At 41.3% G+C, this 239,614-nt stretch overlaps 18 protein-coding genes and 3 non-coding genes across 39 annotated transcripts; 8 read left to right on the top strand and 13 right to left on the bottom strand.

The window, feature by feature from the left end:
• The first annotated feature begins 3,041 nt into the window (after positions 1–3,041).
• On the top strand, positions 3,042–6,621 carry mylpfa (myosin light chain, phosphorylatable, fast skeletal muscle a). Its single transcript, XM_040120988.1, has 7 exons — positions 3,042–3,108; positions 3,910–4,005; positions 5,346–5,421; positions 5,516–5,620; positions 5,834–5,912; positions 6,012–6,060; positions 6,520–6,621. The coding sequence occupies exons 1-7, from the start codon at positions 3,106–3,108 to the stop codon at positions 6,619–6,621; spliced, it is 510 nt and encodes a 169-aa protein (XP_039976922.1). The 5' UTR covers positions 3,042–3,105.
• Positions 6,622–9,192: 2,571 nt separating this feature from the next.
• LOC120788284 (TBC1 domain family member 10B-like) lies at positions 9,193–20,526 on the bottom strand. Of its 2 annotated transcripts, XM_040123937.1 has the most exons (11): positions 20,314–20,526; positions 20,003–20,129; positions 17,889–18,892; positions 16,946–17,045; positions 16,662–16,769; positions 15,484–15,590; positions 14,736–14,850; positions 12,550–12,615; positions 12,271–12,460; positions 11,912–12,066; positions 10,826–11,755 (listed from the first exon to the last, which is right to left on the bottom strand). In XM_040123937.1, the coding sequence occupies exons 3-11, from the start codon at positions 18,872–18,874 to the stop codon at positions 10,826–10,828; spliced, it is 2,757 nt and encodes a 918-aa protein (XP_039979871.1). In that variant the 5' UTR covers positions 18,875–18,892; positions 20,003–20,129; positions 20,314–20,526. The 2 variants fall into 2 exon arrangements, with proteins under 2 accessions (XP_039979870.1, XP_039979871.1); XM_040123936.1 differs by having other exon boundaries at positions 9,193–11,755; positions 20,003–20,526.
• A 2,524-nt stretch (positions 20,527–23,050) lies between these two features.
• On the bottom strand, positions 23,051–34,574 carry hsd3b7 (hydroxy-delta-5-steroid dehydrogenase, 3 beta- and steroid delta-isomerase). 3 transcript variants are annotated; one of them, XM_040122213.1, is made up of 6 exons: positions 34,364–34,574; positions 32,004–32,159; positions 28,624–28,732; positions 26,295–26,394; positions 25,721–25,775; positions 23,052–24,595 (listed from the first exon to the last, which is right to left on the bottom strand). In XM_040122213.1, the coding sequence occupies exons 1-6, from the start codon at positions 34,521–34,523 to the stop codon at positions 24,186–24,188; spliced, it is 990 nt and encodes a 329-aa protein (XP_039978147.1). In that variant the 5' UTR covers positions 34,524–34,574; the 3' UTR covers positions 23,052–24,185. The 3 variants fall into 3 exon arrangements, with proteins under 3 accessions (XP_039978148.1, XP_039978147.1, XP_039978142.1); XM_040122208.1 differs by having other exon boundaries at positions 23,053–24,595; positions 25,613–25,775; XM_040122214.1 differs by lacking the exon at positions 32,004–32,159 and having other exon boundaries at positions 23,051–24,595; positions 25,613–25,775.
• Positions 34,575–37,090: 2,516 nt separating this feature from the next.
• setd1a (SET domain containing 1A, histone lysine methyltransferase) lies at positions 37,091–58,578 on the bottom strand. Of its 2 annotated transcripts, none has more exons than XM_040159294.1 (21): positions 58,531–58,578; positions 57,312–57,456; positions 57,114–57,212; positions 56,745–57,015; positions 55,923–56,053; positions 55,503–55,759; positions 53,080–54,808; positions 51,582–52,574; positions 50,953–51,120; positions 49,663–49,747; positions 49,429–49,571; positions 49,031–49,070; positions 48,728–48,920; positions 48,533–48,576; positions 46,996–48,296; positions 45,450–45,798; positions 45,059–45,240; positions 41,954–42,064; positions 39,863–39,982; positions 39,484–39,621; positions 37,091–39,332 (listed from the first exon to the last, which is right to left on the bottom strand). In XM_040159294.1, exons 2-21 carry the CDS (start codon positions 57,447–57,449, stop codon positions 39,159–39,161), a joined length of 6,666 nt encoding a protein of 2,221 aa, XP_040015228.1. In that variant the 5' UTR covers positions 57,450–57,456; positions 58,531–58,578; the 3' UTR covers positions 37,091–39,158. The 2 variants fall into 2 exon arrangements, with proteins under 2 accessions (XP_040015228.1, XP_040015237.1); XM_040159303.1 differs by lacking the exon at positions 58,531–58,578 and adding an exon at positions 58,251–58,508.
• A 2,763-nt stretch (positions 58,579–61,341) lies between these two features.
• ccdc47 (coiled-coil domain containing 47) lies at positions 61,342–69,237 on the bottom strand. 3 transcript variants are annotated; one of them, XM_040120193.1, is made up of 13 exons: positions 69,121–69,237; positions 65,242–65,541; positions 65,004–65,105; positions 64,388–64,562; positions 64,162–64,283; positions 64,006–64,071; positions 63,775–63,876; positions 63,438–63,548; positions 63,164–63,249; positions 62,988–63,046; positions 62,753–62,862; positions 62,462–62,629; positions 61,342–61,999 (listed from the first exon to the last, which is right to left on the bottom strand). In XM_040120193.1, exons 2-13 carry the CDS (start codon positions 65,530–65,532, stop codon positions 61,919–61,921), a joined length of 1,473 nt encoding a protein of 490 aa, XP_039976127.1. In that variant the 5' UTR covers positions 65,533–65,541; positions 69,121–69,237; the 3' UTR covers positions 61,342–61,918. The 3 variants fall into 3 exon arrangements, with proteins under 3 accessions (XP_039976127.1, XP_039976118.1, XP_039976136.1); XM_040120184.1 differs by lacking the exon at positions 69,121–69,237 and adding an exon at positions 66,721–66,855; XM_040120202.1 differs by lacking the exon at positions 69,121–69,237 and adding an exon at positions 66,289–66,528.
• Positions 68,131–72,426, top strand: dcaf7 (ddb1 and cul4 associated factor 7). Its single transcript, XM_040120214.1, has 7 exons — positions 68,131–68,924; positions 69,222–69,380; positions 69,796–69,907; positions 70,013–70,131; positions 70,229–70,438; positions 71,202–71,319; positions 71,704–72,426. Exons 1-7 carry the CDS (start codon positions 68,787–68,789, stop codon positions 71,874–71,876), a joined length of 1,029 nt encoding a protein of 342 aa, XP_039976148.1. The 5' UTR covers positions 68,131–68,786; the 3' UTR covers positions 71,877–72,426.
• Positions 72,427–73,519: 1,093 nt separating this feature from the next.
• Positions 73,520–102,202, bottom strand: kcnh6a (potassium voltage-gated channel, subfamily H (eag-related), member 6a). Of its 4 annotated transcripts, none has more exons than XM_040120155.1 (16): positions 101,554–102,202; positions 98,543–98,773; positions 96,400–96,549; positions 95,945–96,048; positions 94,735–95,044; positions 93,442–93,644; positions 84,024–84,449; positions 82,705–83,122; positions 81,858–82,057; positions 80,115–80,367; positions 79,167–79,360; positions 78,246–78,345; positions 77,847–78,134; positions 76,658–76,841; positions 75,844–76,051; positions 73,520–75,621 (listed from the first exon to the last, which is right to left on the bottom strand). In XM_040120155.1, the coding sequence occupies exons 1-16, from the start codon at positions 101,627–101,629 to the stop codon at positions 75,340–75,342; spliced, it is 3,627 nt and encodes a 1,208-aa protein (XP_039976089.1). In that variant the 5' UTR covers positions 101,630–102,202; the 3' UTR covers positions 73,520–75,339. The 4 variants fall into 4 exon arrangements, 2 of the variants coding, with proteins under 2 accessions (XP_039976089.1, XP_039976097.1); XM_040120163.1 differs by having other exon boundaries at positions 76,658–76,838; XR_005706601.1 differs by lacking the exon at positions 73,520–75,621 and having other exon boundaries at positions 75,940–76,051; positions 77,792–78,134.
• trnac-gca lies at positions 76,542–76,613 on the top strand. The gene has a single exon. It is a non-coding gene; the product is annotated as a tRNA-Cys (tRNA).
• On the bottom strand, positions 81,583–81,654 carry trnac-gca. The gene has a single exon. It is a non-coding gene; the product is annotated as a tRNA-Cys (tRNA).
• On the bottom strand, positions 96,592–96,663 carry trnac-gca. Its single transcript has one exon. It is a non-coding gene; the product is annotated as a tRNA-Cys (tRNA).
• Positions 102,203–109,594: 7,392 nt separating the features above from the next.
• Positions 109,595–115,510, bottom strand: LOC120785324 (glial fibrillary acidic protein). The gene is made up of 9 exons (XM_040119960.1): positions 114,993–115,510; positions 112,902–112,962; positions 112,706–112,801; positions 112,389–112,550; positions 112,090–112,215; positions 110,781–111,001; positions 110,643–110,686; positions 109,912–109,994; positions 109,595–109,686 (listed from the first exon to the last, which is right to left on the bottom strand). The coding sequence occupies exons 1-9, from the start codon at positions 115,508–115,510 to the stop codon at positions 109,645–109,647; spliced, it is 1,353 nt and encodes a 450-aa protein (XP_039975894.1). The 3' UTR covers positions 109,595–109,644.
• A 7,238-nt stretch (positions 115,511–122,748) lies between these two features.
• map3k3 (mitogen-activated protein kinase kinase kinase 3) lies at positions 122,749–142,862 on the bottom strand. 3 transcript variants are annotated; one of them, XM_040119305.1, is made up of 17 exons: positions 141,493–142,862; positions 137,094–137,164; positions 136,429–136,550; positions 135,050–135,090; positions 134,499–134,598; positions 133,772–133,885; positions 133,428–133,548; positions 132,354–132,487; positions 131,815–131,888; positions 131,536–131,603; positions 130,905–131,000; positions 130,596–130,757; positions 129,846–129,994; positions 128,508–128,639; positions 127,259–127,388; positions 126,920–127,097; positions 122,749–125,739 (listed from the first exon to the last, which is right to left on the bottom strand). In XM_040119305.1, exons 2-17 carry the CDS (start codon positions 137,095–137,097, stop codon positions 125,511–125,513), a joined length of 1,854 nt encoding a protein of 617 aa, XP_039975239.1. In that variant the 5' UTR covers positions 137,098–137,164; positions 141,493–142,862; the 3' UTR covers positions 122,749–125,510. The 3 variants fall into 3 exon arrangements, with proteins under 3 accessions (XP_039975239.1, XP_039975257.1, XP_039975248.1); XM_040119323.1 differs by having other exon boundaries at positions 122,749–123,965; XM_040119314.1 differs by having other exon boundaries at positions 141,537–142,862.
• Positions 142,863–145,930: 3,068 nt separating this feature from the next.
• limd2 (LIM domain containing 2) lies at positions 145,931–156,614 on the bottom strand. Its single transcript, XM_040123991.1, has 4 exons — positions 156,437–156,614; positions 147,600–147,644; positions 147,211–147,347; positions 145,931–147,105 (listed from the first exon to the last, which is right to left on the bottom strand). Exons 1-4 carry the CDS (start codon positions 156,437–156,439, stop codon positions 146,946–146,948), a joined length of 345 nt encoding a protein of 114 aa, XP_039979925.1. The 5' UTR covers positions 156,440–156,614; the 3' UTR covers positions 145,931–146,945.
• A 1,815-nt stretch (positions 156,615–158,429) lies between these two features.
• Positions 158,430–166,535, bottom strand: ddx42 (DEAD (Asp-Glu-Ala-Asp) box helicase 42). Of its 3 annotated transcripts, none has more exons than XM_040155119.1 (18): positions 166,404–166,535; positions 165,209–165,427; positions 164,932–165,082; positions 164,767–164,828; positions 164,287–164,323; positions 163,733–163,885; positions 163,488–163,592; positions 163,147–163,266; positions 162,863–163,039; positions 162,599–162,727; positions 162,387–162,486; positions 162,255–162,302; positions 162,057–162,154; positions 161,439–161,715; positions 160,968–161,194; positions 160,750–160,860; positions 160,399–160,515; positions 158,430–159,768 (listed from the first exon to the last, which is right to left on the bottom strand). In XM_040155119.1, the coding sequence occupies exons 1-18, from the start codon at positions 166,466–166,468 to the stop codon at positions 159,172–159,174; spliced, it is 2,793 nt and encodes a 930-aa protein (XP_040011053.1). In that variant the 5' UTR covers positions 166,469–166,535; the 3' UTR covers positions 158,430–159,171. The 3 variants fall into 3 exon arrangements, with proteins under 3 accessions (XP_040011053.1, XP_040011063.1, XP_040011073.1); XM_040155129.1 differs by lacking the exon at positions 166,404–166,535 and adding an exon at positions 166,313–166,379; XM_040155139.1 differs by lacking the exons at positions 164,287–164,323; positions 165,209–165,427; positions 166,404–166,535 and having other exon boundaries at positions 164,932–164,947.
• strada (STE20 related adaptor alpha) lies at positions 166,470–177,433 on the top strand. 4 transcript variants are annotated; one of them, XM_040155202.1, is made up of 13 exons: positions 166,470–166,656; positions 167,880–167,943; positions 168,530–168,587; positions 171,227–171,255; positions 172,846–172,948; positions 173,350–173,471; positions 173,753–173,861; positions 173,995–174,118; positions 174,761–174,932; positions 175,065–175,169; positions 175,398–175,645; positions 175,743–175,785; positions 176,300–177,433. In XM_040155202.1, exons 2-13 carry the CDS (start codon positions 167,932–167,934, stop codon positions 176,453–176,455), a joined length of 1,281 nt encoding a protein of 426 aa, XP_040011136.1. In that variant the 5' UTR covers positions 166,470–166,656; positions 167,880–167,931; the 3' UTR covers positions 176,456–177,433. The 4 variants fall into 4 exon arrangements, with proteins under 4 accessions (XP_040011136.1, XP_040011117.1, XP_040011107.1 ...); XM_040155183.1 differs by lacking the exon at positions 171,227–171,255; XM_040155173.1 differs by lacking the exons at positions 168,530–168,587; positions 171,227–171,255.
• rnf113a (ring finger protein 113A) lies at positions 177,425–182,181 on the bottom strand. The gene is made up of 11 exons (XM_040155213.1): positions 182,070–182,181; positions 180,720–180,903; positions 179,415–179,494; positions 179,224–179,322; positions 178,942–179,049; positions 178,516–178,625; positions 178,300–178,406; positions 178,084–178,173; positions 177,904–177,997; positions 177,696–177,802; positions 177,425–177,569 (listed from the first exon to the last, which is right to left on the bottom strand). Exons 2-11 carry the CDS (start codon positions 180,823–180,825, stop codon positions 177,502–177,504), a joined length of 969 nt encoding a protein of 322 aa, XP_040011147.1. The 5' UTR covers positions 180,826–180,903; positions 182,070–182,181; the 3' UTR covers positions 177,425–177,501.
• A 36-nt stretch (positions 182,182–182,217) lies between these two features.
• Positions 182,218–196,157, top strand: rundc3aa (RUN domain containing 3Aa). 2 transcript variants are annotated; one of them, XM_040155160.1, is made up of 11 exons: positions 182,218–182,349; positions 191,161–191,276; positions 191,560–191,693; positions 191,845–191,930; positions 192,141–192,230; positions 192,985–193,065; positions 193,161–193,326; positions 193,418–193,575; positions 194,129–194,242; positions 194,441–194,547; positions 195,145–196,157. In XM_040155160.1, exons 1-11 carry the CDS (start codon positions 182,243–182,245, stop codon positions 195,285–195,287), a joined length of 1,302 nt encoding a protein of 433 aa, XP_040011094.1. In that variant the 5' UTR covers positions 182,218–182,242; the 3' UTR covers positions 195,288–196,157. The 2 variants fall into 2 exon arrangements, with proteins under 2 accessions (XP_040011094.1, XP_040011085.1); XM_040155151.1 differs by having other exon boundaries at positions 191,161–191,288.
• Positions 188,336–188,584, bottom strand: zwi (zwilling). Its single transcript, XM_040155226.1, has one exon. The coding sequence runs from the start codon at positions 188,582–188,584 to the stop codon at positions 188,336–188,338; it is 249 nt and encodes an 82-aa protein (XP_040011160.1).
• Positions 196,158–198,232: 2,075 nt separating the features above from the next.
• fam117aa (family with sequence similarity 117 member Aa) lies at positions 198,233–207,935 on the top strand. 2 transcript variants are annotated; one of them, XM_040155902.1, is made up of 8 exons: positions 198,233–198,795; positions 200,367–200,512; positions 203,209–203,304; positions 203,505–203,618; positions 203,964–204,080; positions 204,319–204,544; positions 204,648–204,822; positions 206,403–207,935. In XM_040155902.1, exons 1-8 carry the CDS (start codon positions 198,552–198,554, stop codon positions 206,614–206,616), a joined length of 1,332 nt encoding a protein of 443 aa, XP_040011836.1. In that variant the 5' UTR covers positions 198,233–198,551; the 3' UTR covers positions 206,617–207,935. The 2 variants fall into 2 exon arrangements, with proteins under 2 accessions (XP_040011836.1, XP_040011845.1); XM_040155911.1 differs by lacking the exon at positions 203,505–203,618.
• A 443-nt stretch (positions 207,936–208,378) lies between these two features.
• On the top strand, positions 208,379–215,040 carry slc35b1 (solute carrier family 35 member B1). The gene is made up of 9 exons (XM_040124352.1): positions 208,379–208,973; positions 210,005–210,108; positions 210,266–210,396; positions 210,522–210,552; positions 211,220–211,380; positions 211,540–211,666; positions 213,301–213,407; positions 213,640–213,793; positions 214,332–215,040. Exons 1-9 carry the CDS (start codon positions 208,849–208,851, stop codon positions 214,382–214,384), a joined length of 993 nt encoding a protein of 330 aa, XP_039980286.1. The 5' UTR covers positions 208,379–208,848; the 3' UTR covers positions 214,385–215,040.
• A 1,584-nt stretch (positions 215,041–216,624) lies between these two features.
• Positions 216,625–218,678, top strand: ndufa4a (NDUFA4 mitochondrial complex associated a). Its single transcript, XM_040124372.1, has 4 exons — positions 216,625–216,769; positions 217,542–217,630; positions 217,838–217,898; positions 218,380–218,678. The coding sequence occupies exons 1-4, from the start codon at positions 216,728–216,730 to the stop codon at positions 218,434–218,436; spliced, it is 249 nt and encodes an 82-aa protein (XP_039980306.1). The 5' UTR covers positions 216,625–216,727; the 3' UTR covers positions 218,437–218,678.
• The last annotated feature ends 20,936 nt before the right edge of the window (positions 218,679–239,614 follow it).

The following is a 239,614-nucleotide window of genomic DNA, read 5'->3' as shown; positions in this document are numbered from 1 at the left end:
AGAAAACACACTATATCCAAGTTAAAAAAAAATTAAATGCAAAAAAAATGAAACTGGGCATAAGGTTAAAAAAAAAAATTCATAGAGCAAATTGGTTTAACATTTAGCATACAACATACAAGGAAAATTAAAAATATAAAAATATGTTTGAAAAACGGGAGAAAGAACAGAATGAATAATGGCTTCTGACGTCCAAAGGAATAGGACAAACCAGAAAAACTGCTGAATTTGTGGTGAAAAAAAGTTATTGCCCCGAGGTTAGACAAAGCATGAAGTCAAACCTGGCAGACAAACATTCCTTAAAATGCTTTAAAATATCCAAATCAAATGCATTCATGCCTTAAAACAAACACAGGGTCTCTTTAATTTAATTTAATTTAATTTGCAGGATTAGGGGACTGTCTGTTTAAATAAGCCTCAATATGATCTGTTAGGGGCCCATTAAAAGGCCTCCACACACATTCCACCTTAATTTTACTGTAGTGTGAAAAGTTTGAAAGTCTAAAATGAAGGCCTTTTGTTTCATAATCAATCTAAAGCCAAAGTGCAAAATTACATTGTGGAGTTAACATCCAGTTTATCTATCAGTCTAAACCAACACCACCTCCTCCTTGAAAGTAAAAATGAGAGTCAAAACATGTGGTGGGACATATTTCATTCCTACAACAAGGTGGTGATAACCAAGAGAACCAGAGGTCAAATGTCAACAGGAACACAAGGGCAGGACTGACAGCTAGCGTCGGGCTCTGGATGTCCTGAGCACCCAAGATAAACAAATTTCTCTCTGATCCAAATTACCGCAGGGGTGGAAACTAGTGGAGAGCAGAGAGGTGACTCACCACTGACCGTCAGATTGTCAGGGAGGGGAGACCAGTGGAAACACAAACAGTCACGACCAGAGAGCAAAAATAAATTCATCCAATACATGAGATTAGCAAAGTTGTTACTGAAATGAAAACAGATTATCTCTGAGGTAAATTTGGATATAAAACCTGACAAAATAAATGAAGGAAAACATTTTGCTCTCAGGGCCTGGCGTGTTGGCTGACTCTCAAGTTTATTTAGCTATTTTGGTCGCCCTCAGCTGTCCCTTTTATGTTCTCCTGGGAACGTCTGCTGCCATCACCGTGCCAAGTAATCCCCTTATATTTAAAAGGGTGGTGAGGGGGGTAGGGTGTGTATGTCTGTGGGGGGGGGCAGCGCAAGAGGGGGACCCAGGCAAACAGGTGGGGAAAGCGTTCATGACTGAGTCCCGTCACCAGACACACACCTTTGTAGTGATGATAAAGCAGGGCTGAAGCCAGAGGTTAACGGTGCCTTCACTTGCCGGGCGTGTTGTCAGTCATTTAGAGCTGACAACACGGCTCATCCTGGACGAACACACACAAGAAGTCCACATTTCTGTGAACCACTACCGTTACCGTACAGTCACTTACTTGTCAGCTGCCTGAGGAAAAAACATCGCTCTGATTCCCTCTGGTACTATAGTTAGGTACAGTTTTCATCTACATCATATCCGAGGCCCGGTGAGGTAAAACTATGCAACAATTAACAAAAAAACAACAACAGTTAGAGAAAAGTCTTGTGTCACGGGACTTTGCTTTTTCACCTTTCCAACCCCATCGATCATCTCAGGACCCCTCACGTTTATTTTGTGACCCCTTTACAGGGGGCCTGACCCCTTGGCTCGGAACCACTGGACTGGACTACTTAACTGTGCCGCTGAAACTACTTCCACCTTGACCAGCAACAACAGTAAAATGCTGCTCACACATTGATGCATAATAACAATCAAATAACGATATATATTGGTCATACAGGCCATTTTACTGCAGGACAATTACTTCTTTCTTTTAACACTTTAAGTACATTTTGCAGACAATGCATTTGTACTTTTACTTAAGTAGGAATTTGAATGCAGGACTGTTTCATGTAATGAGGTGTTTAGGCATTAGTGTATTTGTACTTTTACTTAAGTAAAGATCTGAGGTTTTTTTTATTCTAGTTGGTGTAGCTTCTTAATGAGCTCTTCTATATTTTTATTTCATATTTATATGATTTTATATTTCGCTTTTATTGCTTTTTCCCACTGGGTTTACTCATAATTTCCTTTACTTATTTTTAGTCAAAAAATAATGACTATAATAGCAACAATGCCATAGACGATAACCTTGAATATGGCAAAAAAAAACAATCATAATGATGATGATGGTAAAGATGTGTAGTAGTACTATTTCAAGCAGTCACAACTAAAATTACATTTTTTTTTACGCTTCATTGCAATTAATTAAATTCATGAATTATGTCCATAAACTCTGATTAGTTTGTAGCCTCTAATTCACCATGAGAGAAAAGTACACGAAAACTTTTCTTCATCCATATTGTCTGTTGTGTGAAGAGATATTTTAATTAATTTGAGGAATGAGCCAGACACTTTCATGCAATACTACATATCCAGTCGTCCTATGGAGCCCCTGTCGTTACAACTTCCCTGGGAAAATCCCTGATTTGAAATCAGCATCTTTACTTTATCACAACTTAAAATAAGAAAGCCGAGCTGTGCACATACAGGGTAAAAGCTGCATCGGTTGCTGAGGGTATAGAACGCTTGTGTCTCAGTCTGTAATATCGCAATGGACATCACAAACCAAAAATAAAGTCAGCGAGTGGCCACTGCGCCTCTCTGCAGGCAGATGGAGGTGGACAGAAGGAGGGTGGAGAGACAGTGTCCAGCGGTCCAACAAGCATCTATGTCCTGAATGTCCTTATTAGTCCACGTGGGACTGTAAACCTGCAGGAAGGTCCCTCAGCTATCAGGTTTACTTAATTCCAAGACTCCTGGGTCTATTTCTGATCTCCTGTAAGGTGATATGCTTTCCAGTCATTCTGTCTCCTTCACTTTTGCCATCAGTTCATCCTTGACCATCCTCTCTCGCCCTCTCTCTCTCTCTCTCTCTTTTTTATACCCATCCAAACTTGAGTCTGTGGCTAAAGTTAGACTGGCCTGCGGAGGGGTATATAAGCCCCCAGGGATATACGTATAACGCGGCTTCACACTGTCTTCTCTTTCTTGATCATCCAAACCTCCGCTCATACCGTCTCAAGATGGTGAGTACCAGGGTTTCCACATCTCTGCACGCTGCCGTTGGAAATATCTGCAGGGGAATCAAACCAACCTTATGGATTAAATCTGCTTTTTGATGCAATTTTTTTTGGTCTAAGCTTGAAATAATCGTAGCAAAAAGATGTGAGCATTTGCCATCACTTTAGCAGATCAAGTGTTTTTTGTGGATTGTCTTTGATTACTTGCAGTTCTTGGTGACGCAGCTGTAAGGATGCTTGGGCACTAACGTGTTGTTAAATTCTAGGTTTACATAATGCACCTCAAACTGCATGCCAAACTCACACACCTGCGTTGCCAAATTAAGGGAAAGGATACAAAAAAGCTCATATTAAAAAAAACGCATGTCGTATTGGTAGTCTGATCGTAAACATGTGGATTGCACCTGAACTTGTGAGATCTCTTAGAGTAGTCGTTCTCAACCTGGGGGTCAGGACCTTTACAAGGGGTCACAAGATAAATCTGAAAGGTCGTCAGATGATTGATGGGACGGGAAATAAGAAAAACATGTTGCACAAAATTTATGCTAATTTCTATTCCAAACTTTCCTCAAATCTTTATTTTTAATTTTAACCTTTCAAGCTTCTAACAATTATTTCAATGAAACAATGACAATAAAAGAAATTTTTTAGGGGGGAATTACTCTTTTTGGTGGATGTGCAAGTAGACACTGCTTAATTTTAAGGGGTCAAAAGGTAAAAAGGTTGGTTACAGCACTCACAAGCATCATGGAGGTTTTTTTTTTTTTTTACCGAAGCCGAGATTTAACCCCTGTGTTTGTCCTCCAGGCACCAAAGAAGGCCAAGAGGAGGCAGGCAGCAGACGGTGGCTCCTCCAACGTGTTCTCCATGTTTGAGCAGAGCCAGATTCAGGAGTACAAGGAGGTGAGGTTTGACACTCCATCCCTAAAGGAAGCTCTTTTTTCTACTGTGTGAGCATCATTCATGGCAGCTTCAGGCTGGATCGGACATCTGTGTTCCTCTGCTTAGCTGATGAAGATTCTTACTTTCTTTCAGATTAATTTCTCAGGGACTGTGACCAGAATTAGAGTTTGGATAAGCAGCTCCCAGATCCCTTTTCGCAGCAGTTGCTATTTTGCATGCCCCCCTCATCTCCCCTGACAATTTAATAAGCAAAGAATGTCATTAGGAGGAGCTCTGAAATTTCTGACACCATCTGAAGCTCTCCACATTTTGTTTACCCCCCCCTCCAGCTGTCACTCAGACATCTCCTTATTCTCTTGCTGAAGGCTTGGAGGCCAGGTGGATCAACTGACATATTAGGATGCAGCAGAGAGAGAGCAAAGGGTCATCATGCTTTTTGCACATTTGATGTTTTTAAAGATTTGCCCTTTTCAGACACCACTAAGTGTTCACCATTTCAAAAATTAGTGTTAAGCGCAGAAACTAAGAGCAAAAAGCAAAAGGACAGCGTGAGGTGTAAAGGGTGTGTGTTGGAGTTCAAGGAGGTCAGGAAGATGGGATTTTATAAGGACGTGCTGTCAAGAGATTGAATAAAGACGGTGTCTGTGTTTACAGTTCGTTGTCAAGGTATGTGTGCTCCGAATAGAGGAAACATTCCTCCTGTGATAAGTGATACAGGCTTCTTGAGTGCCACTTTGGGAATGTACGACATGATGATTAGGATCATCTCAGCGAGTTGCACTGAAGGAAAAATAGCAGCCAAGGGGGGGGGGGGGGTTGTGTGTTTGTATCTGTCAAAGCAAAGGAAGTGTGTGAGCGAGTGGGTGAGGGACAGAGAGAGAATTAAGGCAGAGAGAGAGAGAGGGTGATGAGAGAGGTCGGGGACTGAGTTCAAGTTCAAGTCCAAGAGGTTTATCTTAAGTTTCGTAGACGAAGGTTGTAGAGGGTGAGCAGATCAGGCAGCTGTTCCCTACTGATACTTTCCCAAATTAACATGTAAAAAAAAGACCGGGGGCCACCTTAAGCACCCCCAAAAGCCCCTCCTCCCCCCTCAAGGCCACTTCAATCAGGTCTGACTTTTTGGGCGCAGCCTTTTTCTTACTGAATATCCTCTAACAACATTTGTACAGCACTGTGTCGAAGACACTCGCCAGCTGTCACTTTAGTGGACGAAGTGTTGATGGAAGAGGCCCTAAAAGTGTGAAGAGGTCCCACCCTGTCGGATGCCCTCTCCCCGTCTATCTCAAGTGCTTCCTTCAAGTAGTAAACCCAGTCGGTTTCTCCCTCCCTTTTTATTTTAGGCTTTCACAATCATTGACCAGAACAGAGATGGTATCATCAGCAAAGATGACCTGAGGGACGTGCTGGCCTCACTGGGTGAGTCCCGGTGGAACAGCTCTACACCGTAAGAGCGCGCATGACTAAGTGTTTCATGGTCTCCCCCCTTAACCCGAACCTCTGTGCTGTTCAGGCCAGCTGAATGTGAAGAGTGAGGAGCTGGAGGCCATGATCAAGGAGGCCAGCGGCCCCATCAACTTCACCGTCTTCCTCACCATGTTTGGAGAGAAGCTGAAGGGTGGGCATTGCATTTTTTTTTTTTACCAACACTCACTCCTGAATTGGTACATTTACTAAAACACCGTACTTAGGTGTTTGAGCACAAGTTCCCGCTACATGTCTGAGGGAAGAACTGTACTTTTTAATACACTGCATTTATTTATATTCATTTATAATATACACTGTCAGTTAGTTCAACGGCTAACTCACCTCTTCCTCCTGTCCTCGTCAGGTGCTGACCCCGAGGACGTTATTCTTAGCTCCTTCAAGGTCCTGGACCCCGAGGGTACTGGAACCATCAAGAAGGAATTGTGAGCACTTTTAAATCCTTTTGCCATTCACTACATTACATGTCCATATAGGATGAATTGGATTTTGATGCCTAAAATCTGCCCGTGTGCCTATTCCAGCCTCGAGGAGCTCCTGACCACCCAGTGCGACAGGTTCTCCAAGGATGAGGTAAACCACCGAGCCGCCCGTGTTACAGGAATAATTTATGGTTTTGGCAAAGTGGCCCATTAGTCTTGTTGTCACCCACTACTCCTCAACATGTACTACTATAAAGGGCTTTTATTAGTTTATTTAACAATCTTAGAAATATTAACTTCTGCCCTTGTTCTTTCACATGCACTGTACCTCCCCAACTATGTCCATCCATTGTCCAGGGTATAACAAAAGATTATTAGTTGTCAAAAACTGTCTAAATTTCAAATTGTAAAGTGGGTTTAAAATTATGAATTTTGTTAAGTTTACATAAAGGTATGAACTTTATTAACTTTCTTTTTCAGTGAGGGTATAACTTGTCCATTGGAACAGTCTCTCAAAAACATGATGTATTCTTTTAAAGAATATCAGCAAGATTGTGTACCATTTTACCCCTTGCCATGCTGGATTCCCAACCCTCATTTTCTCCCTCAGATTAAGAACATGTGGGCCGCCTTCCCCCCAGATGTTGCCGGCAACGTAGACTACAAGAACATCTGCTACGTCATCACACACGGAGAGGAGAAGGAGGAGTAAAGAGAGAGCTAGAAGACAAGAAAGACAGCAATCCCTCTGCTATTCTGCCTTCCCTGCCCTTTTCTTTCCTCCTCTTCCTCCCAGCTCACCCTCAGTGTTAACCCACGTGCTCAGCCCCTCACATTCAAACCAAAGACTTGTCACAATGACACGAGTCGGCTGATGCCCATGGGATGTCTATGTTTGCTTATGGGGAATAGGGATGATTTTCAATAAAATTATCCTGTTACATTGTTTCCATCCACAAGCTTTTCTCAAGCACCTTCTCTCTCCTTGCAAGCACCTTCTGTCTTCTCACCTCTACATCTCCGTCCGCCCTGTCACTTCAGCCTCTGAGGTGTTTGTGTGAATGAAATGTCTCCCTCTGCTTCCCTCGGTATCTGAGAGGAAGACAGGTTTACTATTGGGTACTATCGTAAACAAAATGCAAGGACTTCATTCCCAATTTTGAAGATGTCCTCTTATGTAGATCAGGTGAGAGGGTGGGGAGCGCTGGCAGTTTAGAGAAGAAAAAGTTGCCTCCTTAAAGTGACGACAACTTTTTTCCTTGAAAAGTTTGTAAAAATGACTGAAGGAGAAGAGAGAAAGGGCCGAAAGAAAACATTCAAGTCTTCGAATTCTTTCTCTCCGCTCCTTCCTGCAACCATTAAATCACCTTTTTGCCATAAGCTGCCTCGACTTCAGTGACTGGACTCTTCCTCACCTTTCCTCTGTAACGAATAAAAGGGACAAACTGTGAATAAAATCTCTTTCCTTTTGTACAATAGTGTCTCTGTTCAGTGGCTCTGTGGCTCTGTGGGACAGGGTTTGAGAGAGCAAACAAGTCAAAAGCACAGCAAAATCCCTCATGAACACACATCTAGTGACATCTAGTGGAGCTGGTACGGATAGGAGTCTGAAAGGTAAATCTACCCCCCTACAGATCAGCACTCGTATGTATCGCTGCATTAATAGTAATTAAATGACAAAACCACCTCGATTACAGCAGTGGCAGCTGACTTCCCTTGGTTAAAAATAAATGCTGGCTATTTAAACCTGGCCCAAAATCCATAACGTGTCCAAGAATATAATCAGCAGTCTTGTGATCAACCATCTCATAAATAGACACACATGATATCAAGGCTGAAATTCCTCATCACTACCGTTATTAATTCATCAGGATAGTCATTAGCAAACAGAACATCCTCCACATGAAGAAAGACAAAAACAGCATGATGATTTAATATATTATAGTTTATTACTCATCACAAATGTCATTATCATCATCAATTAAATACATCAGTTGTAGATCTGAAGGAATGAATTCAATTAGCTATGATTTTATTTCACTTTCGCCAGAGAGAGTGACATGTAAACTTAAAAACACAACATAACTGCATGGGGGGAAAACAGCTGAAAAGCTTCTTTCAATATTTGCATCAGTAGGGTCATTCCCAATCAAATGTAATCAAGGATGATGATTTCAGGATCAATGCAGAAATGCACAAAGGACCTGACAGAAACGGATTTCTTGATTCATTTTCAATATTGCAGAGCTAAGTGCTGATTCCACAGCAGGAAATCACAAGCGAGCAAGAGATTATAATTTGAGCCACATGACATCTCAAGTCGTCTGAACAAAGAGAAATGTTATCATCAAGACAAGAGCTGCGAGGACATATTGCTCATTAAATATTGGAGTCCACGGGCCTGAAAGTGTGCTCAGAAGAAAACACCTGCTGAGGCACAGAATTCATTTTTCCATGGCACCCATCTGATCATCACAATCAGAGGTGAAATCAGTGCTGCTATCACCACACACTATCAACAGTCATGATGGAGGAAGGTTTGCATAGATGTGTTCAGGTTACCCTCACTAACACTACACTAATCTGTGCCTATAAATGCACTGGCGTCAAAATCGAGAAGGGAGTAAGTGTGTGTGATGTTTATATATATTGAAATGACAGCCGTGTAAAAACCTGAAAGAAGTGAAAAACAGTGAATATGGAGGACGTGTTGGCTACAATTACACAAAAGTCCCTCTAATCCTTCAACTACAAAAACAGCACAGTTAAAGAGCATCAATGTTTTTTGCCATCAAATGGTTTTACACTAACTACCTGGCACTATTCGTCATATACTGATGGGGTTCAGTGTCGTTTAATGTATGCATAAATGTTACAGTACAGGACACTGTGTGTGAATAGGTTAGGGAGTTAGTCCATAAGTCATTATGAATGTTATAACAAACCTTGGTGAGACAAACATACTTAAGATCTCGAATTAAAGAACTATTCAAAGCTCAAAAATCACCTCTTAGTATATTATACAGTACGATTAAGACCTTCAACTCCCAAATGTTCTGTCTGTATCACTAGTTTCACTGTTTGTTCTGTCGGAGGCCCATTTTTCCACTCAAGTCTGTTTAATACTGCACTTCAGTAAACCGGAGACCTGTGAACCTCAGTTGACCAAACCAACAATGACAGTAAACTTAAACAATCGCAAAGACATGCATCGAGTTTGTTTTGTAGACGCAGACAACTAAATGTGCAAAAAAAAAAAAAAAAAAAAGGGCTTAAAATGATCCCCCTGCAACTACACTGTGTAGTCAGCCATCGTTCCAGTCAGCCAGGTGTCTCTTACTCACATAGAAAAATATCCTAAATAATAATAATAATAATAATAACAATAATTCATAATATACTATATTTGATTAAATTAACCACTTTATACATAAATACATCAGAGCCCGAAGGTCAAATATCAGAGGTTAATGCTACATTGGCACACCTGGCACCTCCAGTCAAGTGGCTTCCTATAGGTCCTCCAGGCACAGATTTCAAACTGTGAAACCGGCCTGTTGAGACTCTCATGTTCCACATCACTGCGCTAATGGAGTGGGCGACCTCAGTGGTGCTTTGTGACAAAATCACAAGTGCAAAAATCATCCTTCATTCTCTTAGGATACTTAAAATCACATTCTAATGGGTTAATGAACTTAAGTTCTTACCCATACTGAAATTTGGCTGAATAAATGCATATGTTTTGTTGTTGATAGCAGAATAATACAAATTTTAGAGATCGACATTTTGGTCTGCAGGACTTGTTGATGGTCACTGCTGCGCATTGCATGTTTTTAGACTACCAGTTTATTGATAATGTTGCACCTGCTTTTTGCAAAAATCAACCTCGGACACAAGAAATTGAAACTGGGGCCTGAAATAAAAACAATAAAATCTCCCCGTGTATTTTGTCAGAGACAAAAAACACACATAAATGAAATGTTAAAAATAGCTACGACTACACGGTGTCTGGGTTTTCATGTTCTCCCTCTTTTCATGTGTGTCACCAGTCAGATTTATTCCAGTGACATGAGAAAGTAAAGGTTTGGGAAGAACCACAGAAAGAATTCAATGATGGTTTGACTTGAGAGAAAAAAAAAGAAAAAAAAAACGGCAGAGGGAGACTGAAAACAGGGAGGCCACACATAGAACATTAACACAATTGACTATACTACTAAGGCACACACTCACTCACAACATTTAACATGACAATAAATACATCCTCAACAACGTTACTAGCATATCTGTCTTCAGTGCCTGCATTTGAAGCGACTTCCAAGGGTTTTCTTTTTTTTTTCCCAGTCAACCAGATCCATCCACAGATGTCTGTCCACAGTGGAGAACTGATGGGTGTGTGGAGTGCTAACAACATCCAAAGTACTGTAGGTAGACTTTTTTATTTACATACTCTATGGCACCATTACTATTTCTGCCAACGCTCGGTTCAAAAATCCCTTGAGTCGATGTTTATCTAACCACTGCCATCAATCTGATTAAAATAATAAAAATGAGAAAAAAAAAAAAAAGAATTAAAAAAAAAACTAAAAGAGATAATGACTGTGATCTTTTGAAATATTATTCAGATTCACAGGCCATGCTCCAGTTGAAAAAGGAAATTTGTCCTATCTTAATAAAACTCAGTCAAAAAGAAAGCATCGAACGAGGGGCAAAGAGCTCCCCGAGGTGCTATTAAAACTATGATCCAGTTTTCTCCACCATAGTCCTGGGACTACATTAAGTCTTCGAAATGATGCATCATACAGGAAGCCATCCCATTTTTTTTATATTAATCACTCTTTCTGGGTGTCTTTTGTTCCCCTGACCTCTTTTTTTCTTCAGCATCCCTTTTCATTATCCTGGAATGATGGGGTGGAAAACTAGGCCGAATCTCTCGCTGCTGCAGCTCCATTTTTGTCTTCAGCCTCTCCTCCCCCTTTGTCCTTTTTCTTCCCCCCTTTCTTCTTCTCTTTTTCTAGCCTCTCTTTCTCCCTCTTGAGCCTCTCTTTTTCAGCCTTTTCCTTTTCCTTCTTTTCCTTCAATTTTTTCTTCTCATCTTCCTTTTCCTTCTTTTTGTCTTCTTTGCTTTTCTTCTTCTTCTTTCCTTCTTCCGATTCAGTTGTGGCATCAGTCGCTGGCACCGCTTCTTTATTTGAATCTGGACATGGGGGCAGAGTGGCATTGTTTGCAGTAGGAGAAGGGATAGTAGGAGTAATTTGCTCAGATACGATCTTAGGCGAGGGGGATAGAGTGGTGGGTGGCGATGGCGTGCTTTTTTCTAGGGCGGAAGCTGCAGGTGGGCCCTGTGCGGAGTTGCCTTCTGAGGGCTGAGCAGGCCCACGTGATGAGCCAGCTGCACTCCCGAGTAAGGGGCTCTGAACTTGAGGTGCTGGTCCCCTCTGACCTGCCCCTGGGGGAATGGGGGGTTTATGGCTGGGGCCTCGGCTCGGGCTTGATGTTAATGCAGGTGGCGAATGAGGCGGCAGGCCCTCTATTCCTGATGGCCCTGAGAAGGAGCCCTTCTTGGTTTGGGAGTGGAAAGGAACTTTAGACTTGCGGAAGCCAGGGAGCGAGAGGAGGCTCGAAGAGGCCCTGAGAGGTCCTGGTGGAGGGACTGGGCTTCCCAGGAAAGAGAAGCTGCCACCGGAGCTGATGGAGGCAGCGCGTCGTTTGTACTCATAGATGGCTCTGGTACCATGGAGCCGGCGTCCCGGCTGGTGTGTAAGCTCCCCTCTGGACTCCCTCCACTTCCTCACCTGGATGCTGCACTCCCTCTCAATGAGCGCCTCTGTCACTGGGAGCGTAATAATCTGGAAAAACAACACATGAAACAAGGATGAGACAGAAAGAGGAAGTAGAGATTACTAGACCGTGCACTACGGGACAAAGTGACTCATAACTCGTGTCTCTGAGTAAAAACAGAAGCAGATTTTACTTGTATACAGGTCTGAGAAAGAAAGACCCACCTCCTGTACCATTATGTCCTCTCTGATAGACTCGGGTGGAATGTTTCTCAGGCGCTCCATGGTTTCATACATGCCCTGTAGTTCTCGAAGTTTATCCACAGAACCAAGCATTTGTTTCAGTAGTACCAGGCCCACACGAAACACTATTTTCACTCCTACAACCAGACTTAAGTTAGATTTCAGTCAAACTACAACAGAGCAAAAACAAATACTCAATATTTTATACACAACAATTCTCAATTTTACACACTTAAAACTGCCAAAAATGTATATACTCAAGCATTTATAATGTTTTGAGATAGAAAAAATTTACAAAAGAGAGACTGAGAGATGGCTATGTGTGTGGATGTGAAGGATACCTTCACAGAAGAACATATCCCATACACGCAGTACACAGGACCATGGTAAGGTGCGTGAGAAGATACACATGAACCATTCAGTCATGTAGAGAATTGGGTCAATCTTGAACTTCTTAAGATGACGGTATGCCATTGGACATGTGCGCCGTAACAGGGAGAAGAAGATCTCGCCATCCAGCTGGATCGCTTCCTAAAAGAAAGGAATAAGAAGTCAATAAAGCTGAGAAAACTGACATGAGGTTCTGACAAAGACACACAGGAGTCTGTTCATTCGCTCACCAGTCCAGCACTGTAGTAGCCAGGAAGGTACTTCTCGCATATCTGGACGAGGCACCAAAAAGCTTGCTGTGAAACAGAAGCAGAAGCAAACAGTTTGTAAAAGTTACCAGAAAGTAGTGGGTTGAATCACAACTCCATTATCAATTTCTGCTTTTATTTCCTCATTCTTTTTGAGGCTCTTTTCGATGCCTAAAACTGGTACAGAATCCAGCACCCAGACTCCTATACAAACGTAGAAAAACTCAACATAACACGCGTGTATTGGCATCTTCGCACTGGCTCCCAGTTGGGTGCAGAATTCCTTGCAAAAATCTCCTGTTCGTGTTTAGAGCCATGTATGGCCTCGCCCCGACCTGTATTATGGAATTTCTATCCCTATACAGTACAGTTAGGCCCCTCAGAACCACAGATCAAGGACTGTTAACCATCCTACGATCTTGTCACAAACTCTATGGCGACGGAGCCTTTCTCAGTAGCTGCTCCAAGACTCTGGGATAATCTCCCTGTAAAAATAAGAACAGCAGAATCTGGGGACTCTTTTAAAAGTTATCATAACACCTACTTTTACTCCCTTGCCTACCCCAGCAATGATCCTCGACATGAGTTGCATTCTGTATGTAATATTGTATGTAAGTATAAATGTGCATATGTGCGCGTATGTGTGTTGTGCGTATATGTGTGTAGGTAGGCACTATGTATTTTTTTTATGTATTTAAGTACTCTGCCTCGTAAAAATCTTTTGTACAATCATGCTTCCTGAAAAGCATTTTGGCACAAACCTGGTTTGTTTTTTATAGCGCTCTATAAATAAATATGACCTTGACCTTTTAAAAAAAAAGAACAATATTCACATTATTCATTAACTAAATCTTCTCATTCTTCCTTCTTCCTGTGTTTGTTGTGAGCAACTGATGGCAAGGATGTGTTTTGATGTAGTCATCGTTCTACTTAGCATGCAGTCTATTGGGAGCCGAAGCACCGAACATTAAGATGAACAATGTCGTGTATGAAACACCAATAGATGTGGCCCCCAAATAATTTCATGATCTTGATTTAAAAAAAAAAGAAGAAGCTGATTGTCTTCAAACTACAGAAAACAGTTTGACAAGCTATGTTCCTGTGATCATAAAATTGATATTTTGTGAAAATAAAAAGAGACTTCTCGAGCTCAAGACATAGCCACTTCATGACCACAATTAACTCATATGAAAAATAATTCAATACACAGCTTCCCTGTCCTTCTGTTACACAGAAAACTGATTCAAGTGAAACTTTCACAAAGCTTTCAGTAGATAAAAAAAAGGCTTAGTTTGCTGCTACCAGACATAAACTACAGCAAACTGTCTTAGTGTCATTAAAAATAACATACTACTACTTGAGTATCACTATATCACAAAAACACGCACATTGACACCTAATGGCATACACCCATTCATATGTGGGACTGAATGAACTTTAAAACTGTAAAAATACAGATAAGGCAGGTCTGTGCGTTCAACCTTGGCCCCCCACTGTTATCAAGCAATGCGACTTTAACAATCTGGTCAAGGAAGTGTCAGCGGTGTCACCGGGCTGCTGTCTTCTATCTGCAACTATTTTTAATTTAGTAAGTAACCTAAATTGAAATAAGAACCGAATAAAGTTAAGTTTCAGTTTTGTTTCGCTTTCTCACACGCACCCACTCTCTTTTTCATGTACACTCTGCCTGGATGAATGTGTCGGCTGGGGGGGGGGTAAACATAAAACATACACGATTGCGTATAAACATAAACAATCATGTGTAAGCATAAACAAACTGCAGCTTGTACTGTGCAACTCAGAGATGTTAACTCATCATCCTGTGTACCAACTGGTCTGGTATCAATTTGGAAATTCTTTTGTCTCATATTAAATCATACATGAGTGTTTGACCTATTTTACAGTCTTGTGTGGTGTTTGCTCGGGTCTAGGTCTTTTTGGGTCAAGTAAAAAGTAAACTGTAAAATATTTAATATTTTTTCTCTTTATTCTAGAGCCCATTGGTTGTAATAGAATTTCAACAAAACTCAATATTGGGCCAAGTATTTATGAAGCTTTGTAAGGTAATCAGTCTGTTCAGCAATCACAACATTAGTGATAGTGATAAAACCCTTTTCATTTCCCATAGAACTAGTGTGAATCTGTCCCCCATCGGCTCAGCCACTCACCTCAGCAGGCATATGCATGAGCAGCACTGCAGCCACTGGAGCCTGGGCCTGGCAGTATCCCTCATCAGGCCGGTAGACGGTGTATGCCTTCAGGATCCGGTACAGATCCTGTTGTCTGCAGGAGCAAAAACCAAAATTATCCAGTGGCCAAATCTACTAAAATACTTAAACAGTTCATGCCCCTCTCTCTGACTCATGAAGGGAACGATGGAAATCAAACTACCAGGAATCTGAGTGAAAAAAAAGAGGAAAAGTCCATGGTCTACTGCAACCAAATGCCACCAAAAATACTTAAAAATGAAAAAATGTTGACACTCAATCACTCAGTTTCTTAAAAGAAAATATATGATCATATTTCTGTATGTATTGTGATTTCATATTTTTCATTAATTTCCTCATTTTCAATATCCTCTACTGGTATCATTTTGTGTCTGATATTGTTGGTTTCTGAATTATACTGGTTGTGTTATTCTTACTCTATTCAAATTTACACCATGGTTGTAACCTTTAATCTGTCACTCCAACTACCCAATTTCCCTATGGGAATCATGTATACTTACCGCCAGATATAGTCATATTGGTACAGTTGCCAAGCTATTACTAATCAGCTTACGACATTGACATGATAAAGATCATGTTCATGATCAATATATTGACTTTTAATCAGTGTGCAGGTTTTACTTTTGTGAATCATGGGTATTTAATCTTATGTAAAATAGGGTGTTTTTTGTTGTTGTTTTTTTTTTACCCATGGCCACCACGAGCCGCAAACATTTCATGGAAGGGGAACTGTCTGTGGAGATCCTTCTCAATAATGTCCAGCCATTTTGCCTCTCCCTGCTCTCTCTCCAGTTCCTGCAGTGAAAAAATGAGATACAGGTTTTAGATAAATTCTCAGTACCTCATGGAATCAGTTTCTAAATTAGCCATTAAAGTGGATAAGATTGCAAACTTCTTTATGAAACCACATTTGAGAGACTATACAAGTAATTAAAAATAAAAACGTAGAACAAAAATTCTTCTTCAGGCAACATAAACAATACTAAGCTGACTGCTTGGACCCAGACCCAGCTAAGGCCAGACCCGCCTCCAGTGTGGACATGGGGGCAGACCTCTGACAGGCAGGATTACAGGTCCAAATAAGAGGCTTACAGCTCATTATGTCTGCGCCTGCGCCCCTTTAGCACCCCTGGAGCTGAAATTGCCCTACTCAGCCACAACTTCCCTTTACAATGGTCCACATTTTGAGCCAGTTCAAAATCAAAATACTGTAACTTCTTCACAGTCCTTAAATGTTCTAAAACCAGCTAGTACAGATTTTATATGGAGAGACAAAACTTCAAGAATTAAGAGAGCAGGTTTGAAGAATAAAAGATCAAACTAGATTAGTACGAGAACCTAAAAAGAAAAGATATCTCTGCTTTTCATTGTTTAGGTGACATTAGTTTTGTTACAATGTGGTAATAGTTGTAGATGTGGCTAAAGTTTTGTGTAAAATGATATCTTCCCCCTGAAGATCTTCGTGGCTGCAAGTAAGAAGAATGTTACCAAATACTGGCTTCTGAGAGACCCTCCTACTATGGCCCTTCTCATTCCTATTTATGCTCCATATAAAGGTGACATACTCCCACTGTCTACAGAAAGACATGGATGAAAGATATTGGGTGAAATGGGATTATTAAGGAAACAGGCAGTTATTAGGCTCTTTTTGTTTTGAACATTCTTCCGTGTTTCTCGTACTAGGGTGCAACTGTGCCTGAATCCACGTGTCATGAGCTCTACCTGCTTAATTCTCTGTTTGAATTGATGACCGCAACCTCTACCTTTTATCTTTCCTTATACACTTCAGCCTCTCCGTTTAATTTAAAAATGTTGTTAAAAAAATTTAAAGTAAAAAAAGAACAGACAATGTGTACACAGTGATACCTCAAATTTCCCTCTGTTGGCTTCAAGGAGCTCTTGGCTATTGGACAGCAGCTGCCAGGCTTTGGCTCTGAGAGAAGATGGAATGCCCTTCCTGCAGCGCAACTTCACCTATAACGCACAAACAGATACATAGTGTATTAGCTACAGCATAATGTCAAGTATAAAAGTAAATAAGTACAATCCAAGTACATCTAAGACACATTGAAACACTGCAATTCACTTGCAGTTCTACTTTTTAATATTAAATCCTACAGCACAAACATCTGGAAGGCTGCCATGCATACCTTCTGGAAGCGATGTTTGATCCACTTATCCCAGTTGTTGAACATATCAATCCATTTAATCTCCCTCTGTCTGGCAACTTCAACTCGAACTTCCTTATCACTGTAATGGTGAGTAATATAAAATGACACAATCATTGACAGAAATGGGAGGTAGTCTTTTTCTTTTCATATTCCTAAATATTGCACTCTGATGTGTTTATAAAATCTAATGACACATATGGATTACTGCACTCTCTCTCTTACATTCATTTGCACAACATAACGCTGAATTGCTCAGATATAGAACATCCTTAACATTGACCAGAATGCGCTGCCACTACTGATGAATAATTAAAATTTTATTGATTAACCAGCAGTGGAAGAGCAATGAGCTTGTTGGAAAAGTAGAAGCAACTCTGACAAAAAAAGAGAGGTAGGGAGTAAATGGGTGTGAGGGGTGATACCACAGAGACAGACAGTCAGTACATATTGAGTCACAAAAACGCTCTCAGCATTATCTGAGTCAGACCAAGGGGAGATAAAGGACACACAGATATGTTTAGAGCAGCAGAGGAGGAGAGGAAGACAGGAAACACATGGTGAGACCAAAAAGAGATGAAGATATCTTTGGGGCAGATGGATGACAGAGTGAATAAGATGTTTGGGCAAGGCAAAGTGGCCGATTAAAAGGAAGATAGTCAGACAGCATTTACATTCATTTGTGTAAACCAATTCTTTGGCCATAATATAATGTTGTGTTATACTGTAAATGGTGAATTGTCTTCATAGAACCATAGGGATGCCTTTTTTTCCCTCCTTCATACAACCATATTGGAAATGCATCTCTAATTTCAGAATATCTCAGACCTACCTGTTAAACATAATGAAATTAAACCGCAGACACGATAAATATTCTACACATTGGAAAGCGGGGTGAGTTATTAGTTAATGTCCTAGTACTTACCTGCCTTCACTGTACTGACTCCCACCTAGGAAGCCATATTTATCAGTGCGTCTGACAGTCATGCCATTGATCTCTGAGTCTGAGCCCACAGAGCTCCCATCCTCCCCCAGCCCAGACAGAGACTCCAGCGTCCCAGACATAAGGCTGGCTGACTCCAGGTAACTGAGGGTATCAGGGGCCGGACGGGGGTTGGGGTTGTGCAGCGGGAGGGCACAGGATGGTTCGTGGATCAGTGGGACAGTAGGGCTGGGGTGTTCGACTCTGGTCGGGGTACTGGGCAGTTCTGCTTTCCCTGCTTCGTTTGGAGCATCACGCTTTGGGGACAGAGGAGGCGGCTGACTTTGAGGACTTTGTGCCTGTTGAAGTGGCTGAGGTTTCTCCTCTTCAGCTGTTGCCAATGCTGCTGCATCAACGGATGCTGGAGGAGCAGGTGTGGGATTGGAACCCACAGTGGTTTGTAGTTGGCCTGGAGTAAATTGGCCACCATCCATGATAGGATTTGGATTGTGGGTGACATGCACATTAGGATAAAGATTAGGACCAGGACTGAGATCAGGGGAGGGGGATGCCTTTTGCACATCACTCTGAGCTGATGGCTCAGTTGACAGTGCTGGAATAATTGTTTTAGAATTCAGGAACTCGGGAGCAACTGGGTCAATGGACATTGTCTCCTGCTTAATGACATCTTTCCCTGTCGATTCCTCTCTCTGTGGAGCAGCCTCATGTAATAATGATGGGAGGGGGGTCTCAGCAGTGAGCTTGGGAGGACTCAAGGATGGGTCGGGAGTCAAGGGTGAACCCCCTGACTGTCCTGCAGGAGTGTGTCCAGTCAAAGGTTTGTTATTGTAGAGGGCAGACTTGGGTAAAGACTGTGGAGGAGGGCTGTTGGGAGCAGGGAGTACTGATGAGGACGGAGGGATGGAGGGAGCTGAATGCGGATCACCCAGTGCAGGTGGTGATGTGGATAAGGTGGAGAGTTCGGCCATGGTTCCACTCTGATCTCTCTACAAATAGAGTGAAAAAAGGTGGAGGTGAGTTTTCTTTGGCCAAAGGGCAGCTATCCATTCAGTCTTAACTGTAGTAATAAATGAAACCTGCAGCTCTCTTCAACATATTTAAAGTGGATAGAAGAACAAATAATCCCAACAACAAGTCATGACCCTGGAAATTTTGAAGGTCAGCACTTGACACATAAGCTTATTGACGTGTCTATGAAAAACAGAATTCTAGCCATTTTCTATGCAGCATAAGCATAGAGTTCCTCTTCTTCAAATTGAATCAGAGAATTGGATTGGAGAAGCAGCTAAAGGAGTGACCTGTATTTTTTTTCTCCTGGAAATTTTGGGATACAGTGTGCAGACACACACAGTCCCAAATTCAGTTTTTATAATCTCCAAACCCTTGTAGACTTTTTTTTATTTGTAAAGTCAAATGTGGCACTTTGATATCTTGATTCAGCAAATAACAATAAAACTAGTGAAAACAATAAATTTGTCAAGCCATATTTTCTCTTTTGCTACACACAGAAGCCTATATCACACAATAAAATGTCTTTACGGTGGTAAAAATGGAATTGAGCAACTTTACTTTAGAAAAGCACGCGAAAGCACAACTAATCTCAGCAAACATCACGCTAAAAAAAACAAAACGCTTACAACACCAACTATAATGTTCCTCTTAACCAAAATGATTCTTTCAAGTTGGTCTTGCCAGGGTGACAGAAAAACTGTTGACAGAGCTGCATTACCAGTTTCTTCTACATATTCGCCAGTGCACTGGCATTTACCGTCATCAACAAAGCGCCCCGGAAAACCATGGTGATCCAGGATTTTTGCTGATGTAGCAGGTTAACGTCTGTAGTGGTGCTTTCGGACAGTTATCGGTTACATGCTAGCGCTAATAACAACGGCCAGTTTGTTGTCACAGCCTCTCTAGAGGCCTCACTCGAGACGACTCGACTTCCCTATTCAGCAAACAGGAGAAATGGTTTACTAATAGCTAATAGTCAACACCCTCCCTGCCTGCTCGTCAGGCCCCGGCCGAGCAGAGTCCACGGCCTTGTCCACTCTTCTGCCCCGGTCAACTACAACTTCGACTCCGCTTTCTCAACTCACCCACGACCGGCGTGTCACAGTGATCCGTCCGCCTGGATAGCCAGGGGGTTCCTCTCCGCACGTCCCCCCGCCACAGCTCCGGTTCCACAACCTCCTCCGTGAAATGAAAACACGAAGGGAGCGAGACCTGGGAAGGAACCGCTAAACGGGGTGAGGACCTGGAAGAGCAAAATTCGTACAATCGGCAAGCTAGCTAGCTAAGTTACCAGCTAGCTAAATTAGCTTATTTTAGCCTAATGTAACTATTAGCATTAGCGCTGATAGTGGGCTGTTTATGGTAGCCTTGCCAGCTAGCCGAATGTCTCCTTTACCTCGGTTAGACATGCAGACTGGCTGCAACCACCAAATTCAAGTAATCTCCTAAGTAACCGTTTTCATTCTGTAACAAAAAGGACTCCTTTTGTTTAATTTATCCCAGCACAGCGGTAGAGCTACATCCAACACCAACCGCCTGCATTTCCTACTGACAGCTACGTGCGTGTTCTCGTCGATGTCGTCGGGCACACGCACGCATCCGCACAGGAGCCTCCCTTCCACGGCAGGAAAGTGTGGTGCTGTACTCTCAGCTAAATAGATGCCGCTTCTCGACATTAAATCATCCCTTAAATTCCGATTTAATTTGGCCACAGTCACACACATTCATTACTGTGCCTCTAGTCGTTGAAATATTAAGATGTAAAGCAACCTTGACGTACTTTTTTTTTTTTTTTTTTTTTTTTTACTGAGAAGTTACAAAGAAGTTACTTCAAAACAAGAGCTTTCCCCAGTTAAAACAATGACTGGGTGTAGAATCATCACAATTCGTGATAAAAACGCTTATGAGTTATAAAGTTTTTATTTCACTTTAATGGTGTGTTTTTGATGCACCAACAGTAGATGGCGCAATTCCCTTTAATTACAAGCGTTTTATATACCTTTCTGATCGAAGGACGTGGTGATCCACCAAAACACATGATAAACAAACACACTGGGAAGAAGAAGTATGTGAACCGCATGGAATTACCTCTTTTTCTGTCTAAATGTTCATGGAATGTGATCTGATCTAAATCTAAGTCACAAGCATTGACAAATCAATGTGCTTCAGCTAATAAAACAAACAATTATAATCTTTAGTGTCTTTACTGAACACACCCATTAAACGTTCCGAGTGCTGGTGGAAAAAGTAAGTGAACCCTTGAATTTAAAAGCTGGTCGAACCTCCTTTGGCAGCAATAACCTCAAAGGAGCGCTTCCGGTAGTTGTGGATCAGACCTGCACAATGTTCAGGAGGAATTTTGGAGCATTCTTCCTCACAGAACTGCTTCAGATCAGCCATATTCTCAGGCTGTCTGGTGTGAACGCCTCTCTGAGCTCATTCCACAGCATCTCTACTGGTTTAAGGTCTGGGCTCTGTCTGGGCCACTCCAAAAGGTGGATTTTATTTTAAGCATGAAGTCATTAGGTAGTAGATGTACTTCCATGTTTAGGGTCATTGTTCTGCTGCATCACCCAACTTCGACTGAGCTTCAGGTGGCGGACAGCCCCCCCTGACATTCTCCTGTAAGACACCGTGATAAACCTGGGAATTCATTTTCCCCTCGATGATAATGAGCTGTCCAGCGTGTTCTTCCCAAACAATTCAACCTTCACTTCATCAGTCCACAAACCATTTTCCCAGTAGTGTCGTGCAGTGTCAAGGTGCTCTTTGGCAAACTTCAGGCACACTGTGATGTTTTGTTTTGTTTTGTTTTTTTCTGGACAGCAGCGGAGTCTAATAAACAGAGATGTTAACTAACTCCAGTGATTCCTTTAAGCCTTTAGCTGGTTCTCTGGGCTAATTTTTTTTTTTTTTTTAAATCTCAAGGAGCAGTCTGTGTTGTGCCTGTGGAGTTACCTTAACTGGGCACCCACTTCTTTGGAGAGTAGTCAAAGAACTAAATCATCTCCATTAATAGACAGTTTGTCTGACTGAGGACTGATGAATATCTAAACTATTTGAAATTAGTTTGTTGTGCTCTCCAGCTTGATGCAAATCAACAATTCTTGATTGTAAGTCTTCTGTACCCTCTTTTGTAAGGCGTGGTTCACATCACTAGATGCTGCCTATGAACAGCAAACTCAAAATGTTTGAGCGCTTGCTATGAGTCAAAGTAGCTCTAAACCACACCTATAATGTGATTTCATTGACTGGAGTCCAGTTTTACTAACTCCTGACTCCATTGATGTTATCAGCTGAGGAGTTCATAGTTTCTCCAACCTACACACACTGTGAATGTTTGAATGAATTCAGTATGGATAAGAACTATACAATGATTTGTGTGTTATTCGTTAGAATAGATTGTGTTTGTTCACAATTGTAACTTGGATGAAGATCTGACCATATTTTAAGACAACTTAATACTATACATAAATGCTGGTAATTCCAAAGGGTTCCCTTCACAAGGTTTCCCTTCTTGTTGCCACCGTGCACCCACACAAAAAATACACACACACACACACACAGCCAGTTTCAGATCATTTTGTTTTGTTTGGGGAGGTTGAGGGGTTTGGTTTGTAGAGGGTGTGTCATTTCTCTGCTTTCCTTTTCATACTTGCAGGCATGTAAATGTTATGAGGATTGCCATGGTAAACCACAGAAAGGGGGGGGACACCCTGCCATGTTGGAAAAAACGTTAAATTATTCTTCAAGGGAATCCCCATATACTCATGTAAATGCTATCCAATTGGTTCTGGTGTCTAATGACAAGTTTCCACAAGAGTACAGAGAGGGACGCAACCCTTTTTTGCACTTTGGGTAAACAAAGCTCATCGTCTCCATGGAAATCCAATCCAATCCAGTCACCATGTGGAAACAGTGAGGATACATGCACATCATCCAAAATGTGATTTAAGATCATGAGTCATGTCTCTAGGCTATACAGACTTTCATTATGGCATACACTGCACATTAGTAAATGAAATCACTTATGGAAAGAAAAACAGGAACAGCATCTCCCCCTAATGTGAATGAAAAGAAAAATCACAACAAATGAAGCCATGCAGAATATGATAAATAATCTTTATTAAAAATTACACAAAAAATTAACATATTAAACAGGATAAAATTCTGGCGATGTAATTTTAAACATTTAATATTCTTTAAATTATGCAGCATTTAAACATTGATCCACCCATTCGCTATACCGCGTATCCTTTGAAGGACGAGTGAGAGGCGGGGTACACCCTGAAATGTCATCGGGCTATCAGCATAAAACACTGATATCAATAATATGCATTACTAAAATACAGTTCTAAAGTTGATATACATGTAGTAAATTCCTTGTAAATTGTGTTTACATTGGTCATAATTTAAATAGCTACAAATGCGGATGTTAGACAATCTCTAATGGAGAAATATATAATACGTAAGCATAGTCTTAACAAAAGGCACAATCCCTTTGTTGTTTTTTTTGGTACAACCACCAAGTACTGAATGCAATGAAATAGAATAATAAATCATATCTTCTTTAACAAGGCTGTTAATAAAATTATTTGTTCAGATAAAGCACATACATTAAGTTTTCTGTATAGACTGTGCTAGACTAGCGTATCTGCATCAATCTCTGACTTTTGCAGACAGTACCCAGCCTACACAGACAAAAATCAGTGTTATATTAAAAAAAAAAAAAAAAAGGGACTTCTTAAAACCCATTTTTTTAAAGAGTCACCTTTTCATAGCTTCAATTCCATGTTAGGTATTGCTTTTCCCCCTTACTACAGCCTTTAGTATTCTTTTTACAGACCATTTCATGGTTGTCTTTGGAAATTCTGTTTTGAAAAATTCTTTTAAATAACATTTGTAAGTAGAGGCTGAATTTATGACTAATCCTAAATACTGTATGTGTCTGAGACAAATGAAATACAACTAAATTTCAGTAAGATTGTAAGAAGAGTACTGCATTTTTGTTAAGAATATTCTTCAGTTAGTAGTACAACACACCCTTTTTGGGAGTTTGCAGACAAAAATTACTGCAAAAACACTCACTAAAATATAGCATAAAAGCACTCAGCAAAGTTCTGAGGTCTTTATTTTTAATATGCAGTTGAATAATGAATTTTTTATTCGATCTTTAATATTGTCACCCAATAGCAGGGGACTTCTTTTTTCATACGTGTCGATAGTCCCGCGTGTCTACATAGCAGCTCTTGAGTAGCTGAGGTCACATTATGAGTCTTTGAGATCTAGAGGGAATGTGTCAACCCATTTCTGTGTGCGGGCTCGACACTGATCCCAGTCAAACAGGGGGCGGTACTGGAAGTAACGTAGAGCTTTGTCTGTGCCCACTGTGAAGGAGGTACTGGCCACGGCCAAGGTGTAACGGTTCAGCAACGGTGTGTAGTTATACACGGGGCTCAGTATCCAGCGGAGCAGGTCATTAACCATGGCCAGGAACCAGAGCACCAGTGCGGGCATGCGGACCCTTCGGAAGTTAAATGTGGAGAGGAACATCATGTTGAAATCCTCGTAGCTCTTGTACGGTGAGTCATCGTAGCAGAAGAAAGCCTCACCTCCGACCGTCTGTGGGCACTCTCTCAGGGCTCGGGCAGCAAGTATATGCATCCATGCCACGTTGCCTAGCAACACAAACAAGGAAATATCAGATTGAATGATGGAGGAAATGAACGTCTACTTTAATAGAAATACTGAACAAAATGGAGTAAAATGTCCTTGAGTGCTAAAAAGAAAAATAATCAGTCTGAAGAATGATTCATCATTCTGGAGTTACTAAGATAAGCACCAGTACTTCAGAATTGTTTGAGTAAATGTGCTTTGTTGCTCACATCTCTGACCACATTACACCGATATCATCGTTAACGTCAGCTGAGCGCATGCTACAGCTATCTACAAAGATCTACAGTGTGTAATGTAATAATAGTGGACTTGCATCCTCAATATTTATTGACTGTAGAGCATTTTTACATTAAGTCCAGTAGACAACCTGTAGAATTTTAATGCATACTGTAATTCCAATAATCTATTGAGTCTGCCTCAAACAACCACCAATGCATGTAGGCTGTAGGCTCTTCAAGGTCAAATGTAAAAAGGGCGTTTACCAATTTGGTCATAAGCAACACTGAGACTCATCAGCACTGAAACCAGGATGCTGAAACTGATTAAAAATGTCATTATCTCATTGGGCAGGACAGTATTCAGTGTGTTTATTGTGGTGCATAGATAGATGCTGTCTGATACTGTTCACTGTTATCACAACCAAGAAATCTGGATCTGACTACCCCTATTGTGCAACATTTTGTACCATCTGTCCATCTTTGATGTGTTAGTATCTGTGCTTTTAACTCATTAGTAGTTATTGAAGAGTCAGCTTGAGAAATCATCAAAAAGGTTTTTTTATTATGGCCTGAACTGGAAGTACTGTAAAAGACATTCAGACTTCCTGTGAATTGCAGACGAAGTGGCTGCATGACGGTGTTATTTCTGCTTCCAGTCCTGGTCTATACATATGTCATCATGCTAGGCTTTCATCAGGTTCTACCTCGCAGTCTGGTTGTCTCGCTTTCAGAGTTAAAAAAACTGAACAAGAGTTGTTTTGGAAGAATTCCCTGAGGTCTAAAATTTTGGTGATGACTCACCTGCATACACCCGCCCATGTTCGGTGCTAGCTGGGACACCTCCAATAATTAACCCTCCCCTTTCGACACCCAGTTTGTAGAAGTCCTTTATTAGCTCATGCCCCTCACCGTAGATCCCTGTCGGCCTCAGAGAGCATGTGTATAAACACTTTCCACCTTTTAACTGCAAAGGAGACAAAAAACCAGAATCCAGTGTAAGGAATCAGACGGGGGGGGGCAACAGAACTTAAAAACATGTAGTCAGTGGGGATAAAAGGTTAAATTTTGTGAATTTGAACTGTCAACAGCAAAAGTGATTACATAGCAAAGTCATATGAGGATGATCTGGTATTTTGCGGCATAGTTGCACAAGAAATTCCTCAGTGTTTTTTCCAGGCTGGAGTCCAACCAGGCATATGAGTAACAAAACCAAGGTCCTTAGTGAATGTGTTAACCACTCTAAAAGGTTAAGATAATCTTAAGAATTTTTAGTTGTGTCATTGTGTCTGTAAATTGTAGTCAACACCTACAATGTGCTTTTAATAAATCTGCAACACTGTGATTTGGTTGGAAAAATGTTACCACTCTAAAGAATGTAAATGTAAACGGATAAAACTGTGAGCTTATAGATTTGCTTAACAATGAACGCAGCAGACTTCATAACCATTTATCTGTGAAGTGAATATTGTAAAACATAAATTACCTTTGTGCCATTAGCTTCAAGCACAATTTTCTCTGCCTTTGCCTTGCTCTTCGGATAGGCCATAGTGTGTCTCACATGGTAAGGTGTGTCTTCATTGCCTCTGTAGAAAGAGAAAAACAAACAAAACAGTCAGGAAGTATTCAGGATGGGGCACAAAGTTGGTGTTTTCTTGACCTTATTCAAACGTATGAGAGGAATGTTCTCTAAAAAAGGCCAAACGGACGACGAGAGAGAAAAAGTGTTGGAAGGAAAAAGATAAAAAGAACACACTTGTTTGAAGTGCCTGGGAGCAGAGCCAGTTTTTCCAGCAAGAGAATACAAAAGGTTCCTTCTTATATTGTGACATAATCGTCAGATTTGAACAGAGAGAGATTGGCAAATATTGATCTGAGGTACAGGTATAAACACACACAAGGTTTGCACAGTTATCCTTATTAGGACATTGCATTGTAAGCCACTCATTTTGGTCAGCTTAACTCTAACTTCAGTCATTAACCAGGAGCTCAGAAATGACATTTTGGCTCATTAGGACTAGACTTTGGTCATCATGAGGAGTACTGGTCCCAAGGCGGATGGTGAATATACCGCAAAAGGTCCCAAAGAAGTACCAAGTTCCAAACACACGCACGGATTTTTTTATCTCCTACTTTTGGCATTCATAAACCACATCGCCTCCTCCTTCATAAGGATATGACTGGTTTTGCTGAAGGGAAGTAGGAAAACCCTTTAACTAGAAAGCACTCAGAGTACATACCTCTACTAATGACAACCAAGGGCCTAAAAGAATTATTTTATTATCTGCATCTGGATTTAGATCTGCTAGTAATTGTATTGTAAGACAATTATGTGATAACTGTGCTAGACAATTATGAAGGAATAGTGAAAAATCCTTTTTTGCTACATTAAGATTTACTTTGTAAGATTACTAGATCTACACCTAAAACTAAACAATTGTTCCTTGGCAATAGCTCATTTCCAACAAATACAATTGTAATCTGTTAGAGTTTTAGAGATATACTGCTATTTAGCAAACAGACGAACCCTAAGCTAGACAAATAGGAGCAAAAACACTATCTTTGATGTGAACATCTAAAATATTATTTAAAATTTTAGAACTTTAGACTTTATTTTGATTGCGTGTTGTTTTAGTTTGATTTCCCATTGGTGTTGTAGTGTGTCCCTCTTAATTGCCCAGGTGAAACCCCCTCACTGAAAGCCAGATTTCATCCGTCAATCAGCGTTCCCCACTCGAAAGAGCGGGACGAGGATTAAAGAGATTAGATGAGAGCTAGCAACCAAAAGGAGGCCCACATACAGCTGGAGGGTTGACAACATGGACGCTGTGGAAAAGCTAACAGACAGCGTGTACCGGGACAACGAGACTATGAGAAAGGCGTCAATCCTTTGGGCAAAAAGGCAAGTGTAGCTTTCACGTCACATGCCTTATGGGTGTGCCACACTTGGGTCTTCTCTCGTTGCAGCTGCAATGACGAAATCTTCTCACCCCCCCAGTGCCTCTCTTTTAGCTTTGAACATTTTTGAGTTTTTCCACTGCTTCGGAAAATGACAAACTGAATCTTTAAACTCTTCAGTGCTTCTGTCTGTGTTCCAATAAGCAAGAGCAGCAAAAACAACCTGGTGGTGTAAGTTAAAAAGATTTGACATTAAAATAAATGTAAAGTATTTGTAGTAAATTGACTAAAACAAGCAAAAACAGTGGTAGACAATGGTTATATATTATCAGTTCTGATTCTGTTTGTCATTTAATTTTATCTTTGCACAATTATCATTATCTGCTTAATAACTGACACTTAGCATCAGGACCGTTTTTACATAATATCATGAGACCTGGCAAAAGCGTGTTTGGAGTTAAAGCTGCAGACACGGCACTATCTGTGGCTGTACCACCATTACATAGCATGTTTGAAATACCAGACATTCTCATGCATCACATTATAGAGGGAAAACATCAGGTCAAAGTCACATGACGGATAAAAAGTGACCCTGAATGTGGACAATGGCTCCTGTTCAGTGTCTCTCTCATTGCAGATTATACCATAAGAAGTTTAAAACCCGCCTTTGTCTCCACCCAGTCATATTGTTTCTGTGCGGGCCTCATGTTTTCCATGATGGTGCACTCAAGGGCAGAAACTTTATTCAAGGTAGTGACCAAAGAAACATAACAGAAAGAGCCAAAGCATTTCTCAAAATGGGAGTGTAAATAACAAACCCGTTGGCTCGGTGAGGAAAACACTCGCTCACTTGGTTAGCAAAATAAAACTGAACAGATCTCAGAAACAAAACAGAATAATATCTTATTTCACTCCACCTGATAAAGGGGTCTCCGTCGACGTTGGGACCAATCACTTCCATGCTGCTGGTGTAGACCAGGCACTGGATACCAATCTCCACACAGGCATTGATCACATTCTCCGTTCCTGAGGAGAAGAGAGAAGACATTGTCATTTAAGAGATGGAGGCTGCTTAGTTTAGCAGACTTAATTTTATTGGGTAACATATTTTTCCTCAATCTGCCAAAGCCACATGACTGGCTTTAATACAGCTGCATTTCTTCAGAATCCGGTATGTACTCAGACAGCTGAATTTACAACTGAATTTAAGATAAATTTAAGAGTCAAAATGAAAGCTGTAACATGATGTAGAGGACGGAAAACTATATAATGAACAGTAAGAGATGATCAACAGGATATTAGTTTAAAAGAGGCCACGTGTTATCTTGAAAACATGTTTTTCTTTGCTCCACTAAAACCTGGTCTTTATTAGTGGACATTCAGTATAAAGAATGCTCACTGCAAGGTGAGGAAGTAAGACCTCTGAATGTTACATTTAAAACGTTTGAAGGTCTCTGCAGCTTTCCATATTTAGACTTTTTAGACTCATAAATCCTATGCTGACCATGGATGTCATTTTTTCATTTTTCAAGGCAATCCATCTAATAGCTGTTGAACTATTTCAGTGTGGAAAAAATTGGTGGGTCAACTGACCGACATTGCCATCCCTAGAGCCATGAACCAAGGAATGAATGAATCAACATGACTGAATTGCAGCTACAAAAAGCCCTCATTAAAGTGCTCATTAACGCTGACTTCTGGTTTGAAAAAGAAAAGTGCTCTTGCAGGTGCACTTCAGTGACTGGGGGCTCTGATGGTTACTCAGACACCTTCTGTCTTCAGGAGTGTCGTGACTGTAGATCTGAGGCAGCACACGGGCTCACGGGGAGTTTAAATATCCAGTACGTACTCTAGCTAAAGGCCAGAAAACACAGATTCGTGTATGTCATCAGTAAAGTATATTCTAACTGGTATCTAGGTACAGTATAATGTTTTCAACTCTTATACTGAGTTAAGTGTGTCGCAACTGCAATTTGTACCAATTCTGGGAAGAGGTGTGAGTTTTGTCCCTGCAGTTGAAGAGGAGGGAATTAGCAGTGCAAACATGCAGTTATCAAGGTATGCAACTCCTTTGAGAGTAACACAGGGGGGAAAAAAGTGTTGAATTCTTGTAATGCTTACCAGCTGGTGAAATCTAGCCTGATCCACCCGATTCCCTTGCGTGAAACAGGTCAGTTATGTGTTAATTATGTATCATTTACATATTATGTTTTCCTCTCACAGCTCATGGCCAGACAGAAAAGAAATTTCAGGAATTCAAACAAATAAGCCACACAATTTCCTGAACACAGAAAGGATACGGCTGGAAGTATTTTCTGTTTTTCCTCATACAAGTCCGATCAAATAACCAAATCCAACCATGAACTGATTGACTAATAAGCATTGTTTGCGTATCCAAAGCCTGATATATATATCTTATCCTTTTGTACCCAAGATCTCCATTGTTGTACAAAAAACAAATCAATGAGTCACATCATTGTACTGGATGACATGTTTCTTTATTGCCATGAAAGCAACCACAGTAGTATATTTTGAGTCAATCCCACATGCACACCGTCCTGCTTCTCAAAATACTCCCTCGAGAACCAAAAATAGTCCCCAACAAATGGCAATTTCTTCCTCTTTGAGTCATGCTTGCTAAAAACTACAGTGACCAGCTGTTTAAGGAAAATACTTAGCCTTTTTATAAAATGAAACTATATATTGGTGATCAGTTTTGCGTCTTCGGTAGGAACAAAACTGTAAACTAAACAATCTAAACGTCGTGGTGCAAAAAGAACAAAACAAAAAAAACAAAAAAACATCAACAACTTAACCAACATAATCCCTTTTGGCCCTTTTGGTTATCAGCAATGAGGTGTTTGCTGTGGTCAGGTGCCCCTCATAAGGACAGATTTCCTAATGTCTGAAGCCAAAGTAGTACAGACCTTTCCTTGTGATAAACCGCAGAAAGAATGGGGGTTATTTATTGTAGTCAGGCTTGTATCCGATGTTTAGATGTATTGGCTAAAAATAGTCATTTACAGGATGCCTATGTGCGTCACTTCTCTTTCAGCATTTGAATGCCAAATAACCTTGGCATCTTGGGCAGCATGTAAAATTTGACTTAATCAGGTAGTTCAAGTGTCTTCTACCAATTGTCACAATCCAGTATGTTTGACAACACAAGAAGGCAGCAACAATAACAAGAACACAATAACAAGAACACCTAGATAATATCATTTAGTCAAGTACAACAGCCCTGCACAAATACTTCCTTTATAAACCTTATAATATTCATTTTTTCAGTGTTTGATACAACTCATTGGTCATTTTAGGCTGTTTGAATTTTTGTTAATGTTATATGTGACTGCATTATACCTGGCAATGATACTGTTTAAGCAGCTGATTTGCTACTTTATTAAAATCAGATTTTAACAGCCAGTTTTTATTTGTGTGACACCCAGGCACAACTCGGGCAAAACACCCGCCAGCAAACACAAACTCTGTTCATGACACATACAAAAAAACAAATGCACCCTATGTCTCTCTGACTTAGCCACCAACACAAAAATCTCTACAATTCAACACAAGCGATACACCATATCACAAGCTCCAACAAGATATAACCTACAAGTCTTCCGTTGACCATATTTAGTTATAGTTACTGGTGTAGAGTAAATGGCAAAACAACTACTGTTTTGCCAGGTTCACAAAGGGAAGATAATTTTGGGGCGTCGTTCGGAAGCTCCTTGCTCAATCCATGATGAGGCTAGTACTGATATGTTGTCTTAATGCCGCCTATAACTCAAGTCAACTTCTTTGCATTGGACCATTTTAATGTCAAAATAAATTTCCCTTACAGCCAAATTCTTGTCAAGGTGAGAAAAAAAAAAAAAGAAAGAAAGAAAGAAAAAAAAAGCCTCTCAGACAGCATTGATACAACTGTGTGAAACTTGATCTCACCACTGAAACCTTCCCTAATAAGGTTCAAGAGTTTGAAGTGGGATGAGTAAACACTTTTTCAATGAAAGGCAAAGTGATGAATCAGAACTTTAAGTTAACTCACCAACCCTTACCCAGGTTTAAGTATCATGATCAAACCAGAAACGGGCCATCTCAGTTTTCAATAAAAAAAAAGAAAAAGATATGAACGTGGCAGTCTAATTTCTTCGAAATCCTGGGCAGGATAGGACGTGGATTTCCTCTGTATTAGTGATTTCCCACAATAAATCATTCATAAACTCAACCCAAGGATGCTTCCTCCCCCTCCCATTTCCCTGTTATCATTTTGATCATCACTCGCTCTAGGTCTAACCTGTGACGTTGACCGAGTAGATGACAGCTTCTGGGACTCTGTGCCAAACGTCCACCAAGCTGGCTGTGTGGATGACGACGTCAGCCCCACGAGAGGCCTCTAACACACTGCTGTAGTCTGTGATATCCCCCTGAATGACCACCACCTTTGTCCGCTCTGAGGGAAGAACAGGAAGACACAAAGTCAAAATATGGCGCTGTATGTGTATGTATAACTGTTTTCCTAAGAGCCCTACCAAGGATTCAAATTCATTTGGCGGAACACTGCCTTGCTCCAACAACTATGCTGTTTGAAGAAATGATTTGTGTGATTTGTTTCATATTTTCAAATAATCAGGATCATCTTTCTACAATTCTTCTTTGGTGATGATAGGTGTAACTGTGTATACTGAAAACAAAACCTACAGCTCAATTTTTTACATTGTGATACCGTACATTTTCTGGATATTTTACTGAGAAACCATTAGATTTAAAAAAAAAAAAAACAGGCAAGAAAATGTATTTTTTAGCTAAAACCAGTGAAATAAAAATCTGACACATTAAGGTATTTCTTCTTACTGATGCAAAAAGCCAACAAGTCTTAGTGATATGCGACTGAGTTGTTGTTTTAGGCTCACAACTGCCTAAAGCAACAAGAGAGATTGCTTCCTTGGTAGACAATAATGCAAAAACTTTTCATAGTATACTTTATTATCATGCCCAGCTGTCCCCCACACTAGACAAAGTTTTTGGGGGAATTCATGATGTCTAGTTATCATATAAGGTAATGTACCAGTGGTTTATCTTAGCTCTCATGCACTGTCCTTTTAAAGCTGATAGCTGATGAAAGAAGTCTTGCAGTTGACATTTTAAAAGGGACTGGACTTTTCTAATCAGAAGGGAGATGTTTTAACTCTTTGTCAAATTCAAATTAGTGGAAAGATGTAACAACCACACAGTCACACATCTCATTTTCTTCTGGCTGTGAGGCCTTTAATGGGTGTTACCTTACGGAGACTGAACCCTCTTTATTAGCTGATCTCTCAGGGACCCAGAATGCACCGCAACAACAGCTTTTCTAAGGTGTGTCTTACAATAAATAATGGAGGCCGAACAAAGCGTTTCCCCGCAGTGGGATAAGGGCATCATTTGTGGTTGGGTGCATTCCTCACAAAGGCCTACTGTTAGGCTAAATGTTAAATGTATTTTACTGCATCTATATAACTTACTACATGCCTTCTCACCACGGAAAATCATTGCTTAGCTTTTGGCTCATTTAATTTGTGCGTTTTTTTGTCAGAATTAAAGAATAAACGACAGAATCAGATATGAACCTCTGATCACACCTCCAAGGAAACACACACACACACACACACACACACACACACACACACACACACACACACACACACACACCCCTTTGTTCTGTTTCCATATAACCTACGTGACATGAAAGCATTTGCAAAGTGCATAATGACAAGTTACATCTGCATCCTCTCACAGGAACAGTATGGGAGGAGGTTTTCCTGGATTCACAGTGCAGTTGTCATCACCGCAGGCTAAACCTGTGACCACACAGCATTTGATGGAAATGAATGTCGGGCTACGCTGTTATTTTTTCCAAGCAGATTTCACCTGTACTTAAACGCCCTGACACTGTCTCTCACAAAAAAACAAAAAAAAAACAACTAATAAAAAATTCTATTATTCTAGTTACACATACTATTTACACCCCTGGTGTTTCATTTAGATCGTGAACAAGTGCTTCTTACATACTGACTAAAAGCAAATGAACTTACCTTCAGCAGTGTATACCATTTTCACTGAAGAGATGGGAATAGTAAACTCGATAAAACTCAATAGAACCATACTGCAACTCTGTAGTATACAGTTATATATTGCACAGGAGGTCTATGTATTAATAATAATCAGTAACACAAAGTAATATAGGGCTATAAAAGGAAAACTTCAAGTAGAGAGAAATGCAAGGACAGCTTTGAATTTACATCACAAAACATGCACCGAGTCATGTTTCATCCCTGCTCCTTAGATCATCAGGAATCAGTCACGTTTTTAAAAAGTTGACATTACAGTCCCCTTCAACCAGCTGCTGGATGTTCTGAAAGAACCGTAGGGGCTGAGATAAAATTCAAGCAAGAGCTCTACAGAAGAGCACGTACTAGGAAGACAGAGAAAGGCTCGCCTGAAAGGAGATAGTGCTTGGGTCATATCTATAAAAAGTGTGTGACCGTGCCGACACGGAATGACACGTTAAAATAAGCTGATTCCAAATATTTTTTTTTTTTTTTTTTTTTTTTTTAAAACACACGCTCAAGGCACCGATGACTGTCACGAACAAACGCCCCCCCGGCTCGGTCTTACCTGTGCTCAGTCCATTTAAACTGGGGTCTGTGTGTTTGTCGAACACCCGGACCTCCTCCAGTCTGTCCTCCTTCTCCAGCAGGACCCTCAGCAGGTGCCTGCCGAGGAAACCGCAACCTCCGGTGATCAAATACACCACACCCCGCCGGCTTTCAGACATAATGCGAGGCTGCGAGGCTGCGGTGCTGCGAGACTTCAACCGCCACTTCACTCCCTGAGCACTGAGTACGTCATCACCCCGCCACGCTATTTAAGGAGAGAACCACGCCCCCCCCCCTTTGTTTTTGGTTTGTTTCTTTCGTTAACAACTTTATTGATAGCCCATAGTCAGAACAGGGGTTACCAGAAAGTGCCTGGAAAGCAAATTCACTCCATCGCTGCACCTACCGTTAAACTCAGCTTGGAAGTATTTGTACTCGTCTAATACCTTATTTTGATCCCACTGCACTATTTCATAGGAAAATATTTCACTACATTAACTTGAAGGTTATAGTTACTGGTTATAAGGCTCTAAAAGCTTTATGATTTGATCAGCCTATAATCTAGGATGCGTCAGATTCAACTTTTACTCATTTAAACTTTGTGGTCAACACTAAGACTGCAAATAAACACTATGTCTGTGCGGGCGCCTCCCCCACTTGCGGGTAACGCTGTGCAATACAGCCCGTGGTTCACGGCGTGACTCGGGTACTAACACGAAAGTCAGGCCACTGGTTCCTACTGGCACTTAAAAAGTAACTATAGTGGAAGATGTAAACGGGCTGTAATGTAATGTGTCGCTGTTATCCCATTTTACTCTTTAACAGTGGTGGAATGTAACCAAGTACATTTACTCAAGTACTGTACTTAAGTACAAATTTGAGGTACTTGTACTTTATTTGAGTATTTCCATTGTACACAACTTTATACTTCTACTCCGCTACATCTCAGAGGCAAAGATTGTACTTTTTACTACACTACATCTGTCTCACAGTTTTAAGTACAAGTTACTTTCAAATTATAATTTGTCATACCCCTCCTGTCTAGTGAAATCCATGTATCTCCAAATTTGGTGATTTTAAGTGTTTGTGTTAAACTGATGGATAAAGTGGTCCTATGTGAGTTAAGAAAATTCTCCTACTTCTTAAGAAAAACTAAGATAAACTCTAAATAAACTACTGAAAAACCCTCTTGGATTAGCTGGAAAGTGTATTGTCACAAAGCTGAAAACAAGGCTGTTTTTTGGAGATCATGAAAAGATGACTTTTGATGACCATGATGATCATTGACATATGATGATCTTATAGAATATGATGCGTTGCTGTTGATGAAGCTACCCGACAGTAAATAGTAGTTAAAGTAGTTCAAATGAACAGCGGAAAACTGGTCAAAGTTCAGTCCTTGTCTTTGTTGTGTCAGGAAAACAAGAAGTAGGTCAACATTATGAAGAAAGAAATAGTGATGACAGTCAGCTCAAAAACCTTGGGGACTGTCATGCATTCAGATGACTTGAAGGAGTTTGTGCTCATGCGCAGGTTTAAACAAGGTTAACCATCTACAGCCACGCTAGAGGCTCTGCGAGGCTGCGAACATGCTCACAATGATAATGCTAGAATTGCCGGAAAGCTTAGAATTTATCTTCTGGGGACCGTGAATGTCTGTACAAAATTTCATGGTGCGTGGTGCCTACATTGCCTGCAATGCAACTCAACCACAGACAGTTGAGTCAGAGACTTGGATGTGTTATGCCACCGGTGGCCAATGTCGCCTCAGGCCACTAGTCTCAAGCAGAAGTAAGTAGGGGGCTACAGGGGTCTGGTAAACTCACTTCGCTGTAACTCCACGCCTCCATACTTTTTTGTTCATTTTCAAAATTGTGGTCGTCAGCCCCAATTAACATAGACTTGGATGGGTAAAATTGGTGGAGTTCTGCTTTAATTGATCAGACATTTTGCTCTACTATATAACTTTAAAATGCTACCTTCCCATTGCTGTAATTCATTCTGCATTAAATGAAAAAAACTACTGTCAGGGGTTTTCATGGAACAATATTGTACCATATTAGGTCAGTAAGATTGAGGGTTCTTCATCAATTTGTGAACAATTGCTGTCACCCCTCTTACAGTAAGACACTACCTTGTTGAATTGTGGTGTTCGTGCACAATGGTTTGCAACGTCACCACACGTTAGCACACTATATCCTGCCATTACCAGTTTCAGCCAGCCTTGTCGGAACTCAGAGGAAATTCGGAAATAGCATTTCATTTAGCTGCCAAGTTTGGTGAAAATTTGAGGTCATGAGCTTAGTTCAATTCTGGTAAGGAAGTGGATTTTAACAAAATCATGACTTACACGGAGCAAAGGCCCGACAAATGTTTTTCATTTCAGGTCACCATCTGCCCTGAGCTTTACCTGCTCTCCCTTTCCTTTGTCGCCATCAGGTGACTTGTGAAAACTAATCTTCTTAGGTCAGCTTTCAAATGCTTCCTCTCGCACGTCTGCACAGGAAATGTCAAAGTTGCAGGTGCACTGATTTCCTCCACACAACTTCTGGTCGACTCTACTCAAATAGTTATAGATTTGTACCTTCTATCTAGCAAGTAAAAGCCTTCAATCGACAGTCAAGATCCTTCAGACACAAACTAATTATCTACATAATCCTAAACCTCTATTTCTAACAGTAGGACACTGATAGTTATTTAAGAAAAACAAGGTTTTCATTTATTTAAAAAATATTTTAATGCACCATTAATAAAGGGTCCAACGCATTAATACAAGAGAAATATTGCAAATAATATTAAAATAATCATCAAATTAAAAGGAAAAACAATAAAAAATAAATGAATGGAAGGTATGTACATGTTTCCTCCTCATGGAGAGAGGAAAAGGAACAACATATTTACAGCTTGGAATCAGCGTGTTTCTACGAGAAACAAACACCTCTACAATATTTACATGTACTTCTTTGATTTTTTTTCCTTTCATCTTTTTATCCTGTAGTAAATTGGGTTGGTTTGTACTGAAAGGCTTTTATTACAACAAGAAATATCTTACACGTTTTCCTGTTTGTGAGGGAACAAAAGAGTATTCTGCTAGTTAAAAGTTCAAAATTAAAGTTAACTTTGGACGGCCATAGCCATATGAAAAACAGAGACAACACAACGGCCGTAGACATCCGTCTGTCTGCAGCGTATCACAAACCTGCTGAGGCTCATTTATCGAACAGGCACACACAGTTTATACCTTCCACCCATATACACTGCAAACAGTTTGTAAGCAGGACATTTGTTTGCCTTAAGCTGATATATTTTTCAGGGAGAGATGTTTTGTATGGGCTGAACTATTCCACACTCTTGTGTAAAAGACATACTGATCAGAGACCAAAAAAAACGGGGAAAAAAAAAAAAACTTTACTAAATATTTAAAGAAACGTGACCTAATGAAATAAATGTGCCTTTTAAAAACATTTGTAGCACAAGGGACTAAGTTAAACAGTAACCAGACATTTATACTGGGACCTGCAGGAGTTTGGTGGTAATCATTGCTTAAACTGCTTGTAGAACAAACAACTTGCAGAAAATGTTTTCACCCCCTTTAAAACAGAAATCTGGCATCAGCTAGTTAAAACAAAAAATAAAGGATACCATGGAGGAAACAAATAAACACGGATAAACAGACAGAGAGAGATCCTACCAAACAAACAGTCAACGAGTCTTCCGCACAAGACCTTTTGCTGAAATAGCTTAAACTCAGGGAACAGCCCAAAAAAGAAAAACCACAGGCCAATTTTTATTGTGCTGATCCTGCAGACAAAGTTCAGCAGCCATGTAAAAATAACCATTTTTTAGTTAGAACTTAACTGACATATTTTCACGTTGGGTTAAAAACAGTAGTTCAAAAGGACCTTACTCTCATCCAGACAGAAGGTTGTGGCAAATTAGGAGAGTAATGCACAGTGAAAATGGGAATCAGTTTTATAGGGCTGGTGAATTACAAGCCACTGAAGACAGTGGGTGGGTACACTGAAGCTCATTTCACTGTAAGATACTTACAGCTAATGCAACTAAATAACAATACCATTAATAACAGCAATAGTAATATTATTATAATACTATGAAATGAAATAAAAAAAGCTCCAAAACAATCTTCACACTTGGAAATCTTGCATAACTGAAGACCAAATTGATTGAAGTTTGTCATCTGAAAAGTGCGCCCTTAACATGCGCTTTTAAAAACCCTGAATTTGTCTGATATTCCTGTGCGTCTGTGTGCGGATCTGTGGAGTGGGTGGGTGGGTACAGGTTGGGATTTGACACTGGAAGAATGATCCCAGGCTGTAGACTAGATTATGTGAGCTGATGTAGACAGAAATGTGCTGATGTGTTTTTGTCCCCCCTCCCCCCCAGTTTTCATTGTTTTCCTTCAAACAGAAATTGTCATGGAAATATAAAGACCTTTCATGTCTGGCTGCATGGAAGAACTTGGCTGGAACATATTACCCAATCAAGTCCAACAATACTGCCACAGAAGAGCTATTGCTAAAGCAAAGGCCCCCTCATAGCATTCAAATGTCAGGTTACACAAACCCCCACACACTGGCTTGTGATACTGTCAAGTGAACGTGTGCATGAAAAGTGCAAGTGTGTGCGTCTCTTTTTCCTGGGTATTGTGATGACAGCTGCATGGCCATCCAGAGGAGCAGCTAGGGGTTGTCAGAGGGTGGCTTTGTTTTGATGTACACTCTGAGGAGGGCAAACTAGGGAGTGCCGTCTGTGCCTGTGTGGCCATCGGCAAGTGAGGGAGAGAAGTGCGTCCACTAGTTCAGTGTCCCACGGCAGTTCTCTGTTCCACACAGGCACGGGATCTTGTTCTCCTCCAGGGGGAATTTATAGTCGTAGGTGATTTCTTCGTTGACGGCGATGGCCTGCTTTGAGTAGATCACAATCTTTTTCTGGGACTCTATGGTGATAACCTTGGCGTAGCAGTTGGGCTAGAAGAACAAGGGAATGCGAAACTAATAAGCAACGGCTCTAGAAATACATTACAATAAAACTAGTCATGTTTCATAACCTGTTAGCTGTGACCCATATCTAAAACATATCAAATATGTACAAGTGTTGACTGAGGAGGTTCAGACTCACAGTGCAGCAGTGGTTGATGAAACGTGCCAGGTTGCCACACTTGGTGGCATCTATAATTGTGTCGTGGTCCACTCTGAACAAGTAGCTGCTCCCGATGCCCTGCTGTGCGTACCGCTTCTCACGATTGTCAGCCACCATCTGGACGTACAACACACAGATTTGCTCACTGATCCTATCTAAACACTATACCGACCACTACATTCAAGTATCTGAAAAGGTGCATGAGTAACATTGCATTTACTGTCATATTTACAGCGCTTTATATTATCATGCACCAATAATAATCCCTCTTAATGGAATAATTACAGCTGTATTATGCATATTTTTTATGCACATTTTGTAGCTAGAAATGGAATGAAACACTTTTTCGAAATAATACCTGTCTGATGTTTTGACCCACATACTCGATGACCATCTCATCAGCAGCAATGGGCTCCATGGCAAACAGGCCCCACTCGTGGATCCTGCTGCGTCCAAAACGAAGCTTCTTCTTTCGGAACTGCGTGAGGATGAAAAAGATCCACTGTAACAATGGTCTTGGTAGGTTTATAAAATTCATAAAGCAAGAGCCCTCGGATAATTTTTGGGTTTAAGTGTTTCTAAAGCTGCAGGCATGTACAAGGCGCTTCACTGAAGTTATATCAGTTTATCAGGATAAACAAGTGTAAAAGTATCAGTAAGTGTATAGAAAACGAGGCAATTTTAATGGTAAAGAGCAAAAAGGCAGAACATTTGGTGCTTAAACATTTGATCATCTTTTAATTAGAAAAAAAAAGTCCACCTAAATAATAGAATTGGCTTTACACGTACATTTTACAGTACGTGTATGCAGAAAATGCTGAGTATACACATTTTTAGTTATCAACACAGTTTGCAAGTAGATTCTGACTCAGTAACTGTAACAGCTCCAGTGCAAAACAGCCACCACCCACAGACCTGAGCACCACCCTACAATCTGACCATCACCCTCATGAGGGTGTTGCTGGTGAGGAGGGACATCAAGATTGACTTGCCATTAAGACAGCTTTAAAGTTGTTGAAATGAACAGTTGACAAAGCTAGTAGTTTACACTTGCTCCTAGTGCTTTCTCTGTATTTTGCACACAGTGCCATACTGCTAAGCAATATGCTTTTACTAGGATGTAAATGGAAAAGGCCCCCTAAAAACATTAAAATATAAAAATATCATAAAGGTAGTTGATTGATTGAATAACTGTTAGTGACACTCATGTGGCTTGCTTTGCTGTGGATACACCCAATTTTATCGTGGCAGCTAGTGCAGAGAGTAATGTATCATAGGTAAAGTCTCTTAGTTAAATCTTTTAAGAACAAAGTACTGAGAGAAATGAAAATGGCAGCCAAAGGCAGCAACATAATAAACGTAAATTCTCTAAGGCACCGGTCCCCAACCCCCGGGCGGCGGACCGGTACCGGTCCGTGGGTCGTTTGGTACCGGGCTGCACAGAAAGAATAAATAACTTACATTATTTCCGTTTTATTTATTATCCGAGTCTGAACAATCTTTTATTTTGAAAAATGACAATCTAAATGATAATTGAAAATTCTCTCCGTTACATCCGTCTGTTCTTCACTCACTCTTGACGCATGCCAAGATGCTTGTCTCGGTCACGTGACGGAACGCTAATATTAAACCCACAAGCTAGCAAAATGAGTGAAAAACAGACGTTGTTGGAAAGTTTCTTTACAAAGGGGAAAAGGCCCAGTAAGGAGACAGAAGAAGAGCCTATGACCACTAAGAAGAAGAAAGCTGCATTTAACAGACAATACCAGGAGACGTACTTAAAATATGGATTTATCGCGAAAGGAGATTCCCGCGCACCAAGCCCGCTCCGCATTATATGCGGCGACGAGTTTGTTGAGATATATTTTTCATGTACTTTATATTTGTTTTGTGGCGTATCTTATTTTGAAGGCATGTTCAAGTGTTACCATAGCGACCAGAGAGGATGTTACTCTTGTTATGTTGTTGGCGCATGTCAGGAGGACGCTGCTAATAAAGTTACATACAAGTACACAGTGGATTCACGTTTATTATTATATTTACAAAATACCACATGTTTTGTGTTGGTCGTATCATTTTATTTTGTTGTATTTATCCGCCACACCTTGAAGGCCGGTCCGTGAAAACAATGCTTACATTAAACCGGTCTGTGGTGCAAAAAAGGTTTGGGACCCCTGCTCTAAGGTACTGTACCTTAACGTTTGATAGTGATTACAATAAGTTTAAATACTTTGTAAAGATTTCCTCTTTTTTAAAGACATTATTGTGAAAATATTGTATACCAACAGAATTGTAGTATGAAATTGATATTGGCAAATGCTGATGTCCACTTTAAAAACTCTGGAAGAACTGTATGTAAAGAATAATGACAGATTACAATGTTCAATAATGTGTAAAACGGTACAGTGTGTATGTAACTGATTGAGTACATGAGGTAACATGGCTGTACCTTAAGCTGGTTGAGTTTAAGCAGGTCAGAGTCCATGACAGCCGTGGTGCCGATAACGGTGAGGAGTCGACGCTGCTCCGAGCGTCTCTCTGATAGCACCCGGTTAGCTCCCTGTCAGGAATCAGACAGCAAAAGGTTTTACAAAGGGGCCAATGACACAACATCATGTTATCATATGGCCTTGAAAAGCACTTTGACCGTAATGTGCAACAGCAAGATAGTGTAGGTGAGGTTCATGTTGAAACCAATGACTGACAATGCAGATAAGAGTAAGAGGAAGGACAGAGCTGAATTCTAAAGACTATGATGTGTGTTTCTTTGTTACATGACATCAACAATTATTACAAGTTGTCTTTAATTGAATACATTTTTTTTCCCTTAAAGTCTACAAAGCACTAAAAACTCTCACACACATTATTTAAAATAGAAGAGCACTGTCCTTAGTCCTGACCCCAAGATAATATTTTATAGATACATAAAAAAAATTTATGCTACTAACAAGTATTACCTGTGCAGTAAATGGCAGCTCCTGACCCTAATAATTGTTATGAACCTTGTTGCAGCTTTATCAGTGTTTTGTTTTTTTTTTAATAAAAAAAATATATTGATTAAATTACACATTAACAGTCTGTGTCTGTTTGCATTTTGCGTGTACGTAGGCACAGTCGAGACAGCTTTATATACGCCTAGGGCTGGGACAATAACTGCCTCGACTGACTGAAAGGAAAGAGGGTGGCATTCAAAGAATGTTATTGTCAACCTGAACAGCTGTATAAATAAAAAAAGAATTAGGTCTTATCAGCAACGTATTACATAAACCCTTTAAGAACACCACCAATTTATGCTTTGAAAACATTTCTACTGGTTACTCCTCCACAGTCAGACCACCAGGCAGACCAAACAACATAAATCAGATATAGACTGTACTCAGAACAGTGCTGATACTTCAAAGCTGCTGGGCTGCTTTGATTTTACCCAATGTCTGGTGTTTGAGGACAACAAAGCCTAATGTAGTGTCTAGATAGATCTCATTTTTGGCCAAATCATTAACACTTTACCCCTAAAAACATTGATGTTACATCAAGACATTGAGGGATGGATAATGGGTAATGTAAAATCTCAAGTGTATGTGCGCAAAATATAAAGGAACGAGCTTTTCTCCATGGTGACAGTGAGACACAGTGCAAAGCCAGAATGGAAACACAATACTAGCAATATGTAGTACATAGCAACAAAACAAAAATATGGTGATTTCCCCTTCAAAAACCACCGCAACACCAAATATCAGTAACTGTCAGTAACACTGTAGTGTTACTACTTTTCCTAACAACACATCAGGCAGTGGGAGAGTAATAAAAGACTCTACATGGAGACCATCAATGGTGAATAATCATCAAAAATCATAAAATATTGTGTGTGTGTGTCATATGCAGGCTGTAACTCCTGATGCGACCAAATGAACCTCAATTCCCCAGTTAATACAAGATGCTTTCTGTGAGAAACAAAGAACAAATAAATGCTGAAAAAAACCAGAATGATGAAACTGACAGCTGAAAACCATTAAATTTGGAAGGTTGAAAGAGTAGTTGTGTTTGTGTATGTGAATGTGTGAAAGAAGTAATATATACATTATATATTTACAATGGCTTACAATCAAAAGGAGTTTAAAAAGATATTTTGCTTAATTAGACAAGTCACTGAAGCTGTTCATACACTAAATTATGCTAGAACATGATATGCATTGCATATGGAGCAATGGGTTTGGTATTAAAAAATACTTGATATTATCAGGAACAATAAGCTTTTTGAATCGGCTGGATTTTGTGGGCAGAGACATAAAAGTTCTCCCACCAAGAAGCTTTCCAGGATGTGTGGGGTCAGCATTATTTTGTTTGCTGGTTTTAAAGTGTGCTGTTTGTAAATTAAAATCAGTGTCAGGGAACAGTGTCAAGGCTTGGAAGCACTGACCTTGTCCTTGGCACAGACCAGTACCATAAAATGATAGCAAAGGTCAAAAGTACAGGTTTGGACTTACCAGTAATGGGGACATTTATTAAAAAAAAAAAACCTGTTTGTGTGCACTAGTCCAACAGCTATTAAAATCAGCAGGATTTTTTTTAAAACAGTTTCTAGAGAACTAATCATCTGCCAGCCAACAGTCTCATAGAACGGTTACCCTCCTTTATTGGTTCAGGCTAGTTCCAACACAAAAGTGTCATACTTCAATTTATTTCATATTTGCTTGTAAAATTGAGGCAAACAGGGTTTTATCCTTTGATTTCCAATGACATGTTGCATTTTATTTTACAATAATAAGAACTTTATTTGTATAGCACCTTTCTTGCTGAGATGGAGCCCTTTTTCACAAAAACAGGATTTAATCTGAGGCTACAGTTAAAATTTAAAATGATTGTAAGATAGCACATAAACCTTTCTAAATACTTTGAATTAAAAAAAAACCCTAGATTGTGTACTACTGTTTTAACTAACAGATGAAAATGTGAATCCATCTATAATTTGCTGTACCTTTAAACCATCTCAAAAACCTCCTTTATGGGTGGGAACAGGTTCTGATCTAAGGCTCCATTTCAGAAAATGAGGTTCAACCATTATTTACTGTATACTCTAATTATTGTGCAAAAACCTCCGGACTTGACAAGACCATTGGCAAAGTTATGAAGCTTTGTGCTGATCAGCTATTTGGATAAGCTACAACATTGCTCCACACATCCAACAGCTTCCATTTGTACCATTTCAAAATCCTCACTCCCAAATCGCAACTCCCAAAATTACCAGTTCATCTGAGCCAAATGACTGTGGACCAACTGTTGCATTTTCCTGCCAATTAAATTCCTAAGGGGTACAATCAAGTGTCATATTAACCATCTGTAGAGGACAACCACTGGATCCCCTGAAGTCTGTTTACAGAGCCAGCTTGGGGCTGACGATATAATTCTTTCCACGACATGGTCATCTGCAACCACGTTTTGGATTTTTTAGGAACTTATCCTCAACTTTCCACAAAAGGAAAATCATTTTATAACTAATATGAATCATTTTAATATTGCATAGATAGTCAGAGAATGAAACTGAGAGTATGCCTACCGAGCTGTCGACATTCTCCACTTCCCGTATGACCTGCTCGGGCAGGTCCAGGTCCAGATAGACGTCCTTCTCCTTGCGGCTGATGGCGTAGTAGCCCTCACTCCTGGCACAACCAGTCACATGCTCACGGAGCTGCCCATCTGCATTCTTCTTCTTACGTCGAGGGTTCGGCAAATTGGTTAGTGCAGGTCAAAGGTCAAGGGCGATAAAAGGATACCCACATGACATGAAGACATAACAAACTTAACTGTTTAAAAAAAAAAAAACATATTACGTAGGCTACTTATTGATTGAAAACAGCCATAGATTTTTTGTACATTGATAATGGGTTAATTTCCATAGCATTCACGCAGGCGTTTTTAATGCAGAAGGTGGTCATAGATAAGGATATTAGTGTGGTTGACCCAGTGAGTATCATTGAGCCAGTCAGAGCTGTGGTCGTCCTGTAGCAGCTTCTCATAAGTCTTCTTCAGCAGCATCAAGTCTTCGCCATCCAGACCAGAGTTCCAGATGTCATACAGGATGGTCATCTGCTCAAACTCACTACGGTTGTCAAACTTCATGACTGGAGGCGCGGGTGCTGGAACAGGTTTCGGCCAACGTTGGGACGATGTTATCCCTGCCTCCTGCAGAAAGAGGCGCTCACTCTTCCTCACCTCTTCAACCACCTCGTCGTCTGTGTCTGAACTGGACAGCTCCCCAGACTCAAGCTCCTCCACATCCACATCCTCCTCAGAGTCCTGCAGAGGGGAAGAGAAATATTACTGCCAATGAAATGTGAATAAACACAACTACTGTCCAGCACAAAGGCTGTTTTTACATATTTTTCCTTTTCCTTGGACCAGACTAAAGCAAAAAAATAAATAAATAAATAAAAAATAAAAAAATCAATTGTTGCCTTTTAGTTCCTGGTCTGTTTAAAGTGTGCACTGATATCTTGTATACATTTAATCACATGGACATGGTCATATGACAGGTAAGACATTTACCAGTCACCTGGTCCATAAAGCTATTAGCGCCAGTGGCTAATTCTTGTTAAGTTAGTTAATTCCATTTTGACAGATTTACCTAAATACATGTACATATGCAGGATAATCAGATTTTTATGAATTAATACATTAAGTTTCATGAGAAACAATCACAGGTGCTTTTCTATATATCAAAGACCAAACATTTAGTGGGGCAGGCTACTGTTTGGACCATTAACTGTAAACTAAACTGATTCCTCAGGATCAGTCTGAGCTCAGCAGATGACAGTGACCGTGCTCGATCACATAAATATTTTGCATTAATTAACTGAAAAAGCGTGCCGCAAAATAGAGGAGTTTCAAAAAGAGAAAATAGCTCAGTCACAATCAGCCTTTCCTGTGAGAACAAACTCACTACAAAAACATAGGACCGTGGTTTACAATGGTTGCAGAGAATCTGGCAGACAGCTTCAAGTTTTTTAAAGACTAACTGAATATATGTCTATATCAGTGACTTTAATGAGTGTTAGAGAGTTGCCAAGGGCAACATTTCCTCTGTCTGCTCCTCCAAAGATACTAAAAGAATCCAGTATGTATTCCACAGACCGTCATGGGTTTTCTTTTTGTTTTGTTTTTTAAACTTTTTTAAAATGTATATCTTAATATATTACAGTTCTATAGCAAGTTTGTATTTCCAATGATTAAGCACAATAATATATTTTAATGTAATTGGAACGTTTGTGCATGAGCAAGACACAGGTAGAGAATAAAGCCCTTCATTTCCTTACCTAGGGATAAACCGGTTAAGACATTATGAAAGAATGGAATACTAAAATTTTAATCCACAGATGAGTCATATTTCTGTTGTGTCATACACCATTGTAACACATTGTTAAGTTCGACATGCTGATTATGATTAAGACATCCATAAAAAATTTACAGGAACAAATCAGAGAAACTCCAACACACCTCTAGTTTCCGCTTCTTCTGTTTCTTGCCTGGCAGCTCCTGTTTTTTTGTGTGATGAACCTCAAGGTTTTCTTTGTCTTTTCTTCTCCTCTTTTTGCTTTCATCCTTTTCAAGTTCGAAACCCTTGCCAATCATGCTCTTCTTCTTTGATGATGGAGGTACAGCTGCAGCTTGGCCCACATCATCAGACTCACAAGGCACTCCCACTGCAGACAAATACTCTCCCGTATCTCCCCTGGGTGGTAGTGCCTCTCCAATGACCTCCTCTGGTGCTTCAAGCACCCCAGAAATAGTGTTGAGGTCTGCTGGGAGCAAGACCGAAGAGTCTTGCCTGGAGGAAGTCCTTTTGGTACTGGGTGGTGTTGCGAGAACGGGTGGTTTGCAGTAGTTGTGCTCCATAAGGACAATTACACCCTCTGGGTTCATAACCAGGGCCAGTGACTCTGAGGAGAAGAGATCCTCTTCCATCTTCTGCTCCTCTGCCTCATCAGATGTCTCTGTCTCCTCTGAGTCTCCAGCATCAGGGTCCATTTTCAAGGCTACGTCAGCCAACACAGACAGGTCAGTGGTTGAAGCTGAGGCCAGCTGCAGGAGACTGGATGCCCCTAGCTGCTCTTTGAGTCTTAACCTCTGCTCACTTTCCTCCTCATCCTCATCTTCCTCTCTGAGGGAGTGACAGGACGATGCAGACAAGCTGGTCGTCCGAGGTCTGCCTCTGGACCGTTTATTTACAGGAGGTGGCGGAGGGGCCTCCTCGAAGGCTACCCTGCACATGGAAGCATGATCCAATGGCAGGTTCTGCACAGTGCGGCACACCATGACAGGTGGGGCGGGAGATTTGGGGGAGTCTTTGCCTGCACCCCGTTTGCCAGGAGATTTGACAGGGGTGGTCTGGGGAGAAACAGGGAGTCCCTTTTTGGAGTCATCAGAATCTTGAGTTCGTCCAGATGGGGGCACAATGAGGGCATTGCCTTCGCCTGGTTTTGAGGCAAAGGGGAGCAGCTGGATGCCCTGAGTGGGACGAGTTGAGGGGCTTGGGGCAAGAGTGAAGGGGAAGTCTGGGGACCTGCCAGGAGAGAGGAGGGGAGATTCACCCATCACCTGTGAGGGAGATGGAGATAGTGGTGCAGTCGGCAGCTGTGTTTTGCTGTCATTCTCATCTGTGGAGAATGAGACCGTTTTCCTGCGTTTCTTGAGAGGTGGCACAAGAACAATAGGGGATGAAGGACGCGGGTATGGTGGCGATGGAGGCCGCTTGGTAGGTATAGTCATTATATCTGTCCTGCCGTCCTTGGCTTCACCTGAGAGAAATAAGAAAGTTTAGAAAGACTGATCCAAACTTAACAAATTGCACTATGCAAAGATTTTCAAATGATTGTGCTATTTGCTGCTGCTGAAAAGTAGCAGGTTTCATCAGCTGTAGCAACAGTCCAAAGAGTGTAGGTAGACCCCCTTGGTAAACTCAAAAATGATGATGATCTCTTTTCTTTTTGCAACTGTTTCATTTGGATCTGTTGATGGAGGAATTTGGACTAACCTGTTTTGAGCTCTGCCTTTGGAACTGCAGCTGTGTTATTTTCCCTGAGAAAAATAAAATAAATTGGAGCCAGCAATAATAACATGTTGAAAAGTACAACATTTAATTATGTAGTACTGACAAAATATATATCTGAAGTTAGTTCTCCTTCAGTACTGCTTAAAAATAACATAGACTTAACACAGAACTTTATACCTGTCATCTTCTTTCTCTGTTGTGCTGTCCATGGTTGACTCATCCATGGTGTCTGGTCCTTCGCTTTCAATCCTCTCTCCTTCTTCTTCATCCTCATCCTCAGAGGAGGATGAAGATGAGGATGCTGAAGAAGAAGAGCCCTCAGAGGATGAGGAGAGGCTCTCATCATCACTATCAGCACTAAGGGCATCATCTAAAGAAAGAAAAAAAAAAAAAAAAAAAAGATATTTAGTGTAAAAACTGCCTTAACTGAACGTAAACATAAAAATAAAAACAGTAATGAGATTACTAGTTGCGATTTACCGTCAGACTCCTTTTCACTTTCCTCTTCTTCCTCATCCTCCTACACGTAAAAGAAGGGTGGTAGTTACAACACTAAAAGATCACAGTGAAATGCTGCCATCTAGCTAACAGTGGGAGCGAGAAGAACATGATTGCCATCAAACATCTTAATATCAAAATGTTAACACAAAGCAAATAAAAAAATCTAACTACTTGCATGCAATTTGGACCAAAACACTGATATCAATTCATATAATGTCTATTCTGCCATCTGATAAATTGGAAAAAAAAAAAAAGCACACAGAAATCTTCAAATTTTACACTGATGTCTGGGAACCAAAACCAAAATTTGAGTGAGTTTGTTTATTTTTTGTTGCTGTCGGCTTTAAACCCCCCCCCCAAATAAAAAATCCCCACACCTTTTCGGTCGAGGAGCCATCTGATGTTTCTTCTCCCTCACTGTCAAGCTCCCAGGGTTTACGGTTTCTTGGCTTCTTTTTTCTCCTCTTGTTGTCCCTTTCAGCTCCATGCCTGTTTGCCTCTGGCATTCTCCCATCAGCAGCTGGAAACAAGACAACAGTTTCAGAGTTATATGCAGCAAGCCTATTAGTCCAACCACTCTTTTAAAAACTTTCAACATCTGCTCAGCAAACCTTCGTCATCCTCATCAGGTGGGGTTGAGGGTCGTGGCCTTTTCATGTCTCCCTCTTCAAGCTCCTGAGGTTCTTTCCTCTTCACCTGCACAAGTGGACACAAACAATTTTTTTTTTTAAATAAAAAAATCGATGAAGAAGAATTGAATTGACAACTACCATAAGCTGATACCACAAAATCTAACAATACCAAATAAAACTGCATTTTTGTCATATTTTTGTAATTTACTTAAATTGACATAAACTATCTTAAAGTGGAAATTTTAAAGATTTCAGTTCTGGTTGATTTGGTGACACCTGTAGTTACTGGTGGTAACAGCAAATGCAGCTTAATACTACAGGTCACAGATTTCTAGGGCAGCAAAACAAACTATTGTCATTTTAATAAAGAACTCAGGCAATAATTGGCCTTTTTCCATCATTCTGTCAAAAACCGTGATCTGATTTGATGCTGCACAGAATGAGTCTGCGAACAGCGGGGGCACAGTGAAAGGAGTTGGTTACCTCAATGAGAGGTTGGAGGTGTTCAGCCTGTCGCCTGCAGCTCCTCACCTAACAGCTCACTGTGGCTGCTCCTTCTTGTTCTATTTACTCCATGTAATATTTCAAACTGATCCACTGTCCAAAAATGCCAAAAATGACCAGTCTTGTTTTGTGGACACATTTTTATAGCGGTAAGTGCTAAGCTTACTGAATGCTAAACTTACATTTCCTGCGACTACTTCATAATATAAGTAATCTTGCGTTTAACCAGTTAAATGCTTTTAATTTGAATCTGCAGCAGTAGGAAATGTTCGATTTGCATTAGCATCAACTTAATACAGCACTTTTTCCGGAATGTCGCCACAGACACCCAGTTCATATTACTGCAAATATAGAAATATTGCAGTACTTTCATCAGTGGGCCTTAAGCTCAATCACCATTGTCTTACCTCATTCGGCAAGAGATAGGGACTTAACAGACATTTATTTAAATGTAAATCTTCAAGATTGACACATTAACATAAGATTAATTATACTGGAGTCCTGGCAGTATTGTTAGATCTAAAAATACATCCAAGACCAGTAAACCTGGGCATGGCTTCTTTTAAAATGCAAAATAAAGAACAATGGTTTAACTAAGGGCATGCAATGATGGTGATAGATTTCTCAAATGGTAAAATTGACACCTGACAGTGCGTGTATGGAATCAGTGGTGTAGATGCCGTGCATTAATTTTTATCAAATCACAGTGTGGGCTACTAAACATGGAGATACAGCCCAAGGTTCGTCGCAGTGTTGTGCTTTTACCTTGAAGGAAGGCAGTCGTAGTGCTCCTCGGAGAGAAAAGCCCTCCATGCCACCACTCTTTGCCCAGTCAACAAGAGACATGAGAGGCTCCCGTGGACGGTTGACCTTTTCCTCTTTTTTCTCATCATCCCGTAAGGCAGACACCCCCCTAACCATTGTCTGGAAAGGCTGGAAAAGGAAAATAATTACACATCAGACCTCTGATCTTCATATTTCACCTTTCCATTTAAAAGTATTAACAATGGTCACTCATTAGACTAGTTGGCGGGGCCATGACTGCTTACTACAGAAAAGGAGGATGGCAACTTTACACTGCCATCTTCGAAAAAACGAAACGTTCCTTTGCTAGTAATAGGAAGGCGAGATGCAGTAACATATTTTTTTGGACTGAAAATTTAGAAAGCAAAATTTGCAGCAACAAAGTGAATGAGGACTAATAAAAGGGTTGATGGTCATTTTTATTTCTATCATAGAATCAGCTTGAAGTAAAGCCAGAGTTTATTAAAACAAACCCTGTTTTAACATAAAATATACAGAAAGTGGATAAAGCAGTATTTCTTACTTTCACACAAAACCCCAAACAGCGTGCTTAAAAAGACAAAGCCATAGTTGTGATTGCTCTTCCTTACCTTGGCCTTGGTCTCTTTCCTCTCCCACCACTCATCAAAGGTGGCAAAGGCAACATTTTCAACCATTTTGCGGTTCAGGTCCCTCTGCATGATGTTTTTCATTTCCTGGATCAGAGTGGCCAAGACCATTTGCACTGTGGCCTCGTGTGGATTCTCAGCCAGCATGGGCATCTCCTCACCTGGAGCCCTGTACTCGTCTCCATCCCCAGGCAACATGGTGCCATAGCCAGGAGGGGGCATGTAAGAGGGGTAGTGTGGTGGTAAAACATGTGGCGGCCAGCCCGTATGGGGAGGTGGGATGCCATGGTGTGGAGGGGGTGGTATCTGAGTGCTGTGGGGGTCGGGGTAGGGGTAGGGCATGTGAGGGGGCATGTAGCGATGGTCTTGGTCGTAATGAGCGCCCGCCCCGCTCCCCTCTTGGTCCATGTAGGGATGATGTGTGTGGGGTGGCGGCAGATTGTGGAGATGGTAGGAGGTGTAGTCAGCAGTGGCTGCCTCACCAGGGCCTGGGGAGCCGTTGGATGATGACAAGCGCAGCTGGTGTAGGCGACTTAGCATGTGGGTCTGCATTTGGAAGGACATAGGAGCTCCACCACTATACTGGTTCATCAGCTCCATGGAGGTGGCATAGTCATACATGTGGTGGGGCATGGGAGGAGGATACTCAGGGTGCAGCTCCATATGGGGAAGGGGAGGGATGCCTGGGGGAGGCGGGGGCTGGAGGGAATAACCAGGGGGAGGAGGAGGAGGCAAATGAGGAGGGTAGGAGGGCAAGGGAGGGTGCATGGAGGTGCCAAAGTGCTGTGCAGAGTCAGAGATGGGTGGGGGTGAAGAAGAGGGGTCAGCTGATTGTGATGGCATGGCAGCCTGGGATGAAGAGGGTGAGGAACCTGAGGTGACTGAGGGCTGGTGGGTGGTCACCGTTGTTATGGTAGCCTCCTCTTCTTCCTCATCTGATATCTCCATGTCTTCCCCTGAGGAATGAGGGGAGGACTGAAAGAACAGAGAGTTTACTGTTTTAAGTTTGAAAATCACCCGTGTTTAAGCATCACAATGATAACCACACTTCAAAGGTGGGGCTGCCACAAAAATAGGAAGTGTACTGTGGGAAAACAGCACATACATGCACATACACACACACACAAACACACAGTAGAAGGCAGAGTATGAAACGTCAATGTGTGTCTTGGAATGTTTCAATCATTTATTGAAAATAAAAATGTAAGATGATGATTTATGAGTGCTTGATATGTGAATTGTGAACTTTTGCCCCTGGCTGGTAGCACCCTCAAGAATTCCGAGAGATTAAAGATAAAAGCAATGAGTAGAGGCTTTTCTTCCCTGTGCTTTATATAAGCTGCCTATATGCCTACATACAACATCAGCACTGCTTGGCGCCACATATTAAAACCAAATATTTTATTTGTCAGCACAGAAAATAAAAGCTGAGACCCAAGAGTTCAAATCCTGAAGTTTCATTATGTGCTACCGATCTTACCTGACTCTGCCCATTATAAGGTGGTGTGTGTGCTCCTGTCCTGCTCCGTGTATCAGCAGATCCAGCCTGTGAAGATTCCTCCTGCAAAGCTCCAGGCCCAGCAAGGCCAACCTGTGGCTGGGGTTCCTCTGTTGGTGGGATGTGCGGAGAATAGGTGGAAGAGGATGGTGTGGTTGCATTAAGTACAGTGGGACTTTTTCTACCCTCTCCACCCTTTCCCCGTTTCCTTCCTCTGTGGCCATCTATGTCTCTTTCCCCTTTCCTCCTGTGGTCCTTGTCCCCATTGTCTCCCACCTGAGTACCACCTGTATGCTCCCCTGTTGCATCCCCTGACCCACCTATTCGTTCTCCTCGGTCCCCACGTGTGGCCCTCTGCTTCTCCTCTTTCCTATCTTCCTCATCTTCCTCATCAGAGGCAAGGAAAGAAAATTTAGCCTTCTGTTCCTTTAGAAGCATCTCAATACGAGAGTCAAGGCTGCTGCTGTGGTAAACGAAGGGTAAACTCTCATTGGTGGAATCTGGCTCTGGTGAAGAGGAGTCACGTTGGGGAGGTGGTGGGGAGCTGGAGGAAGAGGGGAGGTGATGGGGGAGTGAAGTGGAGGAAGGGGAGGTAGAGGAGGAAGTGATGGAGGGATGGGGTGGGGAGGAAGGCGGGGGCGTCTTCGGCGGTGCAGGTGGGGTGCTGGGACGGCGTTTGGGCTTTGTCCACTGCTCTTCGCGGGCCGGACTATCCTGGCTGAAGTCCATTGTTCCAAGTGTCTCAGCTACAGCCGCTGCAATAACAGAGGCTGGCGGGAGGGGTGGTGGCGGTGGTGGAGGTGGAGGCAGAGCACTGTGGTGACCAGCATGATAGTCTTTGTCAGCACCTACCGAGGGCAGAGAGCCCCTCTCTGCAAGGCTTGTGCCCCCTTGACGAGTGGAAGTGTCCAATCCCTGAGGAGGGGCTGGGGCAGACTCTTTGGAGGAGGAGTATGCAGAGTAAGATGAGGGTGGGGGAGACAAGCTGTTAGAGGAAGAGCGGTAAGAGTTGGAATTGTATCTGGGGTCAGAGCTGTTGGAGTAGTCACTGTCCCTGTCCCTGTCTCTGTCTCTATCTCGGTCTCTATCTCGATCTCTGTCTCTGTCCCTGTCTCGGTCGTGGCTGCTCCTTCTGCGGCTGCTGCTGCCATGGTGGTTGTGAGAATGGTGGTGGTTGCGGTGTCTCTGGTGGCTATGGTCACCTGACCGGGAGCCCAGGCTGTCTCGCCGGTACCCCCTGTCATCCCTGCGATCTGTGTGGTGATGAGAGTGATGGGAATGGTACTTTGAGGAAGAGTTTGTGTCCTGCTGGTGGTGGTATGATGACCTTCTGGAGCCAATCCCCCCTGTCCCGTAGCGCCCCCCTGAGTCTCTGTCACGGTCCCGTTCCCTGTCTGACATCGGGGGCTGCTCATATTGGGTGGCAAGGGGTGGTGGAGGCATTGAGGAGTGGTGTGCCATGTGTGGCCCAGGCCCTCCAACATTTGGATATGGGGGATAGCACGGGGGCTCATTGGGACGGTATGATGTGGTTGGGGGGTACATAGGGCGACCTCGATGATACACTGAAGGTTCCTGTACATCCTCAGAGTAGCGAGACACTTTGTATCCTCCGACAGTAGATGAGACTGCAGAGGACGAAGAGGAGGAAGGTAACATGTCCTGGGGAGGGTAGCCACTGCCCAAAGTGCCGGTGTTGTAGCCACTATGCCTGCAAGAGACAAGTGAGGAAGCATTTAAATGTATTTGTGGACCTCAGCATGATTAACATTCACAAACATGCTACTACAGAATCTGAGTCCTACTCTTCCACCAAGTACCTATGCCAACACTGCGAGTTGAGCCGAATGATCAAAAGCACAAATCCCAAAATTTACTTTTCATGTTATCTAACAATTTATGTTCATCCAACAGAGATACTCTTAAGTTTTACCAACAGAACATTCTATGCAGGACATGATAATGAACAAATACTTGTATTGTAATGTAATGGTGGCAAACATTGGTGCACTATGCAAACATACAGTCCATGCAACATAACAGCTGCACAGAACCCAGGAACAATTCCTCTCACTGTGTGAGCTGAGATGTATTTTATCTGAATACAACAAAAAGATTCTGAGAGTCGTGTGTAAATTAGAAGATAAGGTATGAAAAGTTGTATCTACATTTTCAGCAGTATGATTTTCATTGGCAGTTATTAATACAAATTTGATAAATGAATAACGTGCATGATTTGCGAAAGCATGTTGAAATCTCATAAACTGTGATTTGATAATGTACAGATGATGTTGAGTCTCTCAGCTTTGACTGAGGGACCTGAATTGGCCTCATGATATCTACACCACTGAGGCAATGGTAAGATTTTGACATGTAACTCTATATGCTTAATATCAACAACTAACCTGCCGCCGGTGTAGCCCGAGTCTTGTGAGAAAGGAGTCCCAGATCTGGAGCTGTAAGGTGTTCCTCCACCACCCTGAGACGAAGCAGAGGAGCCTGGGGTGTAGGGGCCTGCCATGGAGGAGGGGGGCGTGTCCAGACGCTGATCACTGAAGCCAGTGTCCACAGAGCAAGGGGTAATGTTTCCTGACGTGAGGGCCTGGACCCCTGCTGCCAAAACTGCAAGCTCACTAGAGAGCCTCCGCCTGATTTCTGATGACTGTGCAGAAAGAGGCAAAATATATCAGAATTTAGTAAATTAGGCAATTGTCTTCTAGAACTACACTTAAATCGGACCCACAGAGTGTGCAACTAATAATAGTGTTGATAAAACACTTAAATGCATCTTAATATCCATTAGTACTATAATACACATGAAATACCGTGTCAGGCTGTGGCTGTGCCGGGGCTTGAGGCTGGAGCCTGTCTGTCAAAGCCTTGCCTCCAAGGGGCACTGTCTGAGGAGTGTAGGACCCATTTACTATCAGGTCATAATACTTCTGCCTCTGCTGGCCTTGATAAGAAACAAAAGTCACAGAAAGATAAATACAGGCTGTGAAATGAGGTCAACGCAGATATAAACTGCATTTATTTATAAAGAGGTTTTCAAGACAAACTCCATTAGGCTTTATTACCATCAAGAGACTGGTCATATATGTTTTTTTTTTTCTTATTTGCTTGTCAGTCTGTTTATTAGTTAGCAAGACATCTCACAAACTTGTTATCAGATTTCAATTAAAGTTTATGGGGAGTTCTGGTACAAATTTGGGTAAAAGGTGCAGATAGAGGAATTGCAAGGTAGAAGATTTTCTGTACTCTCCCACAAACCTCAGCTCTTTCTTTAATTAAATAAAAAACTGGCACATATATCCCCTTATAAGGTATTTCACTTTGTGTATTTTGTGCGGATACAGATCCAGGTGCAGAGTAAAAATCTAATAAATTATGGGGTTGTACTGCCTTCGGGAGGTATACATTCCCTGGGTGCTTTGTAGTTCAACATACACTTCACAAATTGTTTTTTTAAAACTGGCTTATGTTATATTTCTAATTGTGTGAACAGGTCAGAATGTTTCAATTCTTTTGATTGACAAAGTTTTTAACCAAAAGCTCAATCAAAGATTCAAATATTATCACTGTAAAAACTTTTAAGTCACAACATGCTCGCACCTTATAAATGTCTCAAATGAGATGTATCAGCTTACCCTTTATATCCAGTTGAGCATGAATGATGTTACCCATGACAGAGGTGTTGTGCAGATGCTTGACTGTGTCCTTGGCTCCTCTGGTGCTAGTAAACAACACCCTGGCCAGGCCCAAGTGCTTCCTGGTCTTGGGGTGAAACAGGATCTCCATCTCTTCCACTTCACCAAACTTGGCACACATTTCTGCCAAGAAGGGCTCCTTGATGTTGTCATTTAGTCTAGCAAAGGTCACCTCTTTGAGGGGTATGGGACCCACATAGAACTCATCAAGCTGCAACGAAAAATGACAAGATCAGGGGTAAGATCTAGTCATTCTAAGAAATTAAGCAACTGGGATGTGGGATATGAATGTCGACTAGCTATTCTCACCTTAAACTTCGGCACTGGCAGGGACAATTCTGTATACCTGGACCACAGCCTCCGGGGTCTAGGGTCTCGCAGCTCACCCGCGGGAGGAAATCCAGAATCCTGTGAAAATTTTACAGGTTGTAGTTCAAAGATACAGTTTTAGGCACACTCACACACATTATAAAGAAAAAAACAAAAAAACCCTGGACATTAACTCACTGGCACACTGAAATGCACTCCGTCATATCTGTAGATTTTCTGTGCGACCCGCCTAATAGCAGGGTCCTGGACGAGTTTATAGCTCTTCCACTGCAAACTGACAGCTTTTTGTGTGTCTGCCCCACTGTCTGGATCCATCCTACAACTGAGTGTCAAAGAAAAACCAGGATTTTAGACAGGGCAGCAGCTACTGTTTTGGGGGGGGGAAAAAACAAAAAACACACACACACACACAGACATCAGAATCGTAACCACGGGGAGCAAAGCTTTAACAAATCAGATGCGTAATGAAGCTACATTGATCAGAAATGCTGCAGTAATTACAGATAAAGTATGTTTGGCCGCTAGCAGGAGATACTTTGGTAACGTAACAGAACGATGAGCTGCGTCACATCAGTTAGGCACACAAACATTAACTTCTATGACTAGTATCTGGCTATATTGATTTTCGTGGGAGAGAAAAAAATTAATCAAACAGGATAATAATCCTCGGCTAGGATGCTACGTGCTGTCAAAACAATGAGCAGCGTTACGTCACTGACCAGTTAGTTCAGCTAGCAACCTGCTGTTAGCAAGTGCTAACGTGCACCAACAAGATGCAAAGATACCGCTTACGAGCGACAACACATATTTCACGTTAAACGCGCGTTATTTCGGGTTCCGGATTATTCCGTAAAAGCAGCATTATCGATAGCTCTTGCGTTAGATTACGTTAATTGATGTTTAATGACTTATGCCATTTCGCTTTAGCCAGAGCAAGTTAACGCCACCGTTGGCTAATGCTAACTAGCAAGAACATCAAGCTGGAAGTCAAAACTCTGATCTTGTTGCCCCTTCGTCTGTATAGATAATATTTACGAGTGGCATTCGTGTTATGCATCTCCCCTGACGGATCTACTGACTTGTTTTACCCCATGTTCGCTTAAACTCAGACCCCACCTCTTCGAGAGCTACTGCCCGCTCATCCGAAAGTCGCAACCCGCTGCTACGGTGTAGGCAGCTGCGGCCAGGCCCGGGAGGCGAACAAGAAAAACACTGAGTCCCTAAAAGAAACGGTACATCTTCTACCTTGCGTTAAAACAAAACCGACCAGCTAAAACAATTCCGCTATCATTCCGGTAGTTAGTAAAGACAACAACACGCCTCTCTGAGCGACGAAGCCATTGTTTTCGCGAAAAAACCCAAATATTGCCGAGAGAGCGGCCATCGCGTAACCAACCTGAAAGCCTCGCCTGTTCTCCATCAGTGTGCGTGAATGCAGCCTAAGATTTCTGAGCGGCACTTTCTTAAACACGGGCTACTAAAAAAAAAAAAAAAAAAGTACCCCTACATCTACGTAAAACACGGAAAGCATAATAAAAATGTTAAAAATATTTTTGATTGAACAAATTACTAACTTTTACCTATGGTTTAATTTCTATAGGTGACAAAATATGTTTGAATCTGCTCATTCAAGCCAAGTCAAGGAAAGTGATCAAAGCGCCCCCTAAAGGCTGGTCTGTGACAACTCAACTAATTGAAAATAATGATAAGTTTATATTCATTAAGTTCATATTTATTAACCAAATAGGAGACCGTTTTAATACTCAATATGCATCACATATAACACTTAATTGAGTCCTTTATTTAGATATTAATAATAATTGTAATTATCTATAATATATGTGGATATTATAACAGACCAGACACGATTATTGCAATAGTGGAAGAAGTATTCAGATTCTATAGGTAAAAGTAGCATTACCACAGCGTAAAAATACTCCATTACATGAGCTGCATTCAACATTTTATCTAATAAAAATACGTATGTATTACCAACAAAATGCACTTAATGTATCAAAAGTAAAAGTGGTCATTAAACAGAAAAATGACCATTGTCAGTATTGTATTATTACATATTTTATTATTGTATCAATATTACTGATGCATAAACGTTTAAACAGTATTTTAATGTTGTACCTGGCTGAGATGGAGCTTATTTTAACTACTGTATATGCTTTTGGGCAGTTTAATCTTAACAATTAATCCTATTTTATAAACTTATACGTTTTGTATTTAAAGTCTCCTAAGCATCACATAATTATAGATACCAAATAAATGCAGGGGAGCACAATATTTTCCTCTTAAATATAGTGGAGTAAAAGTAAAAAGTAGCAAAAAAATAGAAATACTTGAGTGAAGTACAACTACTTAAAAATTTTACTAAAATACAGTAATCGAGTGCCACCGCTGCATTACTACATACACCCCTCCATTGACCTGCAGTAGACTTTTGTGTTTGGGTACTGTCTATTGGATTCGGAAAGTGGACCAAAATGACCATAGGTGGCACATCTTGACAGAGTTTTTCAAAGTGTATCATCAGTAAAGTTACCTGTAGAGTGCACCAAGAAATAATCTACAACATAGATAAATTTCTGGAGATGAATCATGCAATTGTTTGGCTGAGTTTGGCATTTTGAGTGGTACAGAATAGAGGCAAATTCAGAAAATGCGTCAATATGAAGCAAACATCTAAAATGTCAGAATTTTAACACCTAATGTGGAACAACTGGGTTCCACAAGAGCGCACCATTAAATTGTCTCCTTGGTCAAAGACTTTCAGTATTTTTATCTCAACGTGTGGCAATCTTTTACCCTTGTTATATTATTTAGTAAAATGATAAACAGATAGGCCAGAACAAAAGGTGAGATAAAACCTGAGTGAAACCCATGAGAAGACTGACTCAACAGTATTGAAGGGTAGACAGAAATGAAGTAGTGTATAAACTAAATATGAATAATTAGGTTAATGCAGTGTGCAGTAATTCGGTATGTTCAATTTAATGCATTAAGATAATGCAATAAATTGAACACCCTGAACGAAAGCAGTTCTTGATTTGTCATCCATTGACATAAGGATCAAATTACCCTTAGTTTTCAGTTTATTAGGTACACCTGTTGACTCAACTGTGCAATCATTTTGAAGGATGCAGTTTGTGCTGCTGTTGAACTGTACTATGTTACACCCGGAAGTGTTTGTCATTTTGTCCATCCCATTTATATTAGTGGGGTTAGGCTAAACAGAAACACCTGCCCTCTTTCCTGCTGTGTTCACTCAACGTCCTCATGGGGGTTTATTTGGGTTTCATCTCACTTGTTACTCTGGCTTCCCTGTTTATGACGGTAGTAATGTAACATAAGTAGAGAGAAACCAAGTTCTCCAAAATTACCATGCAGCTGAACCAACACCTCTCTAAAACAGTTTCAACAAAAACTGAACATCATAACCTTCGTGGAGGGAGGATTTATTGCAGGACTGTTGTATAGGACTGTATTAATTTTAGATGGGTGTATCTAAAGAACTGGCAACTGAGCGTATGTCTGCGATATTCAGATTTATGAACGTACATCATACTGTGTCATCTGTACCATTAGAGCTCCAGATTACAAACAGGTAGACACTATCATGCCGTGTAGTTTAAATAAAATCCACTCCAGTACACTTGCCCTAAATACTGCTGATAACATGTACGTTCAGTTTTTGTTGAGGGTTCATTAAATTGCTTGGTAACTTCTGAGACTGTATTGTGTGTGTGTGTGTGTGTTTTTTTGTCTAAGGACTTATGTACGATATGATTGCATGCTATTGCAAGACACTGCGGACAAAATAACACAAATAAGTCTTATTTTTACATATTTTCCATGGAGATCCAAATATAAAAAGCCACTGACTAGACACGGTTATCATTATCTATTTCAGCTTGTTAAGAGACGACCACACTGATGTAACCAAATCTAGTTCGGAGAGTGCTGACACAATCTATAAGTTAAATTTAGCATTAAGCCGCAGCCATTCTGGTGCCCGTTATAGACCCTCACTCTTTCAACTCCTGATACAAAGAGGTCAGTGTATCAGTTTCTACATTGTACACTACTATTTTATGACCCACAGGCCACATGTTTTTCCACCCATTCAGTAATCACCAACTGCTTTATAAATTAAAGCAATTAGTTGAAATTTACCATTGGAAACAAATAATGGACATAGTTTTCCAACAGACTCCAGTGCATTTTATTATGTTTGCTCAGATATGCATTATAAACAGCCTGCAAGGAACCAAACTCATCGCAGATATAAAATAAAATTTCCCCGATAGTATCATTTAAGATTATATTAATGTTAATACATTTCCAATGAAACAGCAATGCTTTCATTTCTTTTAAAATGTGGCTTGATACCACCAAATAGTGTGTTCCTTCCCAGCAAATTAAGTTTAAAAAGTTCACCGAGCTACACAGCTTTCAAACAGAGCTTTGATTGATTTTGAGAAGACAGTTTTAGAGAAAAAAGAAAAAAAAAAAATCCTAGTGTGAATTGTGGCGACAGATTTGATGGTGAAAATGTCCCTCTCATTTGACACACACACTTCCACTCACAGTCATTAAGGTTTAGCCACACCAAATGGAGCAGGTGGTGAAACAAACAGCTAAGCGTGACACACCCAGAGGCACAGGATGTCTGTCTGGAGCTGGAGTGACTGTGAGCCAGAGCTGTGGTGGGAGAAGCTGGAGAAAACTGATCTGAGCACTGCTTTCATGTGTGCCTGTATCCCTATGGTAGTGTTTCACATGGCTTTCACTTTGATCTGCTTCATCTTCATCTGCTTCTTCTCAATCTTCTTCTGCTCACGTCGCTGAGCTGCTTCCTGAAAGAGAAAATTCCATATTTGAGACATAAAACTTAATAGTGAGAACAAGAGCGCTGTGTTTAATGGTGTGGTTTTCTTTAAAAGGAATAGTTTGACTGTTTTGGAAACGCGTATGCCCTTATTTGATAAGGGTTAGATGAGACAATTAACACCGTGCTCCTGTTTTTGATACTTTCACACTTTGGGAGACTTTATAAGTCTCAAACCCTCTAAATATAACATAGTAATTTAGATTTGTAGGTGCTGGTAGGTGGATTGTTACCTTTGGACAGAGCAATACTAGCTAATAACTGGCTGCTGCCTCCAGCTACATATTTACTATAACAGGCGTGACAGTGCTATCAATCTTCCCATCTAACTCTCAGCAGGGAAAGTGAATAAGCATCATTCCCACGATGTTGAACTATTCCTTTAAATGTCTTCATGTAGGGTTTGCGTATGAAATCTCTTATTTCAGACCTCAAGACGACGTTGTCTCTCTGGGTCCTCCTCATTCATGATCCTCTCCTTCTCGGCTCTCTTCTTCTCCTCCCGGCGAGTCTGCGCTGCCTCCTGTCGCTGAGCGTGAGTCTGCTTCAGGAAGTTCTCCTCCACCCTGGCCCGGTTTCTGTCAGCTTTCTGTTTGCCCTAAATATACACGGAGTTATGAAATGACTCATAGCTTCACTTCAAACTTCAGTCTAAAACTTCCAAATACAGCAAATAAGTGAGTGACCATTTGAGCCACTGGAGCATTTGAATCCTGCTCACCTCTCTGTTGAGACGGAGTTTCTTGACTTTATCAATGCTGTAGATCACCATGTTCATGAGAGGAAGCAGACTGTCCATGTCTTTGGGAGAGGTGTTGCCCATTCCAGGCACTACACACACACACACACACACACACACACACACACAAATTTAGTATACATAAAACACACCAGTTAACTCAAATTATGGGGTATAGTCAAGATTTTTAGGATAGTAGGAGATACAAAATGCTCACCATTAAATGTAAACAGCAGTGTCTTCTTGGTGTCAGGCAGCTTTAAGGGCTGACCCTCCCTGAAAGACAACAAAGGAACTATTAGTACCACATAGAAAATAAGAAAATGCCTGCATATGAAAGATTAAAAAGACAAAAAAGGGAAAAGATATATAAAAATATCAATAAATACTTACTCTTGCATAACTTTTGGACCAGAAAATTGGTCCGAGAAATGGATGGACTCAATCTTGTCGGCGTGGTTGGTGATATAATGTACCATCTAAAAAAGACACAAAAAAAAAAAAACAGTTCCAAAAGCAAAGATGTAATGAGGGAGATGTATTTAAAAAGAGGAAGTTGTTTTTGTCCAAAACCAAGAGACCCTACTCAGTATTCAGAGACTTTGCAGTTACTTTTTAATAATAATAATACCGTATGTAAAAGAAGAGTAAAAAAGCCAGACTTCACCTTGTTGTCCATCACCCCATCTGTGACCTCGCCCATCTCACTAAGAATAGCCAGGGAGTCTGGGAGCCCATACTTGGCCCCGGACTTAGGCTTGTCACCGCAGAACTCACTCTGTGGAAGAAGAACAAAAATCATGGCCCCTGTTTAAGCATTAAGCTCTACCAGGCAAAAGAATGAGACACGTCAAAATTCAAAATTATGTGTGGGTAATACTGTAACAGTTGTAACAGAAATAAATAAATACATAAATAAATCCGTTTGTGTGGTAACAATTATACATCACATGTAGCTTTAAGTTGCATCAATTTGATATACAAAAGTTGTAGAGGATATTTACCAAGTCCTGCATCTCCTTCTGAAGTCTGGCCATGGCCTTCTTGGTGCCCACAGCAAACACAAAAGTGTCCATGTCCTCGTCATTAAGAGTCACTTTGATTTGCTACACATCAACAGACAGATGCTGTGGGTTACAAAAACACTGTAACTGCAATACTACTTATATAGTTCAGTAAATCCCTACTTTTCCCCACTTCAAAGACTGAAACAAACTGATTTGACGACTACATACCACTTGGTCACAGGCAGGCCTCATCATCCTGGCCAGAACGTTAAGCAGGTCCTGCCTCTTAAGAAACTGGAGTGGAGCACAAAATATATTACGTTAATCTATATTTAACACAACACACTGACAACAACGCACCGACGTAAAACAACTTGCCGATACCTTGAGTTGGATCAGCATGCCTTCACAGCACACACGCCCAGAGCACCACAGGTTGTAGATGTGTTCATTTTCCTGATTCAGCTTCCCGGTGCTCACTGCTTCTTTACTGGTGCCATCGTCGCCTTGACACACAAATGATGACCAGGGACAAAAGCACAAACACATGAGTTGTATTTCATACACAGCTGATATACACAACAGACAACACAGAGGTGGAAGAACTCACCCACTAGTGCAAAGTTGCTCTCCAGAAGTTCTCTGTGTGAGTTGAACCAGGCCTGCGCGAGGCGGCTGTTCTTGTTCTTGCCAATGATATAGTTCATGATGTAGGCCAACAGGCCAGTCACCATCAGGATCTCCATGTAGTAACTCTCCCAGCTGTTCTGCAGATGTGGAGGAACCTGCAGAAAAAAAGGCAGGCGGTCATCAGTATCAGTGGGACTAAAGTGATTGCGACTTAGGCTTAAAAGCAGTCAGTTTCCAAAGGCTACAGTTTCAGTGTTTCCATTGATGAGTTTCCATGGCAACAGTTAATGTAAATTGCGTGAATCCTATTTGCCCAACAAAATTCATCAGCAGCTACAAATAGTGGAGTAATCTGCATTTTGTCTGCTTTAATTTTGTTTATAAGAGCCTCTGGCAGCTGCGTAGTTGCATTTTCATTAAAACACATCCATACCATTGATTAAGCCTTATAGTGCAGCATGCCCTAAACGTGCCCTGAAATGATTTGCGGGTAGGAGAAACACTGTACACATTCAGAGCCTAAGCAAGTCACAATCAGCAGAAGACAGAATGTGAGACTCACTTCTGCAGAGATTTTAGCACTAAACCCGGCTTACCGTGTGGATTATGAGGGGGTCCTTCATTGAGTGGCTTGTCTTTTCCATGTCTCCAATTCCCTCAAACTCCTCCTGGTCATATCTGCTGTATATGTCTTGATCCTGTGGAAACATGAAACTGAATTAGCTTTGCTACAGATTCGATATAAATGAATACCATACCGTAAATAATGAAAGTGATTTATTACGGAATCTCTGCTCAAACTTAAGCTGTAAACAGTGATACAAGGCAATGGACCTGTGTCTCGGAGTCCTCAAAGCCATCCTGACCATCCTCGAGCTCCACAGTGGCTTCATCTTCATCTTCATCCTCTTCAGGCTGCGACGACAGCGAGACACGATGTGGAAGGGCAGTTTCTGCCTCACCTGCTGGATCATCATTCACGTCTTCAAACTCAGCAAAGTCATTGTCATCGAAGTCTGCTAGGTCCTCACCATCATCAAAGTCATCGTTGTAACGCCCCCTGGAGACAGGAAAGGCCAGGAAGAGCAGCAGTGCGGGTATCAGGAGGAGATGCACACTGCGCATGGTTCGGACCTGCACAAATGTGGAGAAGCAGAGCAAAAAAGAGTTGATGCAGAAGGCTGGAAAACACGAAAATAAGGTTGGTTTAAGAGGTGACAGGGAAGATCAAATACATAAGTTTAACATGCATAATACAAATACTAAACGATAGGAAGGAAAAAAAATCTTACACACGCTTTCAAAATCAGGGAGTCAATGATGAAGAAATCAATTCAGAAATTTCTCAAGAAGTATATTTTGCAACCTACAAACGATTGCTGTAACATTATATTCATATTAGGTTACTTGGTTACTTAGGTTTACATGGTATAAAACTACTCAGTGTGTTGATAGTTTCAACCTGCTAGAATTTAAAACTTCAAGGCACCTTATAAAATATTTAACATGTTAGTCCAAAATGTGCCTCTGGCAGTCACAATTAAACTGTGACAGAGTCCAGGGTAAACTGGTCCATAAGACAGTAACCAACCAGTCCCGGCTCACACAGCGGGTGTTCACGTGATAAACCCCAAAGAGAGGAAGATCTCTACGGACCGAGGCTAAGCAGAAAACAATGACTAAGGAATAAAAAGGAGCTCTAGTGTTCCGGTGCCTCGAAACTTCTTAACGTTGTTTAAATGAGAAATAATTTCCAGCGCTGTCACTTTGTCACTGGGAATAAAAAAGCTACAATAAATCAAAAATAATTAAAATATTGATGACATAGTTTGGCACTGCTGGGGCAAGGCACGGGCTAAGATCAGATTTAAGTAGCCTTACCGTATGTGGCTGAATCCGGTAAATACTCCACCAGATACCCGCCGCTAACACAACTAACTTTAGCCAACGCGACAACCTTTGCGACACGCTTGCTAACAGGATAAAATAACGGAGTGTTTGGCTTTCTGCGTTTCTGTGATGGCACTGAGTCAAAACTAACACCGTGCTTACCTAATGAAAATAAGTACGATTAAAACACAAGCCGTAATAATTTCACACTGCCCGACCCATCCCCCAGCACTCACTCACTTTATTATTAGCTGTTAGCAAATCTGGCATTAGCATGCTAAAGGTGGCTAACTAGCACGGCACCTTGTTGCTAACGACCAACCTACCGACCGGAAGGCAGCCTCTTTTCTCTTTAACACAATCTCGGAATGTGAGGACACATTACAAACCAGACCAATGAAGAAAACGAATATGCCAACTTACTTTGAAAGCCACTGACAATAAACGTAGCGCTGGTTGAGCCAAATTGACCCGCACTGTCCTTGTGGTGATGTCAAGCACAAGACTACTCGAGACGGGCTCGACCTTTCAAAGTAAAAGTATCGCGGCAGGAGGTAATCGTCGCTTCCGCCTTTCGAAGTAAAAGTATCGCAGCAGGAGGTATCGATGCCTCCCTTTAACACGTCTGGGATCTCGTGACCTCGCCTGTGTTCACTTCTGTTTAATTTTTAAAGTTATATTTTGAATGTTTTCACCAGAAGTGTGTATATATTGTTAATTTTGTTAGATTTAATGGCTGTCGTGAGTATGCGATTAATAGTCTTTGGTTCACAGTGCGTAACTACAACTAATTATCGTAATTAGTTGTGATTACGACTATTATCATCCACTAAAATGTTAGAACAGCGTTGTAGACATTATTGTAATTATTGTTATAAATGTTGGGTAGAAATTTGCAAAACGTTTCTCGTCCTAATTCCTTCGTGTGTTATTATGTTTTTAAACATGTTTAATGAACTTAATGTATACTAATCTATACTAAACTTCAAACAGACATCTTAACATATATATGTACATGTACGTGTGTGTGTGTGTGATAAACATTTAATGTTTCAGGATTTACAAGGTTAAATAAAGCATTGATTTCTATACCTCATTATCTTATATTGATTATTACATTATAATCGTAGAAATAAGGTTATGCTTTGTTAAAACTAAACAGAGGTAAAATAGTACAGAAAAAGTTCTGCAGAAAGTTTCCAACTCTGGGTCGAAATGTGAACTCATTGTATAATCGTGAGGATTCCTGGCCTCTAGTGGCCACCGTGAGTAACTACACCCATTCGTCAAGTTAGAGGTAACGGTACACGCCACACTTCCGGTTCAAGTATTCAAAATAAAACTCGAACTTCGCGAAAGTCGTAGTAGCGCACCGTGACCACTAGGGGGCAAAAAAAAAAACTATTGCCAACAAGTTTGTGTGTCGCCCTGGTTGGCAACAGTGCACTTGTTTTAAAAGGGCACTGAACAAACGTGTAATCTTTGAGTAATGAGTTTCCTTTTTAGTCCTGTTGTTAGACCCGTTAACCATCACTTACACATCGGGCCCACCTGGAAAAGTAATTTTTTTTGTTGCTTCATGCAGTCCAAACAGAATAAAACTGAATAACTGCCCAGTGGCCTAAGCATATTACAAATTTCAGTCGGTATTTTCAAAACAAAACAAAAACAATTCTGTGGTGTGTAATTTGGTGCCCCAAACCCGTATAAACAATACTTGCTGTATTTATTATTATTATTATTATTATTATTATTATTTTTTGCATTCAAAGAAACGTTTACTTGAGTGACATCTCTCAATTTGCGGCAGAGCATTGTGAGGAACGACAAAATCACAAGACAAAAACAAAACAACCGTCGTGCGAGAAGTACCGGAGAGATCAGAAAAAGAACAGCAGAAAACGCCAGAAATGTTCCGAGTACATACAGACACGGCGACACGGACGTGAAGTAAAAACCAACGCGTACCTTTGGAACTGAGTTACTGAACTATAAGTAGCCCACAGACCTGCAGACGTGTAAAACAGAAACGCAAACCGTCGGACTTTATCCAACAGCGTGTCTTGAAAAGAACCGATGCGTTCATAGCTCCGCTGCTTTCGGAGGTTTACAGACAGAATTGGTATTTAAGTCTGAACTTCAACACAAACACGGTGACGTCGGGTAGAAACCGGGGTAATCTGTCTTAAAATAAGACCGTATTTTTAGGGAAATGTCCTTTTATTTAAAAAAAAAATAAATAACCGGAAGTCTATGGTGCTCTGTTTAACTTGACAGTTCTTTAGATCGTAACGAAGCAATGCCACTCTTTGTTAAGTAAAGTGGTGAGAAATCTTGCTCTAAAACGGGATTTGCTCAATTAAATGGTCTTCATCACCACGCCCGCTGTTATTAGTTGTTGTAAGTTAAAGTAACTGGCAATAGTTTGGCTGTAAGGCTACTTATCTCCTCGTTAGCTAACGCTAGCGTGTTAGCTGCAGCTCGGGAGGATGTCGCTCCACGGCAAAAGAAAAGAAATCTACAAATACGAGGCGCCATGGACGGTGTATGCGATGAACTGGAGCGTCCGCCCGGACAAACGCTTTCGGCTGGCGCTTGGGAGCTTCGTGGAGGAATACAACAACAAGGTGCGTGGCGTGCGGACGCGGCCGTTTATTAGCCCGGGCTAAAGACGGTAACGTTAGCGGGCTAATATGCTAGTCGTCCTGCGCAGCGTCAAAGCATAAAATCGCGGTTTGTTTTCACTCCCCTCTAACAAGAAAAGTGCCAAGTGTTCGTGTGGAAACCCCAAGTAGGCGCGATTTGTGTCAAGTAGTGCTGTACCTTAGTAACACCATATATAGCTAATGCTATTTCCAGTCCTCGTTGCCCTGTAAACAGTCATTTGGGTGGAAATAACAGGTAACGTGTGGGCTCCTGCACAGGTTCAGCTGGTGGGTCTGGAGGAGGAGAGCTCGGAGTTCGTCTGCAGGAACACATTTGACCACCCTTACCCCACCACCAAGATCATGTGGATCCCCGACACCAAGGGGGTTTACCCGGACCTGCTGGCCACCAGTGGAGACTACCTGCGGATTTGGAGGGTAGGCTATCTGGTGATATCGTGCATTTTCGCTCATGTTCATCAAGTCAAACGGAAAGACAAACATCTACACTGATTGACCCTGCTAACAAGTATTGCCTGTGTGGCAAAAGCACGGTAAAACTACTGGAGAAACTCACCGGATCAATACACGCTGCTAAAAATAGTCCCCAACAAATGCCTTGTGTAAGACTGTTGAGTAAAATGTGTGCCCAGCTGTTTTAGGAAATTACTGAGCCTTTAAAAAAAAACAAAAAAAACAACAACATATGTTTGTGACCCATTTTTTATAGATAGATGTCTTCAGTTTGCACACACAGGGTAGGAAAGTCAGAAAGTACTGAAAGACTGACCGGTTTCACCAGACACGAAAATCTGAGCAGACATCTGTATACTCCTTTGCATTCGTCTTGCAGGTCAGCGACACAGAAACACGTCTTGAATGTTTGCTGAATAACAACAAGAACTCAGACTTCTGTGCGCCGCTCACCTCCTTTGACTGGAACGAAGTCGATCCCAATCTGCTGGGTAGGAAATCCACTATATGATGCGTATTAAGAAAGCTATAAATTTGACGTGATTGTTCCCTCACGTGTGAAGTTTGCGTTTCTAAGGTGTTTGTTCTTCCTGCAGGGACCTCCAGCATTGACACCACCTGCACTATCTGGGGGCTGGAGACCGGTCAGGTGTTAGGACGGGTTAACCTGGTCTCTGGACATGTCAAGACCCAGCTGATCGCTCACGACAAAGAGGTCTGTCTGTGTCCGCACTGCACAATGAAGCCCTGCCTGTGGTTGTGCACACGGCCTGAGAAGATATTCAATTCAATGTATTTATGTGTCTCTACAGGTGTATGACATTGCATTCAGCCGTGCAGGAGGTGGTAGAGATATGTTTGCCTCTGTGGGAGCTGATGGGTCCGTCCGCATGTTTGACCTCCGACACTTGGAACACAGCACCATCATCTATGAAGACCCTCAGCACCACCCGCTGCTCCGCCTCTGCTGGAACAAGCAGGACCCCAACTACCTGGCCACAATGGCCATGGATGGCATGGAGGTCAGTTTGCTGTGGTTTATTTCAGCCTAACAGTAGCTAAGTCTCTCTGCAGCTTTTTGTGTTAAGACTGAAACACTGGAAAACCGATGGAAGCTTGAAACTTTATTTATCCATGAAATATTTTGAGTCGACATTTATTGCCGAAAAACCCATTACAGTACCGGTAGGTATGAAAACCATGAATTTTTATGGACGCTTAATCACAGTTTGACATCACTATTTCTCACATCAGTATTATAATTCCTAGAAAATAATATTGACTTGAATGTTTCTTTCTGTTTTTGTCAGTTTCCATCATTAACTGACAAGACAATCTCATCACAAGTAGCTGTTCTGGAGCTTTATATCAGATCACACATTCTTGCTCAGCCAATTCAGTTTTGCAATTGTAAAGGAATTGTAGAAGTTCAAATTTCAATTTTTCTGAGCACTTCAAGGACTTCTTGTTGATGTTGTTTTAGAATTTGGGATTGAAAGTTCATTCTTCGCCTTGGAAACAAGAGTTGATAAAATAATCTCGGTGGCATTAATCTCAATGCCACCGAGATTATGATGCGCGCATACATTGTGCTGAGTGCTCAGAAAAAATCCATGAGGGCTGGGCAAGAAGGCTGTTAGAGGAAGATCATGCAGTACAATCACAAGCTCCAAGCCCCAGCTGCTAAATGGACCCTCTAGTGAAATTCCTTTTTGTCAACATCTGATTCCAATGTCAAGAATGACTTTCCATTTCAATCTATCATTGATATTTCTGTTCAAATAGGTGGTCATCCTGGATGTGCGTGTGCCTTGCACACCAGTAGCTCGGCTGAACAACCATCGCGCCTGCGTTAACGGTATCGCCTGGGCCCCCCACTCCTCATGTCACATCTGCACTGCAGGTAAGCAGACGTTCAGACCGAAAGCAAGGGGCTGCGTTGGTGGGGGGTGTACTTACTTTAGGCACTGGATCGGTGGGACATAAAATACAATCCAGGAAGTCCAACGTATCAGATTAATGAGTTTGAAGGCTTACAAGATAAACAGAAATGCAGGGCTCATGTTGCAAAATACCTGGAATGTGGATTTGTACGTAACGGCACGATTACGTACCCGATGATAAATTGACAGTGTGTTTTATTGCGGCAAAGGTTGAGTGAGACTTAAGTATTTTGCCAGACAAGTCTGCGTTTTTTTGCCGCAGCCCTCTGAACTTCCGACATTCCCTGCTCCTCCAGTCTCAGATATTTCTCTCAATGGTCACACTGCATGTCTTCCTCCCTCAGCCGACGACCACCAGGCCCTGATCTGGGACATCCAGCAGATGCCCCGGGCCATTGAGGATCCCATCCTGGCTTACACTGCTGAAGGGGAGATTAACAACGTGCAGTGGGCCTCAACGCAGCCGGACTGGATCGCCATCTGCTACAACAACTGCCTGGAGATCCTGCGTGTCTAGAGCTACGGACACTCGGATGAAGAGGAGGAAGAGCGTTGTTTCAGATTTGGACTTAATTTTTTTCTCGTCCCAGTGCTTTCAAGATGAGGATGAGGTCACAAGTGAACTGTCTGAACGTGTTTGGAGTATCAGATACCTACTCCACAATAACCTGGTTTACATTTTCTTCCATGTCCTTACTCCATTCTTCTTCTATTAAACGTGTTTAAGCTCTTATTTATTTTGCTCACAAGGTAGTGTTCAGCATCTGCACTGCGGCTGTAAGAAGCTTTGAACTCTGAGCTGTTGTCTTTGAAAATCCGATTTTTATACCTCTTGGTGTGCTTTCAGCCAGATGTGAGATTATCATGAAGGGTTTAGATGTTGTGTGTTTCATCTGTTTGATTTGTTAAGGTTGATACAAACTACCGTGGGTGGCAGAAGATTACCTCTCTAATACGTAGGGATTTGTTGTAGCCTTCTCTTGGACTCATGCCATATTATTGCTGATTCAAAGATTAGTATATTATAGTCTTGTTTACCCCTGTGGCAATTAAAATTTTTAAATGGGTGTGTGTCCAGTATCCTCTCTCCCAATATTTGTATTCGGGCTCAAACTTGTGACCTGTGCAACTTTTGAAAATTGTAAGATAACCTGAGAGGGCTTCATATTGTCACTGCAGCGGTGTCCGTCATCATACGGTGTGTTTAAGTTCGGTCGTTCATGCTGTGAAGCAACCATGTACAGCAACGCTGAGAACCTACCAGAGCAATGTTTTTTCAGGCTTTTAGCTCCCTAATTATTCTCTTCTTCTTTTTATTCGTAGAAGATTGTGCTAGGAAAGCTGCATTTCCTTTGTGTTAGAGTGAGTTGTGAAACGAGAGGAGAGTGAAACAACTTTCTGACTGCGTCTGTGTCTGCCTCTCTTTTTGTTCTTTTCAATAATTAAAGGGTCATGTCCTTGTAGCATGCCATTACAAGGTAAAATGTACATACATATGAATTTATCAACTTAAGATGTTGGTAAGCCAAGTGTTCATGTTGTAGCTTTTTTCATAAAGTTTATTATTGAATTTGCTCTAATAAATTGTATTCCTCCATGTCTTAGGAACAAACTAGTCATTGTATTGCTTTGTTTTGTGAAAAATGCAAGCGGTTTAAAGGTCACGTCTGTCCTCCTCTAATGTTGGGAGTTAACAGAATTGTCACAATTACATGGCCTAAAGGTGAACATAAGGAGAACACAGGGGACTCTTGCTGCTGGATCTCCTTCCTCTCCAACTGTGTTTGCGTGTCAGTTCCCAGCGGTTGCTTGCACAGCGTGACATATTGTGTCCCGTGTAGACAAAATGGGCACATTAAATTCTTATTTCTCATTTCCCTGAACCAAAGTTTGAACAAAAGTCAAGACGAATGTTGATCTTCGATGTCCCAGGTTCAGCAGGTTGTGCGTGTGTCCTTACAATGTCATCCTGAGGCGGCTGCTATGATACGAGGGTGTTCTTGGTCAACCGGACTCATCGCTATTAAGTGGCAGTGGCTTCCAGTGGTGGAGGAAGTACTCAGTTCCTCTACTGTAATAAAAGCACCCATACAATAATGCAAAAATACTCCACTACAAGTCCGGCATTCAAAGTCCTACTAAAGTAAAAGTACAGACGAATTATCAGCAAAATGAATTCACTTTTATTGGTGGAGCTAGTTTTACCATACAGTTAGGTAGTTTAGTCCAGTGGTTCCCAACCTACATACTCAAGTGTCGTACTTCAAATTTGTACTTGAGAACAGTAATTGTGTAAATGTACTTTGTTGCTTTGCATCAGTGTGTACAAGTCAGTCCTCCCCTCAACCGTCTTGACAGCGTTATCCAAGGTTGTTGGCTCACCAGCCTTGGCACTCCAGTGGGGCAACTTCAGTAAATAATGCACCGTGTGACGAATGCTAATCTGTCTACCTGCATTAAAAGCAGCCGCATAACACATCACAGCCAATCCCGGTCTAACTCTGCATATCTGTCCCTGAATGCATCCTCGGTCATCCATCAAAGTCCTTCAGTGTCTCCGTTAAGTCCAGCTCCAACTGAATTAGGTTTCTTCTGCACTATATGATTTTACATTTGTTGGCGCAGCTAGCATATCATCGTTACGTTGAGTAAGTACCTCAAACCAGGTCAACATTTGGTCAAATAAACCCAATTTGGAGTCCTAATGTAAGTCTGCAGTGTCTTTAATCTAAAAAAGATAAATAACAGGAATTTGTGCTTCAAGATACATTATATAGAATTCTAACTACTCAAAAAGACATTACATTCACCTCATCTTTGGAACTGTGAAATCGTCTTAACCAAAGGATGCCTTGAGATGACGTCTCTGCATCTGTGTGTGACTGACAGTTACCGTCCGCTACTTTGACCCGCTTTAAGTACCACGGTCTGTCCCATGTGAATCAAGATGACCAGGAGAACAACCACTATAATGTTGGCACTTTCAGAAAAAACCGTGTGACCATGCCACAAAAATAGCTGTCACATTTGAGTTGAGCAGCGCAGATATACAGAAAAAGAAAAAGAGACGGGGGACACCAGGCGTGGCAGTCATGATCAACACAAAACTCTAAGAGCTACATGTAAATGTACATAGAAACTTTGAAGTCTTTCTGCTCTGCGTGACCGTGTACGTTGTAATACCTTCTCATGATCAAATGTCACACATAACAAGCACTTCTGATTCGTGTCAAAATGTCAGAACGTGAAATACGAGATGAAAAATTACGCTTCACTTGCCATCTTGTTCCCAACACTACCTTGAACCTTGACCCACCATCCTTCACAGTGTGCCAGACAGTTATGGTATGCCTTTTGATATTTTTTTCAACATACAGCAAAACAACAGGGAATCTATAACTTTTTACACTCCTAGTTATGACATTTACTTGATGTATGGCTCTTAATGTAGCCGATACATCTCTAATGTTATGAAAATAATTTCAGTCCCAAATAAATGATTAAAGTTTTTCTATACTCTAAATGTGCAATTCTTTTTCGAAGTGAATGCAGATAATTCTTCACACGTGAAACATATTAGTAGTCCTTGACATTTTTTACCTCTCTTCAAGTAAACCTCAGTCAAGGATGCAGTCGACTGCTTGACGCGTGTATATGTTTGTGTGCTTGCTCTCAACTCATGTTTCACAATTTCCCCCCCCAACTGGGCAGGAATGATCTCTTCATTGCACAGGAGCTCGGTAGTGAAGGGCTGCTGGAGCGCGAAACCACAGCAGCCTGTGAGGGCACCGTTGAGTCTGTAAGAAACAGTAGGCACTCTGAGCCCTCAGTGACGTGGAAGGTAACACTTCCCACGCTCTTCAGCAGCATCTGAACAGGACAGAGGAGATTTTAAGGGAGGGAGAAGGAAGTAACAATTTGGGAAACATATGGCCGTCCCGTCCAAAGGACCAGGCTTTTGGGTGGTGGCGAGTGGTATTCTAGCTGCCTGGCAGGACAGGGTCGGAGACGTGCCTCTGGATCTCCTGTATCTCTGTGGAGGTCTCCAGGTGCTCAGGGAGGGAGGGGAAGCGCTGGCTGCCACATGACGGTCCAGGAGGCTCTTGGACCCCTGGCAATTGCGGAGGGGTGAGGTTCACAGAGGGCAGCTGTGGTGGTTCCGCCTCCGGCGACATTGACAGGGTGTCATCTGAGGCCACAGTGAGATGGATCCCGCTGGACAGGGAGTCCTTGGATTTGTGCTTGAAGCCAGAGTCTGGACTCTGGAAAGACACAGAAGGATTAATTCATACAGGACTAGATATATGACACATCATCCCGGCAGCTTTTGTGTTTCCTGAAACAAATTTGTATGACACAATTCAATTGAGGCAAGTCCTGCCATGTTTACACAAAAGTTGGAGGTTCCACGAAGACCCAAAAGGCGATGACTGCAGAGCAGCAAACTTCTGGTAACTATATGCGTGTAAACTCAAACACAACACCTGTAGCAGTGAGGCAGTGCTGTCGATCTGTACTGGCTGGACTGAGGGGACAGTGTGAATCGTGGGTGCCCCTGTGCTGTACAAGGTGGTGGGGTGAGGAGGATGAGGGCTGGGGGACACAGCGCTGTAGGCCGGAGGCACGGGGGCCATCTGCCTCTGGAGGAGCTGCAGGATCACGTTGATATCCGCTGTCATACGGGTCTCCAGCCTGGCAAGGACGAAGGGAGACATCAGCAAATGTGGCCTCAGGAATTTATCTTTATGAGGAGAAAACACTTTAATGCTGGATGGAGCGCTTCATAGTCTTTTTATAGCACGTCATCTGCTCTTTCAAAAATGTCCACTAGGCTTCTCTCTTGCTCTCTTTATAGTATCTCTCTCTCATATACATATAAGCAGACAGGCAGTTGAAAGGAAATACATATGACCAACTGTGCAGATGATTTTTTCTACATTTTTTCAGTCTCACCTATGACCCTTTCTTATCTTTATTTGTCTTTCCCTCGTCCTCTTTCTCCTCCCTATCTCTCATACACATGCAGGTCATGCAATTCACACCACGTAAGCACCCAGCTGGGAGTCGATATACAAATACTGCAGGGCCGGGAGGGAGGAACTCTTATAAGGACACACATGACTTGGAGGTAAACACTATCCATCTAACAATAATAATGAAAGTTTGAGTGTGCACTTGTATCGGGGGTATAGCTCAGTGGTAGAGCATTTGACTGCAGATCAAGAGGTCCCCGGTTCAAATCCGGGTGCCCCCTATTTTATTTTCACTCTCAAATTATCAAACATAAAACCAACTCACCGGTTTAACTGGGATTGCAACAGCTCCAGTCTGGACTCTAGCTCGCTCGGCCGGTCCTCAGCGCATGGCGGTGGGTGGAAACTGGCCCTGACCGATGACGGCCGCCTCTGGCCCTCTGAGAACTGGCTGGCTCTGCGGCCTGGCCAGTAGCCATACAGGCCTGACATGCTGATAGGTGCTGCTGCTGTGCAGAAGGACGACAATCCTCATTTAATTCCTTAAACACTTATTTTCAGTAGTTCAGGAAAATCATGTAATATACTGAACAAGACCACTAAACAGAGTTTTTTCTAGTTTGGGATTTTCTTTTACTAGTTATATTTATACAGTTTTCCATTTTTACTCCAATTTTGCTTTCACTTTTGCAGATGTTACTTTCACTTTTGTTTCTTGGTTCCAGCTCGAGTTCTGCTAGTACTGGTAGGAGTGGGGTTTTACAGGTATAATGACAGAGCAGATATTTTTATCTGTGTAACAGGTATCTTGAAATACAAACTGTAAATCTAAATCCTAGTTACATGTCATAATTTTTAGTACGTTTATCTTAAACTTGCAGCCATTTCAAAACTAACGTGTAAAAATGCACAAATGTACTACCCTTTGCAAAACAATAATAAGTTCTCTTTCCTTTCAGATGAATTTTCAGTGTGGTTTTATTTGAATTAAAGTTTATAACATTGATTTAAACTGAGAGTCTGGACTTGAATTTAAATCCTGTGGCCTTGTCTTCGCACCGAGGTTTGGTGACTCAACTAAAACCCCACCCATCACAAATCAGACTCTACACTTCACAATGATTCAAAGAGGTTAAGGAAAGAGATTCAACTCATGAGAATCTAGATGTTATCACTGCATTAAAAAAGAGGAACCCAGATTTTCAATAAAAATTTTGGAGTAAGTTAAGTTTTCTCTTGTTTCACAAGAGTCCTTCACACATCTGGAAAAAGACGGTGGCATCTCATGTTGCTGTTAGAGTGGAGAAAGCAAAAATGTGTTGGAAAAACTAAGGCCTAGTAAACCTTATTTGGCAAGGAAAGAATCTTAAGTGCACACTCTGTTGGGCAGAGATGGACTTATGATCTGAAGAGTAAGTTGGTGCAAATCTAAAATGATTTAAAGCTCGATTGAGCTTACTGGAGACTGTCCAGACATGACTGATGAAGGGATTGTATGTAGGTTGCCTCTTTACTCGAAAATGGTTGTCCTCCGAGGTCTACGGGCGCTCCCATTCCAGCTGAGGGTCCACTGTGAGGCAGGATGTTGGCTACCGCTGGGGGGTAGTCTCTGGTGTCACCTCCGGGGGGATATAGCTCCCCTTTGCTGAGTCCCATGGGCTTCATCTCCTCATCACTAGACTGTGAACAGATACTGGCGCTGCTGCAGAGGTCTTCCCAGTGGGATCCTGCCGTTGTGCCCCGGTGGTGGTTTGCCATTGGACAGGACTGATCAGGGTAAGAGTCCTCACGGTCCATCCCATCTGTACAGACAGAGTCACAGGACAGCCATAAAAAGGAAAATATAGAGAAAAGGCATCCAACAGAAACATATGGAAATGTGTTAACCTACTTAAGCCCTGCCCCTCACTCACCTGGCCGGTTTCGACGCCGCAGGGAGCTTCTCCGATGCGTTGTCCGGCGATAGCCGCATTCAGAGTCCCTGCTCGGGGTTGGCTGGTTTATTCTATCTACCTGATACATATCAGCTTCAGTAATTCAAAAATACACGCCAGATCTCATGCTTAAAGTAAATATCCATTCTTGAACAGATGTGCGCAATTATGTATCATAAATTTATAACGTTTTCTTTGATGCCACGGCTTTTTTCTAGAATTTCTACAAATGTCACTCAAACAGGACGGAATACTGTATTTCGCTGAAATGATTTCACTGGTGGATTAATCCACATTTGCCCTAGTATTTAGGGCATGAATACAGAATATTACTAAACTTATACTTTAAAGTTGGTATAATGGTGAGATTTAGCGTAGGAAAACAGATGAAATAGCCTAAGGAGTATGTTTAGGTTGTAATATTTTGGATTTCATCCCTTGAAAGTGCCCTGTAGAGTTTGTGAGTTTTGGTGTGTGCATCAGTGCCTAGCGACAGTTTATAGGTAGCTATGTACTAGTATAGGAGCAGAGGAAAAAGAGTGTTAGTTGATCTGAAAAATACAGCTTTCAAAACAATTTAAAACAGGCCTTACAAATGACTTATGAGTCAGGAAATACAATGACATGAATTCGGTGTGTTTTAAGGCCTAAGGGACACACACAGTAGGTTTTAGTGAGAAGTTTTGAATGTATAGAAAAAATATACAGAATGTACCTATTTAAATTGTCTTCATTCATAACTTCGTAAAGAATTTTCCATTCATACATTTTGTGAGATAACTGGTTAAAGCAGTTTTTCTTAGGCCTTAAGACAAACTAACACAGATTATGAAAAATGGAATAACCATTACGATGATGTTACAAATATAGTGTGTAAAACCGCCCTCTGGTAGCACTTACATCTCTCAGGTTGAAAGTGATCTCCAAGTTGCCCCAGAACATGTCAGAAAAGTCGGGATACATGTCCAACACTTCCAGAAGGTCGTCTCTCAGGATCTTGTGAAGGTCGCAGTAGGTCAAGGCCCTGACGTCAGAGCTGGACTTCCCCGGTCTTCCATACAGACTGATGGGTTCGCCAAAGATGTCATTCTTTCCTAAAAAATACGCAGGAAAAAAGAGAGAGAATAATGAGAAAAGTTAATCGATAGATTTTAGACAAGGTGAGTAAGCCGCTGCAAGTAATAGTTTACCAACAGCCCTTTGATGGATGAATATCCTCCAAAACAAATTAAAAACAAAGCACCACAGCGACACTGATCCTCAACAGCACTGCAACTCATTGCACATTAATGGTTCCCTCAAACACAGCTGAAAAAAAAAGAAAAAGAAATGACCTATGCAGGCTGGATCTGAGTGCGGGTTCTATTGATGATCAATGCCACTGTGGAATGGAAGTGGAGCTGTGCCCAAACACCTCTGGCAACACGACACACAGAGAACTGGTGTGTATGTGTGTTGTGCGATGTAAAGGGCCGTGTGAGTTGTGGCTGTGGGCTTGTGGGGAAGAGGCGAGAGGATGGCAGAAAAACCAGTCAGAAAAATGTACAAAAGAAAAGTCACAAAATGTCAGTCAAACGTTGCAATTTTAGTTGTAGCCATTTAGCAAAAGCACAGAAACTTTTAGTGGTGTCAGATTCACAAATGGAAAAATTGACCTCCTTTTCTGTATTTTTAAGTTTTTCATGGTTATTTCCAATGGGTGTTAGTCATTATTACTGAATTTTTTCTATAAACTATATGTTGATTGATCAAATAACTGTAATTGATAATAAATATAAACACTGATCTGTATCCACAGTGGAACAGAAGGCAAAGTAAACATGGCCTCCACCGTGGCTTGTAGCTCACCCAGTATGGCCACCACCACGTCGTCCCTGAGGATCTCTATAGAGCCTCTGGAAATGAAGTAGAGGGCGGTGAGAATGTCCCCACTGTGGACCAAAGTGTCGCCCGGCGGAGCATGGGTGGTCCTGAATCGTATGGCCAAAGCCCGTAGGCAGCCTTTGTTGGCACCTCGAAAGGCTTTGCAGTTATGCAGCAAGCTGCGGTTCAAATGGAGGCAGATGTCAGCCTGCAGACACTCGGGGAAACCCTTTAGGACCTGCAAGGCAACAGAGGGTCGAAATCAAACACATAATAGATTTTCAAAGGATAAAATCAATGGATTTTACTGGAATTATTTCCATAATGTCAGTTTAAATAATTCTCCATTTTATTTTTCCTTCATTGTGCACCTATTTGTTCCATAGCTTCAAAACCAGGTGATCTAAAGACGGAAAATGCAAAATAAAACTGAAAGGTCCATAAAAAAGGAGCTAAGGGGTGAGAGAAGGAGAGCTATTTGTCAGACTGATTCAGGTGGGGCACAAAGGACTGTCGCTCCAAGTGATTATCTATTCTCACATTGAATTGGCAGGCGCTAATGCTGCTCTATGGCTACGTCATGCTCCAGAGCTGTTAGGAGCCCAAGCCCAAGCAGTGATGTGACGCACATCATCACTAAAAAGTGGGTCTCCTAATGTAGCAACCTCAGTGGAAACACTTTGTATGTTTAAATAAAAGGAGGGCACTCAGGCTCGAACTGGGGGACCTGCAGTCAAACGCTCTGCCACTCTACTGAACATAAGGCCGTTGATGTTTTATTCAGTCTTCAGAATAGTGTGTATGAATCCAAAAAAATCAGTTTCACGGTGGAAAAGAAAGCTGAATGTTATAGAGGTTTTGCTGAGAGGAAAAGATTTAAAAAAATATTTCTTGTTATTAAATCATATTCTTTTTCTACTGGCACTCAGAAAACCTGGATTTATTTTCATTTGAGTAGATACGGTCACATGAAATTTCACTGAGGGGAAACTGGGTCATTGCGGCAGCAGAACAAGGCAAACAACCCGTGTAGGTCAAACACAAAGAAACTAACACAAACTATCAAAGATAAGGCTTAAAATGATAACAACAATGGGAAACATAAACCAAATGAGAGCAAACATTGTATTACATGCTGGAATACGACTCAGTATAATTTATTTTTTCCACATTAATTCAATGAGATCTTTTTCGGATAGCACAACAAATGCACATATAATCAAGCAGCACTTACGTTGATCATGAATGAACAAATCCGTAGATGTTTGCACGTTATAAGTGCGCAGTGCCAATAGAGACAGGTTGTTTGGAAATGTGCATTGCATAAAAAAACGAGAATTTTTCGCAGAAATCAAATGTGCATTGTCAGCTCTTCTCAACATTTGTTCTAGCTGAGTGGCTGGTATAGCAGTTGTGGTTTAGGATTATGTTGACAAAAGTTATCGGTCAGGATAGGGGGCACCCAGATTTGAACTAGGGACCTCTTGATCTGCAGTCAAATGCTCTACCACTGAGCTATACCCCCTCAGGAACTGCCTACTTGAGAACCAAAAGAGTCCTTTGCAATTGAAAGTTTTTGTGTTAAAGAATACAGCAAAAACTAAATCTTTCCAAACTGTCTATACATCTGTTTTCCAACCAAACAAAGTCTTTCTAGCCATTAGCCACAGCCCAAACACAGAGATCTTGCCTCCTGTGAACTAGTGTGCAAATTTCCTCATGACTCACAGCGTTCATGTCGATGCCGTTGGTGTAGGACCAGGCATGTTGGAAGTACTCCTCCAGCCTCTGTCTCAGGCCTCCTGGGATCTGGTGGAAACGTATGAATTCTTTGACCCGCAGCATCTGGGTGTGGTAGCGGGCCGTGCCCGAGTACAGTCTCTGAATAATGGCTGACACGTTACCGAAGATGCTGGCATACATCAGAGCTGCACGGGACACAGGACAAAAATCCGCACGTTAAGGCTGTTAAAAATTGTAGGATGAGTTCAGACCATGTCACACTTCTTTAGACTGATAAGTCAATTGGGCGATGTGTGAGAGCAGTATAACCGATACTGGATGGTTATGTTATCATTATCATCGTCACTGAACAAAGCTGCATGAAAGTCTCGGAGACCTGCCATATTTTTTGAATGTTTTTTAAATTAATCTTAAACTGTCTAATAATGTTTTCACACATGAATTCCTCATTTTATGATAACGCCTATAATCAAATTGAATATGATCATAAACATACGAGAAATTCATTTGTTTTAGCGTCCCATGCTTTTCAACCATAGCAAAATATAAGTCCAGGGGAAACACAGAATGTTTGTATTTTTTAGCATGAAAACATCAGAAATGTTATAAATATCTGAATATTGCCATGAAATATCGGTCATAAGCTGTTCCATCACAATCAGGATTCAAAAATTTAGTGACCAAGGTTTTCACACTCTGATTTTGTCTCCCTTTTACAGGCAAACATTTACATTAAACTATACCCGCTTTAAAACTGAAGGTATTTTATTTGTTCTGGAGAGTGCTCACCCTAAAAGGATTCAGATTTCAGACTCACTCCCACTCTACTCACAGCCAATGAGCATGACGCAGATGGAGAAGATCTTCTCTGGGTTGGTGTTGGGTGAGACGTTCCCAAAGCCCACACTGGTCAGGCTGCTGAAGGTGAAGTACAGAGCTGTAACATACTTGTCCTTGATGGACGGGCCGGAGGTTGCGTCACTGTCATTGTAGTGTTTACCAATCTGGTCGGCCAGGTTGTCCAGCCAGCCAATCTTCATGCCTCCGATGTGTGCAGAGCCGGTGCGCTCCACATTGCCGATGGCGTACCAGATGCAGGCCAGCCAATGAGCGATCAGGGCAAAGGTGCACATGAGAAGGAAGAGGACGGCAGCTCCGTATTCTGAATAACGGTCCAACTTCCTGGCCACTCGCACCAACCGCAGCAGTCTGGCTGTCTTCAGTAATCCAATCAGAGTAGTTGTCTGAGGCTGGTGGAGAGAGAGCAGACTTCATATTAGTGGCAGCCAGTATTAGTAAGCTTTCATTCCACTGTAAAAAATGTTCAAACCAGTGACATAGTCCCTTAATCATAGTCCTGGACTAATATTTTGCTTCGACATATATAGGTATATTAATACTTAAATACAAGGTCCTAGGATGCAGGATATTAATAATCAAAATACAAGAGGACCCATCAAATTATTGGTCAATAAAGCAAATATGTTAAAAAAAAGAAAAAAAAAAGTCATGTTAGGTAGCGAGAGATGACAGGCTAAGAGAGACGTGTAGCGAAAAGTTTTGAAAATGCAGGGACAAGTGCTGCATTCAAATTTACCTTTAAACTTTATTATACTGGTTTCCAGCAAGTTGCCTCATTTCGTAACACTGAAAATGCCCATTAAGCTATAATAACATTGCGGCAATGTTTATTTCCACACGCCTGATGTGCACAACCTGCGCTGTTTGCAAACGGGAAATCTGTCTATCTAGCATGCATCTTAAACACTTCACCCACAAGATGCAGTTGCCTTGTTATTTCAAGATAAAACCATGATGGGTTTATGATTCAACAACTTCATACCCCATCAGTCTAAGACTTTAGGAGTTGAGGTGGGACCTCTTCTTAGTCTATGCTCTGTAGTGATGCCCATTTGGACATGTTGTAGCAGGAAAAACACAGGTGTAACTAATAACATGAAAAATGGCTGTATTCCATTTATCTGGCTCACTGGCATGATCTACAGGGATACTTAAATGGAGCTGAACTTAACTTTGTTCTCCGACCTTTTGTCTGCCTTGAAAAAAGCGAAACAAACACTGGGTGAAGCAGAATTAATGTATCAGTACTGTGAGGCTGCTGACCATCCGCCGTCTCCCCTTCTTTCTCACCTCCTCTGACCCAGAGCGGAATATGAGCAGATCGAAGGGGATGGCAGCCACGATGTCGATGAGGAACCAGCCCTTGAAGTAGTGCTGCGCAATGCGCCCCGGGTGGCTGACCACCTCGTCGTTCTCGTTGACGTAAGTGGTCCTGAAGTTGATGAGGATGTCCACGATGAACATGACGTCCACCACCAGGTCCACCACGTTGAGCGGGTTGCAGGTGTAGCCGCACGTTCTCCTCCGCTGTTCCTCCATCTCGTTGAGAAGGAAGGCGGCCGAGTATGGCGTGAAGATGGCGGTGTAGATGACCAGCAGCAGGATGACCCAATCCCATACTGCTTTGAAGGGGCTGTAGTGAAGGATGGTCCATTTGTGAATGCGTGGGGCCTGGAGCTTGTACTCTGGCAGCACGTCAGCGCCAAGGGACAACACCTGAGGCCATAGGGAAGGGATGGAGAAGATGTTATCAATAATGAGGGGAGGGCAGTGGGAACCATAACTATAGAGTGTGCTGTATGGGGCCAGAGCTGACCAGTTACTTTATGAAGCCTATACTTCAAACAGGGGTTTGAGGGGGGGGGCCCGTCCATTCATTGATTTATCTGTTAAGAGATGAGCACAAGGAAAATGCACAGTGCTTACACTTTAGCAAACACTGTAATGTGGGAGAGCAGGTTACTAACATTATCCGAAAGAATAAGAAAGTTATGAGAGTTTAAGTAATTGGCCTGTAGACCAATAACTTTTAATTATCATTATCATTTAAATATCACTAACTAAATATAGCTTTAAATGGTCGGGTTTATTTTTTAGGAGTTTAAACTTTTCAGCAGGTTTACTTTTTCAGATGAGGTTTAGTATCCAGGACCTGCACCATAATTCACCCTCCTCTTTCACTTTGTGAGTAAACAGCACACACTATTTAGACTGTAAATATTGTTTTGAATAAAGTCACAGGTAAACAGAGTTGTTGCTATTTTGTGTTTAATAAATCTCCTACACCAAACAACAGCCAAACCTCATTAGAGCAGCTCTAGTTCTATTTCTTATTTCTTCATTTCTGAAATAATGGCAGTGGCTTAGTACAACTTCATATCCACAGAACTGTATATCAAAGCAGACTGCCTTAGTGTTTTTGTTGACCAACTCTGCTGACGTTTGGGGGGAAAAGGACGGTGTTACAGGGACATTTGTCATGTTGATATGTTGTTAATGCAAACTCAACACTTGTTGCAGCTGCTTCATAACAAAAGCCTTCCAGCAAAGACGTTTTGAGCTGCAGAAAGCAGGAAATGTAGAGTTACTGTCACCAGCAGTAGCTTGCGTTGGGTTAGTTCGGAGGCCGGCCCTGATCGGTGGATGAGTAAAGCTTCACATGTGAATATTTCCCTTTTCATGCAAAGCTAAAAAAGTGAAAACACCCAGGCTAAACCAAACCAGGCACTAAAATCGAAAATGTCGTTCTCAAAAAAAACACGTCTATCAGTTAACTTGAAGTGAGGAAACCAAAATATCTTGATTAAATCCAGAATATTCACAGATTAAAAGAGCAATTAATTTGAGCAGGGTAAATGTGTATGCATAAATCAGTGGCTGCTACACACACTATATATTACTGCTTGCGCCTTCACACTGTGCCCCATATGTCACAGCCAATCAGACCTCAATATATAACATTCTGCGCCTAAGGGAACATATCAACCTCCTCAAAAAGAGTCTCACCAAGTTTGGCAGGAGAAAATGTCACAGCCCTTTAACGACAACATGTCCACACACTGCAAAATTTTAAGTGTAGCAAAAAGAACAGAAACAGCTCTGGCCTTTAGTGAAGCAAAAAGCAGGCAGTGTAACTGCCACCACTAATTTCATTAACAGGCAGGCCAACACATGACAATAAGATATCAGTGACTTTGTCAGAAAAGGGATGAGTATTAAAATCCCACTGACCGGTAAGATAAATACAGCCTCCATGTCCAGCTTCTCATCCGGGTGTCGACCGCAGCAGCAGAGGAGGAGGAGGCTCCTCCAAACCCTCTGCAGCCCTACCTGCCTGCTGTGCAGCGGCCATCTCCTCTCCTGCATCACTTTCTTGCAGAAAAACCATACTTATATGGAAAACTTCAAACCCAGCTCTAAAAGAGTCCCTGCGTATATGTGTCCTCTCTCCACAGGCACTTCACTAAGTGAAAGCCCTAACTGTTCTTTTTAAAAGAGTCCACTGCAGCCTCACCTGCCTGTGCCTCACCATGTGATCCCTATTTAATCGAGACCATGTGACCCCCTCCTGCCGTTGTTCTGGTCAATTGTGGACCAGAATAAGTGCTGTCATTGATTGCAAGCCATGCAGAGGAATGATTTTAGTTCATTCTTGTCAACTGCAAGGTGTGGTTGTTACAACAGTCATTTCTAGTGTGAAAATGCTCCCCTCTGACAGATTGTATGTTTCTGATGCCCCATTGCTGACATCCATATCTACACTAACTAACCAGCCCATGTGCGTCGTTGTCCTTCCATCTTCTCAAAAACACTCCAGTGGTCAGTCCCTCATTTGCATTTTGCATAATCATGGTCATAGTCACCATGATAAAAGAAGCCGGACTTGTATGAGTGGCTGCAGTGGCTTTACAGCCAAACACTCTGATAAACTCACACAGGAACCACAAGTTAAGCTTTTTCTTTCCACTTTCCCAGCTAAGATGAAAACAGTTGCCAGAAATAGTCAAAGTTGCTTCTTATGGACAATGTGCTTCATTAAGAATGCTAAACGTGTACTTGGCCATATTTGGGAAAAACAAAAACAAAACAAAAAAAAAGAAAGAAAGAAAGAGAAAAAAACCGGAGGAAACAAAGTTAGAGCTTTTCCATTATGGCATGCAATGTCCTTTAATGACAGAGGGATGTTGGCCTCTGCTCTTGCTGTAAAACTCTGTTTTCATGAAAAATAGACAGTGTACAGTGTTTGGAAATGGGGTCAAGGTGGAAAACCATGCAGGATTTATTGAATTCTTCTACCACAACAATCCATAGCTCTCTTTTTTTTGTATCAGCAACTGTCCATAGCAGCTGAACAGATGCAAAAGTCAACACACTAATGAGAATGTAAACAGATGAGCAAAGGTTCACTCATCCAAGAAATGTTAAGGTATTGATGTTGTCCACAGCTCTGTTTCATAATGACGACCAGAGAACAACTGCCACCACTAATTTGCACGCAACAGCTCTCTTTCGCTACTCTGACTTTATAATTATGGAAGGAAGACTTCACTCTTAATACATTTTCGTATTTATTAGATTCAAATGAGTGGAGATGTGAAGTACAAGGGAAGCTTAGAGACTGAAACCCAAATAAGTCATGAAAGCCAGTGTGAAATACATAAAATTGCTGTGGTGAACTACCTCCGGGACATTAGAAGCAGATAGTACCGCTTGAATAATAAATATTCACAGTCATAAAAACACAGACATGATTATGGATATTAGTTTACCTGCTATGAAAATAAATAAATCCTACTTTTACCCTCACTTATAAAAATAGTCACATTGCAAAGTGCAAAGCCTTTCCCATGTAACTAGTTTCTGTAAGTTGTCTTTGTTTTTCCCTGTATATTCGATCTACAGAGGATTAGTGAACACAAAATCAAACTTTCAGCCAGTGCATCCTTATCCTGTCTCATTCTCCTCTACACATAAACACAACCTCTATTTCTGTAACAGCATCAGCAAAGCTAGAACAGGAGCAGCTCAAATGCAAAATGCTAGGAGAGCAAAATCAGCTGAAGCTGCTGTACACAAAGTTTGGGACGAGTTTCCATAAACATGACCTTGTAAGGTGACATGGCATCAGCTTTACCTGGATATAGCTAATGTTGCTCACCTGTGGAGCTACAGCAAGCAAGCAGGAAGGGTTAGGTGGAGGATGGAGACAGAAACGGTGAAGAAAAACAGGAAAGGGGACAACAGTGGCACACAAACAGGGAAGTGGGGCTGAAAAATTTGAGTTTGAAGAGAGTTTGAAGCGGACACAAGGGAACGTGAGAGACCCAGTAAGGCTGAAACACTCACAGGCTGAAGTTTCTGCTTGAAGCTCATGCTGAAGCGCACCACAGGGTAAACAACAGGAGAAGACCAAGACTACGAGAGAGAGAGAGAGGGGGAGAAGGCAACCTCTGTCCATCCGTCTGTATCTCCCTCCCTCCTGCTCCCTCACTCATCCTCCCTGCCTGTAGCCCAGCCCTCTGTGGGATCCTCTTTCAAACACAATGATGATCCAGTGGCTGTATGAATGACAGCATCCCACACCTCCACTGGTACTCCACAAGCAATTACCCTACAACCAGGTCTATCTATTTTGTGTTAACTACCTTCTCTGAGTCCATAAATTAGTGTCTAAATGCTGACTTAGACAGATGTATTTAAATTCATATGATGTTGTTTCCTAAATCACGTGATGTTGTGAGGGATACTCAAAGTCATTGTGGATCGTCTCAAAGAGAGACAGATGAAATATATATTATACTTTTTTGTCAAACTTTTTTTTTTTTAAACTATGGATGTAATATTTTAGCACTATCATGCATGTTTTGGATTTTTTTTAAAAGTCACATGACAAATTGTTTCTCAGTTTATTTTGATGGACTTCTACTGTCTCGAACAAACCCGTTGTTGTTTGTCACAATTAAACATTTTTTAGAGGGACAGAAGCTCTAGAATAAAGACTTTCAGCAAATCTCTAATGAGTATGTTATAGTTTTTTAATATGAACCTGCTTAACTCATACACTTCAAATGTGCACACATAGTGTAAGTGGAGACAAATACTGAATATCAACTTGTAAAAGCAAAATCCCAGTCAATTCAAACTACATCCAGATTTCTCTGTGTTCTCCTGTTGTAAGCTCATTCAAAGCCAGGGGGCACCACATAAACACACTTCTGCTTTCATTAAACACGACACATTACTAGTTACTGGTCAATCACACTGTGTGCTTCATGTTATGCAGACAAATCAATACGAACCAAGATCAATGACAACCCTCATTTCCCTTTTTGTAAGGTGCCAATCGAAATCCAATTAAAAACAGCAGGATAACAAAAATTTATATTGTATAATGGAACACAACCTAAAGATAAGGCAACATATGTTCAAAGATTTAGCTACAAGTCAACGGCATGATAATTCTTTAGATAAAAATGCACTCGGTATGGTAATTGATCACCTGCTCCCACATGGCAGCAGCAACGATTAATGTGACCTAAAACCTGACCTGTCGGGCCTGACATTCATCTAGGACCCCACGACTATGATACCACTGCGAGTCGATTCAAGCTGCTTCAACAGGGCAAAAACTAAGACTGGCACCAGTACCAAGACGGCTGGGAGGGACTGTGATTTAGAGGGCAGTTGGAGGGTTGACAGATGCAAAGAGAGCATGCCTACTGCCCTCCACTTCCATTAGCCCCAGAGGCCAAGGTCACAGGCAGCGTCAAGCCAACGAGCGCCGCTCAATAGCCACACGGCTGCTGGCCTTTTTACTTGCTTTCATAACTACATCTCATTAGACCACCTCTCCAATCCCACAGTTAGCTTCACAGACAGTCCGTGATCCCCACACACAACAACGCAGTCTCCATATGCATCCTCACACACTCAACTGAGTCCTTCTCTGTCCTGCCTAGCTACCATCTATACTAACATTACATACAGCAGACACAACACTACTTCAGCCTATAAATAAAACACCCTCATAACTGACACACAGAAATATCAATGGCATTTCTGTTTTGGTACCTCCCTACTAAATAACAATATGGATTTAAACTCTTGTCAGCTAAAATTAAAGTTTAAAATTTTAGCATGTGTTTCTGAGGAAAAGTAAATCTGTGCACATGGACGAGCAGATACAACCACCACAACAAAAACTTAAAGACCCCCTCCACTCAAAAATGTGTTGTGCGTACTGTTACTTAACTTGGATGTCTGAGCTTCACTGGGCAGAATGATTTATTTGCAGAGTATGAAACTAAAAGGCTTAAATCTGAGTTTTAGACGTGTACGAGCAGGATTTCATGGGATCACAACTGGTTTGGAGCTAGTCGTGGTCCGACATGTAACTTACACATGTGTGATGTGGAATCTTGAATCCTCCAGTACACAGACACTGAGCACTGACTTTACAGTGAAGTAGGAGATATCTTGAGTCCAGTCGGTGAAGTTTCGAAATGAACAATATTTTGGTTATTCATAGATTCTGGATTTTTCAATGAGGAAGAAGGAGTAGTTAGCTTTTTTCTGTAGAAAAACCATATCAGACACAGATTGTTATTCAGAACAGAGTATTTTATATGTCCTAACACTTGTCTGGAGGGGATGTTTATAACTTCCTATAACTCGATTTACATAACACACCACACTAAATTAAAAAAGAATCCTCTGTCTAGTATTGTGCTTTCCATCAAACTAGATAAAATATCTGCAAAAGTAGTCAGATGAACCCACTTGTTTTTCACCTATTTGAATCAAGAAACATATCATGAAATGAGGGAGATTCATGAGTTGCCAATACTTAGTTCATTTGTACGACATACAACAGCTATTGAAACAAGTGGATTGGCGCTGGAAACAAGTAAAAATATCTCAGCCCTTTGTGTTTACTAAAAACATGATTTAAAGACTCAAAGTTCTTTTTAAGTTGACCTGAGAAAGACTGTGTATGTCTGTCAACAGGGGACATGCTGTACCAGAGACAGATGGCTGCACTAGCCCCACTCTACCTTCCAACAGAAACATAACAAAAAGTTAGACAAACCCTACTACGCAGCAGAAAAACACTCTAACACAGAGGAACGCTCACTTTTGATACAAATTTGTACATGATGTCAGCAGAGTCAGGATAACAAGTTAAATGTTCTGCCAGACCTTTCAGGAGGCCTTCTGTTCGTCCAGCCAGTTTCAGTTTTTTTCAGGGCCACGGAAGCCCCGCTGCTTCCACATTGTACACTGAGTCACAGCCGACTGCCTCTACCATTCTCCCTCCTGGTGTGAAGAAGCGGGATCTCACCACCACCACCAAGGCAACAACATTCAGTCACACAGCAGTCACATAAGGTAATGGTATTGTTCTAATAGCATGAAAATACAGACACCATTAGTAATAAACAGCTGCGTTAAACTATACAAGACTAGGACTAAAATCCGAAACTAGATAGCACTCAGGGAACTCATATCTACAACAAATGTGTCTAAATTCGTGATTTAAATAAGAGAAAATGTTTTTAAAAGTTTTTTTCTGCGTTCAAATATGCATTGTGATAGACAATTGTGCTGACTACCTGATAGAAGCTATGATTTTTGTAGGATACCAATATCCTGTCTAGACGTTTTAGGGATTTGCATAATGATGAATTGTGCTAAATTTGTGTTCTGTCCATTTAAATGCCTGCAGGCAGACCTAATGGGGTTGAAGTGCTATCACGTTTTGCAGGATCCCTTGGAGTTAATGTGTAGCTAAATTTGGTTGTATTTGCACAGTGTGTCCAAAAGTTGTTGCAGTTTATGTCATGTAGGTCACACCGCAATCAATCAATCAATGGAAAAATTGTATTAAATACAAAAAAACATACAAAAACAATTTGGGGGACGATGCAAATATATTATATGCAAAGTTGGGAAAATGTGATGGCCTATACTTATAGATCTTTTTTGAACCAAGTAATATAAAGAAATATAGATTTGCTTCTACACCACAGCGTTCAAGAACTTGTTCAAAGGATCTGGTTTACTGGGTTATCTGGATTACTTTGCTGAGTAAAACCTGGATCAAGTCTCCTTTAATTCATTCCATGTTTTTAATTTAAAGTTTCTGAGATATCCAGCGAAATAACAAATCAACAGCCAAACAAACAGATAGAACGGGCCAAAAACACAACCTCTTTGGCTCAGGTTGGTTGGAAAGAGTCCACCAGCCTCTGTGGAAGCCCCACAGATAAACTGGGTTAATGTGATGCACTGTGGGAGCCCCACAGTGATTGACTGCCACCACTATCCTGGACCAAACAGGCCGTTCCATGACATTTTGGTTGTGAGTGTTTGTGTGTGGGTTTGATTAGATGTGTAATTTAAATAAATGTATTCAGTCAAGTAATATGCCATTACTATATTATAGAATATTCCCTATTTCTATGACTTTCTACTTTTTCTCCACAAAATTTCAGAGGTAATTAACGTGGTTAGTACTCAAAGGCATTTATTGAACAGCTTCAGTTAAGAGTTATTTTGAAAATTAAGATTTAATATTCCACCTAAGATAAGCTCATAAAATATGTAAAATCTTGAAAAAGAGACTCTCCAAGATGCCACCTTTTTAGGGACTCGGGAAAACCACTGACATCAGACAGTAACAAAAGGGTTTTTAGAGAATTTCCTCATAATGCAGAGGATTGAGCAGTGAGCAATATTTCAACTGCTCTGAAAGAAGGAAAAATCTCAAAACTAATCGTTATTATTTCGTTTTCTCCGATTTTCAGGATCTAAGTCTGGACCGGGGACCATTCTTCACAGTACTTTTACTTTTAATATGTATACTTACTTAATTTTACTCAAGTCAAATTTTAAAAGCAGAAACTTCACTTGTACTGCAGAATTTTGCCACTGTGGTTCTTCTTCCACCACTGTGTGTGAGAAAACGGTGTGCCAAAATGTGCAGAGAGACACCATGGTGTGATGACAGGTGGCTAATGAGCTTGTTCTGTTGCTGGTGCCATAGATGTCACACCTCAGGTGTGGCTATTCTTCCATACTTTCACCCTGTGACTGCAGAAGTCTTTCAGCATTTTCAGTGAACCAGGAGCAAATGCCATTAATAGACATCTTTGTCTGAGCTATCTGTGTGCACAGACAATGTTTGGATGTGACAGTGACAACTGCAATAATGGCCAACAGCATGAACGCATCAAACAGGATGACAGAGATTGGAACATGATATGATTGATGCCGTTTTCCCAATCAGCAGTATGACAAAGCGACCAAAAACAGCCAGCAGGCAAAGCTATTGTGTATCTTTGATACAGTACCATAGCCTCTAAATAGGAAGTTATGCAAAAACATTAAGCCCACAAAATTCCATCTGTCCATTACAAAATCCTTAAACTGCATTATCTTGAAAGAAGCAAAATATAAGTACAAATCTGGCTGAGCCAATTTTGCCAAAATTTTCCAAGAAAAATCAAAATTGATACCAGATGATCTCTTGAATGACATCTTAAATTTTTAAATCGAAAAAAGTTTTAAGTAATCAACACTAAGGAATACCAAAGTTAGGACCTGTTTAGCTGCAATCACAGAATGACTGACCAGACGCAAAGAAAGAAAGAAAAAAGGGATTCATTATCTCTCTTTTTTTACTGAGAGGATAAAGGACTTGTCTTACCTGTGTGACCTGAGTGACCTTCTCGGTGACGTTCTGGGTGCGGTCTTTTATCTTGCTGGGTGCGATGATTTCAATCTCTGTGGGCGAAGGAGGTCTCATCCGATCTGAGCCGAAAGTGAGGGTAACCTGAGGGATGCGGCCGATGGTCCTATGTCTCATCAAATCCGAGTCCGATGTGGAGTTCAGAGCGCTGGGCTTCAAATCTGCAGCAGAGGGAAGCAATCAAAAGTGGAGAGATCAATAAAAGTTCTGAACGGTAGTGTGATGTGAAGAAAGAAACAAGAACGGAATAAATATTACTACCTCAAAATTAATCTGAATGATAATGTGATTTTTTTTTTAAAAACTCCCGATCAGTGTGTCCAGGCTGGAAGGTCAAATCATGACGATATTTTAAAACAAATATGAACTACAGTAAATTCTTTGTTTTTTTTTTGTGTATTTTTGTTTTATTTCTTGCCCTCAAAGACACAGATGGACATACAAATATGGTGAAAATTAAAGAAAATGTGAAAGACAGGGTGAGTCTAGAGTACGATTAGAACCTGTATCCTGTATAAAAATTGTAGTTTCCTCACAAAATATTTCCCCTGAGAGAAGAGTTCAATGACGAGCAAGTTCAACACAAATGGACTACAAACCCTAACACACAGGCCTAAACAAGCGCACACATGCACTGACAGAGGGATTGATAAATTGGTCTCGGGTGGAACAACCATCAGGCGGCTGCACGTGCTCAGAGTGATGCTCTGCCTGTTATTAGTGTCAGATAAAAGATCCGAGAGCTATGACCTGTAGCTTTCTGCCCTTTCGTGTCTGGCAGAACAGTTAATATTCTTTGAGTGAATCGTGGTGAGAATTCTGTTATTAGCTGCTTGTAGTTTTTATTGCTTTTAGATCATTTACTCCACATCTGATTTTTCAATAGTACATCCTCGTCATGGGAAACACTTGTTTTGACTGGCTAGCTGGTGTCGGTTAGGCTCATATGAAAGGACAACAAACAACATACAGCAAATGACAATTTCAATAAACCCTATTTCTTCCCCTTGGTAAGTAGCCATGGTATTATTATAATGATAATGTTCGCTGCGGTGTCCTACTATAGAAAAATAATGGACTCAGTGTACAATATTTTATTAATATGATGAAAATTTGCATTGTGAATATATTTTGGGTTCTTGTAGAGACAATACAATCAATCAATCAGTGATAACCTAATATACTAGTAATTCTACATTTTAACCACAAATTCCCTCTGAGATGATGGCAGTGTCCCACTCAGATACTCACTGCTGTTATTTCGGGGGTCTCCAGCTCGACTGCTCCATTCTGCCCTCATGCCATCAATATCGTCCAGTGATGAGGCACGTCGAAGGCTGTGGACGCTGTCCCGCGAACAGCTCCGCGGTAAAGTAGCCCGGGGAACGGCGATACCGGGTTCCAGCCGGTCTGTCAGTAGGGAGCGCCGCTTGATGGACGACTGGGCTGCAGGAGAGGGAGGATCCAGGTCCTGTTCTATCAGAGCCTCTGTCTCAGACTGCATGCAGCTCTCCTTGGACGGGATTCGAAACTCTTTAAGCGGGACCTCCTCGCTGTTCGGCTGTCGAGGAGAGACAGCCAAAAAAATAAAATGAAATATCATTTTTTTTTTGTAAAAATGTGTCAGCTACATTTTATTCAAAATAGATATTTATGGTTGCCTTGAGATGCAAAACAAAACATTTCAGAAAAAATATACACGAAACAGAATACTTAACATACACAGCATGCAAAGCGGCATTTCAAAAAACAGGACATTTTGTTCTGAAAGGTCATCGTGTTCCTGTTTTATTAATTTAGTTTCTGAAATGGGCCATACTTATCTACATAAAACAGAAAGGAATGTCTTATCCCTGCCAAAGAATTTCAACACGTAAATTGGACAGGCTTGGCCCAATACAGTTCCGGTGTCAGGTATGGATACTTTTAGGACATTGTTCCCCTCAAGCTGCAATTCATCAAAACACAAGAGAAGTCGAAACAGAAGTGAAGGAAGATTCTGAGACCAGAAAGATGAAATTCAGTTCAATTCTCACTACAATTTCAGGCAGCCAACATGGGAAACTGTACAGTACATATTTAACAGTCGGAATTTCAGAAAAGCCTACTCAAATTATTTAGCCGTCACTAGATTATTTGAGTGCAGAATGTTTTTTCGTTTTGTGCTCTTCACGCATGTGTGAAGAACAGTTAAATGTCAGCGTAGAGGCAGTTCATGCATAATCTTATGTCCTTGAGTTCAAAACTTCCGTCAATGCAAAGTCCATGTGTAGTAGATATGTAGTGTTATTTTTATGTGCAGATGTCAGGAGCCATTGTCACATGTCAGTGTGCACCGCAGCAAAGTGTAAGGCTGGCGTACATGCAAGAATACTGCAACACGTGATCATCGTGTTTTTGTATATACGCATGTGTGTGTATGTGTATGTGAGAGTTCGTTTGTGTGTGTACACCTCCTCACCTGCAGGTAGTCCACTACAACCCCTTCAAACTGCTCTTTGGAAACTGAAGGCTGTCGCATGGACCGCAGCACTGGCAGCCTCATCTTCAGCCTGCGATTCTGACCTGAGGGGGAAACTCTGTGTTCAGTGCATCTGTTTTCAAAACTCCAACTCAATCTACAACAAATTACATTCATTTGTAATTATTTTGTGTTACCAAAAACATGTGTTGGGAAGCATTTTTGCCCAGATATTTTTTTACTGCATGAGACGGTGTGTTATTTTTATGCATATATCTGTAAAATGCTAACTGAAAACATCTGTCAGTTAAATTCTATCATGCCAATGACTTGAAACTAAACCACTGGTTGAGTTAATAATTAAAATGTCCGCGCTGAACACTATGATGACATGTGACACAAATCGATTATTGTAATTCACTGAAGCAACATAAAGGAAATATTAAAGGCTTTACAGTAAATCCATCCTTGGGTTACTCTCTGCTTGAGGCCGGATTTTTTTAGCGAAGGGTCAATTAACTCCTGGAAGTCGAGGATGAACATGATGACTTGACCTTCCTCGTTTTTTACAGGGACAATGTCCACCAGGCAGGGTCTGCAGGTCCCTTTAGAGAAAGAAAGAAAGAGGGAGACCTTAATACGTAAGAAGGGGGCACCCGGATTTGAACCGGGGACCTCTTGATCTGCAGTCAAATGCTCTACCACTGAGCTATACCCCCTTGTCAACTTCTGACAGGTGACTGTGAGTAATGTAACCACAGGAGAGTGGGAAAGCGAGACGGAGAGAATTGGAGGGTAAGAAGAGGGACACTGAAAGCTAAAAAAGGCTAAATGAGCAACACTTCCGTCAGGTCTAACTTCGCACTGCAATCAGTGCGGTCTAAAAATAGAAATGGGGGATAGGGTAGATCAGACAAAAACACACACACACACACACACACACACACACACACACACACACACACACACACACACACACACACACACACACACACACACACACACACACACAGAAGAACATACATCTCCACACACTAAGTGCATGCATTCAGTCCTGTTCAGACATCCACTTTAAGGAAAACTGTGAAAGGAATTTAGTCTGGAGGTAAAGAAAAAAATAGCCTGTGAGAGAATTGTTCTGAATCATTGTATCCACTCGTTCACAATTTTTTCTGCCTGTTCAGATTGGGAGCAGAGTTGGAAGCAGGAGACAAAACAAATAGATGCTTAGTGGATTTGAGCTGGCATGCTGATTGCATTTCCATGACAACAGCTCTCCAGACTGCACTCCTCATGCCCAAATGGCCAAAGTGCCAAAAGACACGTGTATATGTGTATGTCTGTATACAATATGTATGTAGACGGTAAATGTGTTTGGGTTTGTGGTGGGTGACTGTGATCATCCTGAGACTGGTGTGTTTGCTTGCCACCTTAACAGGTGAAAGGGATCAATGAGGCGAAACGCGGTCCTGCACACAGGTCAGTCTGCAACTCGTGGCAGGATTAAGATTTAGGCAGATAGTCAAAGGAAATGAAGCTTTGAGGGGAGAGAACGTTTGGTTAAATGCTACCATATGAATTGCGGATCAACAGTTTAAATGTCCCTCTTGCTGTGTAATTTTTTTTACAGTTTTTTTTACAATTTTAAATCCCCCATCTCTCTGTCTACCATAATACCACCGAGTCTCTACACTTTTCATTCCCTCTTGGTTTTCCATCTGCGATAATTATACTTTTGTTTGCACATAACTTTTCAAAATCAAAGTTGTGCACTAAAGAGAAATATAGACTGAGGGTATGAAAGAAAGCATGGGAGAGACTGATGGGGAGGGAGGGGAGAAGGGATTAGGGTTATACCATTAAACCAATATGGCAGAAGAGGAGCCACAAAGCAATTGTGCATCAATAGGAACAGGTGTTCAGAACAGATTAAGAATATGATGCTGTGTCTGCCTGCCTGGTCTTGGTGGGGAGAAGCACACTACGTGATTTAAAGCCTGATTACACGACCCTGATTTGACCACGATGACTGATTTTCAAGCTCATGGAGGGACCGTAGTGCTTTTGCAAAAAAACATGACAGGTCACTATGAGTGGTTGCTATGACCATGAATTGCGAATTGTTATTAGAATCTGGGAAAATCTGTGTGTGATTCTGCAGTTTGAACTGATTATCAACAGAAATGTGAAGGAAGTCTTTGCAGAGCCAGTTAAGATCATCCATGGTCTAGTAAAGAACATGAGTATTGTTTATCATATAATGGTCTTTTGTAGACAGTGGAAACATCATTAACTTGGTTTAGTTTAACTATTTTAGACGTGTAACTTCATATTCATCAACTGTACCTACATCTACTTAGATTTAAAACCAGGAAAACTAGCTAGGTAGGTAACTAAAAACAGAATTTTTCAACTTGAAGTTTACGTGGAATCCTAAAAAAATGTCAGGCTTAGATCAATTAAGATAAATTAACTTCACAGGCAGTGCCTGGTAACATATTTTTAATTGGTCAAAATAGCAGCAAATGACTGACTGATGGTTGGGGTAAATCTGGATTAGGATTTGTACAACCAGGTTTCTTCTCCTCATGTTCCTACCTTCCTTAGCGTAGTACAGAATCTCCACCTTCCGCTCCTCAGAGCCAAGCAGGGCCTGTGCCAGCTGGGTAAGGGCGCTGTTCATAGTGCCGGGCCCCACCAAGAACTGGCAAGTACAGGGCTGCTGCATGATCTCCGCCCTGGTGAAACCAAACATCTGGCAGAAGCCTTCGTTGCAGTAGATGATGCCACAGTTCTTCATCTGGGCGTTGGCGATCAAAAACTTGCGATCTGAAGAGTGATAGAAGCTTAGTGTCATATCGTAGTTTAAAAAGGCAAAAAAACAAAGTGGAAATATGTACAGTGACTGTGGGTTTAAGTTATAAAGTCACATCAAAAACTAATTTGTTAAAACTTGTTAGTTTGTACAACTTAAAAAAATTTTTTATTCAAAATGGCCCAAATTGTGATCACTCTCAACTGAGGCAGAAAACATTTTGTATGATAATGATAAAGACTGCGAGGAATGAAAGACTTATCTTACAGGAAACCTACCAAAATGCGGAGCAGTTTACCAAAAGGCATTTACCACAGATGTTAAGACATTTCATTGCAGGACAGTAGGATAAGCATGAACTTGAGAAAAAGGGGTTTACAGTTTTGAGGCTGGTTAGAAAAACCATGTAACAGATGCCAGGATATGTGCTTAATGCTTTTGGGCTTTGTTGGGCAATGCAGGTGCCTAAATGACAGGATCACATTAGATCCAGCTACTGACACAAAAAGTAACAAAACACTTCTCAGTTCATGTTTATCTGTTCCTTACTTGTATTTTTCTAATTTTAGGGTCTTTACAATACAACGACACTTACACTGTTTAAGATGTAATAAAACACAATAAAGTACAGCGTGTTCAAAATGTTCTGTATGGCTTTGCATCTGATGAGGTCAGCCATCATAACGAACGACTCACCTCCTCCACCGCACCCGACAATCAGCTTAAGTGGAGCGCATGAAGCCCACCCTTTCATGATCCTAATGCTATTAGCGTCACACTTTCTCCCAAGGGACTGAGGAAGCGCAGGTGGGCACTTCAAGAGCCTCTTTGGCGTCACACCTGCGCTCACGTACCTTGTGGGAATTTACAGGTGGTTGACGTCTGTCAGGATTAGCTGGCAGATTAGCTGATATTTGTTTAATTAAACTGTAATTATCCACGTGTTTGAGAAAGGCTTTAATTATTTGCCCACACTTCTATGGAAACTGTATAAACTGGGTATTATGAATTGGGTTGGGATCCTAGCTCATGAATGCGGTGCTGTTTAGCGGCGGACTCCGATGTGTCCTCCCGCCAGCGGATGACCCTCCCTAGGTGGTCATCCACCACCAATAACTTCTCATCCTGTGGGAAACTGTGGCAGAACAGTGTCCGGTACAACACCTGGCCCGCTGAACCTTTGATGTTCGGCATCTCAGCATTACTTTGCCCTCACAAAATTCCTTCATAGTAATTCCAAGCACGTAAACCGTCTAGTTCCTGTTATTGATGATTGTAATGTACGTGGCACCCGCAGCAGGCACGATGCTAAAAACACTGTCCACCATGAAAGTGAATTAGGACAGTTTTGTTCGAAGGCTGCTAATGGAGGAGTTCAATGAGCTAAATAAAAAGTACATACATAACCTCTACAGCCTGTGAGTGGCCCTTTTATTATCCTGTGGTGGAACTGGGTTAAACAGCTGTCCCTGTTTGCTGCCCACACAGACAACAGGAGGGGACTCTTCTCTCAGTTCCTCTCTTTAAAATAAATGGTTGAGCTCCACTGAAAAGCACATCCTGGCCAAAGTCATTATCTGGGGCTCACAGCGGAAACACTGATCGTCACACCGTTGCTAAGCAGCACCACTGTGGCACGTGCACTCACCTGTTCGTGCACGTGGCTGCGCGTGCACACACAAACACACACACACACACACGCATTTATAGACATACAGTAGAGGGGTTACGTAACAGATCTTTCTCAAAAGGAGCTTCGCAGATTCAAGCATTGGCCCCAGATCTAATCAGACTAAAACAGATTGAGAGTTGTCAGCAATCAACTATTTCTCCATGTTTGGTCAATATCTGTTCAGGACAGCAGGGTCGTTTTCTGTCTTACAAATCCGGTCTACACTGTGAATGGACCACATTGAGAGAAAGTGTGCTTTAAGGGGGGAAATGCGCTTGAAAGATAGACTGAAGAGCAGACTATGTATTGATTATACTCCGGTAGATATATAGGGTATGTTGTGTAGCATCTTTGTTCTACAAAGGATATTAACAGAGACGTAACTGACTGATGTGGGATGAACGAAATCTAAGCTGGGCCTTAGACGTTGCAGGGGAATGGACTTTTTTTTTTTTTCCTCCTAAATTTCAGTGGCGGTCCCCTTTTTTCGCAGCCAGTGGAACAAGTGAGCTAATGGAACATAATGTAAGGCATCAGGTGAGCACTCACAAACACACATGCAGGTGCAATAACCCTCAGACATAAAAGGACCAGGTCTTGTCAACATCACTGATACAAATTAGATAAGATATTTCAATGCAATATAAAAAGTACATCCAACCCTGTACCATATAAGCCACACTGCTCTATTTTAACAATCATAAGAAATGTTTTTATCTGCCAGGGGCCCATTATTCGTCCCGATGACACCCATAAGCTCTCAGAAACCCCTTTTTCAGGGAGTGAAAACATTACTACTCCCCTTTTAACACGGGAGGTACTAAAACTAAACCTGAGTCCTCTTTTACACGCTGTCTTTGCACACCTGTTTGAGGCCAACGCATTTACCAGATGAATTTAAAGCATTTAACGTGCGTCATATCATATTCGACATTATCACACGGATCTAACGTGGTCTACGTAGGATATTTCCAAAGTGAAAGTATGCATTTCGTGAGCGGACAGACATTTTTTTGGTGCCATCGGTGGACGTTAATCGAATCTGGAGGTCAGCTGTGTGTGTGTGTGTGTGTCATGACGGCCTCACATGGCCACAACTTAATTCGTTTCATGTGCACTTACTTTGCTCGTCGAATTTCCTGATGATAGTGTCCAGGTAGGTGTTCTGGAGCGCAACATGACCGCGTCTCACAGGCATTTTGGGGCTGACAGAAAAGACTTCCCCGACACATGAACCTTACTATTTTTTTTTTTAATAAAAATAAATAAAAATAGAAAAAAGAGATTTCAAGGGTTAAGAAAAAAAAAATCTTCCTCCTCGTGAAGGACGGGCGTTAAAATCGAGTTTTTTGCTGAGGCTGACGGTGAGGGGTGAAGCGCTGGAGAATGATGGAGAGGAGGTCTGGTTGCCAGGGCGATAGCAGATGCAGGATGTTGCAGGCTGATAATGTGAAGAAAAGTATACTAGGATACCGCAAAAGCCACGTGCAACACCATTTAACCGTTAAAAAGAAAAACAGACAGTGCATAGTGCATAGGTCCCACGATTTGAGGTCCTCTATTCAGTGAGGGGAACCTGCTTTGGGGGAAAGAAGTTGCGAACAAAAGCGCAGGATCTCTAGGTTGTTTCTATAATCGCAGCGTGCTCCCGCAAGTTTGGACGATGCGAGACGCGACAAGGACGGCGGAGAAGGAGCTGATGTGAGTCAGATTCCCTGGAACCACTTCCCTCCCGACGCCCCCCGGCTCGACAAGAGCCGCCGTCGGCAGCGGCAAGTCAGCCCCAGTGAGCAAGGCCAGAAGTGGAAGTGAGGTTTAATTAGAGTTTCAAAATAAAGCTTTGCCCTGTGGAATCACGCTGGAGATAAAGAAGTTTGTTTCTGGATCTCTCCACGGCGGCTGGTAGAAGCCTTGTTAGTGAATAGTTGTCCATGTAGCCACGGTAGCCCTCCCCAAATTTGGCATTGTAGGCCCAGATTATTCATTTGATATAACCTCAATATTCTTGTTACAGCGCAGCCAAATCCCATTATCGGAAACTCTGTAAAGCAAACCCATCTTTTAAAAAAAGGAATATTATTATACATCATATCTGCAACTGCCAATTACTGATTATATTTTCAGTCAATCCGTTAATCCTTTAATCTATTAAACGTCAAAAAATTTTGAAAAACAAATTTATCAAAAATTTCCAGAGCTCAAGCTGATACCTTCATATGTTCTGTTTCAGATGTTTAGTTTAATACCCCAAGATATTCAATTTACATTGCAGAGAGACACAGCAAATGCTCATATTTGCAAAGCATGAACCAGATGACAATCGGCTTATTTTCACTGTTATTTATTTATTTTCTTTGTCTATCGACTGATCCTATAATTGACTAATCATTTCAGCTTTGTTATACATCCAAATTCTTGACCCAGGAATGTTTTTTCATAGTCCTTAAATTTGCAATAGCTACAAGCCCATATTTAAAAAAAAAAAAAAAAAAAAAAAAAGAGAGACAGATTTAAAAACCACCGTTTTATTATAGTTAAGAAGTGAGTATTGTTATATTTTCCTGAAATGTCACAAATACCCAAAAATTTCAATTGTCCTTCCAGCTCAACACATTTTAAGATCGTCTAGGGTGGTAGGTTATTTAAAAAAAAAAAAAAGGCATTTAAGGATTAAAAAAAACAATTCAACAAATTTCAGGGCGCAATGATTTTGGGGCACCATAATATAGGATTTGAGGACTTTGCATGACTTAAAAATACTTAAAAAGAAAGTGTTTCTTAACAACAGGACGTTTTATTTTGAAATCCATCTCCTGACGTTGTGTTTATTGCATTGCGGGTGACCTGACGGTTGTCTGACACTGACAGAGTGCAGACCCTCATCAGTCGACTCTGCTTACTCGACATCACAAGTCTCTGTGCTCAAAATAGCAGCATCCTCTTTCTCTGTGGCTGCCATCACACTTCTGGAGGATTATATTACTCTATTGGCACGATAAGCTTTGAAATGCCACTCCTGTGTTGTTTGTTTGGGCTTGTGTTTGGTGTCCCCATTGAATCCATCAGAAAATAAACATTTTTTGGTTTGCATGTCAAGGGAGCTTCTCTGTCCATGTGTTTTTTTGTTTTTTTTGTTTTTTACATTTACTTTGAGTCGGACAAAAGGATACAATGGGACATTCCTTTTTTTTTTCATAACGTTGGTCCCGCCCCTACATTATGAATCACATCACACTGAGGAGCTGGATAAGTGCCACTGGAGCAGAAACAGAGCTGTCAAAACAAAAAGAGGCTCAAAAATGGAAAAGGAAAACAAAACACGGTTGTAAAGTCTGGTGAGGACATGAGGTGCTTTGGCTTTTACAGGCGTGAGACTGTACGACTGGAAATTTCCAGTCTAGAGTTTATGGTACCACAGGCAGACATGCAAACTGGAGTGGACCTGAGCACCCACGCTCGATTTGAGTTGCATAGTGACAAATTCAGACTTGATTCAGTTAAAACAAAACAAAAAACAAACAAACATGTGATACGACTTTGATAAATTGTGTTTTGACCTGGATTCCAAGCTAATAACTTAAAGGAATCAATCTTCTACCTGAGCCCAAAGCAGTACCAGCGGTGCATTCAGAGACAGAGCAGACATTCAGACCAGTTTAATTTGTGTACCTACTTAAAGGTCAACTGAAGAGGCTCCAAGTGGCTTCGTGACACACACTGCACATTGTTGGGAATAGCTGCCATATGATGTTTACCGTTGAGTTGTATTTACAGGTCAGTCTCTTGGCGGATCCTACCATACTGTACTTCCTTTTTCTCCCGATGTCTCCAAACACCGACAGCAACGCTGACACGACACCTGCACTTATTTTCTTTGTCTTAATCTAAACTAGTTTATAGATATTTATTCCGCAGGATATCTGAGCTTTACGGAATCTAGATTCGAACTGTTGTTATTGTAAATCATTCAAATAGAGACCTTTAGGGACCAGTAGAGACCTGAGCTGGTAGGTTGGTGACCTACGCATCTAAGAAGTCATCGCCCCACTTTGTCCGAAGAAAAGAAGTTGGTATGAGCACGTGTTCACTGATACACCGATTCAGTCACCAAAGGGTGTTTGGAGATCGGAGGGAACATGGCTTCACGGTCCGGCAGGACAGGCTGAGGTGGTTGCTCTCTGTTTTGTCTCAATAGCCTCGATGAAATGAGGGCTAAAATTAACCTAGGAGCACACATGCCTTCCCGTGACCCCTTGGTGTGAGAGCCAAGTAAGACAGGAATGTGCATGAAAGAGGGCAGAGTACACATGTGAGTGTGTAGGACCTGCTGCAGCATCCTACTGCTTCTTTCCACGTATGAGAACTTTTATTACCTTGTCTGTTTGTTGTGTGACTATTAGTCAGTGGGATGTCTCAAAAACGTAAAGAATATACTTACTGCACAAATCCCAGTGGATGATAGGTTTTTGGTGTGGATCTGCATCTAGCGCCACGAATATTGAAAAATACTTGTAAGACGGGGCGTAACTCCTTCCCCTTCCCCTGAACTACTTCACTTACTTGACTGATAACAAATTCAGGACATTTGGAAAATCCCTAAATTATCTTTCACACTATGTATTATGGGCATTACTCGTATCATCGGTGTGTCCCCTTTTATTACTCAATAAATCAATTCATCCTAAACCCCAATTTGATGTCTTCAAGTTGCTGGTTTTGTCTGCAAAACAGCATAAAACCCAAATACAATCAGTTTTTACTGTCACGTGTAAAAACAAAAGCAGCATCTAACGCAACCTAGAAGCTTGATTTTTGACATTTTTGCATGAAAATGACATATAATTGATGATAAATTGTCAGAAGCGTTGCAGATTGTTTTACTGTCATGTGATTAATCAGTTTATCGACTAAACAACTCCTCACTCAAGCTTTAGCATATTTTGATGCAGGTTCAGCTCACTCCAGATTTAAAAGTGTATATACAAATATTTTTCCGCTATCAGAATAACAAATTATGCAGCCTTGGCGTTGGTATGCGCTTTCTATTATGTTGAAATTATATGTTGCACCCATGAGAAGCAACACCAACATTCACTGGGGAAGTAAAGAATGTCTTGGAGGAAGCAAAGTTGTATTGGAATCATAATTATCACAATGAAAGATTTTTATTTCAGCTTTTGTATTTCAGCAAAAAGGCTTCCGTTTTTCTAGAGCTTACATGACAGCTGTTGTCACCTCCAACCGACTGTGGAAAGATAATCAACTTAAAAATGCCCATCTATGTCACCTTTCGCCCCTTTCTGGCCCATGTGGAACAGTATTGGACGGGACAGGGTTTCAGAGCCAGACGTCAGGGCCCGCACTCCCGACTGCCTGAGAGTTTTATCTGCCTGGAATTCCTTCAGCTCAGGGTCACCTTCAGTGCAGACCTGAGACCCTCCATTCCTCTGATAAGAGCTGGGTAAAAGAGATACATACTGTACTTCACACACACTGAGAAGAGAACACTGGGGAGAACATGTTTATCTACAGAGGCAGTGATGTTTGCAAAGTTTTCATGATGTTCTTCACAAGTAAACTAAATCCTAGGAGAAAAATAATGTTCCTCATGACAATTTGAGTGTAAATCAAGTTTAGTTCAAACATTTAGCAAATAATGCCACATTGATGTGCTGCGGGAAAGCTCCTGGACTTCTTGCTTTTCTTCTCTTGAACAGCATTTATTCACTAATATTTATTTTGGCAAACTACAATCATGCTTTGATGCATTAGTGTGAGCAGTTTTTTGACCATACTGAGAAGGTTTCTGATGTCCTCATGCTTTCATTGCTGTCTTATTTAATACAATTCCAACTATCAGATAAAAAGCAGAAGACAAACAAAAGAGAGGACATGATCTAACATGTTGATTTCTTTATGCTGCCCGAGGAAGAGCTTTTTGATCAAAACATGCTCTAGGTCTGATTGTTAGATTAAAGCTGCTCTTACATTTGTCTTAATGCGTCTATTTAACCCATAATAAAAATGGTCACTCTTTGCAATGAATCTTGTTAATTTAGATGATATTCTGCGCCACACCACTGTCGCCCTACTGGACTCTGACTGCAGCATAGCCCAGAGTCAGTTTGTTCAAGTTTTCCTAATTGGGAGAAATTTCTCTAACTGTTATGATGCAGTGAAGGGAGCCAAGTTGACCCACGATATGGCGATTTGGAGACTGAAACAGCTCTCAAAATAGATTTGATAGGGATTATGGAATGGAGTAACACAAAACATAGGAAGGGTTTGCATTATTTCAACTTGGTCTAAAAAACAGTACTCCCATACCCACATGTCAACCGAAACAGTCTTTGCTTGCTGTAATCATTCCCCCTGTGCTTGCCCTTCTTAACATGCTTCCAATGGAAGTGATGGGGGACCAGATCCACAGTCCTTATTCCATGCAAAAAAAAAAAAATTCCAGGGTTTATTTGCAGTTTTAGTGTTTTCTTGCTGACCAGCAGCGGGGACAATGATTGTTGTCCCCATCACTTACTGTTAGGAAGTGATCTCTTAATGGACAGTATGAACAAGAGGAATGATTTCAGCAAGCAAAAACTGTTTCACTTTACATATGGGCACCGGAAAATTGTTTTAAGACAGTCTTGAAAAACTGTGAACTCATCCTTTCGACCAAACAAGCCACACTTAACTCCAAAGTATGTAAAGGTCAGGTGTCTGACAATGAAGGTGTTGATTTGCAACCAGGCGACACTATTTTTTAGCAACAATTATCTTTCTGCCTGAATATACAGTAACACTCAAAATGAGCCGTGACATTACAGGAAGTGAACCCATCTGCTCAGCAGTGCAGCCTGCCTGATGGGCAGAAACCATCAGCTATGATGAACGGTGTCTGTCTGCTGTTGTCAGCCCTCTAATACCCTAAAGTCAACTATCAGCATATATAACGCTCATTTCAGTGAGAAGACAGCTGATATACTGAATCAGAGCCGAGGAACACGACCATGAACATTTTGAAATGTGTTGGACAAAACAAGAGGCATCAATTCTAACAAACAAAATGTTTTATTGTTGTTAAGTTAACATGATGTCGTAGCTTGTAGCATTGGTCAAAACTAATGTTATATTCACATCTGCAGAGGTTTCTTCCAAAAAAAAAAAAAAAAAGCACGACTCAGCTGCATCTTCAGTACAAGACTCAGGAGACAGAATTTCTATTCAGGATAGACATTCAAAAAAACAAAACAAAGTGAATACAAAAGAGGGCTGCGTGTTATTGGGAGAAACAGGAGAAGGGGGTTGTGTGATGGCGGGTGGAAGTTGTGGAGGGGAGAAGGTGGGAGGCACATGGGAACAGGAATCACAGCGTGTCCTTGGCGAGGATCACAGAGACAGCCAGCTTCAGCATAGCACCATTCTCATTAGAGGCAGGGCCTGTCAGCAAAATTACAGTCAGCAGGGCCTCCAAAAAGTCACAAGGCTTGGATTACAGCTGTGATGATCATCCATCCATCCTTACATGCAGCCTCATTTCCTTTTTACACAAACATTCTCCTCTTCAAAATACAAAGCAAGGGATCTCGGTGCACTGCTGGGTTCTGGGATTTGTTGAAGGTTATCTCCACAGCACTCTCCTCCGTCTCTCTGTATCTCTCTGATACTATTAAATCAGTACAGAAATTGGCTGGTGAGTTTGGAGGAGAGGGGTTGGTGGATTAAGTTTAAGAAGGAGGGCAAATTTCGAGTCAGCTTCCGAACATCCCCTCTACACCTCCAACCTGGCTCTGTCCGTATCATCTCTGCTAGATGAATGGGCATGCCCTGACACGATCTGGTGTCAGAAAATGATCATGTCTTATCAGGTTGCGTTCAAGAGACAGACGACGCCACCAGCTGAGTGTGTGGTGAATAAAGGGTGCAGAGGAGCAGCGGTAGCTTCATGTAGGAAACATTTTAAAGGCCCTAAACACTCAATTGTTTTCACTTATTTGTGCTGACTAGAAGTCTCCTCAGGACTGTGTAGGCTTGTACAGACCCTATTTTGTTGCACCTGTTACAGACGTATGGTCACCACAGTCCCAAAAACACGTGCATTCAGCAGCTGTCATTGGTGCAGTCACATTGAAAAAAAATCAGAACTAAAATGGTAAAAACTTTGATCAACTGAATAGAAATTGATTGCTCAAAAAGATTCAGAGAGAACTCAGGCAAAGGTTTTTTACAGACGACTGCCTAAGGCTAAATAGAAAAATGGATCACTGCAATTTTGTGAGGCAATTGTAATTGTGATGCTGAAACATGAATTAGTGGGTGCATCACTGTGTTAAAATCATACTTTAATTTCAGTTTTGACACTGCAGTGACTTGATTGCCTTGTACCGTCTCTCTATGCCTGATTTTGCTAATAAATTCTGCTCTGCTCTTGCGTGCTTCCAGGCTCAGCATAGCGTACTTCCTCTGTGTCACAGTACAAACACATACAGTATACTGTATGTGTATACTGTATGTGTTATTACATGAAGCGACACACAGGCAGAGGTACCTGCTGCATCGAGGGAAGGAAATGTAAAATAGCACCAGTCAAGGGTTAAAAATCAGACCACATTCACCTGTCATTCTGCCAAAAGCTACTCTAACATACACAAATCTCTCATTCCCCGCCTAAATCCAATTCTGACATCTGCAAACCCCAACTCTGTCTTGTACTTCCCTTGCCAAATTTCACATGCACAACATCCACATGTCAACCGCCACCATGCTATTAGCTGAACACAACGGCTACATTTCAAGGCCTCTTCTATGGCAGCTAATTTGAAACAATGCTAAAAAATCAGGTCTGTCAGTCCAAGTTAAAACTAAACAGATTACCAGTAATTTCCAGTGGTTTTTACTGGAACAAGCTACAGACCACTGAAGATGAATGGCCTAGATCCAACTCATGCTAATAGTCGAGCTTTACAAAAAACTAATCGTGGATGTTTTTGTCAGAAATTCTAGCGATGAAGTCTCGGAGTATTTGATCGTTATTATATGGTTGTAGGGCAGCAAGCAGATTAGTCTAAGGATGATGATGGAGGGAGAGAAATACGAAATGATGTGATGACTCTGATAGGGCAGCTTTGCGGTTTGGAAACAGAAAAATGTAATAACATGGATTCAAAATCCTCATATTGTGACTGAGGATGAGATGAGAGAGCTCGCTGTAAAACTTTAAGGAAGATCTTTGTGTTCAGTGGTTGATTCCTTAATGATCTGTAAAGAAAAAGGAAATCAGAGTTAAAAATAGAAAAAAAACAACAAATCTCTGGTGAATTTTTGCATTAGTTGCACAAGGTATCAGGTGTGGCGAGCCACAGTGAATGATTGTGAAAACCTGCAGAAGGGTTCAACATTGCCCTCCAGAGGGATTGGGTAAAAGGTGCAATGTGCAGATTGGCCTGCTTCACTGTGAGAGTGTTGTTCTGTAAACACACATACCTCCCCGTCTCTGGTCTCCACAGTTCGTACCAGGATGCTCCTCTTCACATGGGCCTCTGGGGTTTTGGTGTCCAGATTAGTTTCTAAAACATGAACAGAGGGGACAAAGAGGGAACATTCAGTGCAGTACAATAAATGCTAGGTTGTTATCTTCTGCTCAAAGGCCTTTTACTGTGCCTTCAAGTACTATTACATACAATAAATGCAATATGTTTAAAGGATGAGCGCGTAAGAGCGACCCCCTACAATAGTAGATCCAACAAGCGGAGCTAGAATATCCAGTTTTCCAAAATATACAATTCAGGGGGCATCTCGACAATCACCACAGCCAGACAGCAATGACAATTCTTATGGTTATTGATGGTGCCCAGAGGAGAGGTTACACTATTGGCCTACCATTCCAGTTCACTGAGACTTATATCTATCACAATATATCAGGAAGACTAATAACAGAATTTCCTTAAAAGTTAAAGGTTATAAATTTTTAAAAAAGTTATAAATTCATAGTCCTCAGAAGATGATTCCTACTGTTTTTGGCAACCCCCCAAACTTTTTTTTGGAGTCCCACCATCACACCAGAATTTCTATTTTTCTACTGAGAGGCATTATCCAGATAAACTGACTGTACCATGAAAATCTTCATCACCTTCCACATTTCATGTGTCCAAAAAACAAAGGCAGCTAGATCAATAAAAGGTGAAATATATCTGCGGGTCGCCTTTGATACTGACCTCTAAACTGCAGGTTGGAAAAGCTCTGAACTGGAATAGTGATCCTGGAGTAACAGATAAGAAACAACAATATCATATATACTTGTTTATATTAGTTGGTTGTGTCATATCCAACCAGTCAACCAAGTTCTGGCTCACCTGCTCTCCTCTCCCTCCAGCAGCTTCCTGTAGGTGGCAATCTCAATATCCAGGGCTAGCTTGACATTGAGGAGGTCCTGGTACTCCTGCAGGTGCCGCGCCATCTCCTCCTTCAGCGCCTGGATCTCCTCCTCCAGACGGATCCCTGTATCGTGGTAGCTGGCGGTCTCCATGGCGAAGCGGTCCTCCATCTCCCGGAGCTGGCGTTCCAGAGACTCGTTCTGAAGAAGGAGAGACAATACTGAGTGATAAACTATGCAGCTAAAAACCCAGTAATGAAGACCAGCAACCAGCATTTGATGTACTTAACTGAGGTCTCATTTAATGTTCTACTCAGATTGATTTTAAAGGCAAGTTCTGCTGCCAACACTAACAGTATTAGTTTTACTACTTTCATTAGTGCTTCCTCTTCTTTTACCACTACTGTTACTACTGCATCTGCTACTGCAAATCTACCACTAACTACCACTCTACCACTGTTGTTGCAACTACTACTTCTACCAATACTTTTCTAGTTACTTCTTCTGCTACTGCTACTTTTATTTCTGTTCAATACCAGTACTATAACTGCTACAACCAGAGCTACTGCTTTTTACCACTACTATTAGTACTGTTGCTTCTACTATTTGTGACTCTCCAGCACAGTGGAATGAAACAGTGGTTTGCGATGACAAGGTTAAATTCAGCTTTAAGGGGGTTTGAAGGTGTTCACATCCACATTGGCTAAACAGTGTACGACTTGCAAACCTCTTATAAATAGTCTCCCAATGTTTCAACGTTGCAACTGGACAATGATCCTAAAATGTCCGCTAGCCTCAGGCTAATATTACTCATATATCGGCATGTCTGATGTTAAAATAGAGCCCAATTATCCCTCTCATTTGGCCAGCAAATAACAGGCTGAGCATGTTTTTGTGTGTATTTTCAACTTCCATTTACTCTAGGGCCCTAAATTGAGAGACTGTATAAAAATGGCAATATTTTTGATACTGATCGCCCGATGTGGATGTAAACAACCTCAAATTGAAGCTGAGTCGGCGCATTGTCCTCGTTGTTTCATTTCAAATCCAATGTGCTAGAATACAAGGCCAGCATGGCAAGAATTGTGTCATTGTTTTACTGCCCTCTGACTGCACTGTAATGTTATGGGGTCTCATCGTCTCATTGGAATCACAAAATGTAACTGAATATATAATCTGAAGAAGCTGAATCATGTCCCTCTCATCACAAGTGATGGCAGACACTGACTAGAAAACAGAAGAAGGTAATGGAAGGTAATAGAGTCTTTTCTGTGGTTTAGTGGACTTACTGTCCCACGGAGAGCCTCCAGGTCACAGGTCACCACTTGGATCTGGCGGCGATATTCATTGGCCTCCTGCTTGGCTTGGCGCAAGGCTTCTGCGTTTCGATTGGCTGCATCTGTCAGGTCAGCAAACTACGTACAGAGACAAACAGTTCATCGGCCTCTGAGTCTGTGTGATGTCTTTTGCTGAATATACCAGTCTCCTCAAAGGAACTCTTACTGTTGCATCTAACGTTATTTGATGTTGTATCACTCTACTTCTCAGTGCTATATGCTTCATAAAAGGCATTTCCGAGTTTTCTGACCTTGGATCGGTACCACTCCTCCGTCTCCTGCATGTTTGAAGTGGCCATGGATTCATACTGGACCCTGATGTCTCTCAGAGCAGCGGTCAGGTCTGGTTTGGACACATCTAAGTCAACATGCACCTGTTGGGCCATGATCTGCTCCTGTAGCTCACGCAGCTCCTGAGGAGGGGCAGGTTTATTGGAAAAAAGTTAAGAGTAAACATTTAAATGAGCTACACAGATGTGGTTAAAATTATGTTCCTTAGTAATAATTATAGTTGAAGTTGACTCACTATTTTTCTTCTTTCACCTTGTTTTTTGAGTTTCATTCTTACCTCCTCGTGAATCTTCTTCAGGAAGTTTATCTCATCCTGCAGGGCATCGATTTTCCTCTCTAACTGGACACGATTTAGAGATGCCTCATCCACATCCTATATGCAAAGAATGAGGCGCGCAGAGGAATGAGCGCGGACAGTCAGACACACTGAATATTTAAATTGTTTCGATCATGATTCCAGGAGACAGAATTACCTGTCTGAAGGCATTCAAATCTTTCTCTGCATCCTGTCGGAGGCCAATCTCATCTTGCAACCTGAGTAAATCACAAAAAGCAGCAAAAGCTTGGAATGAAAGTTCTTCCTTGGTGATCAGGAGCACTGCTGAATCAAAAACTACACACACACACACACACACACACACACACACACACACACACACACACACACACACACACACACACACAAACAAGAACAACTTGTTTCTCTCATTCACACCATTCATGAAAAATCCTGTGAACAATATTTCAGTTTTTAGTAATGTATTTAACATATACAGTAATTAGCATTAGTTAGTAAATGACTACAACATCCAAGTAAGAGTCTTTTTTAAATTTTAAATTTTAATAAGATGCATTCTTTGGAACATTTTTAAATAACATAATGAAAACCCTAAAACAATCCCAACAGTTTCCAGCTCTCATGCTTAATAGTTAATGACTCAACCTCACTAAGACAGAAAGAAGCATAAAGTAAAATTCAAACTAGATGTTTCTGTGTAGTAAAGAGTCAAACTGTGAGGACTGAAAACGTAACTCAAGCATTTTGATGAGATTTTACTGTGAGCTTCAGCGCTGCTCCCCGTGCTGCCGGGGATGACGGGGGCTCAGCTGAAAGGGCAGTTTACGCATCATTACACATTCACTCCAATCTAACAGCCAGAGGCCTTTCCCACGGGATGGAGTTCACACTCACACACACGATCCATATACGGACAGCCTCGCGCACAGACACACACCACCCTGCAATCTATCTGCCATGCACACAGAGACACTGAAACATAAATGCTCAGACTCGGGGTAACATCTGTACAGCTTCACTCAGAGTTTGCTGAATGGAGTGGTTCGAGGAGAGAAGCAGGAATCACAAAAGTGGTGGCCTTTGACCCTCGCAGCCATGACCGTCACTATTCACTCTGCGTTCTTTGAGGGGACCAGCAGCTGCTTGGTAGAGAGGAGTCTGAAAAAACTTTTCTACCCTCAGGGCCATTCAATCACTCATTCTCCTGACCAAATTCAATTATAGATTCATCCCACGTGTGGAACCTAAGTGAAAAAAGCTGGATATGTGACTGCAGGGAATCAGTGCTTCGGAGTAACAGGGGACAAGAGAACATCTGCCTGGCAGTCTGCTCCCTTTGTGAAGGGCTACCATTGTGTTTGGCTCATTCCTCCACACTCTCTCAATGGCTACGAGGGGTTCAGTCAGGATCAAGTTTGTAAAGAGGGATCCAGGAGTAAAGCTAGGGCAGAGCACAGTGGTCTGCATTCCAACAAATCAGAGACAAACCAAATCTGCATTTAAATGCATTTTTAATTAAAAAAACAAACAAAAACAAGAAAAACTCTCAACTATGTAACAAACCTGTCTTATTTTATGCTGAGAAACCTCAAGTCTAACGAAAATTATTTTTTCTTCCTTTGGTATTTAACCAAATCCCAAAACAACCAATGCATCGTACCAACACTGAGTCTAAGCTAAGTGGACCAAAGGCTGTTGTCTACGTATCTGTGAACGACCATTGATGGTACAAATGCATTTGCATTTTAAGGGATGTCTTCCTGTTGCTACTTTGCTTTGAACCAGCGAGATGCAAAACAGTAATAAAACGAAAGCCCAAAAATTCTTGCACTCTAGAGTGAAAGATAAAACAGAAATTCACTGTATAAAACCCATGTATACAGAGGCTCTTTGGTCATGGTTAATTGTGAGATTGAAGGGTTGCATTAAATTTCTATTTTTAACATATACAAATTTGTGCAAGAATCCTTCTACATGTTTATTTGAGCTCAGATTATATTATTTTTCTAGGGAAACTTATAATAATTTTGATCAATGTCAACTGTAACATAAATTTCACTTATTTCATCATCAAAAAGTACAAGTAAGCAAAATAAGGATTGCCAAGATCAGGGCACTATCATTTCTTACAATATTCCTGTGACCACAGGACAATTTTGTAAAACACTAACAGCAAAGAGGAGACACAAAGGGTTGATTTTACTACTGTTTGCATCACTTCAACATGATCCCCCACCCACAAGAGTCCCACCCTGTTTCCTCCTACCTCTGCTTGAGCGTTCCAACATCTGCAGCCAGATTGTCCCTCTCTATCTCCAGCCGAGCTCTGCCAGCAGTGAGACCATCCACCTGCCGTCGCAGCTCTCTCAGCTCCTCCTGGTAGATGTCTCCCAGGTGGCTGGGCTCCTTTCCCTTAATCTGGTTGAGCTCTGTCACCAAAACCTTATTCTGCTGCTCCAACAGGCGCACCTTCTCTATGTAGCTGGCAAATCGGTCATTCAGGCCCATCATCTCCATTTTCTCATTGGTGCGAGTCTCCTTGTACTGGGCCTTCATCAGGGAGTCGGCTGAGAAGTCCAGCCGGTCCCCAGGGCTCCCCAGGAGAAGGGGCGCGTTGGTTGAGCCCAGGGAGATCCTGGATACGGGGCTGACGTGGGTGAGGTTACGAGGGGTGCCATGCCAGGAGAAGCGGGGGGAAAGGCTCCCAATCCTGACTCCTGTGGTGCCTGAGCCCTGAGGCCCGAAACGCTTCCTGTATGAAGACTGGACTCTCTGACTCTCCATGATGGGGAATGAAAACCACTTGGGCGCATACAGGGCTTTTATAGATGCAAGCAAACCCCCCAAGTCCAAAGCGGAGAGGCCACGGGGTGGGGCAGAGAGAAGGGAGGGTGGCAGGCATTGAACGGGACAAAAAGGGGGAGAGCGAAGGGGTGGTTTACATGACACTCAAAAAGCTGTGGGCCAGGGATTGTCTGTGCTCGTCCACTCAACTACAAATGTCTCTTGGCTTTCTCCCTCTCTCCCCTCTTCTCCCTTCTCCCCAGCCTCTGGCTCACTCCCTCTCTCACTCTTATTTTCACCCCTTTTTGTCTTGCTCTCTTTCTTTCTGTTCCAACTGAATGAAAAGGAATTTGTGTGACAGGGTCTGGCCACCAATTCAACCTGACCACACATGCGCTCTCACAAAAACAGAAGCCGAGTTTGAGTGAACAAAGAGATGGAGTTGTTGGGAAGAGACCTTCACTCTCTAATCAGAGAAAGTATAAGCAGATGAATGGATAAGCAGATAAATTATACTCAGATAAAGAGTAAAATATTAAATTTATTTTCTATGTGGAACATGTAGACTACAGCGTCCAATACATGAAGCTGGAGGATTCAACAAAATCCCACTTTGGATCCCACTGTGTGAGGAAACAAACAGCATGTAGGACAAAACCTCACAGCTGTTGTCTCTCCTCTTTGAATCACAATTTATTGCAGAGTTACATAAGGACATAAAAGCTTATAATCATTAAATAAATACCTGCCTACTCTGATAGGAATCATTTATCATAAAATTAGGTTAATCTTTGCTTAAAATCCCAATTTTCAGTATTATTCTGTATGTCATGTTAGATTTTTTTCCTATTTAATGACCATTCTCCTTATAATTTTTTAAGTATTATGGGGGCCTTTAATAGAGACAGTAGCACAATGACAGGAAATGAGGGAGAGCAAGAGATGCAAAAATGGTACCCAGATAAATTCTGACCCTGATTGTTGTGGTTCATGGTTCCCAATCCATCCTGGTCCTTGCTCACTTGAAATAGATTCGTACAACGGGCTACACTGATTTAAACAATTCAGTTAAGAATCTGAACGCTATACAAGGCCCTGCCACCAAAAAGTCAGCTGTATTTTGTGGACATGACACTTTATGTGCTTTGAGAATTAAAGAATTATTTGCACAAAATGCACTTTGGGGCAGCCAGTGTGCATTTGCAATAATTTTGTGCCACAAAATAAGTTAGACAGAAACAGTATTAGTATAGTTATTAGTATACAGTATATAATTACAATAACATTACCAATACTTGTCACACATGACAAGTAATGGTAATGAACGGGGCTGATGAAAATATCTGGGGATAATGAATCGGGTAAGGAAATTTATTTTAATAATTAGTTTCTGTTTTCTCAATTTCATGACTTTAAATACAGTGTGCGTCATAAAAAGGAATACTTGATTAACCAAAGTGTATTTTGTGCTGCAAACTTCCATGGCCCAAATTTAATTTTGTGCAAACAATTAAGCATAACCCCGCCACCCGTTGTCTTGGCAACGTGGCAAAATATCATTACACACCACTGTACATCTACGTCTACATTTGTTTGACCGTTATGCTGCAGGAGCACATTTCTACTATAGCAGGGGTAGAAAGTAGCCAAAGCACCAGCAAGACCGTAAGACTCTGGGGGGTGGGGTGTTCACTCTGTGCGGCTTATTAGACATCTTGTTGGCTGCAAAGAGAGACGGATGGTAGAGAGGAGGAGGAGTGGGTTGTGGGGCGCTCAGACCTAATCTGAACTCCAGCAGGACTAACAGGGGCTGCATTACAAAACCATTTTCATCCATTTCCTTGACAACCACAGGGCCAGCCACATCCAAGTGCTTCAGCTGATCTTCCTCTGAATTCTTTTTGAAAAGGAGGTTATTTGTGGGGATGAGACTTTGACATGGTGTCTGCTCTCCTTTCTGCAAGTGTACATCCCTGAAGACAAAAGGAATTAAGGCAATAAAGCCCTTTGGCACAACCACTGTCACAACAATTATGTTCTTAAAAACAATGTTTTATCTCATTTCCGAAACATTTCACAGTTTATTTACTGCAAATATTGTATACCTTTAAATAAGCCTTTTTTTAAAAAAAAAAAACTTAAAGGATAAAAAATTAATTAATAGTGATGATTAAATAGTGACAGGTTATCAGACAAGTGAAAAATATGGCTAAAAACATAAATAAATATTGTATGTTAAATAATAAAAATGGGTGTAAAAAGAAATTATACCCATTTATACTTTTCCTTTAACTTCCAATCAATTCCAAAGAAAAAGCAAAAAACCTTTTTTTTCCCTTTACCATCAGTCGGTTGTTAAAATAATTATTTCACTCGTCTATTTATCTTTCACTTGCACATTTTTTTTTCAGCTCAGTTTTCCTATTTATTTGTCTGGCTCCATATACTTTACATCACATTTAATGATTTTATAAACGATGCTTTTGTGTTTCAGGATCTTTCTTTTTTTTTTAATTTATCTAACTAGCAACAATAAATGTAACTTTAAAAAGTAAAGCAGATGTAATAGTCACTGTGATGTATTGCATAACTCAAGCAGGTTGTCAGGAATGAATGGAAACCAATGGCTGCCTTGTAGTTAAAAGCAAGAAAAATACATCAAAAATCCACAACTGTACAACCTGCATTCGAAAAGTTCCTTGCAAAAATTTAGTTTAAAATTTAATTTGAATTTCTACATTATTTGGAATTAACAAGATAAAACTTTAGGAAACACTGGCACGTACATTTAACTGCTGTGTTTCTACAGGTAGTAAAACCACAACAGCAGTGGGATATAAAGGTCCTCTCTGTTACTGGGTCATCAAATCACAAGGAGCAGTAACCAGTGGTACTAGGAGACAGTGAATAAAGCTCTGTCTGACTCTACTATCTGGCTTCTGGGCGTTATTACTTTTAAAGGAGAAAAACAACACAGTGTCTTGAATTCCAATTGGTCTCTGTTAATAGAGGTTAAATGAGATGGCACACTGTAAGTCTGGCAGGGATTTGTTGATTTTAAAGTCTCCATCTCTAAGGATGAATGTCACGGTTGCATCATTAAAGTGACACCAATTGTTTTCGGCTCTCTGGATTTTTTACACAATCACGGCCGTTGCCTCAGATCTGGTCACTGAGGTAATATGTCCCGAAGATTAAACATCCACAGAGAGAGAGAAGAAAAGGGGAGTGCAGACCTCTCCCTCTCCTCGTCTCCCTGCTGCTGGAGTCAGAGAAGGGCCAAGTCAAACAGCTGATTCATGTCTCTAACATGAGGAGACCATCTCATTTGCAGGACTTACGAGGAAAAGAGGTGCGGGGGAAGAATCTTAATGCTGCCGGACCCAGCCTGATCTAAGGCCGAGGCAACATGGCTTCCAGCTAAGTTTGCCTGAGTAATACTCAGCGCTCACTTTGTGCTCTGGCATTTTACACCCAGAATCCCCGGTGTGAACCTCTCAGCCACCATCCCTCAGCCCTACTGATGGCTGAATGTACATGGCCACGTACCAAATTGAATCCTGACCAACGAGCTGGAAACACTTTCTCAGCCTCACCTTCGTCACTACATCAAAGACGTGTTTACTGGACAGGGTGTAAATTAAAAGAGGAGTAGGCCTTAATCTAGAATAGTAACTCTTGGTTTTAACATTGGCTTACTGAAACACATCCCAAACCTTTGTTAGTTACTTCTAAGGCCTGTGCTAAATTAAACGATTCATTTCAACCACCTGTGTTAGTTTTCATTAGTGAGAGTATCTACACATTGCACTGTTGGAGGAGTAAAAACAGACAAAACAATGGAAGCAGAAAAAAAGAACACCTTCACAAAAATGTGATGCCAAACACCTTTAAGGGATCAACATTTGGAGATGAATTGTGAAAATGGTTTTGGAAACTGCACGGTTGCATGAGAAAACACCATTTTGGAAATTATTATTTGTTTGGCTGGTGGCGCTCTTATTCATCACCAAAATAATCCCAATGATCTATGTGACTCCATTAAAAACAACATTAATATTAAATTAAACCTTCTTCCTCAGAGGTTTAATTTAAATGCCCTACACACTCTTGATCCACCCAGACTTATTATGCCTGTGTAGATGTCTTCTCAGGAAATCTTCCTTTTTTTTCTTGTTGATTTATTTGCATCTCTAAGGGCTGGACAAGTAACCCCTTAACAAGTTTTATTGATATATAAATTTTGGTGACCTCGTGATTCCCAGCACAGCTCAGCCAACGTTGAACCTGAGCAGAGGTCTAATCACCCAGGATAACTGAAAACACTTGTGTGGGCACGCAGGGCTTTTAATACCTGTTGAGTTGGGACTGGACAATAATAGGACTGCTCCAAATTTTACCAGAGAGAGCAATTTTGAGTTAGTCTGGTTTCACTTAAGTCTAAAACTAGGTGTATTCCCTGGCTGGGAAACGGACTTTGAGTGTGTGTAGTGCTCAGATCTATGACTAGTCTGTCTTGACAGTTTTCCTTTTATTCCTCGTGACAAAGGAAAGCACGAGTCAACTTTACGAATCTGCCGCAACTTATTTTAGCCGGTCTGCAGCGCCTGTGGCTGTATCGATGATAATGCTCATTTGGAGCTCATTTATGCTAGCCAGTGGTGGAATGTGACTAAGGTACATCTACTCAAATATTGTACCTAAGTACTAATTGGAGGTACTTGTGCCCATACTGTATTTTAATTTCATGCCACTCTTGACGTTAATGGTCCACTCACACAGGTGTTTTCAGTTATTTGCCAAATTAGACCTTGTGTAAGGACTGGATGTGTACAGACTGTTATGACCCCCCGATTAGTATTTTTGCACCTGTTAAGGTGATAGAAGTTACACCATACTGGTTCGTGAAGTTTGGTGACCTCACGTAATTCCTGCATAATCCCCACTCAACTTCAAATTGAGCACAAAAGAATTAAAAGAATGGAAAAGAATTGGGTGTCGGTGTGCATGGCCTTCTAAAAGATCTGAATGCTCCCTGTATCACAGGTGCCGACTTTCTGGACCTCTCAGGTGAGAGATATCACAGGTACAAACAACACATCATGCTTGGGTGGCAGTAAAGCAGCAAGGCCTCATGGGAATTGGCTGTGATGAAAATCAGGGGGGCTTAACTGGGACAGACAGCCCGGCTATATGACTCAGCACCACTAGGTCCAAACAGAGTGCAGCCACAAAGAGGGCCAGCGGAGAGCAAGTTCAGGCCCGAAGCTCCAGTCTGCCTGTCAGCAGGAATACCGGGGGCTCAAATATACCACACAGACAGATCTGCATACCACAAAAACACATCCCATAATAAGCGCGGAACTCGGATACAAAACCAGGCTGTAAACCGTTCAAACCATACGGATGTTTGAATGTTGATACTCTCACTAATGGCCATCGAGTCTTTAAATATGAGTGGTGATATGCAAGGAGGAGTCAACAGTCATTTTAGCAGCTCTGTGAGGCTGTACTTGGGCACAGCAGTGCTAACATCAGCATGCTAACATGCCCACAGTGATAATGTCATCATGCTGTTATTATGTTTACTATGTTAGTTTAGCGTGTTAGCATGCAAACATTTGTTAATCGGCACTAAACACAAAGTGCACCTGAGGCCATGTCATTAGTTTTGCTGATATTTGATTTTAATCCAAAGGACCGGACAAATTCAAATTTTTACCAAATGATGGCGGAACATTACCAAAGTTCCAAGATTTCAGTTCATCCTACGGGGGACATGAATGTGTGTACCAAGCGTCATGGCAATCAACCCAAAAGTAGCCGAGACATTTTACACTGAACCACACATGTTAGCCTGCTGGTGGTGCTTGAGGAAATGTCAGAGGGTCCCCAAAGTCATACAGATTCATCTTCTGGGGACCATAAATACACGTACCAAATTCCATTACAATCCATTTAATAGTTGTTGAGACATTTCATTCCTTGCTAAAGTGGTGGCCCGAACAACTTTGCCATCCCAAGAGCCACATCGCTAATATGGGTAAAAAAACACATGGCATTCCACACTCTGGCTCCTGACACATTATGTTTGACAGAAACCCAATATCTCACATTCAGGATAAAATATTAAAGCAGCGATGGTTTGAGAGATAAGAAAGAATCCTGCACTTCTCGGACACAAACATTTAAAGGTTAAAGAGCAAGAAAGAAGCAGAGGAAAACGAGGATAACTGCAAGACTACAGAGCTACCAGCTTCCTCTGCTCCCGTTCAATATAACAAAGACATTATAAAACTAGCGCAATAAAATCATTCTCCTCCTCGATGTTGAACAGATTTTCTTTGGAAAACCTAAATCTGTCATTTGGTTACATTTTCCAGAGAAAAATCTTTCCATCAGTATATAAGAAAACAAAAAGGTACATGTACAGCACAGTTAAGATACATTTTAACAGCAAAATACAACAAAAGAGATTCTTGTTTTTTTCTATATTCTAAATTCTTATTATCCACTGTAATCATGTTATTAGTCTTTAACTTTTCCTTGTTTGTATTGAAAAAAGAGGACATACTAGAGTGAATCAATTCATTGAGGCAATAAAAAACAAACTTGTCAAAACAATGCACCTCTATGTCACACCATTTCAAGAAAAATAGCCTTTGGAACAAATGTTTTCCCATCTCACAGCCAGACACAGTTGCATAAAAACCTCTCCTTCCTGTGTCTGCCTCCTGTTTTTCTTCATGAGAAGAGCGAAAGAGCAAAAAGAGAGGAAGAAACAAATGGAGAGAAAGAGAAAGGGGAAAAACGAGTGCATCAATCAAGTAGCTTCCAACTGCCAACCATGAGCTCAGTCTCCTGTGTCTTTCATTTACTGGTCTCGCTGAATCTGGACTAGCCACGCATGTAAACAAACAAAGAACAATTTGACATGATTTTTAAAAACAATTTATTTGTTTGGGAGAGAGGCACACACACACACACACACACACACATAAACATACACATATATACATATACACACATACGCATATACACACGCATATATACACATATACGCATGCATATGTACATACACATACATACATTATATATATATATATATATATATATATATATATATATATATATATATGTGTATATATATATATATATATATATATATATATATATACACACACACACACACACACACACACACACACACACACACACACACACACACACACACACACACACAAGCACACACACACACACACACACATATATATATATATAAAAACACTCATTAAACATACTATTCTTTTCTTGCTGTAAAATAAATTTGATACATTAGACTTTGCACTGCAAGTCCTGTCATGATACATAATCATACATTTACATATATAATTTCTAACAACTAGTTTGTATTCATTTGCTTATCCCAGGGCCTTTTTCTTAGAACCACATCTTTTTCAACACTGAACTTGTTTTAGCTGCCTTTAGCAAGTTGCAGCCCCACAGAAATATCAACGTATTAGCGTCAAGGCAGCAGCAAGCCCTTTGCCCTGAAGGCATTTAATACTGGACTCGTTGTCTGAACCCTGGGATAAACAAAGTCGTCATCTGGGTTGAACAGCGAACTCTGACATCCAGCGCTGGCTTTAGTCCTGTTTGTCTTTGGCTCACAAACACCGCTTAATTATGTTTTAATAACACTGAGAAAACACAAGAAATATTCCCAGCCTTTTCTTTTGTAAATTTAGCCTTTAAAGGTTTCATTCATGAGACCTCATTGATGTTGCAAAGTATTGTGGCCAAATGATGCAAAGTTTCCATAAGCTGTCAGTTAATACTGTCATCTAAATGTATAGCTATGGATGCCTGGAAATTTTTAGGAGCTGGACAAGAACCAGGCCGCCAGAGTTCGTTTTCCATCCATTTTTCATTTATAAACCCCAATTCTGTAATGTCTGCAAAACCAGCTGCTTTCAACGATTTACTTTTAACGACACTATGTCCTGAAAGTATCATTAGATTTGACACAGTCTAAATATAAAAAATATATTTATACATATATATTTGCTTATAAAATCTAATTGGAATGGACATGGGGGTATAAATAAAAAGTGAAACAATTTTCACATTTGAAGTTAAAAAACAAAATCAAATTTGGTAAAGAGAACAAAACCCCCCACAACATTCATTTTACATAAAAGTGCATCTGATTTAAAATTGATCCTTAAGCAAAGGCTTCTCAGTCAGGGACGTTTAGGCCAGAAACACGTGGACAGTATGATCTTAAAATAAGGCAATGGGAGTGACAAATTCAGGCCTTTAGGTTGTATTCTTTTCTGGCCATAAACAGCACTGTCTGCTTCACTCTCACAAATAACTGATAGTCCATACCATGATTCTTTATCTGTCCCATTTTGGCACTTTGTAGGCTGAGAACAACTGTAATACTGAAGAGCTGAAAGAGAAAGATGGCAGGTCGAAAAGGATAAGTCCCACTGAGGCAACAGGTAGAACAAGAGTGAGCAGAGTCACTTTAAGAGGTTGCGACTGTTTCCTGATCCAAAGAAAGAGGATAGCTAGAAATGACATACGTCTTCGCCTAATTTATACAATCTGAAACTCATTTTTACATTTTTGTTATCAGTCATATAATTGCCTATATATTGATGTTACTTTATATCATTGTATATTCTCACAGAAAAATAATGTTGATATTTTTCTTGCGTTGTACAAAAAGAGCAAGGACATAAAGTAGGCACTTTCTGACAACCTAGAAAAGAAATACGGTCGCAACTGGACAAACATGTTAAAAATCTTTTTATCATCCACCAGACAGAACTTTTTTTTTTTTTTTTAAATCTTTGAGTATTCCTGAAATACCGTCAGAGCAGTGCAGGTGTCGTTAAACGGTTTTTCAATGATCAGCGCATAATTGTTTTTCAGAGAAACATGCATAGATGTATAGGTCTGTGACTTGAATGGTAACACTGTACATGAGAGCCACAGACTGGAGCTATTAGCTGTGGTGCACCATAGTCTATCGAGGATACTGACAGTGGAGAAATTTGTGTATTTGGCTCTTATCGTGAATTTCTGAATGGTAAGCCATGCTAAACCATGATCTCTTTCTTCTGAGGGGATGAAACCAAAACATGCCTTAGCTTATTTACTATTGATGTTTTCAATAGCTAAACATTACTTTGCTATTAAACTCCAGTGTAGCTACTCTACACATAACTCCATGTGATATCACTTCATCTTTGTTTTACTGAAAGTCTACACAAATATGTAGCCAGAAATGGTTACATATTTGTGTAGACTTTTTTTTTGGACTTTTCTTTGTTCCAAACCAGGAACAGAAACAGGACGTAGTTACAAGTTGCAAATGTTGCCAAAGTTGGAAAAAAAAAAAAAGAGGACAGTCCGTCCAAACACTGTAGTGCACCAGCGGCGTTCATCACCCACCGGGCAAACTTGAGCTTTAGGCCTGCTGTAGCTTTAAAATGGTGTGCTCAGGTAAATATTTAAAAGTCAAACACTTCCTGGCATTTCTCGTAACTGCCCAACAAGTTTATGTAAACAGAGGAGCGGATACTTTATGAAGACACAACTGGTGCATGAGCTATGACTCTATGATTCTGCTTTTGGAGTGTTTGCATCTGTGTGTTTGTATGTGACAAAGATCAACACCCCACCAGATACTTCATCTGTGTTTTGTTTCCCCCTGGTGGTGACTTTTGTCCGAGCATGTACTTGCATTGGTTTTCAAGGCATTGCGTTGACTGCAGCTGTCAAACTGTCGCTTCTTTGGATTTGTTTGAGTGGACACTGACTCTTCTTGGAAGCATCTGCATGGCAGCAGAGGCCCGGTGGGTTTAACACTCACATCCAGGCCTGTTCCACATCTGGTCCTCCGTCATGGATAGGTTTCAAGGAAGCTACAGCTATTGCTGAGGCTACTGTGCTACTCTGTGGTTAAAGTTCAGAAACCAGGCAGGCTTCAGCACAGAACCTGGGAGAAGGGATGACGGAGCAGTTCCTCAGCACTCGGCCTGTGTTTGGCCTCCACAAAGATGCAGCGGATAAAGTCCCGGGCCTGGTCAGAGGTGTGCGAGGGTAGAAGTGGGTTGGTGGGCTGGGTGGCTATCTTGAATATGGCTGCCATGGCCTCATATTCAGCCCATGGAGGCTTTTCTGTCAGCATCTCCACCACTGTACAACCAAGGCTCCTGTACAAGACATGCATGGTTAGTTTTGCTTCAGATTAATGTGCAGTTGAGTCACATAACAAGCTGAAACAAATACCACATATTATGTCTCAGCTTCTCAAAACTAAAGCTTTGAAGGAATGTTTTGAGTGGAAACTTTCATTTGCTGTCTGCAGAGGGCCGCCTCCACCTGTTTGGGAGGTACAAGCCGTCCTGGGAGCATTACTCCCCCTCCAGCCTGGGCTGAGAACCTGGAACATACCAACCTCTGTTATGACCTGTCTGACTGGCCTTCAGCCAATCACATCACTCGCCTGGTGGGTCACCACCCAATGAGATTGCATAAGGGAATATTGTCTCCTCTCTGTGTGGGAGAGTAGTAGGAACTGGAATACATAGAGCAGGCTCCACACTTTATTAAAAAGTTTTTTCCTTTTAAGTGCACTGTGCTTCTGTCACTTCAACAGTAATAACGTGGTATTTTCCCTCCTTACACATTCACATGTCTCGTCCCGTCAGCCCCTGGTGACTTGGGATCCTTTTCCCAATGATCATGTTGAATGAAGGTATGTCTACTCAGTCCGTACATGTCCGCACTTCAAACGGAACTATTTTAACTGAGAGATGTAAAGCATTCGGTAAAAACACACTCGTGTGCAGGTGTTTATTGCTCCCATCAAACTGTTGCTCCTACTTAAAGTGTAAAAAGCCAATATGTCTGTGTTTGTGCGTGTGCATGTTTGTCAGTCACACAGGTGTGAGTTTCACTCCAGCACAATCAGCAGGTATTATATTCCCTTGAAGGAACACACGTGCCATTGTTTGTGACACTATCAGAGTAGCTACAGTAGTTCACTTCTAAATCCCATTAGGATTCAGTATTTATAAGTCTAAAGGAATCCATTTATATATATATTTTTTGTATATATGTCCAACTTGTAATATTTATTTAGCTTAAAGTCTGTAGTAGCTTAAAATCTGCTCCACCTACCTCCTACTAGGCAATTAAGGCATGTATCCTTCCAGTCAGTCAAACTATGTGTCAGTATATATTCGCTTCTTATTATCAAAAATCATGGCAACAATTTCAATTTAGAAACCTTCCAAACCAATACTAATAAAGGTCAGGAAGGACCTCTATCCGGCTGTATGATGAACTGGGATCAAACTTATTAAACTGCCGTTTACTTCCTCTCCTTACCAGACATCGGCCTTCCTGCCGTAGCCTTCTCCACTGATCACCTCCGGGCTCATCCAGTAGGGGGTGCCGGTCACTGAGCGGATGCCGGTGCCAGACATGCAGATGGTCTGAAGTCTCTTGCTGGCACCAAAATCTCCAAGCTTCACGTTGCCCGCGGAATCCCGTAGGATGTTAGCACCTGAGAGGCGGAGTTGACATCGAACACGTAAATATTTGATCTCACCTGTCATCTTCCACACATGGAAAGACCTAAACGTCTATATATTCAAACACTGTCTAAACATTTACCTAGTGTTTAAACAGTATAATACTCAGGCCTCTGTAGTTAAACAGAACTACCTTTGATGTCCCTGTGTACGATCATGTTGCTGTGCAGATAGGACATGCCCTCCAGGATCTGTCTTGTGTACTTCCGGGTCACATTTTCTGTCAGGGCCCCATAGGCCTTCAGCTGGTCTTTGACTGAACCCTGATACAAGGAAAGCACATGCATTACATTCTCCTGCTTTACGACACCAGTAACGACTAACAGACCGCGAACACACGCAGGTGTAAAGACCATCAACCTACTCTATCATCAATGTTTTGAGCCAAGGATGCAGGGAGTAAAGGAGCTGTCCTAAAACCTGGCCCCATGAAAGATGTCTGTGATGCGTTAAAAAACCCGGGCAACGTAACCGGCCTTTCTGACCAAATATAAATAATCCCAGAAACTAAGGAGTCCTGGGAACTAAACTCAAAAACTAAATCAGGGAGTAAAATTTCTCATAACAAGTTTGTGTTTGAGTTTCCACCACATCTGAAGAGCTGCAGTGATTAGCCAAAATTAAACAGATCAAAGTTTAAAAACCAGTGTGTTTGCTTGAAAACAGTTTAGCAAATTTGTATCATACCTAAACTGATATTTGAAAGAAGATAAAAATGCCAGAAAAGCAGAGACGAAGTAGCAATGATCTGCTCTATGATTATTTATTCATGGACCCCAGGAAAACTAGCTGACTACTGGCTGACTGCACAACAAATGGCTGAGTCTCTTTTTAGGTTCTTTTTCTGATTTAGTGCATAACTCCCATGGTCTCTTTATGATGCTAGTTTTTAGACAAGTACGGAAGCTGGCTACACACTATAACTATGGCCCAGGAACCCAACTGAAACAAGATTCCCTTTGAAATTCCTCAGTACCTAAAATCGTTCCAGGAAAAGTTCCTGTTGTTGAAAAGAGCCGTAAGTATTTCTCTCTTTTTTTTTTTTTTTATTTCTCAGACTTAGGAATAATTTCCGGGAGAACACAGGGAAAATGCCCCAACCACTTTTCTGAATGCCAAAACGTCTTTATATCATCAAATTAATATCGATTCAATACGTTAAGTCCTGGGAACTGATGTCTGTCCCTTTTTTTCCCCCTCATGTCTTTACCTCACGCTTTTTGTGTTATTGGTTGAGTTACCCTTGAGTTACCTGAGTATAAATTATAATTGTCTTGCATCATAACATTGGATGCAATGTGATGGAACACATAGGGAACTGATTTCCAGTTTTCGACCCGAGACCTGGTTGAACCGGTGACATGAAAGCGGCTGGGACTTACCCCCGGCATGTACTCCATGAAAATAGTGAGGGTCTTGTCATTGTGATCTCTCAGACAGCCATAGTACTGAACGATGCGCTCGTGATGCAGATTTTTCAGCAACTGGATTTCACACTCCAAAGCACTGACCTCCTGAACAGAAATATTGAGATTAAGGGAAATTATACACAGAAGATCCAAACAACAGCTCAGAGATTAAACATAAACGCTGTCATGTCTGAACAGTGCGTCTTTGTTAATTTACTGTTTTCATTTGCAAGTCAAATGCATTTTTAGGATATGGCTAATCCCTGCAGGCTCTCTCATATCTGTTACCACTGATGACAAACAGTAACCTATGACTGCATGTGGAGTGTGCCAAAGGTGAAACCTAAAACAGAGAGTAAATGAAAGCCAACAGTTCAGTTCCCCAAAAGAAGTTCCTGTGTTTACTTCAGAGGCCAATACAGAGAGAGGCAGAGAGAGAGCGAGAGAGACAGAGAAGGAAGTCAGAGAGACACAAAGTAATCCCCGAGTCCCAAAACAGAAGCTGGTTTAATAGAAACAACAACTGATTAACATCTGCTACGAGCTGGGGGTGGGAGAGAGGTTGTGTGAAAAGGGTGATGGAAGGCCAAGGCAAAGCTGACCTGTCACCTCACAACACTCGGCTCCCCTCAGATACAGGAAGTGACAGTGCATGTTTTCTCTGTCGCAGACAGGAAAAGACATTCAAATGGGGAAGAGGGGGGGTGGAGGGACGAAAGATAACCTCTTCGATACATTCCACTTCTCGAGTTAATGAATTTTTTTCCTGCACATTGATTACTTTGTTTTGTGTCAAGGGAAAAAATTTACTTGGTGGCTTAACTCCTGACCTAAAAGGGGAAGAAAATATGTTTTTAATATGGTTAATTTATTAATCCCATTCTCAGTCAGTTATGCTAACTACCTGCATTCTAGCCTAATGGCCTCAACAGATTAACGTGCCCAAGATATGAAGGATTTCTTGGTGGTGCAGACTTGTTATTTGTTATTAATCAACAAACTAAGGTTTAATATTTTACTGTAAAGGTTTCGAGACGTGAGTTATACTTTCAAAGAAGTGAGGGAATGATGGAATGCCCTTCCCTGACAATAAGAAATGAACTTTTTTGGAAGTGGTGGTGGCAACAATGTCTACATGGAGTGTCAGCAAAGCAACAAATGTTTTTAGACAAATGAAGCAGTAACAAGAGGCAGCATCTAAAAGCAACAGTGGAAATATTCTAAACAGTAACAGGAAGAGAAACGAGGGAATCACAAAGAGAAACTGCACATGCTGTCTATCCATGTAATGGAAACTAGCCATCATTTCACCTTGCTGGTCTCAGGACTTTCAGGATCAAACTGGACTTGCTTGGCAGCCAGCTCTCTCCCAGTATCAACATCGTAACACAGGTAAACCCGTCCATACGCTCCCTGGCCCAGAAGCTTCCCACGGCGCCACGTCACTGGAGCGCTGGGTGCTGGGGGGGAAAAAAAAAAAAAAAAACCCCAAACACCCACACACACACACACACACACACACACACACACACACACACACACACACACACACACCCCTGTTCATATATGTTTTACATAAAATATACAACATGCATTACATATCACAGAAAAGAGATGTTACATGAAAAAGTCAAATATCTTTACAGAATTACAAAAGCCTTATTTTCACCTTTACCCTTCAACAAACGTTCCTCAAAAGCTAACAGTTTCTCCCAGCTTCCAGGCTTTGTGCTAAGCTAGTCTAAACATGTTCCAGACCTTTCTCTGTATTAGATTCAATAAGTTGAAATGGATATCTATCCTTTTATCGGAATCTGTGTAAGAAAGCAAATAACTGTATTTTCCAAAATGTCAAAGTGTTCCTTTAGCCTGAATTAACGTTCATTTTTAACGAGGCACAGAAACTAATATGGTAGTTTACAGGAATTAATTTTTACTTTTATTATTTTACCGCCCTGGGTTTCAGCAGCAAATTGTACAGATCCATCATTTAAATACTTTCTTTTACCTGCTTAAAGTAAAATCTGGTGGTTGCTGATTAACAGCTGGATCAACACTCACACTTATGGGCAACAGAGCGCTCCTGGGGACGGAGCCTGCCCTGGGCATCGGGTAGCTGCCAGCTGCCCAGACTCTCTTCGCTGCCGTTGAGTGACCGGCGTGAAGGCACAAGAGTGAACAGGTTCCCCTGGGGGCGACGAATCCGTGGAAATGTTCGACGACCTGAAGGGGGATCAAGAAAGAGGCTGGCTTAAGGTTCATATCACATGATGAACAGGAGAGACTTAGGGAGGAAATACCAGAGAGAGAGAGAGAGAGAGAGAGAGCACAAGTGACCAGGTACATCGCGGACAAATGGCGATATCTTACCTTCACTGTGGTCCTTATGATGCAGGGAGACATGATACCTACGAGGATAGGTCCCTCCCTTTCCCGCTACCCTGTCATACACATGATTCTCCCTGTCTGAAAGCAAACATCCAAAAGCAGAAGGTCAACAGGATTACTCTGTAATTCTACCACAGTTTAGCTCAGTTGCACACTGAGTCATTCTGCATTCATGTGAGCTACTTTATTACGCTGCCCTACAGCTTACACTTATACTTAATTTGAGAAAACGGTTCACATAGTGTTAAGCAGCTGAAAGCCTATTTGTATAAATTCTGAGTTAGAGTAGATTCCTTTATCAAATCAGTTATGTTGTATCCTCAGCTTTTTAAAAGGCATATGCCCAACTTTTGTTCATGCTTATGGTTGCTTGCATTACGGTGCTTGGTTTGCTGTAAACATGAACTTTAATTCATCTCTCTCAACTTGCAGCCGAAGTACAAATCTTCCACCGTGGCATCCTGGAGATTCTAAAGAAATTTGAGAGGAGCTATCACAATGCTTTATCCCATAAGATGTGAATGTGCTGCATTAACAGAAAACTACTGTATCATTCCCGGGAAAGTTAAAGCATGGTGCTGTTGGAAGGATCTTTTCTTGTAACTGCTCTTACCTGAGCACTCCTGACGATTATCGGGATAACTTTTTGCTCTGTGCATGCGAGACTTCCTAAATGAGGGGCTGTGAGAAAAGAAAGCGAAGAAAGAATTGAGAGATGTGGAGAGGTCTTCCAAAGTACAACTGCCATTTCCTCAGACTGTTTCAAAAATAAACAGAAACTCCCTGATTATATATGATTATAAGATGGATTGGAAAAATAAGAAATGATGTAGTGAGTTTCTTTTCACAGGTACTTTTAATTATTAATGTTAGCAGGCATGTTGTTCCTCACCTGTCTGAGTTGCTGTCCAGAGACTGACAGCTTCCAGAGACAGAATTCTCTGCACTGCTCCAGGGATCCAGCACCTACACAGCACACAATTGAAAATGAAGGGTGTGTTTGCACAAGTGCTTTGTGTACACACGTTTCAGAAAGAAGAATCCATCCTAAAATGTATATATGCACCCAATATTTATTTTATTCCAAAACAGCTTTGCTGACATTGTATGTATAGATGAATAATTTTGGAGACTCAATTAACGCTTTGTTTTACCTTTTACTCACAAATTTATTCAGCTTCTTCATAACCCTTATCATTCTACATAAAAATGTATCCAAAATCCCAGAAAATCAGCCAAGATACTTTCTGTGCCAATAAAACTTTTAATGAGCAAAACAACTTCAGAAATCAGAAAGGGTCTTGATTCAAGCTGTTGAAAATGAGTTTTTTATGTGAACAAATCTTAAATCTTAGTCTGAGATTGTAAACCCACCACATGAATTCTTTTTCAAGGTGGGTTTTCCCCATTAATGGTGAAGTTATGACTCACACACTGATCGCTGGTCTCAGGGATGAACTCCCCCTCACTGTTTATGCTGGTGTATGAACCTTGGCGGGCGATCCTCTGCTGGCGCTCAGGCACATAGCCAGGAGGAGGTGAGCTACGCCCCGTGTTCTGAGAACCTGGGATTAGACAGCAGTTATGAGCATAAAGGAAAAGATTAGATATATGAAAAATAAGAATTTAAAACAATATTTGGACTTTACAGGCCCGAGCACTGAAAATTGTATGAAAATGTCAGCAACAATGTGCTTTGAGTACATCCGTTGATTACATGATACTGCGGCAAAAACTGCTTTGCATAATTTTTGAAAGTAATGAGCCCTGTTCCTCTATGTTGAGATCTATTTTCTAAATTCCAGGGAGAAAAGGCAGCACAAAAACAACCCTGCAGCACCTTGAGAGGACACTCACAAATCAAACACACATCCATGCAATAACTTTTGTGATACGGTTGTCTTGAATGTCAAAAAAATAAAAATTTGCAGTAAGGCGCTCTCTCCCTCCTGTGGCACAAAGATTAAGCAAGCAACACATTTAAGTGATGTTTGCTGCCATTCTGACAATAAATGTGAAAGGAGTAACTGCTGAGAACTGGCTTCAGTATTTATGGCCGGCTGCTGTCTCAAAGACCAGATCTCAAGCACTGCAGCCTGTTCAAACCCCCTGCTCAAGGGAAAAAAAGAAAAAAAAAGATCCTAAACCAGGCCACTGGTCCACCACACTAATAGAATTCCATAATCTGATTGGCTGCTATCCAGCAGGCATCGTCTAGTGATGGTGAACAGGAAAAGGAAGAGGACCCATTGCTAGAAGGGGAAGCCAAAGAAAGAACAGCCAGCAACAGAGAGAGCGAAAGCGACAGAGAGGGAAACCGAGCTAGTAAAAAAGAAGCAGCAAAGGGACGATGACACGACAGCTACCCATAGATGAATATTTACAAAATGCTGAGGCTTCGGAGAGAACCAACATGTCTACTTTTCCTCCTTTGAATCAGTGTGTGAGCCATGTTATTGCAGATAAGATTAGAGACCACTTTGAAAAGTAGTTGAAGATATGTACCGGTTGATAGGTGGCGCCCTCTTGGCTCGACGGATTGGTACACCGTGCTAACGTCTCCAGTGGACTGGGAGGACTTGATCCTCACCTGTTTACACGGCACATGGTGGGAGGGGGAGGAGGCCTACAGTTGGAGACAGGAAGAGAGGACAAGAGGCTTAAACACGACGACAACACGTGACGAAACCTCGGCTTCATGTCAGCGAGCCAGCTGGTGTAATGAAAATGAATGAGGAACCTTGATTTTTCACAACATGGCTCTGTGATGAAGAAATGGCAGTGTTGCAATGGTACGCTGTTAATGCGCGCCCAGTTTGTGGGTGTGTGTGGATGTGTGTGTGTCTCACGTTGCTTTGCTCCTGAGTGAGCAGCAGGATCCTGATGCTCTTCATGTTGGAGCTTCGGTCCAGCAGGTCAATTGCCTTGTCCAGGTCATCCTGATCCTGCAGAGGGATGGACAACTGCCAGGATACAAGACAAACACACTTAACACTCACACAAAATCAACAATACATGTGAACAAACACATACTAAGATCCACAAGCATACAAAGGCTGCACAAATGTTTAATCAATAAATTAACTACAGAAACATACATACAGTATATATGAAGATATGTATAACAATAAAGACTAGAATGGACACATACAGACGAAGACACACATTCACGACGCACACACAGACATTTTCAGACATGTCTGGGGAACTGAGAAAATTATTTTTCATTTCAGTTATTTCATAATTGATTACTCAAGCAAAAATACCAAACAATCCCTGATTCCAGCTGCCTTATGTGATACTAAACATCTTAGGATTTTAGACCGTAACCTTTGGTTTGAGGAAATTGTAACAATAAACTGGTTACAGTTTTACAATGGAAAACCTATTTTATCACTATATTTTATTAGACGTCTCATAGGATAACTAATTATTTGAGAAAATAGTAATAAAAATAATCAATATTGAAATGTTTGCACAGATACACAATAACCAATCAGTGTCTAAGACAGAGTTTGACAGACAAAGAGCTGAATCAGTGGGGAGAGACGGGTGGCAAGAGAGTCTCCACTTCACCTCATTGTTCATATAATGCAGGTCTAACTGCTGCCCAAAGACAGTCTTCACTTTCTGCTGGATTTCCTCAAACTGCACAGGCCGTCCAAACACCAGGATCCTACACGTAAAAAAATTTTAAATTAAAAAAATAAGACAGACGGACTATGAGAGATTTGCACTGGCTGCTAAGGAAACTGCTTTTGAGCTACATGCACATGCGCAAGCAAAATACACACAAGCTGCTGTTTTTAGTGAGTGCAGATTCCTCTAAGTACACCTTGCATATTTGTGGTTTGTACTGGCAGCCACAGGCTAACCACAGTCCTTTCCTCTATATTCTCCAGCTCACATACCAGTCTGAATTAAGTGCTAGAGTGAGTGGCTCTGAGATGTGCTCTTTCTCATGAACTGGAACATGTGACAAGAAAAGCATGTGAGTCAGTGTGTTTACGTCTGTGTGCGGGAGTGTTTATGCTCCCTGTCACTTGCACATGGATAGGCACATGTATGTATGTAGAATACCTACACACACACAACATACATGTAAATAAAGCCTTAAACAAACTCACCGTCTCTCTCCGGAGAACTCAAACTTTATCCTGACATCATCCTGGCGGAAAAAAGAAACAGGAAGGTCAAGGAGTGGACAAAGGAGGTCATCAGAGGTCATTAAATAAGACTGCTGATATTTTAATCGTGGTACTTATTGTGCCACAATGCCAATGTGCCACTTTTGGGAGCTGCAGTACTTTAAGACCGAATTGCACATGTGATATCTTCCTGTAGGTCTTACACAAACATTCTTTGCTGGGAAGACATGTCACTTTGTACTTCTTTCATTGCTTCATCATTTATGAAAACCTACTTCCACTTGTAACAAGCGCAGACTAAGTTATTGAGCAAGGAAAATGTTGGAGACTGTTTTCCCAGGGGGACAGTCTCTGGTTTTAAGCAAATACCACCCTGCAAATGAGTTGTCTGCATTGTTTATTCTCTGCAGCAGCAGCTCAATGATACCGGGAAAATGTGAGGGTCGGTGGGCTCCTGGACACTTTTCCACACAAGCACAATATATTTTTTAGAGAAATAGTTGAAAATAACTGGATTTAATCAATTACAAATGAACGAGTACCGTAGTAAGTGGCTACTTCTGAAATTCATCTGTCATAATGCTAAATTAACTAAGTGTGGAAATACTGTAAGCAACAGAATATATGTGAATAGGTGATACCCAGTTACATGGTATTTTATTATAACAGTTGTCTAAAATAAAAATGTACCCACCCTTAGGCATGAGGATAAAACCTTGTTAGCATTAAGACTGTCCAGACTTGTAAATTCAGTGTAATTCATATTGGCCACAGCTTAAAGGCTGTCAGAGCTCAGCGCAAATTTCACCCTGTGTGTTTAGTTTTCCCCACACAGTGATGCAACTGTGTGCCAATGGACAGTTGCAGCTTCACGCTGTGGACTTTCCACTGCCCACTAGATTTATCACACTTCACCTTCCGCTTCACTATTTAGGCCTTACGGCTATTTTCGTTTAGACTGCATAGCGGACACACTTCACCAAAGCACATGGCTGTTTATGGAGAGACATCTGTGGGGTTGAGCCTGAGAGATTTGGATTTCAGGGTCTCACTGGGCCTGGCTACTTTACCTCTTCAGAACTGCACTGCTGAAACCACTTCAGTTGCATTTAACTTTAAGAAAACTTTCATACAACTGTATTTACGTGTAGGACCAAGATGTTTGAGGTAGACCCTTGTTTGTAACTGAGTTTTCTGACTTATGTGAAACCAGGGCAATCAATTAGCACCATCTCATTATTCCTGAGTTCAAATCCTGCTTTATGAAGCCAATTTTACATTAATGTTATCTTGAATGATGAAAATTTGAATGATCCATTCTTACGTTGGAGCTAAATTGTGATGCACTGATGCTCTACCTGTCTGTTGGTCTGAGCTGGTATCTTGGGCTTGCTGTTGTCATATGACAACACAGGCTGGCGCCGCGTCATCTGGAGGGCAACCAGGTCCTTCATGATAGAGTGGAGAGCCTGCCTCTCATCTGGAGAGGATAACGGGTTGGGAGAAATACACAATTAGAGTGCAGATTGGAAAAACGATTGGTCCGAGTGTGTACGAATGACAGAAAGATAGAGAGAGAGAGAGATGAGCCCTTAGCACTTGTCTCTGCACTAAAAGGTGTGTGGAGACAATTAGTTAGTCATCTTAACTACAGCCATATTGAGACTATCCTATGACATGGTATTAGAGCCAGGGAAGGACTGCGGTGTTGTGATATGCCTGTTCCCATGTTTGATTTCAGGGAAAGCTCTGCCTTGGCTGGACTAACTCACGAAGAGAAAATATTCTCCTTGTGTAGCTTGGACAGACATCATACAGCCCCGGGGCAGTGGAGGGAACCAGACCCCCATCTCCACAACACTGAAAACCGATCCTTCACCCGACGGTGTCTGGAGCTGCAGCTCGCATAGGCTTTTGCCTCAGGGATGGTGTTTGGTGTGAGTCTGTGTGTCTGTTTTTATCCCGTGCTGTGAGGAAACAGTGCACTGAAAGTCTGCCTAACATCAGAATTCAGAAGACTTACTCATTGTGGTGATGTTTGCGTATGTGGTCTACAAGCCGGTCTTCTGAATCTTGTCTCTGCTGTGCCACAGCCTGTAGTGATACAAACAGAAATCAATTAGTAACAAGCTCATAATAACCGAGTTTGGCATTGTTGTTGTCAACACTTTGGTGCTTAGAGACAGAGCGTAAGAATGTGACTTTCTAAGTCAGACAGGAGATGACATATGACCAAGATTATCAGTAGCTCAGCCCATAAAACCTCACCTTAGTCATAAACATTACTAAAATGAGAAGGTCATCAGAAAAAGGGAATCATAGTATGAAACCTGAAGGCTGGCATTTCAAACTGGCTCTCCTGTACCCTTTTTATATGGTATCGTTGTAGTTATCTTGGACTGTTTTTAATGGGACACTACGGAGAACCTAATTTTCATTTACAGCACAAGCCTTTTTTCCATGTTTGATTCTTTGCAGGCATGTAAAAAATGTACCCAAAGCTTGCAGAACACAGACGTAAAGAAATTTCCTGAGTGAACGGGAAAGTGTTCGGTGCATGTGAGAGTGTGAGTTTTGTGTTTTGCCCATTTGAAAGAATGACAATTGGAAACGGCTGAAACTCAAGCTATACTGGCAGACATCGCTCTGGCACACTTCATATGGGAAGAATGTTTTTGACGGGGAGTTTTCTGCCATTTTAAATATCTACCAGCTTTAAACTTCTCTGATTGCACGAACTGCAGAAACCTAACTCAACTCTGCTGTAACTCCATTGTTGATGTTAACAGGCCAATACAGTATTATCTGCCCCGTTCAAGGCGTCAACAGCATTATAAACTGAGGCATTTCCTTCAATGGAGAGGGTTTCCCCCAAATTTGTACCAATAAAACAAGGAATTTAAACTAATTCAACAAAGATGAAGAAAAGAGGACTTGTATTCTTGCGACTTTGAGGTCCTTAAACACGAACTTAGCTTTCACAAATACAGTAGACGATGGATGAATATTGCTTGGTAAAGCAGATATGACTGACTCTTCTTTTAACAAGAACGTAAAACAGGTAACAAAATCGAAAGACAATCATTTAATCATCCAATCAGATACTTGTTTAAAATAAACTGTCTCTACCAGGGATGCACTGATCTGACTTTATCTTCCCTATTCCGGTATCTCAACTCTGGTATCTGCTGATTTTTTTGAGCCCATACCAGCTCTCTTTTCAAACATTAAAAATCTGCATACATCACTGCTCAAGACTCCTTGGAAAACCGGCCCTATTCTTCATCCTCTCCATGAGATCCTCATTCGGCACAGATATTGTTCAGGTGAATCGGACTGGTTGATCCTCTACCATAACTATCATTGTTAGGGAACAGCACATGTTTTAATCATGTCAGGACGATAACTACATGTTTAGTTTGACCTAGTTCTCGCAGATGGTGAATAATTTCCCACGATTGGTCCAAAATGTCACGGAAAAGAGAGAGATGTTAACACAGCAAGTGCTTCACCTTGACCTCTCCTTTACCTTGCTCAGAAAAGTCAGTCCATCTAAAGTAGCCCTGTGGTTAGGAACTTGGTAAGTCTAGTGAACCAGTGCCTGTTTTAGTTCACAATATGACTATGACAGAGAAAACAGGACAGTGAAATACCAGACACTGGTATGAAAAGTGTCTGAGGATGGAGCCTGCAGAAGAGGCTGCAGTTGTTGGAGGTCCGAGGGTTGATTTGCACAGTGAGAAGATCCCAGAGGGGAGCGGGAAAGCGGGAAACTACTTCTGTGCATGAAATGGACAGCATCAACACCTGAGGCAACTCACTGACTCTGTGGATTTCTGGGTAATAATCACCCACAGGAATGCCGGGCACGTCCGTCTGTGTTCAGCAGAGCGTTGCCACGTTGCGTTCAAGCTTCCGCCACTCTCATGTTCCCCCGCCAAGCGAGTAGGTGCCAAAGACTTTTGTCCTTCAACCCTGCGAACTTCATACGCATGGCATTTTATCCCCTACTACATAGCACGGAGTTTATGAGGAGTGCAATTCCCCCACCAGTTGTCGGTACATCAATGTACAGTCACTTCTGTCAACACACTACCATTATCTCCCCTCTACAAAATGTTCTCCAGTACCCTTACTGGGTGCTGGATCTTCTGGGAAAAAGCTCAAATTGTGCACCTGAAGGGGTCCTTGTCGTCAACAAGTAACCTCTATGTCCAAACCCCGAGCTACCCTCTTCTTTCTCCTGCTTCTCCTGATTTTAATTACCTCCCAAGCGGAATGTGGGGAATTCATTGGAGAAGGAGGCTGCACTCTACTAGTCCAGTCAGCTGTGCCCACTTTATTTTCCTTGTATCACATTTCCAGGACTAGCAGGATTTACATGGATTTTCCTCCCCCCTCTCTTCTCTGTCTGCTTTGAGAGGTGTTTAGTCTGAGGCTGTTTTTCCCAGCCACAGTCCTTACTCTGTCTCTGGCCAGTGATGCATCTGGACTCAGGGCTTCACATCAAAATCCCCTGCCCTGATGTCTCTCCTGTTTCAGGTACACATGTGCTTTGGATTCAGGGTAACACACCACATTTAAATATTATTTCAATCTCAACAGGTTGCTAGTACTTGCCTTGGCTAAAGTTTCAAATGTGCTTTGTAGTGTTTAAACCCGTTCAGATACATTCAAATATAAATTTCAAAAGATAAGCTTATGTGCAATCTCAACACACATCCACAGTGTGATTTTTGGAAATGTTGCTTATTCTCAATGTTCAGATAACAATATGTAAAGGTCAAAGAAAAGTTAATAAAGATAAAAGAGAATGAGGACCTTCTGTGGCCCATTGCTCAATCTATTGTATTCAAATCTGATCGCTTTGAGGCCAACAAAAAATAAATAGAGGATCCAGTATTTTCCATCTTAATTATACACCCAGTTGGTAGTTTATCAGATACACCGAGTGTTTTAGAGAGGTGTTGGTTCAACTTGATGGTTATTTTGGAGGCTGCAGTTTGTGTTGCTGTTGAACTGTACTGCGTTTTTTTTTGCAGTACAGTTCAACAGCATCACAAACAACATCATAAAATTTATCATACTGTTGAATCAACATCTCTCCACAACGATTTCAGTAAAAGCTGAACACTATAAACTTCATTTAGTTAGGATTTATTGCAGGAATAGGCTTGTTTTGCTTAATACACTGCCAACTGAATGATGACATTTATGGTGGGAAATGAATTTTTTAACTACGTAAAAGCATTTTGCAAACTCTGTTTTGTGTACATGGGTTGAACGCCATTCTTCCAAAATACATTTCCTCATTTGGTGTTTTGATGGTGGTGGTGGAGAGCTGTGTCTAACATACTGGTCCAAAATCTCCCCTGGGTGTTTAACTGGGTTGAGATCTGGTGACAGCGAAGGCCACAGCAAACGATTCACATCGTTTTTCACACTCATCGAACCACTCAGTGACCCCCTTCGTGCCATACGGATGGGGGCATCGTCATCCTGGAAGAGACCACTTCCATCAGGACAGATGTGTTTCATCATAGAACAAAAGGTGATCACTCAGAACATCTTTGTACTGATTTGCGGTGACCCTTCCCCTCTAAGGGGACAAGTGGACCCAAACCATGCCAGCAAAATGCCCCCACACCACATAACAGAGCCAGCGGATCCCCTCGCTGCAGGGCTCAAGCAGTCAGGCCCGTACCGTTCTCTTGGTGTACGCCACACCATCTTCTCGCCCACTCGTCGAGAAGATGGTGAAGGACGACTCATCTGACCGTATCACTTTTTCCCCACATCTCTTTAGACCAGTGCCTGTGGTTTTTGCACCACTGAACTCCCAAGTGTGCATTCACCTTTGTAATGAGGGGTTTGTGCCCTGCAACCCTACCGTGATACCCCTCTCTACGTAACGGCCGACCGACTGTTGTTGCTGACACGGTCTGATCAACCCCAGCATTCCCAGTCACCTGAGGAACGAGCTGCTATTCTCGTTCTTCCCTTTTACATGTCGCACCAATGCGCCAGCATCACGCTCATCAAATGTGCGCTCTCGACCACAATGCCCCGAGCCTGTTGACTGATGTCTTTCCCGTAGATCTACGTGCAGATGTCACTTCAGTCACAGATCCTACTGAAACACCAGCCAGTTGAGCAGCCTCTGCGACTGGAGCTCCTGCCCTCGGTGCCCCAACAATGAACCCTCTTTCAAAGCCACTTAGATATTCTCCTCTTGCCGTCTTGATACCAAATCAGAATCATCTGGGCCTGCCCAGCCATTTCATTCACGCCACAGAGCACGACTGGATGTTAACTGCTTAATTGTGCCATGCAGTGCACCTGTGCGGAAGCTTCTGCATTCGTTCTGTTTCTCCACTCATGTATTCAGGTTTTTTTTTTCCTCCTTTAAATTTGCCACCCACCTGTACCTGTGGTCCCTGTCACGTGCACAGCTCACGACCCTCACCTGTCGCCTAGACGACCTCGGTCAGCGCGAGACCGGTCACCCGTGTCTCGCGGCAGAGGTGACGCAGTAGGTCCACGCGTTGTTCACGTCCATCGGTGTCCTCAGTCAGACCGACGCGCCGCCCAGAGTGCGTGTGCGCGTGCGTGAGGGCGCCATGGCCGGGCCGACCCCCCTCCCCCCGCTCCACAGGTAACGGGGGCTTGTCTTCTTCAACGGAAAGTTGGGAGCAACAACACAAGCAGATACTTTCCAGGTTGTAAAAAACAAACACGGTCACATCAGACGGCTGTGTGTTTTACACAGAAAATGTTCCGATGGAAAAGCCCACATCAGACCGTTCCAGCTGTGGCACAAAGACAAACCTCTGGTCCGCTGCAGCCTCGGATCTTTGGGGGAAACTCGAGTTTCCAAAACATTTTCAGAAGTCCCAGCCAGCGCTCTCGGGCTTGCGGGACACAGAGCTGTATCCCCACGGCCGCGTTTGGTTCAAACAGAAAACTACCAAACGAGGTGTAACAGTAACCGTGTGGCCCGTATGAAATCCATTTGCGAGGAACGGGTCGCCGGAGGAAAAGATCGTACGATTTCCGTGATTTTTTTTTTTTTTTTTTTTTGATGGCCTCTCTTCCTGCTAAGTTTGCAGATTTTCCTTCCCCGTGTTGCCAAGTTTGAGTCCAAGATATTCTAGGCTGGAAAGACCTTTGCGCTCGTGACAGTACTGGATATAACTGCCTCGCATGGCAACCCGAGCTCGGATCCAAACGCAATCATATGGGAATAAATAAAAGGCCTATCGCTGAGCTATAACAAAAGTACAGGGACACTCGATTCAGGCAGCGACATAATGGAGTTCAGACCTGTAGCAAAAACCCGACCGAAAATAACTACAACCTATATGTGCTTATTATACAAGTAGACTCGATTTTGTTGTGTGAGGCGAAGTCAAGTTGGATGAACTCCATCGAGGTTCAGACTTCGCAGCGCTTCGGACTCTCGAATTACGGCTCCTGGAGCATTCGCACAAGAAACCGAACTGACTCCCAAGTGTGAGCGGAGAGGGGTGAGGGGTGGGGAGGGGGAGACGCGGTCTTTCTCGACGACACGGTCGCAAAGTTGTCGCACGGTGTCCGCGGCCGACGACGGTCCCGCCGCTCTCACCAACCAAAACAAAGCAAGAGATGAGCCTCAGCCGCATACGTCAAACTTCCTGACAGAAAAACATCGGAACCGGAACCCGCTTTCATGCCTCCAGCAAGTCATGAAAAAGTGTTCTCCAGGCTTGTATCCATGTTTTCCAAATGCTTGACTATCCGTCGTCCCTACGTATGGAAGAACATGGATTTATTCCCGGGAGGGGAGGGGAGGGGAGGGGTGGGTGGTTGGTTTGGGGGGGGGGGGGGGATTTCTGATCACCGCTGAACTATCTAAATTAGCGCCGCGCAGCCGCGGGGACGCGCTGTTACTCGGTCGAGGTCTTTCTACGTGAGCGCGCCCGATATGAACAGAGGGGCGGACCGGCCGTGACGTAGGTCAGACTCGTGCTGCCTTCACGAATGTCGGAAAATCGAGAGGTCAGTTCTTCACGCTAAACGCTGCCTTTTGGCAGTTAGACGTAAAGACACGCTGCCTTTTAAGTCCCACTAATAACCCGTGGTGGCAAGTGTATAAGTACATTTACTCACTAGATTTAAACGCAGTTGTTGATTATTGTATGTTATTTTGGTTTTGTTTTTTTTTTCCATTTTTCTACTTCAACTTCACTACATGTCGGCAGTGGTGGACCAAGTATTCAGATCGTTCACACAAGAAAAAGTGGCAATTCTAATATAAAATAATATAAATACTCCGTTAGAAGTCCTGCATTGAAAACGTCGCTTTAATAAAAGTCCTCACATATTGTTAGAACAGTCTCATTAAAATATTTAAGGAAAATAAGAAAAAGGGAAAATACTCATAATTTAGAAAATTCCTGTAAATGTTATACTATTTTTTCATTATTACTACTCACGCATTAATGTGAATGTAGCATTTAGCATTTCGAGTTGGAGCAGTTAATTATTTTATGTAATGTTGGGTAGTTGAATCTGAAACCGTTCATCGTACTTCACAAGATCTTCATGCACAATGTTTTGTATGAAAAATCTTAATCTGCAAAGTCACTAGTAGCTAAAGCTGTCAAATGTAGTGTTTAAAATATGAGGTAGCATAAAAATACAATAATTCCCTGCAAATTATACCTCAAATCTATACTTAGATACAGTGCTTAAATAAATGAACATTGTGGTATTCCTACTTTGACTTAAAGAATCTGAATGCTTCTTCCACCACTTGCCGCACTGAACATACTCGGATTATTTGGAGGTCAGGGGCTTGTAACATAAAAACCTGATACTGTATAGTCAAGACACCAACATGAAGGCTCATGTTTTTTGCAGAACGTTACCACTTCATAAATTGATCGTAATTTAACAATCAAAGAATTGAAAATTTTGGTATCCTTGAGTGAAGGCAGTCAGTCATTAACCCCCAGGGAATTTAAGGATTTAGCCATCTTTACATAAACAAATACACTAAAGACAGTGCATAAATCAAACACCAGCATTTTATTTTTTCTCCAAAAGCATGTAAAAAACAAAAAGAAATAAAATGCACAAAATGATTGTGTATATTGGCGCAGAAAGGGGGCGCTTACACTTTAAAATGTTCTATACCACAACTAAGCAATAGAGAGAGAAGGGAGAATAGAGGAGAAAGACTGCAAACACAGTCCAAGCGTCCTTTAGCTGTAAGGCCACCTCAATCCACAGGTCAAGTCTGTAATACAAATTACATTTTCAAAGATGCATACATTTAAAATGTCTCAGTGACAACAGCACTGAAAAGTAAGTCCACGTCAAGTTTAGCACAAAAATGAAATGACTCACAGATTTAACATTTAAACGTTACATTGCAATCATTCACCTGAGCCTCTTGGCACCAGTGTAAAGTGTACCTTGTCTGCTCTGTTAGAATTAAAAGTTGCAATTCACAGATTTTGCAGCTGTACCTTGGCAAACTGCTAACGGAGAAAGACAGACAGCATTTCTAGATACAATACTCTTGATTTTAAAGCATTCTCAGGGATCAAGAGGACCGATTTAAAATGAGAGAAATGAAAATATAAAATAGACATTGTCACACACACACACAGTAGAATTTGAATTATTTTCCATTACATGTGGATAAAAAGTGGTTAGATAGGAAAATGGCTGCTGGTTGAGTGAAGTAATTCAATGTTAAAGAGCAGAACTCAAGAGTAAGCAGGTCTGTTTTTGAAAAGGCATGGTAAGGAGATTTCTTTGTAAAGATCTGTGCACTCAAAAGGTCTGGTTTGAAAAAGCAGTAAGATCAGCTATTTATTTCTAAGGCTTCTCTTTTAAAAAAGTAGCAAATATCCATCTGTTAAGTTTAGCTTTCTATTCTGCACAGCACGCTTAAATTCACAGTAAACCTTCAGTCAGAAAAAGTACTTTGTGTCATTCAAGTGTCAGTCAAGTCTCAGTGGTTTTCAGACATTTTCTAAGATTAGATATTTGAATGGCTTTAGACTCATTCTTTATATAGAATGAAACAGTTGTGGAAATCTTGTCTAACTGGATTAATTTCTCTTAGGTGTTGCAGTTAAATAAGATCAAAAGTGGCTGGAGTGCAGCAGCTGCACTGCAGACTGAGGCAAAATATTCAAAAACTTCAGATAAAGGCTATGTTGAGAAGTTATTTTTCTTCCTCTCACGCTAGACACTACTGTCACACTTTCCCCAGCAGGGGGTGCTCTGCACTTGGTTTCGCATGCAGCATGCAGGGGCATATCAGGGGACCAATACTGTGACAAACCCTCCATCAGCCACCTACTGTAAATTCAATATTAGGAAATAGGTCCAGGTGCTAAGATGTATTTAGCTAATAAGAAATAAGATGAGAACTGAAGGGCATTTAATTAAAAAGGAAACCTGCCCACAATTACTAAATAGGACTGGGGGGGGGGGGGGGGGGGCAAATAATGATGGATGTTCACGACACTATGATTGGATCTGTCTATGTTCTCATTAAAACTAGTAAGTTGTAAGAACACACTCAAATACAGCAGGGGGAAAATCATCACAAGACGTCAAGAACTGACAAGTGTGAAGTGATGAAGGAACAAAATTGTGTGGTTTCCTGCAAGGCGTCAGCTCTGTCCATCAACATCGTCACTCGTGACTCAAAACTGTAATTGAGGTAATAAATTTCACCACGTTTACAGTTGCTCTTAAAATGTTTCACACAACGGAGTTACGGATGCTTACGGACGAGGCCTCACTTTCCCTGTGATTATCAACATCTTGTCTGGTGATCATGTGTGGTCGTATGAGAGTACAGTATGATGGGGAATGTTCACTAATCACAAACTACAGCTCTATGTACAGGTAGTATACAAAACACAAGTTGAGAATTCCATTAAAATTTCAACCATAAAAGCTCAGAGAGGATCAACTTATGCCATGACATCAATCAAATCCAAACTCAAGTGCTTCTAAAACCTTTAAAAAGTGATTTGCTATGCATCAATGAGACAAAAATCATTCACAACACAAAAGATCGATACAGTCATAAGATAAGGCTATTAAGACCCAGTCATACCACCATGCAACGATAAGACTCAAACCGGTCATTAAAATATGAACAAACCATGGGATGATGCGAAAAATAATAAAACTAAAATTAAAAAGACGAGAGGTGAGCTGTTGCTGATGTGCGCGGTTATTTTACAGTACTCTGTACCCTGTTTGTTCCTCAAATATATGAAACCTGACAAACTTGTCTCTGACAGCAAAGTCACAATACTGAGGACTATTAGTTTGATTTGTGTTTTGATAAAATGAGGAAATATGTAATATTTGTAAGAATCATTGGGTGTAAATTGACCTGAGTGTATGCTCTACTGCAAAACATGGATGCGCTGTAACCTCTCAGATATGTTTGCCTGAGCATACAGTTTACATATTCCCAAAAAAAAAAAGGTGCAAATTATTAGAAAGAATAAAAAATGAAAAAAAAAATTATTATTATTATTATACTCCCATACCAGAGAAGGTTTTTGGTCACAATCAAGTACCAATTCCAAACAGGAAATTGGAAAATAAATTTAGGAAAATACAGATCAATAAAATCAAACCCAAAACATATCCCTAAAATTAATTTTTAAGTGGCCAGTCATTTCCTAGCTGTTTGTGCATGTGTTGGATCTGATGGCATTTAAAAAGCGTGTGAGCGCATGGGTGATTTAACAGAACCCCAGCATATGAGGCATGTGTTCATTGTGATGTATTGGAGGTGTTAGGAGGAGGCAAAGAAAGAGGCAGGGCTGGGATGGGACACAGGGAGACATGATTATGCCGTCTTTGTTATATTGTCTGTCTCCTTTGAGGCCCAGAGCTCTTTGTGCTGTTTGCGTCCGAAGCCCTCGTCGTAGTTGCCTTTGCTTTTGAACAGCTGTTGGAAGTGGGGTTTGCAGTAAAATTCCCCTTGAAGAGCTGCAAAGGTGCCAAGGCTGTCGGGAAGGGAGGAATTAAACAGTTAAATAAGAACCAAAGGAAACAGGAGAAGAAGAAAGTCGAGTAAACACCCAGGGAAACAGTGAAGTATATACAGTCACCTGAGTTTGGCATTGCAGTGCTTGCAGCAGAAGCATGCTGAATGGAAGACAAGGTTGTTGGCAACCAATCTTTCCATTGGGTAGACCGTCTTCTCACAGGATGAACAGACTTCCTTTTGAGTCTTAAAGCTGAAGGACTGAGCACATAAATATACACATTTACTACAGGACACACACACACACACACAGGAAGTGATCTAGGCCTTGATTTTTCGCAAGATGAAAGCTAGTCTTTGCAAAAGACATAAAATGCACAACAGACTTCCTCTACTCTCCTCTGATGGCTGATGAAAGTGAAGTGGGGCAAGAGCAATGGACACAGATGAAGAGAGGGCAGTGATGACGTGTATTTATGATTTGATGACTTATATTTGTATATGTATATTCACCTTTGATCGCTGGACAGGTTTCTCTTCACTGGGGCTTCTGGTGTCCTGGGAAAGCAATGAAAAACATATTTAACATAAACAAATGTAATTAAATGTGATGCACTGATGCCTTTATGTTCTAAAGTGGAACAACGGATTGACAAGACATCTGACTATATCTAGATATCTGACCTATCAGATTAAAAGCAACAGAAGAACTTCACAAGGACGGCTATTTTGTACTGTCCTCTTATTACCTTTACCAGAGTGTTAGTCTTGTCAATCTGATCTCTCTCTCCCCCTCTTTCTATTTGCTCCATCTGTCTCTTCGCACCCCTGGGAGGGGATCAGGTGCCTTCTGTCTGGTCATGTGAGCCGAGCTGTGGGACACTCTGCGAGGGCCTGCCTTCAACATAGCAGAACAGCTCAGAACTAGCCTTCCAGTTAAGAAACTTCACAAGGCAATATCACATGAAATCTCTTACAAAATGGTAGGAGATTTGTAATTACCTGACTGACGCCTATTCTGCAAGTCTTTACCTTTGAAATTACTTCATGTTTTCGCAGCTTTGTGACCCATGCATGTAATGAAGCATTTCTTTCACTCATCCCTACAATCATGCACAATTCTAGGTTTACCTTTTAATTTTCTGCCTGCCATTTAACGCAGGTCACCGCATTTCTCTGCACACCGTAGGTGTCGATGTTTTTGTCATGTAATTGCAGTTTGGTTAGCAACAGCAGCAGGAATTGAAAGACTTCCCCAAGGCAAGAGAAAAGCTTTCATGATCTCAGGCTGGAGGATGTTACACAGTAGTAATGACTATCTGCCCTTTCTCTGGAGTATTGCAGCCAGTCCCCAGCAGCAACAAGCATGGCCTCATCTTTAAGCAGGACTAACAGGTAGTTCAAGCGGATAATAAACAGACAGAGACATTCAGACGCATACACAGTAACTGCCATGGAAAATCCAGTGAGCAGGGAAGAAGGGCAGCCTCTGTTTAGGTGGGGGAAAAGTCCACTGCAGACTCTGCTAAAACCCTGTTATGTAAGGCAGTTTGGCTGGAACTGGAAGAAGGGGCGGATGAATGGGGATTGTGGGGCTGATACCAGACCAAAGAGAGGGAGAGCTTTGGCATCAGATATAACGTCTGCTTACTCTTTGACTTTCAAAATTTCTTGCTTTGAAGGTAATATATCAAAACAAAATAAACAACCCCCCCCCAACAATAATCAAGTGGCTGCTACAGCGATGAAAATTACAGCATGAAGTGTGTCCATCCATCTCCCTCATAAAAATGTTGACCTGCTGATGTGAGTTGAGATCAAAAGCTGTTTAACTGATCAATGACAAGTTTGTCACACTTCCAAATCTGCTGATGTGCATGAAGAAAAGTGGGAAAAATGCTCAAAAGGGTCAGACAATCGGTGTAAAATCTTCTATCACGGTTCATGTAATCTTTTATCATCATATCTATACGAGATACAAAAATCAAACAGAAAAAAAAATCTTATAAAAATTGAACATTGACAAGTCCTTATAACTTGCTGAAAATATCACAGATTGTAAATTGTATTCAAGGCTGTATCAGATAAACTTCTCATGAAAATACCACTCATGGCCAAAATGTGGGTAATAAAAGCTAAGTATGTGGCCAATTTGTCTTCGAAAGATGCCACTGCCATGACCTGCAAAAATAATTTTAAACTGCATTAACCACAGTCCTGCTCACTGATGTGCGACATTGCTCTCCACCTAATACAACCAGAGATATTAAAGTCATTGCTACCACAGTACACACACTATGGCAATATCTCTAATGGATCATAAATTCATAGTGTCATGGTGTATATATTGTCATTTCATCCTTCCTTATCTGTACATCACTTGTGAATTCATCTGGAACGACCAGAGTGGCCCTCTTCGATAAGCATCTAAAAACAGCATGAATTTTGCCTCCATGTTGTAAATTGCATTCTATTTTGACATTGTTGAGTGGTGCATTTAGGCAACAACAGAGTAGGATGAACGGCACGGGTGTTGTCTGCACTTATGAGAACCGGATGACATGCTTCAGAAATAATTGTCTCACTAACAGTGAGGCCATACAGCTTCCTGTAGATGCAATCGTATCTTTCTCCTCTTTATCCCTGGATCCTCTTGTGTTCACTTAATGTTACTGCTAGCAGGTCACAGTTAGCTGGTTATCTAGCAGGCTGCATGCTAGACCACTTCCTGTTGGTGCATTACAAATGCTGAGCGAACATGACTTTGATCTTCACAAAATTATTTAACATAATTGAAAACTCAAGTTTGAATGTGAAAAGTTCTCACAGTAAATTTGTGGAGAAGGTTTACGAACTGGGAGGCTTTAAGAGCATGAAGCTGAGATCAATAAGGGCTTCATTTGTACAGTACATATGGAATGAAATGAATGCGGCCAAAAAAGGAAAACTGATCTGAGTGAAAACATAGATGTTTCAATTTTTTTTGTTTTTGGGAACAACAACGCAGCAAGGCTAGTTACCATGTTAGGGGATAGGCATGCATTCCAATCATACAAACCCACACATACAAAGACATCCTGGAAAGACTTCAGATTAGCCTGTGCCATCTTGTCTTCCTTTGCCTTATATGTACATGAGTCTCAATTGCCAGCAAACAGCACAAATGTGGCAGGAAGTTGTTATGACACATCTGCCTTCCTCTGTCTTGCAGAGACCCAACAGGGACAAAAGCAGCTAAACTCCTAACTGACTTTCATCCCAATAGCATCACTGCTAACGACCACTTGTTCTGTCTGACTCCTTTAGGTTGGAGAGTGAATAAACTAAAAGAGAATCATGATCTCTGTTCAGAAACATACAACTCACAAATTACCACAAGAAGTCCTCCTGACTAATAAAGGAGATGAGAAACTGCATGGAGTGGTGGGAAATGAAAGGCCTTCATGAGCACAGAACAAGGTGTTCAATGTAAGCATAAATAAAGAAGGTCTGTTGTGTAAGTAATTAGCTCTGCTCTGCCCAACACTGTTTAACTGAAGCAATTTGACATACCAGTAAGTGAGAAGCTAGAGCCAGCTGGAGACTTGTATCTAACCAAACAAAGACCACTTTCACAGGACCGGTGAAATCTTCTTGCAACAGAGCTACAAGTCTTACCTCACTGCATCAATCCCTCACACTGAGTCCTTGCCTCAGTTTTAAAAATCACACCTGCACATGTCTGCCTGTGTGTGTTTCTGTATTGCAATCACCCAGGAGACTTCTGTCTGACGGAGCCAAGTTCCCCTTTTCTCTTTGTATTTGTTTAAAAGGAATAGTTTGGGGAAATACATTCATTTGCTCTCTTGCCCAGAGTTAGATGAGAAAACCAATACCATTTTCATGTCTGTATGGTAAGCATGAAGCTACAGCCAGCAGCCAGTTAGCTTAGCTTAGCATGGAACCAGGGAAAAACAGAAATTTCTTGATGAGAAATCTGGCACATAAACACCCTGTGAAACCATAGCTTGACATTTTTACACTTTGGTTTTTATATAGATTAAACAAACAAGACATAAATAGTTAGTAAGTGAGCTTTAAATGTGTTGGTAGGTGAAAAATGTTACCCTTTGACCCTCTGAGCCACGTTAGCCGTTTCCTCTGTTCCTGTTTTTATGTTAAAATAAGCTAACTGGCTGCTGCTGGTAGTTACATATTTACCAGACAGACCTAAGAGTGTTATCATTTTTTCTCATTTAATTGTAAAAACAAATAAGAACATTGTGACAATGCCAAACCTTCAATCAGTAAAAGGCTACTGTGCAGCTTCAACTGCACACTGAAGAACGTGAGGATTCTCTTGAAACAAAAAAAAACAACAAACAAACATTCAAACCATCACTTTCACGAATCCCACTACTTTAGCTACCCTTCTTCTTCTAACAAATATCAGGAAAGGATGTAATAGGAACCGAATATGTGGACGTACTTTAGAAAACATCAAAATAATATGTTTAAGTCATTCATTGTTATGGAAGGCACCAAAACTACAAACTAGCCCCCTTCTGTCTAAATTACAGTGTTGACAAGAGCCAATTAGAACAGCTACAACTCCTCTAAAGAATGTTGCGAGGTTGAAACTGGTCAAATGGGAAGAAGTATCTCTTCTTTGTCTTGTATTATCTTGTTCTATTCTGCCCATTAGCACTACAAAGAGACCCCCCCCCCAACTGAACACACACTGTGGTGCACGATTCACTGTCACAGGCCCCTAGAAGGGAAGGCAGGCGCCATGTTAAAAAAAAAAGTCTTCTGTCGTTAGTCCAAAAAGGCTCCCACTCTCTCTCATTCCCTATATTTAGAAACATGATCATTGTTTAATCGTTTGGGACGGGGACGGGGGGGGCAAAAATGTTTTGCACCTCGTCCTTTAAACACATCCAAACAGTGTTATTAAGCCCATTATCGGTTGTCAAGCAGTCTGAGGTTAAACGAATCAAAACAAACAACATTTTTCAGTCCATTACTAGCAACATAAACTATGAGTCTTTGGATTTTTTTATGCAGATAACATCTTACTCTGTATTGCATTTTCTGCACCTGCAAGCCATGGCACTGATCCAACAACTAAAACTACTGCTACAGGGAAGATATATAGCCTCCTCCTGACAGCAATCTTCCATCGGTAACTCTGAACATGAAGAGACCAAGCAAGCTATGAGGACAAAATGACTGGGAAAAAACAAACACAAAAACAGTAAAGTCTTGCTTGGGGTTAAAGAAAGAAAGAAAAAAAAAAAAAAAAAAAAAGACTTCCCTTTGATGGAAAAATTTGTATTAGCAGAACATGAGGTTTTGAAACTTGAATGGCTGGGGAATTACTAAAAGCAGGATGAAACAGTCTGATCCTTAGAGTGCAGATGGAAGTTCATGACACCAGTCTGCAGAGTAATCACATCTGGGAGCGTGTTGGGGCACTTGGTCACCCACTACTTCTCTTCCTATTTTGAACTTCCTGTAGGCAACAAGAAAATGACGGGGCCTTTTCGCTGTGTTTGAAGGCAAAGGGTAGTGAATGTCTCTGTGTCTTTTTAGTGAATTGACAGACACTTGTTTTTTCACTTCCTGTCTGTGGAGGCAGACTTATCCAAATGTGCAGCTATATTAATGTAGGATAAGCACTTAAAAACAGACTGTCTTGAAAAATGTGGATATATATTCGGGCTGCAACTACTGATTATTTCCATTGTCGTTGAATCTACCAATTATTTTTTCTTAACTGACAAATCGTTTTGTGAAAACTAGTGATAATTTCCCAGAGCATAAGATGACGTCTTCAAATGTCTTGTTTTGTCTGACCAACAGTCCAAAACCAAAAGTTATTCAGTTAAAACTGATATAGAAAGCAACTGTGAAAAGCAACAAATCCTCACATTGGAAAACAGCAGCCAGAGAATAATCTGCAGATTTTATTTAAAAAAAAAAAACAATTTAAAAAAAGATAAAATTGCTTTGATTAATTTTCTGGCAATCAACTAATCAATTAATTACCTTATTGTTTCAGCTCTTGAAATACTATTTCAGAAGTCTTTCTTATTCTTTGTGGTTCTGTTGATTCAAATACCACCACCAAATGGTGTGATGTTCATGAAAACTAGTGGCTGGTGCTGCTATGCTGCAGCAGCTGGTCTGTTTATGTGTTCTTCTTAAAACTGCAAAAGAACAAAACCAGTGACGGCCTATGAAAGAATGTGTGGAGGACCTGGAGCCTGTGTTGACTTGACATAGTGAGAGGCCACTTGCTGCCTTCTACAACCTCTCTGAAGGTTGTGAAGAAACAGCCTCAGGTGCTACAACTGATGAGACATTATCATGGGCTGGACAAGAAGGAACACCTTACAGCCAAATTCTCCTTCAGAACTGGAATTCAAGATAGCATGCCCCATCCTGTCTTGGAGAAAAAAAAAAAAAAAAAAAAAAAAATACAACTCTCATGCAAATATCTGCTCTGCTATCACAGCAAATTTCCATCACAGACTTAAGGCTCCTTAACTGTGGATTGAGACATTGTCACCTGGAACAATGATAGCCAAAGGACAGGGGAATTAATGTTTAAACCCCCCCCCCCCCATATAAGGCTTCTGAAGTAGTCATCTTCAAAAATTAAATATGGATCATTTAAGTTACACTGCACAGATTTCCCACAGAGCTCAACAGACTACAAAATGAGACTTGTTAGATGTCTGCTGCTGACTGATGACACTGTGGGAAACACTACATTTAAACTATTTCTAAACATTCTGCCCTATGGTATTTCAAAACCAGATAACCTACATTAAGTCATGGCTGAGAGCCACAGAGACACAAAAGAATGTGTATGAACGGTGGTTGTTTTAGATCAAAAACACATTTACTACTGAAAAGAGTTACACAGAGCTTTGATCGCAGTTAACAATGTTAGGAGAGTGAAATAAATGAAACAAATCAAGGTGAAAGGAATGTGTTAAGTCTTTCCCTGCAATGTCTGAGACTTAATACTTCAATACAGGTTTACAGAGTCTAAAGTGAGAGCTGTATTCCCTAGAGGAAAAGAAAAAGGAGGTAAAATATAAAATCATACCTTTTTTTTTTTTTTTTAAATCCACAGTTGAACAGTTCATGGGGTGCATGCATATACTGTATGTGCCAAATTGGCAACTGTCTGAAAAATACTGACCTCTTCTTCACACAACTGATTTGGCTTGCAAAAATGTGACGTCCATGTGCAGCACACATCATAAAATATTAAGACAAAACAAGCAATCTGCAAACACATAAATCACTTTTCCTTATAACCCCAATGACCCTTAAATAATTAAAACACACTGTGAAACAACACCTACACCTTTTCTAGGCCTGAAAATGGCTCTATGTTCCTCCCTTCACACAACCACTGTGACTATATTTCTCTTTTTCAAAGCCAACTATTACTGTAAGACAATATATGACTGGAATGGGAAAGAAATAGGTATGGTGATAGTTAGAACCATTTCTCTTACAACCTTTGCCTGCAGCTCTATGGCCTGGGACCTGCTGGCGACCCAATTAATATTGTTCTGCACATCTGACAGCAGGCAAACACCCCCCCCATCCCAACATATGGCACTTCTGACATGCCCAACAAATCAGGTTTTTGTGCTCTTAATGGTAACTGTTTGACCAATTAGCACATGGTCAAACAAAATCAATGTTATTAGTCCTCACTGTGCAGCTTTGTCAAAATCCCCATTTTTTATTTATTTTTTTGGACAAACAAGCCAGTCAAATTTCAACAACAACTTCTCAAATCCACCAGAATAATGACATAAATCACCCAACAGTGCAGGGTGTCAATCTTTGCCATCATGTCGGACTGAAATTACAGTCAAGCGCTCCACTGACAGTGGCAGGAAATACTTACTTAAGCCATGTCGCCATATGCCAGGGTTATAATAACAGACTGCTGTAGATGTGGTGTCCTGGATAGATAAAAAGTGGTTTTACCAGACCACAGAGCAGCTTTTAAACTACTCGACAAAACAACCACAGACAAGCAATTTGTATAAAGATTTAAATGCATGTTTTCTTCCACCTAGTGTATAGTTTAAATCTAATACTGATAATCTAGTCACTCAACTTTTCAGGAATCACTCATCTGACAATCGCAGCAGCTGTAGGTGAGCTAATAAGGTGCAGTGGATATTTAGTGGACCATTTAGTTTCAAGTTTAAATGAGTGCGGTTGCATGCACATAGTATTCTGGTTTAGAGACATCCATATATCTTGGAAAGAAACCTGCATACTGTGGCCTTTAAACACTTTATCCAGGCTTCTGATAACTCTCCAATGGTACAAAAATGACTGCGTGGCTGAGATACTGAGGAATCATGACACACTTGCAGAAAAATGATCAAAAAACTGGATTGTTACGATCATGTATACAAGGACATGAATAACCAGGGTTTTCATGCTCCCTGTAGATATGAAATCCCTAATTACACCAACACTAGGGTAAGACTCAAAACTAGGATTCTGAGTTGCATGTAAACATACTCAATGAGATAAATATGGGAATCCCTTTTGACCAGAGGGTGCTGTAAACGTCCCACTTCCATTGTAATAATGACACTGTTGACCGAACTACATTCAGCAGGCTTAAAATGGATCTTCTGCTTTCATCTATATGCTTGTTTGTTTAATTTTGCTTGTTTAGGGGTTTCCACGGTTAAATCATCTGCAAAAACCCTTTAACGGACTATTTGACTCTGGGGACTTCATTTACTACACGCACCACTCAGCAGGCCAGCTATAACCCTGATCTGCAAATACACATTTATCTGCTATGTATTGGTACCCGCAGCTCAAACAAAACAAAAACGCCACTTAAAATTAAACCACAAATCAATGTACAAATCGGCTAATATGGTGGAATAATTAAATGAATGATCAGTTAGAGAGAGAGGTCCTCAAACAAACAGGAAAATGTGAGTTAAATGTATTATTCGATAGGTTTAAATCGCATTGTTTAGTTAATATTAATTAGCCATTAAGCTAGCAAACTAATAGACGTTAAAACAAGCAGCACGCTGCTAGCATTTTGAGAAAAACGATGGTAGGTGTTTAAATATAAAACAAATAAACAAAATGATGCCTCTGATGCCTAAATACTGAATTTAGACCGTAGATTAATACCGTGGCTTACACAACCAAACCGGCTCGTCGTTAGCTAAACCTAGGCGAGCGTATGGACATCATCACCTCACCTCATCTCACAAAAAAAAAGGGGAGCCGAGGGGAGTGCAGCGGAGGGAGGGGAGGCTGCAGACACACAACAGCCGAGCAAAAGCACTCACCATCTGCGCTTCTCGTCTGCGACACACTGGATGGAAAACGCAGAGTCTGTTCACTCAGTTGCTGGATGTGGATGCCGGCTCTCTCATTCACTCTTCTGGGAGGCTTTGTAGTGGACGCTGGCCCCGAATGCCGGTCGGTTTCTAGCCTCCGCTTCGCTCTTCGTCTCGGTTTTCTATAGAACGGTTTTTTTTTTTTTTTTTTTTCCATCGGCAGGATGTCGCAGACTATTGGTTCGCATCTGCTCCCGATGCGTTCAATGGTTGTCGGACAACTACGTCTGGCACAAGGATGTCACTTTCAAGCTCTTACGTAAATATCACCCTTCTCCACTTACCTTTGTCTAAACAGCCTTAAAGGATATGTTCAACATGTGCTGTGTTTGGTTTCCATGTCTTTACATGTCTATACCATAAATAAGTCTAAACACTACTATATTATTAACTTATATAGTATTTGTCTACAAATAATACATACAAAAAAAGCATTTTATTATGTATTAATTTAATATTTTGCCATAGCATCTTCACTTCATGTACTTTTTTTTTTTTTTTTTTTTATTAACTAAATATAGTTTTAAACAATTGTTTTTTGAAGTGACAAGAAGTAAATACACACCCCTGCATAAAACAGATATTAAAAATTAACCTTTCATGCAATGTTAATGCACTGTTACTTTTATTTAATCAACTTAAAAATCGAAAAAAAATTAAATGGTAATTGTGTCATGTGCAAAAGTTTGGGCGTTCTACACCCTACTTAGTAACCCCCCCCCCCCCGGCCTTTGGCAGATATTACAGCTTGCAAATGCTTTTTGCAGCCAGCTAAGAGTCTTTCTGTTCTTGATTTAGCAAATCACTTGAAGCTCTGAAAGATTTTTCGGCTGTCTTGCACGTACAGCATGTTTAAGAATTGCCCACAGATTTTCAGTCAGGTTCAGGTCAGGGGGCTGTGAGGTAGGTTTCAAAAGCTTCAGCTTGCGTTTCTTGAAATAGTTAATGGTGGATTTTGATGTCTCCTTTCGATCATTGCCCTGTTGTAGATGCCAGCCTCTTGTCAGTTTCACTTTCTTGACTGACTTCAGGACATTTGCATCCAGTTTTTGATGATATTTAGTGGAATCAATTTTTCCACTTTCACATTTCTTGTGTAACTTGCTGCCACACAGCCATCAAGCAGAATATTTCCAACCCCATGCTTGACAGTGTGCAGACAAAATGCATATCTCTTGTGTGCATGTTGTCATGTGGTTCACATTTCAGAGCAATCTGGTTTATTTGGTCATGAAAAAAGGGAGGGAAATGCAGCTTAGATGAAAATGAATGTGCTTCTGCCAAATTTGTATCAAAATCAGTCACTGTAATAAGATAAAACAGTCCTGCAATAAATACTCCATTTACATATTTGTATTTTGACATTTTTACAGGAAATGAAAATATGTTGTCTGTCGTGACACTAGGGTTCACTGCCCTCCATTGGTCACAGTGAGAAACTATAACATTGCGTTTCATTTGTGGTTTCATAGCTTATCATCTGTGTATTTATTACAGATAACAACAGGTACACCGATTGGTAAAAATTGTAAGAGTTATTTCAATAATAGTTCTGGCATTATTTTTTTTTTTTGTAAATGTATTTTGCACTGAATGCTAAATGCATAGTATTTTATGATAATTAAATAATTGTTTATTATCCAAATGTAAATAAGGAAAGGCTATTTGGACAAAAATAGTCACAGTGTCTTTTTAAAGCAGTCAGCATGTCTATTCCTCTGCCTTATGAATTTCACGTAATAGGTTGAAAAAAATAGTATCATCTGTGTAATTCCATAAAGTAGCCCGGTAAGAAAAAATATTACAGATGTATTTAGTGATCAGACAAAAACATTACTTTGGATTTAAAGGCTGAAGTGAGCGCAACACCTGTACATTTGTTTTCAGTGGTAAAACAGAATGGGTGACATAGATTGATTGTCATAGAAAACACATACAAAAATAGATGCCAAAGGAGTCTTTTTAATCAAAACTTCACATTTTCCATTTGTGAATGAACACTTGAAATCCTTCTGATACAAACAAAAGCATCTTCCTGAATAACATTTCTAAAGCATAGACAGACTAAATGCCAGGGGAAGGCACTTCACTAAAACTTGAATACAAGACACAGAAAGAGCTATACATAGTTTTTGAAATGTGCTTGTGTGTCTGAATCATCACAGCAACTTCAAAAATCAAACAGTTGAAAGAGTTAGCTTTGTAGATTAACAAAATGCAAACACACAAACACGCTACGCAAATATCCATTAGGAAAAGATAATGCGTCAGGTTTGCAATCACAAAAGCATATTAGAAGCTCAGTGAGTAGAAACACGACAACAACCAACACATCCTAACTTTGAATTGTTTACTGACAGCAGGATTCATTAGAGCTCTATTGCTTGATCTTATTGACTTACAATAACAACAGTCTTGATGGTGTATGTACAGTGGCTGTCTCTGAGCTGCTTGTGTTGATCTGTCTGAAACACTGTGTTGAGCTCTGACCAAATCACGAGGTCCTAGCCAAGCTGACAGTAGCGTCGGTACACTTCCCATTTATTAGAGAGTCCACAGAATAACCCCTACAACCCTGTGCTTGTGTCAGCTTCTGATATGCTCTGCTATCTGCCTACACAGATAAGCTTGTCATGGAGCAGTTGGTTGCACATTTTATTCTATTGATGTGTTTATTTTTCATTTTAGTTGTCCCACCTGCTCTTTCTACGTTTTGGTGGTTCAGGGACAGCAAAGCTATCATCTCCTCTGTCCCTCCCCTCACCACTCCCCCTGTCTCCCCCATCTCTGTCACTCCTCCGATCATCTCTGTCCCTCCTGCTTCCATCTCCGTTACGACTGTCACTGTGGCGGCTGCTGCTGTAGCGGTCCCGATCTCCGTGGCGGTCGCGATCTCTGTCTCCATGCCGATCACGGTCACTGTAGCGGTCCTCACTGCTGTGCCGGTCACTCCTGTCACTGTGGCGGTGGTAACTGTCCCCATGGCGCCCCCGCTCCTCGCCATGTCTGTCCCGTGAGCCGTCTCTCTGTGAGGGAGGTGCAGGTGGAGGGTAGCTGTGCTGCAAACTGGTTTGAATGGTGGGCACTGAGCTCAGGGAGCCGGCGCTGGTGAAGCCGGACATTGACAAGGTGGCACAGTGGGACCTCTCTGAGCCATTGGCAGCTTCTGTCGGCACAGAGCTCAGACTGCCAGCACTGGTCCAGCCTGATGAGCTGTTAGACTTGGTGCTGAGTTTAGGGGGGCCACTGGAGGCAGCAACAAAGTGGCTCTTATACTGGGCCTAGAAGAAAAGGAAACATTGAGAAGAAGAGATTAGCTTCCTGGAGGCGAAACACGGTGCGATGAAACGTCAAAGTAAGGATTTTACTGCCTTGTTACATAAAATTACCAAAACATATCTGCAGGGTGCTGATGGGATTGTTAATTTTCTCGGTCAGGTATTAAAATTTTTGCCCTTGAAAAGTCACTTCACTGCCAGTGCTGTTTGGAAACTTCAAGACCTTGTGTTGTGAGTGAGTGAGTGATTGAGTGAGTGGCAAAACGTGTCATTTGTAAAAAATTCATTTTGGATTTGGTTCTTTTTGTAAAATAATCTGCTAAAATTTCAGTATTTGCAACTGGCTAAAAGAAATCGGAATGCAGCAAACAGTAGGCTGTGTATGACGACACACATGACAAAAGGTAATTCAAATATTAAGTTAATGTATAAATTACATTTTTTTTTTTTAGAATTACAGCACATATGAAAATTCTTACAAAGTAACAGCAGTAGACCATAACAGAGCAAAACCAAAATTAAAATTAAAAAATATTTATGGAAACTTAAAAAATCTGAACCAGCCACTATGAAAGAGAAATAAAATTGCATCAAAACTGCATAATAAACTTAGTGGCAAAATCAGAATTCTACCTGGAAGGCTTGTTTCATTGCAGACATTCGGTCTCCCATCGCCCCAGTAGTTGGTTTGCTGTAGCCCTCATAGCTACTAGTGGAAGACAACAAGCTGCTGCTGCTGCTGCTGCGTTCCTGTAAACACAACAGAGCGTTACTCATATCTCTCTGAATTTTCTACAAGTACCAACATCAGTCGCCTCAATCTAGAAGAAATATCTTAGCCATCATAGAGTTTTTAATGCTGTCAAAGGGTCAGACTTCAGAAGTGTAGTCGGAATATTTGTTAATGTGAGTGTTAGTTCATTATTTTACATAGTAATTGTAATCATGAAAAGCAGATTTAAAGTCTACTAATCAGTAACTCACAGAACTTTCAGCTCCCAGGCCTGGTCTCTCTCTGTAACCAAGACCACCTCCACCAATATTCAGCTTCTTTCCTTTACCCCCCTTGAATCTGGATTTCCTGAACCATGGGTTCTGAGAAAAAAATGTAAAGAGAACAAGGTTAAACTCCACTCCAAAAAGCCAAATGTTTAGGCTAGTTACTATAAAACGTTTCTTATACTTTCACTTATTTATCTTACCTGCATGGCTAAATCCATCAGTTCTTTAGAAACGGCTTGATTAGCTCCCTCCAGATTTCTCACAAGGTCTCCAGCAAATGTGGTGTCTTTGTTGGTGAGGAGAGTGTAAGCTACGCCCTTCTCTCCAGCACGACCAGTTCGACCGATCCTGTGTGTGTGTGTGTCAATGTCTCGTGCCACATCGTAGTTCACCACTGTGCGAATGGATGGGATGTCCAGACCACGAGCTGGGGTGGAATAAAAACAGTAAGTCGGAAATGTTCATTTGTGTTAAATTTGTAAGCTGACACTATAGCTTTGTTTCGCAACTCTTGTAATACAGTTGACTTAACTAGTCCCTCATAACGAAAATGCTTGAAATGGGACACGAATAGGTTCACGTGGACGTTCAAACATAAACGCACAAAGAAGGAAGGAAATGGGACATAGAAAACGTCTCCTATCTCCATCACTGCCTTGTTTTGTACTCACCAGCTACATCAGTAGCCACCAGAATGGGCAAATTCTTCTTCTTGAAGTCACTGATGACCTTGTTCCTCTCACTTTGGTCCATATCTCCATGCAGGAGGCCAAGGCTGTACCCCTCCTGTGTCAGGTTAGTGGCCAGTTCTTCACAGTTTGCCTTCTTGGTGACAAAGATGAGGACGGAGCCGGAGGAGGTGAACTCGACCAACCGCCGAGTCAGCCAGCTCCATTTATCCGTCCCGCTGTGCAGTAGCTCCACTACCTGGGTCACATCCTCATTGGCCTGGTCAGAGAAGAACCATAGCATTTTTTTACATTTTGATGATAACCTAAATACATATTTAAAAAAAATAAGCTTTTGCTAGGACAGAATAATCTGTGCTTCCCAAATGCTGACCTTCAAGTATAAAATTACTTTAAAATACATCTTTTTGTATTGTATTGCAATGAACATTATAGGGGCAATTTAGTTTGTTTGAAAATGTTGTGTTCTTGAATTCATAATTGTACATATTTTGGAACTTTGAAAAAATACAAACACTCTGAAAAGGAATAAATAGGAAAATTTGTCTCTCTGTTTAGCTACAGCTCTAAATATAACTGTTGATGTGTGATGGCGCGTACCTCTCCAATGTCTCCCTGCACCACACGGACAGGATCTATCAAGATGTCTCTGGCCAGCCTCTCTATCTTCTTTCGAAAAGTAGCACTGAACAGAAGAGCTGCGAGGGAAATCATGTTAAGATTTATTAAAAAATGCTCTGAAGCCTTTCTACTTATGACAATGAAACATTGTCTTAATACTTAAAAAAACCCACTTACTCTGTCTGTCTGGGCGGACATGGCTAGCAATAGATCTAACCTGATATTCTGAAAAGATAAAAGAGAAATAAGCTTCAGTATATAAAACGGGGTGACATCATCTTTGTTAGAGAACTGATAGTTCCAACTCACCAAAGCCCATATCAAACATGCGATCTGCCTCGTCAAACACCAGGTATGACACTCTCTGCAGGGACGTCGCCTTCTTTTTAACATGGTCAATCAGACGACCCTGTGCAAACACACATTAGCCGGTAAACCTCCTGTTTGTTGCAGCAGTGGCCTGTAAATTTTCCTTCATAGGAACAAGGTTAAAGACAAAAGTCTTTAGTCTCTTCTTTTACCGGAGTGCACACCACGATCTCGGCCCCCTCCTGCAGAGCCTTGGCCTGCTCCCACATGCTGCCTCCTCCATACACAGCCACAGAACGCAATGAGTAGGCTTTCCCAAAGCGCTTACATTCTGCATGGATCTGGCAAACATTTAAAGTGACACGCATTAGTACACCGACTGTCTTAACAAAGTTTTTTTTGTTAATACTGCAGCAAAAATACACTCTATAGATTAACCTCTCAAAAAATGACTCAAATCTTTTCCCACTTCTTACCTGCTGACAAAGCTCTCTGGTGGGACACACGATAACTGCGATGGGCCCCTCTCCTGCTTCCAACTCTTTTTGGTCCATGATATGAACCAGCATTGGCCAAATAAAAGCTGCAGTCTTGCCACTGCCAGTCTTTGCAATACCAATCATGTCACGTCCGGACAGAGCTATGGGCACACCCTAGAAACCACATTCAGAACAAAAACAACAAAGGGGCTTCTTCGTCATTAAAAAAAAAACATCAATATTCAATCATGTTGTAACCTTAACATTAACTTGCGCTATACCTGGCACTGAATCGGTGTGGGCTGAGTGTACTCAGACTTGCGGATTTGGTGCATTAGCTGCTCATCAAAGCCAAAGTGGGCAAAGCTGGTACAAGGTTTTGGCGGGGCAGCACCAGATACCTGAGAAAGGGAGGGGAAACAACAACATTAAGAACATTTAGACACGATGAAGGCTCGTTGTTTAAAAGGTCTTTATTTCATAGCTAATGCTCCTAGAAATAAAATGTGTTTATACTCAAAACAAAAAATAACCAAATTAAGAGTAATAACTGTCACATGTATATGACTTCATCTATATAACATTTCTATATTAACGTGCATGAAGTGAATTGTGGACTTACCCGCAAGTTCAGTTTCTGCCTTAACTCCAACACTTGAGTTCCGGTCAGGTTGCTGAGCTCTTCGTGCTCATTGTAGAAGTTTTTTTCAAAGTGTGGGTAATCGATCTATGGAACAGGACAAAACAGGCTCTAAAAATCACGACCAAAGTAGTTCATTTAACACATGATAAATACATAAAATGCTGATCCATAGTTGAGACAACACTCTTAAACTGTCCGTGTTTAATCAGTGTTGTCAACTGTACCTCAGAGTGGTCAATAGGCGGAAGCGGCATGATGATTTTCTTGGTGGCAGAGGCGATTGGGTTCCCGTCACTGTCATAGTCTATGCTCTCGTCCTCTTCCTCCTGGGTCAGCCCGGCAGTGGGATTCTCTGCCATGTAGCGGAAGTAGGCTTCCTGCAGAGAGCATAGCACTTCATGTGAAAACTGAGCCAGATTGCTTTTTAACACAGCATTCAGGCACCAAAAACAAAGACACTCATAATAGACCTGAGGAGACATTCAGTTTTGTAACAAAAGGACAAATTACTGTTCATAATCTGGTATCAACTACTCTCTCACTTGCTATCATAAATCAATAATTAAACATGCTTTTTTCACACTTCCTAAAACGACAAGAATAATCTATGCAAGAAAAAAATCTCCATTGTAATTATCCTAAATATGCAACCTGTATGGTCAGGTAGAAGGGAAGGCAGGGGCCTTTATAAGAATAGAGACGGGACAGAGGTTGTTTGGGCTGGAGGCCTCTCTGATCAGCGATGTAGAGGAATAAAAACTTTGCAGGGCACACTCACTTGTTCATCTTCTTCTTCAATGTCATCACGAATACCCCTGAAATGACAAGCGGAGAAAAAAAAACTTCCCTGCGGCTCGTTCATACACCCAAGACAGCCCACATCCCATTATGACTAAGGTCACTTTGCTTACCTGATGATCTCTATTATGCCAGCAAAAACACTGATGTATGTGCCATTCTTTGTGCCAGTAATTGGAGAAACTTACTATAAAATTTTTGCATGAAGTTAAATTGATATTGGTAATTTATGACCTTTGTGAAAGCAGTGGATAGTTTAGGAGTTAAATAAAAAATTTACAGCATGAGTATCCCCGATTAGTGGGCTTATAGTTTCACTGACAAAATTTTGTTTCAGTTGTGGGCAATCCTTGTTTTTCATTGTGGTCAAATTTCAATTTAAGAAACTACATAAGGACCTTAGAAACGACTAAAAAACAAATCAAACAAATGAAAAAATGTGAGCAAAAATAAGTCTTACTTGGCTGACTTTTTCTCCTTTTCCTTTTCCTCTAGTTTCCTCATGTCTTTAGCTGCTTGGTTCTGAAGGAGAAATTTTTTTTTTTTTTTTTTAAAGAAAACAGCAACTTAAGCATTTGGAAAGATATTGTTGTTTGTTTCGTCCTAACTGCAGCTCTCTTCTCACCTCAACCTCTGCCATGAATGCATCGAGTGGGTCATCATCACTGTCTGAGCCGCCACCAGACTGCATCTGCTGCCGTGTGGGCGAGTTCTCAGCGGGGATGTACGGCAGATCCACATTGCTGCTTGATTCCTCTTCATCATCTTCAAAATACCTTGTTGAAAAAGACAAGGGCGCATTCAGTACCACAAATCACATTCCACACACATAGTTTTCTTTGGGATTTAACTGAACATATGTATAAATACATCAATGTGTATCAAAGAGATTTAATACTCACGCATTTTCCTCATCAAAATTAGCTCTTTTTGTCCCTATTTTGTAGAATGATGGGAGCTGCTGGCCCTTCCCATATCCCCCACCTGATCCTGGGGGTCCAAATGATGTGTGAGATTTTTGAGAGAGGTGAGGTTCCTCTTTTTTCCCTGCAAGAGAGAATCCTCCAAACCCAAACCCTCGCTTCACACCCGGACCACCTTTGCTCCAGTTCATGGTTGTGCTGTGAAAACAAGAGAAGAAACAAGCATTTTTAAAGTCTTAAAATCCCTCTGTTATTATCCCGAATCTCATTTAAAAATGCGGCACTTGTCTGTCTGCCTTAATTGTTTATTTAAGATACTCCCAAAAAAATGTAACTCAGAACTTTTATGAATCACGGAAATCACACTTCAGCTTGCCATTCAGTCAACAAGGACAACTTAAAGCGGGTGTATTTCGGTGGACGATCACGGTCTCACTTGGAAGAAGACCGACTGTTAGTCAGAAGGTCAAGTAGTAAATGAGTAGCCCTGATAGCCAGTTACTTTGGTAGTGAAATCGTTTTTTGACTAGTTGCTTTTTAAATCAACAGAGTAACATTTTAGATACTTTTGCTTTTATTGACGAGGACTTCCTCCAGCGAAGTAACGTTATCTAGACCAGCATTACCTACAAAACCTAAAATATAGCAAGGCATCTACGTAGCTGAGCGGGTTTAACATCAGACGGAAGTTGAGATAAATGCTCGCAATTCATAAGACATTTTCATTCATGTCTATTGAGGCACGGATGTCTGCCAAAAAGCAACAGCACAATTATCAGGCATATTTTAAATGGGGTCCGTGGGGGAGGATGTCCTCAAGCTTGCGGAACAGACGTAACCTCGTTAACATTAAGGTAGTTAGCCACTGATAAGTACGACGGTACAGAGCATTACAGCATTAGGATTGAGCTGCCGGCTCAGGGCAGCTACTTTATCGTACAGCAATTTCACAAGAACTTAACAGTGGCCGCGATTTTTGTATACATAATGCTAGCGTTAGCTCGAGGCCGCAAAATAAGGCCGGGGTAGGGGTGAGCGAGCCTAAGACGCCACTTGACCGTGAATGTGGCTTAGTTAGGGTACCTTTCATTACTCCGCGGAGTATACAGCAACATTTTTCGTTGACTGATTGTATCGACAAATTTTTTAACAGCGGCTAACGGGGAATATTTACCTGTTTCTGGCGCCAGTAAAAGCTCCCGTCTGTGTTGTCATAAGAGGAAGCGGCGCGTACGTCATCAGCGCGCGCAAAGTTTCTCTGTGGGCGTGTCGTCGTTCGTGCGCGACACGGCGGTCAGCCAAGAAAGCGTAGTGGAGAGGTGGAGAGCTGTCAAAAACATCCTGCAGGAGAGGATGGGCAGCTAAATAAGTTGTCCTAAAATAGAATATCACCGCAACCAGGCATTGCTGTTCTAAACATCATATTGGTAAGTTATTAAGACATTTAAAAAAAAAAGAAGTTTCTTGTTAAAATGGTAGCTGCTTTAGCTAACGGTAATTTACTAGTAGGAGCCTCTTCCTCCATCATGGCAACATTAGCGAGCCATTAGCAGGGACCGAGCTCTGCTTGAGACGAATTTGCTTCTAGTTAGTGAATTATTTTTCTTGGACCGTTCAAACCGCTTCGTTTTCGATCGCTGCAAGTCAGCATATGTGTTTGCATAATAACCACCAATATTCAAGCGTGAACGTTGATGGGTTTCAATCTCAAAAACAGTATGAATGAAAATATCATCATTCAAGTCAGCACTAACAACTGAGAGATCGTCGGGCTGGTAGACTTTACTCTGCTGTTCAAGGTTTAATAATCACGTTAACAATTATATGCAGAGCATGCCTGAGGCAAGAAAGGTTAAGATGCTTGGTTATGTGCCAAAACATTTCTTTTCGCATAATATCACATAAACTTGGAAATATTATTAATGTTCTACAGATGTGTGCTATTTTTCAGGATATTGTAAGTATTCTGTGATAGAATTCTTAAGTGTAGGATTGATAATAAGCATTGTAGACCAAGTACAAGTGATTTTTGTTTATTTATTTTGTATTTATTGGTTTAATTAACAGGGATAGTGCACTTCAATATATATCTAACTATAAATGGCGGAATCTCTGTCTGTCTGTCTACCTCTCTGTATTTCGGTTTTCTGGACAACTGCTGATGACATCATTGAGGGTCATGTTCCAGTTTGACGGGCACCGCACTTATTTTTAATCTGTAGTCTCTGGACAGATGTTACAAAGTCACCCTAAAAACAGAATATTAAGTTAAAATTAGAAAATTATGGACATAATTTATAAGCATGCAGAGCAATAATAAAGAAAGAGAACATTAATGTTAGTAAAAAACATCAGTCAGGACGCTATTATATTACATTTTCGGGTACTATTTAAGACATTCAATACAGAAGTACATAAAAGAAGAGATGCAAAGCAATGAAATGGGGAATATTAGTGTTAACAGAAATATGGGCTAAATAAGACGACATTGTGCTTCATTATTAGACACTAATTGACACACGCAAAGCAGAAACACAGACATAAGAAGCACATACAGTACACAAAATACATAAATCACTCTGGCCCAATAGCAGGAGGAGATCAAACAGAGACATCTTCTCCTTCACAGTTTTTTCACTTTTCTTCACAGATATTCCCAGGGCGTGTTTTCAGCATCATAGGTAACACACTCAAGAGGATCCATGTCTTTTCTTGTAAGTGTTTGCCAAGTACAGTATACTCTATTTTAGACATAGGTTTAAAGTTTCCCAGACAAGGATTAGATCGAATCCTAGACCTGGGATTATATCTACAGAACTCATACGTTTTTGATTAATTAGATTTAGATATTTAGATATATTCTTTAGATTTACATTTTAGATATTTCCATTGAAGTTTGTGTTTAGTCCAGGAGAAGGCCTAGCCCCTGTAAGGGAAATCGGTCTATAATCACTTCTATGATAGCTTTCATTGCAAGCAGCCACACACTGTTGTTATTATGATAAGACGATAATGGACAGTTAGATTTATAAAGTTCTTACAGAGACCAGTTTGTCTATGAGCAAGCACTGCTTACAAACAAGAGAGGCTGCATGATATTGCAAGACTTTTTTTGGAATTGTGCTTTCTCTTCCTCATAACAGACACAAATCTTTTATAGCTGTAAATTAGGCCATCAGCACAAACCATCTTTATTCAACAGCTTTGAATATGTTTATGTTTCTGTGGAACCCTTCCTTATTCTTGCTTGCATTTTCTCTCTTTTCTCCATGTCTGTTATTAACCCTCTGTATCTGTCAGCGTTGGGTATCTGAGAAATTGAGTGTGGAGTCCCTGCGGGATTTGGAGTTATTTGGAGGTGAGGTTCGAGGCAAACCGACTTACGACAAAAGGGTTCAACATTCCCAAACCACTGCTTACATACTAGACCCTTCATCAGCACAAACAAAAAAACAGCATTCAGTTCTAGATGAAGCTTTGCTCTGCTTCCCTGACGTCATCTTGAATTACAATTATGAACGTTTGCCAAGCAGTTGGTCAGTCCTCTGTTACCTGTCTTGAGCTCTATTGCCTCATTGTTTCTGTTTGCTACAATAATTTATCAGAGGGGGAACAAGCAAAGTACATTTTTAATTAACTTCTCATGTGGGCTTGTCACATACAAAAAGTCTGTGCCATTTAATTTAATGCTTCCTATGATTTGTGTTAGTCTGATGTGTTTATCTTGTGTAGTTTAAAAAAAAAAAAAAGTGCACTTGTTTTTGGCTGTCAAATGTTTTTATCTGCCGTTATACCTAAATTTGACTTTTCCCTCTTTTGGAGACTGTTTTTGTGTTTAAACACATTTGCTTTATTGGGCAGGACTTTTGCCACGTCAGATATAGATACAACAAAGCTGTTGTATCAAATTTTGAAATAGCGGTTAGGTTTTAGCCAGCATTTGTTAATTTTAAGGCTTTACTGTTGCACTCATGTTATAATGAAATGACTATAAATATGAGGTGATAACAGTAAAAACCTTTCACATCAGTGGTAATTACAAATAGTAAATGCCAGGGGCTTACTTGTGATTTTTTATGAAGGTTTTCCTGGTTTTGCAGGGTTCACAGCTTTTAAATTCCTGACAAGTGCTACAGCGTCTTTTAAAGTTCACATAAGTAATTAGATTAATGTAATCGGTGATACAAGAAACATCCATAGTGTTATCAAGTGGCTACACGAGCCACAGCTTCAGTTAATCAGACCCCAGAGGTTTGACACACTGAACTCTGTACTGCAGCAGCAGGACGTCCTTGTTTTAAGCAGGATATCAGACTTGCCCAATCACTACTAGTTTATCACACTTCTGCCCATCTGACATGTTTACATACAGTTACATCAGTTACATTATTATGCGCTGAAATAGTGCAAAGCGAGTATATTATAAGCATTAATGACTTCAACTCATTTGAAGCAAGAAAAAAACATAGCTAAGACTGGGAGCCTGTCACTTTTCCTACGGTATGTAAGTAATATTATTTTGCCGCAATAGAAAAGATGGGTGAATAAATGTTTACGGTAGTGTAAGGATGTCTTCAGGCTTTGTTCTGCCATATGATGTTTAGTTAATCTACACTCTTGACATAATGAAGGTCAGAATGGGAATAATTTAAATGTTCATCCTAGGAAAGTTGGTGAAACTGGAATTCTTTTTTTTCATCCTAGTGCTGTATCCACTGATACAGCATAGAGCCACTTCTGGCGACAGGAGGTTAATAGTCTTGTTCCAGGGCATGCTGATAGATTTTGAATGAGATGAGAGAGGTTCTTATTCACTTTTTCCTGCTTAGCTTATCCCAGTAGTCTGTGATTTGAGCTACCCATCTTCAAGTCATTAATCTCTCAAGTCCCGTGGGGCTGATTTGATGGGTTGTATTTTTAGAACCGTGAACATGAATAATCACGTTGGTCCTGAGAAAATACATTTTCCTGAAATCATACTCATTTAAAAAAAGACCTCCAAGGCCTGAAAGTTTCAGTGCTTTTACTATCCATGTTATTTTTAGAAATGGAATAGAACATTTTAACTTCTGTTTGTAGATTTCTTGCCAAAATTGCTCATTAGTCAGAAGCTATATATATCAAACCCTGGCTGGTGGTAATTCCCCACTATGACTCATGGCATTGGTTTTATTCTTTCTGTGATATTTCCAGGAGTCATTTTAAGACCAGAGAGAGCATAAGGGTTTGATAACAAACACAGAAGAACTACACCATACGTTATAGTAGAGTGAAAGGGTGATTTTTTCAAGACCGTAGTTCGTGAGTTGCAAATGCCGCCTCCCCAGGTGTTCTGAAGCTGAAACACGGTATTTTTATCGCTGTGTATCAGTGGTTTGTTTATCTTTTTAAATGCCATATTTCTCCACATTAATAATAATAATATTTTTTGGCACATTTTTTGAAGTTTTTGTGTATTATGGAAACTTTCTTTGCAAGCTTTGCCTCATTTTCATTTTCTTGCTTGCCAATCATTGCTCAATGTTGCATGTTTGCTCAAAGGAATCATTTCTGCTGTTCTGTGTTCCCATTGCCTTACGTAATATTTGGAAATAAACCGCAGGGTATAGCTAGATTATTTCACATGTTTTATTTTGCTTTGGTAGGGAAATATTTAAGTCTCTTGTGCAGAAATAAGCACTTTCCTAGGGTGAGAACTTATTTTTGCTGTTGTAGTGCAGTTTCAGTTTAATCATGTTCCCACAAGTTATCATGAAAACTATCTGTGTCAATAATGGTATTTCATTTTGTTGCCTGAAAGGCAAAGCTGCTGTTTCAGACAAATCCTGTTAGTGATAGGGAAACCAGCAAGGGTCATCAATGGAATTCTGCAGCATGCAGCAAACTCCTCCTACCAGAGGCTGATTCCGGGTTCAATAGCTGCTCTAAACACAAATCCTTCTCTTGTTTTGTGTGTATACATGTCTTTATGTCATTGATGTGGTTTTTCTACCCCAGAGCAAGCTCAGGGACTCTCTCACAGGAAAGTAAGTGTGGTACTCCTGTCACTGCATCATCATCCCCCATTTGCCTTTTGTGTATATGCGTGAGTGCATGTGTGTCGGCATACAGATTTAGATGTGGAGCAATCCACAATCCCCCTCAGGCTTGGCACATTTCTGTATGCATGGGTGTTCAGTCCATGACACGCTGTACATGCTCGTAGCTCAGAGGGCCATTTCACCCCACTCACCGGGGCTTCTGCTGGAGAGGACAGGGAAACGGTAGACTGTATAGCGAAGCTTTTTTCCTTACAGAGGTCAAATAATCCTCTCATGCAGCCAATCTAAATGGTCCTGTCTGAGTCTTTTGTTTGCTGTTTTGTTATGCTGTGCTCCAGGTAACTGCTCTGTTTGGATTTTGGTGTCTTTTAGTTACCTCACAAAGTCTCATTTTTTTAACAATATTTTGTGTTGTGAGTACTCAGTGTTTGCCCTTTGACACTGCCTGTCTGTGTCGACGGCTTGTTGATTTGTTGGTGAACTGATGAAGTGTCACACTTTGATACCAGCTCATGTGGGTCCCTGCAGGCCGTAGATAGATAGAGCTCCATGCGTTCAGCTTTAGCAATGCATGGCAACCCCTTCCGAATCCAATCACATTGGCAGTCTCGAGCGTACCCCATGTGATTAGATCAACATTTAGAGATGTTCCCTTAGCTGATGGCTGACGACATGCCGGTTTGAATTAAAAGTGTGTAAAGTTTACGTACGGCAGAAGGAACTATTTGGAAACTGTCCACACATGGAACAACCCCTGGTTTTATCTGGGAGGAGCTGTGTGTGTCTCTGGTCTTGATCTCAAAGTCATCTCTGGCGCGTGGGACACAATTATGCTCACGGAAGTGCACTATTCTAATTTTGAATGTGCATCTGCGTTCTGGTCACCATGGAAACAATCGAAACTATTCATACAGCTTGCCTTCATTTGCCTCAACAGCTTGCCACTGCGAACTGTCCATTTCCATCACTTGAATGTCAATAAATTGATGGAATTCAGGAGTCCTCACTGCCAAGAATAATATCTTTTTCTTCTATGTGTTTGTGATGCACAACTCTAAAAGAATTTTTAACTAATGGCATGTGCAATGTGTAGACCACACTTTGTGATTCTGTATTTATGCAATATTCTATCACTACACAATATTATAAAAACTGTACTTCCTCAAGGAGAAGACACATATTATTGTTTCACAATTACTGAGATAATGTAACTGTCTTAGGCCATAAAAACAACCCACATTATATTTTAGTCATACTATTGTATTGGGATATATTTTAATTACTAGATCTATAGTAGATACATGTGTATTTTTAAAATGTTTTGCTGGTAATGGTTTCAGTGCCAGTACGTGGCACTAACGTCTTCCTATTTATGTCTTATTCTTTGGCTACTGCCATGAGTCATGCTAACATACCTTGATAAAACTCAACGCTGATCTTTTAACGATATCACACATATGACCAAGCCTCTGGTAGTCACTTACAAGCCCTTTGGCACAATCCTACACTCTTAACGAGTGCAGTAAGTGTGCCATCCCATCTAGATTTGCTCTGTTTCTCCTCCTCTACCTTCAGGCCCATGAGGACAGTCAGGAGAGTCTGACCTCCCTCCCCCGTCGGGACACCATGGGAAGCTTCCTCCCTGACAGCAGCTCATATGAGCTCCTCACTGTTATAGGTATGTAAAGGCAAAGAAACGCCTGGACTCGGCTGCCTATATTGATTTCAAGATACAAAAGTTTCACTGATTTTTATTAACAGTCAACTATTACAAGCTGTATTGGCTAAAGTACAGCCTCTTGTGACATATTGTTTTTTAGAAAACTAATTCACTGCATAAGTATATTAAAAAATGAAGAAAGCAAAGTGTTCAATACATCTTTGATTTTAAGTGAATGGTGTCCAAATGGTAAAAATGTTATTAGTTAGTTTTCTGTAGCTAAACAGTACTAATGCTAAGATAAGCATTTGTTTGATATTTTACAACATCCTTGCAGCATAAATACTCAAAAACCAAGGTCTAGAGGATACAGGGACATAAATATTTTTAAAATTAATTTTTTGTTGTCTGTGTCTTAGGCCGGGGCTTGGATGACTTGATGACTGTGAACCTTGCTCGATACAGACCCACAGGAGAACACGTAGCTATCAGACGGATTGACTTGGAGTCGTGCACCAATGACATGGTTACCCACCTGCAGGTCTGCATCTCTCTGCCATCTTCCTTCCATCCCATCATTTTGCATGATTCAGCTCCCCTGTAGATTTGCATTTCTGCTGTAAGTGATTTAAAAAAAAAAAACTCCCCTTTCTTTCATCTCACTGCTTCATTTGGAATACTTATGTAACCCTTGTGTGTGTGTTCTAATTAACGTCTCTCTCTTTATTGCTCAGCCCTCCGTACCAAATTAGATTCAGAATCACCTTCTCTGCCTGTCATCTTGACATAATAAGATGTAACTTCCTTTCCTCTGCCTCCCAGGGTGAACTTCATGTGTCGAAGTTGTTTCACCACCCCAGTATTCTACCTTACAAGAGTGTCTTTATAGCTGAAAACGAACTCTGGGTCATCACCCCCTTCATGGCTTATGGTAAGACATACTCTTGAACTGTCACTGTATCTTATTATGCACAATGCAAGTATGTTAACAATATTTTGAAGCAGGGTGTAAAATTAGAGGACAGCCCTCTCATCATGATTATCTGTGTTTGATCATTTTTCAGGGTCAGCCAGAGATCTGATCTGCACACATTTTACTGATGGTATGAGTGAGCTGAGCATCTCATACATTTTACTGGGCATGCTAAAAGCTCTTGAATACATCCACCACATGGGATATGTGCACCGGTAAGTAACACAGTATAAGACTTCACAAGGTTTTTTTTTTTTTTTTTTTTTTTGAGAGAGAGATTTTGAGTTTTTCAAGGCAGACATGTCTTTTTGTATCACATATAGCTGTCATGCCAGATCAAAAAACAAAACAACAATTTGGTAACTCTTCGAGAAATATTAAGTGTTTCTCCTAGAATTGGCTAATACCCAGGAAATACTATGGAAACACTGTATATTTACTGTATATATATATATATATATATATATATATATATATATATATATATATATATATATATATATATATATATATATATATATATATATATATATATATATACACACACACACACACACACACACACACACACACACACACACACACACACACACACACACACACACACACACACACACACACACACACACACACACACACAGTATGTATATGTGTCATAGTTGGAGAAAGTGGACACACCAATATCTGTGTCTTGCACAATGTGCTCCTCATTATTTCTTCTTTTGTGTTGGTTTCTGGGCCCATACATTAGATTTAAGAAATAGACAATATTGATAAACCGAATGCCAGTCTAAGCTTACTTGTAAATACAGGTCAGTGGGATATTCATTGTCTTGACTGTGTCTGGTTATTTGTAGGAGTGTGAAGGCAAGCCACGTGTTGATCTCAGCAGACGGACAGGTTTGCATGTCCGGTCTGCGGAGTATTTTCAGTTTGATCCGTCATGGTCAGAGGGCAAAAGTTGTTCATGACTTTCCTCAGTACAGCATCAAGGTGCTGCCCTGGCTCAGTCCCGAAGTGCTGCAACAGGTACTGCATTTCTCCACACTGTAACATTGTATGATATTGAGATAATACTGAAGTCATGAAGTCAGAAATCAGAAGTAAGGTATGATGAAATGGACAGTAATGGATAATTTCATATGTGAATGTTTTTCTCAGAACCTGCAGGGCTACGACTCAAGGTCAGACATCTACAGCCTCGGCATCACAGCCTGCGAACTGGCAAATGGACATGTCCCCTTCAAAGACATGCCGGCTACACAGGTGACTGATTGTAAAAGGAATACTTTATCAGTCAATTTCAGAGTTATTTATATTTTTATTTGCTCCTACACTAAAGAGCACAGGAGTAAAATTCAATTGGATTCACTGTACATTGATAAAGGGCCCTACTTTTTTCGTAAACTCAACAGTACAAGTCAGTAAACTGTCTTCCTAAATCAAAAAAGAAGGTAATCTAACACTTCCTACCTCCTCTCTTCACTTCTACAGATGCTGTTGGAGAAGCTAAATGGGACCGTGCCATGTTTGCTGGACACCACCACTATTCCACCAGAGGAGCTGTCCATGAAACCATCCCGCTCTGGGGCTGACTCTGGGATCTGCGAGGGTCCGGGGCCCGGAGGGGTCAGACACTCCAACGGAGAGCCTTCCTCAACAGGACACCCATACAACCGAACCTTCTCCCCACACTTCCACGCCTTTGTTGAACTGTGTCTACAGCGAGACCCAGAAAAGAGGTTGGCGTTTTTCTTCCTGCATTCTTACTGTATACTGTATAGGACATGTTGTAACATTTTTCAATACACTAATTTTTTTCCCGTTGTCTTCCATCAGACCGTCTGCCTCCACTCTCATAGGCCATCCCTTCTTCAAACAGGTGTGTAAAATTTCAGAGTAGCCCAGATATTATCACTTATTAAAACAATTATAATTTTTAAAATTTGTTATTTGTTGCCCCAGTCATTTTTGACCTCTGGGACAACAAACTATCTTCCTGGTTTAGTAGCTTAAACAAAAGCCCACTGTGTTAAATCCATATGACATTTCCTTGTGATGTCTGTTTTTACACACACACACACACACACACACACACACACACACACACACACACACACACACACACACACACACACACACACACACACACACACAATCTAAATTCCAGTCTCTGCGGTACAACCAGAATGTCTTTGCAAAAAGAAAACTGGGTTTTCTCAGGGGACCATCTCAGAATCCTTCACCATGCCATCCATGTTGCCGCTCATTTCATTTTGAATATAGAAATGTGGGTAAATAAAAAGATATGATTATGAAATGATGATTTGGAAAATAAATTAAAAAATGAAGTTAAATTCTGTCCTTCAACTGTTCTTCTTTTCTCTCTCTCTCAGATCAAACGCCGGCCCTCGGAGGCGCTGCCTGAGCTGCTACGGCCTGTGTCGCCCATCACCAGCTTCGAGAGCTCCCAGCGACAGGACTCTCCCTCTGGACTGGCCAGTCTGGAGTCGGGTCTCAGCCACCTGGAGGTGGACGACTGGGACTTCTGACAGTGGAGGACTAAGTGGGGAGACACTTGTAGGAATCTGATGGGAAACCCTCTGAGAAGACAGGACGAGATCTATTTTTCTAATGGTCCCCTTGTAAATAATACAAATTTCAAACTAAAACGAGTTGCTGTTCTCAGAGACAAAGGTTAAAAGCCAGCAGCCATCTTGCCTCTTTTTGATGTCTTGCACGCTTTTGTTCTCTAGATATGCACAGACTCTTGCAAAGCACTGATGGCCTCTCTCTCTCTCTCTCTCTCTCTCTCACACACACACACACACACACACACACACACACACACCCACCCACACACACACACACACACCTGTTTACAGATTGTAAGCCCCCTGGAGCCAAAACACCACAGGACTCCTCTATTCCTCATGCTGTTGCTGAGGTGTCAGAGGAGGGTTTATGGATGTAGATGTAGCCTAAACCTAAAGATTCTCATGAAACAGATCAGTGAGAACCTGCTACTAAATCTTCAGAGGGGACTCTCTACCTCTTGTTGGAACGTGGCTGCTGTATGTGGCCCATCTGCTCAGTGAGACCACTATAAGGGTGCACACAAGCCCTCACAGCTGACTCATTTAGCCCTCTACACCAGATGGAAGGTTTCGATTTTGCCTCGAGGATCAGCTAAATGAACAACTTGTATATGCATTTCTTTGCTCTCTGTCTGTGTTACAGTGTAAACTACATCTCATGCTTTACACATCACTTCTGCTGCACAGAGGTTAAGTATAACACCTGTTTAGTTTAACCTTCAGAGCACAGATGTATTTCCTTGAACTTACTGAGCGTGATGTTACTTATGTCAAAAGTGAATGTTACATTGGTGCTTGTTTTGTCTGCATGTATTTGAAAGTGAGGACAAAGCAAAGTGTTGCAAATGTCAAACTTGACCTTTAACAATAAACATAGTTCACTTAAATGTTTTAACTTAATGATACCACACAAATCATCCAGTAAACCTTATAAAAGTTATTTTATTCCAAATTTACATGGACAAACACATAAGGGGAGGGTTGAAACGATTCAAATGTTGCTAATCTTCCTCATCTGATGGTGGTTGGTCTGTTGCGGCATGGTGTTTCTCCATCTTGGCCATCAACTCTAGAATAAAGGGAAAATAATAGAAAGCATGACTGAAGGGAATCATTAACATGAACTCAGCACATGAATTCTTTATATGCAGTTTATTAGCCCCTTCTCAAAGGTCTTCGGGCAGACCGTGCTTACCTTTAGCGGGGTTGAAGACACCATTGGTTTGGGTGTTGCATACATAGCAGCGCTTGGACTTGCGGTAATGCTGAAGAGCGCAGGTCTCACAAAAATAGTGCCTGCACCTGGGAGACATTTGACTGGTTAACACACTGCGACTGGTAATAAACAAGGCCATGCATGATGAAGAAGCAGAGAAAGACATACAGAGGAGGAGGAGACTTACTTTGTGACAATGGGATTCTTAAAGGATTCCCTGCAGATGAAGCACTTAAATGGCAAATCCTCATCGTCACTGCTCACCTCATAGTTCTCATCGTCTAGATGAAAGCGCAGTAATGTTCAGGAAATGCTGATGCAGGAACACAAAAAAAAACCAAACATGAAATCCCCCTACTGAACTCACCATTGGCTCCATATCTGCCCTCTTCCAGCTCCCTCTCGATCTGCCAGCCATGTTTGTAGTCTGATCTGTCGTGAAGGAACTTACAGCTGTCTAAAAGCAGAGAAGAACATGAATAACACTAATGTGAACGGTCAAGATGGAAAAAAAAGTTCTCACTTCAAATGAGTTGTTCCACAGATGGCTTTGATATTTTAATGGTACAAATCTAGTATCTACCTCCAAAACCACAGAAACCAGTCTCCTTATAGTCTTTGCAGATATCCGGCTGGTAGTCCCACCTGACTGTGGCTCTCAGGTGTTCAGGGGCTCGGATTGGTCCTTTTCTGTAAAAAGGTTGAGGAAACTTATATGAAACAACAACGACTGATATTAGCATTCATCGGTCATGTCTTATGAAAGTATTTGATGAATATGTTTCACCTTACTGCTCACCTGACCATGCCAGAGGAGGCATTGCCCATGGTTGTATCTTTGGGTTTGATGAATTTCTGGTAATTGTTGATGCCGCGGTAGATTTTATCATCCTCTTTACCTGACAGCTCCTGTTGAAGGAGAAAAAAGGGTTCATCTAGTCAGTAGGAAACTTCAAAACTTTTACCTTTGTGCAAAGGTTGGTGAGAAAAATCAAAACAAGTTGATATTTCAGGTATGACTTGATGCAGTTATACAACATTTAGAATTTAGTTTAGAATATTTTTGATAATAGTAATAAATTGAAAGGAACACTGAACCACTAGAATGCCAATAATGTGTATTTATCTAAAAAAGAAACACTTCAAACGTCTATATTGAATGGTAGCTTTCTGCAAAAAATGTCAGTTGTGTAACATTTAAGAATGACATAATCTGATCTCATACCTCTTGGATTTTCTGACTCCTCTCAAAAATGGCCTGAGCATCCTTGTCCCTCTCTGTGTCCAGCTGATAGGTAGCAGTTGCACCCATGTCCTCGGGTCCCTCTGGTTTCTTTTTTGGACAAGATTGGCAGAATAGTGGAGGGTGAGAAAGAGTTCTACAGTACTTCAACAAGGTACAACAAGGTGACACGTGTTTCTCATTCATTTTTCCAGACCAGCATGTTTAAGCAACGCTTCCTGGAACCCCAACAAAATGTGATATTAAAGAAAAGTGTCAACTCACTGCTGATCGTGTGGACTTGTAGGCAACAGTGATCTTCTTGTCTCCTTTGTCATCTTCACTTTCACTGGAAGATACAGCATCTCTTTCCACTTTTTTTGTCTTGACGGGGACGAGAGAAGAGTAACGCTTATCTTACTATTATGCTCAAAAAGTATTATTATCATTATTATTATTATTAAAAATATTTGTACCCTTTGAATCATGGGGTTGACTCGAGTGTCTTTCTTTTCTCTTCTGACCACAGAGCTCTGGTCCTCGTCACTATTGCCATCTGAAGAGACAAGTTTAACTTATTTTTTTGCATCTCGTCTTGAACTCAGAATTATGTGCTCCAACATGGTCAATCTGCTAACTATCTGACAATTTCTTTATTATTTATAGTATACACACTCAGCAAGCACTGTATTAGGAACACCTGTGTACCTGCTTATTCATGTAATTGTCTAATCAGCCAATCATGTGGCAGAAGAGCAATGCATAAAATAATGCAGCTACAGGTCAGAAGCTTTAGTTAATGTTCACATCAAACATCAGAACGGGGGAAGAATATGATCTCAGTGACTTTGATTGTAGCATGGATGTTGGTGCCAGACGGGCTGGTTTGAGCATTTCTGAAACTGCTGATCTCCTGGGATTTTCACACAGGACTCCAGAATTTACTCAGAGCAAAAAACAGAAAACATCCAATGAGGATGGGCTACGACAACAGAAGATCACGTCAGGTTCCACTCCTGTCAGCAGAACACAGAAAATCTCAGGCTGCAGTGGGCACGGGCTCAGAAAAACTGTACAGTTGAAGACTGGAAAACACGTAGCCTGGTCTGATGAATCTGGATTTCTGCTGAGGCAGCAGATGCTAGGGTCAGAATGTGGTGTCAACAGCATGAATCCATGGACCCAACCTGCCTTGTGTCAACAGTCCATGCTGGTGGTGGTGTAATGGAGCTGGACATGTTTCCTTGGCAGATTCTGGGCCCCTTAATACCGATCAATCGTGGTTTGAATGCAACAGCCTGTCTGACCATAATCTACCCATCTTCTAATGGCTACTTCCAGCATGGTGACGCATCATGTCACAAAACCAAAAGTCACCTCAAACACCAAATTCTGGGTGAGTTTATATTATTGGGTTGTTGAAAAACCATCTGAATAAACTGTAAGAAGAGAAAATGCAGGCTGCCCAATCCGGTCACGTCTCTCCAAATTCCGAGGGAGCAGAAACGCGACATGAGTGAGGGACCTGGTTTTAACAAATATGACCAAGCCCGCCTACAGTTTAAACTTGCTCTACTTTCTCTGTCGTCGTAACGCGCTTGGCTCTTAATCAGGTAACTATTATTGTCATCGTTTAAAACATGGAATGAATACAAGAATACATTCAAACCCCAGCTAGTTAGTTTGACATTTCAGGGCTGTTGACAAAGCTACGGCGTTAACAGCACGAGGCTTAACGCCCTTAAAACATTAGAACCGTTAGCTAAGCGAGTAGTTATTACCTTTATCGCTGTCGCTCGCTTTTCGCTTTCGTCCGGAGAATTTTTTAGTAGATTTTTTGAACAGAAAAGTGCAAGAACCCGCTTTGGGCTCCTCCGACTCCGCCATATTGCCACCAGTGTATAAATAGCCGCCGTCGCCACAGCGCCCTCTGGCGTCTTGGAGTCAACCGTGGTTAGTTGCCTTCTGTGGATCAAAAGAAGAATCATTACTGTCAATAATTCATTTATTCTAAAGCCAAAACCTAATTCACATAAAATTCATAAAAAATATTCTCATTGGTACGTGAAGTTGATTTTGTACGTTTTAATGTGGTGTTCTGTGATATGACAACATATATCCTCTAATTGCTACTGAGTGTCCACCATGTGTGGACTATGTCTTTCATTGTTTCTGCTGTGTCGGCTATATTTTTATTGTGTATTTTCAATTTTGCGCCCACGTTGCAGTCCAATTTCCTTTTTTAGGATAGTAAATCAATCAGTAAATTAGTCAATTTGGCCTACCTTAGGCTATCCTTTTGGAGAAATAGAAAAAGAGGGTGTATAAACCATGTAATTGTACTGTATTTTATTTGTGTTCCAATAAATCATTAACAGGCTATTTCTAAATGTTTTAATTTTCACTCTGGTTAGTTTGTAGTTGTCACACATAGGAAACAAATTTAGCTGCCATTTATGCTTTTTTTTTTTTTTCTCTTTCTTTTTTTCCCCTAACCAGCTTTATTGAACTGTACAGAACAGGTCAGAAAATGACAGACAATATTCTGCGTATACTTGTCATCTCTAGAATTTACAACTGCAACATGAAACAGTTTAAACAATAATAAACAACGAAGTATAATAAAAAAAAAATAACATTTGACAAAACCATCAAATGTGTTTCAGAGTGTCTTCCAGGTGAGTGGCATTGGATATCTTCTGTGTTTTTCTGTTGCAGATTAAGGGATCAATTAAAAACAACAACAACAAAATAATTAATTGGAAAAACTTGGGAATACTGCTCGTGGTTGATTCTTTAAAATATGATAGTTCCCTAACAGACCAAACATATTATAGATTCGTCCACAGTTCTGTTGTGAGTATAAGCAGATAAAAGCAAAACCATGTATTCAAAAGAACAGTAGTTTGGTGAAGCAACGGAAAACTGACAAAGATGTGTTTGATGGCGGTTTGAAGTTGTATTTTATCTTGAAAGCTATTTACTCGATTATGCCTAATGCATGACGTACGTAGAATAAAACCGGAAATAGAGATGAAAATAAAAATATCATTATTCGACGCTCAGTGAAATCAAACGCAAATAGGTGAAGGCGATTTTTATTTTGAAAGCTCCGACCGGAAATCCTTTACCTTTAATCGTGTGTCACTCGCAGCTTGTCGTTTCTGTCCTGTCCTCCTCCAGCTGCAGCAACGTCCGTGGCTCTCCTGCAGAGGACAGCGGGTGTTTGTAGGACACAGGGCCCGCGGAGGGAGTTGTCCTGGCCCTGGCACGGATCCCGAAGAGGCCCCGGGCCCGCGGCTGGATGGAGTCGGGCTGCATTCAGACAGCGATGGCTATGGGTCTGACATCGAAAAAGGCGTCTGTTCGGAGCGTCGGCGTGGAGCGAAAAAACCTCATCACGGTCTGCAGGTACACATCACGACACCGTCGACACGCCGTATTTATCTCCAGATGCCAGCCCGCTGCACGCGGCTCACTTCTCGAATCTAATAATACGACCAGAATGGAAGATGTCTGTCACTCCTGCGCTGGTTGCTGAGGTGGAGCAGGAGAGAGAATATGTCGAAAATAATGCAGAATAGTGGACACATTTCTAGACAGGCTAAGGATGAGGAGGACGCAGGTGCGTTCACATACCCCTGCCGGATCACACCCGCTGGTGTAGATGAGGGAAAAAAAAAATCGCCAATTACATTGCTTTAATTTAGTGTCGTACATCAACATTTGCATTTTCTGGACGTACATTCCTCAAAAGGTCATACATCTGCTGTGACATTTAATATCCCCCTGAAATCTCTCTATAGGAAAGTCTCTTTTATTTTTTTTAACAGGCTGAGACACCTGCTTGATTCCTGTCTGTACTGGTAAATGCAGCCTCAAAGGATGAAACATGAGATTAGTGGGATAATATCGTCAACCCCTAGAATGGAGTTGGAGAGAAAACGCAACAGCCGACAGCAGGTTTCCCTCTCCATCACAGTCAGGTTGAGTGCCTGTATGGGGCAAGGGCACTGGGAGCAGTGCAAGGACCCCCCCCCGCCATTCAGTGGTCCTCAGCTTTCAGAGTACACCGAGTACTGAGGAACTGTGATGTGCAGTCTTTTTATTTGGCTCCCATAAATCACTCTCCTGTACATTGTACAGAGAGTTTGGGCCTGAGAGTCCTGTTAACTGCCAGACCTTAGAGGATCCTTAACTCACCTGACGAGAGGTGTTCAGCTCCACAACATGTCCAGTTTTATGTAAAACATCCATACGGTTCAGATGTCGACCCCTCCTGGGTCCTGGATTTTCAAATGTTACGGTGCTCCTAAGTGCTCCTACAGTGAAAGTGGTTGTGAACTCGGATCACAGGTGAAAACCTTATTGTGAACATGATCTGTGAGTGGTTCAACCACAGATTGTTTTTTTTTTTTCTTCATTTTAATGATTTTCTGGGGCCCCGAATATGCGAAAGTATCCAGTATTTCACCAGAAAAGCAAAATTATAAGAGGGATTTAAAAAAAAAAAAAAAAAATCGACCTAATTTTGTGTGAGATAATTACATGTTTTTTTTTCCTTATTCCTTGAATCATCTTTTGAACCCTCAGATTTATTTTGAGACAGTTAAATAAGCTAAGAATCTTTATATATTATTTTTATAATATTTCATTATGAATTCAAAATCAGTATATCTTACAGTACCCTTAATAAACTTTTTCTTTTTCAAATTTCCTAAGGCTATCAACGTAGTATTACTGTAAGTATTCTTTTTGGGACTAAACTGCCTCTGAGGCACTCAATAACATAGTATTTGTGATGACATTTTCCTATTTTGTAGTGTTTCAGAAAATACTGAAAAATATCCCAGTTCAAAGAGCTTGAGATGACACCTTCAGATTGCTTGTTTTGTCCAACCAACAGTACAGTAACAATAGATACTTTGAATTACTACCATAAAAGACAAATATTCATATGTGTGAAGCTGGAATAAGAGGATTTTTGGCATTTTTGCTTAAAAAATGACTTAAAAGTTGATTTCATTTATCAAAATAGTTTATGATTATTTTTTTGTCAATCGAATAATCATTTCACTCTATATGATACAGCAAATTTATCCTGCTTTACAGTATTTTTATATTCAGTGACCACCAGAGACTTGTAGGAAAATTGCAGCTTTACTTTGAGAGTTTTGATAGGTTTGAGGTCTTCTTGGCTCTTTTCTGTCCTACTTTCATGGAATTCACACTCTTTGTCTTTGGCGTTACTCACAATGAATGTTATATGGTGTTTAAAACTGAATAACCCCCCCCTAAATAAAAAAAAAAAAAATAAAAAAAGACAATGCAATTGACTCTGAAACTGACACACAATCAAGCGTTTTTATTCCAGTACCTTTCTGTCCAAGGTTCTTTCTGCATTTTAGTGACACGTTCCAGTGAAGCAAAACACACATCACACAGAGCATACCTGCAAAGAAAGAAAAGTTCCCACAATGGACGTACAACGCCGAGAGAGATTAGTGAAGGCACAACAACACTTTTGTTTTCAGTTTGGCCTGACCGTGCTAAGACCAATTTAATCATTTAAGAATTATAATGACGAACACACCGGACAAGACAGAAATAAATCTCAAACAGCTTTCCATCAGTAATGCTTACTACACAGTTTCTTTCCACTTTATAATGAACAACACGACATTGATTAGGTTCACTTCGAGGGCAATTTCTTCCAGGCAGGTCTGTGTCGCTGCCAGGCCTGCTTCTCCTCATTCATGATGTTTCTGACCTTTTTTATGTTGTTGTCCTTGATGTCGTTCTGGTCAGAGTTGATTCAAGTAGTCAGAGGTTGTTGTGATCATACAGTCTGATCGGAGGGAGAGTCTGAATCAGCGGTGACCCTCTGGCTGTGCATTAAAGCAGGCAGGGCATCATGCTGTTGCGGGATACAGGATCCGGGTGCTGTCGTGCTGACTGAGACACAGCTACTTGCACAGCTAGAACTGCTGCCTGGCTACAGTGGCTAAGCTGACGTTAGTGCTCGATTAGTGTGCCAAGCTTTTTAGTATGCCTAATACATGTGTGACCATATATAATCTGACCTCTGACCTTTTTCCCTCATACATGTTTAACATACAATCAGCACACACAGAGATTAACATTTTCAATTCCCAACAGTCCATTTGATGAAGTTATGTCATTTTGTGGGACTTCAGAAAAGGGGCTGTTTCCGTTCCTTGTCAGGGGCCAAGAAATTCACATCTTGTTGTCTTAACGTTCCTCAACGCTGTCTGTCACTTGTGATCATAACAGACAGACAAACTGTCATCACAGTCCTTTTTTTAAAAGTGTATTTTACTTGATCTGGCATAATGTTTGTCACCAGTACCAGGCACAGAAACTTGCCTAATGTCTACTCAGGGATTCGGTGCCTTGTTTACACTGTCACACTTAACAGAATGAACCCATTTTAATTAGAGACGCATGTACAGCGACAGACAAGTGTGTATTATAAAGGAACACCTGATCACACATTTGCATCACCACAGGGAACAGCTTCTGCATGAGGCCTGTGTCAGGGACTCAGAGGCGTTACAATACGGTCATTTGTAAATCAACTGAATCAAAGACTCATCATTAAAAAAAATAATGGCAGAAAAAATAATAATATAAAACTGATTGTTGCTGTTAGGTAAAAACCTTGCAACTTCAGAATATTCTTGGTTTTTATATTTGTGATAGGACATGTTTGAGTTTATCTATTCATGGCCCAAAACTTGTAAAATTTTACAAATGTTACGTCCTGCAGGAGCCTGTGTCAGCCTTCAGAATGAAGGTAACACATTTTCCAGTTTTTTACCGACAACATCATAAAATCCAAAAGGAATTTAATGTTAATGGCTATTAAGAGACTTGATGATATTTATTACGTTCACAGAGACAGCAGTGCCATTGTGATCGACTATCTCTGTACTGTTGCCACTAGCAACAGGTTTTATCTTAACATGGCAGGGCTGAGCCTTCCTGCAGTCAGTGGGAATTTGCACGCAACTAAAGGTTAACTTTGTTTTATCCGAGCTGAATTTGACAAAATGGTGGAGATCAGCAGTCACAAGACAGGCCTCATGCTGCACTCTGTTGTGTAAAATGTACTGTTTTGTTGCTTTAGTCTGGCTAAGAGCTGTCATGCTGTCATCCGTGACTGGGGGAACATGTTGATGTGGACACGGTGAACCTAAGAAAACATAGATGAGATGAGTGAGGCTTGACAGGTCTGATGTAAGGTGTTAGCTCTTGAGCTGCTTCCAGTAAACAAAAGGAACGGGGAGGGAAAGGAGGGAGGATGATGTGCTGCGTCTTGGCTGAGGTTTGAGCTCTTCCGGGGCGTGGCTCGAGAGAAGAGAATCAAATGTTCTGTACTCTAGTAAACACAAATACATATTCACATCATTTGGACATGCCTTTGCAAGTGGGCAGCACTTTGTTTTTTATTCTGAGAAATAGTAAAGGGCGACAGTTGCATCTCTCTGTGCCATTTTTCACTTATTTTCAGTTCCATTTTTAAGAAATAACAGAAAATGTCAACAAATCTTTGAATATGCATGTCTGGAATAACACTGATTTCTAGTTCAGTAACTATGCAACCGCCTTTTGCATTTCACCTGATTTCTGAAGCTACTTTTGTTTTTACTAACATCGTCAAGTATGTGAAATTACAGCAGATGTTTCTATAGGTTTGACTAAACATTTGGGCATCTCTTATCAGCAGATCAGCCTACTCTCTCACCACCAATTTTACTGTGACAACCTGTTATTCCTCATTTTACCCCTCTGTCATGCTCACACATCTGATTTACACTCTCTGTGCTCCTCAGCCCAACACCCTTACTGTCCATCTTGCACCCTGATCCTTCTACACCTCCTCTAACCATGAAACACTTTGCCTGGACGCTTGTTCACAGAGGGTATGGGTGAGAGAGAGAGACACACCCTGCAGTAGTTGAATTTTACATCTTTTAGTCTATTTGGATTTGGCCCAAATTATGATTATTATCTTAATATTCGTCAGAGCACAAGGCATTGTTTCTCTTGGCCGTATGTGCCGATCCAGGTAAGGACAGGACTTCTCCCCCAACAGTCTTGGACGATAAACACTGTACTGGCTGGTGTAACACAATGCTGCGCCCAGTGAGGAGTCCGCCTGTGTCATCTGATCCTGCTGGCTATGTCAAGACTAAAGAGAGACAGAAATAAGAAGAGAGAGAAGGAGAAAGGAGTCACGGAAATGTTTGAGGGAGCGAGGAAAAAATGAAAGTTGAGAGAGTTAATGTGAAGCTTTGTGTGTTTAGGTTTTGGCTGACGAATGCAGTTTTGGTTATCTTAGGTGGTGCTGCAGATCAAACACTTGTGTAAGTACAGTAGAGGGGTGAGAAAGGAGAACAAGGGGGCATGTCAAGAGAGCTGAGAGTGGGCTTGGCGGAGATCCAGGCTGAGTGAGAGGGCGCACAAAAGAAGCTTGTCAGAAGGCCCTGCAGTTGTTTTTCAGTGTCAAATCGTACCAAGAGCATGTTGCCATTCCACTCCATCCATTTGCATTTAGAGCACACAAGTGATTCCCCTTCAGATCAAAGGACTTCAGTTCATTTACAATCATCTGCTGTAATGTTCCTTTTGAGATAACGCTGTTACTTTGTCACGTCACAGAGAGGACTTTTGCAACAGTTGACTTCCTTCTGTTAAGATTTTAAATGCTATCACATCAGCAAATGGGTAGCTTAGCCATTAATCATGGATCCCATACTGGGACCTGGGAACCACTGGGGGCACTTGGTGGTTTTCCAAGGGCTTGACACTCTACATAATGAGGAATTGCTTGAGTTCATATATTTTTCCGTCATAGGAAGTCTGCACAAAGAGGGAATCTATGACCAGTTTTGACCATGTGTCACTACCCACTCTTGATCTTGAATTTTAGACAGAATAGTGCGTTTCTCTACAAAGTTGTATCTAACAAAACTTCTTTTTTAATGGGATTCCTAAAGACAAAATTATGTCAAAGTAGCAACTGTGGTCTAACGCAGAGCTTAAATGTGACAATGATTGTGCACATACTTGCAGGAACCCCAACTAACATCCTGGAGCTGTATTATACATTGAAACCTTGACTGAGCTACTTGATCTTTGCAGAAAGCATCATCAGACAAATGTTAAATGCCACTGACCTGTGTCCTTGATAAATCCGGCATGACCATAAAAAGTTAATGCTCCAAAAGTAAATTTAATCCAGTTTTTGCTCTCAGTTGGAATAGACCCTGTTTAGATGCTGCAGTGGTGTCCGTCTGTTCTCTGTGATGGTGCTGTTCTCTTGTGGCATTTTGCGCCAGTCCCCCCACCCCGCGATGCAGTCTCCTCTCATCTAGAGCGTCTTGCGCTTGGGGAAGATGGCTTTCCGAAAAGAGGTGGTGGTGGTGCCTCTGCTGAAGGAGGCACTGCCCAAGGAGATCTTGGTCTTCCCACTGGTGATGGTGGAGGAGCCCAGAGATGTCGTGCTCCTGCCCCTGGTGATGGAGGAGTTCCCCATGGCAAGCTTGGTCTTTCCCCTCTTTATGGTGGTGTTGCCCAGGGTTAAGGCCGTCTTCCCCTCGGTGAAGCTGGTGTTGCCCATTGAGGAGAAGCTCGTCTTCCTGACCCAGATTCAGCGGCGGGGTTCGGGGCTCACTCAACGCAAAGCATCGCACACTCATGCAGCACACCCTGTTCTGCAAGACCTCAGGGGTAATAGTAACATCAGCTACAGTCCAGACCAGACCAGAATGCTAAGCGTGGATAGCGCGACCCCCATGTTGCATAATGCCTTCGTTGAGCTGGTCGACGTGGGCTCTGGAAGGCCACATACCACCCATGTGTCCCTTTGAATGGACAGAGGCAGCCGTAGGTGGCCACAGCCTATCTGGGGAGACTGGGACAGTGGAGCGATTGTCCCATCACCACAACGACACCAGACGGTTGAAGGACACATTGTTGCAAAGGGGACAATCTGTGGTGACATCATTTTCTTCTGAGCCATTGTTCCCTATAGCCTCTGATTGTAAGACATTCCTTCTGTGTACAACTGTACATACCATATGTGAAATGAGTCGCATAGTGTCAGATTTGATAAGAGAAAGGAGGAATGTCTTCATCTTCTCCACGTCTTTTAGGCTTTGATTGCACCCATCCTTTATTTGTGCTGTCCCTTCATTTGAATTATAGGTGTGGTCGCATCAGTTGGTGTTTATTATCCATTTGTGTCCTTGTTGAACTGTACAATTCAATGCAGGAAGGGAGTCTTTATTTTCCTTCCATTTTGTGTCATTTAGATCATTGAATATCCCTTAAAAAGTCAGCTCTGCATACAAAACAATCAAGCCAAGCAGTGTTTAGACATGTTACTTTTATAAGCACTGTTACATCAGTCAGCTTGTACAGTTTTGTAGTTCAAAGCTGTGTTTTCTGTTGAACATATTGCAGAATAGTTATTGTAATGCAGATAGACTTCAGAATATCAACCAATCTTATCAGCATCCATATTTATACTAAATATGTAGACGTGTATATGACTATACATGCACAATATACAGGAGAATAGTGCCGATGAAAAGAATACACACTCGCTTTTGTGACTCCACATACATCACACACGGCTGTTTGACATTTCTTCTCCCTGCCAAGTTGACACTATATAAACCATCATTTCATCGCTGTCACATTTGCATAACACGCTCAGCCTGGCTCTTTATTGCAAACCCATTAGATCTGTAACTCACTTACCACTTTCTTACTTGAGAATTGGCTCTTGTACTTTGTGCAGACATGTTATACATGAATAACTTCCTGCTTATTGATATGTGATTCTTGACACACATTGATCACAAACATAGAACCCCCTTTTTTTTTTTTTTTAACTGACTTTTATACTACTAACCTGCTAAAACTGAGCAGATAGATATATCCTTGGTTTTTTAAGCGTGGGAAGGATTCATGTGTGAAAATCCCAGTAGATGTTGCTGTGCGTTTCTTTGCCCCTGATGAGGGTGGTTTTGACCACAGACACAGACTTGGTCCCATGAGTGAATGTCAGAGTTGTGAGACAGCTCGTGGTCTCCCCTCGTGTAACAGATGTTTTTCCCGCCGCTATGCTGATGTTGCCCAAAGTTACGGTGGTTCTGCTCCAGGAGATCGAGGATTTACCCCAGGAGATGGCGTACTTAGTCCTCAGGAATGAAACCCTGCCTTTGGTAAAGGAGGTCTTGCTTGATGAGAATGTGGTTTTCCACTCATTGTTAGAGTCTTGTTTGGACTGCTTGGAGGCTTTGGGTGTCTTAGCCCTGGCTTCAGGGGTCCTTTCCATCTAAGTGTTCCTGCGCTTGGACGTCAAGGCTTTGCGAAAGGAGGTGGTTGTGGTTCCCCGGCTGAAGCTGGCCCGTCCCAGAGCCACAGTCGTCTTTTGCCTTTGAATGGTAGAGTCTCCCATGGAGGTGGTGGTCACTCCCCTGAAGATGGAGGAGTTTCCCAAGGAAACCGTAGTTTTTCCCCTGGCTATGGAGGTGTTTCCCACTGCCAGGGCAGTCTTGCCCTCGGTGATGCTAGTGTTGCCCATCGAAGTGGAGGCAGTCAGCCCGAGCCTGTGCCTGGATGCAGGCTCCTAACATGCGAGCTGCATAGCTTCTTTCCTGTGGTGCAGTAGGGCGAGCGTGCGAGGTCAAAAGCTAAACTAAAGCTACAGCAGCAACTGCCCTAAATAGATCAGATCACCATGTATAGATGAGGGGGAGGGGAATTATTTGATCATTCTTTGATGCTGGCCGGTCCCCCAGAGGGACACAACTCAAAAGGACCTGGAAGCACAGCATGCACAAAGGCTGAAAAGACAGGGGATTAATTGTATTGTTTTCATGATAACACTGCCAAAGCACTGAAGGGGTACATTGTGCAGTACACAAGACAATTGGGGTGACCTCAGTATGATAAGATGGCGTGGTTCCAAAACAAAAAAAAAACCCCGCTGTTGTTGCAGAGTTCAAATACAGTAGCACATTTGTCTGCTTGGATACACTACACGGCTGCATTTCGGTGGCATGTGCAGCAGGCAACCAACTGAACGTTCAAATCCTTCACATTTGTTTAGTAGATTTTTTTTTTTTTCCACTGTACCATCTTGTGTTTCTCTAATTCCACTATCTCTGTGTGCTTCTATTTCAGATTCTCTGTAAAGACTCTCCTAGAAAAGTACACAGCAGAGCCCATAGATGACTCATCCGAGGAGTTTATTAACTTTGCCGCCATTTTAGAGCACATCCTCAGTCACCGTTTCAAAGGTAACACTGCAGGTAACATATAGCACAGGAAAAGATGGACAAATCAGTTAATATGACTTTGGAAGTGAGACACTAAAAGGTTATTTAATATAAAGCTGGAATAGAAATCTTCTTCATAAAAAAATTGTAGACATTAATCATAGAAATAAAGTGATATTATTATCAAAAGGCCAACAACAGGTATGATTATAGAGTCAGCTGTACTGTTGCTGTGGCTGCATTCTTAAACTGTGCGCTGCCGTTAGAGCAGAAATGATTCACTGCATTTTAAATCTTGGACCAGGTTCAGGAAGCTGGTTCAGCTCAGATGGACAGCGCAGTTTCTGGGAATATATCCGGCTGGCATGCGGCAAGGTGCAGAACAACTGCATCGCCAGCATTGAAAACATAGAGAACATCAGCACATCACGAGCCAAGGCAAGGATATTTGCATGCACAAATGTGTGCATGATTTGGTGGCGTGCTTGTTTGTGGTGGGGCACTGGGTGGGTGGGTGGGGGGGGGTATTGTCAGAGCGAGCGCCAAAGAAAGCCCTCTGTTCCTACTCGCGTCTTTTGTTGTCCTACAGGGGCGGGCGTGGATCCGAGTGGCCCTGATGGAGAAACGTCTGTCTGAATATGTGTCCACTGCTCTGAGGGACACGAGAACAACCAGGTCAGGCTAATGATTTAAAGGGACAATCCACAACTTTCATCCTAATAACGCAGTTTTTCTCGTGTAAAAGCAAAAGACATCACTTTCTTTTCACCAGAAGATCGTAGATGCCTGCTACAGATGTTTAGAACATCAACTATACTATAAAATCTGTCATCAATAGGCTGCAGGTAGAATCACCCTTGTATCATTATCATCTTCACCTGACAGGAGGTTCTATGACGATGGAGCCATTATGCTGAGGGAGGAGGCCACAGTCCTGACAGGCATGCTAATTGGACTGAGTGCCATTGATTTCAGGTGAAGACATACGTTGCAGACTCTGATATACAGTACAGTGTATTTCAAAATACATACATACAAACAATCCAGGCTTTTTCAAATCAACACAGTTATGTAGAATATATTTGTACGCTATTTCAAGTAACTAAAGTTAGGGTCTCCCTACCTTAAAGAGTCTTCAAGATGTAATATCAATTTTAGTAGTGCATATTCTATTTTAAGAGTACAGATGGATCTTCAGATAGATTATACTAAAATAAGTAACCATTCCACCCCTATTTTTAGATTTTTTTAAAAATAAAATTATATCAAATAACTATCAGTATATCTTGCCTAGAAATATTTTGCAATCTCATGTGGGATCTCAATTCCTGTGTTTAATAAATCTGTTAAGATATTACTAGGTAGTGTGTATTCATGAATAATACATTGTGATAAGATATAAATGTACTCTCTCATGTTTAATGTATTTCTGTATCAGTTATGAAAGTGAAAGTATGTCTGAAACATATGCAGTGCCAAAGTGGCCATTTTTTCAATTTCAATTTAGAAAAATATTTACTCCATATACAGTATAGCAGAACAAACATTTTGGAATATTTGGCTCCCGTACTGCATTTGAAATCATAGATACTTACTGATGGATCATGTACACACCCCTCAGGTTTGTGACATAAAAACTAGTTTTTCTATCATTAATGCAGTTCTAAAGAGCAGAGTGACCAGTCGTGATTTTTTTATTTTTATTTTTTTTGTCTCCATTTCTGTATAGTTTTTGCTTGAAAGGGGAGACTCTGGATGGGAAATCTCCAGCTGTGATTGACTACACACCCTACCTGAAGTTCACTCAGAGGTGAGCCTGACCCAGCCGCTCTTGTCACTTCACCTTTAGCATGGCATGTGTGTGCAAGTGCGACACTGTAGGCCTCCTGCCTCTCTGTTTTATAGTTATGACTACCTGAGTGACGAGGAGGACCGCCGCAGTGTGGACAGCAGTAACAGCGAGGAGAGCGTCCCGGAGCACCCCTACATCCCTCTGGTGACCGACGAGGAGAGCTGGAGCAACAAGTGTCGCAAGATGGAGCAGAGGTTTAAGATCGTCTACGCCCAGAAGGTGGCTCACGGCAACCCCCTTAAAACCAAGCTAATGCTATTTCAATTCTTCAACACCTAACACCCTGTTTCCTTTTGTGCGCGGTGTGCAGGGTTACCTGGAGGAGCTGGTGCGTCTGCGCGAGTCACAGCTGAAGAACGTGGAGACGGAGAACAAGCGTCTGAGAGCTAAGGTGGAGGAGCTGACAGTGCAGAGCCAACAGGAGAAGAAGGAGCTGGAGGCCGTCGTGCTGGAGCTGCAGGCACAACTGTAAGTAAGCACAACAACACACTTTGGATTACATTTACCTAATAAAAAGTTCCAACTATAACCATGTGCTCCACTTAGTTATTTGTTCCTCCTCTCACAAACATACGTTAGCTTTCCATCATTATAAAGTACATGCATGTTTATCAGGGGTTTAAAGAGGAGTTAAAATTGGAGTTATAACCAGGAACAGTTGTGATTTCGATGGAATTTTTTCCCCAACATCCCCAATTTCCTCCCTAGCTTAATGCTGATGTTTTCAAACTCAACTAAGAGCTGTGTTGCGTTTCAGTCTATGTTTAGAAATTTGGGGATTTGGGGGCAGTATCGGGTCCTGTACCAACAATGGGCAGTGTATATTTAAGTAAGACTGATAGTAATGACTGCAAAAAGTACTGAACTTCATTCACACACAAAAGGGGTTCACTCATAAGAGATTCGCAATTTTTTACTTCCTCCTCTAGTGTTCAGGTATATATTTGCTCGCTATAATGAAAAACATTTCTTCTGAGATTGATCTTTTTCTTTTTTTTTTTTTTCTCTGTGATTCTTGCAGCTCTGCCCTCATGCCTTGTGATTCCTCCCATCTGGCTAAAGACTTTTCCATCCCGCTGGTCAACCAGTGGTCCACGATCAAAAACAACCAAGTCGATGTCAAACTGTTCCGCAGGTAAATGTACATATACAGGGTGTCTCTATTTTATATTTATGGTTTCTCTGTGATGCATGGAGGATAAAGCCTTATCTAAGTTTGATTCCCACTGGAAATGAACACACACGCTGTAACAAGAAGTATACTTGCCATTAATGTACAAACCTTTTGTACCCAGTATTTATTAGTGCCATGATGGTCTTTTTGTCCATCCAGGAGGAGTTTCCACAGTTTTGAGCAACTTTCTGCCGAAGTCAGTCTGAACTCAGACTCCCAGAAGACTGATGGGAGACAGAATGGAGATGCTGCCTGGACCTCAGCAGGTAAAGTGACTTTTTAAGAGATACTTAAACACATTAAGACGTATTGATTGCAGCTCACACAGTAAAATGTTTAGTGGTTTGTAGTGCTGCTATTGAGCTCACAGACTTTAAGTCACTATCACACCATTATAAAACTGAAAAGGAAAGTCAAAACTTCCATTAACTTGTTGGGTTATTTTTTTTTTTTTTCCTTACAGAAATTTAGTTACATTTAGTTGCACATTTGGACAAGTCAGCCATTTTATGCAGTTAAACAAAATGTCTCAATAACTAATTTTTATTTTATTAGTACATTTAAAAATTAGCATAGCTAATTTTATTGTCACTCCTCTAGCTACTATTACTACTCTCCTCTGGCTTAATTTTCACTATTCTAGAATATAAAGCACAGTAATAAAAGTCAAAGTACTTTGCTCGAGTAGGAATATATTTGTCCTCTTCCCGACTGCATAAAAGCCTTTCAGTGGAAGCCTCCCATGCACATGTACATACTCATACAAAGGCAGGCTTGATGCCTGTTTATGGAGTTCCATGTGGGCAGCTTGAACTATGCATGATCATAAGCTTTTTTTTTTTTTCTCTGCTCTGTCCCTGTAGGAAAAGACAACACCCCTTCCATGCTGGGTCTGTGCGGCTCCCTCGCTTCTTTACCGAGCTCCAAGTCCCTGGCCAGCCTCAAGTCAAGCGAGTGTTTGGTCAACATCAGCACTGAACCCAGCCCTGCGCTCTCTCCCTCCTAGGAGCTCCAGATCCACCACAACCGAGATTTAGCCCCCAGCCTGTCTGCCTGGTGATGCTGCGTTGACCCTGCCAAAACACCTGACCAAAACCCTGCTCCCACCATCCATCCGGCTCCATGAGAATACAACAGGAAAGCCATGACACCATCTCTGGATTTTTGTACACATGAGAGTGAAGTCATCACTAAGCTAAAAGGAGCCATCTATTCTGGTTCTTTACCTTCTCCTCGCCTTATCCACTCGACTTCTCTCTCACTCTCCCACCACCACTTTGTACTGTCTGTGAATCTGTTCATCCAAGATCATGCAATTTCCTCTGTCATCCCTCTTCCAAAGCATCAATTTATTCCCTTAAATTGTTTTCTCATATCGCTCTTTAATTTTCCTAAGGTATCATCTGTGTGTTAGTGCGCCTTTGGCCTGTTTTTTTTTCTTTTTTTTCTTTCCTATTTTCTTGTCAAAATGTAACCAAAACAGCACTTGCAGCTCTTTGGACGCAGCCACTAACAAAGAGAGAGATTCATTTGAAGAGATAAAGGTTATCCATATGAAGTAGAGGATGGGTTTTCACAGACTGTCCTGTCACTGACATAGCAGTGTGTTTTGTGAGTTTGACTGAATGGTATCTTGGGTCTGCCACCCCTGAAAGTGCATATCATTCCTGCTTGAGTAATCAACCACCACCAACTGTTAAAGTACGTCTAAATCTGTGCAGCTATTTATTTATTCTACCAAATGTTATGCTACCACATATGCTCATTTATCTCATTTCAGCCAATACAGCAGTAGGTTCTTTTTACACATAGATTATACAGTTTATCGGGTTATTTTATTTGTTTTTTGTTGCAATAAACTGCCTTTTTCCATTAATGATTGTATGTTTGTGTATATCAGTGTTGTATGAAGACTAATGTTTAGCCTTTTGGAGACACAAAAAGATCCTGCCAAAAACAGGGATTTTGAAAATGGTTTCTAAACAGGAGGTTAATGAAGATGTTGCATTGAGCAGCTAGTTGCATGGGACACATGTAGTCTGGCTCCATCTAGTGGTGTAACATTATTAGGCGTAAGATACTGCATAAATGCCCAGAATATTGATTATTTCCTAAGATCAACCGGTTTGTCTTACAGGGAATAGCATGCAGGGCTGATTATAAAATAAAATAAACCTCATTCTAGGCCAGGTTGGACTGTACAATTGTTTCTTTCGGATGGATGACTACGGCAGTAACATTTAAGGTAGCCCACAAATGATGCGGATGCCGAACTCCTACCACTTACACGGTTGCTGTTTTATAACTGACCCTGACCTCTGACCTCCCTGTGGAAAAAGGCTGGGAGAAAACGAACAATAACTGACTAAGGAGGCTTTTTAATGGAGGACCTTTTCAGTCTCTAGTGAGCTGCAGTTGTTGCTGCTGATTAATTGTGATCTCTCCATTAATAGATTGATTGTATCTCCGCTGTTATGTACATATCTGACTAACTGGTGTTGGTTACTGGGGATCTGGCTGTGCTTCTCTCTCATTTTCGTAACCACAGCTTTTTTCAACAAGCACCACATCCCCCCCAGCAGTTACAGAGCAACAGATAATGTGTGAAAGCTTTATTCTCTTTCACCAAGATGGCTGTGAAATAGAGAATTTATGAAACGTCTACACACCCACTGGATTCATTTTTTTTCTCATGTCATTTGACGTGATGCCATGACCTGGTGCGCACGGCCAGTATTTCTTTGAGGACTGCAGTCCTCGCCTGCACACACGGGTTTCAAGGCTGGTTATAACACTAAGCATGGAGCCCTCCAGCAAGCTTTCAACAATTTTTTTCTATTGTCTTTGTAACATGTTGCTGGCAATACACCGTGCCATCCGCGGGGTCCTTTGATTAGTGCACGAGAGGTCATTAAGCTTCTGACAAGACCGATATGCTATAACAGTGTTAGGATGTGGAGCTTCACAGAAAAGCAATTTTCTTTAAGCCATTGGGTCATTGTGTAGACAATATTTACACAGCTACAGTTTAATTTTGCGGCTGTGGTCGGGGCTAACAAGTAATACAGAGCTAGGTAGGTACCTAGTGGGAAAAAATACACCAGAGTATTACTGAATGATGTAAGGGAGGTTTGTTTGAGTTTTGATAATCTTCTTCTACACTCATTATTGTTTATAAAGCGCATGGCCCTCCGTTTGCATTGGACAAGGAAAAGGATTTTTTTTTTTAAAGCATATCGACACTCTGACTCCAATTAAGGCCTTTGTTTTAATTTTAGAATAAAATTAAAATAAAATAATCATAGTAATAATAAATCTGAGCAAAAAGTATTGTGAAATATACAAAAACAAAAAAAAACAGCTGTGACCTTTGGCACCAGACTTATGATAACTAAGCAGGTGAATGTGTTATGAACTAAGCAGAAACACTCAGGAAGGAGGGGGATTTGTCGGTGGACTTTATGGATAATGGCACAATATCAAACCTCACATTAGTTTCATTGGTTTATGTCACTGCACGAAAAGCTTCCGATGGGTTTTCACTCGCTTCTTAATAGCTGCGGCTAAACGCACCTTGAGGGAGACGACCGGGTTTTCTGTCAGTATCAAAATACACTGATGGTGAAGTTCGTCCCGGACCCCTTGAGCCTCACCAGTGACCTTTAGAGGTCCCTCGACCACACTTCGGCGACCACACACACACACACACACACACAGCGAATAGACCAAGGATTTGGATGTGGTTCTGTGCAGGAGGAGGGGAAGGGGCATTCCCGGCGTAGTGCAAGAAAAAAATCTCTACAAAGTGGGTGGGAACTTTGAGTTGTTTTTTTTTTTTTTTTGTGATTTTTTTTTTTTTTTGGGGGGGGGGCTTCCCTTTAGGAGACAGATGGATGTGGCGACCAATAAGTGCTCAGTAGTATTCTGCAGCAACCAACCAGATCGCCCTTGGAAGTATAGCCTACACGAGATAGTTGCACAGGTTGAGCTGCGGTGTTGTCACTTTGCGCACTGGCAGAAATGTGCGAGCGGATCGCGTAGTCTCCGCAGCTGGTGTCCTCTCCCGACCCGCAGGATGAAGGATACCCTGCGATTCATTGCGATCTGTTGAACTGCACGGCTCACTCGGCTCGGCTCTCCGCTTCCCTCCGCTTGAAAACAAGCTGTGAGGCAACAAAAAGTCATGATCATCATCACAAAAGAGAGCTCATGCAGGGTGCCCGACAAGAGGCCCGCTCAGAGTTTTGGATCATCTCTCTGGGTGAACTGAATGCGCTCAGAGAGAAAAGCCGGCGCCGTGCAGAGTTGCGGGGAACGACGGGAAAGAAGAAAAGCAGAGCCGTGTGTGTGTTTTCATAAGCGGAGCTCGGCCGTGGGAGCAGAGTGGGGGATGTCGGGCAGGAGTGGAGGAGCGCCTCGGGGGTGCAGCAACCCCAGCCTGCAGCCCCTCAAAGCCACAGTCCCATACCAGCTCCAGAGGAGCTCAGCGCTCCTCTGCAGAGAGGTCAAGACGGGTAAATACACACTCAGGAGGAGGGGGTTCAAATCTGCATTCACTTCCATGTGGTCCAAGGTTGAAAACTCAGTTTGGTGTCACATTGTCATCATTTTCAGCCTTAAAATGATGTTTGATATGGTCAACGGGTTTAATTCTTGGTGTTTATGATCAAAATATTGTGGATTTTGTGGCAACAAAATGGATTTCTCCTCCCTTCACTTCCACTTTATTGTAACACAGAGGAAAGTAGTGCTGAAACAAACGGTCCACTGATCAGTGAATTCACAGACAATGAATCAGTAACGATTTTGAAAATCGATGGATGGTTTGAGTCATTTTTCAAGCAAAACTTCCAAACATTTTCTGGTTCCAGCGTATCCAGTTAGAGGGTTTGCTGTTTTTTTTTTTCTTTTCTCTCTCTGTCTTACATACGTGTAAGTTGATTATTTTTAGGTTTTGGACTGTTGTCCGGACAAAAAAAGGGACTGAGAAACAGTGAGGGGCCTTTTGTGATGGATATTTTATTGACAAAACAACTACTTGGTTAATGGAGAGAATAACCGGCAGATTAACTGATAATGCAAACAACTGTTGCAGCCCTAAAGGAAAGAATATAACATCAGTGCCTGGTAACCACAAAATAAAACAAATAGAGTTGATTAGGCAATTTTTGAATCGATAAGTTCTGGAATTAGCCATTAATTACTTGCAGCACACTTCATTTGATAAAAGTACAGCTACTTTATTAAAAAAAATCAGTCTTGGTTCGATGACTTCAGTGGATATTGTTCAGGTGAAATGGACGTGCTTGTCCTACTGTCTGGGATAATAAACTGCTTCAGTTCGATTAACTCAGATAACCCCAACGTGATTTGTCATCTAAAAAGTACAATTTCAACATGCTGTGAGAAAGTTAAGGCAACAATGAAGGCTGCGAAGCCTGAAACATAACACTGTTCTCATAATGTTATTCGGACACTCAGTCGCCCCTTTGCACTCTGACCTGTGGGATCTCTGCTGCATGCTTCATGCTAACACAGCAGCAGCTTTAAAGGCCTCTTTGTTTTACTCTGGGTGTGTTGTTCTTCAACCATATCCATGAAAGTCACTCTGCATGTAGTGGTGTTTATTTATACATCCTGTCTGCCCTGCAACCTGGGCTGATGACAACATACTGTGTGTGTGTGTGTGTGTGTGTGTGTGTGTGTGTGTGTGTCTGTGCGCTTTTGGGTCGGTGGTAGATAAACTGGTAGCCTGCGGTGACTGTGGCCGGTGTTGGGTAGTTGAATGGCTTTGCTCCGGGTCAAAGGCATGCTCCACACCTGCCACAGATTACAATGAGCTGCCAAAATGCACACAGCTACGCAAGCACACTTATACTCACAAAACTCTATACACTGCATGCTTATTGGTGGGGAGGAGGCCTGGGAACAATTTTGTGAACAACTACCACTGGTGTTAAAATGCTGTCTAGCCTCTTAAAGAGAGTTCTGTGGAACAGAAAGAGTTTTGACATGTACTGAGTGAAGGCTTACACAGCCCCAGCATGCTAACCCACTTAATGTGTTTTGTGTCCGTTCCCAAAAGGTGACAGGACCACGGCTCGTCCTCCAAAACCCACCATCCGCAGAACTCTTTCTTTGGATGCCATCGTTGGACCCTATCTGCAGGGACAGTGGCCCAAAGAGGCAGAGAGTACGGCTGTTACCTGTGTCAATGACAAAGCCACACAGGTGAATATCAGTATTTCACGACGCTGCCTAATTGGCTGTGATACTGTCATGTAATTACTGTAATCGAACGAGACTGGGTCTAGATAAATGGCAGTCTGCTACACCAGTGCAGTTGGTGGTGTAAGAACGTATCTCCCATAAAACCTGTTGCTGCATGTTGCAAAAAAAAAAAGAAAAAAAAGGAGACAGGTTAGACGACAAATTTTTCTCTGCTCTGCTTCTCTTGTATGATAAGGATTTTTGTAGAGCACAAGATATCTGATGTTGACACTGCAGGTGTCTGGTGGTTCCCGTTTGACGCTGCGAGTGGAAGGCAGCCAACTGGAAAATAGTCGTTTTTGTTCTTCTTTAAAATCTGCTGTTCTTCCCTCGCTCCCCCCTCGACTGTATCTGCTTCTAACTAGTGCACAAAGCCCTGACTAACATCACCAAGCTCTGCAGCTTCCCTCGTCTTCGCTCCTGACACAGTTTAAACCCGAGCGAGCCCCCTTTGCCTCCATTGTGAGGAACAGACCCCTCCTGACCCCATTATACAGACACCCCATCCCCCAGCACTCTCCTCAACCACACACGCTCACATGCGCACCACCATCTCACACAGCAGCTCCTTCTGCTGTGGTTCCTCCCTTTTACTTCAGATGATATAACCGATGGTTGGCTGTTATTTCCTTCCTAATCAGGCACATTATTGCACTCTCTCAATCCTGCTGCAAATCCTGCTAAAAAATTCACCGATGCGGATTGGTGTTTCTAGAGATTCTAACATTATAGATATATAGATATTTTATAGATATGTGTCGACTGTGAACCAAATAATATAGTCAGAACTTTATAGTATGCCATCCAAAACAGCACAAACCACAGCCACAAAATTTTAATAAAAAAAAACAGAAGAGGAAGTCAGTTTCTTTTTCAGCATCAGTAGATTTCAGTATAAGTTGTTCCTGTTTAATGCCAAAACAATTGGTAATTTAATCAATTTGTCAATCAACAGAACGTCACCGTCACTAATTTTGATAGTCAGGTAATTTACATTTCATTTTAGTCTACAGCCATGCTAGCAGCTCTGTGAGGCTGTACTTGGGCAAAGTGTAGCTATGGGCCAAATGCTAATGGCAATGACAATGCTAACATACTAATGTTAAGCAGGTAAATTGTTTGACATTTGCTAATTAGCACAAAACCGGAAGTACAGCTCAGACCGACGGGAATTGGTTTTGCAGGTAATTGGTCATAAACCAAAGTAGAACTTTTGATGTTGTTGTTAAATGACAGTCAGGGGATCATCAAAGTTATTTCAGTTCATCTTGAGGGGGGCATGAATGTGTGTATGAAATTTCATGGCAATCCATCCCATAGTTGTTGAGATATTTAGACCAAGTGCTGAACCAATCCACTTGCCGCTAGCAAACAATATTCTGTGCTTCCACCTGCTTAAAGATGAGGATTTCCTGCTTTTTTGTTTTGATTTTATATGATTACAAATTGAATATCTCTAACGAAAGCTGGAAACATCAGCCGTGCAGACCAAACACTCTGCTACCTTGAGTCTTTTTATAGGTTTGTGTCCCATGATCCCCCTGGTCATGTTTTGGGGAGGGTAGGGTTGTTGGTGTTGGATGATGGGGGGTGGGCAGCTGTAACTCTATACCAATGTCACTCTACGACTGACTCATGCCGCATTCTGACTTATTAAGCCCGGCGATGGACTACGCATGAGTCGATTGGACAAGGCAGAAGATGGTGTCAGTGTTTCCCTACAGGCAGCTATGGCACCAGTAAGATTTCTCTGAGTCGTGGGGCCGACACTTAAAGAACAGGTTGTATTTCGGGGGACAGAAAGCCACGACGTAGCCGTGCTGCAGGCAGTGAGAGCTCTTTGACTGTATGTAATGCTAGCTGCCTTATGAATGTCATGGACACCGGTGAGTGGATCAGATTGTTTGCAAGCGTGTGAGGCAGTTGACTCTGAGGAGGCGCCGGAGGCACCAGAACTGTGAGTATCCGATCCTGTTGGTCAGCTCAGCCTGGGTTCCACCTGTTGATGATGAATTGCCAGTCGTCTGCGCCCAACCAACAACCGGCAGTGGTCAACCAGACTCCCACTGGTAGAAGATCACGAGTCAATGTGAAGAAACCGGTACAGATATATGAGTGACAGTAGGTTGTTTGTAGAGTTGTGATTGGCAAAAGGAGTGCACAAAAAAAGTCTCCTCCTTGGGTGTTTGTGCTAGTTGTTTTTCGTTTACGGTACGTGACTTTGTGAATAACAGCATAACTGCGCAGTATTTGTGATATTGTGTGTGTAAGTGCATCGAGGTGTTAAATTCTAATAGCTGCACTATATTTATAGTGCGACTAGTCCGACAGTGATGTGGTTTGGATGTTTGCTTATGTGTGTGGAAGCGGGGCTGTTTTGCAGCTCAGAGTGGTTTTTCTCATTGCCTTCCTCTGTACAGCTGTTGTGGGGCAGGTGTGCGCAAGACAGCTGTGGGGCTCCACTTCAGTGTTCCAGTTGTAGTGTTGATTGGAGTTCACTGGGTTTAACAGAAAATACAAGAAGCCTCCCAAAGGTCAACCCTGCTGACAGCCAGAGTTCCTGCCAGAAAAGGCCTTTTTCTACCATAGCCCCCAAAGGTTTGAGGGACAAAACACTGGACCCTTTATTCACCACACTGTAATATTTTTTTTTAAAGACTCCAAGCTCCTGGGCAGAGGAGACCCAGGGAAGGAGAAGTGTTGGCGGACACAAGCGCTCAGCGTCGTGGGGCAGTGCAGAGCACCTGAGGGAGGCAAGTATTTCAGTTCATCATTATAGCAGCTCATCAGTCAGCTCTTCTGTTTCGCACTCACACGCTTGCCCTTTACTCTGCAGCCTTCCAACGGATAGCGTGAAACTTTAACGGCCCCAGAGGGGAAAATGAGTACCCTCTCCCTTTCAGAATGAATTGTAGCGACTCCTGAATCATTTTTCTCTCCGCTCCGCCCTCAGGTGGCCAAGCTGAGGCACCAGTTGCAGAAGCGCTCCCGCCATGCCCCTCCCTCAGCAGGGTGCGAGCTCCCCCACCATCCTTTGCCAGCAGGTCATGCGACAGGCCTCAATCGGGTATCCCATTGCTCTTCTTCCTTGGAGGATATGGAGTTAAAGACACACAGAACAAAGTTTTCATCATTACTGTAGCTGCCAAACTGGCTTTCCCAGGCAGACTAGCCAGAGCTTAGTAACAGAGATATAAAAAAAAAACTGGGGCTTTTCTTAGGAACGACTGTCATCAGAGCCCCTGTGTTGCTGCCATGCTGTCACAGAAAGACAATTTGAAATCGGAACATCATACCGTTCAAGCAGTGTAGGCAGTGTAGCACAGACACCAAACCACAATTTGGTAGAAGTAAAGAAACAGAGTTTATAGAAGCAATCAGCCTCTAAATTTGCCATATTTTACTTCCTCAGACAATACCCCTGATGCCGCTGAACAGACTCGCACCCCGACTGCGACGTAGTGTTGAAGGCCTCAACCTGGAGCTGGAAGAGGTGTTTGTGTCTGAGAAACCCGACGATCAGCATGAGGTTAGGTCACTGAGCTATGCATACAACCAGTGACACAGAAGTTCATTTAAATAATTAGAAAGATAAAATACTAGTTAAGCCTGTACGGAAATGATTAACCTGATTTATTTCTCCCTGTTAACTGTTTCAATACTTCCTCTTCCTGGCTTTTCCTGCTTGTACCTTCCCTCACTCTTTGCTTTTGTTTCTTCACCTGCTTTGTCCGACCCCTTTACTTGTTTCCGCCTGAATATTACAGATTTTGGACATCCCGGATGGCCACAGGGCTCCTGTCCCTGCCCAGAGATGCAGTAGTGGCTCTCAGAGTGAACCCTCCCCGGGGCCCCTGGATCCTTCCCTCCTCTCTCCTTCTCAGTCCCCCTGTCCTCTAGATCCATCCCTTCTGTCACCTTCAAATTCCCCTTGTGCCTTGATCCCATTGCTTTTGTCTTCATCACAGTCTCCCTGTCCTATGGGAGAGCCAGGTTAGACCACTCTGCGATTTCATTTATTTGGAGATTCTCTTAAGTTCTGAAATTGTTTTAGGTATTATTAAAAATATTTGGACATTTCTGACCCTGTGTACAGACCCGGTGGACTGTGAGACCCTGTGTCCTTCTCCATCTTCGTCGCTTCCTTCATTTGCACTGGATCCTCCCCTGCTGCAGCCCTGCTCCCCTTCGCCTCGTCCCAACAAAACCTACTCCTTCCAGCGTGAACCGCCAGAAGGCTGTGAGCGGGTTAGAGTATGCGAGGAGGCAATGTAAGTATCACTTTCGAGACCAGAACATCATGCAGCGGTCCTATTATCATGGCCGGAATAAGCTGCTGGGTGGGCTCGGTACAAAATTTTAATTTGGGACCCCGCTAAAATTCACTTCCCAGAACAATTTTCAGAAGATAGGTTGAAGGACATACAGCTAAAAACAAGGACAGCAAAGCTGAATGAAAATACTTAAGCATGAACATTTAACTACTATGTATATACACGTAGGTGAAAAAATAGATGCTTATACTAACATATATAACAAGCAACAATGAACAACAACATACAGTGTCTATATAAAATTCAAACAGTTTGTGTAAATAATAAACAAGAATACAATAGAGCAAGGGTGAAGAGTGCGGGAATAAATATTGAATGGTTAATGTAATAGGCTACTTTATACATGAAATAGGTGGTTATGTACAGTATATGCATATATACATGTCTGTATACAATATCTATACAGTGTGCTTAGATGTATAGCTGACGATTATTATAATATGATATTGTTAAAGTGTATTTCTAATTGTAAAGTATGTAGTTTATACTTTGCAGGTACAGAGGATGTTTTAGTGTCACGAGGTTACTGCACAGGGATTGCTTTCTTGCCATTATATGACTTGCTGGGCAGAGTGATGACGTGTGGAAAGAAACTGTTCCTGTGTCTGGTTGTTCCGGCGTACAGTGCTCTGTAGCGCCTACCAGAGGGGAGAGGTTGTAACAGGTTGAGCCCAGGCTGTGAAAGGATCAGCATAGATTTTTTTTTCTGCCTGTTTCCTGACTTGGGAGGTGTATAAATCCTGGATGGAGGGCAGGTCGGCGCTGATTTTTTTTTTTCTGCAGTCCTGACTGTCCTATATAGTCTTTTTTGGTCCTGCTTAGCTTGCGATCCAAACCATATATCTATATATATATATATATATATATATATATATATATATATATATATATATTACTCCAACCATTGTTAATACATCAGCAGTTCATTTTAAATTTGGGTTATAGCAATGTGGACACATACTATGATTGGTATTGTGATGTTATAAATGTATCCTCATGCAAAACTGTAGTGTTCAGGGCCATTGATGATCCAGGATCCCAGGGGAGATACCAATAAAAGCCTGGTTATGCCTGAAACTAGTTAGTTCAAGGGACATGTTGTTTAATCACGTCTAAAGGCAAAAGTGTTTATGGCTGCTCTGAATGGCCACAGTCGAAGGGGGGATGAAAAGCCTGCTGTGATAGAGAGGGGTGAGACATAATGAATCTTTAAATTGGGGGTAACAGTCTCTTTTCAAAGGCATTGCACTTGTCTGTGCACACAAAAGCAACTGAAGTAGTAGTGTGAAGAAAAAAAGGAACAAAAATGAAGGTTAAAAAAGAAGTTCAAATACCGCCCACGTTCGCACCTCCTCACACCTGGCCACTTGCTGCATGAAGCGGGTCTACGTTTTGGATTGTCTGTTACGCAAAGTAACGCAAGTTGTCGGCTGCAATCTGAAGCAACAATCCGAACAGCGCTTTGTCTGAAAAAAATACAATTGACTCCATTACTCTCTCCATCTCTTTACTTCCAGGCCTGCTTGTCAGGATGAGCCTCTCCTGCAACCATCCTGCCCGGACCCCAATAAAGTCAACTTTACCCCTCATGGCGGCTCTGCTTTCTGCCCTGTCAGTCTTCTGAAGCCCCTCCTGCCCTCCATGGACCTCCTCTTCCGCGGCCTGTCAGTGTCTCCTGTCACTGGCTGCCCAGGTCAAACCTCTCCTACCAGGCACCTGGGCATGCAGTAGGTGGATATCTGAGCGGAGCCCCTCAGGACTAAACCCTAAGTGCACCGCCAGGACCTGGAGAAAGTGGATGTGTTTTACGTGCAGGGTGCCAACAGACACCTGCGCTCACCTGGCTCATCACTGCTGTAACGTGCCATGATCACTGTGATCAAAATAAGAGACTTTTGACTGTAAGCATTTGTTGTCATCATACCTTAGACTAACCTAAAAATCTGGCTGCTCTACTGATTATTTCCAACTACAGGATGTTTGGATTGAGCTGATATTTACTTTATCAGCACTTGAAATGGCCTAATGTTCCCCTATATGGGCTATGGATTAGACTACAGGACTTAAGCTCTGGAAATGTTGGCAAATCCTGGAAAAGTTTTACGGATGACTGAATTTTTGACAGTATTCTTTTTTGATTTTTAGTTACGCGTCAACGGCTCAGACGAAGACTGGAGTCTGTTAGGGATGATTTTAATGTCACGATAAGTGAATTCAGAGTCAAAAACCCAAGCACTTAGATCACATGTTGACATGAGTATTACTTTCTCACTATCCTTTACTATTGATTCATACCCTAGTGGTTACGTTTAGATGAAGTTTCAGAGTAATTTCAAAGACTTCATTGTCTACAAAATAAATACTCTATGGGTTTGTTCCTGAAATTTGATAAGATCTTTTGGTTGAAGACAAATATTTTTTTGGCCTATAGTTTACGCTGGCCTACTTTTTCTACCAATTTATTTCTAGCAAGATATAAGCAAGATATATATTTTTGTATCTTTGTGAGGAAGTTATCAGGCTGGTGATACTGTTTTTGTATTCACTAAAGAAATCCATTTGGTTTATGAGCAGGAATGGGTGTTTATAGCTTTATTTGCCTACAGTGGGCATTGTTCTAACCAAACTGTTACAATTTTGTCAGACTATTAAGATTTTGAGTGGGTCACACTGAGTTTTTGTTCAGTCTGAGCCTCATTAGACCCAATGGCTCTGGTCACAAAATACTAATGTGTAAAGATTCACTTGGATGTGGAAGAAGATGATTCCCTCTGTTTGAGTTATTGTTCAAATGGATTAAACACTCTCTTTGTCTGCATGATCCTGTGCAACACTGATTAAAAAAAAAAACAAAAAAAACAAAAAAACATGACCTACGGTAAAACTATCATAAAATAAGCAGATGCTAATGAACAATTAGTATTATTTTGTCAGGTCTGTGTTTTCTCAGACCTCATTATGTGCCCTTTTCTTAGTTTTTAAGGTTGATAATACTTAAGAATGTTTAGTGTGCTGTTTCTATTGTGAAAAAAATAAAATAACCAATTTTTTCTGGGCGTTCAAAAACTTTCTATGACACTTTAATCCCAGTGTCTGTTTTTGTCTTCTTGTTGTTGTTCCTGCATTTGACACGTGGATTTGTGGTTTTTAAATCTGAGCACCGCCCTTTTCCACACAGATCTGTTTTCTGATTGGCCGAGAATTGAGCTCTACTGCTTTACATGGTCCAATGAATTTAATCCACATCCTACGACGACAAAAAGGCACGCGACATTTTCAAGGAAGGACCTCACATTTTTTAATAGCAGTCTTTACAGCTCCCAGACGACAAAACAAGACCAAAAAGGCCAGCTGTAATAAAAAAAATAATTCGCATTCATGTAGCGTCTATTTAACACTGGATTGACACGGTTACAGTAAACACACCATCATGCTTTTGAATTCATCATTTCATTTACGAATCTAAATGTAACGGTTCAGGCTTGGCTGCTGTCACCACTGGGGTCCTTTCACAAAACCAATTTTCCTGACGCGACTTCTTTTTTTCTCTAAATTCAGATCTCATTTCTAAAGGAAAACATGAACTGAATTTACCTGAGAGTTCACCTGCACAGGTGGGATTGGATTGCTGTGGATGTTACAGCTGTCACGAAGCAGCTAGTTGGACTGTCGGAGGCAGGAGATACACTGGGACAATACAAAATAAACAAGAATGACTTGATATCTCCAGACAATTCAAGATACCGGCAGCAAGCTTTGGGGATTAACGCTAACAGTGCACAATAGGGCTTAGTGATATTTATCGGCAAAATCTCCAGCTTCCACAAAAGCAACAGCTAACGTGAAAAGGCGAGCACCATTTCCGGGCTCGTGACATCGATTATAGTGGAGCGGGACGTCGGTGTGAGGGGTGCGGGGAGCGGAGCAGTGTCGCTTACAATACCCGGGCTGGTGGACGACAGCATGGCTGCAGGAAAGGGAGCAGGGAAACCCGCCTCGCTGTGGGACAATATGCGCATACGGTTTATCGTTTGCTTCCTCGGAGTCTTTGTGTGTTACTTTTATTACGGAATATTACAAGAGACAATGTAAGTACCAGCCAAACTCCGATGCAGATGTCGTTCTGTCAAGTGCCAAACTCAGTGCAAAAATCTGTTAGATTAATGTTGGCTTGCATATTGAGAGCGTTCTATGAGAGTATGCTACCTTCCCTACTTAATACTACTTTTTAATTTGATATAGCTAGAGATGAAGCACCACAGAGTATAGAATGGGCTAATGTGTCCAAACTATTCATTTTATGTTATGCAAAAGTGCCCCTACGAATGCAACAGCAACATCAACTTTAAATCGCTAAATTTTTGAATGGAGTTTGGTGATATTCTGTTCATATAAGAAAAAGCAAAATATTTTGCCCTAAAGCCTATAGTAGGTCCTCTGTATTTGTAATTCACTGTATTTTCTTAGCATTCTCTCTCTCATAAATGGAGTAATACTTTTGTTATATGTCTAAAATAAACATTATCTTTCATATTTTGATCAAATGCATCTGTAACTAACCAGCAATGCGTAGTGGTTATTTGTGGTTCTCTAGAAAGCGTAAATGAAGTAAGGGGACCGCAGCCTATATTGCATATCACATACTGAGGCATGACACAGATGGTATGTTGTAGCCTAAGTCACGAGAGGCGACAGGGATCATATCTGGTTTCAAAATGACGACTTGAAACTGGTGTCTCAGGCAAAGCAGGCTTTTCACATCCTCAATAACTGACTTATGTTACATATTGTCATCAGATAATGTTGAAATCACGGTTTCCTGTGAATTCTTGATTGCAATTGCAAACTGACACAGCAAACAAGACAGCAGCTAAAAATTCTTGGTCCCCTGACAAAATGTCACCATTACTCCCCCAGCCTGTCAGTTGTAATTTAATGCATTGTGGCCTCTCCTTTATAAAGGGCCTTTTCACAGCTTGGAGACTGATGAAAGCACTCCACTCTTTAGCTTCACTTCCCATGCTCCTGCCAAGAAGGCCACTGAAGTGTACTTCAGTCTCAGATTCATTGCCTGTGAGCTCTTGCATTCAACACAGTGTTGTCTCTCTGACTTTTCCAGCACTCGAGGTGACTATGGTCAAGGAGACAAGAAGGAGAAGTTCAGATTTGCCCGGACATTGGTCTTCATCCAGTGCATCATCAGTGCTTTGTTTGCTAAGATCTGTGAGTATGTGCTGTACAGAGAAGAGGAAAAGAAAAAAAAAACTAAAGTGGTAAAAAAAAATCATCCAACATATTTTGGATGGAGATTTTGAGGTAGTCAATTTTTCTGTATTGTTTTTGATGCCTTTTAATAAAACATTTTACTCTTTATCGTCAGTGATCCAGTTTTTTGAGGGCTCAAAACCGGATCACACCAAGAGCTGGCTCTATGGACTGTGTTCCCTCTCTTACCTAGGAGCCATGGTGTCCAGTAACTCTGCCCTCCAGTATGTCAACTATCCCACACAGGTGAGTCTGCCCTTTTTAGATGGGGCAAAGTCAGTTGGTTAACAGGATTTGTTTTGTTTTTTTGGGGGGGGGTTGTATCAGTACTGCTTGGTGCTATCCTGAAACTCATCTTTTTCTTGTTGTAGGTGTTGGGAAAATCCTGCAAGCCCATACCAGGTAAATTTGATAATATCACTTTGATTTGCATTCTGCCTGCATATCACTTGCATACTTGTACAGTATATCACCTATATCACCTGATGTCGGAGGTTATGTTTGCTCTTATGTAATAAGATAATAATTTTTATTTTTCCTCCATCGCAAATTACAGTTTAGAGATAAAGAGGGTCTTATGCTGTTCAAATTGTAACGCCCTTTGAGCCAAATTTTTGATTTTGGGCTACATATATATAAAATTGGATTGACTCGACAAGTTTAAGGCTTCTCCACTATGGTCTCATAATGAAAAGTGCTAAGGTTCTGTACGTACATACAAAGTTAAATTACCCATGTGTATATAGTACTTGAGATATTCTGATATGTTTCTGAACTGATCTGGGACAAATTGAGTAAACAACTTCTTTTCAGATGTGTGGAGTTCAGAGCAGAGGTATGGCACGTTAGAGTATGTTCTGTTTGTACATGAAGGTTATGTCTCACCACAGCTTGTTATCTATTCTCTCTTTCTCACACACACACACACACACACACACACACACACACTTTTGTTCCACTCTCAAGGATGAAGGCCTTGAGATTAACTAACACCACAGATACACTGGTACACTGGTATGCACGACTTAAAGTGATCCATCACGTTGTTGTTGTTGTTGTGTTGTTCCAGTGATGATCCTTGGCGTTACAATACTGAGGAAGAAGTACCCACTGGCTAAGTACCTGTGTGTGCTGCTGATTGTGAGTGGCGTGGCTCTGTTCCTCTACAAACCCAACAAGAGCTCAGCCGTTGCAGATGACCATGTTTTTGGCTTTGGAGAGATTCTGCTGGTTAGATAACATATCTTTACAGTCCATCCATTTCACTTGTATCACATTTATTGTCATATGTCTCCGATCTATCCGTGTCTCCTCACTGTATCCATGGTTACTGTGGCATTTCCATGACATTTGTCTCATGGCTTGCTGGTGTGTTTTGGTGGGTCATAGCTGGTCTCTCTGACATTGGACGGGTTGACTGGTGTGGCCCAAGACCACATGAGGGCCCGGTTCCAGACGACTGCCAACCACATGATGCTGAACATCAACATGTGGTCCACTCTGGTGCTGGGAGTAGGTGAGTCAACCGTGTTCTCTGCCAAACTTTCATCTAATCTAATATGCGCCATTGAGTGCCAGGAGTGTTTTATTCCAACCAAAACTACATCAGGCCATTTCACTGGCATACCTGCAGCCACAGAGGAGAACCTAATGAGCAAAATCACCTTGGTATGGTTCAGTACTGCTAAAGTATAGCAGAATAACAGAAACACTGGTCTAATGAACGTCCTGTTGCTGAAAGCAAATTTTTAAATATTGACGGCTTTTGTAATACTGAAATGTTTTACTAATATATGAATAAACCTGTAAAATTATCATTCCACTGGTGTAGTGTTTGTATATAATTGGTACTCCATGGCACATAGTTTTTGTCTACCATAACTATCATTTAACCTGTTTACATGCTCACCAGTGCCACATTATACAGGATATAAGAGTATCCTTCAGTTTTGCACACGTACTGTAAAACGTCTCATTTACAGTTACATACAGTGGCTCTTTAAAAAAGTCCTAAAACACCCGTAATGATTTGAAGGTCCAAATCAAGTCATCCAGTCCTAAATACAGCTGGAAGTATTTAGGGTTTTTTTTTTTTTTTTTTTCCCCCAGATGTGCTTGTCCGCTCAACAAACTAAAGCTGGCGTTTCAGTGTTAACAGCTGAATTGTAACATGGCTGTCGGTGTAATATGGTGTATTCATAAAGGGCTATGTCATTATTAGTTGTGCTGATTTGTAAAATCCCAATTAATTCTCACAGAGACCCCAGGACAAATAACTGCTGTGATTCAGTAGCTAAGGGCAATCCTAATAAGCAAAGAACCCAAATAAAAAACCAACAACAGCTGCGTTAGAGGTTCTTTAAGAAAAGGTGAACACTGTTCTCTCAGGAGGAAAAAACTCATTAATTCAGTCAAGGCAAAGTTTGCAGTGTTATCTTTGTAGATAAGGAATTCTGCACCTCAAAGTCCTTGGTTCTGTGAGGAGGTTGCTATAATATGCTGGAGAATAAGGCACATAAAACAAATGCAATATAGTGAGGACCTTTCTAAGGTTAAGCACTAATGGGCTGTATGATAAAGATCAAAAGGTCAAAGCCAATATGAGAACTGAGGGACGTTTAGCATTCTTTAAACATACTAATTGGCAGTGCTTGCTATCTCTGGGTATGTTTTCATCTCTCTCGAACATCTGCTTTCCACTTTCATAGGCCATATTTGGTTTTTTAATAAGTGTCAAATTCAGTTCTAGGCTGTATTAAAATACTTTCAGAGGTCTTCAGATTTATCCTGTGAAATCTGCACATACCCGGGTAAGCTCCCGCTACCTTTATTAGAAATCTGCCTTCGATAACTTTGAAGTGCTGCCGTTTCCCAAGACACAAAGGTGTTTCTAATCCTCCACTCCTAGGAATCCATGACACCCCCACACCAAAGCTTTATCTGACTTGTTATTACTGTATTAAACCACTTGGTGGTGCCGTGGGCCCACACTATAAACCCTGATCTCATTTGCTCAGCACGTCAGTGTCAAGGACAAGAGAACTCAGGCAGAAAAATGTGGCATTAGTATCAGGAACTGAGCTGTGTTTTTGAAATGATAGTAATGTTATTTTATTTTTCTCCTGCTGCTTTCTTCCTCGCTGCTCTCAGCTGTGTTGTGGACAGGAGAGGTATGGGAGTTCCTGAGTTTTACCGAGCGCCACCCCAGCATCCTCTACAATATTCTTCTGTTTGGACTGACCAGTGCTTTAGGCCAGGTGGGTAGATGGATAGAAGGTCTGATGTGGTTGGTGTAGTTGTATTAAGTAAGAAAAAGTGTACTGTTGTGTTGCATTGCGAGAGGAAACTTTGATAGTACTTAGTTAAAAGTTTTGGGATGAATGTTTAGAGAAGCTTAGCTTCTTTGAAAGTGCTTATTCAAATTACAATCTATTGAAGTTTTTTTTTTTTTAAATTTTATTATTATTATTTTTTTTAATCCTTTACCAGACCTTCATCTTTATGACGGTGGTGTACTTTGGGCCTCTGACCTGCTCCATCGTCACCACCACGAGGAAGTTCTTCACAATCCTTGGCTCTGTTATTCTGTTTGGCAACGTCATGAGTATGATGCAGTGGGTTGGCACCATCCTAGTTTTCCTAGGTGAGAATTTATCTGGTTTAACACTGTCTTTCCTCTTGACTTTACTCATAGATCCCCCATTTTTCTCATCATTTCAGTGTATCACTGTAAAATCGGTGACAGATAATAACGCTATCAAATGTTTGCAAAAACGTGGCTGAATCTGTCAACGGCTCTTGACTGAGACATCTACTCTGTGTGTGTGTGTGTGTGTGTGTGTGTGTGTGTGTGTGTGTGTGTGTGTGTGTGTGTGTGTGTGTGTGTGTGTGTGTGTGTGTCTGTGTGTCTGTGTGTCTGTGTGTTAGTGTTAAAAAACAATTAGGTCCAATTGGGGAATACTTAGGCTTCCCACGCAAACCATTTGGTTGTCTGCTAAATTATGCATTAAGAGGATAGCTGTAGGGGAGACAGTAAATTTAACGCAGACATAGTGCGGGAGTGTTCATATTTTTAATATTTTTATCGGTTAAATTGGTAATTCTGTTGGTAAACTCCAACTGGTTTAGCTGCTGAGGCTTTCCTTTTTTCCTTAATCACATCTTTGGTTTTCTCACTTTAGGTCTCGGATTGGATGCTAAATTTGGCAAGGCCCCCAAGAAGACGACACACTAAAACACCTGGAGCACAGAGAAAGACAGAAACACTGCAGAACAAATGCAAACACTCTATAGCCAGTATCTTATTTTCATAAGACATCCTGTACAGGCATATTGTATGTGCCTATGAAGTGTTCAAGTACAGTCGGATTTTTAACTTAACTGTATTTAAAAGAAAGTTGTCGTAGTTTTCAGATCCAGCTTCTGTTGTGTACTGTTGATATACTGAACGTTTTACTAGGGATCAAGTTCTGAGTGAACTGTGATGAGCCATTGACGTCTTTTTTGACCACAGGCTACTGCAGTTTTGTGGAGGAATTTGAACCGACTGAAAGTCACAGGTGGAAAATACTATATTGAAACAAATCTTTACTGTTTCTGAAACCAGCTCACCTCCCTCGGATGGAAGTTGAACCAAACAAAGCCTAAGAAACACATTTGAGCAATTAACTCTTGAACTTACCACCAAATAAGGCTTAGTTTAAAAATTCTTGCTTGAATATGTGTTATTATCACAGATGTAGTTTATTTCTTGGCAAATAATTAGCCAAGTATTATGCCATTTATAAAATTGTAAACGATTGTACCCTGTTTTATTATGTCCAATCTTACTATTGAATTGTTATTACTTTTATTTTGAAAATAACTTGCCATAAAAGGGAAATTGTAATATTTCATGGTGATTTTATTTTTATTTCACAGATTTCACTTAATGGGTTCACATCATTTCGTAAGTTTTGCATTTCTGAGCAGAAAAATGGCAACTAAACTGTTGCTGATACAATGTTTTGATCTCTCTTTCTAAAAGCCATGTCTGTATTGGCCAGTGGTGGAAAGTAATAGTACTGTACTTAAATACAATTTTTAGGTACTTGTACTTTACTTGAGTATTTCCATTTTTTTGTTAATTTATGGTTGTACGCCACTACAATTCAGAGGGAAATACTTTACTTTGTACTCCAGTACATTTATTTGACAGCATTAGTTACTAGTTACTTTGCTGATGCAGATTATTAATACTAAATACAGTATAACAAATAAATCATAAATTATTATGCATTATTATGCACAAGACCCTGGCAGTACGTAAAGTAGTTGCATATAGCCCCACCTTTATAAGCTATAACATTAGAGATGCTTTCACATGAATACATCAATAATTATAATCCAGTAATATATGTTGTTCTGAATGGGCCGTTCTGCATAATCAGTAATTTTACTTTTGGTACTTTAGATATATTTTGATGCAAATACTTTTGTATTTTTACTTAGGATCTTATGATCTTTACTTGTAACGGATTATTTCTACACTGCGGTAATGATACTTTTACTTAAGTAGAAGGTCTGAGTACTTCTTCCACCACTGGTGTTGGCTACTTAAAATACAAGCATTTAAACACATTTGGATAGCGTGAATGCACCTAAGCAAGTTGGATTTGTAAAAATAATATTTGCCCAAGAAGCGCAATCGCAAGAAATCAGCACTTCATTACGAACAAAATCAGTCTTTTCAGAGAGAAACAGAAAAAAAAAAACAGCTCCAAAAAAAGTGGAATGATGATTATAATCTAGAGAACAGATGCTTAAACCTGTTGATTAAAGCTAAATGAATTTCTTGAAAATATATGTAGTTTTTCTTCCTGTCTGATGAAGGGAAACAGCGCCACCTGCTGAAACTTTAAGATTCAGACAGTTCACCACCTCACAGGAGCAGTAAACCATTTCTATTATCTCCATCATGTCGCTCACTTTAATTATTAAAATCGACAAGTTATGTGTATTTTTAATTAAATACAGGAATCTAAGTTATCTGAAGAAAATTAAACTAATGTAGCCTGAGTTACAGTTAATACTACAATTTGATAGGATTATCAAAGATAGCTACGGTATGTCAATCAGGATTAAATACACGCATTACATTATATCTTATGTATATATTCATGAATGAGAATACAATAATAAAATGTTTAATACTGGTGTATGGTTTGCTTTGTTTTTGGTTTATTTTTGGTTGAAAAACTCTGACTGTGGCGACTTTTCGGCCACTTTGGCTTTGCCGGAATACAATACTGTGTGGAAATAAAGGCTGAAGCGACACAGCCGCATACTGATGAAACCATGCGTAGTCACTTGGTTTTTATTACATGTAGTGTGACATTAGTGCTTTAAATACTACACATGAGAATTAATAATGATGTGTTTTTGCCATTGTTGGTCAGGCAGTATGTGCAGCATCCCATTTGCGTTGCCTCGGCCTTACTTCCGCCCTATTAAATAGCGCACCCTTTTTGGCGAGACTGTTCGTAATCCGTTTATTTCTGTACAAACTGCGCTAAATCAGCTTTCACAAACGTCAAAAATGCTCGCCACAGTCGGCAAACAGCTTAGAAACCACCCAGCTGTAAGTATAGTCTAATTTTATTCAACAAATATTCATGTTAGAAGGCTTGTTCTGATCTTTGATCGTCTGTCAATTTTTTTGGCTAATTTAGCTTAGCTAAACCAGTCAGCGGTACTAGCTTCAGCAAGCTAGTGCTCCGCTGACTTTGACCGCGCTGACTTTGAAAAATTCTCTTAATTACACAAAGATGTTTCATTGTCTGTTTGAGTGTTAAACAGTTGTTGATTAATGCCCATTTTCCCAAAGCCACATGTGCCAAGACTTTTGGCAGTTGATGCTTTGCAGTCGGGTCGGGTCACGGTTTCACTCACATACGATAGAAACTGATGGGTTTTGCCAAGGTGGTGATCTGTTGTGCTAGAAATAGCAGCAACTAGCTGGCATGGGTAGCGGTAGCAAGCAGCATTTCTACGTTAACTCTTGCCAGAGCTTCATATTATCTAAGCCACACGTTATTTTTGTATAATTTGGTATTTGACTTGAGAAAGTTAGACTGGTTAAGAAAAAGGTAAATGCGTCAGCAGCCGAAGTTGGCAAGGGAATATAACTTGAAGCAGAATGGATAGAAGTAATGTTGAATATCACCATGGTTTTCTTATATAGGCAACAGTCCCTTTGTAAGCAGTTTTGCCCTGGTTAGTTGTGCAGGATAGTGTTTTCAGTATACACAGTCTGTCGGCGGTCAGTGTGTTTACTCATGTAGTCCTTCCTCGACCTGTGGAAGTTTGGCCTGAAGTTGAAGGTTTCTTACCTTCCTGTCTGTCGCTTACAGCTCATCCCCCTCTTCATCTTCATTGGTGGAGGGGTAACCATGTCCATGACTTACCTCGCCCGTCTGGCTTTGAAAAACCCTGATGTCTGGTAAGAAATGCAGCCGTGACGCACATCACCTTCTTGTAACTTTTTTTCCCCTTTTTAAGTAATGACATTCAAAGATGAGAGAAAGTGTGAGGACACTGAAAATGTTGCAGTGCACTTATTGTGATATATGTAAATTTGTTACTATTTGCCTACGAACGTCTCTGTCTCTGCATCTTTTATAATGTGTAACTATTTTCTCCTCTGTAGCTGGGATCGCAAGAACAATCCAGAGCCCTGGAACAAACTGGGCCCAAATGATCAGTACAAGGTGTGCCTCTCTCAGTAAATCCTGTTGTTATGTTATGATTGTGCTTTTTTCTGTGCTGAAGTTGCTACTGAAGGAGTGTGGGTGCTTATGTTCAGGGCTCGTAGTATGGATCTTTGCCAGACTTGTTGTTGAGCCATGGATTATTCCTTCACTTGGATTAATCAAATGACATAATCTGGTTAACGCTGCCTTGTAGTAACAAATCTGATCAAGTCATTAACTGGTCACACTTGATCAAACACAACAGGAAGACAAATGAAGGGAATTAAGGCTGTAATTCCAGTATTCAGAGACAAGTCTTTTACTTTATTACAAGAAGATTTTGATAAATCATCTTTTGAAATGGAATGATTCTGTAACATGCACTGAAATTGTGGCATTATGCTGTGCCAAGTCACCTGAAGTCACCTTTTGATGCTAAGGCATTCTTATGTGAAATATCTGTGTTTGCCCTTGTGCTAACATTTGTGTCCATTCTCAGTTTTTCACAGTCAACATGGACTACAGCAAGCTGAAGAAGGAGCGTCCTGATTTCTAAAAATCACATCTGCTGGACCAAAAGCACAAAGATGAGCTGATCCGCACAGCCCCATTTTTGAACTTTCTCCGAGAACCTGAGAGATGCAGAGGCTAAAACCGCACAATGATTCATTTCTAAGTTCCTCATTGCATCCCATGGGCTTTTTGAAATCTTGTCTCTTATTTCTCATTTTCAATGGCTCTCAATAAAGTGAAGGAGTCTTTTCTCCTCATTACAGAGAAAAGAACCAGTTTCATTTATTTTGGTTTTATTTGTGGGCACCTTGTTTTCCATCTCCTTGATCTTGAGTCATGTTTTAATTTGTAGTGTCACTTTCAAAAGCATATCATACGTACTTATTTGCAGTACTAATCGGACCGCCTTCCACACTGTTTACAGTTATGTCCTGCTCTGCTGTCACTATTTGGGCTTTGCTTTCACCTCATTTCACCTTCGTCCTGCCTTAACCCTAGTTGGCTAACTATGTGCCACACTATTCTGGGCTGCTATCCAGAACCTTATTGGTATGGCGGAGGCAGACTTTAAACTGTTCACATTTGAACTGTGGACTCCCTCTGGCGACAGCTGTGGCAGTCCAGAAGATGCAGCGATTAAAACCTCACCAGTATTTAGTCCAGTTTATGAGGCCTACCAGTGCTGCTTCTGCATAGTTTTCAAAGTTTACAGAAGATGCTGTAGTCATAGACTTTAAAGGGGAGAGTGAGATAAAACGGGTCTCTCTCCCTGAAAAGGTTGCCTGATGTTTGTTCAAAGCAATGACATGTTCATGTGTAACGCGGAGCAGTGGCAACAGGACTCTGGTGGGACATTCGGAGGTGTTTCTCCTTATAGAATGCCATCGCTCTCAGCCAGATGAGTTTGTAAATGTCAACAGGTCGCGCTTTTCCATCTGCAGCTTGGAGAAAAGCGACAAGGATGAGCAGCCAACGCAAAGCAGAAAATGTCAAGGAGACTTTCATATTTGAATAGAAGCCCACGTCTAAATCCTCACCAACCTCTCCGTGGCTGGAACACTCCACAGGCATATCGCTCTATTTTTTTTTTTTTTCTTTTCACCTGGGGAAATGAAAATTATCTCCTGGCACAGCATGTAACGGCGCTTCATTTTGGAACATTTCAGTTGTTTCGGCATGTTCACCCCAGCGACTGAGCACTCAGGCTTTTGCCTCCAAAATAACCACTATCAATTCAGATAAGTTCTTTAAAGTGGAAATAACACAAAGTGCCTTTATTTTCCTGAGTTCATTTATTTGTAAATGTAACCTGCGATTTTCAATTTAACGGAAGCAAAATCAAAGCAAGTGACATGCTGTTTGGCTGGACAGCAAACACTGGTAGCTGAATGGTTGGGGAAAAAAGGAAAGTGAATGAATGAATCATTCTCGCATTAAAGAAACCTTTTCTGCCCTATTTCATGCTGCCACTTTAGGCTGTTATTAGCCTTCTGTCTGTGTAGAATGAATTGTTTCAATCAAGCAAAATTAGTCTTGAAATGTTGAAGATGATTAGTCGAGCTTCAGGTTTTTTTTGTTTGTTTTTTTTGTTTTTTTTAATTTAGTGCATTAAAACTAACAACTGGTGTACTTGGTATAAATGAACAGTTAATTTGCAAAAAAGAAACATCTGCTTTGGAAGTACACGCAACCCAAAGTTTGCCCTCAGGGTCTGCACAGTACAGTAGGTAGAGACTGTGAAAATACTTACGCTAATTAGAGCATGTATATACTTTCTAAACCTTGAAAAAATACTAATATGTTTTGCATCAATCATTTTGTAATTCAATATTGCTTCATCAGAAGAATAAATAGCTTTACACTTTTGTCGTCCTGACTGTTGGAAATCATCGTCAGATTCATCCTCTGGGAAAACACGACGGCCTTTATAGTATTTCATGGCAAGCGATCTATCCAATAGTTGAGATCCCTGAGATATAGAAGTCTGGATCAAAGGGATGGAGAGACCATGCTGTCATCCCCAGAGCCCTGAGGCTAAAATGGCCAAGAATTTCAGAGGCCAAATATCAAGATGAAGCATTTTAGTCAACAGTTCAAAAATCATTTCATGTTAAAGAGCACCTTTATTTGGTTTTACATTCGGCTTAAGAGATGTTGACTCGAGATAATTGTTATAACACAGTGCAGAGAAAACTGATTTTCTTTGCACATGTTTAATGATTCGTTGCTTGACATCAAAGCTCTGTAGCGACTGTCCTGTCCATTATTACCGGCTGTGGATCTTTCCTAGTCGTCAAACTGGGTAACAGTCAACACTGAGGGTCAGCTTTTGACAGACAGCCCGAGGGCTCGGGGTTCAAATGGCTCCGTGGCGGTGAATTCTCTGGGGACACTGGCTGGACACAACTGTAGAGCCAAAATGACCTGCATCTTTACCCTCCTCCTCCTGACCCCCGACCGCTCTGTTGAATCCAGACCTTTTCTGCCACACTGCAAAGGTAACATTGAGAAAATAATGAGGGAAAATAATGCGAGCCGAGGCGCAAGGCGATTACCACCGCTTCAAATTGTCTTCTAAAGGTCATGCCAAAGGTCAGGTAGTCCAGAAACGGGGAGTGCAGAGACTCCTGCACCATTCATACTAACAAAGCCTCTTCATAGTATCTGTGTGAGAAGGAATGATTAATAACCTGATGCATGTGCGTCATCTCACATCCACGTACACGCACAGATTTCATTCTTGCTAAGTTGTATTGTTCGCTTGGAAAAAAAAGCCGTATTATTGTCATGCATAATTTGTGTGACTTTATTTTCCATGTAATGAACATGAAATCTACGTAAAAAGCTTATGCATCGCTGACTAAGTCCGTCAACGGCAGCTAGACTTTTAAAGTGTTTTTACCGTGAGTAGTTTAATTATATTACTGTGATCAGCCATGAGGATTATGCAGAAATACAGTTGACATTAACATAATAAATTAAAAATATTGATTAGTGCAGCTTTACTGCCGTTAATGCCTGGGCACAATTAGTTAATTGAAATGTTGATTACAAAGTGTTTCAATTTATAGTTTCATGTTTTTAAATTAGTATTAATGAATTTATTTAAATTTAGTTTTGAATGTTTTTTAAGCTGGGTTCCAAAACTTCTCCAATGTTTTGCCGTGTCCCTCATTTATAAGAGGAGAGTATTATGACAGTCCTGTGAAGTTTTAAACAAACATAATGAAATAGATTCTCTTGCCATAAACGGAGAAATGAAATTGTGTGTTTAGAAGCTTTCTGTTTACACCTCTATGTACAAAAATGTACAAAAAATACTAGTAATTTGCAACTAAACTACTTGTTTATACTATCATGTTATCATACTGGTCTGTTAGACAGTGTTATCTCCCTCGCTTTACTACAGCTCTTATCACTAAAGACTGAAAGATTATGTCGCCACGTCTTTCTAATTCCCTTTGTTATTCTGTAAACTTCAGATTTGCAGATGAGAAATGCTCTTTAACGTGTATCCCGATTAGAAAAGTTCAACATTTCTGCACTGGCTACAAATAAAACACCCTCTTTAGATGTTTATTTTACAGATATTTTAGACAGCACGACGGTGAGCAGAAGCCAACGGAAGAAACAAGCGGCGATATCTTTCGGCCACTTTTATCTCTGTGTCAATATTGCTTCTGTAATGCCTTAGTTACCTCTCAATTACCTCCCTGTTTTCACTCAGTCAGACACAAACACTGACAAACACACTCACAGGCGCATTACTGGAGGAATAAACCGCCATCCCTCCCCTGCTGTGAGCTGTGTTGAGTAATGAGTGGAAGCCTATCTCAGTCTGATTCTCACAGGGAGTGCCTCTCATTTTTTACCATTTAGCGTTCGACTCAGAGCTGCTCTCCTCTCGTTCTTGCTGTGTCCTTTGTTTTTCTCCCTTCCCTCACCCTCATTCCTCCTCTTTCAAGAGTTTCACTCTCACGAAGCCCAGACTCGGACGCGCAGAAAAACACACATAGGCCAGCAGACAGACAGAGTTTGTCGTGGTAGTTCTATTCCAAAAAAAAGCCCACAATGATCTGTGAGCTTCCTCACTCAGGATGACAAAGTGCCATTTGCTGCAAATGAACAAAAAGGTCAGGGTTGTCGATGTATTTTTGCATGAGGGATTGAGTAAGGACACTGCAATTTAACAGCCATTTCAACAGGAATACCACAGGAATTAATCATCCCGATATCTCAGGGACAGAGGAGCTGTGCGAGCATGCTTTATGTGGTGTTTCGGAGCATGCATCACTCACTTTGGGAGCCAATTCAGCGCTGGGCTGGCTGGATGGTTAGAGACTGTCTCATAAATACAAGGTCTCAGGTTTGATCCTTGAAACGAGCAGTGTGACTTGTTAAAGTGTCCTTGAGCAGGACACTGAACCCCTCAGGATAGACTGACAAACCAAACGTCTGTGATGAAAAATGATATGTAAGTTAAAGAGCAACGTCTAATGTGCCAGGATGGAAAGACATGAAGAATGTTAAGGAAAACTAGCAGACGCATCAAATCCAAGTTCCCATCATCCTTGGCATCTGTGTTTTGATGAAATTTGTTTTTTTCCCCCCTTTTTTGCATCCATGGTAGGAAAGCAGGTCAAAATTTAAATAGCTGAAAATAGAACATCTGGCTGGGCCTTGTCAGTCAGCAGTGTGTAATGAAATATGGAAATTGGGCCGCTCTTCAAAGAGATACGGGCCTCTCGGTGCCGTCCTGGGTCTCCAGCAGGCCCCTCAACAGCCCCGGTGGAGCCCCGCCCCTCTGAAACGTGTGCTACATTTCCAGGTGCTGCCGCCGCGGCCCAGTCCGCCGCCGGTGCCAGCTCGTTAGCGCGCGCAGCCTGGCGGAGCTGGCAGCTGGCATCATTAAACTTCAAACCAGCTTTCGACCCGGGGTGCCGCCGCGGGGAGAGACCGCTCGCTCATCCGCCTGCCAACAGCTGATCAGAGCCACGCTGACACCAGCAACCAGACCCCATCCACGCGCTATCCAAACGGCATATCCGCAAGCCACCAGCCACGCCACAAACCAACCATCGGCACGCAAACATCATGACAGCCCCTTTGGACAGACCGTCGCCACGACACCAGTCTGTCTCGCACGTCTCCAGAAGCATCTCTTAGCCTGAATGAGAACTATTTCAGTCAACAGTTCTGAGCCGCATACAGCAGGGCCGAAATGAATATGGAAGCTTTTACCTGAAATATCATCCCGTCACATCCACACTCAAATCACTGAGCATCCTGTGCATGGACGTGCTGGGGGACTTGGCAGGAAAGCGAGTGGGAGCGAGAACGCCATAACCAGAAAGCTGTCATGATCATTCTGAGCAACAGTGGAGAAAACAGCTGGACACCATTAACCTTGATACAAAAATAGACTTGTAATGGATAATAAGAGTCAACGCTTCAACCAGGTTTATGAATTTTTCCTTTTCCTGCATTGACTCTACCTTCTCAACAGGGACGTGCACTTGACAGTTCTCGTTTTAGTCAGGATCTGCTAGCTTTTTTTTTTCAGTCAGCCATCGTGTCTCCTGATGAAGTGCCCTTAAAATAAGAATCTGACAGTTTTGGAAATAAGCCTGTTCCCAGGGGTTATGTGCCAGACATTCTTGGTTTACCTTGAAACCACGCAGTGGTGACGAGACTTGAAGAAGTCGCTGCTTCAGGCAAAGAAATAGTCTTGCGCATACATATTTAACAAGCACATACAGCCCGAAAGTGGTATTGAGATAATAATTTATGAAAATTATGTATTCGTGTAACGTATTAACATTTTGGGAAAGACGCTGAACCCTTTGTGCTCTGAAGAACGACTGATGAAAGTCAGTTTGGAAGTGGATGCAGAACCAGTCTCCGCGCTCTGACCAACATCACCTCAACGTCCTTCACTTGCGTCACAAGTCAAACACCCACGTCACCACACACTTCTTTCCAAATGCCACTTTTTATGGACATCGCTTCACGAAAACATCTATTTCCATCCATTAGCAGCACTACTGAATCCCCTTTTATCAATTGGGGACAAAGTGGAGCAACGGCAGAAAAAATGACAAGGTGCTACGGATTTGTAATTGTGATAAAATATTAGATCTAACACACCAAATGCATTCAACTCAGAGGGAACATGGTGACTGAATAGTCTGCTGACGTGATTTTCTGTACAGATATTGTTCAAATAGATTGTTGGCCAGTTCTGCCCATTCTTTGCCCTCCATTCAGCTGACGAAACAAGATTCGATTTACACTCAGTCAGGCTCAGGTGTGGCAGAGTGCCCATTTCGCCGAAACCCCGGTGACGCACATTGAACCCCGGTCCCACTGGAGCCAAGAACTGGTTCGAGCCCCATTATCATCCTTTTGTTTCGTCACATGTCTGTTCTTTTTTCTTCTCTGCTGCTGGGCACAAGCAGAGAATTGGTAATTTCCACTGTGATTGAGTCATGAATGATAATGGCTTGATTATTTGGCGAAAATTGGTCTCTTTAGATTCATTTCATGTTCGGTGATAATTGAGAAGCTTTGTGGGTCTAGATAATACCAAACCGTTCCACAGACTGCCTTTACACGTCCCTCAGTCTTTTTATTTTCAAGCTGAATTCTTTGGGCCAGTGGAAAACCCATTTCATTTTTCCCTGCAGTGGGAGAATCTCCAGGTAATAACCATTAAATCGATGTATCACCATACTGCAAGGCCTTTAAAAGAAACCTAAAAGCCACCGCAAGAAGCCTCCAAGTCTATTCTCTCTCCTCAGTAAAGACCGACCTCCCATGATATCCTGCAGGTCATCAGAGACCTGTCAAGGAATTTTGGCTCTCCCTTTGGCCTCTGGGTCACTATTTGGAGCTCCGGCCTGGAGGAAGCCACCGTCTCTCCTTTACAGTAAAACACCGGATTCTAAAAAGTCTGTTATTTAAATATCGATAAGCACCTGGGGATTTGGTCTGATTTCTTTCTCGCTGAGAGGAAGCTTTTGCTACAACCATAACTTTCTTCCTGAATAGAAGAGAATCCATTAATGTGCTCTAAAGGCACCTCTGGGAGCAGCGTGGGCTGCTGGGAGGAGAAACAGCCCAGTTATGCTGCTGCTGTTGGAGAGAAGACCTTAGTCATAATTCAGCTCCACCGCTAACGAACACAGACACCCACAAATATCAAGGCCGATTCTGGTAAAACCCAAGTGGGGAAGAATTTGTTAATCTACAGAGAGATAATAGAGGACAGATACGGCATGAGGTCTGACGGAGCTTATGTAAGGACAGCATTTTGAATTTTCTCTTTTCTCTTTTATTTGGACGAGCTCTTCTTAACGAGCACTCTGTGTATCGTTACAAACAAACAGCAGGAGGTTAATAGGAGGTCCAGTGGAACAACTTGTGTGGGCGGCTCACTCCTGAAAGGGTCCCTAATGAGCTCGCCGTGTGCCTTTAGAGACCTCATGCATTGATTTATCACAAAACTACAGACGTAAAGGTCACCAAGACACCCTGTGATGGACTACGGTACTTTGGGGTTATGACACAACCCTTTGACCCCCACCTTGCATGGCAGTCCTCTCCCTATCAAGTTGTCACACAGTCCACATGCACCACCATGCATCCAAAGCACTCCTTTGGGATAATACATGTTCACATCAATATGTACAACATATCCAATTAGGCACCTCTCTCTCACTCTCCCTCTCTATCTCTCAGTGAAGAGTGAGCTTACATGAGGCCTCCAGTCTTGATCATTTCAAAGCTGGCATTGCTGAGAGACCTTGAGAGGGCATGTTTTGTCTGAGTAAAGAACTGCCGCCGCCCGGCCAGGACTTGAGAGAGAAGTTGTAGTTGCCGCTCACATCCACGGGGAGGCAGCAGAGTGCTTGTCGGAGAAGGAGGTGGCAGGGCGACCCCACTCTGTAAGCAGTTGACCCTTGTGGCGGTGGAGGGCTGGGGGCCGGGCGCGGTCCCCATGTTCCCCTGGCACGGCGCCCTCAGGCCCGGGGGCGGGAGAGAGCTGGACTGAAGAAGCAGGGCTGGGACCGGAGCAGAACCTTCGGACTCCATCTGTCGCTTTCTCCATAGCAGAGAAGAGGGAGACAGGGAGAACCAGAGACAGGTTGGCCCACCCACTACCAGCTGGCACTGCAACCAGCATCTGCCCACAGCCAAGGCAACTTTCCTTTCTCCTCATCATCACAGCTCAGACAGCTCACACTCTCTTCCTCCTTTCCTCTCATCATTTTTCATCACTCATCACTCCACCCTCTAAACTCCATTTACCGCTCACTTTTACGGAGTTACTTTGTACTTCAGAGGGTCTTCAGCAAAATCAGGAGTACTCAAGTTTCTGTACACTTGAATACGCTACTCCGTTCTGATCAAAGGTCTGACTCTACTGCCTGCACTGTTCTACTGCTGCTGCCTTCAGTCTACAGTTCCACAATTCAACACAAAATCAATGACAGCAACAATGAAGTGCGGGGAGTCGGAGGAGGGATGTAAACCAAAGAGAAATTTGGCAGGGATTTTTATGCCGAGAGACAACGGTAATGTGAGTCGTGATAAAGGGCTGCAATTTAAGCGAGGGAGATATATCTGAACTTCTAATGTATATTTAGTTAACAGGCACAGTGGGACATCCGACCAACAGTACAAGTTTAAGAGTTGATATAGATGTGTCAGGGCTGGATTGTGAAATAGATGGTGGGGCCCCTTTTTTTTTTTTCAAAGGTATTTTTATTTTGGGGCATTTTGTGCCTGTTATGAAAAAGTCAATAGTAGAGAGGTGGCAGGAAATGAGGAGAGAAAAATGCAGAAGACAGTAGTCCCTGGTCAGACTTTAACGGGATCACTACAAATGGTTAGACCACCAGAGGCCCCCCAGAAGCTGGTTTTCAAATCTGTTTTCAGCCATTGGCTCTTATCTGTGGCTGTGTGTTTTCCAAATTTTGTAAAAAAAAAAAAAAAATGATGCTAATAAATGCTGTAAAAATCATACGTCACCATAAGTCATTTTTGAGTGGAAATGCTAATTTTCTACCTTTTGACTAATATTCTACAAAGATACGTCACTTTGGAAGCTTGGAAACCTACGCCAAAGCCTTTTGCAGCCAAACGTAACATTTTTGAGCTATAGCAGGTAAACTTTGATTTGAGATGAACAATTTAAAACAGGTGAACACAGTTTTTGTAAAGTTAAAGTTGTTAAAGTGGCTCGTTTAATCAATTTTAAAAGATAATTTAATGGAGAATTCAGGATGTCTTCTCCCCTGGGCCTTATTTTCCCAGTTTTTTGCTAATATAGAAATTAAAAATGCCATTGCTTACTTCACTGTCGAGCTTTTCAGAGCACCCAGTCTGTGCACTGATATCCCACGCGCACACCATGCAGAGATAATATCACCTAGGGTTTCCAGAACGCTACTCCTGGCCCAGGAAAGTACTGGATCTCACAATGGGCCTGGCCTATAGGGGGCGGTATAACCTCTCTGAACATGCCAGTGAAAGGATGCAGGACCTCAGTGCACCTTTGACACATGCAGGAAAGGTTTTACATCACAGGACTCAGTATTTACCGTTTTGCCTCTGAATGGCGCAAGACACTGTGCAGTCTGAAGTGAAGTGAAGTGTGGTGATAGCGGCCCCTCCTCTCCCCGCTGCCTTATTCTGCTACATCTCTGGTGGACCAGGCTAATTTAGTTGAAAATTGATACAAGGATGGGGATAAAATGTTAAGCAAGACAATCCAGCAAGTCTGATTAGGCTGCATGCAGCCAATTAGGCCTACTGGCTCCCATCTGACGTAGAGTGAAGCAGCAACCACAGGCACATTAGCCTACCGGAGAGCTTTTCGTCTGTCCTATAACACAATTATACTCACGCTGTTACATTTAATCAGATTTATGTCAGATTTAACGTTCTTTTAAAGTGCAGGCAAACAATAAAAACAAAAGGGCAAAGAGCAGCTTGTAGATCTATAGTTTCAGCGACGGTCCTAAGAGGAGGATTTGGTGGATGCAGGTTGATGTCTCACTCACTAACCACATTAGATATGTGGCTAAATTTTAAATCTAACGTTAATGTAGCCACTGTTATATGAACTACCACGCGAATTGTCTACACTTTTCAGGCGCAGAGGAGAAACATAACTGCATCTCTGCGCATTGGACTTTTTTTTTTTAAAATCTAAAATTAACAGTACTAAATAAAAACAGTACTGATTTATATGCTGTTTAAAGGTCCAAGGTAGAACAGGAGATTAACTCAATTGAGCGTTCTTGATTATACCACTCGCTCACTGTACTTTTAGAACACAACAGACAAACCCGGATCTGCACGATGCTGTATGCATCCTTTTGGGTGAAATCTTGTTTATTTTTACTGAACCTACACTGTGGTCAAACTTGTTTTAATCCACATATCATCTTCATCTTCAAAGTATTCTTCTGACGATTGCTTTTGTTTATGGTCTACTTTGCCTGTAAATAACATCCCTTGAGTTTTATTCCTTTCAAAAGAAGAGGAATCAAATTTGGTGGTAGGCTTACCCTACATAGCATGCAAATGAAGTCCTATATATTGCTTTCATAACAACATGTGAAAAGCAAACTTGCTTCCACATCACAAGTATAAATTAAAAGAAATTATTGACAATACATGCTTAACTTTTACATTTTAAGTCAAGACACAGTGCACTTTGTGTTATAAAAAGCTTGTTTGTGCAAATGTAAATTCATCATCTAAAAACCCCACCGGTGACGTCAAGAGCCGAACGAGTGATCAGCACAGAAATCATATTACTTAAGATTTGTTTTTGTTTGCATATTAGCTCCTGTGCCACGTCTTGTTTGCCTCTGCTGCCCGCTGGGTTTAATCTCAGCTCTCCGTGGACCCCAATGTCCATCTATTCATGATGTTTAGCCTTAATGGATGAGCAGTTTGGTTCCGTTTGATGACCCATGGTTGTTTGTTGACTAAGCCTTGATATGTTATTTTATGAAATGCATCAAGCTGCAAAAAGGATGGCTTCCTTCCACAGTGAGTCAAAGCCCACGCAGAAGGACTAGAAGGTGTGTATTAACATGCAGTCATCATATATATCATCTATTTATAAATTCCTCATTGCTTATTACTGTGTCTCTTATTGCAGTTTGGTATAATAACACTTCATAAACCCAATTAATAGCTACATAAGGAAAATAAAAATTTTGTGTGATAGACAGATTGAAAAAGTAAAAAAAAAAATGTTTGCAGCATGAGCAATACAATGCACTAAATTGCATGTATTGGGTGCAAATTAATTTCCCAATAACAATCTTATTATTTCGTTCCCTTTCTCAATTAACCATTAGGGTTTCAAAAGCCTTGAATTGTATTCACTGTGGCAAAATATGATATGTGAAAGAGTCTCACATCCTGAAATCAGCTGAATTTAAAGGAGGTGGAAATATATATTTGAAGGTGTGATGAAACACCTCCATGAGCACATGGTACCATTATATATGTTATGGAGAGTCTGATTTCTCCTGCAGGTAAATAGGCTGACTATTAGAAGGGAAAGTTTGCTTCAAAAACCCGAGAGCATTTCATATATGACAGATACGTAATTTAACCAGGTTCTACTGAGAGACAATAAGCTGATTTGGCCAACAATGCCAGGTGCATGAACGCTGAAGGCAGCTCCTGGTGACATCTGTTTAGAGAAAAGGTTTGGGTGAAAAGGCAAAGTTTTATGTGAAGCATTTTTGTAGAAGCCAAAAAAAAGTGTGCATATACATAAAAAAGCAATTTATAGCTGGGTATTTATGATTGATAGGGGGACAAGAATGTATTTTTTTTTCTGAGAAAACTGAGAAATCTCAATTTTCAGCCTGGTTTGAGTTTGCTAAATACGTAATTAATAGGCATATACACCAGAAATGCACCGTGATAATGTCAGTTAAGTCTGGCCCATTAAAAACTGTCTCACACTACTGTCACTGTACTGCACTGTCATATTTGCACTGTAGTGGAGGAGACAAATGTCCCAAATCTCCCTCTTTCACACTTTTATAAGAGCTCTAATCCTATTGCTAGTTATTGCCTTCATTTGTCTCAGGTATTATCAGTACTGGAGGTGATTGGCAGTCCCTCAAGATGCTTTTTGGCAGGTCCTCTCTTTACTTGAAACGTGTTAGCCAGGCGTGATGGAGGTGCCTCTTGGCACCACGTAGTACCTATCTTCTGATCATCTGTTATCTTTGACCGAGCATATTGGATTATTGATTCGGAGAGGGAATGTGTTTCTGTAGGCGTTCAAAGACCCACATTTGTCTGCAGAAACCTAACATGCTCATTGTAGCCTAACTGTGACCCGATAAAATGCTCGATGGAAAAAGATAATAATCCGAATTCTCTTTGTACACTGGCATTTGACAAATTCCAGACTGGAACTGTCCTGGGCGCTGAATCTGATATTTTTTTCCATTTCAGATTGAAACCCGCAAGGTGAAAATGTGCTTTAGTTTTAGCCTTAAAAGAACACGCACCGATTTAGCAAATGCACTTCTACAACATTGTCGGGCTTTTAACGCACAGTTTTTAACAGGGATCAAACTTGATTCTGCAGAACCAACGATATCATCTCTCTAATTTGGTGCATTCTTTTGACCGCTTACTGTTTGGTGAGAGACTCATGCGTGTTATGCTAGTAGCAGCTAACTTAGCCATGAGCCGCTAGCCTAATGTAAAACTGGGGTTCCCCTTTAACAAATGTACATGCAGGAAAACTCGTTTATTTCCGCACACCATGCCCTTGTGTAACCGGCTCATGGTTCATTTTCCCACACAGAGGTCCAAACAGAAAAGCTTTAGCTAGACTCAGGTGGTGAGATATGAAAAAAGAATGTGCAAAGACACACAGCCACAAATACACACGGTAAACTCGAGCATCTGGGCGCTGGATTAATTTCTGGACCGTTACTTAACCTCCACTATAACGGGCTTGCCTTGCACCAAAAGTGCATGAGAGCATGTGTGCACACAAAGGGGTAAAATGAACGGGTGAAGCTGGAGACAGAAGTATAATACAGTGGGTCGCACTTTGATGGTTCCTCGGGAGGATCTATGAATGAGGACAGCCTGAAGATCGGCAGAAGGAGAGAGGAGGAGTTCTGTCAACAGGAGGAGAGCAAAGTGGGAATACGCGGAGCTGTGGCAATGAATTTTTATTGATATTTCTCCCGCCTTTTGTCTGTGCGTATGTGCATGCACATGTGTGTAAAAGAGGCGAAGAGTGAGAGCGAGAGAGATTGACCAGAGACACCGGACTGTCCCTGCTGCCAAGTCGCATTAATCGTATATCAGCAACTGGCTTTCATTCCTCCCGTCTGCAGCGTATCTGGATGCTGCTTCAAGTAACACCATGATTATTTTACGAACCGTGCTGAGACAGACATCCAGTGGTTTCTACCTTTGGTCTTCATGTGGTTTCAGCCCATGTTTACCAGCTTTAACTTTATTTACATGCACACCCTTGCATTTAAAATGGAAACATGCAGGAACATTTTATTTTGTCTCCTTCTTTGGTGGTAATCACCGCTCAGTTGGATGCTTTGGACAATGCTGTAGGTAGAGTATGGTCAGTGCTACAGTAATGTACCCAGTTATTCTTTAATTATATTTCAGTCAAAATGTACAGCAAATGTAAAATGAACAAAGTCTAAACAGACACTGATGATTATATGGGTTAATGTATATGCAGGAACTGGGAATAGGTCGAATCATTTTTATGTTATATCAGCTCCTGCTGATTGATGTAATCAGGCAGAGAGATTGTTACTCTCAATCATGGATAGAGACAGGGACGACTAGTATTTATTTCTGTGGCAATGTTGCCAAACAGTCCTTTAAACAAAGCTTGTTTTTTTCTATTTCAGATGGGTGAATGTCAACTTCGAACTCTTGTCTTTCTGCATGTTCCCATGTTGGCTCGCTCTCACTGTTTACCAACGTCTCGCTGGAACAATCAGGATCAAAGTGTGTCTGGCTTTAAAATTCTCTCCTCTCTCATTTATGGACTGTGAGACAAGTGCTTTCTTGCTCAGTTGTACTATTACCTGGCCTGAGTTTCTCCTTTATTCACATACACCCACACTTGCCCGGGCTATATTATTTGATGGCATGCTGTCTGGAAGCGGGTAATGCACTGGGGACCTGCTCCTACTGTCCCCAGCTGTCTATACGAATTAGTAACACACAGTGCCACTAATGCTAGCAGATCATAGTCTCAGGCGCAGCAACATCTGTGCACATCTGCGTACATCAGTGTGAGTCTGAGAGTCCTTGAACTTAGCGGGGAATTTGGCCTAAGGACACTCGCAACTGTCAGACAACCTGTAGGGGCGCTCTCAGGTTTAACCTACAGGAAAGAGCAACATGTCCTTTCATTTATTTGTCCTGACTGCTGCCGTATGTACTGGAGAGTGGAGACAGTGGCTGTGTGTTCAGGTGAAGTCTTGGGTTTCTTGTGTTGACAAAGCCCTCCTCGACATCCACCCAACACCTTTGCTTAACCATCACCTCGCCCCAGAGCTCTGCCTCAGCTTCTGCTCATCACTTCTTAAACGATCCCCTCCATCTCCATTTCCCATTTTACTTTCCATCTGTTTGTTTATCTCTCTCCCTCTTTCTCTCATCACACAGCCCCTTTTTTCTTCTAGCAGGCAAACAGAAGCATTGCCAAGAACAGCTCTATTGGCCCGCTTAGAATTTACATATGTAAATGAGAGCCAGTGTTGCTCGTAGATCTGCAATTAAGCAAACAGCTGAAGCTTACAAACAACGTCGGTCCCTATTACTTTACCATTAATAGAGTTTCTTGTGCACTGATTTATATTGCTAACCCCATTACCTTCTTTCTCCTGCTTTTATGCATTTGGTTGAAAATAATGTCCTGGACTTGACTCAAGGTCTTTGATTAGTGGTGCAGCATGTGTTCAGGAGGAAAAGAAGCTCCATACTCTTTTTCAAAAACACAGAACACAAGCTTGACTTACTTTTTATGCTTTGGGTTGAAAGAGCTTATCAGCATGTGTTCATCAAAGCACTATAAATCTATTTACATGCTATACTCTACAAAGAAAACACCACTTTTAATGAGTTACAGAGGTCAAAAGTCATGACCAAGATTTAGATTTTATACCATCACACATTATGTCCTACATACAGTACAACAATATCAAACCCTGATTTATGCCAGACAAACTTTGTGTGTGAAGAAAGTCTATTTGCTCATTTACTCTGTTCAGAGTAAACCAAAACAACCTGACAGTGCTGGAGCAGTAAACTACATTTAAGTTTCCTACAGTTAAAATGTGAGCAAACTACAACATTATTTAGACACAGAGTTACATGGCCATCCTATTGGAGTGTTCTTCATGCCATCAAATACGAGTCCAGTATTTCTTTGGATTTCAGCCCAGGTTTGGTCAGCAAACTCCAAAGTAAAATATCTACGTCTCTTTTGCTCGCCAGCTTCTCTTGACTAGCTACTCACCCAGGATTTCTCAGCAAGTTCTGACCACCCAGGTAGTTTACAATCGTCCAAAATGGACCTGTGGAAAACCTACCTGAACCCGAAGTGCATAAATTAATTTTCAAAAAAGAGAGACCCAATTTGAGGGGAACCCAAGCACAGCTAGACCCGACCTGAATCGATCCAAGGATAATTAGACCAATACAAAATGAGATCCATACTAATAGACCCTTACTGAGACGGAATATCAACACCAGCAGCAGCATGATGCACTATCAATTAATTCGATCAATTTACAAGCAACAGCAATATAATTTAAATAATTTGTATTTATATAAATAATCGAAAGTCCTAATTCTAACAATAAACTGGGCGATAGAGGGACAATAATGGCACAAATCTTGTAGGCTACTGATTTTCCTAAAATAAGCCCGGCTTCAGTTCCCTCACAAGAACAAACCCCAGTGCACTCGCCTCAAAACATGCAGTTTTCTCTAGGGTGATGTGAGGTACCACATGACCAGAGCCGATACTGCCTACGCTTGGGTCCATTTGGATCCCTTCGGGTATTGGACGTACACAGGACCTGTGGCAGAGACCCTACCTAACCTGATTAGACTGAACAGATTTTGGACGTGCTCCAACTCAGGCATTGGTTCCTCAAAACCGAGTGGATCTGCGAAGGTCTCTACTGCAGACTGGTTTTGATGATTCTCGGGATCGGCAGCACTATATTAATATATCAGTATTAAGATCACAATTGTAAAGAAGGCCAGATAGAAACCTGATACCGAAAACTGGAGATTGGAAATTTCAGGTTGGGGATAATTTTGAACTTTTTGACTTCCACTCGTCCAACTGAGAAAAAAAGGTTGAAAAAAACATGAATGGCCACAAGTTTTCAGTTTAATATTGATCCCTTTGAAACAGCTAACGGTCATGTGACCAATTTATTAACAAAAGATGGAGAGCACCATCTGCAAACATTAGCATGAGCAAAATTCTATCTACAAACAATACATTTGAATTTCCCACACAAGTTGCTTGCCAAAATTTAAAAACATAAGGTAATTGTGAGGATTATAATCATAAAAAAAAGTTAGAATGTGTAGCATTTACAGTATGTGCTGCTGGGCTGACATGATATCAGATAATTGCATCCTGGAAATCTCACAGTGAATCCAACCCAGCTCCGGACTTGGATTTCCTTGCAGTAGTTCTGTTCCACCATACTTTTCCCATGTAGATAGTTTCCAACTTTCTAGTATCTGTAGTATTAGATACGGCATCTGGCGCCAACGGGAGAGAAGGCCGTTGGTCTTGTTATTGCACCCTGTTAGCCCCCGGTGCTGTTCAGAACTTTATGTGTTGAGCTTTGAGGTCACTGTGACCTGCCCCATGTGTGAGTAAAGGTTATCCAGTATCACCTCCCTTCTTTATGATTCCTCTACGGAGGGAATCAAAGGAGGGAGTCAAAGTCCGTTTGGTGGTCGGGGAGTCTGAAATACTCAATCAAGGTCATTCTTTTTTTGGCTCTCCCTCATGTTTTTCTGATACAAACACACAAATACTGTACAGTCTTTTGCAAAAACAGATTATTGACTTATTAGCTGGACCATGTTGTAAAATTAAACAGACTGAATGCTAAAAAAAAAAAATTAAAAAAAAAAAAAAAAAAAAAAAATTGGACTGAAACCTGGAAAACAAACAAATCAAGAATCAAATCAATGAAAAAAAAAAAAAAAAAAGAAAAAGGATGTCAGTAATGTCCCAGTAAAATTTATAAAAATTTTTTTTTTTTTTTTTTTTAGAAAAAAGTGTAAGTGTGGTGTGTTGTCTCTCAAAAAAAAAAAAAAAAAGCAGCAAGTGGGCACTGATGCTCACACACTAAAAAAAAGCAAGCAAGCAATAATACAGTTCTCAGATCAATGCACAGGCTACCTGTATGTCAGAGTACGGATTTTAAAATACTGTGACCAGTACTTGTTTGCAGAGCACTGAAACATTTAGGACCAAAATTCATCTGTGACCTGCTTCTGTGTTACAAACCCTCCAGACTTTCAAACCCTCAAAACTTGTCTCAGGTTGTTGGGGGCTGGTTTGCTTACTGTTGCTTCGAACCACAAAAACAAAACATTGAAGCTTTTATTTTAGATGCACCATATACTGTATCTGGAACGAAATGTCTGAAACATTTTAGGTCTCAACTAAAAGCTTTTTTTTTTTTTTTGCCTCTGCTTTTTATTGAAATTTCTATTAATTGATTAATTTTATGCTCTTTGTCTTTCGAATGTCGACTTAATGCCTTTTCACACCTTACATTAATTTGCCTTTGTGTTTTGAAAAGTGCTACACGAGTAAACTTTCTTTTCCACGATGGTTGCACAGAAGAGAAAAAAAGGTCGTATGAAATGGTGGAATTGGATTACGGCACATGATGAGAAATTAGGCCCGAGACTGCCGAGATGTTAAGTGTTACAGTCCCAGACCTTCTGTAATAGCGTAAAATGAGAACAGATCTGTTAAAGCCTCAAAGAACACAGAAATGGGATGGGATTGGCTTTACGCCTTCGAACATTACCGCCCTCAAACTGATAGGCCCTTTATGAGACTTAATTAAAAAGTCGATGGCATCTTTAATGGCCACAGCGCTGGTTGTTTTTCTGTGTTTTTAAAAGGCTGGTTCCCTAATGACCAGAGGCAGCCACATTTTGGGGGGGGGGGGGTGGTGGAGGACAGAAAATGTTTCAACCTGTGGAACGAGGTCATTATGTCCCAGCTGTGTCAGGAACACAGCGTACAATTGTTTTGTACAACTGCACTGTGCTTTAGCTGCTGGTTAGTGAGCAGAAAATTGCACGTAACAGGTGGGCGCCTCTTTAGATACACGACCAAGTCGGAGATGAAGTGGTTAAATGAAATGACAAATGGAGTGTCTGTTGACAGTCGGCTGCTCGGTTTGTTCTTCATGCCATGACTTTTTCTGGCATTTTGTTCCATGTCCTTGTTTATCTTCTGAATTAGAAACAGAGTAATAGTGCAGCGTGTTTGAGACGGAGCCAGAACAGTCAAAGCCTTGAAAGACAGCCAGTGTCCTCTCTGTCTCAGAATCTACTTTTGTTGAAGTTAATGACTGCAGTTTGAAAGACACAGATGAAGGCCTCTTTGGAGTAAATGTAGTGAATAATATTTCACACTGATGTTAATGATTTTGCTTTTTATACTTGATTGCAGCTAAAAACAGTTTTGGAAGTGTGTTACTATTTCTGCCATTCTAATAGGTTTTTGTCTTTGTTTATTAGGATGTATTTAGTTGTTATTATTGTATTATACAATGTGCTCAATATGTTAAAACAGCAGTATTTGACGAGTCATTCCAACAATTTTAAAAACAGTATGAAGCTCAGTTTACTTGTCATAAGAACTACTATACAGCCTGTGAATTGTATAATGTGTTTTTAGCTCTGGATGGCGCTTTCCAAAGTAAAAAAAAAAAATCGTGTTGATGCCATCAGGGTTAGCTCAGATTGGGCTTGAGATTTTGAATTTGTAACAGATCGCCAGCATTACAAACTGGAGTTGTGGCGTTTGAAAGGCGTGGACACTTACCAGACAGTAAGGGTCTAATAAGAGAGGGTATGAGTCGCATCATGGGAAAATGTGGGAATGAGGGTTTGCTGTGGAAATTGCCTTTACTTTTACAGGTTTTTGGGGCCTGACCCAAAGTGAGGACTACTGGGCTGTTCACACAGACAGACTCAGAGTACCAGACTTCCTATTATCTTTCACAGGCCTGTTTTCACTATGCTACTGCATAACAAAGAGGTTCATTTCCCAAGCGATGTGTTTCCATGCATTGTTTTCATATCATATTGAGTGGGAAAGATGTTTACCGCTGTTTCCCACATTTGTCTAGAGTGGTTTTACATAGCTGAGTTGGAGCTAACAGCTCAGCTGTTAATGGCTGGGAATCAAAACAAACCCGATTGTTTGGTCCAACCTTTGCGTAAAGCCGAATGTCCTTGTATCGCGCAGCAGCAAAACTTGTGATTTGATTTGCAGGGGAGGTGCCAGGCTGGATGTGGAGGTTCCAACCACAATGGATGGCAGCATGTGGCACCTCTAGAATTTGGGTCCATATATGTGAATGACCCTGCAAAACTCGAGGGTAACCTCTCCCTTTCCCGCTTCAGTTTGGACCATTCTTCATTTAATCTGTCTCTTTTGAGTCCCCCAGTTTAGACATTAACAGAATTGCTCGTGTGCCCGTTTAAATCATATGGTTTTACGTGATAAGTTTTCTATACCGAAATGCAGAGTTGCGTTTGATCTTTGATTCGGCAATTTCATATTAAAACATGTTATAGCTTAAAAAATATCCAAGACCTTGTACCTTAATGTGCACTTGTGTCTTCACACGTAGTATTTCAAATATTTTTTACCCCTAAAACCTTCCAGCTTCTATATAATCCTTTACTATGCATATGTTGCTATGCAAGTCAGCACTGGAGGAGAATTAGCTTTTGGAGTCAGTCAAATTGAGCTACGTAGCTCAGCCTTTGACAGCCCGAGAAAAACAGGCATCTTTCATTCTGGTTATGTGTCTCATACTTTTCCTATTGTAGTTGTTAATTAAGATATTAATAATTTGGTTCACTGAGGCAAACTATGCTCCTGGCAAGGATGTGCTACTTTGCCTAAATCAGAAGAACACAACTGCAAGTGTGCAATTTTTCAATGCAGCATTTATGTTGACATAAAAACATCATTAACCCATCATTATTAACCCTTGTTGTCTTCAACCCTTGTTGTACCCAAAACGCAAAAACAACTAAACATGACAATTAACTAAAAGCAATTTGACTAAGCAAAAAAAAAAAAAAAAAGCAGAGTGTGGAGAGGAAATATTTTCAAAACAATTAAAAGTAAAGTGAGGATACTGTCAATTAAACACAATGGGGAGATCTTGAGTCTAATCTAGCTGATACATTTAACTCTCTTTGTCATAAGCAATCAGCTCCCACACAGCTTCAGTCGCTGCCTGCCATTGTTAAAAATATTTTCCTATCTTAATATTTTAATGCATATCCAGCCTGTTTGAGTCTGACATTAGCGAGGGGCTAAGCATCCACAGCTCTTCTTTCTCTGTCTTAGAAGAAATGATCCTCCTTTAGAACAGCGAGTCTGTCTTCCGAAGTATGCCTCTAATTGGAGGAGAGAAGGCTTCGTTCTGACGGCCCTGGAGATTTTAAATAAAGCCCATTTGCCAATGTAAGGCGTCATTAAACATGTCATTAAATCCAGCTTTTTTGATATAAGTAGATGAAGCTCTGGATCCCATTTGGTCTTTGGAAAGGATGATGGAATTTAAACTGGGCTTATGGCAGTCAAAGAATCACGCTTGACCTGCCACACACACGAATCGACACACATAAATGCACGCGCTTCGCTGTTCGTACACAATGTGTGGGTGTATATTGTGTGCTCAAGGGAAGAGTCTCACAGCCTATCATTTTCATACAGGGGGGCACCAAATCATCCCATTACAGACGGAAGAGAGTATGACACTCAGCCACCAAAAGACGAGTCCTTGATGTTTTTTAGACTGGTCACACTCTTCTGTCTGACTTACACTCCTTTGTTTCACTGTTGCAGTTGATTTTTTTTTTTTTTTTTT

The sequence above is a fragment of the Xiphias gladius genome, chromosome 3, assembly GCF_016859285.1.
Source record: "Xiphias gladius isolate SHS-SW01 ecotype Sanya breed wild chromosome 3, ASM1685928v1, whole genome shotgun sequence".
Classification (NCBI taxonomy): domain Eukaryota; kingdom Metazoa; phylum Chordata; class Actinopteri; order Istiophoriformes; family Xiphiidae; genus Xiphias; species Xiphias gladius.
The sequence above is the reverse complement of the archived record's forward strand: the minus strand, read 5'-3'. Positions and strand labels throughout refer to the sequence as shown.

Coding starts and splice junctions, on each gene's coding strand:
- mylpfa (XM_040120988.1), top strand. Junction 5,422..5,515: donor GGACGTGCTGGCCTCACTGG/GTGAGTCCCGGT, acceptor TGTGCTGTTCAG/GCCAGCTGAATGTGAAGAGT. Junction 6,061..6,519: donor ACAGGTTCTCCAAGGATGAG/GTAAACCACCGA, acceptor TTTCTCCCTCAG/ATTAAGAACATGTGGGCCGC.
- LOC120788284 (XM_040123936.1), bottom strand. CDS start 18,874: ATGGCCGAACTCTCCACCTTATCCACATCACCACCTGCACTGGGTGAT. Junction 15,591..16,661: donor CCAACAGAGGGAAATTTGAG/GTATCACTGTGT, acceptor TTTTCACTGCAG/GAACTGGAGAGAGAGCAGGG. Junction 12,067..12,270: donor GGATATGTTCTTCTGTGAAG/GTATCCTTCACA, acceptor GTCTGGTTGTAG/GAGTGAAAATAGTGTTTCGT.
- hsd3b7 (XM_040122208.1), bottom strand. CDS start 34,523: ATGTCTGAAAGCCGGCGGGGTGTGGTGTATTTGATCACCGGAGGTTGC. Junction 25,776..26,294: donor TTGAAGCTAATGGCACAAAG/GTAATTTATGTT, acceptor TCTCCTTTGCAG/TTAAAAGGTGGAAAGTGTTT. Junction 24,596..25,612: donor ACATGGGCGGGTGTATGCAG/GTGAGTCATCAC, acceptor TTGTGTTGCTAG/GCAACGTGGCATGGATGCAT.
- setd1a (XM_040159294.1), bottom strand. CDS start 57,449: ATGGATCCAGACAGTGGGGCAGACACACAAAAAGCTGTCAGTTTGCAG. Junction 48,577..48,727: donor ACAGAGAAAGAAGATGACAG/GTATAAAGTTCT, acceptor TATTTTTCTCAG/GGAAAATAACACAGCTGCAG. Junction 39,983..41,953: donor TTAAACTCAACCAGCTTAAG/GTACAGCCATGT, acceptor ATCCTCACGCAG/TTCCGAAAGAAGAAGCTTCG.
- ccdc47 (XM_040120193.1), bottom strand. CDS start 65,532: ATGCGCAGTGTGCATCTCCTCCTGATACCCGCACTGCTGCTCTTCCTG. Junction 63,877..64,005: donor GGCCTGCCTGTGACCAAGTG/GTATGTAGTCGT, acceptor GTTGATGTGTAG/CAAATCAAAGTGACTCTTAA. Junction 63,250..63,437: donor ATGGGGTGATGGACAACAAG/GTGAAGTCTGGC, acceptor TGTCTTTTTTAG/ATGGTACATTATATCACCAA.
- dcaf7 (XM_040120214.1), top strand. CDS start 68,787: ATGTCGCTCCACGGCAAAAGAAAAGAAATCTACAAATACGAGGCGCCA. Junction 69,908..70,012: donor AGTCGATCCCAATCTGCTGG/GTAGGAAATCCA, acceptor TTCTTCCTGCAG/GGACCTCCAGCATTGACACC. Junction 70,439..71,201: donor TGGCCATGGATGGCATGGAG/GTCAGTTTGCTG, acceptor CTGTTCAAATAG/GTGGTCATCCTGGATGTGCG.
- kcnh6a (XM_040120155.1), bottom strand. CDS start 101,629: ATGCCTGTGAGACGCGGTCATGTTGCGCTCCAGAACACCTACCTGGAC. Junction 80,368..81,857: donor ACGGCATCGACATGAACGCT/GTGAGTCATGAG, acceptor GTTGCCTTGCAG/GTCCTAAAGGGTTTCCCCGA. Junction 79,361..80,114: donor CGTGGTGGTGGCCATACTGG/GTGAGCTACAAG, acceptor CGTATTTTTTAG/GAAAGAATGACATCTTTGGC.
- LOC120785324 (XM_040119960.1), bottom strand. CDS start 115,510: ATGGAGAGTCAGAGAGTCCAGTCTTCATACAGGAAGCGTTTCGGGCCT. Junction 111,002..112,089: donor TGGAGGCTCTCCGTGGGACA/GTAAGTCCACTA, acceptor CTCCTTCTTCAG/AACGAGTCTCTGGAACGCCA. Junction 109,687..109,911: donor TGGAGACCAGAGACGGGGAG/GTATGTGTGTTT, acceptor TTTTCTTTACAG/ATCATTAAGGAATCAACCAC.
- map3k3 (XM_040119305.1), bottom strand. Junction 135,091..136,428: donor CAGCTCAGACCAACAGACAG/GTAGAGCATCAG, acceptor TTTTTCCGCCAG/GATGATGTCAGGATAAAGTT. Junction 127,389..128,507: donor TCATGGAGTACATGCCGGGG/GTAAGTCCCAGC, acceptor TCCTTGTATCAG/GGTTCAGTCAAAGACCAGCT.
- limd2 (XM_040123991.1), bottom strand. Junction 147,348..147,599: donor AACCTGTCCAGCGATCAAAG/GTGAATATACAT, acceptor TTATGTGCTCAG/TCCTTCAGCTTTAAGACTCA. Junction 147,106..147,210: donor CACTGCAATGCCAAACTCAG/GTGACTGTATAT, acceptor CCTTCCCGACAG/CCTTGGCACCTTTGCAGCTC.
- ddx42 (XM_040155119.1), bottom strand. CDS start 166,468: ATGACGTACGCGCCGCTTCCTCTTATGACAACACAGACGGGAGCTTTT. Junction 165,083..165,208: donor AATTTTGATGAGGAAAATGC/GTGAGTATTAAA, acceptor TTTTTCAACAAG/GTATTTTGAAGATGATGAAG. Junction 164,324..164,766: donor AAGGAGAAAAAGTCAGCCAA/GTAAGACTTATT, acceptor TTGTCATTTCAG/GGGTATTCGTGATGACATTG.
- strada (XM_040155202.1), top strand. Junction 174,119..174,760: donor CACATGGGATATGTGCACCG/GTAAGTAACACA, acceptor GGTTATTTGTAG/GAGTGTGAAGGCAAGCCACG. Junction 175,646..175,742: donor CAGCGAGACCCAGAAAAGAG/GTTGGCGTTTTT, acceptor GTCTTCCATCAG/ACCGTCTGCCTCCACTCTCA.
- rnf113a (XM_040155213.1), bottom strand. CDS start 180,825: ATGGCGGAGTCGGAGGAGCCCAAAGCGGGTTCTTGCACTTTTCTGTTC. Junction 179,050..179,223: donor ACAAGTCCACACGATCAGCA/GTGAGTTGACAC, acceptor TGTCCAAAAAAG/AAACCAGAGGGACCCGAGGA. Junction 178,174..178,299: donor TGGTTTCTGTGGTTTTGGAG/GTAGATACTAGA, acceptor CTCTGCTTTTAG/ACAGCTGTAAGTTCCTTCAC.
- rundc3aa (XM_040155151.1), top strand. CDS start 182,243: ATGGAGTCGGGCTGCATTCAGACAGCGATGGCTATGGGTCTGACATCG. Junction 182,350..191,160: donor AACCTCATCACGGTCTGCAG/GTACACATCACG, acceptor CTTCTATTTCAG/ATTCTCTGTAAAGACTCTCC. Junction 194,548..195,144: donor TGCTGCCTGGACCTCAGCAG/GTAAAGTGACTT, acceptor CTGTCCCTGTAG/GAAAAGACAACACCCCTTCC.
- zwi (XM_040155226.1), bottom strand. CDS start 188,584: ATGGGCAACACCAGCTTCACCGAGGGGAAGACGGCCTTAACCCTGGGC.
- fam117aa (XM_040155902.1), top strand. CDS start 198,552: ATGCGCTCAGAGAGAAAAGCCGGCGCCGTGCAGAGTTGCGGGGAACGA. Junction 200,513..203,208: donor TCAATGACAAAGCCACACAG/GTGAATATCAGT, acceptor TTTTTTTTAAAG/ACTCCAAGCTCCTGGGCAGA. Junction 204,823..206,402: donor AGAGTATGCGAGGAGGCAAT/GTAAGTATCACT, acceptor CTTTACTTCCAG/GCCTGCTTGTCAGGATGAGC.
- slc35b1 (XM_040124352.1), top strand. CDS start 208,849: ATGGCTGCAGGAAAGGGAGCAGGGAAACCCGCCTCGCTGTGGGACAAT. Junction 210,397..210,521: donor ATGTCAACTATCCCACACAG/GTGAGTCTGCCC, acceptor TTCTTGTTGTAG/GTGTTGGGAAAATCCTGCAA. Junction 213,794..214,331: donor CACCATCCTAGTTTTCCTAG/GTGAGAATTTAT, acceptor TTCTCACTTTAG/GTCTCGGATTGGATGCTAAA.
- ndufa4a (XM_040124372.1), top strand. CDS start 216,728: ATGCTCGCCACAGTCGGCAAACAGCTTAGAAACCACCCAGCT. Junction 216,770..217,541: donor AGCTTAGAAACCACCCAGCT/GTAAGTATAGTC, acceptor TGTCGCTTACAG/CTCATCCCCCTCTTCATCTT. Junction 217,899..218,379: donor GCCCAAATGATCAGTACAAG/GTGTGCCTCTCT, acceptor GTCCATTCTCAG/TTTTTCACAGTCAACATGGA.